At 42.9% G+C, this 288,358-nt stretch overlaps 1 protein-coding gene across 1 annotated transcript; it reads right to left on the minus strand.

The window, feature by feature from the left end:
• Positions 1-37,667: 37,667 nt before the first annotated feature.
• Positions 37,668-216,436, minus strand: LOC124588311 (nephrin-like). Its single transcript, XM_047131470.1, has 11 exons — positions 216,412-216,436; positions 211,351-211,568; positions 207,061-207,205; positions 197,493-197,623; positions 180,623-180,782; positions 171,243-171,536; positions 158,145-158,474; positions 141,145-141,270; positions 134,805-135,046; positions 130,386-130,439; positions 37,668-37,919 (listed from the first exon to the last, which is right to left on the minus strand). The coding sequence occupies exons 1-11, from the start codon at positions 216,434-216,436 to the stop codon at positions 37,668-37,670; spliced, it is 1,977 nt and encodes a 658-aa protein (XP_046987426.1).
• Between the last annotated feature and the right edge of the window lie 71,922 nt (positions 216,437-288,358).

The raw sequence follows: 288,358 nt of genomic DNA on the forward strand, positions 1-288,358 counted from the left end.
CACCAAGGCAGACCAGCTTTCATCAGAAAACACAAAGGACCTCCACCCCACCATCCAATGAGTTCTCGCTTGACAACCACTAAAATTGCGAATTGCGGTGGTCAGGGGTCAGTAAAAAGAACACTTCAGGGCATCCGATTCTGAGCTCTCCTTGAATTAACCGATTTGAAACAGATCGTTGTGTCACTGTGGTGCCAACTGCCCGTCAGATTGCTGCTGCAGGTATAGTACGATGCACCAGAACCATACGTCTAACGCGTTGGTCTTACCGCTCGGAAGTATCACGTGGTCATCCAAAGAACGGTCTTCTTGCTAACATACATGTTCGTGACCACCGCTTCAAACAACCATGTACAGGAGCAACATTCCTGTCAACCCTTTCTGCAATAAGGTTCAAATGCTTCAAATGGCTCTTAGCACTATGGGACTTAACATCTATGGTCATCAGTCCCCTAGAACTTAGAACTACTTAAACCTAACTAACCTAAGGACATCACATACATCCACGCCCGAGGCAGGATTCGAACCTGCAACCGTAGCGGTCACGCGGTTCCAGACTGAAGCGCCTAGAATCGCACGGCCACACCGGCCGGCTCTGCAATAAGGCAGATGGTACATTCAGCTTAACGTAGCTCTGTTACACGACCTCGTTCAAACTCACTGAATTGTTGGTAATGGGGTCCTTGTCGTCTTAAAGGCTTTCTGGACTAACTTCAACTCACCACGTCAAATCTTAAAGGTAACTTCGGTTCAAGACAGCTTCAGCGAGTATTTAAAGCAAACCTTATATGCATTCTCATGTATCACTGCTAGCGCCACTCTAATGCGAGAGACGTGCAATCTGACTAGACATCGCCTTTAAAATGTAGAAAGAAGCCCACAAACTTTCGTTTATGTCACAAAACTCCTTTTTTGGTGCAGCGATTTTTTTCCATCCATGTATTTAGCCCATAGTGTCCCGAGAATAGCAAAATAAGATTGTCTCAAACATTTTTTCGGAGGAAATACATATCCTTTGTTTATTCATTTATATATTTATTAAATTTTGATTTCATTTTGCTACAAGTATTCTTTTAAAGGCTTCCGTTCTGAGGAATGCTTCTCCACTTGGGCGGTCTAACGCCGTTTATCGCTTGGCGCCTCACTGCACTATTGATTACGAAAAAAACCGTACAAATGGTAGTAAAAAAAAAATTGTTCAAATGGCACTGAGCACTATGGGACTCAACTGCTGAGGTCATTAGTCCCCTAGAACTTAGAACTAGTTAAACCTAACTAACCTAAGGACATCACATACATCCATGCCCGAGGCAGGATTCGAACCTGCGACCGTAGCGGTCTTGCGGTTCCAGACTGTAACGCTTTTAACCGAACGGCCACTTCGGCCGGCCAAATGGTAGTCGATTTTCTCACAAGTTCCGTTTTTTTTTTTTTTAAAAAAAAAAAAGGTCAGTTTGAAAAAGATAAAAGATAACATGCTTTCCTACTCAAAGCACTTTTGTCCTGTTTTAAACAGTTAGTGCTATACCTTCTGACAATAGAGTTGGCCCTGTGAACTGAGACACGAATGGTCCTCTTCCCTCGCAGCGCTAATTCCGACATGAAGGTTCTCGTTACGTTACTGAAACAGTGAGACCTGCTCATTAGTGACAAGTGAGTGTGCCGCGCAGTTCTCTGCAAACTCTTCTTCCCGACCCAATTCTTAAAAAAGAGAAATGTAGTATGCTCCGATTTTCCTCCTTTCAGTGAAATTATTACTGAATGGAGCGAAGTTGAGGATTTCTACAGACGCTAAGCGGACGTCTGTGTGGACCGAGCCTTTGTCGCGAAGTGCTTTATTTGGCAAGAGAAAGCGAGCGGACGGTTTCAACGGGGGGTTCGTTAATGAGATGGGTGGCACTCGCTGAGGGGGGGGGGGGGGCGAGGGGCAGTTTACGTGCAAAATAACACGCGCGCGTGAATTAAATTCGTCTCCGGCAGAAGCGCTATACGCTCATTAAAGGACAGTGCACTCACGCACGAATCCGCCCTTTGCAAAGAGACGGCAGCTGCGCGCCATATATTCTGTTGTCTCATCGGCGCAGAGCCAGTGCGTCGCGCAAACACACAAAACTCACACGCGCCTACATTCCCCCCTCCACTCCCCCCCCCTTTCCCACAGCGGACCGAAAGCAGCTCAGCAGAGATTGCGTCGAGAGAGCTGCGGCAAATGTTGTGGTATCCGTGTTGACACGGCGAACTGTTGTCCAGTTTTTTGGGAACCGCTTTGTCGTTTGAAGAGGAGCGCACACAAAAAACTCTGTGTTTCATATTTCGGTGTATAGTTTTAAACTTTTAAAGAGTGACGGACTGACAGAGAGAGAGAGAGAGAGGGGGGGGGGGCGGAGCTGGTTAAAAGCATTACGTATAGCTATATTCAAGGAGTGCGGCTACTTTTGGCTAGAAAAGAATGCTGCTTTTAGAGAAAATGTTTATGTACGAGTGGCACAAACAGCTATGTTTCCGCTTCCTCTCAACCACTTGCGCTCATTGTATTTTGAAAAAGGTGTGCGCAAAATAAGATCACTGTTACACCTCACCCATCAGGAAGCGCAGTGGAAAATTAGCGCCCAGTGTTGTGTCGACATATAAGTAAGACCAATTACTAACCTTCTGGACATGACTACGAAGCCGGCCGAAGTGGCCGAGCGGTTCTAGGCGCTACAGTCTGGATCCGCGCGACCGCTACGGCAGCAGGTTCGAATCCTGCCTCGGGTATGGAGGGACTGATGGCCTCAGAAGTTAAGTCCCATAGTGCTCAGAGCTATTTGAACCATTTGAACCATGATGACATGACGAACGATCGTATAATAGCCTTTACCAAACCTAGTGATTTCACATGACTGAAAAGATTTTTTTATAACTGCCAGCGGTCTTGTAGGTCTTTTACCTCTAAAATCATTACATAGTAATTCTTGCAATAACTGTTTCTATGCTACAGTCTCAATATGCTACAGTCTCAACAAATTTTCTTTCGTTCTATTATGCACGTGTATGGTGAACACGATCAAAGCCGAAAGCCATAAAAAAAATTAAAACAATATATGCAATATAATGCAGCAGCTATGCCCAGGCAAATTAGAATTTTTTAACTTTGCTGATTTTCTAATACGAGGTTGAGTCAAATGAAAACCTTAAATTTGTAATAACAAATCGAAATTTCGCGCCGTTATCCTCTTAAGTTGGTGAACTTGCTACAAACAGCGTGCAGAATGGCCTGCAGGTGGCAGCATAGTGCAATCCACACATACCGCCGCAGTACCAGTATAAAGATGGCCGCCCCACTTGCGACTTGCACCAGGGAAGAACAGCGTTCTGTTATTCGGTTTTTGCGTAGTGAAGGTGTGAAACCTACTGAAATTCATCGGCGAATGAAGGTTCCGTACGGTGATGCATATTTGTCACAGCAGCTAAAGTCTACGAATGGAGTAGGAAGTTCACAAATGGTGTGAATTCAGTAGAATTCAGGTCAGGCACAACGAGTTGTGACTCCACAAAACATTGCAGCACTTGAAGCCATGTGAAGGAAAACCGCCGAGTGACACCGAATGACATTGCAGTCTGTTTACAGATTAGTCACTGGTCAGCACAACACATTGTACATGATGTGCTCCAGTTTCACAAAGTGTCTGCAAGATGGGCGCCATGATAGCTGACTCCTGAAATGAGAGAACGACGTGCTGATGCTTATGAAGAACTTCTTCGGCGCTTTGAACGAGAAGGTGACGGCTTCCTTGCAAGAATCTTTAATGGGGACGAAACCTGGGTTCACTTCCACCAATCGGAAACGAAGAGAGCAAGCAGGGAATGGTGACATTTCTCATCACCAAAACCAAAGACGTTTCGAACAGAACCATCAGCAGAGAAGGTTATGCTGACTATCTTTTGGGACGAAAAAGGTGTCATTTTGGAGCATTACATGCCTACACAGATCTTCTACAAAATCATCTGCGGCCTGCAATCAAATCAAAGCGATGTTGATTGCTGTCAGCAGGTGTCCTTTTGCAACATGACAATGCAAGGCCCCCCACTGCCCTTACGACAGTTGCAACAATCATAGACCTGCATTTTGAGTGTCTTCCTCATCCACCATACTCACCAGACCTTGCCCCAAGCGATTTCCATATGTTTGGACCACACAAAGACGCAATGGGAGGAAAGAAGTTCTGTTCTGATGAAGAGGTACGCCACGTGGTGCATGAGTGGTTGTGCGGACTACCAAAAGAATTTTTTTCTAAAGGAATTTATGCACTTCGCAAGCGCCGGAGGACTTGCATTGAGCGTGAGGGAGACTATGTTGAAAAGTGATACAGCTTTGTACCACTTCTGCACAATAAATAATTTTTAAAAAAATATTTATGGTTTCCATTTGACTCAACTTCGTAATTACCGTACGGCAAATTACATAATTTATCTACATTCTACATGTAAGCTCTTCACTACCTGTGATAGGTACTTAGTAATAATAAAAACAACTTTCTTATTAATTTTTGAGTATCCTATATTTAATTTACAGAAAAATAAGTATAGCTAGTGACGAACAGAAGCTATTGAAAAAATTATTGCACAATGGCTTCACGTTATTAAAGTCTGCAACTGCATCGCTCTTGCTCATACTTTTGACAGAAATATACTCTAGGATAGTGGTTGCAGAAGACGGAAAATCTTGTTCAGGCCAAATAAACCAAATCTCATAACTGTCTGTAATATTTTAAGTTTTCTGGTAGACTTGCTACAGTTACAGACGTATTTTACCTTCCTACGATTTCCATTTGCAGTTTGTCCTCTGCTACTGAAAACCCCTTCGCCACTCCAGGAAAGACTTGGGCTGCAACACGACGGTCCTTGTGTCCCTGGACTGCTCTGCAACAGGTGGAAGAGGAAATCCAAGGGGGCCTCTGAAGTGGGAACTTTTGCTATTGCCCCAACTCGTATCCTCTACAAAACGCAACCCAACACACGTTTACGTTGTAACCCTCTATAACATTCTGTCGAGAACTCAGAATTATTTTTGGTAACAAGAACTCGTCTCCATAGTTTGAGGACAGTAGTAGTATCAAAATTCCTATCTGCTTCTGTCCAACTACTGTACTAGAATAGCTGAAATGAGAAACGTTTCCAATGTAAAACAAAGTAAAATTAAGGTCGACATCGTAGTTAGGCCTTTATTGCGCGTAACGGTAACAGTGCTAGACACACTCTTAGGTAACACTGTAACTTTTTGAGTCAAAATCAAGTATATTGCAACAGGGAATATTTCAAGAAGAACGTTTTCGGTATAATAAGATGCACCGAGCTAAAAAGGTTTTTTTCGTATTGAGTCTACTGTGTTCACTCACTCGCAGATTATACAGCACAGCATCTCTGCTCTGGTCACATTCGATACGGCTTGCCCTCATCGGCACAGGCAACCGCGTTGTTGACGACTGTCGAGTGCTCCATGACTCTCCTCAACGAGAGATTCTAGATTCTCACTGTTACCCAAACATTTAGATTCTAGTTACTTCATGGCCTTTCAACTGGCGGAACCTTCTCTCATTGAATGCAAAATGTACACTGAGGTAACAAAAGTCGTATAATACCTCGTTTTTCCGGCGTAGTAAAGCAAATGATCAGGGAAATTTCGGAATACAGAAATACAAGTCGCTCAGGAATGAAATAACTAGTAAGTGCAGGGAAGCTAAGACGAAATGGCTGCACGAAAAATGTGAAGAAATCGAAAAATAAATTATTGTCAGACTCAGCATATAGGAAAGTCAAAACAATCTTAGGTGAAATTAAAAGCAAGGGTAGTTACATTAAGAGTGCACCCGGAATTCCATTGTTAGACGCAGAGGACAGAGCGGATAGGTGGAAAGCGTACATTGAGAGCCTCTATTTGGGGGAAGACTTGTCTGATGTGATACAAGAATAAAACAGGAATCGATTTAGAAGAACTAGAGGATCCAGTATTTGAATCAGAATTTAAGAGAGTTTTGGAGCACTTACGATCAAATAACATTCCATAAGAATTTATAAAATCATTGGGGGAAGTGGTTACAAAATAATTGTTCACTTTAGTGTGTAGAATGTACGAGTCTGGCAGTATACCGTCTGACTTAAGGAAAGATGCCATCCACACAATTGCGAATACAGCAAGAGCTGACAAGTGCGAGAATTGTCGCACAATCAGCTTAACAGCTCATACATCCAAGTTTCTGACAAGAATAATACGCAGAAGAATGGAAAAGAAGATTGAGGATGTGTTAGATGACGATCAGTTTGGCTTTATGAAAGGTAAAAGCACCAGAGAGGCAATTCTGACGTTGCGGTTAATAATGAAAGCAAGACTAAAGTAAAATCAAAACACATTCATAGGATTCGTCGATATAGAGCCGTGGAGGACGCCTCGCAGATGTATGCGCGAACAGTGCCGTCAAATCAGAAAGAGGACGCATTATTGGCATGACCGAATATGATGCATCCATCCGAGAAATTGCTGTTCGTGTGGGAAGAAGTGTTCCGGTAGTGTGACCGGTGTGTGCAGAATGGTACACGGAAGGCTGTAGAACACGACGAGACGAGTCAGGTTGCACCACCCAGACCATCACCTGAGAAGACCAACACCTCATCCGAATGGGATTGTAAGACAGATCTGCATGCTCCTCTGCTCTGGCGCAACAGTGGAACCGTCTAACACAATGTACACTATCAGGGGTGACAGTCGATCGCCGTTTATTACGGCATGGAATACGTGTGCGTCGTCAACTTCCACGCCTACCTTTGATGAATGTACAGAAACATGCTAGTTGCAGTGGGGTATGGAACGACGTCAGTGGGGACAGGAATGTCATCAGATAGTGTTTCCGGATGAGTGCAGGTTCTGTTTGTTTCAAAATGATGGCTGCATTTTGGTTCGCAACAGACATTGGCGTCACAGTGTCTGCGTTTTAACAAGATCAACAGCGCCAACTCAAGGCTTTATAGTTCGAAGTGCTATTGAGAACAACCACAAATCGCTGTTGGTGCGTGTTCAGTGCACTGTGACCAGTGTGACCTACGTAATAACATCCTACGACTCGTAGCCATACCCTTTTTGCTCAACACTACAGATCCCATTTTATAGCAAGGTAATGCACGACCATATGTTGCTGCACGAATGTTGCCTTGTTAGATCACAGGATGTCAGCCTCTTAATCTGGCCCGCCAAATAACTAGTTATCTGACGCGCCCACTGAAAGTGTGTAGAATATGGTGAAATCATCGGTGCAGTGCTGTGACCCAATGCTAAGGACCACAGATGCAGCATGGATGACTATACCACGGGAATTCATCTGCGCCTTATGCGCGATGCTATCATGGAACATGTCATCAGGGCCCATGGCGGACCCTGTAGTTACTGGGCAACAAGACACACGCTGAACCGAGGAGACTGAAACGCTAATCATTTCTGTTGAACATGCTAATGTACTTTCCCTGTGAACATGAACGTCCTATCTCTAGTCGTTCAAGGTGTTCTGGTTTTTTTTCGGGACATGAGTGTACATACGACTTACATAATTGGCGCAGGAGGACGCCACAGCGCTCTTCCTTCCATTCAAGCCGTTCATAAATGTGGCCGACAAAATATTCTCCCTTGCACGTTTTGGGTAGAAAATGACTCAAAGAGAAAAGTTGTCAACAATGTAATGACACGTACGACTATTGTTTCAGATCAGAACTCTGTAGCTTTGCTGCTCAGTTAGCGCAGCGGGTAAAGTTTTGATTTAGAAAACTCAAGTTCGAAAATTCGATTCGAGGTCTTGATTTTTCTTCATTTCTAAACTGCATGATACGGTGTCTGATTTATCAAACTTTATACAGAAATTGCAGCAGATTTTATACTAAACACGTTCAGTTACTTAATATTAAGATAGAAATGAGAGTACAATAGGTTTTTTTTAATTATTCAACTTTTAAAAATATATGTAAACAATTACGTTTACTCTATAGTGTTCTACACATTGAGCAGCTCCGTGTTCTCTAGAGTATTTTGAGCAGGGTATCCCCTTTCTTCTGTTACACTACTTTCTTCAAAGTGAAAAATAATGCAGACTGCTTCTCGTTCTAGCCCTAACCATTTTATTCTATGTAGTTCGCTTACAACCATCAAGATAATATCGTCTACGTACATTGTTTCACACTATATAATCATCTGTATTATAATCCAGTGTCCCTTTTGCGTTCCTGCAGTTACTTCAGTCGATTAACACCAAGTACAATATGTATCAATCCCATTTCTATTATTTCCTCTACTACATTTCGTCTTCATTAGGTCTATAAATCGACATCACAGATCGTTACCAAAATGTTACTTATTACTTCATCGTGGCACGACTAATGACGTCTTTCATATTTCACACAACTTGCTACTCTTTACGTGTGCAGTATGTACGTATGTTTAACATTTCGAAATAGATAAGTTTTGTAGTAATTTTTAGAAATTTGTGGTAAGTTCCTATGGGACCAAACTGCTGAGGTCATCGGTCCCTAGGCTTACATACCACTTAATATAACTTAAACTAACTTACTCGAAGGACAACAAACCAAGCCCGAGGGAGGACTCGAACCTCCGACAGGGGGAGCCGCGCGAACCGTGGCAAGGCGCCTTGGACCGCGCGGCTACCGAAAGCGGCTTTTGTAGTAAAGTCTGCCCCAATGACAGGTATTTTATTTTAACTGATTATTATTCCACATGAATATTTACATGACCAACAAATAACACAGTTTGTCAATAAAATTCTTTTTTCAAAGGTGAAATTTATTTCTAGTGTACCTCTGCGCGTAGATTTCAGGTAAATTACCTTAAAAGTGCGATCACGTGCAGTTTTGTGACAGACTGAGAATATCTGTGGGAAATTCAAATTTTAGCTGTTTAGTTGTTATAATAACCCCTCGATAGTCGAGTGCTCAACGCAACAGACCCTCGCCTCTGTCAGGGGCGTTTCCTTGCTAGGAAGACTGGACTGGCGTGCACGCAATCTCGTGATGCCAGCTGAGGCGCTACTTGACTGAGAGGTAGCGGCCCCAAGGTCGAAACTTTGACAACGGTCGGGAGTGCGGTGTGCCGGCCCCATGCCCTCCATATGGCATCCGATGATGAATGAATGAGGATGTTATGGTGGTCGGTCGATTATTGCGTGGTCTTCTGGTCTTAATCATGTGGTTTCCTTTCCATTGCTTTGTGGTATTTTGTTATGCAATCTGCAACAAAGAGTTATTTTATTTAATAGTGTACAATGCAGCTACCGTAAACTACGGTTTCTTGAGTCTGAGAATTGTCTTGAGCCCAAAATAGACAGCAGTTTCCGTCTGTTGTCAGAGGCAACAGTTACCAACAGAAATATTAGCACTCTCCATTTTGACTGGCCTGAGGATGGCTATACCAATTACCCCTGCTTCATGTGTGAATGGGGCGCTGGTGCAAAAGACAGGCACTGGTCTCAGACAATCTGGCCAAGTAGAAGGCCAAAGGGCGGAGGGAAAGACGTACTGTTCAATTGGCTCTGAGCACTATGGGACTCAACTGCTGTGGTCATCAGTGCCCTAGAACTGAGAACTACTTAAACCTAACTAACCTAAGGACATCACACACACCCATGCCCGAGGCAGGATTCGAACCTGCGACCGTAGCAGCAGCGCGGCTCCGGACTGGAGCGCCTAGAACCGCACGACCACCGCGGCCGGCACTGTTCAGTTCTGGGAAACTACGCTTGCCTCCATTTCACGTAAAACTTGACGTCACAAAACAATTTATCAAAGCCCTCTCAAAGGCAGTGACACTTTCAAGTACGTGACAAGTAAGTTTACACTGTATCAGAATCTAACCCGAAAGATAGAGTTCTTGTTATCCCTGCCGTTGGGAAACTAATGAAGGGCGAAAGTTTGAAGACAAAATGAAAGAAACTGAAAAAAATCAGCTTCGATGTGCTTTAAAGACATTGTGAACATGTTTCTCGATAACTACAAATATCCTGATGGATGGTGGATAACTTCAAAGTTTTTGCTGCCTCGATGAGCTTGAAGGTGTGATTCCTGGATTCCAACATCAGCTATTTTTCAGAAAATCTAGGTGCTATGAGAACCAGTGAGAAAGGTTCCAACAAGGCAACAGAGGTACCAGAACCATTGGGATGTCGGAATGATAGCTGACTTGGTGGATGCTGTGTTCCCAGACATTCGACAATAGAAAAAGTTTGAAACGTAGCTTTGAGGAAAAAGAAGAGACATTAAGGCTTGTACCATTGTACTGATGCTAAATAACAATAATTATAACGTTAGGAGTGCCCTATTTTATCACATTTTTGAAACTAACCTTTCTTGGTTGCATACGTCTTGTACGACTTTGGTTCAAATGGCTCTGAGCACTATGGGATTCAACTGCTGAGGTCATTAGTCCCCTAGAGCTTAGAACTAGTTAAACCTAACTAACCTAAGGACATCACAAACATCCATGCCCGAGGCAGGATTCGAACCTGCGACCGTAGCGGTCTTGCGGTTCCAGACTGCAGCGCCTTTAACCGCACGGCCACTTCGGGCGGCTGTACGACTTTGCGAAAAAGCTTTACGTAGTAGAAGGAAACCATTATCATTTCTGAACTTAGCATATCAAAAAACATCACGACCTCCTAAACAGATTAAAAAAAATTGCGAAGTATTAATTTTTTGTGCCGTGATCGCTGTTCTAGAAACAACATTTTCTACCGCATTAATGTTCAGATCAGAATTATAAGAGAAACCCTAGTCCCGGATTCGAATTCTCTGAGTCGAGTATTCTAATGTAAAACTCGGCTCACTGCACTACCTGAGCAGCACAGATAAGCTGTGTTGAATGAAAATGCAAGAAATGTCGCTGTGGTGTCCGAGTGCGTGAAGTTTGGTTCACCCTGTATACGTCCTTTTATGGGTTGGCTATCAGCACCCACGTAGCAACTTTAGATAAGGGATTATGTACAAAAAGTAGGTTAACGGGTCAATAACGATGATCTTCATCTTCTTGAGATTAGTTGTGTAGTTTTGAAATCTCTACAGATTGTGCTGTTGGGATTGTTTCTAACGTTTTATAAATGGGATAGTTACATGTTGATCAGAGTAATGTAGAGCTGGAGATGTGAGCTGTAGGAGGAGGGTAGAATTGCAGTTACCCAGGGAATGGATAGGGCTGTAGAGTTCATTTGAAATGAAATATACATGGTAGGCTAAGTAGACAAAATGGGCAGACGTATAGGTTTGGGAAGAGTAGGGCGTTGAAGTTACCGTGTGGAATTCTATGGAGGGTGTGGAGATATAAGAAACGTGCGACATGGCGTCAAAGGTTTGATAGCAGGTCTTTGTGGTCAAGGCTGGATGGTGCACTGGTGAACTGGGAGTCGATTTTGGGGATACACAGGACTGGCGAAGCCACTACAGGTATTCGAGGATTTTTCGCTGGGGTTCTACGTTATCGGAAGTTGTGAGTTGACTAGTAGAAATAATGTAATGATCGTTATCGGCCAAATATGCACATCAGACGTTTCTCAGACGGTGGTAGGTGGAGACTAGGGCAGGCCTGCAGCAGCGGGATGATGTCAGAATTGCCCACACAGTTCTCATCCATTCTCCTAAGTCACGCCCTTTTCTTGGAAATAGGCAATTCATAGAACGGCCAAGCAAACTCACACGTGTTTAGAGCTCCCAATCACGATACAGTATTTTCCTGTTCAATCACATTCTTCAACATCACATATTCAGCTCCTTTCTAAACCGCGCCAGTTCCTTGGAAATGCGTCAGTCAGAGATCTTCTAACCGAACAAATGCATAATTTTGCTCTGCCAATCACAATACAGTACTTTACTAGGCGCTAAAGCGAAACAAACGATCCGTATATAGATTGAGTCTTTTTCGCTGCACCCTACTTAACAAAAATTAAAGTTTGATATTTGGTGGACCCAGAAACGAACTTTCATCGCCTGACTAAGCACCGTTTCAGGATAACATGAAGATAATACATCATGTTTCACACTAGAAAAGTACGGGTGACGTTAGTGACTGGCTAATATAACTATTTTCTAAGTTAGGCCCACTTGAGTTTATGTTCCCCTGTAGGTACGAAAACATACTTTCACCACATGACCAAGCAGGGGAAGAAAATAATGCTACATTTTGTACACTAGAAAGAAACTTTATCGACTGGATGATAATGGTATTTCATTGTTTTCAATCTTAGGCCAACTTGAGATTCTGTCTCACTGGTGTTGTTAAACCGAACTGTGGTGTTGCTCTCTAAGAAGTCTTGCAGCCTCTTGTTCATTCTGCAACTAACTGCTAGACTGTCAAAAGGTCTAGAGCATGTTTAATCTGTAATGCGGAGGACATAGCTGGTACTGCCAGGGACTTTTCGTTCGTCAGTTCCTGTTCCCACTAGCAGCAGTACAATAGATAGTCCCAGTGCTCAACTTGGTCCAGTCAGCATCGAAATGCCGCCTGAATGATATATATATATATATATATATATATATATATATATATATATATTACTTTGAAAGTAAACCTACAAAAACAACCACACACGACATGTTAGGTTCGTAAACACTTAGATCAACTAGGTGGCTTCTCGGTAAGCTTCTGTCATCGACAGTCCACATACTTTTGGGTGTACTTCTACGAGGTACACGAGTAGTAATGCCTTTGGACAAGGTTCCTGACACACGAAAGCTAGACCCGTGTTCCCAGACGAGTGCAATTCTTTCTTTGCATCAGAGTAAAACACCACTTTATGAAGCCAAAAGTTATTTGCGTTAATTATCTAAACTATGTAAAGATTTCTTCTACACCAAATTATGATCGCTGTAGTTCAGTCGGTGAATAAATTTGGTGCTACGCACAATGGACCATGAAATAATGTGTCGCAGTGTTAGTCCTCCGTCTGCATTTGACAAAAACTCGTCTTTGTTCGCCTAAAGACGATAAAAATGCCAGTCTGATTATCAGAGCAGAATACATGAAGCGATAGGAGCCTCTCTCCCTGGTGCAGGAATCCATACAGCTCCAGATATAGTGGTTGCGTACACCCTGCACAGCACTCGCGTCCAGATTTTGGTGATCAGGGCACAGTGTATCCAGCAATCAGAAGCTGTCTCACCGGCGCTGGAATCCGTACAACGCTGGATACTGCGCTTGCGTACACTCTCTGCCACACTTGTAACGACTTAAAGCATTTAGGAATTTTAATGTATTTTATCCCAAGCACATTGATACTGTCCAGCTATTCCATATCCTGTTGGGTGTATGATGACAACCCATTCTCACTTTCACCATCATTTGTATATAGTACTTCAGGTTTACCACTTCAGCAAACGAATGTTTCCCAAGTATAGTTCTTCCGTCAGTTTTATTTTGCTGTTGCTACATGCACAATGCTGAAACAACCACAGGTATACACAAAGTAACTATTATTTAGAAGCAGATACACTGAAAATGAAAGATTATCAACAGATCTTTCAAGTATCCTGTAATATAGTAAATGCTCATGGTTACATCATTTTCCATGAGTATGGTAACGCTTAGCCACTTTCCATTATTATTTACAGTTGGCATTGTCATCTACGTCCCACCCAGTCGTATTCAGATTTTTCAGTATGCCATAGTAATTAAAGTAATTTTTAATAAACTGTAAGGCTTGTTTGCACATTTGCAATGGATTGCTCTTCATCCAATGACGTCCAATATATTCTTCCTTGATGGCAATTTTTTCCCCAAATACTCCAGTTTGCATTTCTTGATTTCACCCTGTTCAATTTCCAGCTCTGTTTTCTGTACAAGTGAGACATTAACTTCTCTTCAAGAATTAATTTCGGCAATAGGGACTACTTTAAGTCTGTTGACCAATGACTGGTGAATGCTTTAAGTCTGTTGACAAGTGACTGGTGAAAGCTATTGTACTCAACTGCTGTATCTGGTATTACACAGATACCGGTACTTATGACGGAGGCTCCTATTGTTACATATGCTGTGCCCTGATCATCAGAGTACGGTAGGTGTGTAGGGTTTAACAGAACTACGACTTTTTTACAGACTAATACAAAGAATTAAGATATGGGAATAATAATGCGACACTTGAGAGTCGATTGTGTATTGTACCAAGGGGAAGTAAAGATCAAACTACTGTCATCATGTCTTGGCGTAGGACAAAATAATCATTATATACACTCCTGGAAATTGAAATAAGAACACCGTGAATTCATCGTCCCAGGAAGGGGAAACTTTATTGACACATTCCTGGGGTCAGATACATCACATGATCACACTGACAGAACCACAGGCACATAGACACAGGCAACAGAGCATGCACAATGTCGGCACTAGTACAGTGTATATCCACCTTTCGCAGCAATGCAGGCCGCTATTCTCCCATGGAGACGATCGTAGAGATGGTGGATGTAGTCCTGTGGAACGGCTTGCCATGCCATTTCCACCTGGCGCCTCAGTTGGACCAGCGTTCGTGCTGGACGTGCAGACCGCGTGAGACGACGCTTCATCCAGTGCCAAACATGCTCAATGGGGGACAGATCCGGAGATCTTGCTGGCCAGGGTATTTGACTTACACCTTCTAGAGCACGTTGGGTGGCACGGGATACATGCGGACGTGCATTGTCCCGTTGGAACAGCAAGTTCCCTTGCCGGTCTAGGATTGGTAGAACGATGGGTTCGATGACGGATTGGATGTGCCGTGCACTATTAAGTGTCCCCTCGACGATCACCAGTGGTGTACGGCCAGTGTAGGGGATCGCTCCCCACACCATGATGCCGGGTGTTGGCCCTGTGTGCCTCGGTCGTATGCAGTCCTGATTGTGGCGCTCACCTGCACGGCGCCAAACACGCATACGACCATCATTGGCACCAAGGCAGAAGCGACTTTCATCGCTGAAGACGACACGTCTCCATTCGTCCCTCCATTCACGCCTGTCGCGACACCACTGGAGGCGGGCTGCACGATGTTGGGGCGTGAGCGGAAGACGGCCTAACGGTGTGCGGGACCGTAGCCCAGCTTCATGGAGACGGTTGCGAATGGTCCTCGCCGATACCCCAGGAGCAACAGTGTCCCTAATTTGTTGGGAAGTGGCGGTGCGGTCCCCTACGGCACTGCGTAGGATCCTACGGTCTTGGCGTGCATCCGTGCGTCGCTGCGGTCCGGTCCCAGGTCGACGGGCACGTGCACCTTCCGCCGACCACTGGCGACAACATCGATGTACTGTGGAGACCTCACGCCCCACGTGTTGAGCAATTCGGCGGTACGTCCACCCGGCCTCCCGCATGCCCACTATACGCCCTCGCTCAAAGTCCGTCAACTGCACATACGGTTCACGTCCACGCTGTCGCGGCATGCTACCAGTGTTAAAGACTGCGATGGAGCTCCGTATGCCACGGCAAACTGGCTGACACTGACGGCGGCGGTGCACAAATGCTGCGCAGCTAGCGCCATTCGACGGCCAACACCGCGGTTCCTGGTGTGTCCGCTGTGCCGTGCGTGTGATCATTGCTTGTACAGCCCTCTCGCAGTGTCCGGAGGAAGTATGGTGGGTCTGACACACCGGTGTCAATGTGTTCTTTTTTCCATTTCCAGGAGTGTATTTTTGGTAAATAATACGGTCAATTTTTGGTTTCTTCAAAGTGTTATTTTACTTTGACACAAGGATCGAACTATACTCATGGTCAGGTGTACCTAAACCTGTAACTTACATCAGCAAAGCCAATAAATCAGCCACATGTCTTTAATACTGTCAAGAAGAAGTCTTCCCTTGTTTTGATAAGAACCTTTACTGTTGCAAAAGGCGCTCAATAAGGCGCCCATTAGTGTCCAGAAGTGCCTGAAACGATCGGCTGAAAATCTGATTGTTTCGAAATCTGTTTCGGAGAAGCAGGTGAGCTTCGCTAGCGATGTGCGGTAGGGTCCCATCTTCCATGAAAACTGTTAAGTTCAACGCGTCTGTCTCCTGTAGGACGGGCATGACATGCTGGCGAAGCATGCCGGAGTAACGCTGGCCAGTCACACAGCACGTCTTTGGGCCTCGAGCACAAACCCTTTAAAGAAACAGTGGGCCAATGATGAACGTAGCCGTGAAGCCACACCATTCGTTGACATGTTCACCATATAGAGGAACTTGCTGCACAGGGAATGGAGGTGAAGATCGTCACACTCGGTAATTCTGTGTGTTCACCTCACCCGTTAGAGAAAAATGAGCTTCGTCTGTCCATAGGATGGCCCAGGGCCAGCCCTAGTCAACTTCAAAAATGGTTCAAATGGCTCTGAGCACTATGGGACTCAACTGCTGAGGTCATTAGTCCCCTAGAACTTAGAACTAGTTAAACCTAATTAACCTAAGGACATCACAAACATCCATGCCCGAGGCAGGATTCGAACCTGCAACCGTAGCGGTCTTGCGGTTCCAGACTGCAGCGCCTTTAACCGCACGGCCACTTCGGCCGGCTCGTCGACTTCAATCCTTGCTTGAAAGCGGAGAGCGAAGTCAACACGTGATTGTGCGTCTTATGATGCACGTTGCTGTACGAAATGGATCTTGTACGGATACTATTTGAGAATGATTCGAAGCACCTTCCATACAGTGGACCACGGGATGTTCAACTGTCACAACATAGCACGCACACTGCCTGACGATCGAGAATTGCGCGCAGCGTTGTCTGCCATAACAACAGTGATCCGCCTGTGATATCAGTCAGTCGTCAGCCTGTTCTCCAGTTGATTCGAACTTCTTCATCATGCTCCGCTCAGCAGGTAGAGAAAGAGGACGCTTCCGTAACCCTTTAAGCCGCGATATTCTCGAAGTGCATTTCTGTCGATTTGATAATACACCTTCACCAGTAATGCCCCGCTCCTTTTGCCCACGCTCATGCTAACACATCAAAAGGTGCACTGCGACTGGTCAGTTGTGTGATACTGTGAATCACGATGACTGATCACGGCACCTGGTGGCCACAGTTGGAACTGGACGGTGGCACTATGACGCATGAAAATCATGCACCTCATACTCCGTACATTAATGCCACCAAGTTTGGTACTCGCACGGTATTTAGTTTCCGTGTTCTAACGTGTTAAATAGGGAAAGTTTAACTATAATCACTTGCACCGTTCTATAGAACTCACTAATATTTAATAGTTGGTTATGGAGAGGCTGAACATAGTACTTCCGATCGGTAGATGCCCTAGCTTTGCTCGGAAGTTCGTTTTTGCACCACAGCTGAAACATATCCTCAAGCAGCCCTATGATTGAAATAATAAAATAGTTATATTCATGTCAATTAAGTGCCGAGCAATTCTAGGTGCTTCAGTCTGGGACCGCGCGACTGCTACTGTCGCAGGTTCGAATCCTGCCTCGGGTATGGATGTGTGTGATTTAAGTAGTTCAAAGTTCTAGGGGACTGATGACCTCAGATGTTAAGTCCCATTTTGCTCAAGCCATTTTTTTTTCTTTTTTTTTTTTTGTTATTAGGGTATCTCGAAGAAATGGGCGTGGCTTGGGAGAGGTGAGTGGAAAGGGTTGGGGACTGAAGACATCATGTTGCCGCCATACGGCTGCCCTTGCTTCCACTTCCCACAGTCTGAGGAACACGTGGTGTACATATTTTGGCTCAAATGCCTGTTGTGTTCCTCATGACAGTGATATAACTTAAATTTTGAGAACCTTATTAGTTTAGACTGAAGGAAAATTTATGGCCAAATTCTACGTGTCTAACTTCGATAGATAAAGCAAAGAGGGCTACCAATAACGTGCCCAGTCACAGGAGTCGTTGTACTCTAAATTTGTGTTTGATGGCATTATTCATTAAATCATTAATTAAAATCCACAAAATTGTGGCTAGTGAGAAGCAGACGCTGCTCGTTTGAACTGGGCTACTTTGCTGTGACTTCCCTGCCCCACTCACTGTAGGTACCAAAATGATGTGTTGTCAATGACATCTCCTTCGGTACGTTGATGACTATGGAAGAGTACAGTCGCGTGACTCTCACTCTGTGTCTGCGCATTGCCATAGCTAGACCCTGGTGCATATACGAGTCGTCCTGTAGAGAACAACGAGAAAGGACCGACATTAGAAGAGCCATTAGCCTAGGGCGCCCCTGTTGGCCTGTTTTTCAAAAGAGACAGGTGCTGACTTAGTAGATAGTGTCGGAAGTTCCATGCGGCTTTTCGCGGATGATGCTGTAGTATACAGAGAAGTTGCTGCATTAGAAAATTGTAGCGAAATACAGGAAGATCTGCAGCGGATAGGCACTTGGTGCAGGGAGTGGCAACTGACCCTTAACATAGACAAATGTAATGTATTGCGAATACATAGAAAGAAGGATCCTTTATTGTATCATTATATGATAGCGGAACAAACACTGGTAGCAGTTACATCTGTAAAATATCTGGGAGTATGCGTACGGAACGATTTGAAGTGGAATGATCATATAAAATTAATTGCTGGTAAGGCGGGTACCAGGTTGAGATTCATTGGGAGAGTGCTTAGAAAATGTAGTCCATCAACAAAGGAGGTGGCTTACAAAACACTCGTTCGACCTATACTTGAGTATTGCTCATCAGTGTGGGATCCGTACCAGGTCGGGTTGACGGAGGAGATAGAAAAGATCCAAAGAAGAGCGGCGCGTTTCGTCACCGGGTTATTTGGTAACCGTGATAGCGTTACGGAGATGTTTAATAAACTCAAGTGGCAGACTCTGCAAGAGAGGCGCTCTGCATCGCGGTGTAGCTTGCTGTCCAGGTTTCGAGAGGGTGCGTTTCTGGATGAGGTATCGAATATATTGCTTCCCCCTACTTATACCTCCCGAGGAGATCACGAATGTAAAATTAGAGAGATTAGAGCGCGCACGGAGGCTTTCAGACAGTCGTTCTTCCCGCGAACCATACGCGACTGGAACAGGAAAGGGAGGTAATGACAGTGGCACGTAAAGTGCCCTCCGCCACACACCGTTGGGTGGCTTGCGGAGTATCAATGTAGATGTAGATGTAGATGCGTAAATTCAGCAAGTGTCGGCTAGCAGGGGAAGTCAGGCTTTCCTCCGCACATTAAACCATGACTTACGGAAAATTACTTTCATCAACCACGTCACGTTTTTCTTAGTAACTCACCGTTGTCAAAGCGCTGGAACCCTCGATGCTGCCGCCTCTTCTCCAGACTTCGCAGCAAAGCCCGATAAACAACTCACATCGTTTCAGTTTTCTCTTTGAATTCTCGTCTTCGTTACGCATTGCCATGTTCCTTCGAACAACTTATCAATATTGTGGCCTAAAGTGAGTTTAAATGTTTTCAAGTCAGTGGTAGAATGTGCGCAGAAACAATGGTTCTTGTTGTAATTTCCTTTAGCGATAGAAACAGGCCTTATTTTCAGTTTATGATTGAAATTTCTGTTAAACGAATCGCATGAACCATTTATATGCAGGAATTGCTCTGTGGACTAAACAGTAATATAGTTTTTACACACTATCCATGCGCTCCCTTCTTTCCTGCTGTTCATCTATCCCAGCCACAGTCATAAGTTGCAACGAAGCCTTCTTGCCTGTAAGTAAGTGATGTATGTGATATCCAGCTGTCAGAAGTTTCAGCAAGCACTCATACTGTTGCCTGTTTCAGCGTTGTAGTCGGCGCGGAGAAACACATAGAAAGGGACAGCCTTCGGCAGGCCGTGACAGCGAAAGCGACTACCTGCTCACCTTCCTTTCACGAGGAAAAGCAAATGTCTCGCTACGGGAGGCAAAATCATTGCCTCCACAGACGTCAGCCGACCAAGCGCGTATATACAGAGTGAAGAAAAAGTACCTCACTTGGCAGTCTGCTTGCGATTCCTCATGCCAGTTCAAGACAAAAGTGCATGGAGCAAAACCTAGGTCCGCTAAAAGCTTCAATAGAAATGCGATTTAAACAAACGAAGCTGTGACAACGCTGTAATTGCGTGCAGCCTGGCCAAGAGCAGGTAGCGTGAACTCGACACTCCCCCGGAGCTGGCCCATTAGCTGTGTGAGACGATGTTGGCACGGTAGCTCAAGAGTGTTAGATCAGAGCGTTAGCTGCCCTCTGTAATAAATAAACGGAGTAAATGGATTAAAGGTGAACTTCAACAGGTGTCATGGGGCATCCGCCCCCAACAAAGGCAACGAACAATGCCTAACAAAATAAGTTAAAAAAAAGAAAGTGAGACGATGAAATGGCATTGGAAACGATAGGTAGACTCGTCGATGTTCGAGACACGTTCGCGCCGAACTTTTTCTCAATTAGGGTATCAAATGTACACCTACACAACGCAGTACCTTCTGAATTTCTTTCTGTTACTATTGTCTTTATTCAAACATGAAGACATAATCTGAATTTCTTACAGACTTAAAAACCGCTTCCTTTCTTCAACGAAACAATAAAGCTAACAGAAAATAATATTGGATACAGTAACATCGTCGGTATCCAATGAGGTACAAAACAACAGAATAGGTATGCTACAGTAGATTGCACGTTATGCAGCGCACAATACTGCCTTTCTCTGCATTTGTTGACGCACAGGCCTACCTTCACAGAATCGGTACATGCATGTATGAGCAATGTTCACTTCAGGGAAGTACACTTTGCCTCTGGCTAGGTCATACTTTGCTGGACCTATGCAACACATCTGCATCCAACATTGCCGAAGGGACTTGCACTTGAGGTATTAGGTCGCGTACACCCATGGATGCTGAAACCATCATGCTGAAACAGTAACTGTCACTGAACACCAAGTCGATGGTTTCTTAAAGCGTCGGGCACAGTACTGAATAGAAACGTACGATACAAAGGTGCGTTCTACTTTTCCGGCAATAGGTAGGGTCCAAAAGCACACCTCCCACGATTCCAGTCCGCACGCATATGCACACTGAAACCCGCGTCCACGGGTGACATGTGGGTCGCCTTCCGAACAATAACGGCTGTTGAGGAGGTTGAAAAGCCCTTCACAGGTGAAGCTAATTAGTCTATCCATATCACGTTATTTATAAAATGTTCGTCATCTTGCACTTGGTGCAAAAGCCATTCACAAAACTGTATTCATCGAAAGCGGTGTTCTGGCTGCTGGTGTTGACTTAAAGTGTAATGATAAAGATGGAGTTCTTCATTGTGCACCACCTGAACAGCTAGTCTTTGAGGTATCTGGAACTGTCTTGCAATAGCATGGGTATTTCACCGAGGAGATTGGTTAACTGTCTTAATAATAGAGGCATCTGCTTGTGGAATGCGTCCAGTCCTTGAACAACCTCTGTCCATTACTTTGGAAGAAGACTGCCAGTTTCCCGAAGACGTTGCTCCAGGTGACCAAAAACAATCTTATCGGGACGGCGCCCTTGAGAGTATGGTGCACCATATGCACGAGTAGCTGCAGCCTGGTTATCGGATGCACACAACACCAAAAGCGTATCGACGTATTCATCGTTTCTGTACTACATCAGGCAGCAGCCCCACATGACTGGGCCACTTCTGGTTGTGCACTGCACTCGTCAGCAGCCCCATGAATGCAGTTGATTGGATCCCACTGTCATGTGATAGGCTGTTGACATGTGGCAATATGATGTCCTGCTTATAAAGGACGAGAATTGGGGAACGGACGTCTAAAAATAAGAAACAAAAACTAGTTCCATGGTGGATTTCCCAGCGGTCTACACCGGAGCTTCGACGGTCGTTGCAGTGGCATGGGATGATACATGTTTCTGTGTACGTTCCAATAGACTTCACGCTGGTAACTGTTGCTAGCTGCTCGTTTTCGTACATGTGTTTTCAGTATGCATCCGATCTGATTTTGCTAGATAAAGTTTATTGAATCTGGATAATGAATGGCATTCCGACCACCAAGTACGGCATTTTTTCTTCATCCTGTATAATAAAGCGTCGTCATTCATTAATTGCAATTAAACATCTTGAATAAAAGTGAACAGAATTATCTTGCCCTATGCCGATGTTGGCGGTGAGTTCACTGTCGACGAGACGTGCAACAACAGCTTTGGAGAGGGGACAGGACGCAACCGAGTGAAGGAACGGGCGCGGGCAGAGCGCTACCCGTGACAGCAGTGTTGGTGGCGCACCTCAATCTGTGCGCCACGCCACGCCGCGCCGCACCCGCATCCATTTTTGCGCGCAGCCGCTAATTGAGTGGCACCTCCCACAGGAGCCATAACGGCGGCCCGAGCGGTCACTGTGGATTCAGTGCTGCCAGTACACGCCACGGGGGCAATGCTGTAGCAGGGGCAAACTCGCGAGCACTCGCACAGGCCATCACTTTTCCCAAAGAGGGACAACAGCGTTTAGCACACCTTAGACCAGTGGTTCCCCCACCTTCCTGAGACCGTTAACGCTATGTGTATATTGAATAGTACTCCTCCCATCGTTCCCAACCTCCCACAAACATCTTCAACTTCAGCGCCTAGCGAAACTTTAGCATGAAAAAGAATTTTCTTTCATCATCTTTATTTTTAAAATTTGGAAGGTTAACGATGCCTAGTTCTGTAGGTTTTTTTATTAAATCACGAACTAATGAGACAATTGATTTTCCTTATTGCTAAGAACCTTCTTTTTTTGTATACTGATGCAGTTCTCGGGGCGTCGCCATGCTACCTGCAAAACCTTCTACGAAAACGAAGCTAGCCATCCACTTGTTACAAAATATGCTTTCTTTGCAGCACTCCTCTCGCTAGTAACACCTGCTTCACCAATGTCCCGCACTCCCATTAAAAATCAACAAAATTAAAACATGTGCACTAAATCACTTGACTGCTGGACTCCTGAAATGGAGGATGTTGTACAACTTCAGGATGGCAATGCTTTATGTCTGACCACTGCCACCAGTAATAACAATACAAATACGAGGGTTATTCGGAAAGAAAGAAACAATCGGTCGCGAAATGGAAAATACACTGAAAATTTGATGAGGCTTTGCACAGATGCATTGCGCACTGTGTCTAGTACGCCCATCGATCGCATCATGTTGCTCTGTTTAGTTCTGAGCTCACTGTGAGAACGTAAAAATGGCTAGAAATTAGCGTCTCTCGCCAAGTATGAAGGCCTGGCGAAAGATTTCGCCTGAAGCTATGCAATCCACGTAACATAACTGTCAAGCGATTCGGTCCGCACGACAATTCTCGGCCGCACGCTGCAGGGGCAATGAAGATGCTCCTGCAGCGTTTTCGATGGCAAGTGTTTAATCACCCACAATACAGCCCGTAATTGGCTACTGCTGAGGTTCATCTCTGCTCAAATGAACCGCTGGCTATGAAGACAATATTTTGACACAGACAACGAGCTGCAGTCCAGAGCAGAAAATTGTCGAAAAGCACTGGCGGCTGTCTTCTATACCGCGGGAATTGAATTGTTGGTACCAAGCTACGACGGATGTCTAAGCCTGAGCGGCGACTGTGTAGAGAAGTAGCAGGAAGGTGTAGCTAACTATTTGCTAATAAAACAGTGTTACGGCTTCTGCACCACTTGTTAGCAGCAGACACAGTGTATGCCCCAAAGACTGAGACGGCGTGGAGTTTTACAATTATTTATTGAACTTTCTTTACAATTTCTCCCTCGTCGTCGCTGCCCAGCCCTGCGGGTCCCTCCGCGTGGCTGCTGCTGTGTAAATTCTCCGACAATGCGCGCAACATGCTCCGCCGATCGCACTCGGGAGCCTCAGGCCACCAGTGCTCCACTGAAGCCAGGATGCCCTGTGGTTGAGATGAACTCGTCGCTGCTCGGATACGCCCACGGAGCCGCGTCGCCGTGAGGTTCTGCTGCACCGGCGGCTGGGAAGCGGTCAGTCGCGATGCCCACGAGGTCCCGTCATGGACGGACCACGCGCCGTGGGGCCGGGTTGCCGTGAAGTCCGGGCATCAGTCCCCAGCGGCACCTGTGACCAAGACCGCGCTGCGGTCGGTTCTGCTGGAAGTTCTCGTTGTAGTTAGTCAGCCATGCTGCCGACCATACTCGGGCCGACCTCCAGAGCTGAAGCTGACATCTGGCGGCGAACGGATGACTCCTGCGAGCTGGAACAGACTTCCGGAATCGTCACCTACGAAGATTGAACATTCGGGTACGGACCACGTCCGTCCTCAGATCTGAACTTTTTCCTAATGGCTTTTGTCTGTTGCTGCCTGCGCTCTACTATTTATATCCGGCAGGAGGACTTTTTTACCCTCGGTGGTAGCTTTTTGTTATTACTCCCACAGTATATAGCAGCGTAACTTAGCGTGCTGGCCTCACTTCCACTTACTAAGCACTCTCCAGACTTCGCTCGGCTCTCAGTGTGTGTGCGTCCTAGCGTCAGTCTGTTGGTAGACTGCTGCTGTCAGCAACGCTATCTATGCCTGCCTACTTCGCAACGCCTCAGTCGCTGGCGTGCCTCTGTTTTGTCATTCTACACTACGTGAAGCAACACTTACTACACGTGGCCCCAACGACAGTTTTGATTTTCACTGTGGTTTCCATTTCGCGACCTATCGTTTCCTACTTTCTGAATAGCCCTCGTAACAATGCTATATAGTTACCCCGCCAATGTAGGGGCCAAATGCTGTGGTGTAAATTACATCGTTTATCTGTTGCGAAGTCAATAACGAAACAATTTCTGAACTAAAGCGGGAGCTACTTACATCTCCGATACAGCAACTTCATGAGACATTTAGGCATGTTTTATGTGTGGATCTCAATTGTTTTTCATCATCGATGGATTGTACAAAGTATGTGTGCAGTGGGTGACCCATGTGAGAAAGATGTTCACACATTCGCTTCACCAACTGTAACCTTCGCTACCCATTAACTCTCTAATTTGAGAAAAAGTGTAATTGTTGGTAACTCATGTAATCTAGAGTCTCACTGAGAGTGATAATAATGCTTAACTTTTTGAAATAATTTAGTTTGGTGAGCGAAACAAATCGAACCCTTTTATTTTTATCCCTGAAAAAATTTCTTTTCGCCCCCCAGGGAGTTTTTCCCAAGGTTCAGAGCCACTGCCTTGGCCGATGGGCGGATTACAGACTGGGTGCTAGCTCACTCTGACATACATGTGGTTGTAGGTCTTTGGTCATCTTTCTAATGATACTGAAAAAATCTTTTATGGAAGTTTATTTTGGCATTTTCCAATGTTTAAAACTATTTAAATGACTATTTACCTATTTTATCACAAATTTGTGCGTTATTAGCTAACTGTGGCGGTTCCCATTGCCTAAAGCAACAAATAACTAAGAGCCACGCACATTTTACAACCACTGGACTATCATGAGAATGCCTAAAAATGGCGCCATGTAAAAGTGCTAGTTTTTTCCTTACACCTCCATATTATTCTCCAGGCCGCAGAATGTAAATGGAGCTTTACATTTTCAAGCACTTGAACTATAAGCATGCCCTGGGATAAAATGATAGTGCATAAGTGAACAATGAAATAAAGATTTAGATTTTGGCTTTCCGTCATAGTCGATCTGGAACTGAAATTATAAATAAATTAACTTGTGGCTGAGAGGATGGTTTTTAATTTCCATAGCGCATAACCAAGAAATATAACATCAAAGAAACTTAAATCAAAATTGGAGACCACAAATCGGACGACCTTTAAAACATGCTGGAACACACGAATTTCATTCCCAAAACATTCTGAGGTTATTATGAGGTAGAGAGGTGTAGAATTTAGTTGGGTAGGGAAGACTACAACTTGGTTGCACAGGAGCTCATTACGTTTTCAGCTGTGAAGATGCAACAAAATTTTGAGACTATTTTATACACTTCTGGAACATGTTGATAAATGCTGAGGAGTGATTTGATACACTTTTGGAGCAAGTTGTTACAGTACGAGAATAATTTGCTACACTTTTGGGCAAACTGATCTACTTTTGGGACAACCTGGTAGAGTCTGAGGGACAATTGAATTCTGCTTGAGAGTTAATTTGATACCACTCCGGGCCCACTGACACAATTTTGTGGCCTGTTCATACAGTTTGATGATAATTTTATATATTTTCGGTGGTAATTGATATTCTTTTGGTGCAAGTTGATACGGTACGAGTGGTAATTTTACACTCCTTTGGGATAAGCTGAGCAGTTTACTAGTGCATAAAATGTCAAAAATGACACAAAATATGTCTCATAAACATCACTGTGATTTATACATCACACTAAATACCTCAACTCGCTTAGTCAACACCATGCAGACGTCTGCACAAGCGCATTGACCCCTGTGGAAAAGGTGAGGTATGGTAAATTTTTTTTTTGTTATTTGCTGTGAAGGTAATATGAGAAACTACGAAAGGAAGACAGACACAGGGAGAACACCAATAGAAACATATAGGAAAGCAGTAGAAAAGTGCTACCTGCTTCTTCACGGAAGAAAACCGCTTTAGGAATACATATCATGACACTTCAGCAGTTCTATTGAAAAATGGAAACTCATTCTGCTGGTAATAATATTATACGTGTATTAAGTTATGAATATTTTAATATACATTCACCCGCAAGAAACACAGAGAATCATTAAGTTAAGTACAATATTTATGGATTCTCTTACCATCACTCAATGGAAATAAATTAATCTCAATTTCAGACCCTAATCTGCCTGTAGCTATAAAATATCATTTGGTTTTCTAGAAGAAAAGAAGAAGTTGTTAGCACCTCAAGTTCCCAACAGACACAGTGAGTAAAAATATGAAACAACAATATTTATATAGTCTCTTACCATTACTTAACAGAGGTGTTAATGAGACATTGCTCTCCATTTCAGACCATAATTCGGCTGTGTCTAAAAAGTACTGCCAAGTTTTGGCATGGAAGAGGAAGTTGTAGTTCAGTAAGAAGCAAGCATTTGAACTTCCAGTCGCACCTGATTCGCAGATACTGGGACAATTATTACAAAAAAGGACAGGAAAAGACGTTAAAAACATTGTATTTATGAAGGAAGAGGATTAATGCAATGGAAATGGAGGTGTAGTAGAGGCTGACGGTCAACTGGCACCATCTGTTTTGTTGAACCTGCAGAAAAAAATTCATGATGACACATACCTCAATAAAACTGAAAGAACATCAAGATTGTGGCTGACCGGTCTTCACCAGTAAACGTCGATAAGGATGATTTAATAGTTCGCGATTTAAGATACCTGGGATTGATAGGATTATATAATCTATTATTTAAAACACAAGATCTTCAAAATTATGGTAATTTTCTCAAGGTTTTTGATGGGTATAAGTAAACCTATCTCACCTGCAGGCAAGTATATTCCAAAAGAGGTTGCAAATATGTACATAATATTAAAGCTACACTAGAAAAAACTAGTGCATCGTTATTGAGAGATAATGATAACGTACATACCAGTATGGGAGAAAAAGCAATTCCAACTGTGCTTCAGAAGTCTCACTAAATTTAGTCAAAGGATAAGAAGAAGATGCACGTACTTCAGATTTCCGTTCGACCCACTTTTCTGATATTGGACAGCTTTGCCGAAAGCAGAGAGATGAAGATCTTTAAAGCAAGGTATTTATGAAATCGAAACGTGGAGAACAAGAAAAGGAGGATGGTTGCGATGAGGAAGATGAAGATTACGATGGAGAAGAAGAAGAAGGAGGAGGAGGAGAAGGAGGAGGAGGAGAAGGAGGAGGAAAAGAGGATGTGATGAGATTCACGACTAGGAGACAATCTCCAACATTTTTTTAGCAAATCTCAACCTAAATGAAGTGATAGAGCGATGAGTATTCTTGGTGGCCGCAGAAGCGGGAGCGAAGGGGTACTTCCTCGAGTAGCATCGGTATTCATTTAAAATTACGACGTAAAAAATGTGAAGCTGCATTCTGTGAACATTAAGTCGTTCCTAGGCTATGTAGGTCGGTAAAGGTAACGTGTAACTCGTGCATCTTCCTTTTTCTCGTGTACTGTGAGTCAAAATCCTGTTTTAGCTATAGTAAGAGCATATTTACCATAATAAATTCAGTTTCAAGAAACTATTCTAATATATATAATGGATTCCTAATACACATTTTGTACTTAAACTGTCAAAAGTAAATCACTATTGTTAACAAAATGTAAATCGGTTTTTCGTTTGTTTTTTATGTATGTAGTAGCAGACTTAGAAATAACACATTTGAGTAACATTTAAGAATGTTGCTTAACCTAATGTTCTTATCAGTATTGGTAATAAGCAGGCTGTGACTTTTTGATAAGAAATATAAACAATTTAGGTATGGAAATATTTAATTTGATGCTTCATTGTGCTTCTAAAATATGTGAAATCTTACAAATAATACAACTGCTTTGCTCGAATTTTCGTAGCAATCTACCATGTTGTGGCATGCATGGAAAATGTGTGTGTATTTTTATGAGTTATCCAGATACTTTAGAAGCGGAAATACAATGAAGCGCCAAAGAAACTGATATAAGCATGCATATTGAAATACGGGGATATATAAACAGTCAGAATACGGCACTGCAGTCGGCAACTCCTATATAAGGCAACAAGTTGAACGGCTACTTTCTCTGTTGTTATTTTTTTTTCTCACTGTTTCAGTCTATGCTAGAGCGTGCCAGCTTCTTGTGCGGCAAGGCACCTCATATACGCGCTGCTTGCCCACTTGGTTCAATGCTCGGAAGGATTCACTGAATGGGGACCAGCCCGAAGTTAGTATCTGATTGATTAGCTGATTATTAGATTTATATTTCGCAATGGATAACGCGGGGAGGGCTCAAACAACCAAGTGGGAAAGTAATTAATTTCTACGCACTAACATGATCTAGATTCTCTATCCTGGTTAATTTTCGTTCTCGCCAGGTTATCATAACTTCACTTTGGTACCAATATTGTTCTCTACACAGGATGCGGGTGTTATGATCAGTCACTGAATCCATGAAAGTAAATACATATAACATTTTTTACCCAGAAAATTTACAAACTTTTAACCATTTCTTTTACTCGCTACTTAAGCGATCTCATAATTGCAATTACCAAATCTTATTTGGCACTGAATATGCCCATATTATCAAAAATCTATTCAACACTCTCTCGCACTAAAGGTGCTTATACTATCAGAAATCTGGTCTCGTTCTTTTTTTAATATTGTGCACTGGGAAAGGGGAGGTATCTACCTTACTGCATCTGTTGTCCGTCTGCTTGGACAGCGATTGAAATTCGCACCCCATATTGTTATTTGGACCGAATTGTTATGAATTAATGAACCACGCTTTGATTCTTCAATGGTCACCCTCTCCATTACTTCTCAGCACCGTTCCCTTAGTCAAAATTATAGCAAAGATTCTTGGTGGGAAAACGGGGCAATAGAGCAGACACAAATATCTCTCGTATAAACAAAAAAAAAAAAAAAAAAAAAAACAGTTTCTTAAAATTAAAACATCCTATAAAATTTGGAACACGCAAATTAACCGTCTACGCCACATGCAAACATCCTCACCTTAACTATTTTCAAGAACGAACTGATAGCTCGCTGGCGGTGCATTTCGCCACCATGTGGGTGACTGACAAAAATGGCTAATTTTTTGTACTCACCCCACTGTTCATTCATGTTTTTCAACCGATACAATTCAAAAAATGTTCAAATGTGTGTGAAATCTTATGGGACTTAACTGCTAAGGTCATCAGTCCCTAAGCTTACACACTACTTAACCTAAATTTTCTTAAGGACAAACACACACACCCATGCCCGAGGGAAGACTCGAACCTCCGCCGGGACCAGCCGCACAGTCCATGACTGCAGCGCCATAGACCGCTCGGCTAACCCCGCGCGGCACCGATGCAATTATTCACACGCACAACCTATTATTTACCAATTAGTTAGGAAGTGGAGCATCGTCTAGCATGCTGCTTGCAAATGGGGGTAAGTCATGAATCAAGAGATCAGTACACAAAATTTATGAATTTAGTAAAAAAATTACGTCACATGCTTAGAGCTTTAAGTAACTCACACAAAACACACGCTTATCCGCAGGTTTCACATGGAATCATCATCTAAATTTATCATCAGCAGTTACGACCACGTGTTAAGTTAACCAGGCGGGGTGAGGCCCCATGTTACTTTAGCAAGACCAGTAAGAAATTTAAAATTGCAAAACGCTACTGCTAAAAGTGGAACTACGCGATTTTTGATACTATTGCTGCTGTCGTGTGCTGAAGGCACTAACTGATTGCGTTACTACAAATGGATAACGTGAGCCCCCCATGCTCACCTCTGGAAAAGAAACCCTAACTGAAAATTCTAATTTTTACAGGCAAAATTTCTCAAAAAAAAAAAAAATGCTCGGTACGACATGCGAACTACTTCCATCCCGAAAAAGAGCGGATTAATAACAATAGAATAAATTATATCTCACCCCACAAAGAAATTGGCGGCAAAGACGGAGATCGCCCTCGATTCCGACCGCTAAGTTCAACAGCTTCCCCCATACTAACCCAGACATGGCGGCCCACCTCGCTCTTTCTCTTCCGCCCTGGAGGGGAGGAGAACTTGTTACCAATCCCGAACTACCCCTGACAAACAGGTGCATCATCGCTGTTTTTACCCCAAATTTATGTTGGCACTAACCAACCTACAGAGTGACCACATCTCTGCCTTGCCACTACTAGCTGACGAACTCTTAATACAAACTCAAAGTAATTAACCCAAGGCAACAAAGAGGGATTAAGGAAAGGAAGTGCATTTATGTAATTATGAATTAAATAAACAGGTAGTCCATTTCTTCACTCGAGTTATAACACCTCTTAAATTTGGAAAAAATGATGAAAATATCTCAAACATCTATAGCATTCAATAAAATGCGACGGAACAATCTTATTATACGTAATGCGATGGAACAAACTGTTCCATCTCAAAATGTCTACCGCAGTTCTTAGAATGGTTACTGCTGCTACAATGGCAGGTTATCAAAATTTAAGTGATTGTGATCGTGGTGTTGTAGTCGAAGCACGAGCGATGGGGCACATCATCTCCGAGGTCGCGATGAAGCGGGGATTTTCCCGTGCGACCACTTCAAGAGTGTACTGTGCATATCAGAAATCCGGAAAAATATCAAATCTCCGACATCACTGCGGCCGGAAAAAAATCCTGCAAGAACGGGACCAACGACGACTGAAGAGAATTGTTCATCGTGACAGAAGTGCAACGTTTTCGGAAACTGCTGCAGATTTCAATGCTGGGCCATTAAGTGTGAGTGTGAGAAACATTCAACGAAACATCATCGATATGGGGTTTCGGAGCCTAAAGCCCACTCGTGTATCCTGACACAAAACCTTTCTCCTCACCTGTACCCGTCAACACCGACATTGGACTGTTGATGACAGGAAACATGTTGTCTGGTCGGACGAGTCACGTTTCAAACTGTATCGAGCGGATGAAAGTATACGGGTATGGAAACAACCTCATGAATCCATGGACCCAGGATGTCAGCAGGGGATTGTTCAAGCTCGTGAAGGCTCTATTGTGGGGCGTGTGCAGTTGGAGTGATATGTGACCCTTGATACGTCTAGATACGGCTCTGCCAGGTGACACATACGTAAGCGTCCTGTCTACTCACCTGCATCCATTCAAGTCCATTGTGCATTCCGACAGACTTGAGCAATTCCTGCAGGACACTGTGACACCCCACATCTTCAGAATTGCTACAGGGTGGCATCAGCAACGCTCTTCTGAGTTACCAGACTCCCCAGACATGAATATTATTGAGCAAATTTGGGAAGCCTTGCAACGTGCTTTTCAGAAGAGCTCTCCACTTCCTCGTACGGATTTGTGTACGCCCTACAGGATTTATGGTGTCAATTCCTTCCAGCGTCGCTTCAAATGTTAGTCGAATCCAGGCCACATCGTGTTTCGACTCTCCTGCGTGCTCGCGGGGGGACTACACGATATTAGGCAGTTGTACCAGTTCCTTTGGGTCTTCAGTGTATGTTTAGTGTAGAGGTCGCTAAAGTTTGCAGGTGTGGTATTCATATCGAAGTTTCGTCGTAAACGACTGCTGCTTGACATAAAAGGTCTTATCACTACTGCCAAAATGAATTCTGTAAGTATTCTCATAATAAAGGCAATTTAGACACATCAATATTTAATTCGAAGCCACATTGCGCTTGCAGCGTGTGGGAAACCATACATATAATGCAATTTTATTTTGCTCGTATTTCCGTAGAGATCTTGCATATACTCGTAATACGATAAGCATGCGAGCTGTATACATTTTAATAAGTAGTACAGACACTTTAGGTAGAGAAATATTTAATTTATAACTGCACTATGCTTGCAAAGAGTGAGGACTCTCACATATAATACCATAGATGCTAAATTATTTTACTTATTTTCAAGACATTGATTCTGATATTGTGTTCTGAGGTGTTACATGTACCCTTGCTAGCACGTTTGGTCGTGTCTCGAGAGTGTCTGTATAAACAATCCACGTTGTTAGACATTTTTAATAACACAGTGTAATAAAACAGCTTATTCCTTCTCTCCCTAAAGAAGTAATGTTGTGCATGCTGCTTCTACTGCATATTGCTGTAGCTGATCACACAGTTTTAGCTAGCCTTAGTTCCGAATGCCGCAGCAGTTTGTAATGCTTGTCACCGATTGTATTTCTTTCTTGTGATGCATTATCTCCGCAATCCCTCCTAAGGTGGTGACGAAAAAGACATTAGGCGATTACTGCACGCACATGACTGGATTGAATACAGTTTTCGTTTTTAGGTACTGTTGGAATAATAACATTACATTTTCTAACACTTTTTTGTAACATTATGCTATTTTTACAGGCATCACAGCTGAGGTAAAATAATTAATTTTAGGCTTAAAGCGTTTTTTGTACTTAACCTCAACTAGAAGCCAATCGTTTGCAATAATTGTCCTCGATTTAATATTTTTACTGATACATTATCTTTACTCTACCCACTCCTGACATATACTGTAAATTTCACAATCATGACAGGTATGCGTGCAACATGTAACTTTATATAAAGACTAGAATAAACCTCCAAAATTGTAAAAAAATGGCCAAAGTTTCATAGACGTTGGTCTTTATTAAATGATGACTAGTTTAAGACCTTTTTAGTCCACATTCAAATCACCCTGTAGAGTTACAGTTTGTACAAAATGTAAGGCCATTCCAAAGAACACAGACGTTTGACAATTAGTTACATACCACGTAAGTCATACAACGACATCCACTATGTGTGAATTCTGGCCACACAGTGCGTGCGTGTGTGGCTGAGTGCTACATATTACTTACAGAAATAGACTACTGTTCTGCATGAAGCTTAATAATGCTTGGTGAACCTTAAAGTTACGCAAACGAGGCTAATGGGAGCGTGGAACCACAATCAATGCGCAGATCCGTGAAGACACTTATCAGAAACTGCGATGCACCGTAAAGTCCAACGGGCTGGAATCCTGTCCGATTGAGTTATTCTGCTGCACGGTAACGCCCGCCCCCAGATTACCGATCGGGCGAAGGTTACGCTTCAGCGATTTGGGTGGGTTGGGTAGGGTTGTTTGGGAAAGGAGACCAGACAGCGAGGTCATCGGTCTCATCGGATTAGGGAAGGACGGGGAAGGAAGGCGGCCGTACCCTTTGAAAGGAACCATCCCGGCATTTGCCTGGAGCGAGTTAGGGAAATCACGGAAAACCTAAATCAGGATGGCCGGAGGCGGGATTGAACCGTCGTCCTCCGGAATGCGAATCCAGTGCCTAACCACTGCGCCACCTCGCTCGGTGATTTTGGTGGAAAACACTACAGCATCGTTATTCGTGTGATTTTCACATCTTTGGCGACTTGAAGAAAGTTTGCGTATATGTCGGTTCCATCCGGACGAGGAAGTGTAAGAGTGGGTGCGACTGGGGTTTCGTCGGCGGCCGACCGCGTTCTACAAAATCGGAACTGAACGTCTCGTTTCCCAGTGGTATAAATGTCTTAGCTCGCGTGGCGATTCCTTTTGAATGGAACGATTCCATGGTCAAGTAGTGGCGGGTGCTGGTTTTCAAAATGGCTCTGAGCACTATGGGACTTAACATCTGTGGTCATCAGTCCCCCAGAACTTAGAACTACTTAAACCTAACTAACCTAAGGACATCACACACATCCATGCCCGAGGCAGGATTCGAACCTGCGACCGTAGCAGTCGCGCGGTTCCGGACTGCGCGCCTAGAACCGCTTGACCACCGCGGCCGGCTGCTGGTTTTCATTTGACGGCCCCTCATAATTGTCCCCCCTGTTTTAGCAGGTGTTTAAATAAATTGTTTTGATAGTACTATCCGCGTTCCCTCTCAGTATTCCAGTGTTTTGCACAAATACAGTGAAGAGATGACTTTTGGTTTGATTAATGTTGATCAAGACTAGCACCCAGGAAACAGCGAATCAATAAATTTTTCTCTACATCCCCGTTAAAAATTCCTGTTTATTATATTTCAGCGTTGAATGTGGGCTCGATGTCACGCGAGTGCATTATCATGTGGAGATTTTCCATACGGTACCGCCAGGAACGGCACATGAGTGTTGCATCTACATAAGAGGATCACATTCATTTCATAACACAGTAATATGGTTCGCTGTGTGGTCTTTTACGAACTTCTCTTAATAATATGACCCATCGATTCAGCCTCTGGCGACTGCATTTGGATTCGAGGCTGACTTCTGCGGCTTTGGCGGGTTGGTGTGCTGCGACACGGCGCAGAGGAGGAATCCCGATGGGACGCCGCCAGAGGTTCGTTGTACGCATTGGAACTACAGGAATATACAAGAGACTGAAAATGCGGCCGAAGATTGTCAGGTGACCGTCGGGAAGTAATAGAAAATGGTTCACATGGCTCTGAGCACTATGGGACTGAACTCCTCAGGTCATCAGGCCGCTAGAACTTAGAACTACTTAAACCTAACTAACCTAAGAACATCACACACATCCATGCCCGAGGCAGGATTCGATCCTGTGACCGTAGCGGTCGCGCGGTTCCAGACTGAAGCGCCTAGAACCGCACGGCCACTCCGGCCGGCGAAGTAATAGACACCGGCACTGCGTCACCATTACCTTTGCAGGCTGGATTATCTTTTCAGGATAAACAAATCCTGTTGGTCGAAAAATGATGCAATTTTTATGGGCACTGTGTACCTAACTGATTAACATGATTCACCCTTACATCGATGATCTATGGATGAGTGCACCTTACATAATTGGTGTTTTATTACAGTGGGAAATGTCTACCTAAAGCAGAGCAATAATTTTGTCTTAGTGGCACAATAACACGCCGACTGCGCTCCATGGGTTACACAGTACGTCTTTATAGTAAGGCTGCGTTTTGTTCCATACTTCATCTACCGAACTGAAAAATATTTTGTAATTATTTCCCAAGCAGTATTTTAAGAGTGTATCGTAATGCTGTTTATCACATGCCATTTGAAAAAATTATAGAATGGCTATAGACTAAAGCAAATAATTTTTTCTGACTGCGTTGGTCGCTGCTCTAACCGACAGCATGTCAAGAATACGTGATACAGTGTATAATCTTTCTAATGATTTTTCCAACGAAAATCTTTCTAATGACTCTCACATGGCATTTTACATCACTCAGAAAGCCAGACTGAACTGTTAGCACTGTAACTTCAGCTACAACGCTCCGAATTCGACATGCAAAACAAATATAATTGTCAGCTGCATGGTTAAATACTTCACCTTATACAATATATGAAGAGTGAAACTGTCAAATGCTTTGTCAAGTTTTTCACAAAAGATATTTTCATTGATATGGTGCTCTTGATACTATTTCGTATGTCTCTCAACTTTTTCAAATAGCAAATAATGGAGGAGAAGTTTCAGAGATTCATTAGTGGATCGCCTAACGACTTGCGTGTTAAGCAGAGCTTTCCTCTGAATATCTAAGTTCCATGCGTCATGGTACTCATTTACCTGATGTGCAGTTTGAGTGGTAATCAGAGTGCATGTAAGCTTTAGTTTTTGTCAGAAGATCAGAAGAGAGGGAGATCATCTGGCTTTCAGAAATATTTTAAGATGTCGGAGAAGCAATCAGAACAAAACAACATGTGTCTGGAAGATTTTATCAAAAGCCATTTCTTCTACAAAAGCAAGGGGAACTCTATAGTCAACTTGGCAACATTTGCTCCCAGGAATGGAATTTTGCAAGAAACCAATGTCAGTAGTGAAAGATTTATTATTTTCTTTACGTTCGTTACTTTCCTGGGAAAAATTTAAAAGATATGAGAAAAGGTTTTTATTAGCTACAGTTTTACTACTTCAAACTTCACTATTATATTTCTGTACTTGTATAATCACAAATAAAACGTAGCGCCTCATTATTAGTGGCACTTTAAATAAAAAAAATATCTTATTGGCACTTAGAACGAGTCCATAGTGTGGCAACTTGAACATATTTAAAAATTATATCGAAATAGTCAGCAACCAGTTGCATAACAGAAATTTAATTTCTTAACGAGTTTCAGGGACTCAGTGTGAAGCCATCATGGGGCTGGAACCTGTGACTGGACCTTCTCAAGAAGGGCTCTAACTGCCTGAAAGCGTTTCATGCAACTGTTTGCTGATTGTTTCTATATTTGTAACTACAGTTACTAAATATAGATAAAATATTGTACTTATTAAATTATTTATTTTCTTTCAGTAATAATGTGATGAGGATAATTCTGTGTTATCTGGCTAACTTCTCAGTTTTTGGTTTGTCTCCTGACAAACGTCACATGTGCCACACATAACGCCTGATATTTCCACTCGTCATACATTCTCATCTAATTCCCAGTTTGCTTCCACTTATGTGTGCTTAAGAACAAACTATTAATTTATTTAAGGATGTAACCATTATTTTATGTTGCCTGTATATTTCAGCAGAGTCACATTTAACTTGGTTAATAATTAATAAATTTAAAAACGAAATGGATATGTTTGTTTGATTCTATGTAATTCACACCCACTATAGCGGTTATTTATTTTCAAGCAACATCTCAAACTTCTTAATAGAAGTAGTCGTAATCTGTGTCTAGCAGAAGTCAGGTTTTGATTATTTTGCTATTCTCCTTTCAAGCAGAAGATATAGTAGGGAAATATGTCTGAAGTCACCCTGGTAACGTTAGTGAAATCCAGCTGGGCTATGGTGAGTTAAGAAGTTGTGACATCGGGAGCGTCAGAAACGCAATACTTCACAAGACCTCCCGTTTAAACGCTTCATCTGCACAATACACGCAAAGCTGTCAGCTCAGGAGCGCGTTGCAGTACCTGTTAGCTGAGAGGCGGCGGCGCCGCCCGCTCACACTCATAGCTATAAAAAGGCCGTCTCCCATATACGCATTCGGTGCCGTAAAATATTTGACGGCGTAAATCAAACATAAAAAATTACGCGCCTTGCGCCCGCTGTGTAAATCTGCGTGTTGCGGGATCGGCCGTCGGCTGACGCAAAAAACCGCTCCGCACTCAATAACTCATCGGCGTTGTGAAGAGGGGCGGCCATTCAATGAGGATTTAGTATTCAATCAGCACACCCGTCCCGGAGAGCCACAGCTGGCAATAAATACGCTTTTTATTAGCTCCAATTTAAATTAATTCCATTCTCCTCGCCGTAATTTTCACGTCGTCCGAGCGCAACTTAGTTTCAAGTTTTATTTTCTCGCCCATTGAGCCCAACGAGCCGGGCGCCCATTGTGCGGCAATTGTTCGCCTGTTTATGTTTATCGCGTCGCACCGGCCCGCCGGCTGCCGCCGCTGGGTTGCCACGCGCGTGCCGCGGCGGCGGCGGCGCCCGCTGAGGCCTTAAACGGCTCCAAATTACCGGACAACCTGACGCCCCGCCCGCAGTTGGGGGACAATTAACATCGACGGATGGCAGCCGGCAGCGGCGGAGCGGCTGCAGTGGGTAGAAGCAGTGCTTTCAAAACCACCGTGGCCTACTTTGACAGTTCTTTTATAAATACTGTTCCCTACGTCTCACCTTTTGAAATAATTTATCAAAAAATACTTACACTTATCAGATATCTTCTCTTTATCGTGTTGCAGGGACCGTAGGCCCACATTTTGTGTAAGATGATCGTAGTGAAGTTTGTAACCTTTCCGGAGAATTTTGTATGCCAAAAAATAATAAATGGGAGCCAAGCGTAACCTCCGTAGCAATTAAATTTAATGACAATAAAAATGAGAATCGCAATCTGACTCAAGGTGTAAGCTCTCACGAAAATAATGAAAAACAATTCAATGCTAATGAGACTTCAGTGACAATGTAAACTCAGTTAAACCGAAATATCGGTCTTTGGCCCTATGCAAAAATCAGAATTAATTTCTTACCTCAGTATAACTGCATGTCAAAGTTCTGCTCTTATTGTTGGCCACGGCTTGGAGGAAATGCATTGCAAGTATTATTTTTTTTTTTTTTATTTTTGAAATTTAACTGAAACTTTTCTTTAAAGGAAAAGGAAGGAAATCGTTGGTTCAATTAAAAGGTTCTTTTGTAAAAAATTGCTTTGAAATCAAAATTATTATTGGGGCACTTGTTGAAAATTAATTACAATAAATAAACTTTACTAATTTGCGCAATGCGGCTTGGTTACCTTAATTAACAATATACCTCATTCAGCATCTTGACCAGAGACCCATGTCGACGCCTGCGACTGCGTCCCGCTCGCGACCGTACTCCACTACTAGTGCTAACAGACTGCCATTCGCAACTGAACTCGACTACTGCTACCGACAGAGTGCAACAGACAACTGCACTGCCGACAGACTACCCACAGACTACTGCTCGCAACACTCGCGCGGTCAAGCGCAGACTAGGAATGACAAATTGCTCTCTGGTCAGAGACTCTGCAATGCCTCGCCATCGCCGCCACACAACACACGTGTTTCAAGTTCAATGTCATTTTTATTAATTACAGCTGCAGAGAGCATTTCAATGACCCGCGAGGGTACCGAGAGCGCTAACGTGCTGCTTACTGGACTCGGGTAGGCGCTCCGGCCCCGGATAGAATCCGCCCGGCGGATTAACGACGTGGGGCCGGTGTGCCCGCCAGCTTGGCTGTGGGTTTTAGGCGGTTTTCCACATCCCCCTCGGTTGAAATGAATTACTGTGTAATTAATGAATTACTGTGCTGATAAACCTCTTACATTATTTGATTTTCAAACAGCTGAGCAAAACCGAACGTACTCAGACATTTCTCTCTTTACTTATTCTGATCAATACTAAACTGACACACAATATTTTTAGCGCAACGCAATCTGACTTTTAATAATCCCTACAAGAGAATGGCCCAGACTGACAATAACCTATACCATTCATGAATCACGTAGCTCACAAAAATCTTCGTTACTCGAACTACTGCAATACAGCGAGCGCCAATACTGCCAGCTAAATAAAAGATTCTAACTACTGAAGGCACTAACTTCTGATAGGCATAGTTAGCAAATGAAAGATATTGATAGAGAACAAACAATGTATTTACCTTAATAGTGTTCAAAAGTCATAATATATATATCAGTCAATGATGGACACACGTCCAGATCGTCAGCTCTCAAAATTCCGCCATCTCTCTCGCCACATCCACCACTGGCAACGCTACGCACTGTTCACATCTAACTGCCCAACATTATAATAGCGACTGTCCCAACAATGCAAACTAGCCACAGACTGCACACAGCACAGCCAGTGATTTTCATACAGAGTGCTACGTGGCGTTACCAATATAAAAACCTAAACAGCCTACTTACAAGGTGAATAGCGGGCTGGTCCCCACGTTTCGCCTCAGTTACACGACTCGCAGACATTTGCAAAACATTCGCACTATTCCATGACTTATATTCGACACAGACAGCTGGGGTACACTAATTCCTTCCTGAGGGGGAACGGGTTGGCGGCAGGAAGGGTATCTGGCCACCCCTTAAACCTACCTTGCCACATCCGATTAACCATGGCCGACTCTGCACAACTACGGAACAAGGCTCAGACAAAGAAAGAAAGAAAGAGCATTTCAATCAATGCTGCACTTAAGTAGACCGAATATCGGTCTCCAAAACTACGTTTCTTACAAACAGTCTCAATGTACGAAAAGCCGACCGGAGTGGCGGTGCAGTTCTAGGCGCTGCAGTCTGGAGTCGAGCGACAGCTAGGGTCGCAGGCACGAATCCTGCCTCGGGAATGGATGTGTGTGATGTCCTTAGGTTAGTTAGGTTTAATTAGTTCTAAGTCCTAGGCTACTGATGACCTCAGAAGGTAAGTCGCATAGTGCTCAGAGCCATTTAAACCATTTTGAATGTGCGAAAATCTTTGTGGAAACTAATACAGGATGAGGTAGCGTAAGTGGCTCCCCTCTTTGCTTTGTTTTGTCCTCTTTCTCCTACTCCTTCTTCTTCTGACTAGGGTTGACCCTGTTTGCCTCATTCCGTGGATGCACAGGACCAACTACTGTCCCGTCTCTTTTTTGGTCATCTGTGCGGTCGTTTTCCCTGGCAGTCGTTCATGTTTGAAAATTTCAGTTGGTCTCGTGGGATTCATCCTTTCCCACATGATGCTTCCAATTATTTTTTCCTTGTCTTCAGACGTTTATTTCTATTTTGTATTCCATACTGTTCCTGTGTCGCACATCTGTTCTTTTGTCCCACATGATTACTCATTGGATCTGTCTCAGTACCTTCATTTCCGCTCCCGTTAACTTTTGTTTCTCCTCTACTTTCTGTTTCATATGTCATCAAAATAGGACGCACAATTGTTTTACATATTTTTATATTTCCCCTGAGTTCTCACAGATTTGTTTCTCCATACAGTGTTTTGCAGACATCCAGATACACTTACTGCCTTCGTCACTTGATTTTCCACCTCCATAGTTAAGTCTTTGTAGATGGTGATAACTGTCCCTAGATAGTTAAGGCCCAACACTTGTTCAGGTGGCACACCATCTATTTCTAATTTACATCTTACGGCTGATTTTGTTATTATCACATCCTTAGTTCTTTTAGATGAGATTTTCATGTTATATTGCTTAGCTGTTTTATTAAATTGGCGAAGTAAAGTTTCTAAATTATCCTCATTATTTGCTATTAGTACAGCTTCTGGCTACATATTTTAGGAGTGCTTTCTCCTACTGAGAAGATAATTCTGTAACATATTGGTTAAACCATGCTTCCCTGTATGCAGTGGTACATCCTATCACATTCACACTTTTCGAACCTAAAAATTCTCTTGTTGGTTCTTGCGTACTCGATCTCAGAGTAGTTAATCTAGCTTCTACCTTTTGTTCATCCAGACATGTGATATTAAGCAATTTTTCCATTAATTTACTTTCATACAACACCTTAGTAATCTCATCCTCCATGACTACAATTTTAATTCTTTCCTCATTCATCCTATCAATTTTTTTGTCTAAGTTTATGGTTCAATTTACACATCACCAGCCCATGAGCCAATCGTAAATTGCCTGATGTTAACGTCCTCACATCTAACATTGCACTTTGATGAACGATGCACTTTTGTGAAACTTCTTGTCAGGAAGTTTCATTTACAGAGATTTACCGTTGTAACAGATTCTACACATGAAATGCACTCCTGAATTCGTCTTTAATCGTGGCTTCGATGTATGACTTTCAGCTCAGAATCTTCTTCAGTAAAAATTGAGAAATCATCAAATCTGCTGTAACGTTTGGCAAATTATTAGTTATGATTCGACTTTAGCTTCATCTCTCAAAACACATTCCTAATAAAATCTTCTTTCTATGTTGTAATGTCATTCGTAACTCGTGACCCGATTTCTTTGACACTTCTCTGGCTGTTATAAGTCTGAAGTCTGTTGTAAGCCTACCATGGACACAGATAGCAATAAAGTGGGCTGATTTCTATGAAATCATGGTTAAGCCTTTACTGAAACAATTGCAGTTTATATAAAAAGGTGAAAAACATCTTACAGTCGCATCTTGACACTTTCACGATTCACAAGTGTGCTGCAATTCTACGAACACCTTTATATAATCGAACCCAGTGTCTCTTCCGAAATTTTTGAATCTCAAAATACATCTAATAGCTCAGACGGGTGTCGCATTGAAAAAATATTTCATGTTCTATCAAGGTTACTCAGACTTAATTCTAAAACAACTTAGATGACTCTGGACGTCTATCAGAATTCCATATGCGTTTTAGCAGACTATAAATTAAAAGTTTGGTGATTTTAAACGTTGGGAACCACTGAATTCTTGCTTGGTTCACTAATTATGTGGCATTACAGCGCACATATCCGATAGTGTTAGCAGTCTAAGAAAGGTTTCCCAGACTGAGTTTCTGGCGGCTGCATTCCCATCATTGGCTGCGTACACAGAGTTCCTGCGCCATGTTAGGAGTGGGAGGGGAAGACTTATGTCAGATGGAGGGACAGATGGAGGTGGCCAAGCCGGCAGCGAGGTAAACACGGCCGACTTCAGGGTCCGTGCACTTTTCGAAGCAGCCAGACCTTCCTTGCATCCTGAAATAAATTTCGTAATGACGTTCGAGTTGTTGCATTTACTGAAAGCTGTTTCACTAATTACGGAAATAGGACTGTCAGAGTCAAGTACTGTCTTAAATTTTATGTCGTTTGTCATTTTATGTCATTATTTCATTACAGGACATGGAGTATTGTTCTGCTTCATGTCATGTTCCTGGAGTAAAATGCCCCTAATATCTTCCATTTTCACGCAATTGATAGTCGTGGTAGCAACTTCGTCAGCTTCATAAGTACATTTTGTAGCCACCTGCGGAGTGAGTCATTGTCTATTATCTCCTTGTTGCGCATCATTACTATGATTAGGAGGTCTAATTTCTACAATCAGCTTGTCGGGAGGGCCCTGCCCTATTTGAATCACGACAGTTCTGATTAAAATCAGGTCTGTTGTCAAGGCTATAGCATCTGTCGTCGGTAATTTCTGTAATTTCTTTCTTGTCGCTTAAGTGTTGGAGAATTTCTCCTGGAGTCGTAATTACAACGTGGACTGTTGCGTCTGAAGTCATTTTGTCTCCCTTGATAATATGTAATTATTCTGGTTCCGATATTGTCTATTTCTATGGTTGTTTCTGTCATAGTCATTACCACAGACATGTGATCTTTCTCTGTAACTATTGTTGTTCTACCAATGTTTGTCATACGGGTGATGTCTGTTTTGGTCACGATTTGTGTTATAACAGTAGCCTAGTCGTGTACAGTTATTTCTATTGTCACGAAATTGTGATTGATGTGACCTGTAACTGTTGTCTTTTCCTGTTTCTGCATCATGAGAATATCGGCGTCGGTTTCCAATTCTTGCTAAAGTCCCTGAAAAGCTTCGATATCATCTTTAGAACGTCCAGCCAAAATAAAATGTCTTCGGTGTTCAGGCAATTTAATGAAAAAAAATGCGAATAAGTTCAGAGGGGCTGTACGGGTTTGACAAATACTGATTCTTGCCTAACATGTTGTTGTTGTTCTTGTGGTCTTCAGCCCAGAAACTGGTTTGATGCAGCTCTTCGTGCTACTCTCCTCTGCAAGCTTCTTCGTCTCCCAGTACCTGCTGCAACCTACATCCTTCTGAATCTGCTTAGTGTATTCATCTCTTGGTCTCCCTCAACGATTTTTACCCTCCACGCTGCCCTCCAGTACTAAATTGGTGATCCCTTGATGCCTCAGAACATGTCCTACTAACCGATCCCTTCTTCTAATCAAGTTGTGCCACAAATTTATTTTCTCCCCAATTATGTTCAATACCTCCTCATTAGTTACGTGATCTATCCATCTAGTGTTCAGCATTCTTCTGTAGCACCATATTTCGAAAGCTTCTATTCTCTTCTTTTCCAAACTATATATAGTCCATGTTTTACTTCCATACATGGCTACACTCCATACAAATACTTTCAGAAACGACTTCCTGACGCCTGTAGCTATACTCGATGTTAACAAATTTCTCTACTTCAGAAGCACATTCCTTGCCATTGCCAGTCTACATTTTATATCCTCTCTATATCGACCATCATCAGTCATTTTGCTCCCTAAATAGCAAAACCCATCTACTACTTTAAGGGTCTCATTTCTTAATATAATTCCCTCAACATCAGCCATCTTAATTTGGCTACTTTCCATTATCCTGGTTTTGCTTTTGTTGATGATCATTTTATGTCCTCCTTTCAAGACCTGTCCATTCCGTTCAATTGCTTTTCCAGGTCCTTTGTTGTCTCTGACAGAATTACGATGTCATCAGTGAACCTCAAAGTTCTTATTTGTTCTCCGTGGTTTTTAGTTCCTACTCCGAATTTTTCTTTTTTTTCCTTTACTGCTTGCTCAATATACAAAATAAATAACGTCGGGGATAGGCTACAACCCTGTCTCACCCCATTCCCAACCACTGCTTCCCTTTCATGCCCCTCGACTCTTATAACTGCCATCTGGTTTCTGTACAAATTGTAAATAGCCCTTCGGTCCCTATATTTGACCCCTGTCACCTTCAGAATTTGAAAGAGAGTATTCCAGTCAACATTGACAAAAGCCTTCTTGCAGTCTACAAATGCTAGAAACGTAGATTTGCCTCTCCTTAATGTATCTTCTAACATAAGTCGACGGTCAGTATTGCCTCATGTGTTTTGAAATTTCCATGGAATTCAAATGATCCTCCTCAAGGTCGGCTTCTGTTAGTTTTTCCATTCGTCTGTAAAGAATTCGCGTAAGTATTTTGGAGCCGTGACTTATTAAACTGATAGTTCGGTGATTTCCACATTCTGTCAGCATCTGCTTTCTTTGGGACTGGAAATATTATACTCTTCTTGACGTCCGATGGTATTTCGCAAGTCTCATACATCTTGCTCTCCAGATGGCAGAGTTTTGTCAAGGTTGGCTCTCACAAGGCTGTCAGCAGTTCTAATGAAATGTTGTCTATTCCTGGGGCCTTGTTTCGACAGGTATTTCAGTGCTCTGTCAAACTCTTCACGCAGTATCATATATCCCATTTCATCCTCATCTACATCCTCCTCCATTTCTTTAATATTGTCTTCAAGAACATCGCCCTTGCATAGCCCCTCTATAAACTCCTCCCACCTTTCTGCTTTCTATTCTTTGCTTTTGAACTGGGTTTCCATATGAGCTCTTGACATTGATGCAAGTGGTTCTCTTTTTGCCAAAGTTCTCTTTAATTGTCCTGTAAGCAGTGTCTATCTTACCTCTAGTGAGATATGCCTCTACATCCTTACATTTGTCCTCTAGCCATCCCTGCTTCGCCATTTTGCACTTCCTGTCGATCTCATATTTGAGACGTTTGTATTCCTTTTTGTCTTCTTCATTTACTGCATTTTTATATTTTCTCGTTTCATCAACTAAATTCAGTATCTCTTCTGTTACCCAAGGATTCCTGCTAGCCCTCGTCTTTTTACCTACTTGATGCTCTACTGCCTTAACTATTTCATCCCTCAAAGCTATCAATTCTTCTTATACTGTGTTTATTTCCCCCATTCCTGTCAATCATTCCCTCGCGTTCTCCCTGAAACTCTGTACAACCTCTGGTTTAGTCAGTTTATCCAGGTCCCATCATCTGAAATTTCCACCTTTTTGTAGTTTCTTCAGTTTTAATCTACAGTTCATAACTAATATATTGTGGTCAGAGTCCACAGCTTGCTCCGGAAATGTCTTACAATTTAAAACCTGGTTCCTAAATCTCTGTCTTACCATTATGTAATCTATCTAAAACCTTCCAATATCTCCAGGCCTCTTCCATGTATACTAACTTCTTTCATGATTCTTAAACGAAGTGTTAGCTATGATTAAGGTGTGCTCTGTGCAAAATTCTACCAGTTGGGTTCCTCTTTCATTTCTTACCCCCATTCCGTATTCACCTTCTACGTTTCCTTCTCTTCCTTTTCCTAAAAATGGCTCTGAGCACTATGGGACTTAACATCTGACGTCATCAGTCCCCCAGAACTAAGAACTACTTAAAACTAACTAACCTAAGGACATCACACACATCCATACCCGAGGGAGGATTCGAACCTGTGACCGTAGCGGTCGCGCGGTTCCAGTCTGAAGTGCCTAGAGCCCCTCGGCCACTCTGGTCGACTCCTTTTCCTACTAATGAATTCCAGTCAGCCGTGAATATTAAATTTTCATCTCTCTTCACTATCTGAATAATTTGTTTTGTCTCATCACACATTTCATCAATCTCTTCGTCATCTGCGAAACTAGTTGGCATACAAACTTACACAACTGTGGTAGGCGTGGGCTTCGTGTCTGTTTTGGCCACAATAATGCGTTCACTATGCTGTTTGTGGTAGCTTACCCGCACTCCTATTTTTTATTCATTATTAAACCTACTCCTGCATTAGCCCTATTCGATTTTGCGTTTATAACCCTGTATTCACCTGACCAGAAGTCTTGTTCCTCCTGCCATCGAACTTCACTAATTGCCACTATGTCTAACTTTAACTATCCATCTCCCTTTTTAAATTTCGTAACCTACCTGCCCGACTAAGGGATCTTACATTCCACCCTCCAGTCCGTAGAATGTTTCTCCTGGTAACTGGGTCCTCCTGGGTAGTCGGCACCCCGAGATCCAAATGAGGGACTATTTTACGTCCGGAATATTTTACCCAACAGGACGCCCGGAATATTTAACCCAATAGGACGCCATAATCACTTAACCATACAGTAAAGCTGCATGCCCTCGGGAAAAATTACGGCTGTAGTTTCCCCTTGCTTTCAGCCGTACGCAGTACTAGTACAGCAAAGCCGTTTTGATTAGTGTTACAAGGCCAGATCAGTCAGTCATCCAGACTGTTGCCCCTGCAACTACTGAAAAGGATGATGCCTCTCTTCAGGAACCACACGTTTGTCTGGCCGCCCAACAGATACCCTTCCGTTGTGGTTGCACCTACGGTACGGCTATCTGTATCGCTGAGGCGCGCAAGCCTCCCCACCAATGGCAAGGCCCATGGTTCTTGGGGGGGCCGTACCTCTATTTTGAGCAAATGTAGATAACGCGTTGCAGTACTGCTCTGTCTAGCGCGCCGCCCTACTAAAGCTGCAAATTACTGTATCTATACAGAAACACTCTACATGTGTAATTGAGTCCTCTGTTAAATGCAAATCGAAGAACATACTTGGTTGGATGATACATTAAAAAGAATTGTAAGAGAAAGGTTGGTAAGAAAATGAATTATGCACAAGAATGACAACACTTTCTTGTATATAGAGAGAAAGTGCTCAAGGCAGATTTTAAATTTAATGTACTGCTCAACATTTAAACAGTACACTTTCCTATCTCTCAAATCTAACATCTTTCAGTACAATAACCATGTTAGTTTGATGTCGCAGCAATAGTGAGAAAAGTAACATCATTATTGTATTTACCTGAATTCGATTAGATTTCTTCGTTCACAAATCACTTTCATAATATTGTTGACTGAACAAAATAATAAACTGAGACATTAAATTTGAATCATAATGTTGTAATAACCTTCTCACTTGCCTAACTCTAACACTCCTGAACTTGGACTCTGTCTCTCTGCCAAAGCTAAACATTGACAGCTCCACTACACCATCGTGCAGCTTCAAGATACCAACTTAACTTCTGCCATACGGCTTACAACATAGCAGCTCACTCGCAGTCGATTCAGATACAAAAAATTCATATACCAAAATTAAAAACGACACCCATTACTGTTGTTTCGCAGCTGTCAGCGCGCTCCTGTGGCCTCGCGTACCCGCAGCAGCTGGAGCGACGTGCATGGCAGGTGAGCCAGACCTGTGGCGTGTTTGCTTTCTTACCAGAATGGTGAGGCCCCGCGGCTGTCACCCATTAGTGTTGTTTCGCAGCTGTCAGTGCGCTTCTGTGGCCTCGCGCCACCCGCAGCGGCTGGAGCGACGTGCGTGGCAGGTGAGCCAGACCTGTGGCGTGTTTGCTTTCTTACCAGAATGGTGAGGCCCCGCGGCTGTCACCCATTAGTGTTGTTTCGCAGCTGTCAGCGCGCTTCTGTGGCCTCGCGTCACCCGAGCGGCTGGAGCGACGTGCGTGGCAGGTGAGCCAGACCTGTGGCCTGTTTGCTTTCTTACCAGAATGGTGAGGCCCTGCGGCTGTCACCCATTAGTGTTGTTTCGCAGCTGTCAGCGCGCTTCTGTGGCCTCGCGTCACCCGCAGCGGCTGGAGCGACGTGCGTGGCAGATGAGCCAGAGCTGTGGCGTGTTTGCTTTCTTACCAGAATGGTGAGGCCCCGCGGCTGTCACCCATTAGTGTTGTTTCGCAGCTGTCAGCGCGCTTCTGTGGCCTCGCGTCACCCGCAGCGGCTGGAGCGACGTGCGTGGCAGGTGAGCCAGACCTGTGGCCTGTTTGCTTTCTTACCAGAATGGTGAGGCCCTGCGGCTGTCACCCATTAGTGTTGTTTCGCAGCTGTCAGCGCGCTTCTGTGGCCTCGCGTCACCCGCAGCGGCTGGAGCGACGTGCGTGGCAGATGAGCCAGAGCTGTGGCGTGTTTGCTTTCTTTCCAGAATGGTGAGGTCCCGAGTCTGTCACCCATTAGTGTTGTTCCGCAGCTGTCAGCGCGCTTCTGTGGCCTCGCGTCACCCGCAGCGGCTGGAGCGACGTGCGTGGCAGGTGAGCCAGAGCTGTGGCGTGTTTGCTTTCTTACCAGAATGGTGAGGCCCCGCGGCTGTCACACATTAGTGTTGTTTCGCAGCTGTCAGCGCGCTTCTGTGGCCTCACGTCACCCGCAGCGGCTGGAGCGACGTGCGTGGCTGGTGTGCCAGAGCTGTGGCGTGTTTGCTTTCTTACCAGAATGGTGAGGCCCCGCGGCTGTTGCCTGTCACCCTGTGAGTGAGTGCCTCGTGATACCGACTGCGAGAACAGCCAGCCGCGTATTTCCACTTGCGCGTGCATAGCGAGTGATATAGACGAGCGCTATTCTCCCTGCTTCGCCACACAGTTGAAGTGCTCTAGTCCCTACTGCCATAACTTCTTTTCAATCTACATCAAACTTGTGCACATACTATGACATGTCTATCACTCATATATCATACAATTTTTGACGTATTATGCGTGATTCAAAAAATAATTTGTTTTATAGAACCTTGTACAACTTGCGAGAAAGGAATTATAATCTGAGTCCAACGAAATAAATTCTGAAAACAAAACAAAAAATTTCAGGAAAGACGCCCTCTTTCAATCAAATATTGTTACAAGATGGGACAATGTAGGAATCTTCTTGAAGATCCTGCCCTTTTTTAGGCTTTTTAATCGATAGTGCCTATGAAGCTCTTATCGTGTCTCGTTTATCCATAGCGTCTCTCTCCTAGGCGCTAACTATTCGCGAGGTTTCTGCAGTAAAAAAAAAAAAAAAAAAAAAAAAAAAAAAAAAAAAAAAAACACACACACACACACACACACACACACACACACACACACACACACACACACACACAAGCTCTTCAGTGATTATAATTTGTGCCGATATATGTTGAGGCTTCATAGTGACAGCAACAAAAGTTCTCGTAACACAAACACCGCCATCTTTCTATACAAAAATCTATTGTCGTCTAACGTTAAGTATAAAGTGCAATATTAATACCGGAGACTGATTCTTGATATGTGTGTAACACAGAGAAAAAATCGTCGTGAGTATTTATCTTGGTCTAGCTGGAGTAATCTTGGCCAATAAGCAACCTCTAAAATCTCTTGTTGGCAGTGAAAATAAGAAAACCTCACTACTTGTTGGTAAAACTAACTACAGCATCAGGGAGCTCTAAAGGCGTAATGACCAACTAATACTTGTAATTGATACTTTTACCGTACGAACACCCGGCGCCGGCCGGAGTGGCCGTGCGGTTCTAGGCGCTACAGTCTGGAGCCGAGCGACCGCTACGGTCGAAGGTTCGAATCCTGCCTAGGGCATGGATGTGTGTGATGTCCTTAGGTTAGTTAGGTTTAATTAGTTCTAAGTTCTAGGCGACTAATGACCTCAGAAGTTAAGTCGCATAGTGCTCAGACCCATTTGAACCATTTTTGAACACGCGGCATTGTTTACTAGATACTGACAGGGCTCAAATTACTATTAGGTGTCAATGATGCCATCCTTGTCACTTAACAAAATGGGATGTGTTTCAATATCCTCCTGTTAACATTCAGATACACTGTATGTTACATGGACGCACTTGTCTCCAGTCTATACAGACAGAGTGAAAAAGGACGTTGTACGTTGTGTAGGATATATATTTTGTTGTCGCCTGATTTCAAAGTATTCTTATTGTAATTTCCTCCAGAATCTTCTATATTTACATCGTAAGCATTGGGATTATGCTTGTACGAAAGTGCCAGTGTAAAGTGTGCTGCCATTAACAGACTTGTTGACAAAGGTTTTATGTCTTGCTCACAAATAAATTTATTCACCGTTAAGCATTTCGATACATCATCATCTGAACGCAGAATTAAATACGAAGGAAAGCTAACGAAAATGAGCGCGCAATACAAGAAAACTGGCATACCTATAAAGGGTGTTATGACGATGATGCATCGAAGTGTGAATAAATTAATTTGCAACCAAAAAATCTGACTTGTCAAATGCCTCAACCACGGAACGATTTCTCAATCAACTGATGAAGACTCGATGACTATAGCAAAAGACATGTAAGCGGGGATGTGCTCCAAAAAAAAGTACCACTCGATATTAAAACACTACAGTAGCTTAGAGAATGCAGAAACAGAATTCAGACTGGGTAAAATGGGACAGTGGTATATAGAACAGCTAATCGGCTGTTATAGTAGGCAATGGGCCATGTATGCGTGGAATCTACTCTATTGGCCATTAAAACTGCTACACCACGAAGAAGACGTGCTACAGACGCGAAATTTAACCGACAGGAAGGAGATGCTATGATATGTAAATGATTAGCTTTTCAGAGCATTCACACAAGGTTGGCGCCCGTGGCAACACCTACAACGTGCTGACATGAGGAAAGTTTCCAACCGCTTTCTCAAACACAAACAGCAGCTGACCGGCGTTGCCTGGTGTAACGTTGTTGTGACGCCTCGTCTAAGGAGGAGAAATGCGTACCATCACGTTTCCGACTTTGATAAAGGTCGGATTGTAGCCTATCGCGATTGCGGTTTATCGTATCGCTACATTGCTCCTCGCGTTGGTCGAGATCCAATGACTGTTGGCAGAATATGGAATTGGTGGGTTCAGGAGGGTAATACGGAACGCCGTGGTGCATCCCAACGGCCTCGTATCGCTAGCAGTCGAGGAGACAGGCATCTTATCCGCACGGCTGTAACGGATCCTGCAGCCACATCTCGATCCCTGAGTCAACAGATGGGGAGGTTTGGAAGACAACAACCATCTGCACGAACAGTTCGACGACGTTTGCAGCAGCATGGACTATCAGCCGGATACCATGGCTGCGGTTACCCTTGAAGCTACATCACAGACCGGAGCGCCTGCGATGGTGTACTCAACGACGAACCTGGGCGCACGAATGGCAAAACGTCATTTTTTCAGATGAATCCAGGTTCCGTTTACAGCATCATGATGGTCGCACCCGTGTTTGGCGACATCGCGGTGAACGCACATTGGAAGCCACACTGGCGTATCACCCGGCATGATGGTATGGGGTGCCACTGATTATACGTCTCGGTCACTTCTCGTTCGCATTGACGGCACTTTAAACAGTGGACGTTAAATTTCAGATTTGTTACGACCCGTGGCTCTACCCTTTATTCGGTCTCTCTGAAATCCTACATTTCAGCAGGATAATGCACGAGTGCATGTTGCAGGTCCTGCCCTGGCCAGCACATTCTCCAGATCTCTCACCAACTGAAAACGTCTTGTCAATGGTGGTCGAGCAACTGGCTCGCCACAATACGCCAGTCACTACTCTTGATGAACTGTGGTATCGTGTTGAAGCTGCATGGCCAGCTGTACCTGTACACGTCATTCACGCTCTGTTTGACTCAATGTCCAGGCGTATCAAGACCGTTATTACGGCCAGAGGTGGTTGTTCAGGGTACTGATTCCTCACGATCTATGTCCCCAAATTGCGTGAAAATGTAATCACATGTCAGTTCTAGTATAATATATTTGTCCTATGAATTTCCGTTTATCATCTGCATTTCTTCTTGGTGTAGCAATTTTAATGGTCAGTAGTGTAGAAGTCCAATTGTAAGTAGGCTGTTTAGGTTTTTATGTTGGTAACGTCACCTAGCGCTCTGTATGAAAATCACTGGCTGTGCTGTGTGCAGTCTGTGGCTGGTGGGTATTGTTGAAATATTTTCAATTGTAGTGTTGGGCAGTTGGCTGTTAACAGCGCGTAGCGTTGCGCAGTTGGAGGTGAGCCGCCAGCAGTGGTGTGTGTGGGGAGAGAGATGGCGGAGTTTTGAGAGCGGATTATTTGGACGTGTGTCCATCAGAGACAGTAAATTTGCAAGACTGGATGTCATGAACTGATATATATATTATGTTTTTTGAACACTATTAAGGTAAATATATAGTTTATTCTATATGAAAATCTTTCATTTGGCAACTATTCCTATCAGTAGTTAGTGTCTTAAGTAGTTAGAATCTTTTATTCAGCTGGCAGTATTGGCGCATGCTGTATTGCAGTAGTTTGAGTAACGAAGATTTTTCTGAGGTAAGTGATTCATAAAAGGTATAGGTTATTGTTAGTCAGGGCCATTCTTTTGTAGGGATTTTTGAAAATCAGATTGCGTTGCGCTAAAAATATTGTGTGTCAGTTTAGTGAATGTCTGTGTACGTTCAGTTTTGCTCAGCTGTTAGAAAACAAATAACATAAGGGGTTTACCAGCACAGTAATTCACTAATTTTTCTGAGGGGACGTTTCACAATCATGTGGCAAGAAAAACGGAAAACCACAAAACTCGCTCAGGGAAGGCTCTATGTAGAGGCGAAACTTACCATGCAGGCCTAGACCTGGTTTAAAGGTCGTAATTATTCTAAACGAACCATCACCGCGCTTTATAGCGCAAGATTTCGACATGGATGTTTTCTGGTTCGCTGGTATAGAATCAACGTCAGTGCACCGCGCCCGTTAAAATGCCTGCGTTAGTCAGTAGATAGACAGCGAACCATAGGCAGTCAGCAGAGTGATGCACACTCAATGCTAGTACGAAAAAAAATTTTTTTCCTCCTGGTAAGTCAGTTAGTGCGTAATAGAATGTCGGACGTATGTGAAGAAATCATGAGTAGTGCTTTGTGTGTTGGCTACGTCCGGGATAAATGGACCATCAGTATAGACGGACCATTCAAATTTTTGGCTGGCCTGCTACAGCAGCGCTATGGTCGGTTTCCGTAGTTCTCCTTCCTATTAGACGGACCCACACTTAGTTATCCTCGTGAGTGTCATGTGTATTTTAGAAGAAAACTGCGTTTATTTCATTTGCTGAGTTGAAAAATATTTTATACTACATTTCTTTGTTCTGTGGTTAAGATCAATGCTTTAACTGAAATATACTCTTGGTAACAATCTCAACCTAAAATGGCGTGCCGGTAGCGTTGCTTGAGCAGGGAGCTGGCTCATTTATTTCTTACAAGTTTCAAACTTGCAGTCAAAGTGTTGAGGACATGGAAATCGGAGTTAATGCTGCAGCAAAAGCGTTTGGCGTATCGAAAACCACTTTAAACAGGTACCTTAGGTCACAGAGTTCTAATAAAGGTTCCATAGGGAAAAACTCGTTGCTAGGACTTGAAAACTAGGAAAAAGAAAACCATTGGACATATTAAAAATTTGTCTAGGAATTTTACTCCAAATAGAGATTCAATACGTTCCACGGCATATTATTCAGCAGAAAGCCTGCAATTAAAACATAATTTCAGTCGTGAAACGAAACAAGCTGGCTACGACTGGCTTTCTTCTTTTGTTGTCCACATTCCTGAACTTTCCATCCGGAAATCTACAGGGATATCTATTGCAAGAGAGAAGGGCCTAAATAAATTAGCTGTAAAGAGTACTTTGACTTCTGAGGTTTTTTACGCAAAATAGTCTTATATATAAATCTGGAAACATTCTCTACGTGGCTGAAACAGGTTCACCACTGAACAACAAGCCGGGAAAGTAGTTGCGATGAAAGGTTCTAAGAATGTGATTTCTGTTATTTCGACAGAAAAGAGTGACACTATCTCATTACTGACAAGTGTAAGTGGAATGGTAAAGCAGGAGTTTTGTGACGGTTTGATATCTCGTACTGAAGTAAAAAATGTCTTGAGAGTCTTTCTATGTATATACAGTGTAATTTTTGGATTGGATGTAAACCTATTTTACTCCAAGGAAACCAATAGGAAAGATGTTCCTCCTTCTAAATGGACAAACATCGCCTACTAGCTGCGTTGAAATGCCGGAGTTTGCAGAAAATAATGAAATAATTTTGATGAGTATTTCTCTGCACACCAGCGACTGGCTTCAGCCATTAGATTGAGATTTCTTTACGGTCTTAAAAATGAACTAGTATTCTGCTTGCTCAAACTAATTGATCAATAATCCCTCAAGGAAGGTTACGCAGCTACAGTTTGGTATGCTTCTTAGTTTAGTTTTTGGGAACTCAGCAAATGTAAATAATGGAATTAATGGTTTTAGAACCTGTGGAATCATTCCTTTTCAACCTGATGCGATACCAGACTATGCTTTTCCATAAGAAACCACGAACTCCAGGATTCTAGATATACCTCTTGTATCCCAAAATGACATGACCGCTGAGGCTGTTGCCGGTTCTATCCGTTCAAGAAACGATAGTAATACTGGTACTTCAAGAAGTTATGAAGATGATCCTGTACCTGGATCATCTGAACAGCACTAAAGAATATCTGAAAATGTAACCCCGTCGAAGTTATTAGACAAAATACATCTAGCACCTTGTGCCAGTGATTTTCAGACTCTGAAAAGAAACGTTCAGTCTATATTAACGATTTTATTCTCTCCGGAAAATATAATTGCCGTAAAAGAGAAAGAAGATGAAAAAAGTTAAATATTTATGTAAAAGAAAGAAAAAAAGAAAGAAAGAGAAGAGCAGAAGAAATACAGGATGGAAAAGAGGAAAGACAGAGAGAAAAAGGAAAAGAAGGGAGGGATAAAAAGAAGTTAGAGGGAGAAAATGAGAGTAAGAAGCAAACAACGATTGATCAAAGGAAGAGAACGTAAAAGAAGAAATAACTTACGTCACCCTCAGAATCTGAAGATATTGTTATTAATACAATTTGCAACGATAATCGATATGAAAGTGACTGGGACGAAGATTATTGCGTTTGGTGTAAAGAGAACTACACTGAAACAAAAGGAGATGGCGGTAGGATTAAGCATTGTCATGCTCTCGCTGGACACATGAAGTCTGCACAGGGTTCGAAAATAAATGCGATTACTGTGGGAAGCAAGATTCTCGAAAGAAGGTGACTGCAGAATGATTAAATGTTCTGAAACATGCGAAAATAAATTATAGTACCTATATTTTATAAGTATGCTGATTATCAAATCCACTTATCCGTTTTTAAACCTGTATTTCTTGTGTTACATCCTGACTTCGTATCGTATACCAGATGTCCATCAGTCATGAGAAGGTGGTCCATCTAACCGGAGTACCCCCGGATAGATGAACCACCGCGTGAAAAAAAAAAAAATAAATAAATAAAAATAAATTAATAAATAAAAATATCGTACTTCAATTATGATCAGAGTAACAGCTGAAGAGGAGAATACAATTGTTCAAGGTCATGTATAAACATGAGAAAAATATGTACCTAGTCCTATTGCAGAGATCTGAAAAAATTGACTATAAAAATTGGACAGTGGCATCCGTTCGGTTTACGGATGCGGCTTATTGGAGATGTGAAGCGAGAAGAATATTAGAAAATACGATAGGTTGATGTACATTGCTCTATAATCAGCCTCAATTACACAATACATCATATAACTGCTGGTACAGGAACTGCGCCTGACGTCACATCCTGAGAAGAAGAATGTGAAAATTAGCACCATATTCATGAGCAGCTACTAAAAGAGCACAAAGCTTCGTGGTCTGCGCCCAACCAAGGCAAGATCTAAGCATTGGATTAATTTATCCGTGTCCCTCTCCCTTTGTGGTACTGTGTTCAGTATGTAGAATAGTATAAACTTTGTGTTACTAAATCCTAGTAAAACTAACGATTACGATTGGTACCAATATGCGCTTCCTGTCAATTTCGTATTATCAGTCCAGGGTATAAAACAGATTTTCTGTGTGACATAACACTGGAGACCTCATAACTGCAATTAACTAGTGCATAAACTATAAATTATGATACCTTTGAAGAAAATCTGGTATAGTACAATTTACGATGGTTCAGTAACCATGTAACATTTTCCCAGCTATAGTGTTCAAGGATTAAAGACTATTGTCATATCCTTCAAAGTGTTTTTCATTGTATCCATAATGTACTGTGGACAACTGTGAACATTAATAAAACCTAAAAACTGCAGGGACGGATTTCTGACTGGAAATGGAGGAAAAAAGACTCTATGAACATGTGCCCCGAAATGCATGGCTTAACAGATGTCCTATCATCCTGTCACTTCTTTTTGTCAATGCTTTCCACATTTTCCTTTCCTCTCCGTTTCTGCGCAGAACCTCCTAATTCGTCACCTTATCAGTTCACCTAGTTTTTAACATTCGCCTGTAGAACCACATCTCAAATACTTCGATTCTCTTCTGTCCCGGTTTTCCCCCCGTCCATGTTTCACTATCATACAATGCTGTGCTCCGAACGCACATTCTCAAAAGCTTCTTCCTTAAATTAAGGCTTATGTTTGACACTAGCAGACTTCTCTTGGCCAGAAATGTCCTTCTTGTCAGTGTTAGTCTGATTTTGATGTCTTCCTTGCTCCGTCAGTCATTGGTTATTTTGCTGCCTGGGTAGTAAAATTCCTTAACTTCATCTACTCCGTGACCATCAACCCTGATGTTAAGTTTCTCGCTATTTTCATTTCTGCTACTTCTCATTACTGTTGTCGTTCTTCGATTTATTCTCAATCCATATATCGTACTCACTAGATTGTTTATTCCATTCAGCAGATCACGTAATTTTTTTTAACTTCACTGAGGATAGCTATGTCATAAGCGAATCGTACCATTGATATCCTTTCACACTGAATTTTAATTCCACTCCTGAACTTCACTTTTATTTTCATCATTGCTTCTTCGATGTACAGACTGTACAGTAGGGGTGAAAGAATACATCCCTGTCTTACACCCTTACCGGGCATTGTAAGCAGCAGAATGGTCCGGTATTCATTTCGGGAACAAGCCGAGATGGTGTCTGTGAACGGCCAAGCAGATGGAAACTGTCGAGGGGCAGCAAGGCTGTACCAAAACAAGTACTTTCACAGATACCGACCACGTCACACAACATTTCAATCTTTTTTTTGGGCATTTGTGTGATTGGGTGATAATGGGTCCTTTCAGACAAACGAACGTGCAGGGAGGCGGTGGACTGTGTGTACATAAGATTTGGTGGGCGGGGTTCTACAGGATACTGAGACGAACGTTGGTACAAGCTCCAGGCAAGTGGCCCACCAACATGGTGCGAGCCAAAGTACGATTATGTGTATCCTGCATTACAACAACTAGTATACTTACCATCTGCAATACACAAGGAATGCACGGGACATATTCAGAGGAACTGTCATTCGTAAGCGGCACCTACCGTGGGAACGACGCATTCCCAGACACAAGTAAATATGACCTTTTTTCCTCCATTCTCAGTCTGGAATCAATTCCTGCAGTTTGTCGGTTTTATTACTGTTCACCGTTTACACCTGATTATTAATGCTGTTTCACACCAGTAAACCAGTGTACACTACTAAAGACTATTCCTTAATATTTGTTTAGAACAGTGTAGAACGTTCAAAATCTTCGTGTCGTAAAGTGCAATGTTAAGAGTGATTTTAAATTACTCAAGTAAAAAAGCATCAGCTCCAATACATTTGCAATATATTCAACCATCCAGTGAATTTAATTAATTTCTATACAAAATTATAAAAGAAATGTTATGTTTGTGCTAGTTCCAAACTAAGTTACAGATGATAGTACTGAAGTGTATATACTTTTGAATTTATAGACATGAAACAATTGAATACAAATGTCAGAGTTAACTTTGCATAGATTCCTGAAGTGCATAAAAGTTCGTTTCACTTGTAAGTGAAGTATTTTGGTACACATAACAAATACCAGGCAGTAAAGCCAAGTTTACTGTACACATGCGCTGCCCTTTGCAGACCCATTCAGTGCGTAGATTTTGAACACGAATACATGAATAAGAACTTTCGTTTGTTTCACAGAATAAGGAATTTTTTAGGGTCTGGGTTAACTTTGCAATTTTACAATCGAAGTGCACCAATTTCACTCATATAATGTTAGGATTAACTGTTTTCAAAGCCAATCTTTCACAATAGTGAATCACACTAAACTTTCAGCTGGACTGACTAACGCACTTCTGCCCGCACTTTCAGTAAGCAGGTAGGAATTTATGTTGTTTTGTAACGGACACAGTTCAATGTGTCATAATATCTTGCTTTTAAAGTTAAATTTGGCCACGGACTAGCCACATAGGAACTGGGTCAGTGGTGAGAATGTTAGATACAAACGAATGTATAAGGCAACCGTTCGTCTATGTAATTTCATGAATTCTATAGTTACACGGTTCTAAGTGCACAGATAAACTTAATTATTGTCACCGTAAGCGCAATTCGTTGTTAAGAAAGTGTTAGCACTTCGCTTTTATTTACAATGCTGGTTTCATACTTAATCGAGTATACTCGGTATAATCAATACCGAGGGAGAGATAGGACAGTTAGATGGGGGCAGGTCTTTACCATCTGTTGGCTCTTGCAGCAAAGATGACGTAGCGAGAAACAACATTTTTCAGCTGCTGAGATCATTACATGTTTCCACAGAATTTTATCACGCTTTTCAAAGAACAGTAACGTCTGGGGGGATGATATTCTGAACTGTTTTATGTGTATGTATTTGGGGTTTTCAGGACAGTACACATACTGTTTTAATACGTGTTTGATATGATCTGTGTTTAAACATATAATAATGCCAGTTGTAGGCAGTTGCAGCTGGTTCAATGAAAGAGTTACTGTACAGAAATTTAAAAAATTTCTCCAAAATAACCTTAAATCATATAAAATTTGTTTAAAACTGATAGAAAATTCTTCAAGGCCGCGTTAGCCATATACTTTTATTAGGCTACAGAGTCGGTTTCACACCATTCTATGTTCATCTTCAGATAATGATCTGTATTTAATAATGGAGTAACCTGAACTACAAGAAACACACGAGCATGTAGCTCATCCTGCGTATTTAGGAACACAATAATTCAACACAAATGATCTTCGTTGACCGTTGACCGCCAAAAGAAACAAGTAGCCAACTGTGTAACTATTTCTTAACAGGGAAATAAGTTCACAACTAAACACAAGCACTTGGTACAACAAAAGGAAGACAATCACAGTCAGAGTTCGTTCATGACTGCTTGACTGTCAAATGCTTAAGTCCTTGCTCTTCTTGAGCGGAGAACATTGGTACAAATTAACACTTAAGTTACGACCTGTACGAGTTCACAGTTCCGACAGTACTGCAAAGTAAGTCTGACAGAATACCAACAGGCCCACGAGCCTGTTCCGAGGTCCCTTGGCGGCGACGGCGGCGTGCGGTTCGCGGTGATGGATCCCGAGCAGATGTCAGCTCTTGGCTGGCTGTGTCGTAGCTGCAGTGATCGTCGCGGACGCGGTCCTCAATGCCCGCACGGTACTCTTATCCCTGACTGGCTGCCCATGACATTGAGGGATGCAACAGAAAGTTCGAGAAGTGAGCAACCTCTCTTGTTGATTCGTACGTAGTCTGTACTATTGGCCGGTGTACGCGAAGGTCCTCTGCAGGTCACGCTGCAAATGACGGAGTCAGAACGTCGTGTAATCGCAGGGGCTGAGCTGGCAACCAGCCCGACGGTAGTGTGTTGCCGTGTGGCGTCGGCTCTTGACGGTTTTCGCGACACGCCAGTACAGAAAAACATTTTTATAAAATGCGCTTAACAGATGTTGTATAACAGCGAGGAAAACGAACCACTTTTTACTCACAACATTTCGCTTCATAAGGCTAGAGAGAGTGTACGATGTCCCAAGGTTTAATTCGTAAACCTCTTAAAAGGTTCATCAGCAAATGACTAAACATGGAATTTATGCGCCATAAAGTGAACGTCAAAACTCGTATTCGATTAAAATATCTAGATAACGGGAGCCAGTCACCACAAATTAGAACTCATATGGCAAAACAATGCTAATGAATACTCATGCTCCACCAAAATACCTAAAGAACGAGAGCAATATAAGTGCACAATAAAATATGCAGAGCTTTTCACAATTCACGTTACACACTTCTAGAAGTTGTGGAGAGGACTTAGTAGTTCAAGTTTTATACAGGATCCTTGTTCGGGAATGTCATCCAAAGACGTTACAGAAAGTGAAAGTGGAAGGCGCCGGCACCTGTAAATCTGTGTATGTGCAAGGTGATTCTGTCATGAAGTTACACTCTTTAAAGGGTAGTGGAAAAATGTAAATGTATCAATTTGAGGTAAGGTCCCTGTACTACAAACGAACGAGTCGAAAGTTAGAAGCGAAAACCGTTTCTGATTACTCTGACAGTGGAATTCATGTACTGGTACTGTTATTGCTAGGAATGTAGAGTAGGCCACTTTTAGAAGTGGTAACTCTCCTTCAAAAGAAAGGTATTTCACAAATTGGAGATGAACAAGTGCTCATGGCTTTTCAGGTGTGCGTTTTAGAGCCCATGTTAATCGGCCATTTTTGCTTGTTTTAGTTCAAATGGTTCAAATGGCTCTGAGCGCTGTGGGACTTAACATTTGAGGTCATCAGTCCCCTAGAACATAGAACTACTTAAACCTAACTAACATAAGGACATAACACACATCCATGCCCTAGGCAGGGTTCGAACCTGCTCCAGACTGAAGCGCCTAGAAGCGCTCGACTACTCCGGCCGGCTCTTGTTTTGGTCCACACTACCACCTCGGAAAGTTGCCTACCCTACAATCTTAACAACAGTACCAGTACATATATTCCATGGTCAGAGGTATGATAACGGTTTTCGCTTATAACTTTCAACTTGTTACTTTCTTGTAGACGGAGCCTTACCTAAATAGATACATTTATCCATCTCTATCATCCTAGAAACTCTGTAACATAATCACAGAATCACATACATTTACAGACGCCGGGCTTTTAACTTTGATGCTCTGTAGCGTCTTTGGTGACGTTACTGGTTATGGGTTCCTATGTAAAACTTGATCTACTAAGTCCCTTCTGAAACCTCTAGAAGTGTGTAACATGAATTGCGAAAAATCCTGCATACTGCCGAAACCCTGGTGATGGACACCGTGTGGCGAATGATGTCACTTCCAAAGCTATGTTGTCATAGATTCAAGGGCTAAAAAGTTAACTCCTTATTAAACGTAGTCATAAAATGAAGTCCACATTAAAAGAGGAGGGCACTTAGCACATGCAAGATCTCTGTCAGATAGATCGAACTTTAGTTCACGTACATCACCTATAAACAAACGTGAACCGAGACATGTTTTAATTTGTAGTAATTTGCTCTCATTTCCTAGGAATTTTGTTGGAGCTTGAGTGTCTGCTACCACTATTTCTGCCCTATATATTCCAATTTGCAATGATATGCTATCGTTCCCTAGGCATTTTATTGGAGCATGACTTCTGACGATTTCGTCGTTCACGGGACGGTGTATAAAGTCAAAGCTTAGCCATGCGATTATCAAACTTTTAAGAGGTTATCCAATTAACTGGTTTACAAGTTGAAGTTGAGACATCGCACGTTCTCTCTAGCCTTATGAAATGAAAAGTTGTGAGGAAAAACCGGTTCCTTTTTCTCGCTATTATACGCTATGTACTAACAGTATCTTATAAAAACATTTTTTCGAATCAATACAAATTATCATCTGAAGATGCACCTAGAGCGGTGTGAAACCATGCTAGAATTTTGCCAGAATTTTCGACCAATTAAAAAAAATATTTTTAAGATTATTTTGAAAAAGTTTTGGAAATTTCTGTGCATTAATAATGCGTAATCTCAACTGTGGTTGCCCTAACACTCATTGAAAGAGGATTGTTCATAAGCCTTTAATTATAAAATTTAATGTAACTCATTTCAAACATAAGAACGATAGTTGTATTGAGCATTTTTCTATTATCAAATAGGGTGACCGTATTTCTTACAAACCAAATTCCGTATTTGAAAAAATCTGTGTATACAGGTGTATCATGATGTAAAATAATTGCCGCGAAATGTATGCTGACGACATTCTGACACGATTTCCGTTCCTTCCTCTGGGTCAACTAATTGATATTCTAGTACTTAATTAGGGAAAAACGAAAGAGGATTCTGTGATGTATGGACTTACATTCAAACAGTGTGCTGAACTGAGACGCTCGACAGAGACAAACATGGTTGCAGTGACAAGACCTATCCTTTAAAACATGATGATGATGACGATTATGATTATGTTGAGATGACTGTTATTTTACATCATGACACGACGCGGCTCAGAAAACATTTATGTCAGCTGATTACTGCTGCGGAAGCCCAGACATTTATATACTGTACATGTGCTTTCACGTAACATCTGTTCAACGATTTTGTCGTTTGTTTCTATAAAATGTTGTAAGTCGTATGTTCTTACCTTCACTTTCTGGGTTGATACCAGGTAGCAGTGAAGTAGATTTGTTATTGAGGCATACTAAAGTGCTATTTGAACGTTCCAAAGGAAATAAATTATCAGTCGTGCGGCGATGCTTAAAAAGTGCGGCTGACCTTGACAGCGAAGAAAAAAGAAAAAGACAATTGTTTTTGTCTCATGCCAAGAGTGTTTCTGAACACAATCTGGTTCTGGCTCTTGTCAACGAGAAAGACGCAAATCAAATGGTAAAAGAAATTTGTCTGACAACTTTTATAAAAGATGTTTTACAAAATCTTTGACGCTGCACTGCGGTACTTTTACATCTTTTACAAAAGTTGGAGGACCATCCTAGCGTTTATAAAAGATTAGTGAAAGCTCTTTGTCAGTGTAATTGTGCCTGAGGAACGTGACAGTCTCATGAAATCAAAGAAATGTCGTCCAAATGAACATCCGGTGATTGTGACTTATATTTCTGCGGCTTCTCTGTATCATCCACCATCTTCCTTCTTCTTCTGATCTAACACGGTGTCTCTTGTGGTCTCTCCGCTAATGGAATTTTGAATACATAATATTATTTAAAAACCAGAGCTGTTATTAAGAAAAATTAGAAACTGCTGCGGGCCCATCAGCGCCAAATGAAAATCTGCATTAGACGAAGATAAGAGCTAAAAGAAAATGGCGCCATGGAACTCCTGTGGTAGTACCACGCGTATACCAGTAGGCGTGGAAGCGGATATCGAAGTCAGTGAAGAGAACTTTTAAGGTAATCCTAGAGGTAGGTACAGTAAAGAGTCTCGGAATGGCCCGCCGCTCCTCACGAAGACGGAGGGCGCCCTCGAGGCCTCGTCTGACACATACTCGCTACAGGCGCTCCGTTAAGTTCATCCATACAAGTTTCGCTTAGAAGCATTTGGTAGAAGCTCTTAGAAGAAGATACAAAGCCTGTCTCAACTGTTGCAGCATTGTGCTCAACCTCCTTATAGCGTATTGTATAGCAGAGTCACTTTCTGAAACTCACCCTCCACATTTTGAAAATATGAAATTATGGGTTTGTGAAAAATAGATCGCTGGTCATAAAGATCATCATGAAGGGGCTGGAGCATTCGACCTGGGAGACATCCTTCACTTCACAAATTCTACTTTTGGACAATTTATTATTTTATTGTATTGCCTTTCATCACCTTGGTCTTTGCCATGTTCCATGTTAAGTACGCCTTCCTTTTAACCGGGCTTCTGAGGCTTTACCTCCTGCCGGAAAGCATATATCGTCTGCGATCCATCACATTCGACTCCGTTACAGTTACACATATGTTCGTCTCCTGACTTACCACGTCCTCCACCCTTCTTTATACGAAACTGTCGTTCTTGAATACACAATATTTTTCTTCAATCTGTCTTCTTTTACAGTACAAAAATCCAGACTTGCTTATCTTTATAAAATCAAACTGATACTCGTCCGTTTTTCAATTTGTATTTCTATTCATCTATATTTTGTTATGATCAGCAGTTTACAAGCGTGACATGTCGGAAAATCTTCCCAATAATTTTAACTTTGATGCTGTGCCGGTTGCCAGCACATTTCGAATCTGCGGCTGGTTCTGTAGTTCGAAGGGAAGCCTTACGACGCCATCTACAGAGTAAAAGCGCTAAGCACAGGCGGCGTATGGGAGCGGCGCTCGCACGCCGGCTGCGATGAGTGTAGAGCTAACGCAACTAGTTCAATGTATTATGGACTGGAGAGATTTCGTGTAGGTTTGTGAAAAGAGGCACTTTTGTTGCAGGCAGGTTTCAGGGAGGCAAATGAAACTTCCTGCGGCAGTTATCAGAGTCCATACTGTAGATGATACGAGTGGCCACTGTACCAAAGGGAGAACCTGTTAGTCATATTACACTGACTGGATGCTCCATTGGATTCGCAGCCGGAGCAAGACACTGTGGAGGCCGGCGCTTATTGTGGGTGTTCCCTTAAGGCGTTTTCTCTGCCTCGTGATGGCTGGGTGTTGTGTGGTGTCCTTAGGTTAGTTAGGTTTAAGTAGTTCTAAGTTCTAGGGGACTGATGACCATAGACGTTAAGTCCCATAGTGCTCAGAGCCTTAAGGCGTGTGGGACATGTAGTGTGTTCTCACCTACTGAACTATGATAGAATACTGTTTTCTTTAAATCATAAGTGTGTCGTGAACTCCAATCCGAATATCGAGTGTTGACAGCTGTCGTTAGAAGTTTGATATATCCGTTTTCTCGATAGTGAGATGTAACAGAGACGCAATGTCTGTTGCTACCTCTAGTTCGGAGCTTGGTTTCCTTTCAGGACACGACCTATTGCGCGAAAGTGATTTGTGCATAGTTAGTACTTTCCATAGCATGTTCTAATTCGACGATTACTACGCCCTCCTCTTTTACCGAACGCCTTTTCCCTTAACCACTTTGTGAGTAGTATGTGAGTTGTGTGGCACTAAAGGCATGTGGGCGCACTGGTCATTTAACAAAGCGACAGTTTAGAAGAAACGAACCTCTCTGGAAAAGTTTTACGTAAAGGTGCCTTGTAGTGTAGTTTCTAAGCTATCATGTTAAGTGGTGCTTTGCAGCTGTCATGCTAAGTGGGCTCTAACTGAAAAGTTCTTATTGGACTAGATGTTAATGTATACACGAAACATCAGCTGTCTAAAGTACAGGTCGCCCCCTGCAAGACTGAATAGAAATAACAAATTTACATTACCGCTGCCTGGTTCAAATGGCTCTGAGCACTGTGGGACTTAGCAACTGGGGCCATCAGTCCCCTAGAACTTAGAACTACTTAAACCTAACTAAGCTAAGGACATCACTCACATCCGTGCCCGAGGGAGGATTCGAACCTGCGACCGAAGCTGGGGCAAAGTTCTGGACTCAAGCGCCTAGAACTGCTCGGCCACAGCGGCCAGCACCGATGCCTGGTATTAATAGTAGCTCGTTTTCGGATTACCAGCTAAATATTAAATCTATTTTGCCTTTGTTAGAGATGAACTAGCCTATTACCTGTGGATTCTCCCATGGGCGTGTTCGGCAAATATATTGCGCACATCTCCTCCCCCCTCCTCTCTTCGTTCATCTCCTGCATCCCCTCCCCATCTCTTCTGTCTCTGTTTCCGACCATCTCATCCTTTCCCCATCTCTCTGTCCACACCATTCACTTCCTCAGTCTATTTCCTTCTCACATGCCTCTCTGCTGTTTTCCTGATTCCCCTTTCAGTCCTTCCCTGTCTCTCTACTCATCTATTCATCCACACCTCGTGCCAATCTCCTGCCCCAACCTCTCTGCCCATCTCCTCCCGAACTTTCTCTCTCTCTGCGCCTACTCTGCCACTCTCTCTGTCCATTTCCTCTTCCCTCCCCTCTCTCTCAATCCACCGTTCCTCCTAACCTCTCTCCGTCCATCTGCTTCTTCCCCATCTCTATGTCTAATACTCTTTTTGTCTATCTTCTGCTCACCTCCTCTTCCCACTCTCTCTCATAAGCCATACCCATCCACATGTGTAGTCCTTGTGATACATGTCGATACTAACTGTACACCACATGTCCTTAGCTCTACAGGTTTTTGCAGAATTCCAGCCAGATCAAAGTAATTTTTAAGAGCAGATTGATACAGATGAAAACTTCTATATTTCTCGATTTTTTATGCCTAAACACCAACGAGGAACTTTGCTATGATCGAGTTTCGGTCAGGCACGAAAACTTGGCTTAGTTGCAGTGGCTATGGGTGCTTGGTTTCCGTACAGATTCAGTACAAAAAACTTCGTCATGTCGTTTCGAGTTCAAACATGTGCTCAGTCACGGGTACACATAAATTACTGGTGACACGATGTTAAGCTTGAAGTTGCCATAAGCGCTTGCCGCTGTTAATCGCGTTGCTTTTAACTGGTTAGTTCAGCACCCAGTTTATGACAAACCACTCGTATCAGGAACGATGTTTGACAGGTATGGGGAAAACCTTTTAAACAGCAAAACACTTCGAACTGGTATAGTACTTCAGGAATCCAGATATTGTCTTATAATCTCTTGTTAATGAAAATACTGAATTTTGCCCAAATATTACTGGAATGACTCTTGTGACACAGTTATTTCAGATTCTAATGAGTGTGGTAGTGATTTTGAAATGTCACTTGTAATAAAATTGAGTTTACAAGCGTTAAGGACTGTTTCATCTTCAATGACGCCATGATGGAACAAAAATCAATTAATGCCACCAATCAACAGTGACTGCTGAACACAACCACTGTGACTACAGAAGTAGTGGATGAAGCAGATCATAATCACGAGATGTACCTCTTAAACTAAACCGGCCGGAACAGGGGCCAAAGTAACACAGTAAGATTCTTAAAATATAATAATGGTAAAGATGTCTGAGAGGAATTTTCTGCAGACATCTACCACTGTGACAAACAATATCCTATGTTACCACAGTTGATGATAAGGGCCATGATTGATGAAGTACCTATGAATATAGTCATTGACACAGGAGCTTCTTTAAACGCTCTATTGGCTAGCTTTTTGTCAGAAGAGTTTGGAGTGCACGAATTTACCAATATTCCCAGTGAGAAATTAGAAGGTCACAGAGGCTTATTCTACAAAATCCCGTAATGTATGGATGCAGACAAGAATGTTAACTACCCAAGGAAAGGTAGTAGAAGAATGCATATGCCTGATTACTCAATGTATAGTAGTATTGGGGATTGAATTTTTCCATATAAGACTTCTATACAGGTCATTCATCCTTCTGGATTCATGAAGCTTTTACCCATATCAAACTACTGAAGCACAAAGGGAATCATGGACTATATTGTGTACAGAATCCGAAACACCTTGTGTATAATCAAGCCATAAAGCAAGAACATTTCCTGTCTGGATAATGCAGGTATTGACTACAGAAGCGGGAGTTCACCAGAAACTACAGGGCCAGGAAAGCCTAAAATCGTCGCAGAAACAACACTTATCGCATCTCATTTTACATTATTCTATAGTATTTGAAGAAGAACCTGGACTTATGAAAGGATACACCTACCATATCAAGGTAAATCGTCACATTTTCTACCATACTTTTACCCTGTTCCCTGGTCCCAACATAGGGCATTGAAATCAAGTATACGATTCAATGGGATGTAACTGATTGGATCAGTATTTACTGCAATTCGCAAAACTAATCAAGACCTTCTGCATACCTACATATTGTTCACTCATGCAGAACTGATGTGTCAACAAAATTAGAAGAAAGACTGGCTGAATATGCTACCCTGACTCCCCAATGAGGACCGTCAGTGGGAAGAAAGGGCTCAGGACGCTCTGATTGATTTAACAGAGAAATCAATGCAGCAAAAGCGATGGTATGATCGGCAACTTGAAAGAGTTCAGTGCCTCCTTGTCACCTACTGTGGTTAATAGATTAATATGCCAATGAACAGTTTCCTATGTAAATCAAAGTTGACAGGGTTTTGGTTAGAGTTTTACCATGGTCTTCCTTGTGACCCACTACTTAATGAAAGACTTGAATTAACTAATTATATCCAAGGATGCACTAGCAACTAATAAGGAAATTTAGCGCTAGATGCAAAGTTAGAATTTTCAACCTTGGGACTTTAAAGAGGATAGCTTACTGCCAGCCAGTACCGGAAACGAAAGCTTCCAATATATAGATAACTAGCAGTTACATAATGACAGTTATTGATACACATTACATACAGGCACAAACATGATTCGCTTGTCAAATGCATGACTAAAATACTAGTTAAATGTTGAATATCTGAAGTGATCAACATTTTTAATATGCCTGATTTCCCTTTTGTGAATATTCAGAGACCACATGTTCGTATACAGAGTGAAAGGACTGTAGTGATCACTGATGGTACTGAGGGGCATAGAGCAGTGGTTAGCGCTGGACTCGTATTCTGGAGGACTACGGGTCGAATCGCGTCCGACCATCCTTATTTATTGTAGGTTTTCCATGATTTCGCTAAATCACTTACAGCAAATGCCAGGATGGTTCCTTCGAAAGGGCATGGTCATTTTTTTTTCTCCATCCGTCCTTAATCCAAGCTTGAACCCTGTCGCTAATGAACTCATCGATGTGACGTTAGACACTAATCTCCTCCTCCCCCCAACACTGATGGTAGCCGGTTCTTTAATCTATTAACCACTGATTACCATGTGGGGCGATATTTTTCTTTGATCTGTTTTTCCAGTACATTTAATGCTAGCATGGCATGAAAATAAAGGGAGTGGAGAGCAGCGGGTGCATGGATGTGAAAGAACAAAAAAGAGCGGACGCCCAGTGGCAATCAGATGTACTGAGTCTACTGATACATAACCTAACAGTAAAAGTGACAGTAGGGTTTAATTTCCTGATACGTTGTCGAGTCGTCTTGCACTTGTAGGAAAGATTTAGTACGATTCATCCGAAAGATGAAGAGGTTGAATTAAAGTTTAGGGATAACGTAGAAGATACGGGAGAAGGAAGGTCTATTGCAAGAGGTTTTGTTGTTGCGGACGACGAGGAGGAAGAGATATCATGAGAAAGCGAAACAGAGTCGGTGAGAGACATGAGCAGTGAGGAGACAGTCATGGAGAGGAAGAAAATTATGGAATTGTACGAACATGTGATTGTATGGCAGATATGACCCGAAATTTAGTCATAGAGATAAATGTGAAGGAGAGAGAAGAGGAATATGAGGATGGTGAAGATTGGGAAGACATGTGGACCAGCAAATCAAAGTATGAGGAGGCGGAACATGCACGGTGAAGTCTGTTAGGACCACGTGGTCCGGCGTTCGACATTTTTAATTTGGGAGAGTTTGTCGATGCACTATTGGATGCACCTGTGGAAGAGGAAGAGATGGGTGAAGATGAATGTATGATAAGGGATCTAAGAGAAGAGCAGACTGCGAGGCTGGGAAGTTCAGTTGTTCTCTTGACGGAAGCACAAAGTGAGGAAGAGGGTAACCAGGAAGGCTTAGACAGTGACAGAGTTACCCTTGGGATAACATGTTGAATGAAAGTCCAGTGTAGAAAAGTAGAATGTATCGAAAGTATTAGGGTGTGTTGGCAATTTTATGAGATATTGTTGTGTCATCTACATTAAATGTGTTGTAGGTTAGATGTCCATGTAACATAGTGAATCTAATGAAATTGTGTGTGTGGTTCAAACATGGATTTTTGAAAATCAAAAGGGGTCAATGCAGAAACTTCAATTCGCCATGGGAGATAAAGTCTTATTAAAATCTAAGAGATGATCAGAGGAAAGTAAATACTTATCTATCAAGTGCTTAATACATTTTGTGGACCATACCATGTATGAAGAATTATACATGTTAATTTTTTGATGGACATCATCTTTACGCCAGTGACTGTTTTAAGTTTTTATTACACTATTGCAATTGCGGCCTTAGGCCATTATCAAGTGCTGATATTATGGCTTTATGCCATGTCAACGTAATGTAAGCTGACGCATTTGTACGTCATTGTCAATACTTTTAAATACACTCGTGACGTTGTTACAGCTTACATTACGTTGACATGGCTTAAAGCCATAATATCAGCACTTGATACTGGCCTTAGGCCGAAATTGCAATGGTGTAATAAAAATTTATAACAGTCACTGGCGTAAAGATGACGTCCTTCAAAAACATTTTTATGACTGTGAATCCCAGCTACAATAAGTTTGAGGCGTAGCGCCGTATACCGATCCTGCCTAGGAGGCAGTTAAGTGGGAGATGTGTCTCAGAGCTGGATAGTGACAGAGATGGTGACGTGAGGCTGGACGCGCACGTAGTTTATGTATCAGCCGATAGAGGACAGTATTGGATAGGGGACTGTGACTTAGTTTCGATTGTGCCCACTAGAGTGCACTAAAGTAATAGAATGTTTTTCATAAACTGTTCTAGTATTTTCATAAAGTGTTATTATGTCTTTTTGTGTATGTAAAATGTTATAAATGTGTTTTAGCAGTATGAATGATACGTGAGTGTGGTTTGAGGTTAAGATGAAGATAATTGTTTAACGAGTTATTGAGTGGGATTTAGTGTGGGAACATTTCGAAGAAGTATGGATGTAGACAAAGGGGATTTTTGTAGAATAGATTTGTAAAGTAAGTTTATGGTAAAGGGAAAGTTAATTCAGGTATAAATAACTTTATGCATAAACAAAACTTCAGCATATTAGATAATCACGTCGGTAAAAAGGGCAGTCGTTAGGTTTACTATTTTGTGATTGGTTATTGATGAAAAACGCGGACTGACGCGGGAGAATGTTCTTTTGCTATTGGCTGCTGAGTAAACTGGCCAATGGTAAAGCAATATCCTTCGCCCGCCTTTCTCTGCTGGTAGAGAAGACTTAGAGGATTCTAGAGGGGAGTCGGAGACTAGCCATGAAACAGTTCGGACGTGTGTAGTAGTAGTAGTTCCGATGGAAATGATAAGTTGCCGGATCTAGCAGTGTTTCATACATCAAACGTGTTGTAAAGTGACGGCATAATTATTCCGATGGGTGTGTAGAAATTTCGGAATTTGTAAGTGAATTTTGTGACGAGAAAAGACATAAATCCGCGTGGCGTATTGAGCAGGTCGGTGGACAAAAACTGTGACTGCATTAGGTACCGACAGACTTAATATTTGGCGAACGTTCTCAATCAAAAGCAATCCGTGTTTTTGTACCTATTACGTTTTCGGTAAATGGAACACAATAAACTTGCTAACGTGAGTGAAAGGGATTGTGAGTGACTGTGTTAAGACTAGCACGGGCTTGGCAGTGATACTTGTTCACCTAAGTTTCAGAATATATTAATTAAGGACAAAATTTCCAGTCTTTCATTTCGTGTGAAAACTTTCTCCCGAAACGTAGATTAGTGACTTTAATTGTGACCTGGTTCACGTCGAAGTACAGTAGGTTTCGCTCGGCTTCCCTACTGATGATCTGCTGAGACAATGTTCACAGGTAGGTGCAGGTTCGTCGTAAAGGGACGGAAGGAACCGCGCCGCCGCAAGTTTATACATGGTAATGTTGAACTGGAGACATTATGAAGCTGCAAGTCGAGTAACACATGGCATATTTCTCATGTCAAGATACTTAAGGATAAAGAAATTCTTAGAAGAACCAGGGGCAGATTAGCCAGTCGCGTGTCAGTTAGAAGAAAGTGTATGTTATGAACAGAAGGTAGTCTGATCCAAGTAAAGATCAATCACAAGATCTTATTAAATATTTTTGTATCGTCATCAGATGGAGTCATGGAAACTTTGTGGAATATGACTAAAGGAGACGCATCAGACAAACATTGAATAAGGTTACAGCAAGGATAATGTGTGTATTTTAGTGGTGATTATTTTCAGTAAACCAGCCGTGAGGTGGCACCGTGCTACAGTTATTGGCAGTTAACTGAGTCAGTCGTAAGGTAGCACTGTGCCGGAAGTATTAGAGATTAATTTAGCCATTGTGAGGATATTTTGCTGTTGATTTGTGTTTCGTGAGCCATTTGAGAGGTAGCAATATACCGATGAATGTTGTTGTGTTAGTGGGCCAGTTGCGGCTTAGCGCAGTGCCTGGGGTACTAGCTGAAAAGCACAAAGACACGTGATTGTACGTGAGGACATGCAAGTCTGGTAAGAGTAGGATGTGACATTTTTTTCTATGTGTTACTGCACTGTTAACAAGATGGATGTCTGAGTTATTGTAGAACACCCATGCCGAAATAAGAGGAAAGGAGATGCGTTATGAGGGATCAGTTTTATGCACCAAAAGGATTACAGAAATGGGGAAGATAAGATAGTATGTGGACCTTATAAGCAATGAAACTCCAAGATGTGGAAATAATGGGAAGACCAAAGCGAGGTAACAAAGCGAGGTTAATGTGATTAAATAATCGTAAGATAAACGAACTATGTTGTGCGGCTTTTCTAACGTGAAAGATAAACAGTTTTATGCTATATTTCATTATAAATTATTTGGGATAACATGTGACAAAGAAATTACAAAGGAAACTGAACAGAAAATGAAAGGTACTGCATCAGAGATGAGATGCGAATGAACAATAAGCTGGATATGGTAATACTGACGGTACGAGTACAGACGGCACAGTAGATGAATAGGCGCAGTATTAAGTTGAGAAATAGCAGGAAACAGTAAGGTGTTTGATTCAGTTTCAGCGGAAAACTCAGGGTCAGTAACACAGTGCATGAATTAAATAATAAGCGTGTGTCAACTAAAATATGAAACAAAATAAAACCCAACAACCCAAACTGTACTTTCTAGCAACATATGAGAACTGTCACATGTTTATTCAAACAAGAAATTTGCAGCACCTTGATTGTGGTTGATTTAGCTGTAAATAAAATCAACGTAAATGATGCAGTTGGATTAAAAGGTTTTTTAAGTGATTATGAGGCATAGAAAGTGAGAGAAAATTTGTAAGAAAATGATATATTGTAATGTATATGAATCAAGTGTAGAAAAAAGAAATACCTTACGATGGAAGGATGTAACGTATTTTTTTTTATTAACTGTCTGTAATGTATTTTATAATCCTGTTCAATGTTGAACGAGGTATGCAGCGAGAAAAGGCACAAGATAGTTAGATAGATAGATAGAGAGAGAGAGAGAGAGAGAGAGAGAGAGAGAGAGAGAGAGCTAGAGGGTGAGCTGGTCTCAGATAAGCATCAGGAGGCATGGCACACGTCAGCCGACGCAGAACGGTGAGCTTGACCACGCCCTGCGATCCGGATAATGAGTCGGCAAACAATACCGTCGCGTGACACACAGGACCATACCACACCACACCGCACAGCGTTCAACTGATCTAAATCTGACACACCAAGGAGCAGCAGAGCAGAAGGGTCGTTTACCTCAGGCCACGAGCTGCCTGACAATTTCTTTTCTACTGTAGGCTGACTCCTCAGCGGGCCAGCTTGGCGTTCTGGTGTCGCTACGCAAAGAATTCTCATTCAGATGGCAACCTGACACACAAAAACAAACAAGCCAGTCGGTGGATAGGCATGTTTATGTGATGTCTACAAGTTGACACTATGCAGAAATTTCATACGGGTTGCCCTTTTAACTCAGTGAACTCATCGTCACTTGGATCATACATACAATTATGAAAAATACCAACAATGAACACCGTGTACTGTGTGTGTGAGAGACAGTTTCCTCGTGACACGGAAAAAACTGTAAACAAAAATGAACGCTATTTGTATGTTGAAACAATTCTAGTTGTCTAGTGAGAAAGGACAATATAATGCATCTCACTGTCAAGTGACAAGTGATCCTCGAACTCCTGAGCAACTGAAAGGACACTACAATATACTTCAAGTTCCATTACACTCATAATGTTATTGAATGACGGAAACATTTACTAAGTGACATAAACTTGTATATAGATATACTAAACAAATCTGATACTGAAAAATTTCAGTGTAAGTAGAGTGTAGTCATAAACAATATAATACCTGATTGAGTGACTATACACTGATGCACGACCAGAAGAAGACAGGAGGAACTTTAGGCTGAGATGAATATAGCGAGCTGGACAGACAATTTCTCGAAACCAATTCCACATTGAAAATCAACATACCAGTGAACATTGATTCGGAACTTCTATTCGTTTTTCTCATTCCTGACTGGTGATAAAAACTATCCCTTGTGACGAACATATCGACAAACCTCGAAACAGTGATAGATTTGTGTGTTAGATTTTTATCTTGAAGGGAGTGAGTGCATGACTTCGTAGTGTTGCATGGGTTGTGAATTTCGTTTCACGGGAACTGGCTTGTACACCTTAATAAGGAACAATAAATAAAGTCAGAAAGATGGAAAATTAATAACAACTCCGTCAAAGGTATAAATGTAACCTCTGACGGTGCTGTTATTAATTTACCACCTTTCAGACTGTATTTATTCTTCCTTATAAAGATCTACAAGCCAGTTCCTGTGAAACAAAATCCACAACTCATGTAACACTACAAAGTCATGCACTCAGTCTCTGCAAGATATGAGTCCAACACACAAATTTATCACTGTTTCGAGGTTTGTCAAATCACTAAATAACTGTAACAAAATTTTACATGAGCCAATAATGTTACGCAATCTTGAGCTTCATGTGGAGGATATGAAGATTGTATGATGCTTTAGTAACTTCTTTTTCTGTGACACTATTTACATGTACACTGATGTGACAAAAGTCGTTCAACAGCGATACGCACATGTACTGATTGCGGCGTATAGGCCACACAAGGAATCAAAGGGCAGTGCAGTGGTGGAGCTATCATTTGTACTCAGTTGATTTAAGTGAATAGGCGACAGGAATCAACAGACTTCGCATGCTGAATGGTAATTGGAGAATACCGAACTTCGGGCTTTACCTCTCACCACGAAAAACTCAGTGGCCGACGGCCTTCACTTAATGACTGAGAGCAGAGGCGTTTGTGAAGAGTTGTCAGCGCTAAGAGATAAGCAACACTGCGCGAAATGACCGCAGTGATCACTTTTGGACGTCCGATCAACGTATCCGCTAGGACAGTGCAGCGAAATTTGGCGCCGATGGACCATGGCAGCAGACAACCGACGCGAGTGCCTGCAGCGCCTGTCCTGGGCACGTGACCATATCGGTTAGACCCTAGACGACTGGAAAAACGTGGCCTGGCTCAAATCGTCCAAATGACTCTAAGCACTATGGGACTTCATATCTGAGGTCATCAGTCCCCTAGACTTAGAACTACTTAAACCTAACTAACCTAAGGACATTACACACACCCATGCCCAAAGCAGGATTCGAACCTGCGACCTTAGCAGCAGCGCCGTCCCGGACTGAAGCGCCTAGAACCGCTCGGCCACAGCGGCCGGCTCGTGGTCTGGGCAGATGAGCCCCGATTTCAGTTGGTAAGAGGTGATGGTAGGCTTCGAGTGTGGCGCAGACCTTACCAAGTCGTGGATCGAAGTTGTCAACAAGGCGCTTTGAAAGCTGGTGGTGTCTCCACAATGATGTGGACTATTTTTCCATGCAACGGACTGAGTCCTCAGGTCCAACTTAACCAGTCATTGACTGTAACTGGTTATGTCCGGGCACTTCATCTGAGCCATTCATGGACCATGACCCACAAACCACCGGGAAATTTTTATGGATGACAATCGCGCTATATGACTACGCCAAAATTGTTCGCGATTGGTTGGAAAAACGATGTGAACAATTTGAGCGATTGATTTGGCAATCCAGATTGACCGACAAGAATCCCATCGAACATTAATGAGACGTAATCGAGAGGTCAGTTCGTGCACAAAATCCTACAGCGGCAACACTTTCGGAAGTACAGATGGCTGTGGGGGCAGCATGGCTCATTAACTCTGCAGAGGACTTACAAGCACCTGCTGAGTCCGTGCCACGTCGAGATGTAGAACTATGGCGGGCAAAAGGAGGCCCGACACCATACTATCTGGTATCCCATGACTGTTGTCACCTCAGTGTAAGCACTTAATTTTTGCTATGCGCACCAACAAACATACGACGAAAATGATTTTGTAATCTGTATACCTAAGCATTTGCATTACATGTATTGTGAAGAACACAATTCATGATGTGACAAACTTTCAGGGACGGTGAAGAACGATAAATACACTCCTGGAAATTGAAATAAGAACACCGTGAATTCATTGTCCCAGGAAGGGGAAACTTTATTGACACATTCCTGGGGTCAGATACATCACATGATCACACTGACAGAACCACAGGCACATAGACACAGGCAACAGAGCATGCACAATGTCGGCACTAGTACAGTGTATATCCACCTTTCGCAGCAATGCAGGCTGCTATTCTCCCATGGAGACGATCGTAGAGATGCTGGATGTAGTCCTGTGGAACGGCTTGCCATGCCATTTCCACCTGGCGCCTCAGTTGGACCAGCGTTCGTGCTGGACGTGCAGACCGCGTGAGACGACGCTTCATCCAGTCCCAAACATGCTCAATGGGGGACAGATCCGGAGATCTTGCAGGCCAGGGTAGTTGACTTACACCTTCTAGAGCACGTTGGGTGGCACGGGATACATGCGGACGTGCATTGTCCTGTTGGAACAGCAAGTTCCCTTGCCGGTCTAGGAATGGTAGAACGATGGGTTCGATGACGGTTTGGATGTACCGTGCACTATTCAGTGTCCCCTCGACGATCACCAGTGGTGTACGGCCAGTGTAGGAGATCGCTCCCCACACCATGATGCCGGGTGTTGGCCCTGTGTGCCTCGGTCGTATGCAGTCCTGATTGTGGCGCTCACCTGCACGGCGCCAAACACGCATACGACCATCATTGGCACCAAGGCAAAAGCGACTCTCATCGCTGAAGACGACACGTCTCCATTCGTCCCTCCATTCACGCCTGTCGCGACACCACTGGAGGCGGGCTGCACGATGTTGGGGCGTGAGCGGAAGACGGCCTAACGGTGTGCGGGACCGTAGCCCAGCTTCATGGAGACGGTTGCGAATGGTCCTCGCCGATACCCCAGGAGCAACAGTGTCCCTAATTTGCCGGGAAGTGGCGGTGCGGTCCCCTACGGCACTGCGTAGGATCCTACGGTCTTGGCGTGCATCCGTGCGTCGCTGCGGTCCGGTCCCAGGTCGACGGGCACGTGCACCTTCCGCCGACCACTGGCGACAACATCGATGTACTGTGGAGACCTCACGGCCCACGTGTTGAGCAATTCGGCGGTACGTCCACCCGGCCTCCCGCATGCCCACTATACGCCCTCGCTCAAAGTCCGTCAACTGCACATACGGTTCACGTCCACGCTGTCGCGGCATGCTACCAGTGTTAAAGACTGCGATGGAGCTCCGTATGCCACGGCAAACTGGCTGACACTGACGGCGGCGGTGCACAAATGCTGAGCAGCTAGCGCCATTCGACGGCCAACACCGCGGTTCCTGGTGTGTCCGCTGTGCCGTGCGTGTGATCATTGCTTGTACAGCCCTCTCGCAGTGTCCGGAGCAAGTATGGTGGGTCTGACATACCGGTGTCAATGTGTTCTTTTTTCCATTTCCAGGAGTGTACATCAATCCAAGGTAAGGGACCCTAGCCCGAAAACAACTAGTCTAAAATTACAAGCAGAAGTCGTCCTGTTGTATACGACAGAGGAATACATGTACCGGTGCTGTTGTTACTAAGACTGTAGCGTGGAAAACTCTCAGACTTGGTGGTGTGGACCAAAACAAGAAAAAAATTATCTAGTAAATGTGTGCTCTAAATGCATACATTAAGAGCCATGAGTAATTGTTCATCTTCGCAATTGTGAACACATCTCTTATATTGAACGAGTCCCCATAGCATTTTAGAGCCAATGTTTAACAGACTTCTTTTTTCTTTAGTTATACTCTGTTACCAACTCTGAAAGTTCCCTATCCTACAATCTTAGCAACAACAGCACCGAAACAAGCATTCCAACGATTTTCTCTTGCCCTTTCCAGAGATGCCATATGATCCCCATCATATTTTACTCTTCCTTAAGGCCAATCTATTTGTCCAAGCATTATAAACAACAGAGCAGAAAATCCCAAATCCACTTTGATTAGATTGGCTACCCTGAGTTGTACAAAAAAGAGAGCGTCATTGACAGATGTATTGCATGGTGTCTAAGCTGCAGCATTCACTATAGGACTTTCAGAGTTTTACATCAGGTTAAAAGAAGCAAGGTAATTTGAAAATTGAATTAATAAACTTATGCTCAATGCGCAAATTATACAATACACAATTTTAAAATGACGTCAGTTACAGTAAATTGTTGCCTGGTAGCCACTAATATATTTTATTCCTAAAATATTTTGACGGTGTTGAGCTCCAGTCATGCAATGTTTTTTTCTTTTCCTTTTTTTTTTTTTTTAAGAGTAAACTGCCTTTTGACTGAGTCTTACTATATTACTATTTTTATCTTCAACGCTATCTAGAATTCGGCTTTAATACCAATATCAAGTACAATAATAAACGTTGTTAGACCATTATTATGACATATCTATCAGCTCAGTAAAAAGCAGGTAACCTAGACTAACACATGTCCTTAAGATGTAAGATATTTTAAAGACATTTATTAGTATCAGTTATCTCATTTTTACTGCCTTAACAGACATGACATAATGATGGTCTAACAACTTTTGGTATTGTACTTGATAATGGCATAAAAGCCGAAATCTAGATAGCATTGGAGATAAATATAGTAACACACAGTCAGATGGCGGTTTACTATTTCGGAAAAGAAAAGTTCGTTTCCGTTTGGCGTTATTGGGAATTCATCATGTTACGGACTGCAGTATATGCAAAATCCTCTTTTACCGTAAAGTGTAAATGTAATATTTGTGAGTTTCTTTTGACGCTATGATATACTTACCGGTCATACTAGTGTTTTAATATTCCGTATTCATGTAATTTAACGGTATTTTTGCTACTTTAGTGATAATTCCTGGTTTGTTTACATGATTCGCAACCATAAATCTCTTTCAGTGGGAGAAATCTTGCTGCTTCTCGGAGATGATTTATCTGATTTGGACCTTGATATTCTGATGTGGAGGAAGATATTGGAACTGCTTAGCAGCGAGACCCTACTACACTGGATATACAGTTATCTCAAGGACTGGCTCTCGATATGTTTGATATCATGGACACGCAAGGCAACGTTTGAGATGATATTCCCTTGGCTTACGGTAGTTCTTTGGTAGCCCAGACCATACAACACATCATTCGTCTCACAAAGTTGAATGCGACACACGATGGTCTCTCCAGTGGAGAATAAATGACATCAAAGACCTATTATGTAATGCTGTTTTCTCTGAGCCTTCAGAAGATGGACTGACGCCTTTGAATATTTCATACCAACAGTCGTCTGCTACCTATTTCCTGTCGCCTGACCTCTGCAAACAGATGCGAGATTATCACCGAACAGCACAGACTGTAATTCAGTATCCCAGTTGACTGTAACTTTACAACATGCAAGTCTCTATAAATTACGCGTGGATATTCGACGTTTCAAGTCAGGTGCAAGTAATCTGTTCCCGAAGGTTCGTGATGACATTTTGTCTGTGGCCAACGTCCAGATTTCAATTGCTGTCATTTGTCTATTCATTAGGCCCAGTCGAACAATCCTATTTTCGTGATACTTTTCAGATGAGGCTGTGCAGATATTTACCTAGTAATCGCAGTAAGGAGGCGTGCAATACAGTATATGTACATTAAAATAGATTTCTAATTAACGCATGTCCAAAATTAGTTGCAAAATAGCCCTCAGTAGCGAAGTGAATATGAAGCCGCATTATCTACATAACTGTTAGTTTCATTAATTATTAACACATCTGAGGCTTTGTGTACCGTGTTTGATGTGAACACCAAATATCTAACTTTTTGTAGAGCATGTAACCTTGATATCTGAATTATTGTTTATGCACCTGTCTTACACTTGCCACAAAAGCCGCGCGGGATTAGCCGAGCGGTCTAGGGCGCTGCAGTCATGGACTGTGCGGCTGATCCCGGCGGAGGTTCGAGACCTCCCTCGGGCATGGCTGTGTGTGTTTTTCCTTAGGATAATTTAGGTTAAGTAGTGTGTAAGCTTAGGGAGTGATGACCTTAGCAGTTAAGTCCCATAAGATTTCACACACATTTGAACATTTTTAGCACAAAATTTTTGGAACAATGTACTGATTGACAGTGCGCATCTCATGACATTTGGATGCATTAAATTAAAACGATCGTAAGCGGAGATTGAAATTTAGTAAGTGACTTTGAAGCCTAACGGGAAATGATTGTGACTTGCAGGATGGTCTTTTCCTATGAGGAGCAACTTAAGTTGAGAACAATAGTAAACTGGTTGCATTTTGTACACTGCTGTGCAGACAATCATAGATTTTGTGGAAAAGGAAAAATATTAAATTCTCCTTCATGTATCTTATGGTATACAACTCTGTAGGAGTGTTAGGGGAATGGTATTGTTCTCTTAAGTTCACTCACGTCTGTCTTAACCAACGAAACTAGGAGAAAATTTACTTCCTTCACCTCTCTACTTCCTTGCACCTCTTTGTTACAGCGGACACCTCGATAACCATTTTCCTGGACAGGGGATAGGGTGAAGAGATGTTCATTATTCCTTTACGTTTTTCGTATTTACTACCTACGAACGTCAGTGTACGGTGAACGTTACGTGCCGTTGAAACCAAACTACATTGGTAGAGCTTTAGGAATACCGAAACTATATTCCTGACATAGACGTCTGGGGTTGATCTGCAGTGTATGATAATCGAATAAAATTTTTCAAGCATTTTATTGGATCACCGGTTTCGACAGAGCCATGCTGTCACTATCGGATTTTAAAGCATAGCATCCGATGATGACAGCATAGCTTTGTCGAAACCGAACAGCCAATGAAAAGCCTTTTGGTAACGTTGAGAATAGTTCCTCAATTAACAGTTCGCAGTATACGGCGTAACACTTGCAAGATATCCCATCTCAGGATGGGGTTGGACAACGGTTGTGGTTCCAATAAAAGAATTAGATACATTAATGACAGTGCTTTTTTTTATAACAATCCTACATGTTATGTCGTCCGAATTTAGAAATAATGAACTAACAGGTACTGATAATCATTGTTTCTTATAATAAGGTAGTTTTAAATAACTAGCAAATCACTTATGTTGAATTTAGGGTACTATTCATTTGATGACGTAAAGATTTACGCGGTACACTGATATCAACAAATGAAAGCCGCAAGAGCGGTCTCGCTATCATGACACTTAGTACGGGAATCTGATTAACAAAAAAAAATTGTAATAACAGTTTAAGCGCAGAGGAAGGCTTGTATAAAAAAATGAACGAGCGTGGATGTCCCATAGTAAATCGATCGATACTGAGGTGAGACAGAACAAATAAAATTAGCTCTACTATGAAGATGTAAAGGAAAAAGAAAATTTTGAGAAGATGCTGATAGAGCTTCGAGAAACGATCTGAGAAATATTATGAACAAATCATGTTCTGGACTCTTTCTTGTAGATGAATAGATTCGAACACATCACAAAGTCACTAAAGTCAACCACTGCTACAGGTTATAAATACAAATGCAAATTGTGCAGTCTCCTTGTGATAATACTGCAAATGCAGCCTGCTGCAATCTAGAGCGTTTTGAATACTTTACAGTCTTCATTGGGCCGTTATGAAGGCATTTCCACACGAAAACGTCTCATAAGGAACGAACATTTTAAGGTAACTGCATTCTACGGTACTTCTGATGTCAGGCATACAGACATGAAAAACCCGATTTCATTTCCGCAAACCGAGGACTGCATTGGCGTGGGCTCAGTTGTGATCTGCCGGAAAACGTACTCCACGAATATAATTCGGTTAAATACACTCTGTGCAAACAAGCGTTACAATATCAAATCATGTTTAAACGATACGCGCAGCACGTAATTAGTTGTCTAACTTTTATGCAATTATGCTGCTGGTAGGCGGTTGGCCGATGCCAGGGTTACTCGTAATTAACCATTCATTTCGATTATTTATTTACTGTAATTAGTTAAAGTACTCGCGCCAGCGTCAAAGCAGTTAACATTTCACGGTGTGCTCGGTAACACGAGACGGGACACAAAATTTTAATACAAATTGTTCGCAGACGCGTTGCGGAAATGAATTTGACGTAGCTAATGTAATGCTGCACGGCATACGCCACGGCTAAATTACTGTTGTGAACTGTGACACCACTCGTAAATTTGTTCGGCGCTAATCGACAGCTGCAGCAATTTCCATATTTTAAGAGATTCTTTTTCTGTCACTGTTACACACATTTCCTTTCGTGTCACAGAACCAATAACTGTCTAGTGACCCACGTACATTGCGTCCTTGCCTTCCGTAATTCCAATGCAACTGTTAATGAAAAATCTGCTGACAGGTGCAGATACCAAATATGAAATGGGCAACAAAACATTTGTTAATAGTGACAGACAGTGTAAAATAAATACACCAATCAGTATCAGTCGTGACGTATGCGCTATCTTTCGTTTCACAAATATTTTCCAGAATTCACGTGTTGATTTATCTTCTAGCACATTAGCCATCGTTGACTAGAAATTCTGTTTCACGACGGTTCACCAACTCGCTAGGTAGCATATTCAAGAATTTCCTTATGCTGACTACTCTGCTGATGTACATGCCGAATTATATTTTTGTATATTATGTACCTCAACATACCTGGTCACTTTCACATTTCCTGAGTGCCTAACCTGTAGTTGTCCGTGGTCTTCAACATTTTCCGCTTTGTATTTTAGTTAAGTCACTATTTTTTTCACTAGTAATGTAATCAATATATATCCCAATATCTCCTCTTACCTATATGTGATGTCTGTTCTTTCGGACATGTCTGAAACAACAAACGCCATTTTGATCTGGAAGTCACTACGCATTAAGACAAAAGGGAATTACAGAGATTAGCTACCAGTAGGCATTGATTTAAATCGATGGGGAAAGTTGAGAACTGGTGTCCGACCGGGGTTCAAAGGTGGGTCTTTTGCGCATATCCCAATGAACAGGCACCAGTTTTACCCAGCAACCATTATGACTTAAGACACGAAGGAATTAACAGACGTTGGCTTGGTGTAGGTATTGATTTAAATCAATGGGGAAAGTTGAAAAGTGGCGCCGAGCTCGAATTCATAAAGGAATCGGCGAAATGCCGCTACTAAACAAAATAACAGACAAGAGGCCCTACACTAGTAGTGTGTGGATAAGATGAGAATTTGGATCTTATGGGAGGCGTGCTAGGATAGTCCGTGCAGCTGCAGTGTCCACTGTATCCGGATGGTCAGCGCATCCCCCTAGTAAGCAGGAGACCCGGGTTCGAGTCCCAATCCGTCACCATTTACAACTTTCTCCATTATTTAAATCACTGTCCAATCGCCGACAAGGTCTGTAATTTCTCTGTGTCTTTTGCTCTTATCTGTTAAAGTGGTTTATATATTTATTTAGTTTTGCCTTGGGCAGCAATGACCATACAGTCAGCCATACAATTATAATTTTCACAATAGAACAATAATGAAAGCGTAAGTACAAAGATAAGTTCTTAATAAAAACACAAAATTACGACCCAGTTTTCCAGCTGGGTTGATTCATATGGGAACTAGATCCTCAGCAACGTATAGTTTAAAACTCTACACCGGTGTCTTTTAAATAGTTCGAGGGCAAATTTTACTCAACAATATCAAACTGGTGAGGCGAAACAGTTAAATTATGGGGAGGGGATAACCCTTAGCTAGCAGTTTCCTGTATAGGTCCGCTTGAGCGGTCGTGCATTTGGTACACGCCAATACGACGTGGTTCAGATGCGCCACTGCTGTTGGGTCCATATCGCAGTGTCCAAAAGCTTTAATTAATATTTAACACGTGTGCGAATGATACAAGTCACATGAATTCAATTAGGCTTTACCGAGGCGAAGTATGGGCGAAACGTTTCGCTGTATAGCCACCAGGTGGCCACCCGTAAGGTGCTGGCGTATGTGCCATTCACAGTTTTAGTAGTGATAGACTTATTTATCGTCAACATGAGAACAGTATAAGGGATCGGTGTTGAGAATAACTGTCCATAAGTAATGCTCCACGTGTCGAGAAGGTCAACAGTTTCTTTATGGCGAATGCCGTGCTGCCGGTTTATCCAGTGGAAGCGGACGTCTATGCCCAATGTCCGCGCTTCAGCTATGGCCTCTAAGATATCCAAGTGTCTGTTAGTCTGTTTATCAAATGACGCATGTAGTACTTTCTGCAGCACACTTTGAGGGTTCGTGAGGATTAGTACTGCCGTGATCGTTTTTGTGCCATAATAAGAAGGTTATTCGGAAAGTAAGATCCGATCGTTTGCGAAGTGGAAACGACAGTGAAAATCAAAAATGCTTTATGTGCAGCAATGTGCTACATCTTGCAACTACTTCTCAACGTAGTCGCCAATATGACTCAGGCGTGCGTCGTAGCGTTGTACCAACTTTCCAATACCCTCGTCATAGCAAGCAGCCGCCTGTGCCTTCCGCCAGTTCTCTACTCTCATCAGCGGTTGGTTGTCTGTGAGAAAATGTTGTCTTCGTAGCCAACGGTTCAAGTGAGCAGAGTTGAACATCAGATGGAGCCAAGTCTGGGCTGTATGGTGGGTGATCAGACAATTCCTATCGAAACGTTGTTCAGATGCGCCACTACTATCCTCGCTGCCCCCGCAATGTGAAGCAGACAATTGTCATGTAGAAAGAAATGCATGACAAGCACATATTTCGGGTTGCATGAAATCAGGATCAACCTCGTAGTGGTGCCCCATACTTGGTGGGAGACACTATTGTCATAGGCATCTTTACGTGCTCACTGAGTCTGTACAACCCCAAATCCTGGGTTTTAACCGCCTGCCACCCTTTTTACTGAAGAGGCCCAGAGTGATTTTAGATTTATTGCAGTACAAGAGAGATTGCACTCCTGCCACCGCTTTTAATGTAGCATTTTCTGTGTTTTATCTGAGCACTACGACTATGTATCTGTTTTTACGGATGGGTCGTAACAAGGGGATTCCGTTTGTTGCTCTGTTGTTTTTCCGGATCGTGTCCTCAAGGTCCGACTGCCTCAGACTTTTACTGTCTTTGATGCAGAATTGTCTGTGATCTTGCGGGCACTGGAGCAGATGAGACTTTCTTCCTGTCCTAAATATCTTGTCTGTTCCGATTCAATTCACTAAGTGCCCTTCACTCATTGCAACGTTTGTATCCAGCAGATAAAATAGTCCAGACCATCCAGGATGCACTCCTCCAACTGCAGGGACTGGGGAAGGTGGTGGCTTTCTGCTGGGTTCCGGGGCATGTCGGCATTGCTGGAAATGAAAGGGCAGATCTCGCAGCCAAGGAAGCGTGTCTCGATCGACACGTGTCTCAGTGTGCTATCCCCCTGCACACACTCACCTCGCTGTTGAGCTCACGAATAATGCGTCGGTGGGAGGATGAGTGGCTAGAAGTGACTGACAATAAGCTCCGTTTAGTCAAGCCCACAACGCGTGTGTGGTGTACTTCCTTTCAGCCCCGTCGACGGGACGAGGTTCTCCTCACTCACCTTCTGATAGGCCACAGCCCAATGAGGCATGGCTTCCTGCACCGTCGAGAGGACCCTCCAATGTGTGGTGCTTGTGGTGTCCAGGACACTGTGCGTCACGTTTTATTGGATTGCGTTTTATTTTCTGACCATCAGGCCACAGCTGACTTGCCAGCGGACAGGCCATCTCTATTAGGCAACACTCGGACGAATGTGGTTAAAGTTTTAAAGTTCTGTGCCATGTCAAATGTTTTTACAAAGATTTTAGGGAGAGGATCTTAATTTGCTCACTGTGTGACAAGCTCGCCCATATTTTATGTAAGTGGCCAGCCATTGACAATTTCCTGTGGCATTCTTGTTACTACGTTTTCCCTTTTCTTACGTTATACTTTCTTATGCAGCATTTTCCTTCTTTTCTTGCTTTCATTGCGTGTGTGCTTCAGTTTTATTAGGTCTGTCCACATTCGTTCCTTTTAATGTGTGTCAGGGCGCTGATGACCTCAACGTTGCGTGCCCATAAGCCCCAACACACACACACACACACACACACACACACACACACGGGCTCACTGTGCGCTCAGAACTGAAAAATGTAGCTTCACGTGATCGACATGCATGCTAGACACTGCCCAATACATATGTGCAAAGCTTCATCGGTTCAAATGGTTCAAATGGCTCTGAGCACTATGGGACTCAACTGCTGAGGTCATTAGTCCCCTAGAACTTAGAACTACTTAAACCTAACTAACCTAAGGACATCACAAACATCCATGCCCGAGGCAGGATTCGAACCTGCGACCGTAGCGGTCTTGCGGTTCCAGACTGCAGCGCCATTAACCGCACGGCCACTTCGGCCGGCAAAGCTTCATCGGGTTTCCACTGTAGTTTCCATTTCGCGACCTACTGGACATTACTTTCCGAACAGTCCTTGTAAATGGCCTCTCTGATGGTGAATAGCTCCTGTATGTAGATGGACGATTCAGGGGGAATTATGAACATTTTGTAGCTCCCATTAGAGGACCTGAAGAGGGCGTATACCACATCCGCGTTAGTTTTATAGTCACCAGTATAGATGAATGAGCACTGTGGCCATCGTCGTGTAAGGAGATGCTGTAGGTCGAGATTGATGGTCGTTCACGCTCTGAAATCGGACGGGTGGTACGAAAAATGGATTAGACTAAAGAAAATACCAATGGAAGACCGAAAGCAAGAGAGTTTCTGCCTTGTACAACTTTTGATGAGAGATGCCACCATTTCTCATAGCTGCGGACAAGTTGCTGCTGTTTGGAATCGAGGATGGGATCTGGCTTCTCGAACTGTAGTATCGGTTGGTCACAGCTTAGCAGTGTCAAAGTATTTCACAGTTAAATACAGGGCATATGTACAGCCACTTCGGTTGCACAAAAATTTTGTCACGCCATGGTTTACATGTAGTCCACGTAACTTTTTATTCTGATGAAGGTTGCCCAAGTGCAATCGAAACCGCGGTCAATCTACAAAATTTTGTGAAATCGAAGTGGCCATTTATTCGTCCTGTAATTAAATAGCGTACGGTTGCTGGATAACAGGCAATAAAATATTAAGAAAATATTCACAGTTCTTTTTCAGGTTTGCCTCCAGAGTTCTGAAGCGTAATGTCAGTAGTTGGTGTCCTGTCATATTTTCTGTGAATGTTCTGTAAAAATTTCGTGTATTGTCTTTGTTGAAGTCCTCTTCTGTCTCTTTCAGTCTATTGTTTACGGAACCTCTTTCTTCTTCATGGATTATTTTCGAAGTGGTCCTCTGTGTCCTGTTGAATCAGTCCCATTTCTCGTATGTTCTATGACTGTTAAATTTTTTCCAGACTTGTATTCTGTCTTCTACGGCTATCTCACATGTCACGTTTCCTTTTTCTTGGTGGTTGCCCTAATTTTATCATTTGCTTAATTTTTTCTGACAGTTCTATCCAGTTGTTACTGTCGATTTTCTCAATTTTTTCTATTATTTCTTTACTGCTTGATTGTGTGTATTCTGGGTGTGTTCGGAGATTTCTGCTGGTTATCTTTATTTGTCCACTGGGTATCAGTTAAACTTTAATTTGGATTAGGTGGCGACAGGATTCGAAAAATCCTTTTCTTACATTCTTATATTGCTCTGATTTCTTTCTTTCCAAATTTGCAGTTTATGGTGTGATTTATGAAATTGCGTAAACATGATTAGAGGTCGAATTCCTGTAAAAGTTTATCATTTTCTCTCCATTTTGGATTTCCGCTGATGGGGCATGTGTTTACCTGTTGTGTCTGAATTTTCTTTCCCTGTCTAATTGGGTATTAAAATCTCCTAGTAAAGCTTTCACGTTCTTCATGGTGATTTTGCTGGTTGTTTCCTCAAGTTCCCAAAACTCTTCTATCATCTGTCGGTTTTTCGTGTTGTAGTTGTTTGTGGTTGCATGTACACTGATTAGTGTATAGGCTTTGTTTGCAGATTTTATCGTGAGTGTTGATACTTTTTATGGTTTTGAAGTGAAACCTATTACGGAGTCCAGTATTGATTTGTGTACGACAAAGCCTGTTCGATAAATTTTGAGATTTCTTCCTGATATAGTTACGGCTGGCTTCCCCTTGTGTATTCTATAGCTTTCCGAGTCTGGTAACACAGGAAACACGATTGTCGGATTAGAACCAGATAATCGTGCTTCCCGTGTAGCCAGAATTTTATTATTGAATTTAACCATGATGTTTGTCATTTGTTTCAGTTTACATGGTTTCATTGGTGTGTACGTGTTGAGCACTCCAATGTAAAAAATTCTCTTTGTTTTGAGGGTTTCTGAGGATCTCCGCTTCTTATCTTCATGACACGCCTGATCACCTGGTCTTACTGACTGGGGTCCACTGTAACTGAATCTTTTCCATTGTTCTGGGGTCCATGGTACCGGAATCTTTCCCATAGTTCTGTCGTGATTACTAGTTTGTGTTGAGTTTTAGTGGTGAAATACCAAAGGATCTCACGTAATTTCGATTGGAGTTTTGAGTCCCAGAAGATTTAATTCCAACCGAGATCATAGAGTCAACTGACGCTGACCAGCGTACTTGTGGCTACGACACAGACGTGTCTAGACTTTGGGGTTTAGCTTGTAACACTAGGCAGGGGTCCTTATAGGAAGCTACCATCCGGAGCCAGATGGACCCAGGTTTTCTTTAATGAAGTTGTTACTGCACAATGCGAGGTCCTGTTATCCTGGCCACGGAAGTATATCGTACGGCAGCCGAGCAAAAGTAAAAGTGGCACCGGGTGGTAAGCTGTATCAATTTGTTAGTTGGATAAGGTTTGATGACATTGCCACAAGCGCCCAAAAATCAAGCAATAAAGCAGTCAGATACCAGTTCATTAGGAACGTTATGTCAGTGTGAAACGTCCCCTTAGAAAAATTAGTGAATTACAGTGCTGGTAAACCCCTTACGTTATTTGATTTTCAAACAGCTGAGCAGAACTGAACGTACTCAGACATTTCGCTCTTTACCTATTCTGATCAACACTAAACTGACACACAATATTTTTAGCGCATCTGACTTTTAATAATCCCTACAAAAGAATGGACCTGACTAACAATAACCTATACCTTTCATGAATCACTTACCTCACAAATATCTTCATTGCTCGATCTACTGCAATACAGCGAGCGCCAATACTGCCAGCTAAATAAAAGATTCTAACTACTGAAGTCAGTAACTACTGATAGGCATAGTTAGCAAATGAAAGATTTTGATAAAGAGCAAACAATGTATTTACCTTAATAGTGTTCAAAAGTCATAATATATATATATATATATCAGTTCATGACATCCAGTCTTACCGTCTCTGATGGACACACGTCCAGATCATCCGCTCTGAAAACTCCGCCATGTCTCTCCCCACATCCACCACTGCTGACGGCTCATCTCCAACTGCGCAACGCTACGCGCTGTTAACAGCCAACTGCCCAACACTACAATAGTGACTATTTCAACAATGTCCACCAACCACAGACTGCACACAGCACAGCCAGTGATTTTCATACAGAGCGCTAGGTGACGTTCCCAACATAAAAACCCAAACAGCCTACGTACAAGTGTCCATTGCGAGAAATGCATTATTGATAAAAGTAATTCTGTCGTTACCAAAACCCTATCGCGTCCGCGGGAGCAAGTCCTGAATTGCTAACCACCATTCTAAGCGGGGCTTGTGATGTGCCGTTTAAGTCGGCTGCAAGCCAGCCTGCTTTGTGCTACCTCACGCGAACGTTCTTCGTACCACCTGGGAACCGGCTGTTGGCCAGTGCTGGTTATCATCCTCTTCTGTGGAACAGAATGTCATACCGCTGCACTGATAAGATTCTTAAAAATAATGTACCTCGTCTACAAATGCTGTGCATCCATCATTTCGACATGCAGGGACCAATCTGCCTTCATGGCGTTCCATTTGTGAGGCGGCCTGTAGACCGTGATAGGTGTCAGAGTGAATGTTGATATAAGAAGAGCGTAGTCGTTAGATCCTGTATGATAGGGAGTTGTAGTCCATGCAAAAAGCGAAGAAATAGAGGCGAAAACTTCAAATGAACGGCTGAGGTCCTGTGTCCTGGTAGTGGGAGTAACGTAGGAATTCATCGTTGAAAACTTTAAGATTGACCTCGTCGAGGGTATGAAGAATCTCATCAACCAATATCATTAAATGCACAGCCCCACAATCTGTTGTGCGCATCACAATTCCCACAAAATTGGAATGGAGACTCCAACTGCTGCATCACAGCCCACCACTCATGGAGGGGAATATACGACTGCGGCCGGCTGTAATTCGACAAAGTGGATATACGACCGATTGGAGACGTGAGCCTGACCTCTGTCGGTAGAAAGCTTTCAATAGTGTCGTGGGATATCATTACTGGGGTGTGATACAGCATACTGTCGATGAAGAGCGCTACTCCTCCACGACCATCGTCTCTTTTTCAGTATACTTGACATCTTTGAAAGCGGACGATGATATCTGACTGAAAACATGTTTCAGAGCTGGCTGCCACCGCTGTCTTCCACCCCCAAAGCTAATTTTGAGGTGTATCCTTGTTGGCCGTCGCAGATCATGCATTCCATTGGATGATCCTATATCCTGCCACAGCTGATAGATATTAAGATGATGGTTAATAATTGTCGTATAGGCTGTATCTGTAAAGTTCCAGGTTGCTGTGTCGTCACGTCTTCAAGGCGGTGTAGGATAAACCAGATACGTTTTTCGATGACGTACTCGTGGTTATAAAGCAGCATAGATGGTTACTTACCGTTCTCAGGAGGATACCACTTGTGTGGCATAGGGGCTTTGGGGAGATGGTGAGAGGCAGATGATCCTTGAGAAGCTCCGTCGATAGGCTGGTCTGAGAGCGTGTCATTTTGATGGACCTCTCGTGCCGGAGACGGCGCCCTATCCATCTGTTGACTGAAAGTCATTCTGACGATGAACGGGTCCTTGAGGTAGAAAACCCATATGTAGTGGCACGGCGATGGCGGCGGTTTTGTGGAATAGTCTCGCATAGCGAATAGAGGTTGTAGTTCCCTGTACGTTGTAGCTCTTGTTGGTGGAGAAATACCGCCTACGCCGTATCTGTGGCTGGCTGCTGACCAAAGCAGTTTAAGCATATCGGAACCGCCGTCCTGCACGAATCCGTTGGGTCGCCGCGCTTCTGCACTGAGTATGGCTCATGCACTAATGATGAAAACGCCCAATGATGAAAACGCTAGGGGACAGAGTGTACTCAAGATAGCGACATGTGTGGCTACGTTTGTAAACGAAACACTACCATTCAGACAGAAATAAGCATCATTAATTAAGCTTTGAATGATTTTTCATCGTGTAGCGTTTAATGCTTCCGAGAAGGTAAATAGTCTCCATTTCGTGGTCGGTGTGGCCGAGCGGTTCTATGCTCTTCAGTCTGGAAGAGCCATAAGAACCTTTACGTTAAGACGGCTGTGTGCACGAGCAGTGGATCTGGAGGGTTGGGCACAAGCAGGACAAGATGGTGCAGCTGGTCCGGAACCTGGTGAGCACATCCCAGGAGTCAGCTGTCATTATTCTTTAGCGCCTTTGCGTTTTGAGGTTTGTGAAAATTCTCTAGGTTTCCGAATTAGACGTGCGATGGAAAGTGGTGGCGATCAGATACTCAGTACCATTGCGTTGACAAAAATCTTGAAATGCAGATGCTGTGGACTGAGAGCTATTGTTAGGAAGTGTGGTGGAAGGTTCCACCTCTATTGCAAAGACAATGGAAAGGGCACAGTTGCAGTGGTGGTGGTAGCTGTCGGTGCCACATAGGGAAAGCAAGAGCGGGCATCCTTACTGAACAACACATTACTCTTCAGAACGGTCCAGCTAAATAGACATACACTCCTTGCCAGGGGTGGTCAGGGAGCATCCAAGTGATGAAGTGCTGTGGTGGGGCTGCCGATCTCATTCCACGCCAATACTCATGAAACCACGCTCTTGTTTTCATTCTGCACATTCTCCGATGAGCAGTGTGGACGGATTTCAATATATGGTGGTGGAGCGTAGGAGGAACCACCACCCGCCTTTCAGAATCGTCTGCAGGCAACAATATGACAACATCAGTGGCGTTGAACTTGTGTAGTAATGAAAAATAGCGACGCCACTCAGGGTCGGAGCACTTAGGAAAGTGCTATGGCCAACCACGCCTGAGTAGCAGTCGATAACAGCTTATTTCTGCTGGCACTTTAAGCGCGGTAATCGGAAATCTGTCGAGGATTTGTCTCTGATTGGCATGTAAGCCAAAACATAGTCATTCGTGCCTATTAGACACTGCATCTGAGCCGCAGAGCGAGAGGAAAAGTGGGTCTGCGTTTGAGTGCTGCGTGGTGGGACCAAAATGGATCTCGTAGGTATAGTTACTCTGGAACAACGCCCACCGTTGCAGTCTCTGTGCCACCTTATTGGGTAGTTTCGACTGGGGGCCGAATAGCGAAATAATCGCCTGGTGATCAGTGATGAGGCGAAACTTAGCACGATAAAGATATATGTGAAACTTTCTGACGCCGTATATGATACCCAACGTCTCATTCTCACTTTGTGAAGAATTCCTATGTTGCAGTTCACGTTTTGGATGCAAACTCAGTGGGCTGTCCGTTTCCATCGGTGTATTTGTGGGAAAGCACGGCATCAATGAAACGATCTGACGCATCGATGGCAAGTATTAAACGTTGGCTAAACACAGGACTGACCGAAGACACTTTTTAAGTTGCACGAAAGCTGTCTGGCGTGCATCCGACCACACGAATTTACCACCTTTTTTCCACAAATGGTTTAGTGGGTGGACTGCATTGAGAATTAATTTCACATATGATATTGTCCTGGTACGACTGTAGATCTCTAAGATTCTTAGAAGCTGGTTAGTTACTGGCTGTCTCCACCTGATCCTGTGTGAGCGTGAGCACTTTTCTACTCCAGACTTATCCCAAGTCCTGTAAATTTGGTTCAAGTACATTACATCTGTCAAGGCAACAACGCAGGTCATGTGGAGCTGGTCGAACATTTTTTGCGCGGTTGCTGCTTTCGGATTGCCCCAGTAATTAGCAAGTCATGTAAATAATTAACTTTGTTGAGGATACATTTGGTGACTTGCATAAGGTGTCTGAAATATAGCGGGAGCTCTTGGGACGCGAAGTCTGATCACCAACAGGCAGTTGATAGTAGGCATCAGTCAGACATATCTTCGAAAAATAATTCCCACCAGCCAATTTTGCCAGCAATTCCGACGGCCTAGGGACTGGGTAAACATCGACATTTCTTTGACCATTAGCAGTTGAAATAAAATCACAATAAATTTTAAGTGATCTATTTCGCTTCTTAACTATTAGGTCTACAACGTTGCTACCGCAGTTTTGCAATAGATGGCAGCAGATGTAAGTGTTGGTGCAGTTGGCCGGTCGTCAGCGTCACACAAGCTCAGGCATTTGTGAACTTAAATCCATTAAAATGTTATTCGATTTGTGATTGTATCATTAAATTACTCTCGATTTAATGTGTCAACTTAGCACTCAAGTTATTGTTATATTCGCAATGTTTTAATGTTTGTCGGTAACATGAAGAAATCTGCAGCTGAGGCTCATAAAACACCGGGTAAGATGTACAGTAGGGCGCCTACTAGACAAAGAACGCGCAAAGAATGGTTTCAAGGCCTCAAGTATGGTGATTTGTGACGTCGAAGGCCGGCTGTTTGATGGAAGACAAAAGGTTCTCCGAGCTGTTGAAACCGACAGCAACAATCTGAGGAGATCGTTATCGAAACAAGTTGATTCGTTTGAGCCGAGCAATGGAAGACAAACGGCCACATAGACACGATAAGATGATTTTTTAGCATAACAGTGCTCGACACCATGTCGCAAAACTCGTCAAAACATACTTTGAAACGTTGAAATGGGAGGGCCTAGCCGGCCGCTTTGACCGAGCGGCTCTAGAGGCTTCAGTCCGGAACCACGCTGCTACGACTGTCGCAGGTTCGACTCCTGCCTCGGGCATGGAAGTGTGTGATGTCCTTAGGTTAGTTAGGTTTAAGTAGTTCTAAGTCTAGGGGATTGATGACCTCAGATGTTACGTACCATAGTGCTTAGTGCCATTTTAAAGTCCTGCCCACGACCCGTGTCGGTTCGTTTTCAGAGGTGTTATATCGTTGCTTACTGGCGCAATCCGATTTCCTGTCACGCAAACGAGTGGTGTTTCGGCCTTCTTTTTGGCTCTTTGGTTGGAGGAAGTTGGAGGAGATTGTTGACGGACAGTGGGGCAGTGAGAGAGTGGAACGCATGACGAACGGTGAGCGGGTGGTTACGGGGCCTGATTGGTGGTCGTTCGTCCACGTGGGCTACTACTTGTACTGAGCAGTGTTGGTATGGAGTGTTCGGCTCTACGCTGTAGCGCTATAGCGCCCGATAGACTATCCGGGTTTGCGAGAGAATGTCTGCTGATGTGGGCGTCGTGATCGCTTCGATTTTTCCGAGTAACCACCCGTCCTACCTTATTTTTTGGTAAGGTGATTTTGTGGATTTTGGCACCTGTGCTGGATTTGCTCCCATTAGGCTCGTTCAACCACCGTTCTCCGTCACCCCGTACTTAAGTTACTAATTTCGCCCTCCCCCTCTCTGTGTGAACACCTCCTATGCGTTATATATTTAAGAGTATTTAAACTGAGCTTTCGGTTCATTGCAATTTGCTCAGCATTTCGGTGATCGAATCATTATTGCTTTTGTGTGAAATTAATTGGGTTGTAATATTTTCTAGGCATATCTTAGTGACCACTGAGGTCAAATTTCGAGCCTGACCTATAAGGTGGCAAGTTCTTGTTTGCCCAACTTGAGTAACATCGGCCATGGTCGTGACAAGCGAACGCCAGCAGCCCGATGAATGTTGGCTTGTTTTCTGTGCCCACGTTAGAAGATCTTGGTGAGATCAAGCACTTCTCTTAAAAGAAATAATTTATGTTTTGCTGTTGTATATTTTGTAACTGCTGTGATCTCGTGCTTAGGTATTAGCGCTTAAGCACGTCTTCTTACTTTTAAGCTTACCTAAGTGGATTTGTTTTTGAAGTTCTTGTTAATAGTTGACTGTTTAATCAAATTAATTCCTATGTTTGGTTATTATTGCTAAACGATTAACCGGTTAATCTTGTTTTAATAAGGCAGTCATTCTAAAACTTAGATTTTGGCCGGTTTCTGCGGCGGAGTGTGCATTTAGAATTCTTGTCTCGGGCCGTGGGAATTTACGTATTTGATGTTCAGTCTTGCATGAATTGTATGTCTGTTCGTTTACCTACGGCTTCCCGAGTTGGTTCAAATGGCTCTGAGCACTATGGGACTCAACTGCTGTGGTCATAAGTCCCCTAGAACTTAGAACTAATTAAACCTAACTAACCTAAGGACATCACACACATCCATGCCCGAGGCAGGATTCGAACCTGCGACCGCAGCGGTCACGCGGTTCCAGACTGTAGCGCCTTCCCGAGTTGGTCGTAGCGCTGGAGCTGTTGGCCCCGGCCTGTTATCCACGAACCGCCGATTCACCGGGCGTGGTCACTCCACGTCGGCTTTGTACGTGTGCGGCGCGGTGTTTCCCCCCCCCCCCCCCCCCCCCCCCTGTCTTGTGGTAGCCGCAGAAGCGGCCCGACTTCCTAACTTACCACGGCATCTCTCTGTATGTTAACTTCTTATTCTTATGGCATTCGGACTTAAATTTAAATCAAGGTGTCCGCTATTCGAAGCCATCTTCGTCAAGGCTTGCCTCCGCCAGCCCGGACCTGTCTTATATTGCTGCTTGATATGAAGATCTTTCAATTCCTATTCGTGCATTGCTGTAAATTTTAAAATCGTTGTTACCTTCTGCTCCAAAATTGTTAGTTCCCAAAGGGCGCTCAAAATCTTTGTTGAAAACCTGGAGGTGTATAATTTAAAATGTTGTCAGACGCACGGGATTAGCCGAGCGGTCTCGGGCGCTGCAGTCATGGACTGTGCCGCTGGTCCCGGCAGAGGTTCCAGTACTTCTTCGGGCATGGGTGTGTGTGTTTGTCCTTAGGATAATTTAGGTTAAGTAATGTGTAAGCTTAGGGACTGATGACCTTAGCAGTTAAGTCCCATAAGATTTCACACAAATTTGAATTTGAATTTGTTTTCAAATGCTCAACCTGTAAATTTAGAATATTTTTACTTTACTGTTTGGAAATTTACTGAATTGCTAGCACCAAATGCACCTTAAAGTTATTGTAACAGTAATCGTAAGTTTGTAAAAAATTTCCTAAAATAGGGCCATCTTCATTGTTTGAAGTTGACTGCCTAAGGAGTGGTCTCCAAATTGTTATATGGTAATGCTCTGCCTGTAGTTGTGGTGACGTCAGATTTATCTGGTTGCAATTTTGCGGGTGCCTAAAGAGTAGGCCGGCCGTTCTGTCCGAGCGGTTCTAGGCGCTTCAATGCGGAACCGCGGTGCTGCTAAGGTCGGAGGTTCGAATCCTGCCTCGGGCATGGATGTGTGTGATGTCCTTAGGTTAGTAAGGTTTAAGTAGTTCTAAGTCTAGGCGACTGATGACCTCAAATGTTATGTCCCATAGTACTTAGAGCCACTTGGACCATTTGAACCTAAGGACTTTTCGAGCCGCTTTTTTATGAATGTTAAAGTTGTTACTTTGTAGAGATATTACTTGTCCTGGAAAAGGAAAAAAAATAAAATTTGCAAGTTTGGTCCATTTGATCCCTCGTCCTAAAATCTATCTGTAAGTTATTACTGCCTTACATACTAATGTTGGTTTTAAGTATATCTTATTAAATAAAGGATTAACAACTATTGTGGAGCAACGAATGTCCTTTGGTATATTCAGCCTGCACCTTCCTCCAGGCCGCCGTTTAGTTGTTGTCATATCCTGGGCGTCCACTGAGATTTCAACCGTATCCGCCGTATTCGCCAGATATTGCTCCCTATGACTACCACCTGTTTCGACCAATAACACACGACCTGGCTGAGCAGCACTTCATAACATATGAACAACTGCAAAACCGTATCCATTCAGGCATCTTCTCAAAAGACGCCCAGCTGTTTCCCCTCGGGAGTCGTATGCTCGAAAAGTGGGAGAAAGTAGTGGCTAGCGAAGACCAGTACTTTGAATCGTAAATGTTTCATACATATTTCACAATGAAGCCTAGAAATTCTATGGAAAAAGGCGAAAGGAAGCAAATCTGTAAACCTAATATGGCCATGGGTGTAGCCCACTAGCTAGACGGTACTGAGGCTGTATCTCCCATACTTTCCAATCCATCTAGTTCTGCTTGAACTTGCTCGCACATGGTGAAAGGTATTGGATGAGCTCTAAAAAATTTTGGCACTGCAAATTGCTTTAAGGAAACGATAGGAACGTTGTAAAAAAGTCTGATGTACACTCCTGGAAATGGAAAAAAGAACACATTGACACCGGTGTGTCAGACCCACCATACTTGCTCCGGACACTGCGAGAGGGCTGTACAAGCAATGATCACACGCACGGCACAACGGACACACTAGGAACCGCGGTGTTGGCCGTCGAATGGCGCTAGCTGCGCAGCATTTGTGCACCGCCGCCGTCAGTGTCAGCCAGTTTGCCGTGGCATACGGAGCTCCATCGCAGTCTTTAACTCTGGTAGCATGCCGCGACAGCGTGGACGTGAACCGTATGTGCAGTTGACGGACTTCGAGCGAGGGTGTATAGTGGGCATGCGGGAGGCCGGGTGGACGTACCGCCGAATTGCTCAACACGTGGGGCGTGAGGTCTCCACAGTACATCGATGTTGTCGCCAGTGGTCGGCGGAAGGTGCACGTGCCCGTCGATCTGGGACCGGACCGCAGCGACGCACGGATGCACGCCAAGACCGTAGGATCCTACGCAGTGCCGTAGGGGACCGCACCGCCACTTCCCAGCAAATTAGGGACACTGTTGCTCCTGGGGTATCGGCGAGGACCATTCGCAACCGTCTCCATGAAGCTGGGCTACGGTCCCGCACACCGTTAGGCCGTCTTCCGCTCACGCCCCAACATCGTGCAGCCCACCTCCAGTGGTGTCGCGACAGGCGTGAATGGAGGGACGAATGGAGACGTGTCGTCTTCAGCGATGAGAGTCGCTTCTGCCTTGGTGCCAATGATGGTCGTATGCGTGTTTGGCGCCGTGCAGGTGAGCGCCACAATCAGGACTGCATACGACCGAGGCACACAGGGCCAACACCCGGCATCATGGTGTGGGAGCGATCTCCTACACTGGCCGTACACCACTGGTGATCGTCGAGGGGACACTGAATAGTGCACGGTACATCCAAACCGTCATCGAACCCATCGTTCTACCATTCCTAGACCGGCAAGGGAACTTGCTGTTCCAACAGGACAGTGCACGTCCGCATGTATCCCGTGCCACCCAACGTGCTCTAGAAGGTGTAAGTCAACTACCCTGGCCAGCAAGATCTCCGGATCTGTCCCCCATTGAGCATGTTTGGGACTGGATGAAGCGTCGTCTCACGCGGTCTGCACGTCCAGCACGAACGCTGGTCCAACTGAGGCGCCAGGTGGAAATGGCATGGCAAGCCGTTCCACAGGACTACATCCAGCATCTCTACGATCGTCTCCATGGGAGAATAGCAGCCTGCATTGCTGCGAAAGGTGGATATACACTGTACTAGTGCCGACATTGTGCCTGCTCTGTTGCCTGTGTCTATGTGCCTGTGGTTCTGTCAGTGTGATCATGTGATGTATCTGACCCCAGGAATGTGTCAATAAAGTTTCCCCTTCCTGGGACAATGAATTCACGGTGTTCTTATTTCAATTTCCAGGAGTGTAAGTTCAAACAGTTGCATAAAAATTCAAATGGCTCTAAGCACTATGGGACTTAACATCTGAGGCCATTAGTCCCCTAGACTTAGAACTACCTATACGCAAATAACCTAAGGATATCACACACATCCATGCCTGAAGCAGGATTCAAACCTGCGACCGTAGCAGCAGCACGGTTGGGACTGAGCCGCCTAGAACAGCTCGGCCACAGCGGCCGGCAAACAGTTGCATAAATTGGGCATAAGATGTATCAAGTTCTGTGAATGGTATCGCAGTTGACATTAGATTCACCTGGCCCTAAGTTTGAAAATCAAAAACTGCATAAATGTTTGAGCCAAAACTGTTTTCTTCTTGTAGAAATATTAAATAGCCAATCAGTTGCAAATTGGAAGGTTATTGAAACGCCTTAAGCATACTTTCAACGTTTATAAAAACACCTTCTTTATAAGGAAATATACACAATTGGATTACGTGTCGGGGCAGAGGTACGTTAAAATACAAGCGAAAGGCGATAGTCAAATATATTTTAACGTACCTCTGCCATAACAGGTAATTCAGTTGTCTATATTACCTTCAGAAGAAGACGTTTTTGTAAACATTGAAACCATGGTTAACGGGTTTTGATGAACCTTCTAGTCTGCTACTAATTGACTATTTCGACAAGATTTCATTCTATGGTTGCTACTTCAGACGTTTGAAAAATTTCAAACATGCTTGTTTTCGTTCAAGAGACGACTACTAGCAGGGTCAGTTGCCTGCCCAAATTTTTACACTTAGCTTGGACCGTGATTTGACACCGCAAGGACAATGACTGGCCATTACACGTCACATCTCTGCGCTGAGGAGACCTCAGCTGTGGAAAGCCAACCCGCCGCTAGGTGTCCTCATTAATCAGAGACACGGCCGTGCCTGTGTCCAACTGGAAATCCGCCGTCGCTCCATTAATGTCCAGTTGCGAAACGAGCCTGTACATACCATCTGCTGCTGCTGTGGACACCGGCAAGGTAGCGTGCAGCGCGCTGACAGCAGCCGGTGTTGTTGCCGCTTGCCGACTGAAGCACTCGCTAAATACCCTGGTTTGCGGCGCGCAAAACAGATGACGTCACTGAAAGGTCAGTGACGCTGTAGATGCTGCCAGCCGCAATCTCAACGCGATTTGATGGTAAGAACTTTCCTGGGCAGTCTGACAACGACGGAAAGCCTCCGCTAGCCATGAGACCGACGGCGGACAAACGGCTTTCTTTTTTGCGCTTTTCCCAAGGATGAGTGGTGGTTGATCGCTATATAGTGCTATAATTCCTGAATCGCATGTCGCGGCACAACCAGACGACTTGGTGCTCTTAAATGACGGTGTTCGTCGCAAGTCATCAGTTGATAGCAGAGCATACAGGCGACTAAAACAACGTCGACGCCAGGGGAATTGTGAAACATAGCTTGCACTGATGCATTTTGTTTGTGAGTTTTAGCACGTGGCTCAGGTTTGGATCAGACGACACTAAAGCCTTCGCATTAACTTCTCCGCCAGTAGAGAAACGTGTAACAACATCAGAGGTTAATGAGTCGGGATACGAAGCACCACACAGTTTATAGGAAGAATCATACTAGCGTGCTAAAGGTTACAAGTCAGCAGCTCATGACGCGCATGTTTGCTTACGTTTCTTAACACAATGGTGAACTTTTGCCTCGCTGAAACTACGTAGTTTCATGACAGTAACACTCAGTCGGTACCTCTTCATAGAATTTCTTATTAAAAGAGAGGAAAAGTGCACTCTGATATTCACGGTCAGTAATCTGGCTTGTCGTGCAGTGAAGAAAGAACGATGTAAACAGATATTCCAGCTCTCGTTTGCCTCATCGAAGCAAGCGACTGGCGGAGGGGGAGCCGAGGAAACTGCAGCTATAGACTCTTGTTGGTTTTACAGTAGCAGTTTCTGCTGTTTCCACTAGAAGACCCACTGCAGTTCGTGTTGTTGCTGTTGCTGCTGCTGTTCCTGCCTCTGGAACTTCCACTGTCTTACGTGCTGTTGCTGCATTTTTTTGTTGCTATTGCAGCTACAACTGTTTCTGCAACAACTTCAGAAACTTGGGATCAATGCTGTGCTCGGGAGTTGCCGGATGGGAGAGATCTCGTCAGAATTTTTCTACCGTACCTACGTGAGTAGAAGACAGTTTATGATCACTCGTACTGGCGGTACGAATGGAACATGCAAGGGTTTTTTGAGATTTATGGCGGTAGAATTCACGAAATGAACAGCTAAAGAAACAACTTTCAAAGTATGTCAAAGTAGTCTTAGGGATGTATCAACAACCGCATATGAGCAACACAAAAATTCTACAGATCAGTGGGGTTAGTTAATGTTACAGTGAGGGAGGGAGGTGCCTTGCGCCGGAGCAAACTGCCTCTGGAGTATGTAGCGAGAATGTCTCTGACCTGTTCTCCAAATAGATACGCAAACTGCATGGGCAGTTCGAATCACTGTCGCATACCACAGATGTGTTAGGCTTTGGCTAAGATTGTTTATTCTATGTCTTCCTGTTCGACTTTTACTATTGCATTATTGTGTTTGGTATAACATTTCTTGCCCCATTTGCCGGCCGAAGTGGCCGTGCGGTTAAAGGCGCTGTAGTCTGGAACCGCTAGACGGCAGGTTCGAATCCTGCCTCGGGCATGGATGTTTGTGATGTCCTTAGGTTAGTTAGGTTTCACTAGCTCTAAGTTCTAGGGGATTAATGACCTCAGCGGTTGAGTCCCATAGTGCTCAGAGCTATTTTTCTTGCCCCATTTGTTGTGACGTTGGTGAAATTCGAGGAATCGGATTATTTCCACTGTAGCCGATATATTCGCCACAAGAGAATAGCAAATATATTGATATTTTAAACAGTTTTAATACACATTTATTCTTCAGTGCGAGTAACACCCCTTTTTTTTACAGTACGACTAGATTCGATCAGTGGGGATGATCTTCAGATATATGTAGTTGCATAAGCATTTCATAGTGTCTCTGTCCAAACCATACATCGGAATACTGTGTGGTACTGACACAGACACAGTCGGTTGCTGATGCAACTAGGCAGATGATCCATGGAGATCGAAACTCATGCTGTAAAAACTGTGGAACGAGATTGTAAAATAAACTGTACATAGCAGATTATTTTAACGTGAGTTCTGTTTTGTTGGACATTAAGTTTTGCATTTCTGATGAACTGAGCACTGAATACCTTACTTGTGTCATCTTGTGCATGTGAAATCGGTTAATCAACGTATTTAAACGTTATTAAAGGTTTACTCCCGGAAAACCTCCACACGCTTTCCATTCCCACAGTTTTCTGTGCCATAATTGGAGGCAGAATGTGGTTGTGTGTAGCGCTACCATGGTGTTACTAGGTAAGGTAGTGTTACGTTCGTTTGTCTTTACACGGATTTGCTGTTGTGTTGCGGGAATGGCAGCTAGGGACGTTCCCTGTGTGAGCTGACTGAACGAGGTCTAGCTGGCCTCTGAGCTGGCCATTCGCAGATATCCTACTGCAGGCGCGTTCCCGAGTTGACGCAGCAGATTTGCCATGCAGTTGGGGACCCTGTATGGTGAACATCAGAATAGCAGCAGGAGTAAGTAAATGATTTCCTATGATCCAGTCAGTTCTGACTGAAACTGAATTGTACACCATTTTCTTGGGAGATAAAACGCTCTTCCGTTCACAGGCAATAACTCATTACTTTAATTGGGATTTGACGTTTATAACTTAGGATGGAGTAAACTATAATGTATTAGGAGGAGTATAGGCAAGGACTGGCCAGGTACAAATGGCTCTGAGAACTATGGGACTTAACGTCTGAGGTCATCAGTCCCCTAGAACTTAGAACTACTTAAACCTAATTAACCTTAGGACAAGACACACATCCATGCCCGAGGCAGGATTCGAACCTGCGACCGTAGCGGTCGCCCGGTTCCAGATTGTAGCACCTAGAACCGCTCGGCCACCCCGGCCGGTGGCCAGGTACAGTTGATACTAAATGATATACTGACAGCTCTTTCAGTGCTAAGTAATAGTATCAATTTGTATATGGTACAGGAAGATGACAGTTGTCAGATGCGACAAGTCCCAGGTATAGAGACAGGAGAGTGGGGTAAACAGTTCGTCGTCTTACCTCATCCTCTACTAAGGATGATGAAAAAGCGAGAATTTTCAGTGGTTCCTTATCCAGAAACGCTTCAGTTGTTATGTTATTTGGTATCTTAACGAACAGAAGGAATTGTTTGGGTTAACGGAGGTCGAAATTTTCCAAATGAACCACAAACTAGAGAAAACTTGGTTCAGAGAGTGGCGAGAGCCACAGTTTCAAGAGAATCAGTGAAGAGCTCCACGAACAGTTGCGCAAATTAGTGATTCTGGCCAGGGTTGTGAGGTAATTAATGGGTATGGATTATGAGCGTGAAGGAACCATTTGGAGAAGATCTACTAGAGCTTTGAGTGAGCCTTTAATTGAGGTAAAGACATCGTTGAGGGAATTAACCCATCACGCTGAAATGAAATGAAATGATCGTATGGCATTTATTGGCCGGAATATTCCGTTCAGGGTTCAGCCGCCGTATTGCAAGTCTAAAAGTTGACGCCACTTCGGCGACTTGCGTGTCAATGATGATGAAAGCCGGGAATCGAACCCGGGCCCCCTTGCGTGGTAGGCGGTAACACTACCGCTGCGCTACAGAGGCGGGCAGCCGATTACACTGATCCCATATTATGATTGTACAACGGCTAAAAAATTTCTAAAGTTTAGAAGAGTCAGCTTATGAAGTCTAGGACATTGGATATGTAGACCTAGGTCCGGAGGGTGCGAGGTGAGGAAGTTAGTGGACTTACAGAAAACGGATGGGGAGCTCAGAGGTGAGACTGGGTAACTGTTTCCTCTTTGGTGTTCAAGAGCGGTCTGGGAGGGACTGCCCACAGAAAAAAAAGAGATACCGGTGTGACTAGATGACGATGTCACATAGGTGGAGCACGTAGCTCAAACGCTGCCCCAGGAAGTATAAGGCCCATATATGTTCAACATTGGAATCCGACCCACTAATAATGAACCATTCTTAGCCCACCCGCCGGCCCGCTGGGTAGGGGTAGTTAAGAAAACATTTTAGGTGAAAAGTTGCTGCGGCACTCCAAACTGTTTGTGAGTAGGGCAGAACTGAGTCAGGAGGCCACTTCAAATGTTACTGCTAATTCCAGTTCATTACAAATGTTCGGCTGGGTATAGACCAACTTAATGATTCGCGATTTTACAAGAGGGGTTAAGTTGCGAGTCGCTACACGATTTTCGACTGATTAAATTTTGAGAACTGAGGTCGTCCCTAATTGGAAAGAGAAATATTTTACTTTTGTATTGTCCAAAAATAAGATCTCCCTTTCCATCATAATAATTACAGCAGGCGTCTGTACAACAGAAGGGTGTTTGGGTGCAGTTAGATCATTCAGCCACGGACAACATAGAGCAACTGGATGAACTGTGCAGTGGATTCACGGATGAGTTGGCTGAAAGGTTGGGGCTAACTAACCTTATTAAATACGAAATCGAGGTAACAGGGACTAGGCCTCTCAGGCATCCACCATACCGTTTTTCTTCACCTCGGATAAAGAAATTAAGTGCCTAATAGAGGAAATGTTTGGCCAGAGTGTCATCTGGCCATTAGAATATGTACGCTCTGCACTCGTATTTTCAATATGCATCGGCAAATAGGGACCATCGATAGATCGTAGGGAGCTGAATAAGAAGGTGGCACTTCGCTCCATACCATTAACTGATTTGCACACTTGCTCTCTCAAATCAAGTCAGGTCATTTTCCTGAGAAAAATAAAAAAATAAATAAAATAAACATAAATAAATAAAAAACGAAGTAACTTATTTTTGTGTATTCTCAAATTTTGGTGCCGATGCAAATGTTTCATTATTTATTATGAATTGTAGGTTAATCACCCATTCATCTGTTGTGTGCCTATCCCTACGATGCTTGTCCCTGGAAGACTGTTACATAAGTAAATACGTGACCTGACGTTTTGCGCATAACCTTTAAATTTTGTTTTGTTGTGGTCTAGATTTCCAGTATATTGATTATGGCGTTTGGTACATCCATTTTTGTACTCTAAATTATTCAACTTCTGTAATTAATTTTTTTTAACAACTAGGTGTCTGATTATTGTATATACATCAGTATACATTGGCACTACCTTGCGTTGATAGTTTTCGCCAAACTGCTTGCATCTCATGTATACCATATTTTTGAGTAATAAACTAGGTGATGTGGTAGATGTAGTAGAAAACTACGTTTTTCATTTAATACTAGATTATATTAATGAATCGTATGAATGCTTCCGTATTTTAAAACGTACGACTTACGTAACCGCTATATAGTATTGCCATCTAAAGGTCCTCTTTACTTAATACTTCGGTGTGTACAATTGTCAGTTTGCACTCACATGTCATCACGTAAGGGAGGCGGGACACTCCATATCTATGTTGGACAAATCCAGTTCTGGTTTTACGTACGAATGCTTTATATTTATTTTGATGAGTTCTAGCTCCCTTCATCTTTTAAGATGTGCATTTTATGTAATTTTATCAGTGTTTTCTCTGATGTTTGCTACTTCCGTTTTTACGATCTACATTTCATGTAATTGTACCAGGGTTTTTATCTATGTTTCTTGTAGAGGCTTTTAAGGCTGAAATGTGTAAAGCAGATTAAAATTAATATATATGGTGGTCAATACTAATATCAGTTATTGAGGACAACATCTCTCAAATGGCCGCAACATCTAGTAAAGCATTTAAGCATTTTGAAAAGATGAAAACACATTTCTATTAGGCAGCTGAACAAATCCCCAGGTTCTCCCAGTCGACACTGATGTACGACTCTTTCTTTTTTTCATTTACAAGGACCAGTATGCGATTACAAAGTAGGAATGTGCGGCCTCTTTCAGTAACTCAGTGAAACGTTTTTAATACTTGACAACATTTATTCTTGCTAACATTCTTAATAAGATATTGTTTTCGTTTCAGCCAGATGCTCCCTTTCCAAAGGAACGTAGTTCCATAATACAAGGTGGCAAGTAGTTAACGGAAAAATGATAGGGCATAGTTGGACGTTTATAATTTACGGCGTTACCAGTTAACTAACAAGCAAAGTAAATAACAGAATTCCTCGCAGGAAGTCATGGCAAATTTTGCATAAAATATAACTTTTAACCCGGACAGGTAGGCCAGACGGACCGAGACACGTTCGGAGAAACTGTTTTGTTCCTTGAATCCATCCTACACAGACTTACCTCACTCGACAAAGAAACAGCGGATAGACATTGGTAGACCGTAGGAGAGGTAGGTCCACTGAATTAAACTCATGGCTTGTTCTTGATGGCCTGAGACAAAGAAGGAAGATAACTGCTGAATAAACGTGGAAGATGTCATATGACCGGCTGGTTGGAACATAGACCTGGGCCGGCCGGTGTGGCCGTGCGGTTAAAGGCGCTTCAGTCTGAAACTGCGTGACCGCTACGGTCGCAGGTTCGAATCCTGCCTCGGGCATGGGTGTGTGTGATGTCCTTAGGTTGGTTAGGTTTGATTAGTTCTAAGTTCTAGGCGACTGATGACCTCAGAAGTTAAGTCGCATAGTGCTCAGAGCCATTTGAACCATTTTGAACCACAGAACTGGGGTATGCTAAACAAAACTAAAAATAAACAAAAGATGCATAAAGAAAGGAATTTCCTTGGCGATTGTATAAGTCTTCTTGCGTGAGATGTTAGGCAAATGCTACAAATATAGGTGTTAAGTGTTTCGATTGGCAAGAACCAGATAGTCAGACAGTCGTATGGACATTCCAACAGAAAATTTTGCGGAAGATTCGAGGAGTGAGCTTCCCTGCGCAAACCTCTGCTTGTGCGTGTCGCAACTACCGCAAAGGAGAACCCGTACAAGCCAATATTGTCGGCACTGCAACATCAAACGCAGAGGCTGTTCCTGTAATTTTATTTATCTAGTTACCAGATTTCATGGGAGCATGAGAGCCAAAGATACTTCATTGTGCCTCAGAGAAGCCTATTGAAAATGAATCATCAAGACTAGTGCGTTTCTTCCTGTACAGTGCTTAAGGATGGGTTATTCAAGTGCATATTGTTTTTCTGTCACCTGTTCACTGAATCAATGTTGCAGTTCATTGTGAAAGAGTGAATGTTGTCAATATTAAATTCTGTGTTGCAATATATGTTCAGGGATGGCACTGTCGGATTTTCGAGACACATAAACAACTGCCTTCATGAACTTCCTCACCGCCCTTTCTGATGTAAGAATATTCTTGATGCGTGCAGAGAGTAATACGGTAATGCGGGGAAAGTAATCAAAGTAGACAAGCCTTCGCGTCTCAGTAGCAGAGACAATGGAGGCCTCTCTTGTAATGAAGATAGCAGCACTCAGCTTCTGCACAATATCTTGAATGTGATACTTACAAGGAAACCTTCCATCTACTTTCAGCCATAGGAATTTAAAATTGTCGACTTCGCTCTCCGTTTGCCCACCTTGGAACAAAGAGATTTCGCCTTTGGAATAATTCTGTCTCAGAAACTGTAAACTGTGTCAATTACATATTGTTGCTGTTAACGTGTTCTCTCAAAGACTCATGTTACCGACAACACTGAGGACCTACCCACGCCCCCCAACCATCCCCCCCCACCTCCCGCAGACACACACACACACACACACACACACACACACACACACACACACACACTTTAAATGTTCCCAGTCATAATAAAATATGCTTCCTTTTTTTTTTTTTTTTTTTTTTTTTTTTACACTGGAGGACAACCTTATGGTTCCTATTTTCTAGATGTGAATTGAACCATCGTAGAGCCTTTTTCCCTAATCCATAGCTTCCCAACGAATGCAAAATTGCTGCGTGACTCACACAATAAAATGCATTTGCTAACCCAAAGACAGTCCGTACTATCCTTAGCCTGCGGTTTAGCCCTTACGGAGTCTGCAGGTCTGTGAATAAGTAAAGTGTACTGGCGCGACCACTACTTCCATATACATCATTCATTCTCATCCTTGCTTGTTTCCCCATGTGATAGAGTTATTTCCGAGCTTTCAAGAGTTCTGCGCATTTAGCTGTACCAAAAAAATTCTTATTTAAATGGTGATCATGCACAAGAAACAAATTATTATACACTCGACACAGTCTGGTTTATCAGTTACAGCTTCGTTTTCGCACAAGAGAGCTGTAATATTGTGTTGAGCACCTACATTCTGTCATATAGTTATAATTTTGTTCTGTGAGCTTCCTGTTTTTGGTGCAATGCACTGTTTTAGCCACTCTGACGACATTCTTGACTACTTTGCAACTTTGTAGATAGCGAAATTCTGTTACCGGCCTGCGTGTCCTTCACACTGAGACACAGCTCTCGTCTCCTCGTACGTGATACTGTAATGCCGTTAGTTAGCACTGGATACCTGTAAGCAGTTTTCTCATGGGCGCCGTGATCACGTTGTAACTCTTCAGGAATCCTTATGCGGTGGAAACTGGTTCTGCGCATATTTGTTGGAGTTTTTGCCTGAATTAATAACCACCCTGTTTGGAAGTACCGTTTTTGTGGACATAATGAAGCCTTAGGCAGTAAAAAAATTGCACAAATCACAAAATCTCAAAAGGAATATTGTTTCTTAGTACAAAGAACTTCGTAATATACACTTCATGGACGCCTTTTGGCAAAAATTAGGCCCTTGCTGAGTGTCTACTATTCAGAGAAATACATGTATCTGGAAACGAAATCAGGTACTTAGATACAAGGACAGACCTCAAGAAGACGCATTTTATTCTCTATTTGAAAAAAAAAAGTTTTGAAAAGTATGTTCTGAATCCTAAATTTAACTGAAACATACCAAACTGCATTTGAAACCAAATCCATTAAAGAAAAATGTAAGCCAGTAGCTATTTACTATAGAAAAAATTTCTGAAAACATGCTCAATTGAGAGACGTATATGGCCTGGGATGAACACATCAGTGTCTAGAGCATAGTGAGGATTTACGCTAGATACTCCTATTCTTCGTGAATATAGCTGTGCCACTGAATGAAATACTCACTGACTTAAGTTCAACACTCGCTGGGACTCAAATTACTGAATAATTCATTTTAAGGAGGACTAGGAACTCTTACTACATTAATCTTCTCCCGTCTATGTTACAAATCATCAAGCTTTTTAGGGTGACATATCGAGTCGCTTACATTCAACTCTGAAATCAAAATTAAAGTGAAGAAGTAGCCTATTAACACAAGAAAACATGTACAAATGGCTGCTTTACTGAATGCGCGGAAAGACGATTCTTTAGCAAGAATATACACTACTGGCCATTAAAATTGCTACAACAAGAAGAAATGCAGGTGATAAACCGGTATTCACTGGACAAATATATTATACTAGAACTGACATGTGATTACATTTTCATGCAATGTGGGTGTATAGATCCTGAGAAATCAGTATCCAGAACAATCACCTCTGGCCGTAATAACGACCTTGATACGCCTGGGCATTGAGTCAAACAGAGCTTGGATGGCGTGTACAGGTACAGCTGTCCATGCAGTTACAACACGATACCATAGTTCATCAACAGTAGTGACTGGCGTATTGTGACCAGCCAGTTACTCGGCCACCATTGTCCAGACGTTTTCAATTGGTGAGAGATCTGGAGAATGTGCTGGCCAGGGCAGCAGTCGAACATTTCCTGTATCCAGAAAGGCCCGTACAGGACCTAAAACATGCGGCCGTGCATTATCCTGCTGAAATGTAGGGTTTTGCAGGGATCGAATGAAGGGTAGAGCCACGGGTCGTAAATCATCTGAAATGTAACGTCCACTGTTCAAAGTGCCATCAATGCGACCAAGAGGTGACCGAGATGTGTAACCAAGGGTATCCCATACCATCAGGCCGGGTGATACACCAGTATGGCGATGACGAATACACGCTTCCAATGTGCGGTCACCGCGATGTCGCCAAACACGGATGCGACCATCATGATGCTTTAAACAGAACCTGTATTCACCCGGAAAAATGACGTTTTGCCCTTCGTGCACCCAGGTTCGTCGTTGAGTACACCATCGCAGGCGCTCCTGTCTGTGATGAAGCGTCAAGGGTAACCGCAGTCATGGTCTCCGAGCTGATAGTCCATGCTGTTGCAAACGTCGTCGAACTGTTCGTGCAGAAGGTCATTGTCTTGCAAATGTCCCCAAATGTTGACTCAGGGATCGAGACGTGGCTGCATGATTCGTTTCAGCCATGTGGATAAGATGCCTGTCACCTAGACTGCTAGTGATACAAGGCCGTTGGGATGCAGCACGGCGTTCCGCATTACCCTCCTGAACTCACCGATTCCGTATTCTGCTAACAGTCGTTGGATCTCGACCAACGCGAGGAGCAATGTAGCTATACGATAAACCGCAATCGCGATAGACTACGATTGGTGACGTGACGGAAACGTGATGGTACGCATTTCTCCTCCTTACACGAGGCATCACAACAACGTTTCACCAGGCAACGCCGGTCAACTGCTGTTAGTGTACGAGAAATCGGTTGGAAACTTTCCTCATGCCAGCACGTTGTAGGTGTCGCCACCGGCGCCAACCTTGTGTGAATGCTCTGAAAAGCTAATCATTTGCATATCACACCATCTTCTTCCTGTCGGTTAAATTTCGCTTCTGTAGCACGTCATCTTCGTGGTGTAGCAATTTTAATGGCCAGTGGTGTAATTCTGAAACACAGAACTGTAACACATATGGTTTGCTTCATAAAAATGTTTCATGTATTATTTATTAAGGTTTCCGTCAAATTTGCGTTTAATGTGTAATAATATAATAGCAACTAGTTTCTAATAGCGACTAGTTTCATTTTCTAACCACTGTTTCTCTAACGTTCTTTTATTTGTTGTGTATGGGGTGACTAACCAGTATGACAATATTTTAAGGACTCGGTATAGAATCACGTTTTCTACTATGTGTCCAGAATTAGTTCCGTCGGAGCCAACGCGCCTTGTAAAACCGTGGCTTCAGCGGATCTTGTTGTGTCCGGTTATCTGTTAATAAAACCAGCCACATGCATCACCATGGCGAGCCAACAGGAAGCGTGGGAGGCACGTCACATGGCGGTTGCTCGCCGCTCCTTTGAATACAGAACTCCGCCTTCCCTATCTCTTCCTATACAGTCCTGGCACAGAGCAGGCAGCTTCTTGCAGTCTGCCGCTAGCTCTCCTGTGTTTTAGCCCTTGGCTTAGGCCGTATGTCTGTGGCTCTTCTTCATTGGCTGACTCACACGCGAACCGCCTCTTCTCTTTTCTTACTCCTGCGCCCACTCTGTTCTCCTAGACCAGTGGGCGCCTCACAGTGCGCTCCAGGAGAGCCCCTCCGTGGTCAGAGGCCTCAGATGACACCAAAATTCTGTTTATTTAACCCTTTAATTTTGGACTCCTCCAAATGCCCACGTCCTCGTCGGTCCTTAGTAGGTAACCCTTCTACACCTGTACAGTTATTATTGACAGGTTTGGCCGACAAATCATTACCGAACCAAAGTTCCAATACGACAAAGCTTTCTCCTAAATACAAGCGTCCCGTGGGAGGACCGTTTGATGTCATTCTGAAGATTTTTGACTAATAATCATACGTACGACCACGACATGTAGAACACAATACATAAAATTACATAAAACAGCCTTAGGAACAACATAGACCAACAATATGTATTACTAAACCTCTGTTCTGAAGTCCGGTATCAGCTGCACGTTTCGTATGGGGGGCTCTCAGGGGCAACAAGAACTTGAGTTTCAGCACTTTGTGTGGATACTGAAAGACTTCAAAAATTTAGAATGGTGTCATAATCTACTCATTAAGTGGTACAATCTTACATTAAAACTTTAAAACAATAAGATAAGTATTATAGTTGGAAACTGTGTGTTTGTCAGGAGGCAGCGTAACTGACAGCGTGGCAATACGCGGACTTATTCTTCCAGTATTTCACAATGAGAGCAATTAGCGACTTCCAACAAACTTAAAATATAACTTTAAATCACGAAAAAACTTTTTTCGCCGGTATTCTCCACAAAATGATGAAAGTAAAAAAACTTATCGCCAACTACATTTTCACTGTTCCTGTAGTCAAACATCAGCATCACACACGATTATTAATTTATTACTTCTTTGCTACAAACAATGTTTGCAATACTGTTTCCAAACAGAATCACTGAATGTACCAGCACAAATATACCACTGTACGACACATGTTCCAGGAAGTAAGGCATCGTAAACGTATAGATGCGTAAAAAATTAGTTTTTGCTTAAAATGGCACACATTGAAGCCTCAACATCAGGCATGTCATTTTAATTTATCATTTCTATACTACTACCTCTATTCGGGACACACAGTATCAAAATACACCACTGAATGTATGAGCAAAATTATATTATTGTATGACACGTAGCTCAGAATGCATGATGACGAAAACATTGAGATGCTTGAAAAACAATGTTTTCATTTGCGAAACTTTCTCGGACTCTACTCATCCACTATTTTGTAACGAGAGACTTAGGAACTTACAACAAACGTTAAGCAAAATTTCAAACATTTTCTATACTTTTTCTCGTTTACATACCTAAAGTCAAATATTTCACGCATTAACTCATTTGTAAAGTAATCAGGCGCTTGAAGTGGTTTCATACAAGGTAGTTTCAGGGGTTTACTGGCTGCAACTTACCCGTACAACTGAATACAAGTTAATGAAGATTCGTCATCAGGGCTTTTGGTGTCAAAGGGGCACAGCTTCACACGATTTCCCTAACTTTCTCCACCTGTAATTTGTGATTCACAGGAATCTCCAAATGCGGGAAGGCGTCAAGAAATCAGAATCACTTTTCCTTTCGGGAGAGAGAATGTAACTTGCTGTTCCGGTTACACAAGTCAGGTGAGTTTTAAGTGGTGGAGGGGGGTATTATTAATGGCAAAAACATTTTGAGAGCAGTAAGCTGGAGTATTGATGACAATAACGAACTTCGTCTCAGAGCTGTGAGTATTCAACATTATGTTGCCGATCAAAGTGTGAGGGTACAGGAAGTTGACGTAAGTGGTAGGTGAAGTAATTGTTTCTCGTCAAATCAACTGAGCCATCTCATTTACCTAAGAGATGCTAACGATCGTTACTTTCGCGAATTTTATATTTCAGTAGAGAAATAAAGCTTAATGTGAATAATACCGCATACGCATTGCAAACACCGCTTCACCGCTACAGTGCCCATTATTGTACTTCAGATTTATAGTGCCGATAACACTGAGCTAATTTTCCTATCTCTATCATTTGTAGTAAAACAAAAAAATGGCTCTGAGCACTATGGGACTTATCATCTGAGGTCATCAGTTCCCTAGAATTTAGAACTACTTAAACCTAACTAATCTAAGGACATCACACACATCCATGCCCGAGGCAGCATTCGAACCTGCGACCGTAGCGTTCGCGCTGTTCCAGACTGATGCGCCTAGAACCGCTCGACCACGCCGACCGGCTATAGCAAAACAGTTTACTGATTTATTGACTGCTGCTGGATCATCGTTTTCGTGTATAGTATTTGTAGTAGATTACGGTAATTAAGTAATTTTTTTGCATGGGTTACACTCTATCCTCTGAATCGAAATACCACGTACTTTCGCAACAGGCCTTTCTGAACTCATGTGTAGAGTACTATGAAGTCTGCATATGTAAAACTGCGCTTTTTCTGTTAATGGACGTGATTTTAACATAAGCGGCTGAAATTTCGTCGAGGTAATTGACGTACCAATAAAGGCATTGACTACAGGCTGAATTGATTGTGGTACTCCTGGTGTTTAGAAAGTAATTCTCTGGTAAAGAATGAGCGCACCCAATACTTTTGGCTATCCTGAAAACACTAAATTAATCTACTATTCGCAGTGTCTAAGTTTTACGATCTAGTGAGCAATGTTTTTCAGCCATGCCCGCATGTATGAACGAACAGACATTGCTACGATCTACGACTGTATGATATGGAAGAAATGTATTCGCAATTGCGAATACGATTAGACTTCTGAAATGCAATTTATTGGTAACTTACGGTAATTTGTGCCTGACTGGGACTCGAACCCGGGTCTGCCGCATTATGTGAGTCGTCACCTTAACCATTTCCGCTATGCGAGCACGCCTGCCGGACTGACCCGTCGTCGTATTTCCAAGTCCTGCATTCGCACAGTTGCTGTGATCCAGCACGGGGAGAGACTTATGTATTATTATCACAGCCGTCTCGGCGTATTATACTGTCTGCATTGTGTGTGTTTTACGATCCATTATGCAATGTCCTTCAGACACGCATGTTTGAAGTAAGAAGCAGTGCTGCGATCTACAGCCGTATGAAATGGAAGAAGCATATTCCCAGTTGCGAATAGGATTAAACTTCATTTGCAGGATTTATTAGTGATACATGAAATTCTTCACCGGACCGGGACTATAATTCTTATATCCTGCTTTACGTGAACAGTACTCTTAACCGCTTTGGCTATCCAGGGACGCCTCATGGACTGATCCAGTCTTCCCACACAGTGAAACAAATACTGTATCGGCACTTATTCGTTGCAGGCATGTGTACAACACTAATGGTTGCAATGGCTGCATTTTGAGAGTGTGTGTATCTTCATATACACAGTAAACGCAAGCATGCCTGAAGAATTTCGCATTTTTTTCAATTTTTGAGTCAACAGTCTTCAGATTGATGCGACCCGTCACGAATTCTTCGCTTGTGCCAACATTTTAATCCCACAATGGCGCTTGCAACTTACGTCCCCAATTATTTGCTGGATGTATTCCAATCTCTGTCTTTCTCTACTGTCCATGATCAGTACAGTGAACTGCATATCACGCCATAAAACACAGGAAGTGCAAACGGTATTTCATGCCTAAACAGGCCGCAACGATAGTAAACAAATCTCTCCCTGTGCGGTATTCACAGCAAGTGTGCGAGTGCAGGGCGTGGACAGATGGAGGTATACAAAGGTTTCTGTCGGCCTGGGAAGAGTGTTCGGATAGTCGAAGGGGTTAAGGCGACCGCTCGCGTAAGGCGGGAAATCTGGGTTCGAGTCCCGATCTGGCACAAAGTTTCTTAATTTACGGATAAACTGTGCAGCTGAAGTGTAATCGTATTCACAAATGCGAATACATTTCTTACATGTTAGTTAAAATAGTGGTGTTGATCAAATTATTGAACTTTTAAGTTGTTGCTGCAGAAATAGTCCGTCTAGATAGGGTCCCAATGTAAGTAGTCCTGGCCTGTTGTGTCCAGATGACCTTTCAGAGTCTCTGAAAGCAGAAACGTAATCTCTGGATGCAATAAAAGAGGACGGTGTCATAAAGTTCCTCATGTGGAGATGGATATATTTTACTTCTGATAGTAACATATCTTAATAACAGTTCAGGAGGACAGGGAATGTGATGGTGGAGGCAGGGAGGCTCCCTGCCTTTGGCGGCTGACGCACGGATCCGCAGAGCGTGAGACAGCCGGCGCCTGGCAGTGACGTCTGACGGGAGGAAGCATTCCCTCAAGAGCGCTCGTCCCACGGCGGCAGCGATCACCGCTCCGCTTGACAAATGGTCCCCGCCCCCTACTTCAACCCCCACTCCCTCCGCCCTGGATGTCGCTCTGGAGGGCCATCCGCCGGAAGAGTCGCAGCCGAGGACTCAGCCGCAGCGGCGTTGTAATCGGATTTCCGTTGTGCGGAAAAAGTGACACATCTCCGAGCGGTAACTACCACGCCGCACCGCACCGCGGCGCGCCTGTGCCCGCCTGGAAATGACGCGTGGCACGTGCGTAGCGCTGCTACAGAAGTCTTTGTTCTGCTTTGTAATGTTCAGTGTTCAAAGGAGAGGATAATGACGCCAAGACTGAATGACCAACGAAAGGATAACGTCCTAATACCCGAACTGTGGTACGTCAGAACTTGGAACGTGATAGGAAAACCGGAAAATCTGAAAATGGAAATGCTAATGCTCAATGTAGATATAGTGGAGTCAGTGAAATTAAGATAGGATTTCTGGTCACAGGAGTATAGGGTAATATCAGCAATAGCAGAAAATGGTATAACGGGAGCAGGATTTGTTATGAAAACAAAGGCCGGCCAAATGGTTCAAATGGCTCTGGGCACTATGGGACGTAACATCTGAGGTCATCAGTCCCCTAGAACTTAGAACTACTTGAACCTAAGCCCGACCGGTTGGCCGTGCGGTCCAACGTAAGGCTTTCCGGGCGGGTAGGAGCGCCTAGTCCCTGGCACGAATCCGCCCGGCGGATTTGTGTCGAGGTCCGGTGAACCGGCCAGTCTGTGGACGGTTTTTAGGCGGTTTTCCATCTGCCTCGGCGAATGCGGGCTTGTTTCCCTTATTCCGCCTCAGTTACACTAGGTCGGCGATTGCAGCGCAAACAAGTTCTCCACGTACGCGTACACCACCATTTAACATACAATACAATAACTAACCTAAGGACATCACACACATCCATGCCCGAGGCAGGATTCGAACCTGTGGCCGTAGCGGTCGCCCGGTTGCAGACTGAAGCGCGTAGACCCGCTCGGCCACAACGGGCGGCAAAGGCCGGTCAGAAAATAAGTGGGTGTGAACAGTTCAGAGATAGAGTTGTACTCATCATAATCGATAGAAACCAACACAGCGATAGTTCAGATATACCTGGCGACGTCGAAAACTGAAAATCAAGTCATAGATAAAGTACATGAGGATACTGAACGGGTAATGCAGTACGAAAAGGGAGACGAAAATTTAATATTTATGGGGCACTGGAATGCGGTTTTACAGGAAGAAAGAGTTGCTGGAGAAAATTGACTTGTTACCTGGAACAAGAGACGAGAAAGACCAATTGAGTTCTTCAATAAATTTCAGTTAGTAACAGCGGATACTCTGTTCAAGAATCACAAGAGGAGAAGGTATACTTGTAAAAGGCCGGGAGATGCGGGAAGATTTCAGAGAGATTGCATTGCTTTCAGTATGGTCAAGTTGGGACAAAGATTACTTTGATAATAGAAAACAACTGAGGTGAAACACTGGCGTAATATGTTCTTCTTTTAAGGGTCACTGACTTAGCATTTAGAAGCATGGCTATGTGTAAATGGTGCTTCCTCGTTTAAACTTCATGTATACATATACAGATGCCGTGTAGACTACAATTTTTGTCATAGCAGCTGTTCTAAAAACCGCTTCATCTTATTAGCTGATGACGGTAATACTGTCCAACGATCGAGTTAGTGTACCTCTGTAGCAGCTAACCTCTCGACGTGCACTTAACAATGACAAGTGGCGACGATGATATTCTGATCCCATGAGAGAGCATCTAGCACTTCCATGACTGAGAGTTAAAGGACAAACTACACAAGCAGAAATACCCCATGAGCGGACAAGATACATGCTACCGTGACACCTTCTCTGAGAGATCACGTGTCACAAATTCTGGTCAGCAGAGGAATGATACCGTTGTCAATAAGAGTTAACAAATGGTTCAAATGGCTCTGAGCACTATGGGACTTAACTGCTCTGCTCATCAGTCCCATAGAACTTAGAAAAGAGTTAACAGCTGCTAGTGCTGGATTCCCAATATTGTCAAGGTTATATCCATAATCAAAATTAATTAAATGATTCGACGAACGTATTTCTGTGGCTTCACTGAAAACTGAATCCCAGAAAATGAAACATATTTTTAAACTTGGACATTCTAGTATAGCATAGCCAAATACAGTGCTCTGCGATGGTCGATTTATAGAAGTGTATTTTTGGGGACGGTGGACGGGGGGGAGGGGGGGGGGGGAGAGGGGGTCACAAAGCGCCGAAGTTTAACGCAACGTGCTTGAATTTTACGCAAAGTACGCCCAATATACGACAACCCACAACGACTAGAAATCTGATGCACGCCTGCCCTCTACAAAATCAAGTCATCCTTTTCGCAGCCACCGAGAGTGGTTTACTTTCCTGCTGACAGAAAGATAATCTTGACTTTATGTCTAGAGCAGACACTACCTATTATACAGGACAGATTGCCTACGAACAATAGGAAAGCCTTCGACGCCAACCTTTTCTCTTCTGCTTCTTGTGGTAGATCACTCCCACTCAGTTCGAAACGCAAAGCCTTGCGGATCTTCCATGATGGATAGTTATTATCTTCATAAACCTCTATGAGGTGCTCGAGACCTTTCTGAAAATGATAATTATGACCAGTCATACGTGGAATGTGTGCAAGTGTACTTAGGAAACAGTGATGTGCACAGGATGACGAAAGCTGCCCGCTAGTAGACGAATGACACCATGCCCCAGGTTTGTCAAGAAAAGCTAGGAAAGGAGGCAGCCGTCCTTTTTCAGCTCGGCTCAGTGGCTGCCGGCACGGTAGCTCAGAGTGTTCGGTCCGAGAGTTAGCTGCCCTCTGTAATAAAAAACACTGAGTGAATGGATCAACGATGAACTTCAATGGGTGTCATAGTACGTTCGCCCCGATGAAATGCAACTAACAGTAACAAACAAAAAGAAGATAAAAGAAGTGTATAGTCTGGCGGTTTACGAACGTAAAAGACGACTTTTCGAAACTAACTGGGTTAGTTGTCATTTTTTATTTATTTAGACCTTTGCAGGTAATACGAGTATCTTAACTCTGATTTCGCTACTATTTTTATGGAAGGTCAAACGAGTATCGCCCTCCAAGGGTAATTATTTTTATTGTTATGGGACGTAAGATAAATATTACTATACACGAATGATTAAATTCACAAACCTAATGAGTTATTTACTGAAGAAAATATTAAAAAAAGTACAAAAGGAACTATAATTTAATAATAAAAAGTAAATGAAGCACAAAACATTTGCCACGCAAAATAAGGCTGCCGTGAAATTGGATCCGACACATACTACAGATACTAAAGTGCGCGTCACTTATGTTGGCAGCCGAGTTTAGGTTCGTTCTGCGCATCTGACGTCACAAAACACAGTCAGCCAATGAACAGAGAACGATGTTGCCAGATATAGACTGCAGAGCAGAGCAGGGACGAGTGTCTTCAGTTTTAGAAATGTTCAGTCATAAATAAAGTAATTGAACAAAAGCAATGTCTTGATAGCAGACTTTCTTTTATAGAAAGTTTGGAAAAAGCATTCTTTATAGGCCGGCCGCGGTAGCCGTGCGGTTCTGGCGCTGCAGTCCAGAACCACGAGGCTGCTACGGTCGCAGGTTCGAATCCTGCCTCGGACATGGGTGTGTGTGATGTCCTTAGGTTAGTTAGGTTTAAGTAGTTCTAAGTTCTAGGGGACTTATGACCTAAGATGTTGAGTCCCATAGTGCTCAGAGCCATTTGAACCATTCTTTATACCAATTGCTTCATATTCTATTAATTAATTAAACCGAACAAGCAATAAGACTCCTAATTCAGGCGATAGCAAGGAAAGGTGTTTGTATCAATCACACGAACCGCTTTTTCGCAATAAAGAACAGCGGTAATTGTTTATTTCCTATTGTACTTCGATGAAGTGTGAGTAATTCGTAGTCATACCAAGTGTTTATCAGTATTGTGCGTGACCTGTTAGACTCCTCATGGAGATAACGTGTAGGACGAGGTGCGTTAGCGTAACGGTAAAGCTGTTGGGTTAAAAAGCGGAAGGTTTTGAGTTCAAACCTTGTGCAGTACTTAATGTTTTCTTTATTTAGAAACAATATCGAAGTGTCTTACTTCACGAATTTAATTCGTTTGAATGCAATTTTTTGAAATTTCTAGTGCTTTAAAATAAAGCCAAACTTGCCCGGTGTAAATAAAACTTTTGTTACAGTCGCGAAAGACGGAATATTTCTCAATATTACATACGACACCTATCTGGTACTTAAATTAAATGAGATATTGTTATACAGTAAAGTTTATATGAAATTTAGGTATCTTGTCCACATTTCATTCTCAACATTGTGGAAACTAAAATCGACCATACGGAAAGTATCTCTATGGACTTTTACCTCTGCAAACTCTTCAAAATTTCGTGCAATGGTTTACTACATTTAATGCTGCATAATAACTGCGTTGAACATCGAAACAAAATTAAGTCATTTATGGGGGGAAGGTATCAGTCAAGAAGATGTGTAAAAATCTAATTTTTGGGCGAAATAGTTTTGTGGAATCGAATGATAAGAGGGTCAAAGCAGTCAGAACACCATGTGTCAGCACAGGGGAGCAGTGCAGTGATGACGAAATCGCGCACAGCGCGGAATGCGGGGAGCACGTCTCTGTAGCAGCGAAAGGGTTAATGCGGCCGTGGTGGCTTTACTTCATGAACTGAGCGCACCCCCTTAAACGTAAGCTCGCCAACTATGCTATACTATGGCGCTGCTTCTCTTGGCGCGTGCGTCATGTGCAACTGGCAACGCAGCGATCTCCCGCGTCTGGGCGGGCATGCGCGAGCCGCCAAGATAAAAGAATTGAACTATAGTACGAGTACAGGAAGCTGACACGCTACCAGGGCACTACTGTAACTTTCCAATAGACGTACCATAGTTGAAGAACGAATATTAAACTCGAAACGCCGCGCGCGGTAGCCGTGCAGCCTGAGGCGCCTTGCCACCGTTCGCGCGGCTATCCCCGTATGGGGTTCGAGTCTTCCCTCGGGCATGGGTGTGTGTGTTGTCCTTAGCCTAAGTTAGTTCAGGTTAAGATTAAGTAGTGTGTAAGCCTCGGGACCGATGACCGTAACAGTTTGGTCCCATAGGAACTTACCACAAATTTCCAAAACTGGAAACAACAGATACTGGAAAGCACATACAGCTCCTCGTGTAAAGCAAAGGTAAGGAAAATTTGACAGTCAGCTGATACGTTTCTCTTAGGTGAAAACTACAGAGACACCAGGTCGCGGCCGGAGCAATTACAAATAAATACATCTACTTTCAATATTTTTACTATCACCATTTGTTTAAAGATTAGACTGCAATAAAATACGACTAATTTGATAGAATATGAAACTTAGAAAAGCCTACAACTACACAATTTGTAGAGAGTTAAGGCTTAAAATATTACCAGCACAAATTTAATTAAAGAAAGAAAAACTGAACTCCGGTCAGACTCTAAACTCGTCCTTTACATTAGTAAACCGTCAATCTATCCACTTTGTTTTATTTCATTTTCATTTTTTTTGTTTTCTTTTTGTTGATCTCATTTTGTTCGTTCCATTTGTTCGCTGGGGACGTCCCATGACATCCGTTCAAGTTCATCGTTGATCCCTTAACTCGTTTTTTTTACTACAGAGAGCAGCTAACCATCTGACCGAACACGCTGAGCTACCGTGCCGACACCAGGAAACCAGTGAAACAGATGAGAAACGCTCGTCGTTCAACCGATGTGGAGCTCGGAATCTCGACATATACTGTACCCAAACTATATACTGCTTCTATCTGACGATGTAAACACCAAGCCGAAGCTCCACAGACCGCTAGAGTTGTGAACACTGACACATCTGAACTTGGTCATGGGCAGTGCTCTTTCTTGGAGTCTAAATTATTCGGACAGGGCAATGTTTCTGTTTCCCATTGTACAATAGCCAAGAGGGAATAACAAGAGTGGAAGACCAAGAACGAAGTGCTCGGATTGAGAAGGATGAAAGACAGAGATGTAGTCTTTCGCCTGTACATTTTAATCCGCACATCGAAGAAGCAATGACTGAAATAAATGAAAGGTTCAATGCTGGAACTAAAATTCAAGGGGAAAGGATATCAATAACAGAATTCGCTGATGATATTGATATCTTCAGTGAAAGTGAAGAAGAATTAATGGATCTGCCGAATGGAATGAACAGTCTAATGAGTAAAGAATACGGATTGAGAGTAAATCGAAGAAAGACGAAAGTAATGAGAAGTAGCTGAAATGAAAACAGCGAGAAGCTTAATGGTGACGAAGTAGATGAAGGTAAGGAATTCTGCCACCTAGGAAGCAAAGTAACCCATGACGGACAGAGTAAGGAGGACATCAAAAGCAGACTAGCACTGGCAAAAAGGGCGTTTCTTACGAAGTGAAATTTACTCGTATTGAATATAGGAAGGATGAAATTTCTGGGAATGGACTTTAGTAGAACAGTATTGTATGCTAGTGAAACATAGGCTGTGTGAAAACCGGAACAGAAGAGAATCGAAGCATTTGAGATGTAGTGTTACAGACGAACGTTGAGAATTGGATGGACTGATAAGACAAGGAATCAGGAGATTCTGGGCGGAATGTGGGAGGAATGGAATAATTGGGAATCATTGACAAGAAGAAGGGACAGGATGATAGCACAATGCTTCAGGGAATAATTTCCATGATACTAGAGGGAGTTGTAGATGGTAAAAACCGTAGAGGACGTTCGAGATTGGAACACATCCAGCAAATAATTGAGGATGTAGGTGTGCTACTCGGATATAAAGAAGTTGGCACAGGAGAGGAATTTGTGGCGGGCCGCACCACATCAAACCAGACTGGTGACTAAAAAGAAGATAAAAAAATAAATAAAAAAATTAAGCAACTCGACGGGGCATGGACTGAAAAAAACTGCTGCAAGCTGAGAATTTCAGGATTTTGTGCACGAACTGACCTGTCGAGTATGTCCCATTAACGTTCGATGCAACTGATGTCGGGCGATATGTGTGGCCAAATCATTCGCTCGAGGTGACTCGAATGTTCTTAAAACCAGTGATAAACGGTTGCGGGCCAGTGACATGACGCATTGTCAGCCATAAAAATTCCACCGTTGTTTGGGAACGTGAGGACCATAAATGGCTGCAAATGGTCAGTGATTGGTTCAGTTGGCCCAGAGAACCCAGTCTATTCCATGCAAACACGGCCCATACAAGTATTATGGTTCCACCACCAGCTTGTACAGCGCCTCGTTGACAACTTGGGCCCATGGTTGCGCGGGGTCTACGACACACTCGAACCCAACCATCAGCTCTGACCAGCTGATATCGGGACTCGTCTAACCAAGCCACGGTTTTCCAGTCGTCTATCGTCCAACCGACATGATCACGAGCCCAGTAGAGGTACTGGAGAAAATGTCGTGCTGTTAAGAAAGGCACTCTCGTTGGTCGTCTACTGCCATAGCCCATTAACGCCAGATTTCACCACACTGTCTTAACGGATACGTTCGTCGTACTTCTCATGTCGATTTCTGCGGTTATTTCGCGTTGTGTTGCTTGTTTGTTAGTACTGATAACTCTATGCAAACGCCATGGCTCTCGTTCGTTAGGTGACGGCCATTGACCACTGCATTGTCCGTGATGAGAGATAATGTCTGAAATTTGGTACTCTCGGCAGACCCATGTGTCCACCTCTAACTATCATTTCGACTTCAAAGTCTGTGGCCGTAATTATGTCGGACACCTATTCGCATGAATCACCTGAGGACACACGATAGCTTCGCTAATGCTTTGCCCTTTTATACCCTGTGTGCGTGATACTACTACCACCTGTATCAGCATATAGCTGTCTCATGGCTTTTGTCACCACAGTGAATATTCCTAGACTGATTATTTAAAGCTACTTCTTATGTATTCTTTCTAGGGATGGTCTTGCATCTCTCTTCAGGTGTCTGTCAGTTCAGTTTCTTCAGCGTCTCTGCGACGGTTGAAAAATCCTGTAGTCATTCGTGGTCCGCGTCTTTGTATGCTTTCAATATCCCCTTTAGTCCTATTTGTTACTGATTCCACACTCTCGAGTGGTTTAATAGGAAGGGTCGCACCAGTGTTTTGCAGGGAAATCTCCTTTGTAGACTGCATTTCCCTAGTATATGAACAATGCACCGAAGTCTACCACATGGTTTACCTACAACTGAGGCTAAGTGATCGTTGCAGTTCTTATACCTACAAACTGTTACTCTCGGGTGTTTGTATGAGTTGACTGAATCCATCTGTAACTCGTAAATATTGTAGTCGTGGGACACAATTTTTTCATTTTGTGAAGGGCACAATTTTACATTTTTGAACATTTGAAGCAAATTTTAAATCTTTACACTACTTTTAAATATTATGAGGATCTGACTCAATGTTTGCGTAGCTTTTTGTAGACAATACTTCACTGTAGATAATTGTATCATCTGCGAAAAGTTACTATTAACAATGTCAGGAAGCTTATTAACATGTGAGCGCAAGGATCCCAACAAGCCTTCCTAGGGCACGCCTGCAGTTACTCTCTACTCAAGATAACATACTGCGTCCTCTCTACCAAGAAGTTATTAGTTCAGTCACAAATTTCCCTTGATGCCCCATACGATAGCACTTTCGATAGTTAACACAAGTGTGGTACTGAGCCTTACATTTTTCGAAAAAGCATCAAATGATGACAACAATCCACGCACTTCCTAATTAATAAATTTCGACTATCCGTTTCCTCCCAATGTATATTGCGCATTCTCTTACAGTTAACTTGAAAAATTGATAACTTTATGATTGAGAAGAAGCTTTCTTCAATTATGAACTTTTATTGGAGTGGTTTAATTGACACTACGACTCATTCCTCCACAGATTCATGCTAAATAATGCAGTACGTTTTCGTGTATGGGGAGTAATGTGTGTGTGTGTGTGTGTGTGTGTGTGTGTGTGTGTGTATTTTCATATGAACGAGTCCATCAACGAATAATTACTTTCCAGAGTGTTTTATCGTCTGTTTTGTGAGGCTGATTTCCGGAATCTCCCTATTAGATTGGCGTTGGGTATTAATTTTCGTATGGTGGATGTGCTAGAAATCAGAAATCATTAGGAAATTGAAAAGTCAAATGCCGCAAAATCTAGTTGTTCGGATGCTGCAGCTGGACTGTCTTCAGTCTGTGACATGCATTTGCTGCGGTAGGTTAATGATTAGTTTGAATAATCAATTACAGCTCTTGCATACTGCTATGTTGCAGAACTTTCTCACTTATCCCTCCGTGCAACGCAGAGTTGTTCATGGTAGACTATATTCAGGTTTCAGCTAGCCGCGAACTATTGCTCTGATGAAACCATGGCATGATGAATTGTTAAAGTCATGTTTTAGACTGTTTTCTATCCTTCCTTCCAGTTCTGCATAGAACAGACCTCAGACCGAATAAAGTACTCTTGAACGAATCTTGTAAGAGGTCCATGACTAAGGAATTTGTTGCTAGCGCACTCGAGCAGATGTAATTTCGATGGATTACTCACGCGCTGCCTGCGAAATTGTAAGCTATAAGAGAATCTCAGACCAGAGAACAGTATTGTCAACAGTAGGAACTGCGTAGTAGAAGAAGTAAGTAGTAGCATGCAGTCCCTCGCTCATATGTACTATTGTAATATCAAGTCCCATGTAAATCTTTTTAAAAAAATCTCTTAATAATAATCTTTCTTATAAGAATTAACTTTTGACAATCATTCATCTCAATTTAAAGAATTTAGTAATTTCTCCAGTCCATGGTCATCCCGATTATTGTAAAGAAAAATCAGTTGTTTCTTTTTATTCATGACAAGTCTATCGGCCAGCATAGCACTAGGCTGTGCCAGAAAATTTCTTATAGGAGCAGATATATATATATGCGTTATCCGGCGACCTTATAGAGGTAAGAACTTTCAATTTATTCAGAATGATCTTTCAGGGCCAAATCTACCAGTTTAAATTCACAGTCAATTATTGAAAGGTTATAAGTGAGCCACAATTTTACTGAGAGATTAGTCACATTGTATTATTCATAGGTTACGGAATTTATTTATTGGGAGGTTACGCTAAATGTGAGTGCTATACATAATTATATTTTTTTTTTCTGTTGGGAGGTTACAATCTGACAAGAGATTTATTAGTACTCCCACTTTCATGCAGTATTTTCTAGTACTTCTGCTAGTCAATATTCGCCTGGTAGCTACATTTCTAATAATTGTACTTACGTTGTATTTGTATTTTGAGTCATGGTGGGTCGTAAAACTTAGAAATTTTGCTACTATGATTCGTTCTCGCAGTATTTACCTTGTATGTTTGAAATAAGAGATAATCCGTATGCATGCTGGTTTCATTTATGACTTTCTGCGATATAGGATCTTATGTAGTATGGAATTCACCATAAAATCAATTCGATAAAAGCACGTTTTCTAAACAATATGATTTTACCTCTCTATTGTTTCAGTAAATGTCAACATAGGGTTCATTAGGGTGATACTAAGAGACGATGGTTCACCTGCGAAACAGGAAATGTTCTTAGCCATGTAGAGTGACCTCTCTCGCCCGCTACCCCACAAAGACAATGATATTTTAACTGCCCGGCCAGATTCCCACATTAGCCAGCTATCAACTTAGAAATGTTCTTGCCAGGAATCGTTGGTCGTGATGGTGATATGAACGTTAAAGAACACTGCACTATACAAGACGTATACCTCAGTTCAGGTTTGATGACAATGCCTGGATTGAGAAATGTGTGTGTGCAGGCCATGAGAGGGTGATGGAAAGATTTGTTGGGTGACATTACATGCTTGTTTCATAAGAAATCTTGAATATCGCGTTGTTTTCACGTATGTTACCCATCTTTATTCAATGGATAAGTCAGTATACTTTGATAAGACCAATTCTGCGTAGGAACCGAAATTTTTAGGTTCTCAAAGAGAAGTTGCGATTATAAACAATATAAAACAAATGCAAACAAAATTTTTTGGATGACTGTAAACTGACTGCAGCAATCTACTAAAGAGAGGAATTTCGGCTGTAACGCATACTGTCGTAAATACAATTAATGTAATTGTTGGTCTACTTACACCAGTAATGGTTATTTAATGAGGGTCCCTTATGTCTTCATTAACAATGGCACATTTGTTTCTATATGAATTAATAATGTCATGATGTTAGTATGAAAGCAAGTTAAAAATTCATTTTTACCTATTCCTACCTTATGTGATACTCAACTTCCTTCAATTGTTGTTTTTGAAGGAGTCGTGTGACATCATGTAACACCTGCTTATTCTGGTAAGTGTGCCTAATTTAGATAAAATCTCATAGCCACTTCATTCAGAAATAAATAATACCCTGCGTTATGAAAAAAGATAACTGTGTTATACAAACAGTTTAGTTTCCATTGAAATAATAGAGAAGAATTGATGAATAAGTAAAATAGATAAATTGATAAAATTTTTATTACCTTTGCTTCAATAAAAACGACATGTTGCTTTGTTAAACAACTCCAATATGTACAATAGAAACTTTGTTACATCAAGATCAACTTTATTATCACAATTAGGCGATATCTGTTTTCCGAGTAGAAGTTCATGTGTTCGCATTTGTGTTCACTGGTGAATGGTCGATAGATTCTTTAATACATGCCACAGACTTTTAGAGAAGGCTCCGATATAAGAAATACAGGAACCTTCCATACAGAGCAACTGTATTCAAGGAACTTGTTTCACCATAGGATACCATTGCTACGGTGTCAGTTTTATTATAATTCGTTTGAATACTTTTGAGATTGTGCTAAAACATGTCACGATACCATAATACTGCTTAAGGCGGGAATTCAGTTCCGTGTTGTTCGTAAAACTGTACCTTGAGAAACCTAAAGTAACACACTTGTGGACGGAAAATTTTACGCAAAATTTGATTATAACTGCTGAAACAAGGTTTGAACTTGCTCGTAAACCACATTTTTATCTAATGAAAAGTAAAAAAGCGTTTGAATTTTTGGAAAGTTAACAAGGATGTGACTACTGCTGCCCTGGATAAAATAGTGTTATTAAAATCTTAGAGGAAGACATCAGCTGACGTCTTAGGTATACGACTTCGTTCAGAGAAATGCTTCGTCTTCTAGAGTAAATGAGAGCGACTTGAATATTCAAAGGGTAACATATATAAAATGTTCGAACAACGATAAGGTACTGCCACGTTCGGCTGTTACAGATGCCTCATTTGGGTGTCTTACGTTTCCATCAATCAGATAAATTTTAGAAAAGAGTACAGTTCATGGTCACATATTCTGTAGACTGTTTAGCAATCCACACGAACACAAGAGTACTAGAAGTGATTATAATTTCTCACGTGACTTTACCTTTCGATACCTGCCGCACATGTAACAGCTTACAACTTTCGTAAGTCTGGCCATTAGGCGCAGGATATATACGAGTAATATGTCCCGAGAAGTCGACAAGTCTTAGCGTTATATGACGAATATTAGATGATAAGTTTAGATCCATGTGACTCATATTTACAGCAATTTTCCTGCTAGGTAAAGACATAAATTCTGTATAGACTATGGAAGAATGATTTTGCGCCACGTCGTTCTGATCAGGCTTCTATTGTCAAATGTGGAAAACCATGGGGTGGTCACATTCTTTCGGACGTATCACGTACACGCGCAGTTAATATTAGAGGAACGGTACCGAACAGAGAGGCGAAAAATAGTGCTGGGGAGATAACCCCCATGTTCCAAGAGGTCTTGCAACTTAGTAAACAAGCTGTGAAGGCATTATTCCAGTGTTTCAGTTTAATATCTCCTTTATTTAAGTTACTGTCGAAGAAGCGTAGAAGGAAGTTCCTTCTGGCAGAAAGTAAGGAAGAGGCGAAAGAATTGCTGATTGAAATGGTGAGGGTGCATCTCAGAATATGTAAGATTAACACAAAAGAATTTTAACACTAGTAAGAAAAGCGGTGATCTGCTACAAATAATTACAAGGGTAATACAGCCCAGCTAGGAAAAATGCCAGAAATTCGAAGGAGACGTCCACTGGTATTACATACTGACAAAAAGCTGAGAAAGAAATTCCTGAAAATTGTCGTCTTGTTCAGCGTTATATGAAACGCTACTTGTACGAAAATCAAAGAAGAGGAAATTGAGAAGATACAGTTTGTGGTGCTGCCCAAGAATACTAAAAATTAAGTAAACAAACCAAATCAAAAGTGAAGTAAAAATTAGGTGCGATAAAATCGGGCATTGGAAATTACTTTCGAGAAGCAGGGAAAAATTAATGCTGAGACATCCAGGATTACTTATACTGTCAGAGGAAAAAGTTAGAGACAGAAACACCAAAGTGGCAAGTATCTGGTAGAATGTGTGAGGTTGTTAACGGAGGATACCGGGTGCATCAGGTACGCAGAGGTGACGACAGTAGCACAAGAAAGGAACAAATCGTGGACGGCATCGAATCTCTCAAGGCAATAATGAACACAAAATTAAAAACAAACTAATCTAAGAACAAAATAATCACCATTTTACATACGAGCATGAGGTGTTTTTAGCTACAATCCACAATTTTTTTGGCGTTTTTCCCGTCATGGGGAACATTTGGCAGAAGAAAACTGAGATATCGTTCGAACGATCCTCTTATATCTACATATGTTCAAAACCAAGACCTTATGGTACTATAAGAACAGTTTTTAATAAATCCAGAAAGATCTGAGTTTTTAACCGCTATTGAACTAGTACTCATAGGGGCAGAAGAGAAGCCAAGATCAGTTACAATACTGCCAAGTCTCCACCATGAGATAATGCTCGAAAATAGTAGAATCAGAACGAGTTCGTTATGTTCAGCTGTCGATAATGCATGCGAGACCCTGAAGTTCTGCAGAACATTTTTACGAATAGCTTCGCATGCTAATCGTACTACACTTAAGTGAGCAGTAATGTACTTCGGTAAGTACTTATAACCGTACGTGCTTGGGTATTAAAGTCCGTGGCTCAACTGAAGTAATTATACTTTTCTGCGTGGAAGAACTTCTTCGGAGTTGTTACCATTATTAAATACAGAATAATGTATCAGACATTTCCTCGTGTGTTAAGGATTTTTATATCAGCGCTGACTCCTGATTTAGCTCGTTATAGATCCACTGTGTCCAATGTACGCTGAACGACCATGTCTATAACGCAAATGTACAAAGGCTGAATTTCGTGAGTACTGACAGCAGCAACAGTCGCCGTGAGGCGCATCGCCGCTGTCACTCGGGCTGACAGGCTGAGGTGGCGGCCAGGTCCCAGCGCCGACTGGTCGGCGTTCGTTTCTGGACGGTGCGCGACTGTGCGAGGAGATCATACGCAGCTCTCTGGCAGGCGGCTGGCCATGAGCCGTTCCTTGATGGCCCGCCCGTTGAGCTCGATGTCCGCCACGGCGGGCCCCGGGGGCGGCGGCCGGTACTCCGGCGCCGGGGGCGGCGGCGACGCGCGGGGCGTCACCGAGCGCGCCTCCCACGGCAGCACGCCGCCCACGCTCAGCACCGGCCCGGACACCTGCAACACACCCAGCACTCTGTCGCAGGGACGTCGTGGCAGACTGAGGCCGAAGATTCCCGAAAGTAAGAAGCTCCAGCCGAAGATAACGACAGGTCGTTCTCAGCGGACACGCTGTATGTGGCGACCGTGACATGACATTCTGGTACGACAAGTGGCCCACTCGAAACTTCTGCCGGAAACTCTCTCCCATTCTTAAAAAGTCGGAAAAATATCTTTCACCTATCTTGCCAAACAAGAGCTGCTACGAAAAACTCTGTGATGGAAAATGTTTATGGATCGCGAATGAATTGTTTACAGAAAGCAATTTTCACACAGTAGTTTAACAATAAAGTACAGTACAGGAGTTCATGGCGTAATGTTGTCATCCTTATTGTCATAGTGGAAGTTGATGTTTTGAAGAGCTATTGCAAGGAAGTCGTTGTTTTATGTAACGTAATTTCCCGTAGCAAAGTTGTTTTCCTGTTAATTTGGTATGATTTCGTAAGCTTCTTCTGTTCATTTGACAATGATATACATAAGCAAGATATATGAGACAGGCGAAATACCCTCAGACTTCAAGAAGAATATAATAATTCCAATCCCAAAGAAAGCAGGTGTTGACAGATGCGAAAATTACCGAACTATCAGTTTAATAACTCACAGCTGCAAAATACTAACGCGAATTCTTTACAGACGAATGGAAAAACTAGTAGAAACCGACCTCGGGGAAGATCAGTTTGGATTCAGTAGAAATATTGGAACACGTGAGGCAATACCGACCATACGACTTATCTTAGAAAATAGATTAAGGAAAGAGAAACCTAGGTTTCTAGCATTTGTAGACTTGGGGAAAGCTTTTGACAATGTTGACTGGAATACTCTCTTTAAAATTCTGAAGGTGGTAGGGGTCAAATACAGGGAGCGAAATGCTATTTACAATTTGTACGGAAACCAGATGGCAGTTATAAGAGTCGAGGGACGCGAAAGGGAAGCAGTGGTTGGGAAGGGAGTGAGACGGGGTTGTAGCCTCTCCTCGATGTCATTCAATCTGTATATTGAGCAAGCAGTGAAGGAAACAAAAGAAAAATTTGTAGTAGGTATTAAAATCCATGGAGAAGTAATAAAAACTTTGAGGTTCGCCGATGACATTGTAATTCTGTCAGAGACAGCAAAGGACTTGGAAGAGCAGTTGAACGGAACGGAGTGTGTCTTGAAAGGAGGATATAAGATGAACATAAAAAAAGCAAAACGAGGATAATGGAATGTAGTCGAATTAAATCGGGTGATGCTGTGCGAATTAAATTAGGAAATGAGACTCTTAAATTAGTAAAGGAATTTTGCTATTTGGGGAGAAAAATAACTGATGATGGTCGAAGTAGAGTGGATATAAAATGTAGACTGGCAGTGTCAAGGAAAGCGTTTCTGAGGAAGAGAAATTTATTGCATGGAGTATAGATTTAAGAGTCAGGAAGTCGTTTCTGAAAGTATTTGTATGGAGTGTAGCCATGTATGGAAGTGAAACATGGGCGATAAATACACTCCTGGAAATTGAAATAAGAACACCGTGAATTCATTGTCCCAGGAAGGGGAAACTTTATTGACACATTCCTGGGGTCAGATACATCACATGATCACACTGACAGAACCACAGGCACATAGACACAGGCAACAGAGCATGCACAATGTCGGCACTAGTACAGTGTATATCCACCTTTCGCAGCAATGCAGGCTGCTATTCTCCCATGGAGACGATCGTAGAGATGCTGGATGTAGTCCTGTGGAACGGCTTGCCATGCCTATTCCACTTGGCGCCTCAGTTGGACCAGCGTTCGTGCTGGACGTGCAGACCGCGTGAGACGACGCTTCATCCAGTCCCAAACATGCTCAATGGGGGACAGATCCGGAGATCTTGCTGGCCAGGGTAGTTGACTTACACCTTCTAGAGCACGTTGGGTGGCACGGGATACATGCGGACGTGCATTGTCCTGTTGGAACAGCAAGTTCCCTTGCCGGTCTAGGAATGGTAGAACGATGGGTTCGATGACGGTTTGGATGTACCGTGCACTATTCAGTGTCCCCTCGACGATCACCAGTGGTGTACGGCCAGTGTAGGAGATCGCTCCCCACACCATGATGCCGGGTGTTGGCCCTGTGTGCCTCGGTCGTATGCAGTCCTGATTGTGGCGCTCACCCGCACGGCGTCAAACACGCATACGACCATCATTGGCACCAAGGCAGAAGCGACTCTCATCGCTGAAGACGACACGTCTCCATTCGTCCCTCCATTCACGCCTGTCGCGACATCACTGGAGGCGGGCTGCACGATGTTGGGGCGTAGCGGAAGACGGCCTAACGGTGTGCGGGACCGTAGCCCAGCTTCATGGAGACGGTTGCGAATGGTCCTCGCCGATACCCCAGGAGCAACAGTGTCCCTAATTTGCTGGGAAGTGGCGGTGCGGTCCCCTACGGCACTGCGTAGGATCCTACGGTCTTTGCGTGCATCCGTGCGTCGCTGCGGTCCGGTCCCAGGTCGACGGGCACGTGCACCTTCCGCCGATCACTGGCGACAACATCGATGTACTGTGGAGACCTCACGCCCCACGTGTTGAGCAATTCGGCGGTACGTCCACCCGGCCTCCCGCATGCCGATTATACGCCCTCGCTCAAAGTCCGTCAACTGCACATACGGTTCACGTCCACGCTGTCGCGACATGCTACCAGTGTTAAAGACTGCGATGGAGCTCCGTATGCCACGGCAAACTGGCTGACACTGACGGCGGCGGTGCACAAATGCTGCGCAGCTAGCGCCATTCGACGGCCAACACCACGGTTCCTGGTGTGTCCGCTGTGCTGTGCGTGTGATCATTGGTTGTACAGCCCTCTCGCAGTGTCCGGAGCAAGTATGGTGGGTCTGACACTCCGGTGTCAATGTGTTCTTTTTTCCATTTCCAGGAGTGTAGTTTCTACAAGAAGAGAATAGAAGCTTTTGAAATGTGGTGCTACAGAAGAATGCTGAAGATTAGATGGGTAGATCACATAACTAATGAGGACGTACTGAATGGGACTGGGGAGAAGAGAAGTTTGTGGCACAACTTGACTAGAAGAAGGGATCGGTTGGTAGGACATGTTCTGAGGCATCAAGGGATCACCAACTTAGTATTGGTGGGCAGCGTGGAGGGTAAAAGTCGTAGAGGGAGACCAAGAGATGAATACTCTATCAGAAGGATGTAGGTTGCAGCAGTTACTGGGAGATGAAGAAGCTAGCACAGGATAGAGTAGCATGGAGAGCTGCATCAAACCAGTCTTAGGACTGAAGACCACAACAAGAACAACTATTTTTGTCAGTGTTAAGGCCTGGGGCGAAGCTTCATTTAATTGTGGTATCAGCAGTACTATGAAAAAATGGAAGTGTTTTCTTGACAGGGATATCACACATTCTGCATTACTGCTATTCATATTAATGTGTGAGATTTCTTAGAAAATAGGGTAACAAAGACAACTGGCGTAACAAACTGAACTAATTATTCTGTAACTAGGGTCTGTTATTGCGGAACACTCAACAAACAACAACGATCAACTTCAGATGGCCTACTGGTAGAGGTCAGATTCACACTGTAGTGCAAGTATAGGTATGCACAGTCCCTGTCACTGTCAAGAGAGTTCTTCAAAGTATCACACTGTCAGTATGTAAAATCTTCCAGCCTTTCGGCCACTGTTTCTTAAACAGGCTAAAGACACTGTGAAAGGCCATTTGCCACAGTGGCCAAAACACCCTGAGGAAGGCCATTTGCAACAGCGGCCGAAGTGTTGGACAATTTTACATGCAGATAACGGAAACGTATACCAGAAGAATTTTACTGACTGTCGGTCCCTAATTACAAAGGGTGACTTAGTGGTCATTTTCGCGGGTGACGGGAAATGAAGGCGACGTATTGCAGACAATTTATTTTTTTTCTTCATCTATTTTGCCTACGTTCACTTAATTTCGGACTTCATCTGGAAACACGCCGGTTGTGTCAGAACTATGAGAAGGCTATTAATTATTCGTTTTCTGATGACTGGCACGCTCATAATCCTAACATTGTGCAGATTCTCCATTCAGTATTTTTGGTGTTCTTAACATCCTAGTAATGTGTTCTTAACACAATAGCAATGTGGTCGTCCCATAAGGTTCCTGACGAAACACAGCAACACGGCCCGCACTACATTGCTCCTCAGCACACATTTTTCCTTTGGCGACCATGACAGGAGGTTGTTCTGCAGCGCACAAGACATGCCAGCTTGAAAAGTCTGATTCTGCATTTTGCGAAATACGTAAGCAGTGCCACGTTGTTCGTGTCGTTTCCCTTGATGTTACAACTCGGCAGCAGGTGCAGTACTCACCGTTACAGGGGGCGGTGAGACTGTCCTGGGCCAGAGCGCTGAGCCCAGTGGAGTGAGCATGCTGGCCGCGTCGAGCGGGCCCTGCGGCGAGACCAGAGTGAGGGATCCCTGCGGCGTGGGCAGCTTGCTGGCCGGCGGCGACACCAGGCTGCCTGCCAGAGCCGGGGACACCACGCTGCCGTTGCCAAGCGACGGCGCGGACAGCGGCACGCGGTCGCCCGACGCTCGCATCCCTCCGCCAGCTGCAGAGGTGACAAGAGTTACCTTCAGATTAGTGCACTACAACCGCTCTACGAATTTAATCCATTTTGTACGCAATCAATAGCGTTATCACAGTCTTGGATGGCGACCCACTTTAGTAAAAACAATAATTTAGTTTAAATGACTAAAATTCTAAAACTCCTGTCACTTAAATACTGTGTACTTTTTCTTTCATTTGTGAGATAAGGAGACCGGATTGAGGGTTAGTCATTCCCAGATGATACCACGCAAATACCGCGTAGAACTGTCTCCAACAGTGACAATGGACTCACTTCGACGAGGAACAGAGTCCACAAGTTTCTTCAGCGATGACGCATTCAAGTCAGTCATTGATGATTACATCCTGACAGCTGCTAAACCGAGGTGACGTTAGCTGATACGTTTCAGGCGCTGCTCTAAACAAGCCCAGTCATTTCAAGGGGGTCGTGATGGGGTGACATAGGAGGACAGTAGAGGTGCGACAGGATGCTTGAGTCAAACCAGACCTACGATCACGGACCATTTAAAGATGCGAATGAAGCAGATGCGGAAGGAAGGGCAACACTTGATCACCAGCAATGCAGAAACAGACATTCTGGTTCATATACCGGTAACCGGGATGATTCGGCTCAACTAATGGTACGAAAAACGCCTTAGATATTCCACAGAACGACCTCTAACACTACCTACACCGTCAACGCACCGTCTTTTCACACTTTTCTATCGAAAACTGAATAAGGTGCACCCACATTCACTAATAACAACAATTTCTGTCAGGTTTGAAATTGACTGCCATTGACAAGGAGTAACAATCGCCCCCAGTCGGTTGAGATCTTACTAAGACCACTGTTCTTACGCCACGGTACATGGCTACGAGTGGTGCATCACTCCAAGGAAACAAGGTGGACAGTTCCGTTGAAATGTGACAACGTCTCTCAAGGTGTTGTCATGGGCACATCCAAGTAGGATATCTCATTTCTGCCATACACTCACGTATCCACGTCGAACTTTTTTCCTACGGTGGTTCCATACAACCAACTTACACATTCGCACTGTTTCACTGATAAGTCTTACGTTGTTGGGATCTCGAGATCGCCTGTTCCAAAGCGACCAGTTTTCTTGTTTAAGGGGTTGTACAATATTTTGTCTTATGAACTTAACTGATCTTACAGTACACAGTTCTCTACAATATGAAGAAAGGCTACAATCATTGTTTTTAAGGATAAAATCACTTACATTCCTAAGTCGTGCAACACGGTAATGTTTTAGAATTAGTTTCCCATTTTAAATCCTCTGCCAGCTAAGCTGTTAGCTTGAAAATGACCTATAGAATAAATCAACTAAATATTGTATGGTGAACCATAAAATGCAAAGAACACTAGGCAACAATATGTGGAATGAAAGAAAAGAAAACTAAATATTTTTCAAGTAATGGCTCATCTGTTTTGGCTCCTAACAATGGATAATACGAAAGCAAGAAGAAAAAAGTATGTGGAACACTGAAATGAACCTTATGAAAAGAACAAAGGGTTGCAGTGTGAGGGATCAGATAAGAAATGAAGACATCGGAGCTGATCCTGGAATTTATTAGGATGTCAGAGAGAAAACTAAACAAGAATCGAATTTGAAGCGAAACGAAAAATGATATCGTGGAAGACCATGGATGAGATGTCAGGACCTAAATCGGAAAAACCGAAGGACCTACCTCCTTGAAGTGAAGAAGAAGAGGAAGAAGAAGGTTAGCTGTTGTCTGCACAGCTACGAAGAGTACAGTTACTTATAACGTGGCTGTATTTCACACATTAGCTACCAACGGATATTTACACTGATCAGCAGTCACGTCGATAGCCAGGTGATTAAAAATTTAAGTTGTGGCTTTAATTAGGAAGAGATTAAGTTTCTTAGGCATAAAAGAGCTCAGTCGAGGGAGTGCAACACGAGAATCCTAACTGGCAAAGGCATGCTTTGGAGATTGCTGAGACGTTCGGTGTCAGTTTAAATAAACTGACCTTTTGAAAGGTTGGGGAACTTGCATCTCAGTACAGACTTCGAAGCAGAATCTATGTCAGTTCGCTTCAGGATTAATTTATTGGCTAACATCGCAAATATAAATTTTTTGATTGGAATGAAAGATGTCCCCTCCCCATTCGCCCAATATGGTGAACGCTATTTACCAACGAAGTGAAATGGAGCAGTGATTAAATCACTATCATGGCAATCCGGAGAAGCAAGGATGTAATCTCCGTCAGAAGTTACTGATTTAGGTTTCTCGTTATTTCCCTAAGTAGCTTAGGTAAAACATTGTACAACATATGTTTTTTGAAAATCCCGCTGCTGAGTTGCTACTCCATCTTTGTTCAAACAAAGTTTGTGTTTCGTTTCCAATGACTTCGTCGTAGACAAAAAATTATATGAATCATCATGTCTTAAAGTTTACCCCTAGAACCTTGCAAGGCACTGAGAAAAAAATATACGGGGTGTCCATAAAGTCCCTTTACAACTTCAAAATTTTATTACAACGGTAATTGCCGAAATATTTTAACAAAATTTCTTTTATTGTAATCACTGTTTACTTAAGTTTATATATATATACCGAAATTTTGTGTTTCAGATACTCTGTTGATGGAAGGAAGTGAACCTCTATACAATGGCAACTCCTCAAGAGAAAGCACAATGTGTGTCTTGGTTTTTTGAGACAAAATCGGATGTTGAGACTCAACATAACTTCAGAACGAAGTATGGAAGAGATCCACCATCGCGCCATTCAATCCGTGCATGGCACAAGAAATTTATGGAGACGGGGACAGTGTTGCATAAAGGGAGGAGCAAGCGACCAAGAACATCCGAGGAAAACATCGATCACGTTTTAAGCGTCTTCACTCGTTCACCTACGAATTTCATCCGAACTGCTGCCAGTTGTACGCTTACAAAATGAAACTGTTTCAGACACTTGAGCCAAATGACAAGCCAAAACGGGCAGAGTTTGGACTGAACATGCTGGAACGCCTTTCTGAGGATGAAGCACTCCTCAAGCGAGTTTGTTTCAGTGACGAGGCAGCATTTCATGTTTATGGGACATTAAACAGACACAATGTGAGAATCTGGAGATCTGAACACCCCCACGTGACTAGGGAGCTTCAGCGGGATAGTCCAAAAGTGAATGTGTTCAAAAATGGTTCAAATGGCTCTGAGCACAATGGGACTTAACAGTTGTGGTCATCAGTCCCCTAGAACATAGAACTACTTAAACCCAACTAACCTAAGGACATCACACACATCCATGCCCGAGGCAGGATTCGAACCTGCGACCGTAGGTGAATGTGTTGTGTGGAATCATGTGGAACCGAATAATTGGTCTATTTTTCTTCAGACAGTCTACAGTAACTGCAGATGTTTACCTCGACCTTCTGACCGAATATGAAGCGCCACAATTGATTGACTTACAACCAACTATCATTTCCCAGCAAGATGGTGCACCACCACATTGGGGACTGCATGTTCGTCTGTTCCTCAATGAAACATTTCCAGGCAGATGGATTTGGAGGGATGGGCCAATTTCTTGGCCACGGCGTTTCCAAATATCACTCCCTTGGACTTTTTTTAATGCGGGTATGTAAAAGATTTTGTACGGGCGCAAATGACCGCGCAGTTGAGCGCCCCACAAACCATCAGTGATACAATACAGAGTGCACTCGTTCAGACAAAGTCATCTATATAAATATAATTGATCCCATAGTTACCACGTAAGTACTGCAGCCTGAACGATTCAAACGATTCCGGAAAGATAGCATAATTTGTAATGGGGAAAAGCCTTTACACTAACGATTCTTGTCCCATATTATCCGTAACAGATCATAGATTCTCATTCATGCCATGTGGAAAACTCTTCCTTACCTACTACATCTCGACTGCGACTTCGCTGTTTTTCATTATATAGTAAAAGTCAGCCCTCCAGTGTTGTTTCATGCAGTTCCAGATTTTTCCAATATTCACAGATAATAAACGATACTGCTAGCAGAATTAAGGAGATATTTGCCGCACTGTTTTGACGTGCGACTGTTGCCAAAATCAAATGAATCGTTACACTGAGACCAGTTTTATCAAACTGATCAACCCAGTAAACAATCATTTCACTATACACATCTTTTATCCCTTCGATAGAAAATGACGTATCATAGTTTTTACACAAAATAAAAGGGATATCTGTGTACTTGCCAGATACTTTTCAGTAATGTTAGGTTCTTATAAGAAGGAGCCCATTTTAGTTCACAGACGTTTGCATTCAGTCTACAACTACATCATCATTTACAATGTTGGCCATTAAAAGCATGGCGCCAGGAAGTGCAGAAAATATCGAAACCTTTCGAATTCAGGGTTCATGGAATAGTAGGAAGACTAAATGAAAACTGTAGTCGATTTTGGGCTGTGGAGGGTAATTTAATAGAAAAATCTGCTACTTGTTGCATAAACTATGCCTCTAAGCCGCTGGGCATAGAGTCGAAATGAACTTCAGCACTGCTTCAACACAGTGCCAAACATTACAGTGCCTGGCATGTAAGTGGCTCGCATGACCCTCGGCCACCTATGAATCGATGTTTCAGTGGGTAAGAGATCTGGAACTGTTATCAGGACAAGAGTCAAACACCTCCTCTATCAAGACAGGTCTGAACTGCACGGCAACCAAGTGGTCTTGCTTCATCTTACTGAAGGATTTCACGGCGATCTCAGAGTTAGGATACGGCCACGTCTCTTAACAAGACAGAAATGTGATTCTTGGTGTCCATGTTGTCAGAGGTGATCGAGTTGTGTGTCCAGTGGCAGCCTGTATCAAGAAGCCAAGTAAGTGCCCACGTGATGATGATGAATGCAACCCGCATCGTTCAGACTCTCCACACCCTGATACGTTCATCGTCGTGCCGTACACGGAATCGAGACTCGTCTGAAACGGCGACACAGTGCCACTCCTGTGTGCATGTCGCCGTCAGACGCACCCCCATATTCACGCCTTCATCTGTTGCCGAGTATGTGGAAGCTGCGACAATGGCAGCCGTGCTGACAGTCCGTGCCGCTCCAGACGTCGTCACGCTATCCCTGCGTATACCACTGGCTGCAAACGAGTTCCTGACTCCAATGACGTAACGATTATTTACGATTCTGCAGGGTCTAAGGTACAACATGGAAGTGCTCTCGGTTACTAGCCGTGTAGAGCCCTTGCGCATGGCACTCCTAAACTTATTGATTTCATATTCGCATGACGTTCATAAAATGCTGAAAAAAGCGAGCAGCAGTATCGCGGAACGATAATCTGCTGTCTCTACAGGGCATGAATCTGACGCTGTTGAATTCCGACATGTACTGGTAAATGCGTCTTTCTCTTACACGAGGCATAACATACGCCGACTGTTACGGCCGAGCGGTACTAGGCGCTTGAGTCTGGAACCGCGCTGCTGCTACGGTCGCAGGTTCGAATCCTGCCTCGGGAATGGATGTGTGTGATGTCCTTAGGTTAGTTAGGTTTTAGTAGTTATAAGTCTAGGGGACTGATGACCTCAGATGTTAAGTCCTATAGTGCTTGGAGCCATTTGAACCGTAACATACGTCACTGGCAGAGAACTGTTGCAGCATGGTCTCACGCAACCGTATCTGTCATCCAGGCCTACCTCGACTCGATGAGACCACGTTAAAGCTATTGTTGCTGCCAGAAGTGTCTACCTTGTGTCCCACTCTGTATACCCTTAAATAACCTACAACTCATGTATTTCTTTCCACTCTACTGTATATGCACAGTAAGTTAAATTTAGTCATATGCTACCCCCGATGCTGTTGCAATTTTAAGACAAGGCACACACAAACTCTGAAGTGTCAAACGGGTGCTCATGAGACAGTAGTTCAAACAATATAATCCCAGATCACTAATACGTCTGATATCTCGAAAAAAAATCTGCTCGTGAGGGCTATTGTAGTGAGGACGGGAGGATTGTGCAGCAGTAAGACAACTTACCGAAGCCGGCTGGGATGAGGTCTGGATCCTTCTCCTCGGCGATGAGGGCGGCGGTGTGGTGCGGGGGCAGCGCCTTGCCGGCGGCGGCGGCGGCTGCGCGCAGGTGGCGCCGCCTCCTGGATCGCCGGCTGAGCGTCGCTGCCGCCCCCAGGGCCACGGCCAGCAGCGTCAGGGACACCCCCAGCACGGCGCCCATCACTGGCGCCGCAGACAGCGACTCGTCGCCTGCATGCGGGGAGAGCTGGACTGACACTCGGTCACAAAGCACTCACGTCATTCAGACCGCCTGCAGATGTCGTCCTCTAAGAGCTCTCTCGGGGAAAATCGCCCGCATTTTGAAGAAACACCGGGTCGGAACTGTGTTTTGTCCTCCGAATAAAACTCGTGCACTGGTGGGGAGCGCCAAAGATGACCTCGGTTTGAGGAACGCCGGCGTGTACCAAATTCCGTGTCAATGTGGCAAGTCGTATATTGATCAGACGATGCGTACCGTCGAGGATCGATGCCGTGAACACCAGAGGCACACTCGACTGATGTATCCGAGCAAGTCGGCGGTCGCTGAACATTGTTTATCGGAAAATCACGCTATGGAGTATGAACGCACGAGGATTCTGGTACAGACGTCGAGATACTGGGACAGCGTTGTTAGAGAGGCCATCGAAATTCGCACCATTGACGACCTCATACACCGTGACTGTGGCTATAATCTTAGCAAGGCTTGGGAACCAGCGATTGGGTTAATCAAGAGTAAATCGAGCAAACGTGTAGTTGTGACGACCACGGCGGACAGAGCCATCACACCGACGTCATCTCAGACGCCGTCGCAATCTGTTCCACCGCGCGACCGTGGCGCGGGGCGCGGACGGTGGGCGGAGCGCGCCGCGGGCGGAGGGTATTTAAACCGGCCGCCGCCGCGACCGAACCCAGTTTCCCCTGCGCAGCCATAGCGTACGGATCTCCGTGCCGGCACGTTCACAGGAGTTCAGTCCGTCAGTTCACCTGATGATGGCGACATGTTTGATCGCCGAAATATTGTGCCCGTTGGACACTCTAGACCGGCAGTACACCCGTGGATATTTTGATTACCAAGGAAGTTGTTATACACCACGAAGAGTACGTTGCGTCGCAGCAGCGATATGTAGACGTGCACTGTCATGCTGAAGAAGCACGTTACCTTCCTGTCGCAGAAATGGTAGTAGCCATTGCAATGCAGCTGGCACTGCTTACTTTACTCTCCAGGAACGCCAAATGTGACGGGGAGTTTGATGACCCTCACACTACGAAGTCTGTGATGGGACCTGTGTGTCACAGGTCTGGAATAGCCAACCGTCATGTCTACGTTGTAAACGTGTAGGTCTATCACACGCATACAGACGGAACCTAGCCCCATCACTGAGGAATAGAGCGCCATTCCAATCTCTAGTTAACTCTTTCGCATCACCAGAGTAGCCATGCTTTACGGTGACGTAGTATCAGTGGTAGCCGACGAGAGGCACACCTGATGTCATCCCTGCAGCAAGTATATGGGTTCCAGTGGTCCCCGGTGACATTGCGGATGCTACATGTGTCCGTATTTCGACCCTGGAAGCTGTTGGCTCGACCACCGTTGCTCGCACAATTCGTCGATTTTGACATGCGTCAGTATTCCGCGGACGCCCAGAGTCTGGTCTACATATGTGGGATGGTCCGACAGACCACTATTAAAAGCAGCTACCCACCTCAACGGTCTGTGCCCAACATGTGCAGTAATCCACCGCGACGTTCATATAGCTTCCACGCAGGTCCACAATGCGACCCCGTTCATATGGCTGTTTAATACGAGTACGTACTCGTCAGTGGGTCATGGTGGTACTCTAGAATGAATGTTGGAAACACTGTTCATCTGTAAACTCGGTACAATTACTGCCTGCACAGTCGAAAGAGGGGTTGCACTCACAAGTCTCCTGGGCGCCATCGGATTGCGGTCCGGTGACCGTGACAAATAAATTACTAACATTACAACCCCTCAGTATGTACATGCTGTAACCTGAACAGTCCTTCGCGATGTATTTTTTTCCGGCAGTGTACATCATCTTGTGATGTGACCAACATGTGCGCAAAAATACTCTTGTCTTCATCGTGGTATGGGAGCAAACAGATCTCAAATGTCACCTAGAGGAATATTTTGGCATGTACAAAACTCTTTGTCGTTTCATGAGTATTGCTGTCTGGAAAGAGGTGTGGCTACCCATCACATCCAAGACATATACTGTGGATAGCAAATAAGGAGAATGGGCAGGCTAGCCACGGATTCGTACATTCATCAGGCCGTTTGTGGTGCGAAGTGCAGTAATGTACCTTGTGTTATTAAGCCGGCATATGCCATTTGGTAATCTGGTCACGAAATGTGTGTCAAAAACTTTATCCATCTGGCCACAAACTGGCAAGCATTCACACTCCTTTATAAAATCAACAAATCAGTCCTTTTGCGTCATGCGCACCGTGGTTCCAGGAATTAGAGGGCATTAGATACTTTCAGGACGTCTGTGAGTACGTACACATTGGCGAAGATCTGATGGCTACAAACAGAATCGAGACTCATCGCTGAGCACCAAATATTGACATCCAATGTTCTGGTTGGCCCTGGCTCCATCCACGCTAGCTTCTGTTGTTTCTGGTGTGGTGTCGGGGCCAAGCGTCGCGTGGAATCTCCAAACCTAATCCTAATTTTCAGTAATTTCTTCCCGACGGTTGATGGTGACCTGTCGCTATATCCTCTGCCCGAATTCCAACTGTTGTCAGTCGTCTATTCGTCAGAAGTAATCGAACAATCCTACGGTACTCTCTTGGTGCAGTGCGTCAGGTAGGACGGTGTGACACTGCTGTGCCCAGTACACCTCGTCACTACTCCTTTTGCAGTTGTCGCATTACAGCGAACTGTGTATGGGATTTGTTACTATGATAGTCCCATCTCCCTTGTGATAACGATTCGACCTTTCTCGTAGTTTAAAGAACAGCTGCACGTGCATGTCGTCTGTACATGTTGTGCTGCGATCTGTATCTGAAACTTCCAGCAAAGTTAGACGCAACCATTAAGCATCATGTACTAGCTTTTCTATGTACTGAAAATAATGATAACAAGGAACAGTTGTAATCAATTTATGCGACAGAGATGGGAAATACTAGGGTATGAGGTCGTAAGCGTTGGATCAAAGCGTCAGTGGTGTAACAGTTACCATTTTCATCACTGTACGTGATCGGCCAAGATGGCGGCAACGGAGTATGAGGGACTTGCTGCAGTTTTGGATTTGAGCGTTCCCAGCATTTAACGAGACGGGTGATAGAATCTTCGAGTATTACTTTGGTATGGATTTCACTTTTCGATATTAACTTCGGCATTAGTCTTCAGGCAACGGTAATCTCAACGTGACTGTGCCGTATGCGATCCACATGAAACAGAGAGAATTTAGATATTGCTGCAATTTTTGCTACTAGAAACTTTAAGAAAAGAGCAGCTTCTGGCTATGGCTTTTCAAAGTTTATTTCCCACAGGAACTGGAAAATCTCTACCATTTTTGAGAAAACCACTTGTCCTTAAGCCAGCACAAATGGTCCCAACCGCAACCCATTTAGAAGACCGCCACATCGTCTAACGGTTGGTCAAAGCCTCCTTGCCCCGGACACCAGAAACCAGTCCTGGTGTACACAACAGACAATGAGGCAGCACCGACGCGCTCAGGGGATGTGGTAGAGATGGACCAATCTTAAAGCAGACAACAAAGTAAGAAGAGGTGAGCTCTGTACGGAAAGGAAACGTATGTGTAATTAAAATCATGTCAGCAGTGTAAATACAGTAAAAGTAGGACGGAACAGCGTATAGACCTTTTTGCACTCAAAGAAAAAAAAAGACGCACCGCGATGGAATTATCCGAATGAGACGGAAAATGATAGATGTCATGTACATATACAACAAACAAATGATGGCACGTTCAGAAAAATTGAATGAGTTGTTCAAGAGAAAGATCTTCACAAACCAGGTCAGGAACGCGTCGGTCCACCTCTGGCCCTTATGCAAGCAGTTAATCGGCTTGACACTCATGGATAAAGTTGTTAGATGTCCCTCTGAGGGATGTCGTATCAAATTCTGTCCAATTGGTGCGTTACATTGTCAAATTCTATAGCTGGTTGGAGGGCCCTGCCCATAATGCTCCAAACTTTCTCAATTGAGGAGACATCCGGCGAACATTCCGGCTTTGGCAAAGACGAAGACATGCAATAGAAACAATAACCGTGTGCGTGCGGTTATTATCTTGCTGAAATTGAAGTCCAGTGTGGCTTCCGATGAAGGGAAAGAAAACGAGGTGTAGAATATAATCGATGTACCGCTGTGCCGTAATGGTGCTGCGGATGACTACCAATGGGGTCCTGCTGTGGTCGTGCTGTGAAATATGATGGCACCCCAGGCCATCGTCCTCAATTTAGGGCCGTATGGTGGGCGACAGTCAGGTTGGTATTGTTGTCCACGGCGGCTCCAGTCACATCATCGCTGGCCATCGGTGCTCTGTTCTAAGCAGAATTCATCACTGAAGACAATTATACTCCTTGCCTTAATGGCAAGCCATCCTGGGTTTACAATCCAGGAAGATAACGGCCACCCGCACACGACGAGAGTTTCTACTACTTCTCTTCGTACTTGCTTAAATCTACCATGACCAGCAAGGTTGCTAGCTCTTTCACTAACTGGTAACGGTTTTGGGGCATTATGGGCAGAGCCCTCCAATCAGCTGGCGTTTTGACCATCTAACGCGTCAGTTGAAGAGAATTTGTCACGATATATCTTCAGAAGGACACCGAATGACCCTGTCAATCACTGTCACGCCAAATAACTGTCTGGACAAGGGCCAGAGATGGGTCAACGCGTTACTGACTTGCTCAGTTCGTGAAGCACTTTCTGTTGGATAAATCACAAAAATTTCTCTACATGTAAATTACATCTATGGATTTCCGTCGCATTCTGATAATTCCATCGTGTTGCGTTTCTTTTTCTTTTTTTGCGGTATTCATTCTTCATCCGTGCAAAGCCGTTAGGTCACTGCTCTGCACGGCATAGTCCTCAGTAGACGTAGAAATTTCAAGAGCCATTGCGCAGTCATTGTGAGCGAGCGAAATGGTGCAGTGGTTGGCACTCTGGACCCGTATTCTGGAGGCCCACTTTTAAAATCACCGTTCTGCCATGAAGATTTAGGTTTCCCCTAAATCGCTTGAGGTGAAGGCTGGAATGATTCCTTTAAAAGCCAGTTTTCTTCCCCCATCCCTCCCGAAGCTGACCTAGTGTTCCGTCGCTAATTACCTTGTTATTAATGGGGCTTTAAACCCTAATTATCTGTTGAGTAAATGTGTCCAGTCTCAGATACATGACTCGAATCACGATACTTTTAGGACTCGCGAACTGTAGACTGCGAGACTCACTTGATAAGAACAGGTGCCACGGACTACGATTAATGTTATATTGTACGAAATCACTCATCCGAAAATCACCTTGAGCAGTTTCTTGTGGGGACAACGTTTTAAATTTCTTGGTGATGAACAGATCCACTGTTTTAAATTCAGTATAGAATGCAGTTGTAGCATCAATGACGACAAGTATTAAAACGAATGTTGGCAAGGTAAATAAAATATTTGTTCTCAGCAACAAGAGATGGATTGCAATTTCCTTACGAATCACTGTAGGACATTCATCTCCGGGAATAAAAGTATGAATAATCATAGGATAACCTTTCCATACGTGATTAAGGAGGATGTGGGAGATAAGAAAGACATGACGTGGTTATAGGAGTTTTAGACTATGACCACTAAATCAAAACAAGCTTAGGGATGACAATGCGAGTGGCGTTCAGTGTACTCGAATGTTCCCGGATAATGCTGTTGAACTCCAGGAAACCGTAAAGCCAGAAAATTGATTGCAAATGAGGAAAATCTACAAGCTTAGTGACATATATTGCAGTTGATCGTCAACATAAATCAACTGATGTACTGCACGGGTATAAGACAGAAGAACTTGTTATTTTTCCTTTGCACACTTGGTGATCAGTCTTTGGGAACAGAAACTATTGTTAAATATCTTTCAGAATCGTTGCAGAGCGTTTTAAAGAGGTACGGGTACATTAGTGAACGGAAATGTGAGCACCAGCCTGAAATCGTTTAATTCACTCGCAGCAGAAGTGGCTTAGAAAACCATTGTCCTCTCTTTGTGAGCTCGTAAGCCGGAACTTTTAACATGTAAATAGTGGAGGTGAAGGTCATCCAAAGAACAGTAGCAAGTATTGTCATGGACTAGCATCGTTAACATCAGAGTGCCATGGAAATACTCATCCAGCGGCATCGTGTGGCACGCAGAGGGTGCAATGTTATGTTGCTTAGAACAATATTCTCCTGCCACTCACATCTCGTGGGTAGGTCATGGCCACAAGGTCATAAAATTCGAGATCATATGGAAGTTAACCGAAAATCATTGTTCCCGCGCGGCCGATTTCCTTCCCCATCGTTCCCTAATCCGAGCTTGTGCTCCGTCTCTAATGACCTCATTGTCGACGGGCCGTTAAACACTAATCTCCTCCTCCTTCTCCAAATCTCAACTAATCCGGGACGATGTCCTCACTAAACAACTCCTGGCTAATTCCTGTTTGAATATTTCCCAGCTCTTGCGCCAGTCAGACTTAATAATGGTCTAACAGTGGTGAAGAATACTCAGGAACAGGTGTCACGAGCATCTTCTATTGTAGATGTATTACATTTTCCTAAATTCTTCCAATAAACGTCACTCTCTCACCTGCTTCCCCGCAGCTGTATTCACATTGGTATCCAATCTTAAATACCTCCTAATAGATATTATAACACTCTGGGTTGTTTCAGCTGGTGGCTCAGACTGATCGCCGAGCAAGTAGGCAAAGAAAGTTACGTATTTTGCTGTATTTACAGCACAACACGTTTCTTTGCGTTCGCCAACACTGTAAGATCATCCGTAAATATGGTATACCTTAGAGATTTTTGAAAACGTTTTATCTTGATTCAACTATTTACTATTTTTTGCAGATAAAAATTATTTTTCGGTGAGCCATATATAATGAGAAAATTGATACTGACATAAGCACTCTGTTCAGTTGTGAGTAGGCGGTTGAGTTTTAATTAGCCGTTACCTGCTACGAATGGCGCAGGTACACCACACCGACCGAATTTATTTGCGTGGACACTGACGAGAGACGTAAGCAAAAACATCAAATTCTCTTTATGGTCGTGGACGGGATTTGATTAAATTTATTGCGATTTACGTTAACGAGAAATGATAGCAGCGAACTGTAAAGAAAGATTAATTGGGATTGTGTGTGGCATTTTTATTACGTGTCTCATATTGAAATTAAATAACAAATCACATTTTTTAATAAATCGCTTGCAGACACTTCAGCTATTTAGCTGCAGACTAAAGGATTTGAAATTGTTAAGTTTTTCTGTTGTCCGATACGTCATAACTATTTGAGCGCAAACGAATCCCCTCGATATCTTAAGCAGGCAGTATAGATTTATCTACAAAATGATAATCAGTGTACTGTAGTGAAAATAGACTAACCAAAGTGATGTTTTTAATTTATTATAAAGATGTCAATTTTTCCTATGCTACGCTAAACAGCACCGAAAATTATTTTGAAAAGAGAGAAAACAAACCACCAGAAATAACAGAATCAGAGTAGCTGTAATTTTCCAGTGAGTTGTCAGAGATAAGACATGGTCGCACTTTACACGTACAGATCTACTACAGTATTCTGAAGTAACGGAAATCGGTTTGCTAGTTTGGGCAGTTCATTATCATATAAATATGCTGAAATCTATAAGCACATATACTTATAAGTTTTTTAATGGGGATACGTTTATGTGGGAAAGATCTAAAGATGTAAACGCACAGATGCATGTTGTCTGGTTCTTAGTTTCCTAATGTGAATTGGTAATGTCCTTTGACTTAAAATGTACTGTTTGTTTGTAATACGTGCGATCTCATTACCTCTTCTGTTTTTCTTTTCTGTTTATGAGTGAAAATGTTATACAAATTTGTTTAAATAACGACCTGCAATTTGCTTTTAACTAGATCATTTCGTATGTACCTTTGCCATAATTTATATCGTATGACCTTAGTGTGCCGGCCGGAGTGGCCGTGCGGTTCTGGGCGCTGCAGTCTGGAATCGAGCGACTGCTACAGTCGCAGGTTCGAATCCTGCCTCGGGCATGGATGTGTGTGACGTCCTTAGGTTAGTTAGGTTTAATTAGTTCTAAGTTCTAGGCGACTGATGGCCACATAAGTTGAGTCGCATAGTGCTCAGAGCCATTTGAACCATTTTGACTTTAGTGTCGTATTACGATAGGAAATGGTACAAACCTGAATTGTAACGAAACGAAATGTAAGACAACTGACTATATCCAAAAAACTATATACTCATATGAAGGAAATAAAAGCCACTGGCACCATTAATTGGATGTGTGTGACGTCCTTAGGTTAGTTAGGTTTAATTAGTTCTAAGTTCTAGGCGACTGATGGCCACATAAGTTGAGTCGCATAGTGCTCATAGCCATTTGAACCATTTTGACTTTAGTGTCGTATTACGATAGGAAATGGTACAAACCTGAATTGTAACGAAACGAAATGTAAGACAACTGACTATATCCAAAAAACTATATACTCATATGAAGGAAATAAAAGCCACTGGCACCATTAATTGCTTTAGTTTATCTTCTACACAAATACGGAACTGCCTCATTTCCACTGTCTATGGTCATAGGTTTTACCGTTCGCAAGGCCAGTGAGCATACAAAGAAGTGAAGTAACGTCGTTTTATGTGCGTTGCCAGCAACGACATAACAGCGCAAATTTATTTCTTTATGAATTCTTGCCATGTTCCTCAGGCGGCCAAACAGCAGCGGAACTGATGAGAAAGCAACTCCAGACTTCGCAGAAACAGCAACGACAGTACTTAATGCAAAATATGCAGAAACAGTACGCCCGATCACAAGGTTAAAGTCACCAGACAAGCCACCTTTTCCACAATTTTACCATCTCAGAACTGACATGCTCCAAGGTAACATGACGACTGTCTGCAGTGCACTTCGTTTTTGACGTTCGTAAGCATTGTGATCAATGCAGAAGATCGTCCTGAGAATGCTGTACTGCCCACGCCGTTGAACGCTCTTCAGCAGAAGCTACACTGAAGCGCCGAAGAATCTGGTATAGACACGCGTATTCACATACAGAGTTACGTAAACAGGCAGAATACGGCGCTGCGGTCGGCAACGTCTATACAGGAAAAGTGTCTAGCGCAGCGGTTAGATCGGTCACTGCAGCTACAATGGCATGTTATCAAGATTTAAGTGAGTTTGAACGTGGTTTTATAGCCGACGCACAAGCGATCTCCGAGGTAGCGATGAAGTGGGGATTTTCCCGTACGACCATTTCAAGCGTGTACCGTGAATATCAGGAATACTGTAAAAAATCAAGTCTCCGACATCGCTGCGGCCGGGAAAAAAATTTTACAAGACCGTGACCAATGACGACTGAAGAGAATCGTTCAACGTAACAGAAGTGCAACCCTTCTGCAAGTTGCCGCAGATCTCAATGCTGGGCCATCATCAAGTGTGAAAGTGCGAAGCATTCAACGGAACGTCATATATAGTAGTTTTCGGAGCCGGAGGCCCTCTCGTGTGCCCTTGATGACTGCACAACACAAAGCTTTACGCCCTGCTTTGGCCTGTCAACACCGACAAGGGGCTGTTGATGCCGGGAAACATTTTGCAAGGTCGGACGAGTCTCCTTCCAAATAGTATCGAGCGGATGGAAGTGTACGATTTATGGGCAGCCCTGCAGGATTTATGGTGTCAGTTCACCCTAACACTACTTCAGACATTAGTCGAGTCCATGCCACAACGTGTTGCGGTACTTCTACGTGCTCGCTGGGGCCCTACACGATATAAGGTAGGTATGCAAATTTCTTAGTCTCTTCAGTGCATGCCTGTAGTTTTGCAGCATCAGTCATGTTTTGTCATACCGTTTACTTTTATTTCAACCACCAAAGGACAATATTAATCACATAAATTGTGGTTCACACTCTATGGTTGCTTCAAATTGTGATAGTTCAAATGCTGACAAGCCTATTGCAAATCTTCATATAATCATTAAAAATTGCGAACGTTGGTTCAGCACGCCGTGGACGAAGCTGACCGTACGGAAGCGCTGAACGGATATGAGATTTTTAACTCGTTGTTGAAAAAAAGTCCCATCCTAAATTTCAAATCAGACATTACGACATTACCCCCCCCCCCCCCCCCCATTTCTCCCTTTCTGACAGATAATGATGTGTCAAATTTGTATTTTTTTTTTCTTTTAAAAGCTTTGTAGATTTTGAAGACAGTAAGTTAAAGTGGCATTGGGTCAGCAGTATTATGTCACTACCCGAAACACACGACGTTGGTTTCACAACAGAAATGGAAGTAAGCACGCTTATTTTCAAATAGGTTTTGGGACATTGTACCTACGATAAAAAATACAAGTCTAGTTCCAGCAAACGCATTCGAACAAGCTTCCAAGATAATGAAGACGTAAGTACAACAACATCAGTGCAACCAACGAGCGGCAGTTCTCTGCAAGTGGAATCTTCTGTGCAGAATCTGAAGGTGGGGCGAACGGCGTGGAGGAGCGTTTGTCGTGTTTAAGGGAGACTTTATATCATGCCGCACTGCTTTTCGAAACACGGTAACCTGGATTTCCAAAAGAACGCTCCCTGCTCATTTGCGGTAACCAGAGTCACTTGGTATCCGTTTGTTTTGCAAAATCTGCGACCAAATGAAAATGAACGTAGTGGATGAAGTTTACCGCTGTTAAACCATCCTCGAAGCCTGACTGATTCACATCCTTCATTTCATTCAAGAAGAGAGTCCGGTATTGCGGATTCATGCTAGAGCAACGGCTTTCCTTATAAATTCCATATGGCAGAATTTTAGTTGTCTGATCCTACAACCAGGCCGCATTACCCTCACATTTTGTGCATAACAGAAGATCCCAGTTCGGGGACGGTTAAGGTCGATCTCGAAGACAAATCGGTTGAGAAATGCTTGTAGCTGCATGTTCCATATAAACAAGGAAAGGCAAATACTTTGGAATGGATGCGTCCAATGCATCAAGTTTGTGTTCATTTGATTACTTACAGAACTGGTTGACTTCTGAATGAAACTATTTTGAGGTGGTTTGGACTGAACTGAAGATCTGCGTGCTCCTATTTTACAGGAGCTAAATGCAATACCTAAATACTTCACATCAAGGTCCAGCTTTTTCACCATAAGGCACGCTGTGAAGGCAGAATTGGATCGACTGGACAGCGAACATATTATTATCACAGATTTGATCCAGCCATTGGATCATTCCCTCTGTCACCATGTGTCCTGCTGTAGAGATTTTAAGCCTAAGATCAAAAGACCAAACGAGGCAAAGTCAGTTTGACGCTTGGGGAGCTGTTGGATACTTTTTAATGCACTTATTGTTAAAGGACGAGACATTGGCTATCGTTTCAATTGTATGGGGTTCCACTTAATTATGATTTATGAACCGCTACCTGCAATATTAGTCCTAGACGTGACATGCGCAACTTTCAGTCCAGCGTATAAATTACATAGATGCGCGTACTCCTTGGGGTATAGCAGTTAACGGGGAAACATTAAGGCCTCACAACGCAGAACGCAAACGCAGAAGGCCAATCCAGTCTGATGTTGGACCCGATGCAGCTTGCGGTACGTAGGAAAAAGTTTGTTTGAGTTTGGACCTAGCCCCGTCCTGCCTGTGGCAAAGTGCTGGATTTCCCAGTGAACACGTCCCGCAATGCTCGACAAATCAGCCACGGCCGAATGTCTGGGAACGATCGCAGGTTCATGCTTTGTGGTATGGCAGCCTTTAAAATCGCAGGTCGTTGATCGACCCGTTAGACGGTATTTTCACAGGTGACATCGTCTAACAGTACAGTTGGACGAGATTCTACTGCAACCATTCACCAAAGGATGCATGGTGGTAATACTAACGCTAGATGACAGGGTTCTCTGTTTTTTACGTGGAAGTCACTACCTATGGGAGCTACTATAATTTTTAATTTATTCTTATATGTGAAGATATTTTGTAAAATAAACTGAAAACAGTATCAGTTGAGATCGAGACTAATAATACTGAAGAATTATTTCCCCAAGATTTTGCCTGAAACGCTATTGCGCTGTCAGCTACCGTCGTTAATGCCAATTGTCTTCGGCCCGATGTGCTGCACTCGGGATTTTGGAAGCCAAAAAACTTAGACGCCGCGAAACATCAGCAAGAGCTGTGGGGATGGGGTGATGAGTGCAAGAGAGGTTCTCTCAAACTGAACTTGATCACCATTGACGACCTAGTCTTCGACAACCAAAGTGTTTCAACAAGTTAATAATATTAATAGTTTAATACTGCCCTCTGCCCGAATGTCGGTTTCAGACGCATTCCCTTACTAGACTTGCCTTCCTATGGACTGACTAATCAACCAGTTACAGGGCCCATGAAGTTTAAAAAAGACTAAAAAACCAGTAGAACTTAGCATTTTTTACATGTACAAATCACTACTAGCGATGAAAGAACGGATAGTGACAGAAAAACTCCTGACAACTGAACTAGAGACCTACATCTGCAATCACATCTACATCCATACTCTGCAAGCCACCTGAGGGTGTGTGGCGGAGGGTACCTTGAGTACCTCTATCGGTTCTCCCTTCTATTCCAGTCTCGTATTGTTCGTGGAAAGAAGGATTGTCGGTATGCCTGTGTGTGGGCTCTAATCTCTCTGATTTTATCCTCATGGTCTCTTCGCGAGATATACGTAGGAGGGAGCAATATACTGCTTAACTCCTCGGTGAAGGTATGTTCTCGAAACTTCAACAAAAGCCAGTTATATGGACTTATACTAGTGAACCCCGAGACACTACACGATGTCATCTCGGAAATTCCAGATAGACCACCACTGGATGCAGAGACTTTCATCACAGCCATAACGGAGGACGAGCTGACAGACGCATTTGCTAGGGGGCTCCGAACAAGTCCCCAGGACAGGACGGCTTCCCAATTGAATTTTGCCGCGCCTTTGCATATCTCACGGGACGGACCTGGATTCAGATGTACAACGAACTCCTGTTACCGCAGACTGAGATACCTGCCGAATTCACGGAGGGTATCATCATCCCAATACCCAAACCACGCGGTGGCAGAAGGCCAGGAGATTATAGACCACTCACTCTCTTGAACTGCGACTATAAGTTTTTCGCACGCATCCTTGGGGCTCGCCTGCGGTCTTCAATTTCTGATAGACTCCTCATAGATCAAACATGCCTCGGCGGCAAGAGTAACGTTCATATGGCGCTCGGTGACTACCGAGATATCATCGCATTAGCAGCAGCATGCCGAGTGCGTGGGGCACTAGTCGCTGTTGACCTCGATCATGCGTTCGACAGAGTGGATCATATCTTTTTGCACGCAGTGATGGGCTGATTGGGAATCCCACAGGCCTTCATTCTAGTGATCATGCGACTGTTACACGGCGTGCGATCAAAGGTCTCGGAGAATGGGTGGGCACTGACTACATTGTTATTTCAAGGTCAGTTCGTCAAGGTTGTCCCCTTCGATAGTTTTGTATGCAATGACTTTGGAACCCTGTCTATATGGTCTCCGAAGACGGTTGGAGGGAGTGCCGTTGCCACAACTGACCTTTCATTGCCGCGCTTATGCTGACGATGTGATGCTGGTGGCAAGGACAGGCGACGAAATACGTACGGCGTTGGCATGGATACAGCGATACGGGATGGCGGCAGGAAGTGTGCTTAATCTACAGAAGTCACGCTGCATGAATGTCGGTCGAGGATTACAACCGGGGGAGGATAGCCCGCTCATATCAGTTAAGACCATAAAATGTCTAGGTGTTACGTTCCACACGGAAGTGCAGCGGACAGCAGCGGATAACTACCGACGCATATTGAAGCTGATGCTGACAATGGTGCTCTTACAGAAATTAAGAGCGTTGGATATGATTCAGAGGGTGACCTATGTTAACGTATACCTAGCACCGAGACTCACTCACGTAGCGCCTGTCCTGCCTATAACGCGCACAATGGCCTCACGGATACAAGCAACTTTCGGAACCTACGTGAGTGTTGGACACCTGTTTAAGATCCAATACACAACGCTTACACTACCACCTGTAGAGCGTGGACTAGGTCTAGTGAACGTGTATGAAAAGGCATGGGCGTTATTCGTCAGTACGATTTTACGACAGTCGCGCGGTCTATTTCGCAATATCTCGGGTGTGTTGGCCGATGTACTAGCGCCCACTTCAATGCTGCCCCCAGTCAATGTGGGCCATATTACCCAGACAAGAAATGGCGACAGAACCTTTACCTCCCAATGTCGGTACGCTCAACATGGTATGTGGTAGTAAATAGCAAGTTCGCAACGAATCAACGGCGGCACGCGATTCATTTGGCAGACACTCCACTATGTTTAGGCTGTGCAACAGTGGACACTGATGAACATCGTTTAGCACGTACTGGCACAGCTCCAGCGTGACACTTGGCACAACAGATATTGGCGTTCCTGTTACGCTCCGACCCTCACACAAGTTCATCAGACACACTTTTTTCCCCCAAGAATTTTATTTTCCCGTCCAAAAATCCAATGCAGTGACATGGGTACGGGAAATGGTTGTGGGCTACGTCAATAACGAATCGGAAAAGGACGAAATGGAGTTTTGGCATTTTCTCCTGGATGGACACACGAAGCTGCAACAGCATAAGAAATATAGGCAAGACTTTGCAAATTATTTGCGACTTACATTTACCGACCCGCCGGGCAGATGGGGTGTGACGGGTGACAGATGAGATAGGCGAAGAAGCCGAGACAGACATCGATCACACTTACGGACCCTTAGTTAATTTCGAGAGGACGACCCAGTCTTACACCAACGTCTGGAGAACGAGTCGATAGATGTTCTCACGTCGGGTCGTGAGCAGGTGTCGCCCCCGACACGAATCTCATTTCATTGCTACAGGAGCATGTTTCTTTTGTATTTGTACTATTCGCAATGTCTTCATGTCTTTCATTTGGACATTTTCAGTTTTATTCATTTCCTTAATTAATTAATTTTCTAATTATCCACTATTTGTCAACATTTGGACATTGTGGATACTATTTATGCGGTAGTACAACAAAATGTATGTCAGCAAAGGTTGTAAGTCTGACATTGGAAAAAAAAAGATAGCTGAGTGGTCAATGTGACGGATTGCCGTCCTACGGGCCCGGGTTCGATTCTCGGCTGGGTCGGAGATTTTCTCCGCTCCCGGAATATGTGTTGTGTTGTCTTCATCACCATTTCATCTCCATCTGGAGCGCAGGTTGCCCAGTGTGGCCTCGAATGTAATTGTATCTGCACTAAGGCGGCCGGACCTGCCACGCAAGGGGCCTCCCGGCCAATGACGCCAAACGCTCATTTCCATTTCCATCAGGAAAGATTATATGGAGCGTTTTCTTATTTATGCAAGAACCATTCGTGGAGTTTGTACTGATAGTTCAAAAAATGTGTTGACATGTTGACTCGTAAATTAAAAATGTAATTTTGACCTGCAGCACGAAATCAAGGAGATTCACGAAAGCGCTCTACGAAGAATTTTTTTAAATTTGTCATTCTCCCGTACGTGGGACAAGAAAAACCTCTTTACCGTACAGATTTGTGGTGTGGGCAGACTGATCAGACACTGTACGACCAGACCTTTCCAGATGAAAGAGAAATATGCACTTGTAGCGTAAAAATGATCACACCCAAACGTGCTACAACTACAGGCATTTTAAGATTTTGACGAGAAACATTCAAAAAGCTAAATACCAACACTTCGAGGGAAGATTCGGTAAATATTCATTTTTTAATTCTGCATCAGTTTAGTGCACCTACTTTCACAGGAATGATGAAATACGCTTGGTTTGCATCAAAGTTGATCGAAGAAAGAACAAACTTTCTGATTTAAATGGACGGTGTCGCTTCTAAAAATCCGTGTGCTTGCGAAGTAGTACCTTCCATTAAATGTGCGTGGTGCTCTACGAATCTGTGATTCGTCTGACTCTGCGACAAACACTGCTCAGATTTCTGTTGTAGTACAATAAGCGTTCCGAGCAATAGGAAGACGATTCTGTAGTTATGATTGATTTGTTAATGAAATAACTACAACGAAAATCACTAGTTTTGAATAATTTTGCGTGGCATATTCTATTTAATGATATTCCATGCGATGACACCGGAAAAAGGTAGGTGGGCAGGATTTGAAAACTTACTGTCGGTGTGGTAGCCGCGAGACTTATTCGCAGCGCTAAGCTCGCTTGATCGAAATACGACTGAAGTCATAAAATTACTATATGGATATTCTCGGAAACTAGAGGCCGTCACATTAAAGGCCCTTAGCCACATGCTAGGACTACAACATATCCTGGAGTTCATTGGCGACTCCATAGAGTGCTGTGTGCACAACGACCATATACGTGAAATTAGAAGGAAGTTCAGCGTTGGCCGTAATTTTGATGGTTTATTGACAGCAAAATCGATTTTCAATCACGTATCATCACAATACCTCAATAATTTAATTATTGTGATCGTTTCATAGCACTGGTTACTGATAATAACTTGACACCAGTGCCAATGAGTTTTAATTTGTACACTACAGCACTGAAGATGATCATTATGTGATTGAAAATGGATTTTGTTGTCAATAAACAATCAAAATTACGGCCAATGCTGACTTTCGTTCTAGTATCTTGGAGTTATCGAAATCCATGATTAGAACGTCTCATGGCCCCCTTGTAAGACAGCGTTAAGTGATGTAGTGATGATAGGAAATACTCTGGGCTTCTCCTAACTCGTCTAGGTCGGCTAACAGCGGTAAGGTGCCTGCCCTAATCAAAGTAACGGGCCGAAGCTTCATGCGACTCCAGTAATGTTTCCCGTGGAGTGTCGTTGTTAGTGCTGAAAACCATAGGTATCACCGACCTGTCCTGCGCTCGGCGTCCCTGGAGGTGATCTCCTCGATGAGGACTGGCACGCTGCGGCCCTTGGCGTTGACGGCGTAGATGGCAGCCCAGAAGGTCAGGTCGGGCTCGAGGTCGGTGAGCACGAAGGAGGGGAAGTCGCTGGCGGTGACGTTGAGGCGCGCGCCGGCGCTGGAGCTGGAAGCGGTGCCGGCTCTGGAGGCGGGAGCGGCGTGCAGCTCCAGCACGAAGTGCTGCGGCAGGCCGCCGTCGAAGCCCGGCTGGCACACCACCTCCACGGAGGACGCCGTCTGGTTCCACAGCGAGCAGTTGCGCACCGGGAAGGGTCGCCCTGCGGCACCACGACACGGCTCACACTCTCACAGGACGGCTCGCCGGCGGGGTGCGCGAGGCTATGCTGACTGGTAACAGCTGTGGCAGGGGCTAAGGCGTGTAGCAAATTGCGATAGCTGGTGCCGAGACTTTTACTTACCCCAGCAACAGGAACAACAAATATTGAGCGGGGATGGAAAACGTTCTAAACTTCAAATCTGATGTGTACCTGGAGAATGACGAAAAATAAGTCTCTCTTTGCAAAAAGCTTTTGACAATGTTGACTGGAATACTCTCTTTCAAATTCTGAAGGTGACAGGGGTAAAATACAGGGAGCGCAAGGCTATTTACTATCTGTACAGAAACCAGATGGCAGTTATAAGAATCGAGGGACATGAAAGGGGAGCAGTGGTTGGGAAGGGAGTGAGACAGGGTTGTAGCTTCTCCCCGATGCTACTCAATCTGTATATTGAGCAAGCAGTAAAGGAAACAAAAGAAAAGTTCGGAGTAGGTAATAAAATCCATGGAGAAGAAACAAAAACTTTGAGGTTTGCCGATGACATTGTAATTCTGTCAGAGGCAGCAAAGGACTTGGAAGAGCAGTTGAAAGGAATGGACAGTGGCTTGAAAGGAGGGTATAAGATGAACATCAACAAAAGCAAAACAAGGATAATGGAATGTAGTCGAATGAAGACGGGTGATGCTGAGGGAATTAGATTAGGAAATGAGACACTTAAGGTAGTAAAGGAGTTTTGCTATTTGGGGAGCAAAATAACTAATGATGTTCGAAGTAGAGAGGATGTTAAATGTAGACTGGCAATGGCGTGGAAAGCGTTTCTGAAGAAGAGAAATTTGTTAACATCGAGTATTGATTTAAGTGTCAGGAAGTCGTTTCTGAAAGTATTTGTATGGAGTGTAGCCATGTATGGAAGTGAAACATGGACGATAAATAGTTTAGACAAGAAGAGAATAGAAGCTTTCGAAATGTGGTGCTACTGAAGAATGCTGAAGATTAGATGGGTAGATCACATAACTAATGAGGAGGTATTGAACAGAATTGGGAAGAAGAGGAGTTTGTGGCACAACTTGACCAGAAGAAGGGTTCGGTTGGTAGGACATGTTCTGAGGCATCAAGGGATCACCAATTTAGTACTGGAGCGCAGCATGGAGGGTAAAAATCGTAGAGGGAGACCAAGAGATGAATACACTAAGCAGATTCAGAAGGATGTAGTCCGCAGCTCGTGGTCGTGCGGTAGCGTTCTCGCTTCCCGCGCCCGGGTTCCCGGGTTCGATTCCCGGCGGGGTCTGGGATTTTCTCTGCCTCGTGATGACTGGGTGTTGTGTGATGTCCTTAGGTTGGTTAGATTTAAGTAGTTCTAAGTTCTAGGGGACTGATGACCATAGATGTTAAGTCCCATAGTGCTCAGAGCTATTTGAACCAGAAGGATGTAGGTTGCAGTAGGTACTGGGAGATGAAGAAGCTTGCACAGGGTAGAGTAGCATGGAGAGCTGCATCAAACTAGTCTCAGGACTGAAGACCATAACAACAACTTTTCAAATCAGTGTATTCTAGCCAAAAAATTGAAATGTTGTACGAACTCTACTGCTCACCGCGGTACCACAAAATTGCCTGTTACAGTACCTATCTTTTCCGGGGTATTTCTCTATGTCTTCTTCCTTGGCACTTGTAATTTCTAGCCTTTAACGGGAGTTTGTCAATTGTTTGTAAGTGTTGGTTCCATTTCCTTCTATAATCTAGAATTTTACCATTTAAACTAATTTTTTTAGTTTTTCTCTTGTATACTGACTCTCCAGTCTTTTATTGAGCTGCCTTTAACTCTTCTTAGGAATTTCATTTCTTGTGCCTCGGTGCCGCTTTCTTGACTTTTGGTAATCACTCACGTTTCGCTCCCGTAGACCAGTGTGGGGACTGCAACAGTTTTGTAGAATTTAATTTGAGTATCTTTCCTAGTTCGTTTTTAAAGCTTTTTGTTGATTATTCTACACACCTGCCTGAGTTTACTAAGATTAATTTCTATATCTTTTCTGTTTCCTTTTTCACCACTGGTAAAAAAAGAAAATAAATATTTTATTAAGAACATTCTAACTGTCATACCACGTTACTGACTGCTTCTACGTGCCAGTAAGAAAGTTTTGTGCAACCAGAGTCTTGCAGAGAAGGAAACAGCAACCAGTCACCGTTAACAACCCTGTTTATTTGCACAAATAGCACGCCATTACCGGTTTCAAATGTGACAGGTTCATCACCAGACGGCCGTTTTAGTTTACAAAACTTGTAATGTTATTTACATTAGTTTTTGCCTTTTTTTATTTCCAACAGTTAACCTAAATAACAAGAAATGTAATATAAACATTAACGGCCGTTTGTAGATATACTACCGATACCGGAAACGGTAACGGCGCTATTTGTGTAAGTAAATAAAATTATTTTCGGTGACTGGTTGTTGTGTTTTCTTTCCAAGACCCATCTTATGTTTTCTGGAAGGCCATAGTCTGAATTGCGTCAGTATTCGACAAAATTCCAGGAAGACAGTTTATATTGCAAGTTCCATTAATGCTGGTACACTACCTTTTATTTGTCGTAATACAAGTACAGCAATACAGCATACGTTATTTAAGAGTAGGACTGTAGTAAACAGATTATCACTGCTCGAACAATTTTAATTTTCTAGCTCCAGAGGGAAGAACAGCTTTGCACGAAGGCCATACACTATCTACTAACTAATGTTTCAAAGTCTTTCTCTATGGTTTTGCACCTAGGCCAACTCTATAGAGACATGCAACGGAGTACTGAGCAAGTAGCACTGAAAATGTTTTCCATTTCCACTCTTCAGATATCATGGAGAAGTCTACGAAATTACAATTTCAGTTCATGTTCAGAACTGATAGAACACCGAATGTGAATAACGTAGCAATGGTTCTGCACAGCTCACAGCAAAATTAAATTTATTTTTAATGTGGCGCTGTCACAACATAAAAGGACGCAGCAGTTCACTCACAAGCACACTTGGGAAAGCACACTGTGAACGGAGATGAGCGAGGTGCGTCCCTCCTTGTTGCGTATGTAAGCTATTCTACTGTGACACTGCACACATATTTGACAAATTATTTTTAACAAACGCAATCCGTAAACGCGCAATTTCAATGATGTACTTAAAACTATAGCCGCAATACATCTTTCGGGTATTCATTCGAGTTGATGAACACGAGAAAGCGTAGTATTAATCAGTCACGCCGAGAAAACCCGAGAGATCACAGGATAAATCATTATAAGAGTACGACTTTACGCCAAAGGTTTAAACAACAAAATTTTGTAGTTGTTTAAAATTACATACAGTAAAATACTGAATAAAAGTCTTTTCAGTTGAGCAGCCCAACTACAGAACCAAAGAAGTATCGACAGTACTTGAAAACTATCGACAACTTAAAATTAGTTAATGACATTTCAGTTTATTACTGATGTCTGTAAAAATGAGTATTAAGACAAAGAACTGAAAGTACGCAGGGACTCGTATGGTGCAACCGCTTCAGTTTCTGACCAGTTAACGGCATCTAACGGTATGTCTGGTGTCTTGGTAGGCTGACCGTCTGCTCCCTGTACAGTTCCTTGTTGTCAGAGTTGCGCTCTACCCAACGCTCAGTGCGATTTCATTGGCGGCCGCTAAGCAGCAGGTGCACTCCAAACGTCGAACACTCACGGGGTCTACATGACATTCCACATCTTAAGCGTTCCTACAGGGTATGGAAAGGTATGGTCAAACTTCCACGAAGAATTACAGGCAGAAACTACGACAGAATAAATTTCCTTCATTTCTGTCACTGATCACAAACGTTTTGGTCCTTAGACTAGCGGTTTCGGTTATGAATGATCATTTTCAAATCTGCAGCAAAACGTGCGAAATGAAATACAACTAGTGGACAGATTATGTCTTAATACAATAAAATGAGCCATAACAAATAATCATTACTCGCATGGATGTGGAAACATGTGCTTAAAACATAACGAGGTATATCTGTTTTATAACGTGTCCTAATATAATAAAACCGTAGTGGCATCGTCACAAAACAAGCTTACCAAGGTCTGACATATTTAAACTATGGTGTAAACTAGGCCCCAGTGCTTGTGGAGTCGTACTGTCAGTCGCGCTACTGTTCATGGCAAATTGTACAGTACAGTTAAAAGGACATGGCTAAGTGATAATACATGATCTGAGATGCCCTCGTGGTTATTTTAGGTAAAAATAATAACATGCACAACAACAAGCTTATGGTGCTTATAACATAATATAAAGCTGATAGAATAACTAAGGAAGAAGCGAAAAAGTTTAAACACCGACTAAAGTAAGTGAGAAGACATAGGCGAGAAGTCAGAGGAGCTTTGCCGCCAGGGGGCCTCACACACCCTGCAAAACGCCGTTCCATGAAAAGTATAAGAATGTATTGTAACTCACTTAATAATGTTATATTGTTGAAAGAAATATACTACGCAAACAGAGAAGGGAAAACCGTGTGAGTGAAACGAAAAACGTCAGAAAATGTAGAAAATATGTGGTACACTCTATACTCCGTAACGACAGGGCAAGATATACCGGTTGATCAAAAAGTCAGTATAAATTTGAAAACTGAATAAATCACGGAATAATGTAGACAGAGAGGTACACATTGACACACATGCTTGGAATGACATGGGGTTTATTAGAACCAAAAAAATGTCCGACAGATGGAGCTTCATCTGATCAGAATAGCAGTAATTAGCATAACAAAGTAAGACAAAGTAAAAATGATGTTCTTTGCAGGAAATGCTCAATGTGTCCACCATCATTCCTCAACAATAGCTGTAGTCGAGGAATAATGTTGTGAACAGCACTGTAAAGCATGTCCGGAGTTATGGTGAGGCATTGGCGTCGGATGTTGTCCTTCAGCATCCATAGAGATGTCGGTCGATCACGATACACTTGCGACATCAGGTAACCCCAAAGCCAATAATCGCACGGACTGAGTTCTGGGGGGCTGGGAGGGCAAGCACGACGAAAGTGGCGGCTGAGCTCACGATCATCACCAAACGACGCGCGCAAGAAATTTTTCACGTGTCTAGCAGTTCTATTTTTTTTTGGTTCTAGTAAAACCCCATGTCATTCAAAGCATGTGTGACAATTTTTACCTCTCTGTCTACATTATTCCGTAGTTTATTAAGTTTTCAAATTTATACTGACTTTTTGATCACCCGGTACATACGAGAGGGGTTCGATCAATAACGTACCCTCCAAATTCCATCAGTCCCTCCAGATTCTCGAGAGTCATGCACTCCGCCTCGCCTTCCATATACGCCTCCCGTCCCCTATGCGGATCCTCTATGACCTGATTCCTTTGCCCCTTCTGCTCCTACTCCTCGAACATATCCACATACTCTACACCTCCCACCACCTTGATCCCCCCATCCCCTGGTTGCTCCTCTCCTCTCCAACCCCCGCCCTCTGCCGTGCCTTCACTGTTGTGTCCCCCTTGCCCTACATCTATACACCCTTCATCCTCTTGCCCAAGGTGGCTTCCGTAAAACTCCCCCTCCCGGATGATGCCCTCTATCCCTTCATTTATCCCTCCTATCAACTCTAATCCTCACCCCCCTCCTTTCCTTTATCCTTTTCCTGGGCTCCCTCTTTCCCTCCCCCCTCCATCTTGTTTTTTCCCCGTCTACCATCTCTTTCCCTCCCTTCTCTGCTCTGATTCCTTTTGCATTTTCATCCTCTGCCTTTTTCCATTCCCTCTCGCATCTGCCCTGCTCTCCCCTTCTGAGTTGTCTCTCTTTGTCGTTTCACTCCCCCCCCCCCCCCCCCGCCTTTCGTTTTTCCTCTCCTCCCCCCCCTCTTTCTTCCTCATTCATCTGTCCAGGTCCCCCCTCCCATCTGCCTTTGCCTGTGGTGTGTCATCTTCGTGCTGACCTTTTAGTGCAGTGTTCCCAGTGATTGTTAAGTGTTGTGTGTCTTTTCCGAAGTGTTGCAAATGGACATCGGCGTTTAGATTTTCTAAAACATTTCCCTGTTTACTGGGACATAATGCCGTGGAATATCTTCAGATGATTTTCATTGTTTCCTTATTACTACCATTTCCTGGCTGCGTGTGCGGTTGCTTACTATTGGTTTTCGGTTTCTGTAGCCCGTTGTACGGGCGCATAACATCATTTAACATAAAGAAAAACATTGTTTCCAGATCCTTGAAAGTAATAAGATTTCGCTATGGCAAATATTATTATTTTAGGACGTGATCTGTCCACTACTTGTATTTCATGTAACAAATGTACCAGACGCCACCTGTCGGTAATAGTGTTACAATTAATATAAATGACGTGCATTCTGCCAACTAATTTTATGTGACGCAGCATGTGAAAGTTGCTGTATTTGGACGGGCTACTCCTGTAACCGAAATATCAGGTACATTCTGGTACATTTGATTTTGACTGGAAAGGATGAAAAAGATTTGCATTCATGAAATAGTAAATTAGTATCATTATCGTTAAAGATCTGAATATGGTTCTAGATGAACCGAAACCCGTCATATGAACAAACATTTTGCAGTCAAGACGGATTATAAGTAACACTGGAATTTATTTTGGTGCAGATTTGATAAACGCTGACTTTCACTTCATTCTGTACTTCCGCTTTAGTCGAGTTTTTGCTAATAGCAGTAATTGTATTTTACTAGCATCGTATTTATGAATTACTGGCATCTTTTGCTGAATTTCTGGGATATTTAATTTAGTGTCAGGTTAAATATCGGTGCTCGTTTGCGTAGCAGAAAGTTTAAAGTCCGTTTGTCATTTTGATACAGGTTGCGATATGGTGTCTTCGGAAATCATCCACAGTTCTGTTGGATGACTGCAATGACTTTGAGTTCTTTTAAGACTTTTTCTAGAAAATGGGTAGACATAATTTTGAGTTTTAAAGTTCTTCCAATTTCAAGGTGTTTCTTTCCATTTTGCTTCTGCCACTTGTCTGTTTTCTTTTGATATTGATGTTTATGAACAGAAAGTAATACAAAACTGAGATGTCATAAACTGTTATCGACTTGAACCATGTGGTGTTGTCGATCCCTCTTCGTGTTGCTAGTCAGACTGCTCAAGTAAATAATAAACTTAACTTTCGCAATTTTATTTTGTTTTAACACGTCAGCAATGGTTCCACGTGGTACACTGAGAAAGTGATATATATATATATATATATATATATATATATATATATATATATATATATATATATATATATATATATATATATATATATAATAAAAGCTTATCACATGTTGTATTTCGGTTTTATTTTACAGGTTTTTGTTTGCGACGTTTACTTCAAAAGAAAAGTTCCATCGTCAAAGTTTGCAAGATTTACACAGTCAAGACTATACGTCACAACCTGGCGCAGCTTATGCACTTGTAGGATGTTATGTTGTTGTAGAAATGGGAAAACATATGACGCATTGTAAGAAACACACCACAGCAATGTAAAATACCAGGATATTACGCCATTGTTTTTCACTGGTGGTGCATGCTGAAATTCCCCAAAGATATACGTTGTTAACAAATAGAAATATATAAAAGGTGACAATAATGATTCCCTTTGACTAAAGATATTTGATAAAGGTAGTTCTGTCTTGTGTACATTACATGCTAGGCAAACAATATTTCTGCCGAAGGCTGTAAGCCTCTTACTACTACTAGAAATTAAATTGTTATCAAGAAGAGAATTCAGAGTGATTTACAATTAATTTGTATCACCAGTTTGGCCTGAAGGAATTGATGAAAATACTATGAAATATTAACCATTACCATGATACTTCAGCCCTCCTCTTCCGCACACTGCAAGTGAAACGCCTCGTTGGCAGTCGGTATTCTCGATGCCATGCATTATTCGAAAAGAGGCGAAATGGGGACTCACTGGTCGGCAATAAATCTCTCCGATCAGATACTGTCCAGTTTCTGTGTTTTGAGCCATTTAATACATGTAATACGTGTACTGTCAACACTGGTCTTTTTGCCAGCTATCCGACTCCAAGTGTGCACGTTCCTTCGCAATTTTCGCGGATGAGATGGATCTGCATGTAGCATCAGCTGCAATTTCTGGAGAGCTTTGACCCGACTGTAACTGACAATGCATAGCACTTGTCTTCGATCGTTGTCATTTGGATCTTTTATTACTGTTATTATATTACATTACATGGCTGCAACTGGCACACAATTACTTGTAGGTACATGGTCTGCGCCGATACACCAAGAAATCGGGATACGTCACCAACCACGTCCAAACAAGATAGCTCCTTTCGGCCGTTTTGTCATGTCTTCACTGCACCATTCTTACTAAGCTGATTTCGTTCAGTCGACTGGCACATGATTTATATCAGTGGTGGAGATCCACACTCCCACCTAGTACACCCCCTACACCATCTACAGCGGTCCAGCGACTGGTCTGTCCTTTTAAGGTGGTTACGAACATGGCCGTCATCTGTAGTGCGTTCAGTGCAGTGTGGTGGTCATTGTCGCTGGCTGCTGCGTTGGGAGTTGACAATTCAAACCCGCGCCTTCGCTTCCCCAGCAGTTACTCAGTATTTATCGTTTGTGGAAGTTCAAATGGTTCAAATGGCTCTGACCACTATGAGACATAACTTCTGAACTCATCAACCCCCAAGAACTTAGAACTACTTAAACCTAATTAACCTAAGGACATCACACACATCCATGCCCGAGGCAGGATTCGAACCTGCGACCGTAGCAGTCGCGCGGTTCCAGACTGTAGCGCCTAGAACCGCTCGGCCACCCCAGCCGGCGTTTGTGGAAGTTTCTGAAGTAATTTATGTTTATAACGTTTGCGTGTTCTGTAACTTTCGATGTTTCTATAAATAACTACAAGGTAGAATATTCGTACTTTGTACAAACATCTGCACTCAGCCTGTAGGATTTCAGTTCTGATATGTCTGTACGTAGGTATCGGTACTAAACGTGCTTTCCTTATCGAGTGTAGTACTTCAACGGCGACCCTGCCTTCGGATTTGCGCTTGATTGAGGTTTCGACATGAGAGTGATTGATGGAGACGCTGGGTGCTTCAAAACTTCTACATTACCGTGTTTCCAATCATGCAACGTAGAAGCCGTCGCCTAAACGTGCAGAAACAGGAATGCAAGTAGTACATCATTCCTAAGATCCGTACATTCAGGATACAGCTGGATTCAAAAGACTAGTAAGTCATCTGCACCTCAGACATACATCAGTGTTTTCCGGAGAAGCCTCTCAGGACCCGACGAAATGGCTAACACGATTAACCGAGTCGCCAAATACAACAGGTGTGACGACAAAATGTGTTTGGCAAATGGACTTGTCAAAGCTCAACTGTGGTTCGATAACGATGAAGAGAAGATATATAGCTAGGACAAATTCTAGGCCGAACTCAAGGAAACACTTGGCAACAGTCAGCAGCAAGCACAAGTAGCAGAACAAAAACGAAAAAACATGATCAAACTTCATAAGGAAAAGTTCATACAGAACTTTTTAGTGCTATTCCACATCGTTAATGCGATCATGACAGAAGCGTACAAAATACCTGTACAAAGCTCTCCTACTGAAGTATACCACAACGACAGAGTGATTCCAGCAAATAGAGGAAACTGCAAAGAGTGAGTGGGTATGGGATAGGTGCCGTTCTACTTCAGGTTCAGGAAGCTGCTGAATAAGTGGTAGCTTGTGGTTCCAAAGTACTATTGACAGCCGAGGGCAATCAACAAGTTACAGCCATAATTATTCGGCAAGTCAATCACAGTTGTGACCTCCATTCGCTATGCTCGCTGACTAGCCCGAAGGATCCGTTGGGTCGAGTGGTGAAATGAGCACTGAACTTTCACAATGGCATGAGGAAGCGAATGCAAACCAAGACGCCGACTGTCTTTCAAGGAATCCCTCGACATAACACAGCAACGTAGATGAACGCTCAGTCAACGCTGCATTAAATTACATTGCTGCTAAACAGAGGAATGATCCGGCACTATTGAAAATTATAGAAGCCTTGAAGGAGGAGGAACCAACCAAAGGTGAATTCCAGAAAATAAACGGATCTTTGTACAAGAGGAACTGTGATTTAGTGGGGAGGAAATGGTTACTCGTCATCTCAGTGCACTTATAATCAGCTATCCTGAAGTATTTCAACAACACTCCAACATCTGGTCGCCAGGGTTTCCTGAAGACCCTATGTAGAATCAGACGTATGTATCACTGGCCAGGCATCTTCCGATCCGTTACACACAATCTAAGCCACTGTACAGAACGTCAAAGGCGGAAACATTTTCCGCATTTATTTATGGTACATCTGGTACCAATCCCATTTGAAGCAGCGCCATTCCGTCGAATTGGAATCGACCTCTTTGGGAGGTTCCTCTTTGGGAGGTTCCCTAAATCGGCAGGCGGGAATTGCTCTGCTCTGCTCTAACTAACTCAACAGGTAAGCTATACACGAAGCCGTGCCGTCAGCCGAAAATTCGGACTTGCGAAGTTCCTTATAGAAGTGATCATTTTGAAGCACGGAACATGCGATGATGATTGGCTGTGAAAACATTTTCCAATCGAGACTAAAGTCAATGAGAAGTATCTGCCATCCACAGACGAATTGGCTCAGAGAACGCCTTAATCGGCAGATAGGCCTTAGATGTATGTTGATATCGAAGAGAGAGATTGGGATAAATACTGCCTATAATGACATTTGCGTACACCACAGTGAACAAGACAGTACGGGATTCCCACCGATTTTTCTGCTCCACGGTTACAGTTGCTAGAATATTACTCAGGATTACAAAGTGATCTCTAATCACCATGATCTGACAAGCAAGTGAACTGGCTCACATACAGACGAAACCTGGGCGCCCAGGAGTAAGTTCGAGAGCGGAATAACGCCAAGCACCAGTCAATAAGGTGCAGCCCGAGATACTTGGTACGGATTTATACACCTGTGCGCAAAGAAGGACTATCAGAAAAGTCACTGAGGTTATACTTTGGACTGTATCGTATTCTTCGTTTCTTGTCAGACGTCACATATGAAGTCAAGGATTCTGACACTTTATCAAGGAAAGAAAAGCTCAGAGTGATCGTGCATGACCTCCGTATGAAGCCTTACTACAGTGCAGAGACGCAGATCGGCTGTGTGAGGTCAATGAAAAATATTACTCACTTGACGATGGCTTTGTTTCGATGGGAGGGCTATCTTCAATGCTCATCGTAGTGTAGCGGATGTAACAACACGGCCAGAAAGCCAGCACCCACCAGCGCTATCATACAAAGAAACACTGAGAAGATCAAGATCCGTTGTGCTGTAGTCAGCTCCAATGAGAACTTCTAAATAAAGCGGTCGCTGTTTATCAGGAGAGGAGTCAATGAGATGAGCCATGGTGCATACAGTAGCTTGCTGTGCTCCGTCAGTTAAAACCTACCAATCAGCAATTGTTTGTTATTTAGAATGTATCATTTCTGGAAGTTTCTTGAAGTGTATTATGTTTGTAATGTTCGTATACTGTGTAACATTCAGTGTGTGTATGAATACTAGCTTTCCAAGAGTTTGAATTTCGAATCAGAGCGTGTCATTCTAACCACAGTCACTACCTGAAATAGGCAGTGTGTGGTGATTTACCAGTGGTCCTTGCCTGAAAGACGTTTAGTGTGGTCTTTTACCTGCAGCTACTATCTGCTGGATGCATGGTGCTGCGTTTTATCAGTGGCCGCAGCCTCAGAGACACAGGATGCAATTTTTTACCTACAGGCACTACCTGAAAGACACAGGGTGTGGTGTTTTACCTGCAGTCACTACCTGAAAGATGCAGGGTGCAGTGTTTTACCTGCGGTACTACATGAAAGACGCAGGGCGCGGTGTTTTGCCTGCCGTCACTACCTGAAAGACACAGGGCACAGTGTTTTACCTGCAGTCACTACCTGAAAGACGCAGGGCGAGAGGTTTTACCTGTGGTCACTACCTGAAAGACGCAGGGCGCGGTGTTTTACCTAACGTCACTACCTGAAAGAGACAGGGCACAGTGTCTTACCTGCAGTCACTACCTGAAAGATGCAGGGCACAGTGTTTTACCTGCGGTCACTACGTGAAAGATGCAGGGCGCGGTGTTTTACCTGCGGCCACTACCTGAAAGACGCAGGGCGTGGTGTTCTACTGCGGTCACTACATGAAAGACGCACGGCGTGGTGTTTTACCTGCCATCACTACCTGAAAGATGCAGTGCACAGTGTTTTACCTGCGGTCACTACCTGAAAGGTGCAGGGCACAGTGTTTTGCCTGCCGCCACTACCTGAAAGACACAGGGCACAGTGTTTTACCTGCAGTCACTACCTGAAAGACGCAGGGTGCGGTGTTTTACCTGTGGTCACTACCTGAAAGACGCAGGGCGCGGTGTTCTACCTGCCGCCACTACCTGAAAGACACAGGGCACAGTGGTTTACCTGCAGTCACTACCTGAAAGATGCAGGGCACAGTGTTTTACCTGCGGTCACTACCTGAAAGATGCAGGGCACAGTGTTTTACCTGCCGTCACTACATGAAAGACGCAGGGTGCGGTGTTTTACCTGCCATCACTACCTCTACCTGAAAGATGCAGTGCACAGTGTTTTACCTGCGGTCACTACCTGAAACACACAGGGCACAGTGTTTTACCTGCAGTCACTACCTGAAAGACGCAGGGCACAGTGTTTTACCTGCGGTCACTACCTGAAAGATGCAGGGCGCGGTGTTTTACCTGCGGCCACTACCTGAAAGACGCAGGGCGCGGCCTGCGCGCCGACGGCGTTGTCGGACCAGCAGAGCAGCGTGCCGTAGTCGAGGTCGGAGCGCACCGTGTAGCGCAGCAGTGACAGGCTGCCGTTGCTGGCGAAGTGCTTGCTGTCCACCTCCATCGTCTCGCCCGAGTTGTTGAACTTCCAGCGGAAGGCGCGCGCCGGCGGGTCGCTCTGCACGCGGCACCACACGTCCAGCGTCTCCGAGCGCGACGCGCCCACCACCACTGCCCGCTCCTCGGAGCACCTCGGCGCGTCTGCAGCGTCACAAAAGCATTGTCCATTGTGAGCGCAGTGTGCTCTGTGGGCATCACCAAGGAGACAAAGTCAGTTTCGTCTCAGCTGGTTACACCATCGCCAGTTATCGAAATTTCAGTTGGTAGTGAAATTTCCAGAAATACATTATTGCTGTAGGAAACGATGTAGTGCTTGAAGGGAGTCTACAGGGGTACACTTACATGTGGCACCCGAATACTGTAATGATACTAATGTAAACTAAAATGAAACTATTATGTTGTAACCGATGTATGTCTGCGATGGGTGTATTAAGCGGATTGCTGACTTTGCACGACTGCAGAGCGAAAGATACTGCTTCTGGTCTGAGATTGTAGAAGAGAGGCGCTTGGCGCACAGCAGTGTGTGTGTTTCAGTGTGTGAGCGAAAGATGATGGGGTAGGCAGTTTTGTGGCGTGCTCTGAAAACCACAGTGTGTTAGATTATAATGCAGATATTTTCTCATACCAAGATTTTGTGTTACACAGCACGTAAAATAGGTAGTTAAAAATCATAAGTGATCTTATAATGGAATGTAAGGTGAAATAATGAAATGTAAGATTAAATTTTGTACAAGAAAGTATTACTGGATTGATATTATAAAGAAGCTTCACCAGTACATGTATTATTGGAAATATAAATGTGGAAGCAAAAGTCTTCTCGCAGTTAAGTTAAAGAAGTTAATCTTTTATTCCTTTCCCTTTGCCAGCGGGGTAGCGTAAATGATTTGGCTTATAATTGGTAACAGCGAGTTCCGTGTCGAGTAACTTCAGAATGTACGTAAACAGATCTGATTTATAGGCTACTTAGATATTTGATAACAAAGGTGTACGTAATTTGGAGATTTACCTTGATATATTTAGTGATGTAAGATAATAATTGCAGTACGAGTCTCGTTGTTTGTGACTACGTCAACAAAGAATGGTTTTCATTTAGTAAAAATAATGACATTTTTCTGAGTAATGTAATTTCAATTGCCAGATGTTTTGAAAAGCCAAACTTAACTTCCAATACAAGTATACTATTAAACAAGTCAATGTTAGGAAGTCACCCATATCACTACTGCCTCCCTATCCAGGTCATATGTTTTTTAAAAAGATATTCATTATTACTTCAAATTTTTCATTTATCAGCCAAAATAATTTCATGTATATTTCAAAGTATTACTGCCAGCATTGCACCCCGCTCAGCCTGTACCTGGTATATTATATTCTTCCTCATGAGAGAGCAGAAAATTACACAATCAACCGTTGCTGTTTTAGAGGTAAGACAATTTTATTTATTTGTTATGTGCACAGGGATCAAAGTTATCAGTTTCGAACAGGGCCAGAGGATTCAGTACCTAAGGGGCTGCATGTATTTTGCAATGACTGTATTTCTTTATTGGTACTGGGAGTTGCGTTGCGCAATCAGTTGGTATAAAGTTTTGCTGACAGTAACACAGAGTAAACACACTACTTACAGTTACAAAACGCTACACGCCAACTCCAGTTCTGTACACATTCCCACTTCAGCCATTCATTAAAGTATTTCAAATAATTTTAAAGATATTTACATGCTTTGGAACTTAAAAATTTTTCAAATCGTTTCGAAAAATATTCAAACCTAACCTTTCAAAAAATTTGGAAGCAAAATTATTTTTTTACACCGATCCCTGCAAAAAGTCATAAGCTGCCTGTAAAAGAATGAACATTTTCAAAATATTACATGCGAATAACATTTCAGCGTTAAAACATAGAAGTATTCCAAGGTAATCAATAAAATACCGTAAGAGGTGTGAAATTGTTTTGCACGTGTAACGAAAAAAGTTCTCGCAGAAACTTCAGGTGTAAAAGTTGTTATGAGAATGGTAAAATTCATTTTGGTAGCTTCTGAGATTTCGTTATTGTACTCTGTACCTACGAACGCAGTTTATTTACGAGAGATTCCGTGTGCAACAGCGCGCGAGGACTAGCGTGCTGCGGCCCGGGTTCATTTTCCGGCGGCTCGCCTTATTAGGACCGAGAAAGTTCCCTACCTCCCGAAAATATTGTATTTGCAGCTCTTACAAACTCATCACCACTGCATCCGTCACAAAAACCACAAATTAACACTGTAAAGAAGTACCTGTAGGTACTTTGAGCCAGCATTTCCCGTGGATTCCTGCCAAATTGTAAATCTGTTTACGATTTCCACGTTTCGTCTAGATAAACCACTGGCATTTTTGCCCTCTGAATGAAATAAATGCATAGTCTGCCAAAATTTAGCTCTGAATAAAGCTATACCTCTTCGCTTCATGCTAAATTGGCGTTCATTGTCAAGTTTTCTGAAAATCAGTTTCCATTGGAAGACAACGAACGATCGTTTCTCAAATGCTCATAGTCCGTTTATGTTATAATTGGGCACGGGCGTTTATGACCAAAGGATACTCACCTACATAGTAGAATTCTAACACAGCTCTGCTGATGACTTATTTATTAAATCTGCTGTCCCATTTATACCCCTTTCCTGGCGAATGGAGCACTTACACTAACAAACTCTAGAGAAACTAAGATGCCGCTAACTTGTTGCGGTAATCTCTCAGACATCTCATGCTTCTGCCGTCAGTTTTGCTGCTTGATATAAGTTCTTCTTCCTGATGAGCAAGTTTGATGAAAAACGTCAAGACATTAGCTATTACTTATTTAATTTGAGATGTAACGCCCATTCGATACCACCACACACCAATACAACATGGAGTAACAACTATTCTATTGACAGTAAGCTACTCTTCCGTACCACTAATAATTTTCTATAAATCGGAAAGAGTTCACGGAACAAAGCGAAATCAAATGCACGGGAGTACTGAATAATAATGACAGACCAATTGCTGCCTGATACGGTAATGATTCAGGGCCAGGGGTGAAGCTTCGACAGAGATAACAGACTGACACGTGCGACTTTGATCCGCCTGGTCTCGTACCGTCGACTGTACTATCCACACCAGTAACTGTTGAGATACATATAGCATTCACAGGAGCATTAAATGTACTTCTTACCTGAGACTTAACAAATCCTTGACTAACCGCGCCACTTAGAGTTCGCTAAGTCACGCATGAAATGTGCACCCTTGACAGCGTGCCACAGCAAAGTGTTACTTCATTTGCGATATTTAAAAGGTGCATAGCAGAGGAGCCGATGCACACCGTATAGCGGCCCTACTATATTTGACGCACATGCCCTTTCTTATTCCACAGTAAACTAGTAGCTCCAAACGTGCCATTTAATAGCTGTATTAAAAATAGTTGCCGAGTGATGGAATAGCGACTGCAAGTGGGTGGAAAATATGGTTACTAATTTTTTTTTTTGAAAAATTTTTACGATTAAGGGAACATGGTGCCTAACTAAGGGTGTGTTATTGTTGACGGCGAAAAAAGAATGACCCAGGCAGGTATACAACTGCTGTAGTGAGATAACAGAGACTTCATTCAAGCATTTTAAATACCACTCGTTGTTCTGCATTAATTTCGCTATAACGTAATTCTTTTATTCTCATCGGACTACGCTAAATGACAGTATACCAAGTAAATATTGATACGTAATGAATTTTTTAAAGGATATTTAGCAATTACGGAGCGCAGTGAACGTAAACGCGTTTACAGAACATAAGCAGTACATTTTTTTTCAGGAATTTTTCGCTTTTCTTTTACGTTGTGATGACGTATGAGAGACAGTATGTTGATTATTTGTAATTCCTTTCAGTGGAATGCTATTTCCTTTTTATTTAGTAATGGATGCGGAAAGTGGCGTCTGATATTTATTCCTTCACTAGCTTAGCGCCCATTGCTTCTCTGCGCCTAGACTGTATGGCCTGCAGAAAGTTTTTTTGTTGTAATTTAATCGAATTTTTATGCTGTTCATTAATTGCAACGTCCTCTAAACTTTTCACGCTAATGAAGGCCATATAAGAATGATCTTTTAGAATACGCTTCTGACCAAAAAGTGATTCTAGTAGCTGGGATCCAACGCCTTTTGCGTTGTTGTGGAGATATTTCCATAGCAGCTTTCATCCTCTAACGAATACTTCTTTATATCTAACCGAGAAGTGAAATACTTATTTTCATAAATGTACCCTTAAAATTTTTTAATGTAGTGATACCTTTTCTTGAAACTTTTCTTCCACTATTGCACTCCCATCGGGGTTGAATTTACAGTTACACTAAAACATTTTTTATTTCTAATCAATTGTCTGGGATGTTAGGACAATATTGTGGTAAATTCAAATCAGGATAATCCTCCAGTTGAACAGTTAGTCGTTACTTTCATTGCATTTTAGTGATGTCTGGTTAACACAACAGCTCTTCTGCTGTTCGTTAAATACGCTTAGGTGAAATGGAAGAAAAAGGAAAGGGAAATAATCAAGAAAATCTTGGGATAAAAATATGGCAGTGGAAAATAGAGATTTATGACAGAATGAAACGAATATTGGACACAATGAGGAAGACAAGTTGTATTACATGGATACCTAAAAAGGCTTGATAAAAAAATAAAAAATAGGATTTTTAACTTCCTTGACAGAAACCCAAAAACGTTAATGACGTGGATCAAAGAAAGCATATTTGAGGCAAATGAATACAACGGAGGTATAAATACGAGAAACAGAACATTTCAAAGCAAAAGTAAAAAGTTTCATTGTCTTCCAGAAGAAAGAGACAGGCGTAACACGCGCAGAAGAAAGAAGAGAATAAAATAGTGATAGTGCGAAAAACTACTGGAAAGAAAGAAAGCAGAAAAGAAAAACGGCATGGTCCTCAGTAGCCCGATGCAATAAAAAAACTCTTTTTTCAGTTTGGTAATTCATATTAAATTTACATAATAAATGGTATTTAAAATAGTCCTGTACAAATAGTGTGGGGTACCACATCATACATTTCATTGTGTCACTTTCTCATACCATATTTAAGTGGGTCTAAGGTATCTCAACTGGGGAAAGAAAGAGTTCGTCTTGAGAAAGGACACCAACTTACTTATACGTTTGAAAACATCAGTTTCTTAGCAACAGAGTTCATATCTCGTGGAAAATTACTGTAAATTTGTATTGGCGCTTGGCACACATTTTTTGTACAGTGTTCAGGGACGGAAATCCTACATAAATATTGTTCTATTGCCTTGTGTTCTTTGAGTGGATGCAGATTTTAAACAAACTCGTTTCGAACAATACATTCTGCTGATATATTTCAATTAGTTTAGCGTAAGAAACTTTAGCCTCTTAGATTATTGAAGGTAGTTTGTAATCTAAGGAAACAAAACAATGTCATCAACAAATCTATGATGATTATAAAAGGGTGCATTTCTATAGTTGCTACTATACAGTATATTCCTCCGTTTTGTGGAAGACCTGTTCCAGGAGATGGGTATTTCAGAAGTTAACAGGATTTGGGAACGTGATTTGGTGAGAGCGGAATAGATTAGATACTGAATAGGTCCTCTGTGCCATCGATTTACGTGAAGCCTTCAAGTACGCAGCGACTATTGTGATACGATAAACGAGTGTGGGTATTGGCTATAGCGTATTTTCACGGAAAGGAAGTATAGAAGAAAGAGACAAATAAAGGGAGACAAGCGAAGATTCGGTGCACGTGATGGAGGTGCTGTTAGATTTGATACATTGCTTGAATTGAATGACAGGTTAGAACTGTTTAAGAAGATAATACTTATGTTTAGTTAGTGAATGGCAGGAACGCCCTAGTGATACGTCTTTGCTTTGATAACCTGGTAGGGGTATTACGTTACGTGCCAAGTATATATAGATAAGCCGCTGCGGCTTTCTCGCAATTTATCGACGTCACTATTGATATGTTCTGTGACTAAAATGTTGCCGTTAGAGCGCAGCACCCCCTCGTCTGGCGGCTCCGGGCGTGTTGGACGATTTGGCGGGCACTCTAAGCTGATTTTGAACGAAGCTCTAACGAGTTTTCCGTGGGACCTCTTCACCGTGGTGTTAGCTGTTGGCGGGCGACCATTGTTGGGGTCATGTTACCCTGTGTAAGTTATCGAGTACCGACGTGGTTTGTGTTGCGATTTATGAGAATAGCGCCCAGATTTCAGAGTAGTGTTCATTGTTATTTTGGTGTGTCTTCCTTCTGTTTGTTGGGTATGGATGCCTGTGTCTCCATTGTATTCGAAGGGCAATGTGACTGCAACATCTGGTAGACATGTGGAACCGATTCGTTGGCTGATATCTCATCACAGTTTATTTTATGTGTTATCATTATGTATCCGTGATGCTTGTAAGCCTTTGGCCAGTGTAATGCACCATGTTCCAGAAGAAAACTTATTTTCAATGTTGGCGGTGTGCATTAGTATATGGGTTACTTGTTCTTGTCCGCCTCCCTTAATTCTTCTAGTTTTGAAAGTTAATGATTTGTCATGTAATTTTCAGTAGGAAGCACAGTGGAATGTTTAGTATCACCAGTTATCACGGATGATTAACTATTCATGGGATATTGTGTGTTTTGCTGTTTTATTGGTCTATTTATAATTTGATTTTGTTACGGTTTCTTTGAAGCTAATGCTGAAAGCCAATGCTGTCTAAGAAATTACATAACGCACCTGTTCTCTTTAAGTTGCTCAGATAAATTTTAGTCTCTTCCAGGACACTTTTTTCTCAGAACCGCAATGGACTAATGTGTGTACTGATGAGCTGTGAACGTTATGCGAGTGCTTTAATGGTTTACTTGAAAGGAAAATTTTTCTGATATTATTACGTTATTGGTGAAATTACTTTTCAAATATCTTTAGTTGCTTTCCTAAATCTTTACATTAACTCGTTAAAAGGCAGTAAAGTTGTCACGGCTTTTGGTAAGAGCTCAGGTTAATTAATTCTACCCTAGGAGTTATTTACTTGGGACAAGGCTGATTGTGGAATTCTGTCTAATTAAAATTATTTGTGCTGCAGGAAACTGTCGTTAATAATCCCTGGTATGTGATACCTAGTATCGGACCCCATTTACTTACACCTGGTCGGCTTGCTTAGCCGGCTGTTCACGTCATTTGGAGTGGATGCGATCGGCAGTTCTCGCAGCTGTCTGTCTTTTGCGCTGTTTTCTAGAACCGCGGCCGCACCACTTAATGTTCCTGTTAAAGTTAAGTTTATACTTGGAATAATTCAGAATTTGTATCCGTTAGCTTGATGCCAAACGACTTTTGATGTGTGCTGTGACCCAAACATATACCTTACGTGTAGCAACTTGATTGTTCTTGTGTTATTGAAAAGTGCGTTAAATCTTCAATTGATATATTTTTCAGGATTTAAAATTGTCTTGCCAAGATATTGGTGTTAAGTTGTTTTGCATTGTTTTAGGTATGGTTTTAGGATTTTTTAGTAAGTCAAGTTTAGATAATATCTTACTCTCATCATTTTGTAATTAAGGCCGTTCTAGTCTGTTCTCGTACAGTTTTTCAGATTTATGTCAGCATTTATTATACCTTTAGCCTTATTACATTCTGGGACTTACATAGGGCGTGTCTTCCCTTAAAGAATACTAAGTCATCTTAGGTTAAAGTCAACTTTAATTTTTCTGTAAATTGTTTGAACTGGCATTGAATTTCAAATGAACTTCTTACTGCTTGGCCTTTTAATTAATTTAAAAAACAAATAAATGTTTAGTTGGCTGCTATGTGAGTGAAATTGTGTAAAATAATTGTGTGTTCTACCAGTGAAAGAAATGTCTAAAACCCCACAGATCCTGCCTTTCACAGTTTTCCTGCGTGGCTGAATTAAGAGACCATAATGATCATTATTTCGGTAGAGTTGCGCTCTATCAAAACTTCGGTTCGGCGGTTTCGGTACACCACATAAATAACGTAGTAAATAGTAAGATTGCCGATAGTACTGGTAGCATTGATAAGGAAAGAAACATAAACGAATATCTAAAAGACACTGGGAGCCGACAACTTCTGTTTCTTGTTCCCTTGGTTGCTTATTTTGCACATAATTATAACCGCACATCATTAGGAACTAGTCCATTATGTACTTTATGTTCTTAGAAAACTTAAATAGCATTTGATAAGTAATAAAAATTGATTCCGCAACTTCTAAGCTTCTAAACAAACGAAGCATTTATTATTTATGTAGGCACAGTTTATATGTATGAACATGAAATATATGTAGACAATTGTTATTTTTTATTTATTAGATCATGATCCAAATCAAGAATTCCCCGTTATAAATAAATTCGGAAAGTATCTATGAATAACATGCGTTATAAAAGTTCGAGGAAGTACTGAAGGGATGTTTGATATATTTTTGTTTTGCGTTTTTCATCGAGTTGATGAAAAAATTGCGTTATTTAGCGCTACATGATATATCTATATTATTGTTTACTTTGTTTTCCCGACAACACCTCTTTGTTTCACGTTAAAAGTCTATTTCGGGTAAAACCCGAATTAACACTGAGACTTTCAGTTTTGTTAGAAATACCGTGTACGATTGACAGGAGGTTAACTATGTAGAAAACATTGTTCAGAAACTTACCCGTCCCTTTATATATCCTAAATCAGTTGTTAGACGCTTCACAACTTTGTTTTTAGACGAACCAAGTGAGACATTACTTGCGTACGTAAAGGAAGTGATCGTTTTGAAATAACGCCCGATCGATATACAACACACCTGACGTACAGGTAACGCGAGCACGACCTCAGCTGAACGCAGTTACTGCAAAAACTAGCTTAGGTTGCGCTTACCTTTTATAGTCTACGGTAACCTACGGTAGTTTCACACCTCTAAACATGTGTAAGTGTAGGAAAATCGAACGTATGAGGTGTATGTGTGTGGGAGTGTCAATATTTCCAAGTTGAAAGAAATGTGTTTCGGTAACACAGTGAAGTAGAAAGCAAAAGAGACCATGGGTTTCAAACACTTTGAAAAATGTTGCATTTTAAACCGATGCAGAGTTAGTGCTACGGCTTAAATCTTGTGGGTGTAGATGATGGTGGAGAAAGACAATGGCCATACTATGGAGGAAAGTTTATATATTACGCTCAACGTAAACCCAGTTTGGGAAATTTATATACAATTAACATAGAAAAGTGCAATGAACTAGGTACTTACACTTGACCCTGAGCGTGAGGACGTTGGATGGAGTCTCGCCCTCTCCGTTGGAGGCGACACAGACGTAGCGGCCGGCGTTCTGGCGGCTGACCTTCTGCAGCACGAGGCTCTGATTGCTGCGGATCACGCGCTCGGCCGGGTTGTGCGCCAGCGGCACGTCCTGCGAACAGCGACCAACGCGCGCCGCTCAGTCTGCCTGCGGCCGCCCGCGCTGCACAGCGAGCCGTGCGGGTGCCTACCTGCCGGGCGCCTTGTTGGCTAATTGTGCGGAATTACACGGCGGAAGCCCGAGCAGCGCTACGCCGCCCCTGTATTCGATACATGTCGTAGGCTTACTCAACGGGTTCTGCAACGAGGCGACTGTTCACTGAATTGCGTAGTCGCCTCGGTTAAACAAGGCTAGATCACAGAGCAACGCTAATACGACTTTATTCTAACGTTCGGAGTAGCTAACTTATGTTTCCGAGAAGAGGTGTTGATGAACGTGTAAATATAACAGCCAAAAACAGAGTCACTCTCTTTCGGCTTCTTAGTCACTCGTCTGATAGCTGTTATCTGATGATAAGCTAATAAGCCGAAAGCCTACTCATATCGACCAAGTAAATGAATATTATTGTGGAATATTAATGCTCTGTATTAAAGTCTTTAATATGTCTATGGTTCTCCAATAACCAACGGAATGTTACATAAAAATTAAATTTTTATTTTCAGGAACAGCAAGCTCCCGATCATCTGGGCTAATGGGAGTTGGGGACAGCACGGATAACTGAAAAGCACAGGTAATCCAAAGTACACATGGTTTTATCGAAACTTGCAATTAACTGAGATTACACAATTGAAAGCCCATTTCATTGGTCATGAGTTACTCACTGTCAACAAATAACTTATTTACAAATTTAAATTTAAAACACGCTCAGTTTCGTATCAATTGCATTCAGCACTTCCAGGAATAATCTTCCAGTTTTTTTTTCTTTTCTATTTTTCATACGTTTTTCCCTGACAACTGTTCTCATTTTCCAGGGAGTCCCACCATCGATACAACTCAACGATTTTGCTGACACTCTCAGACAACAGAATGACGCATTTGTGTGTCTCGGTGTGCATGGTAACACCGATCTACAAAATTCAACTTTATAAAATTTTCTAGCACCAAAATAGTTACCATTATGTATTTTGAAGTCCTGAAGGCCTCCTGGCATTGTTTCCTTTCACGTCACCCACAGTTTTTGTGCAAATTGTGCTAGTCACTATCTAATTTTATTCGGATTTTGTGTTGTTGAAACAAGATGTGTTTGAATTCCTAAGGGATCAAACTGCTGAGATCATCGATCGCTACACTTACACACTACGTAAACTAACTTAACCCAACTTATGCTAAGAACAACACACACACCCATACCCGAGGAAGGACTCTAACCTCCGGCGGAAGGGGCCGCGCAACCCGTGACATGACGCTTTTAACTGCGCGGCCACTCCGCGCCGGCTAAACAGGATGTTTTCTTTTTTAAATGCTAATTTATCAACACAAAGAAAAGCACGAAATACTAATTAAATGTTTTCATGCATACATAAATAATGTTTTGAACTCTGCTGCGCCTCTTATGTGTGACACTACTATCCTGCAATAGTGTCCAACAGTAATCAGCAATCACACTTCTTACACGTTGCCCCTGGTAACGTTGTTCCAGTATAGATATGGTCGGATGAAATCTTTCCCCATGTTCATCGGAGACTTGTCCAAGAGCATCAGAAGGAAAAGAATCCAAGTGTGAGTGAAGAACGCAGGGAATTTCTGACGTATGTACATAAAACCATATCCACCTTTGTCCATTGCAACAAAGAACGACTTCACATATCAAAGTTTTATGCGAAGCGGTGGTTGCAAAATGTCTTTTAAATTTACCAGTGCAACGTTTACTACGTTCCTCCAGCCAGCTTCCATTTGTTTACGGACGGGAAAAATCCGCCTGTCATAGCTTTTCCGATCATGACTATCCCCTTCGCAAAGAAAACTGCATTGCTTTTGTATACCCACATTTTAATGCTGAAAGTATCCCAGTTACGTTGAAATCACCACCGATTTGCGATTTGTGGCAGTTGTATTTAATTTTATTCAACGAAAGTACCATGTTTATTCACGTTTCTTTCAAAATAGCGGCATAAGCTATGGGAACAGAGGATATACATGCTATTGGAAAAGAACACTGCTTTGAGGCTAGTTTTGGAGCCATCAACGAATAGTCGCCATTCCGTTGATATGTTTCATTCCCACAGCATTAAACAGTCCAGTCACGTCATTGCAATAACAGAGTTAATCTTCCATGTCAAAGAATAATGCGAAGGCAGCCCGACGATGTCGAAAGAAACAACCCTATTATCTTTTTCTAGTAAATTCCACTCTTCCAGATGTGAACCCAAAAGTTCAGGCCTCACAAGATCATTCACATCATTTTGTGGCAGGAGATGTAACGTCATTCCTTCGTAATCGTGATCAAAGCTTGCCTTATCCACGTCCGTACGAGATTCGATCTGGGTTTTATTCTCCAATGACCACAAGAATGAAGGAATGGGGACAGTGCGGTACAGGGAGTGATACTTGATCGTTTTTCCATTCTTGACCTTTATCTCCGCTATTTTAACATGCAGAAATAGCAATCATCTACGTGATTATCGGTTCCCTCCTTATCATCGGAATGGCAAAAGACATTGCAACTTTACGATTTTTCTTCACCCAATCAATACGGGGAGACGAACAGATCATACAGACAATATGTGGTGCCCATTTTCGGTGCTGATCACCTAACTTGCACCCGAAATAAAAGCCATACAGTTTATTCACTACGGGTCTCACATGTCATCTGCATGATTTAATAATGAACTCCACACAGATGCAGCAAAAGTTATTTGGGTGATTTAAACATATCCTTGGCATTTGACAAACACTAATACAAACTGACCACTGAAACAAAACGAAACACTCAGCACAAGGTATATTTAGATCACACTACTCACATCCATTAATGTACAGCTAAAAAAAGGAAGCATTTCCTAATGACTGATAAGAACGTGCTGTTTAGGAGCAACAGACAATGAGTCACACGCACTATTACCACTTTGTAAAAGATCAAAGAGTAATTGTCAAAAATTTATTTTAAAAACTGTGGGTGCTAAAAAAGACAAATAATGTATTCGTGTTTTGGGTGGTAAAAAATACATAAGAAACATCCATTTACATTCTTGAAAATCTGTCATTGTTTCCCAGCGTGATGAGTTTCTCGATCGCCTCGTCTCCGCCCTAATCCTCTGCAGGACACACTTTGTTCTCTACACCTGCGTCACTAAGCTGCTGATGTCCGGGTTCATATCCATCCCAGTTTAATCACACGGGAATGATTTCATCATCTATGTGTTCACAAGCAGAAATTTCTTTCAATCATTCAGTCATACGAGTAGCATATGCCTCTACTATAAAAGAAACTATTTTTCAGCGAAGGTAGCTGCATCGTCATCTGCTCGTAAAACACGGTTCACATATGTGATAGTGAATACTGAACGACCAGATTCATTCTAATAAGTACAGAATAATTTTTAAATGCATGACACGAAGGTATTTCATCGTTTTTTACAACACCTACCCGTTTCGACATTGCATTTTAATCACAGTAGAACAAATGAATTACTAATGACGTGTCGTAACATCTATCAGTACGGCAGTGCATATACTTCATGACCCATGTAAACTGCAAACTATATACAGAATACAGCTGTTACCTTTGCACAAAAGGTGCTGTGTCCAATTATAAGTCTCAGTTACAAAATATTTTGTTTTCCGATGCTTATTTTTTCCAAAATATCGCCGAACTCTGTTCGGATAATCTGAAAACTGGATAATACGCTCTCTGATAATCAAGAGTTTGATACAAGTGTCTTCAGTCCTGGTACGTTTTGTAAACTCGCGCAACAGTACCTTAACATGCAGCCAATACAAAATGGTGCAACTCACCCCCACTTTCTTAATGGGCTAAGCCACTTCCTTTCGGGTCTTCTAGAAGCGTGCTGCGGTACTGTGGCGCAAGCCTTCCAAAGTATGCCAGGACTGCTGCCACATACCCAAGAACAAACAAAAATTAAGTAACTTACTGTTTAAGAAAAAAATGTTTTTAGGAAGAGCAAAGCTTGATGACTACCACTTGTATTGCAGCAGGTAAGCTGCCATGGATACTAATTCTGTGGTCGAAAACGTCGAGATATCTGAAAGTAACTCAGTAATAATGATTCAGCTTTTGCAGTTATGGGGCACACAGTGAATCAGGGTAATCTGTTTCGAGTAGGTAGTGACTAACGAACAACTGCCCCAAACTGGGTATCTAGCCCCGATTTACTACTTTTCTGAACATTACTTCTGTCAGATCATTTCATGAGATGGTATCTTCATTATTTTTCTTCTGCTTGTCACCATTCATTTCATGTGAGTGAAATTAATCTTCCCCGTCTTCTGAATTTCAAGGTTTCCGCACTTGCGCCTGCTCCATCTGTGTTTTCCATTGCCACATCGTTCTGGGTCTTCGTACATCCCTCCTTCCTCTTGACTCCTATGGCAAGGCCTTAAGTGGGATTCAATCATTCTTTGTTGGTGGTATTTACATAATGTTTTATTTCGTTCAATTTTTCATTAATATTATAAATACCTACTTGATTCCTAATATCCTCAGTTATTATGTGGTCTTCGCTGGTAATACTTCTCTCGTTTCTGATACTTACAGTTTACTTTTACCATGTTTGTTAGGGATATATGACTCATTTCCATACACCAGTACAAGTGCAGCAGTGTTTATATGAAATTTTTATTCTTATCCCTTCCGTATTTTGTTTTGATATGTTTTATCTCTTCACATATTAAGTAAAATTTGTTAATCTTATTTTATATATCCATGTCCATATCATAACTCATACCACCTTTCCCATGATGAACCATGGCCGTAATTTTCTTTATTTGCATACGGAGGTTATGTTCTCTTTTTCCTAACTGATTAATTTTTCGAAGTAATCAGCAACCACTTGCATTAAAGAAATTTTATTTCCTCAACTGGTTTCAGAGCGTTAGTGCCCTTCTTAAGAAGGCTATTACTACCGCATTATTTGTGTTTGTCAGTTATAAGATGCATGCAGGATATTACTACAGGCATCTTATGGTTGACACTATAATTATAACTTTCTCAAGGAGGGCACTATGGACCCCAAACCTGTTAAGGAAATAAAATTTATTTTATGCAAGTGGTTGCTGAAGATTGATAAAATGCTAAATGATGCAGTTCATGCACAGATTTTTGTAGTTCTTTGTTACGTAAAGTTATTATTATGTTTATTTCTATCAATCCGTAAACCCGAATTTACTTCCAGGCTCCAGTTCTGAGCCAAATCTTTAATGTGTGCGTTAAATGAAGTTGGTAACAGACTACAGCCTTGCTGAAATCCCTTTTTTCAGATTTATTATCTTCATCTTTCGATATTATGACTTGTTGTGTCCTTGTGTAAGCTCGTTATAGCTTCAGTAAGACGTGTAAGATATCCAAATCCACGCTTTTTGTCTGACAGTTCCTTTCTGCACTCACTGTCATGGCGCCATCGCCACACTGAATTCTTTGAATCAACTGAAAGATATTATCTACTGGATCAATATTCGAATGAGGCTGTGGGTGAAACCGATCAGCAGATGATATCTTTCGGTTGATTCAATGAATTCAGGGTGGTGATTGCACTAAGACAATATAACAAGAAACAAACAGTGGGATATAATGACTAAAGCTAAATATCCTATAGATGTTGCTGAAGCTATAAAAAGCTTATACTAGGACAATAATAATAATAATAATAATAATAACAATAATAATGAAAGCCCGAGTCGTGGGTGAAATTGATTCATTAGATAACATGTTTCACCCGAGGCTGTGGATCAAACTGATCCAACAGATGATATATTTAGGTTGATTGCAACCTCACTAGCCACTTTACGTACACTACCAACCATGACATGTGACGTCATGCATTTATTAAGCGTTCGAAAAGCAGATTCACGATTGCGAGAGCCGATATGAGAACGAGTTAATGGTATGCGTAATCTAACAACCAACCTCAAGTGTTTTACAGGCACGCATTCGAGTCATTGGGCTGAAACTCACAAAGTTTATACCAGTGAACCAGATAAGAGCGATTGTGATTGCAGGGAGATGGTGTATACGCAGGTTCAGCGGTGTCCGCTCAGAGATGACCTCAGATATCAGTGTAACAGACAGCAAAGACAGAGGAACTACATCAACGACTAGCTTACATGAGAGCAAAAGCAAAGTGTGTCTCGTAGATCTCACGGCAAACAATAACTCCAACGTAGTTGGTTCGAAGAAGAATCAGTCTCTCTCTCTCTCTCTCTCTCTCTCTCTCTCTCTCTCTCTCTCTCACACACACACACACACACACACACACACACACACACACATATACACACACACACACACACACACACACACACACACACACACACAGACACAGACACACACACACGGACTACGCAAGTAGTGAACGTGGTATAAGTTTTCTTTGATCAGTTTGCAATATGATGATAGTACTGCGTGCGCTGTGGAAACCAGCATTGGAGTTGGTTCAGTGGATGAGTGTAGGCTATTCTGCTTCGAAATTTTTAAGACATCTGGAACGGTCAATATACGTGGCACGTTTGCAATTGTATCTACTTTCCTCGTTCAAAATTCGCAAATGCCTTCGATCGCAATGGATACGTGGACCCTCATTGTCAAGAGAAGTATTTTCGGACAAGTGGCATTTCAATCCATCATAGAGATCCGCATACGAATGTCACTTTAATACAATAACGGCATTACGGCGTGAGACGTGTTGCTGGTAAACACCAACTATGATACTTTTACTCGCACGCCGCCCCCACTCCTAGTATTAACCACTATGTCAAGGAGCTTTTATAGTGAACATACTGTCCTTCATTTAAGCCCGTATTACACCGAGCAAGTTTAGCCGTAAGTTTGCTAGACGCTGTGGGTGATTGTGGGCTTGCCGGAAACAGGTACGACTAACTTACTTGCACTTTAATGCTGAGTGGGCAGAGAAAATAACGAAAACGTTATCAAGAACACGTCTATAGTGGAGAAACGGTGGACAAGATGATATACGTACGGATCTATGGTACGGAAGTTACCACTGGAACGAAACTTACCTATTTAATTTGCGGTGTCGTATCTGAACAATATAGCACACGACGTTGTTTTAATAGATTGACATATTTAGTCAGCGATGTATTTGGTCTCACGATACACACAACACTGGAAATTCTTGTCACAGCTTCAGTGGGCAGATGCATGTTGTAATAATTAAGAACTTTACAGCATACAATCACAACTCAGTGGCGCAAACGCGTGAACGGGCTACTGTATATTTAGAGTACATCCTTTCCTCACCTGGAGCACAGGGAGGGGAAGGATGGCGAGCCTAGCACCCATAACGTCTTTTACCCCTGGGAATGATCGCCATAACTCATTTGACAGCAGACTGAGTGGACATGGGACCGCCTTGGAGGAATTGGAACGAGGAAATTCCTCCTCCATCCCCCCCCCCCCCCCCCCCCACCCACCGCCACCAACACTTACATCTGCCTCCCAGCCATACGTGATTTTGTCCTTTAACTCCTGCGAAGCAAACTGCCACTCTTCTGATTTTTCAAGGCAGGAAGAAACAATTTCCATTGCTTCATCTATCTGTGTGGCTCTAGGACCTACTTGTTTTTCTTCACCACTGACTGGTTGTAAAAAAAATCTGTGACAAAACCTATGATATTGAAAAGCTTGGGACATAGGTCCTCATCACGATATGTTTCATTACTTCTCGAGCTCAGTCATCACCTCGCCTTTCAGATACTCTTAATTCAAGTTTTATCACTTTATTAACAATATTTCGCTTTGCTTAGGTTCAAATGGTTCAAATGGCTCTGAGCACTATGGGACTCAACTGCTGAGGTCATTAGTCCCCTAGAACTTAGAACTACTTAAACCTAACTAACCTAAGGACATCACACACATCCATGCCCGAGGCAGGATTCGAACCTGCGACCGTAGCGGTCTCGCGGTTCCAGACTGTAGCGCCAGAACCGCTCGGCCACCAGCGGCCGGCTGCTTTGCTTAGGGAAGTCTGCTACAATGTGGTGCAATTTGCTGGATTACAGAGCGTTTCCGGTCCTTTCTATCACTTTAGCCACATCACCATCTGCCAAATTGCCATCGTATACAAAAGACACCTCCGTACGATCTGAAGCACTCATTTTAAACGTACTGACCGCACAGTAAAAGTAAACTCAAACGAGGAAAGGAAAATGTTCAGGACACAAGGAGTATTGAACGCCTACCCTGCACAACTAGGAAGACCGGGCGTGGCTAACAATGTAAACAGTAACAAGGGAACGGAGGGAATTGCAGCCTCGGTTGTTTACGACATATCAATCGAAGTACACTCCTGGAAATTGAAATAAGAACACCGTGAATTCATTGTCCCAGGAAGGGGAAACTTTATTAACACATTCCTGGGGTCAGATACATCACATGATCACACTGACAGAACCACAGGCACATAGACACAGGCAACAGAGCATGCACAATGTCGGCACTAGTACAGTGTATATCCACCTATCGCAGCAATGCAGGCTGCTATTCTCCCATGGAGACGATCGTAGAGATGCTGGATGTAGTCCTGTGGAACGGCTTGCCATGCCATTTCCACCTGGCGCCTCAGTTGGACCAGCGTTCGTGCTGGACGTGCAGACCGCGTGAGACGACGCTTCATCCAGTCCCAAACATGCTCAATGGGGGACAGATCCGGAGATCTTGCTGGCCAGGGTAGTTGACTTACACCTTCTAGAGCACGTTGTGTGGCACGGGGTAAATGCGGACGTGCATTGTCCTGTTGGAACAGCAAGTTCCCTTTCCGGTCTAGGAATGGTAGAACGATGGGTTCGATGACGGTTTGGATGTACCGTGCACTTTTCAGTGTCCCCTCGACGATCACCAGTGGTGTACGGCCAGTGTAGGAGATCGCTCCCCACACCATGATGCCGGGTGTTGGTCCTGTGTGCCTCGGTCGTATGCTGTCCTGATTGTGGCGCTCACCTGCACGGCGCCAAACACGCATACGACCATCATTGGCACCAAGGCAGAAGCGACTCTCATCGCTGAAGACGACACGTCTCCATTCGTCCCTCCATTCACGCCTGTCGCGACACCACTGGAAGCGGGCTGCACGATGTTGGGGCGTGAGCGGAAGACGGCCTAACGGTGTACGGGACCGTAGCCCAGCTTCATGGAGACGGTTGCGTATGGTCCTCGCCGATACCCCAGGAGCAACAGTATCCCTAATTTGCTGGGAAGTGGCGGTGCGGTCCCCTGCGGCACTGCGTAGGATCCTACGGTCTTGGCGTGCATCCGTGCGTCGCTGCGGTCCGGTCCCAGGTCGACGGGCACGTGCACCTTCCGCCGACCACTGGCGACAACATCGATGTACTGTGGAGACCTCACGCCCCACGTGTTGAGCAATTCGGCGGTACGTCCACCCGGCCTCCCGCATGCCCACTATACGCCCTCGCTCAAAGTCCGTCAACTGCACATACGGTTCACGTCCACGCTGTCGCGGCATGCTACCAGTGTTAAAGACTGCGATGGAGCTCCGTATGCCACGGCAAACTGGCTGCCACTGACGGCGGCGGTGCACAAATGCTGCGCAGCTAGCGCCATTCGACGGCCAACACCGCGGTTCCTGGTGTGTCCGCTGTGCCGTGCGTGTGATCATTGCTTGTACAGCCCTCTCGCAGTGTCCGGAGCAAGTATGGTGGGTCTGACACACCGGTGTCAATGTGTTCTTTTTTCCATTTCCAGGAGTGTAGATTAATAGATACCTCTACACCGGAAGGTGGGACAGGTTTATGTCTCTCTATTGGAAATTTCATTTCGTTGAATAACTTTGATTTAAAAAAAAAGGAATTAGCTGGTCTTTCAATTTTGCGAATGCTTAATAATGCCTAAAATTGAAGAACCAGATGCTTTTGTAACATGAAATGTCATACTCTACAACTTTGGTTACTTGACACTTTTCATTTGGTGTAGCCGTTTCTAAATACAGGCTTTGGAGTCGACTTTTTAGCCAAGTTGAAAAAATGACCGAACTGCTTGCAGCCAAACGGCTGCACTGATTCTGACATTTAAGTTGATCATTGGAAACAAAATTTAATGCTCTTTCGTTCTGGTAATGGTGACATTTTCAGTAGTATGCATAGTTTCCAAGTAATAGGCGAATGTCCGAGAAGAGTGCCAAAATTATGTAAGTTTCTTGCCACAAAAAGTTGTATGAGGATTGTGAAGGTCGGAAACTTGGATTCTACATAGTCTCAACTATATACATAAGATAAAAATATGAAATCTTCTTACCCGACATTCAGAGACTTGATTGTAGCAAGCAGTGACTCACACGTGGCAAATATAATGTAGTTTTGCGATACTAATCACGTACATAATATGTCGCATGACAGTATCATGTCTCCTAAATGATGCAGAAGTTTATAAAGAAGTTAATTTTTATGAAGTATCAGTCGCTTCCGTCTACACATTGCCTACATATCTAACTTGCTTCAAGTTATTCAAATGTAGTTTCCTACAAATATTAGTGCGCACAGACTTAACTGTACGAGTGTGCAGTTGATGCAAATAACCACATGGTATATCAGCAAGGATATTCTCTTTAATGGTGTGTGTTTTACTACGTTCAGTAGCGGTTGAAAAGAGACGTAGAACGACTTGGTAAATGTTAACGGTGAAATGGAGGAAGTACGAAACTGTATCGGAAAAGAGGGGAGTCTTCTGATGGCACAGAGCAAATTTCGCCCTCCTGGGCTATGATTACAAGTAGGTGTAAGGTTGGAAGTGTATGCTGACACACCACAACCACATGTGAGTTCCAGTGACTCTCTACTCAGGGATCCAGGAGAAGGGATTAGATCGCCGCGGACTTGAGTGGATGATTTTCTTTTTAATGTTAGCTTCTTTTGATAAAGCTACCAGTATCAAGAAATACAGCAAATGTCCGCTTTTCGTAGCCATTTGTATGCCAAAAGAAAGTTTCAATCAGGTTCGTGCAGTTTCATATTTGTCAACAGTGTGCTGACTGTATTTTAATGTTACATCTGTTCTGTGCAAAGTACCCAATTCTATAATGTAACAGACGCAGGCACCGCATGCGTGTGTCAGGAACTAACGTAGACACAAACCACCACATGTCGTGTATTAATTTGCTTTATTACCAGTTTCACTACATAGACGAGTGACTCCTGACAGCAACACGCTAAAGGTTGAAAAATTGACTCAACACCATCGTCAAGCAGTTTTTGCTTTTGATTATGGTGCAGAGCAGATCTTTGAATCTTTAATGTGTTATCATGAGAACAATGAATATCTGACGATGTTCTCGTGCGTTGAGGGAAACTACTAATACATCTATTAATACGGGGAATACAGGGCACGTGGCTGCTCATATCTAATTTCTTTAATCACTATGTTTTGCGAGTCACATAACGTATAAGTTAAGTTTGAAGTGCACTTACTTTATTTCATTATGTATTCAGTACCTGTATGCACACATTACATTGGTATGCAGTTGCAGAGTTGCTCCGCGAAGAAGATAGCACTGATACCTGTCCTCCACCGTTACTCTCACATATTGTCGGGTATTGTGCATCTGAAATGGCTGCCATGTCCTGAAGGACGCTCAATACCTCTACCTCGAAATCCTCACTGTCGTGTTGGTTGCTGTTCAGTGCTATCAGTGGAGATAGCAGTGGTATCGTAAACTGTCGCGCCTACCGTTGGTATATAATGAACTAAATTATATTAGAGCAGAAAGCATTATTAGTGTTTAACGCTCCTTCACTATGGTACATTAGGCAAGGACCACAAACAGACCGCGCGAATAAATGGACCAACCTGGCAATCGTGTCAAGCAATTTAGGCAAAGTGCGACAAATCTATCTGGATGTTCAAACGGGTATTTGAACCCAGACTCCCGAATGTTGGTCCAGTGCCTTAACCACAATATCGTCTTGCGTGGTGTCGACATGTTTGCTATAACAGCTGGACAGGTTCATTTTGCACTCTCACTGTTGCCTCATGTTTTGGCACAGTACGTCCGTCGAAAGCATTCACATGCCCTCTCCCAGCTGAAGTATTTTTGGTTTCTGGAGAATGGAAGTTAATACTGTCATCTGTGAGTTACCCGTCTAGCACGCAACATACGGAGTCGAACCGTAAACGCAGTCAGGTCCACGCCAGTGTCAGTCTTGCAACACTGTGGACGAAGCAGGAGGAGGAGGAGATTAGTGTTTAACGTCCCGTCGACAACGAGGTCATTAGAGACGGAGCGCAAGCCCGGGTGAGGGAAGGATGCTGAAGGAAATCGGCCGTGCCCTTTCAAAGGAACCATCCCGGCATTTGCCTGAAGCGATTGAGGGAAATCACGGAAAACCTAAATCAGGATGGCCGGAGACGGGATTGAACCGTCGTCCTCCCGAATGCGAGTCCAGTGTGCTAACCACTGCGCCAACTCGCTCGGTGACGAAGCAGCATTGTCCGTTACTCTCACGAGGGCAATGAGGCGGTCATTGCATGTTGTGATCAGATTTCGTTCTGTGTATAAGGTATTCACTGTGTAGAGCTGTCATCCTGAATTTTCGTACCACACATGAATCACTGTCAGAAGGATGTCACTTCTACAGATGGCACGGCTTCCACATGTCTTATCGTTCTTCTTAGTTTGCCTTACCCAGATACTGATAATGCGAGCTTTGAGGACTAAGAGGCATACTGGCAGTTACTTTCACGTTTTAAAACAGATCTTTGCAGACTGAGTCCAGGTTTTACGATGGCATTTCCTATCACACTACAAAGAATGCTTCTACTAATAGAGAGGGGGGCACCAGTGGACTTAGACAAATGCCTGTGGTTATTGCGATCGATTGAGACATCGACTTAAGGTCAAATTCTGAATTCAGACAAATAGTATTAAAGGAAATGAAATCGGTAAACGTAGTAGGTCACATAATAGAGTGAAAAGTGAAATCAGGTTGCTTCACAAGAATACGAGAGTTAGAGGGTCAAAAGTAAAGTAGCTGACTTGTTACTTTGTTTGCAAGAGCGTAGTAGGTGGGAAAAAATTGATTTCACTTTTGTTTTCCAAAAAACAATAACGCAGGTACAGAACATCTTAATTTTAGTGGTTTTAGGTTTGCGACGTATTCACACACATCCAATATGGGTAAAGCAGGTGTTATCAGATTCATAAAAACAAAGATAAGTATAAAACCAGAAATAACAAAATTCTATGTAGATCGAAATATAGAACCATGTGCTTGTGAGGTAACACTGAGAAAAACGATTGTGATTGTACCAGTCCACAGGTGTCCGCTAGGTTGTTCGGAAATTCTAATGAAAATTTCGATGAATTATTTTCCTATCTGTCACATAGATGGAAGGGATTTCTAATTTGTGGTGATTTTGAAGTAAATTCCTTGAAGAATCTGACAGAAAAAAAATCACGTAGTGGCGCTCCTAGCCACTTATAACTTAGTATGTCATAAACTTCACAACCAGATTCTACATCTACATCTACATTTATACTCCGCAAGCCACCCAACGGTGTGTGGCGGAGGGCACTTTACGTGCCACTGTCATTACCTCCCTTTCCTGTTCCAGTCGCGTATGGTTCGCGGGAAGAACGACTGTCTGAAAGCCTCCGTGCGCGCTCTAATCTCTCTAATTTTACAATCGTGATCTCCTCGGGAGGTATATGTAGGGGGAAGCAATATATTCGATACCTCATCCAGAAACCTGGCGAGCAATCTACACCGCGATGCAGAGCGCCTCTCTTGCAGAGTCTGCCACCTGAGCCTATCAAACATCTCCGTAACGCTATCACGGTTACCAAATAACCCTGTGACGAAACGCGCCGCTCTTCTTCGGATCTTGTTTGGATCTTCTTTGGATCTTCTCTTCCGTCAAACCGATCTGGTACGGATCCCACACTGATGAGCAATACTCAAGTATAGGTCGAACGAGTGTTTTGTAAGCCACCTCCTTTGTTGATGGACTACATTTTCTAAGCACTCTCCCAATGAATCTCAACCTGGTACCCGCCTTACCAACAATTAATTTTATATGATCATTCCACTTCAAATCGTTCCTCACGCATACTCCCAGATATTTTACAGAAGTAACTGCTACCAGTGTTTGTTCCGCTATCATATAATCATACAATAAAGGATCCTTCTTTCTATGTATTCGCAATACATTACATTTGTCTATGTTATGGGACAGTTGCCACTCCCTGCACCAAGTGCCTGTCCGCTGCAGATCTTCCTGCATTTCGCTACAATTTTCTAATGCTGCAACTTCTCTGTATACTACAGAATCATCCGCGAAAAGCCGCATGGAACTTCCGACACTATCTACTAGGTCATTTATGTATATTGTGAAAAGCAATGGTCCCATAACACTCCCCTGTGGCACGCCAGAGGTTACTTTAACGTCTGTAGACGTCTCTCCATTGATAACAACATGCTGTGTTCTGTTTGCTAGAAACTCTTCAATCCAGCCACACAGCTGGTCTGATATTCCGTAGACTCTTACTTTGTTTATTTGGCGACAGTGCGGAACTGTATCGAACGCCTTCCGGAAGTCAAGAAAAATAGCATCTACCTGGGAGCCTTTATCTAATATTTTCTGGGTCTCATGAACAAATAAAGCGAGTTGGGTCTCACATGATCGCTGTTTCCGGAATCCATGTTGATTCCTACATAGTAGATTCTGGGTTTCCAAAAACGACATGATACTCGAGCAAAAAACATGTTCTAAAATTCTACAACAGATCGACGTCAGAGATATAGGTCTATAGTTTTGCGCATCTCCTCGACGACCCTTCTTGAAGACTGGGACTACCTGTGCTCTTTTCCAATCATTTGGAACCCTCCGTTCCTCTGGAGACTTGCGGTACACGACTGTTAGAAGGGAGGCATGTTCTTTCGCGTACTCTGTGTAGAATCGAATTGGTATCCCGTCAGGTCCAGTGAACTTTCCTCTATTGAGTGATTCCAGTTGCTTTTCTATTCCTTGGACACTTATTTCGATGTCAGCCATTTTTTCGTTTGTGCGAGGATTTAGAAAAGGAACTGCAGTGCGGTCTTCCACTGTGAAACAGCTTTGGAAAAAGGTGTTTAGTATTTCAGCTTTACGCGTGTCATCCTCTGTTTCAATGCCATCATCATCCCGGAGTGTCTGGATATGCTGTTTCGAGCCACTTACTGATTTAACGTAAGACCAGAACTTCCTAGGATTTTCTGTCAAGTCGGTACATAGAATTTTACTTTCGAATTCACTGAACGCTTCACGCATAGCCCTCCTTACGCTAACTTTGACATCGTTTAGCTTCAGTTTGTCTGAGAGGTTTTGGCTGCGTTTAAACTTGGAGTGTAGCTCTCTTTGCAGTGAAGCTCTCTTTGCTTTCGCAGTAGTTTCCTAACTTTGTTGTTGTACCACGGTGGGTTTTTCCCGTCCCTCACAGTTTTACTCGGCACGTACCTGTCTAAAACGCATTTTACGATTGCCTTGAACTTTTTCCATAAACACTCAACATTGTCAGTGTCGGAACAGAAATTTTCGTTTTGATCTGTTAGGCTAAACACATAAACCTTCCTCCCTTTTTGTATATTCCTATTAACTTCCATATTCAGGGATGCTGCAACGGCCTTATGGTCACTGATTCCCTGTTCTGCACTTAAAGAGTCGAAAAGTTCGGGTCTGTTTGTTATCAGTAGGTCCAAGATGTTATCTCCACGAGTCAGTTCTCTGTTTAATTGCTCGAGGTAATTTTCGGATAGTGTACTCAGTATAATGTCACTCGACGCTCTGTCCCTACCACCCGTCCTAAACATCTGAGTGTCCCAGTCTATATCTGGTAAATTGAAATCTCCACCTAAGACTATAACATGCTGAGAAAATTTATGTGAAATGTATTCCAAATTTTCTCTCAGTTGTTCTGCCACTAATGCTGCTGAGTCGGGAGGTCGGTAAAAGGAGCCAATTATTAACCTAGCTCGGTTGTTGAGTGTAACCTCCACCCATAATAATTCACAGGAACCATCCACTTCTACTTCACTACAGGATAAATTACTACTAACGGCGATGAACACTCCACCACCGGTTGCATGCAATCTATCCTTTCTAAACACCGTCTGTACCTTTGTAAAAATTTCGGCAGAATTTATCTCTGGCTTAAGCCAGCTTTCTGTACTGAAGATAGCAGTACCCTTTGTAATTTTGCTACCTAGTTTTCAGTGAAACGTAAAGGAATTTGTAAGGAATGTGCCACGAAGTGCGCGTTAGCTACTGTGGGTCGAGAATCGTCGTGTTGTGACATACGGGTCATAATAACACATACGGAAAGAGATCGAGGGACAGCCTAGCCGTGCTGGGCTTTTTCTGCATAAGTGACTAATTATATCTATTCAAGAGTAGTTGTATGCAGGTCCTTCTGGATGACTGGATGATTTAATTTCTACGAACATTATCTTGCCGCTATGATACGGATAGGAGGAACATCTGTCCTTTCAGACAGTATCAGAAGCAAAGATATCCTTGGTGCTCCACTTACATGAAAGGAGACCTTAGAGAATCTACATTTTCCTATCGCGCATAGAATTTGCGTAATACTAAGTGCCATTCAAACTTAAACAACACGGAATTGGTTTCTAGTTTTCTGTACTTACGTTGTGCAGCCAGGAGAGCCTACGCCAGGGTGGGTTGGCCCTGACTTGGCACTCAAAGTAGACGTCGTCGCCCTCCTTGATGTCGTCCGCGTTCAGTGTGGATCCCAGGAGGAGCGACACTATAGGTGGATCTGTGGGGTGGAGATTTCAGACTTTACTGAGATGTACAAAAATATCAAGCAGACAGAGCAATACGCTTGAGCATACTTATCAAGTCGGAAATGATCATGAAATTGTGTAAAATGGTAAAGTAAGCGGCTTCAATGTTGTAACACAGATGTACAAAATTCCTTTCACTAACTGCTGATATAACTTTAAGGATTATATTCCATGTCAGCACACAGTCTTCAGGGTTAGATTTTAAGACAACTTGTCAAATTAAAGTGTAGTTGTTTTTCGTCTCCATATTAGCAAAATAATCCATAATCGAAAAGCAATACAAATTACTGATATTTTATGTTGGATATCTGCCGATTAAATACTTTATTTCCAAGTGAAATGCATACTGTAACTTCCTAACTACGTAATATTAACTCAATTTTACATAGCTGGTTGACAAAACATGATCAAAATGTGTTTCTTTGTTTATTAAACTTAGCATGTGGTATTAAGCAATGGCATATACCAATATTTGTGATAACAGCGAGGTGACTTTCCTGTAGAACAAATATTGTTGCAAAAATAAATTTTAGAATTGGTTCTACCTCTTTCCACAATCGCATGATCACATCCTTCTCTGGTATTATATTTATCTGTTTTATGTACTGTCTCAAAGCTGCAGTTCAAACAGCAACAAATGCAAAACCAAATCTACATTAAATCAGTAGCTTATATATCTTGCTTTCACATTAATTATTATTATTTTTTAACGCCACAATTTTATCTATGTATCTCAGAGACTGCAATGTAGAACAAAACTCAGGAGACCAAGTGAAAATAAATAAAACCGAATTTTATGTACTGCTATCTGAAATTATTCACAAAGAGTTGTTCTTATGGGGCAGCCGCAGCTGTACAAATCCATGTCATAAAATGTTGAAACTGCACAACAGTTGCTTAATACACAATCTTTCGGCACACTGAAGTTCCATCATCGGGCAGAAGCCGTAATAATAAAACTGTTCTGTTACATGCGAATGGGAGGGGATCTTCAAGACTGTAACATCAGACAAGGAACTATGCGATTAAAATTTCTAAACTAAAATAAATTAAAAGAGAGAACGGGGCCTCACTTAGAAATAAAATCACTTAATCATCTGAAGTTGTCATGGAACCGATCGTTCCATGTCAAAATGGTAAAAGGGACCGAAAGAGAAACAGATATAACAACCGGACACCAAAAGATACCAACATAATGAAACAGGTAAAATGTTATACAAATGAAGGGAGGGGAGGAAATCACATATTGCGTGGAATTACTTACATAGACTCTATAACAAGAGTATCCCGTGCTGCTCAACCCAGAATACAAACGGGAAAACTACGTGACAGCAAACACTAGCCGTGAGAGACTAAGCCGGACATGACCGAAACGCAGGCATAGTATGAACCAGACATGAGACGGGTGAACTGTTTGAACTGAAAATCTGCCTGGATAATGTCATAATTAACGGGAACACTTTTGTGATACAGGTCTGTGAGTTCATTGAGTTCATTATTTGTATCGAGATGATGGAAATGAAGACTTCCTAGGATTTCAGTTTATTCCAGAACACTGAGTATTCGACCTCTTCTGCAGTGTTAAGGAAGTTAAATTATCGCTAACCTGCTGCAGAAATACATCTGGAATCGGCCAAGTGTTTACGTTCTTTAAATCTCGTATAAAAATTCCTGCCTGTCTGACCAATGTATCTGGTCTTATAGAACTGGCTTTTATCACACTCGCTAGGATAGACTCTAGGATAGGAGAAAGGATCCTCTTTGAAGACTTTATTGTTCCTTAATCTACGACGAGACACACTGTCAACGCACGCAACACACCGAGTGGTGAGGTTACATTCTTGAGAAATTTGATGCAGGTTTTCTTAAAGAACATTTTTACTTCAGGGAGTCTATTGTGATAAAAAACAGGTAAGATCTAATTACAGTTGTTAAAAATACCAACATCGCAGTAGGTACCAATATGGCTACCTTTGGTGTCAGTCATACGTGTACTAATATAGCTACAGACGAAATATGTGGCATCGTTCTTGAAAACCTCATCAGATTTAGCAGCAGTCCATCGGACGAAATCAAGAAGGTTGTTAATATTTTAACTTTGGTCTTGCGTTATAATTATTTTAAATTTGGTGACCAAGTATCCAGGCAGCAACAGGGTCTGGCCATTGGTCCCCCCCCCCCCCCCCCCCCCGGCTTGCACTGTAGCTTCGAGTACGAGTTTTTTTAAGAAGTATTAAGGTATGTTGGCAAAGTTACGTTATGTCATTTTTGTTCAATACAGAGCAAGGAAGAGTGTGACAATTTACATAAAAATTTAATACATTCCATGGAAAGATTTCTTTTTCTGTTCAGCATCAGATTCACGGAACTTTGGCGTATTTAGACTTAGGGATCACCTTAAATGTCGGCAAGGTCGAGTTTGACATCTATACAAAAGAGTCTAGCACTGACATAGTTATGAATGTACCATTGAACCACGCGTTTAAACATAAAACTGCTGCTTTCTGGTCCATCCCATTCAGATTAAGGGGAGCCGGAGGTGCCTATGCTGCCCATGTTAAAATCACTAAGTTTGAGGAACATTTATGAGTAAACTACCAAATAGAAAAATTTGATTTTTTTTTACATATAGAGTGGTTTAGTATTGCAGTTATGACAGAGGGATTTTGGAGTATCTTTTCTAGTTTCCTTTCAATTATTTTTTTTTTATTAATGACCCTATTTTTTTTTACAAATAATTGCTTTATAATTAAACTGAAATGAAACTACTGAACACATTGCCAAATGGCTGTGTTACAATGTAAGTTTGACCACTAGGAGTGCTGTACAAAAATTTCATCTCTCTAGCTTGAGTGGATTTTGAGAAAATGTTCCTTATATTCGAAAAATTCTAATTTACGGGAAATGGCTATCAAAGTTTCTCAATACATTCCTGCACTATAGGATGGATTATCGGGTCTTCTTCTTCATCCTCCAAAAGCTTCCTCTTCTGTCTTCTTTTCTGCCCTGTTAATCCATCATACTTCATATGCCTTTCTCTTCTTTCTGCTCCTCTTATCCTTTCTCTGTCATGTTTCTTAGTGCTCGTACAGTGTTCACCCCAGCTGTAAATCCTAATGCCTTCAGAACTTCATACTTCACAGTGTTCCCTTGGTTGTAGGTTGCTATTGCATCATAAATGCCAAAGTGCAGTGTTTTTATGCTTACAACACCCTTTTAGGAATCACTTTCCAAATCAAATTGTTTACGCTCTCATTAGGATTCTGCGTCTTTCCGCGTAGACATTTGTGTAACAATTCTGGCTGTGCTAAGTCATGAAAAATTGGTTTTATTGCATTTATCACAGCTGCTGGCAAACCATGTTTGTGCTCGTAGTCCTTTTTTGCATTATATTTGCACCAGAAATCTTTTGGGCACAGGCTGTGTTGAGGGTATTCATTGGAAGAGGCAGTATGAAGGAAGAATGCCCACACTGCTTTTCCCTTGTCACTAACATTACTAGTATTTTGCCTTATAGCATACCCATAGTATCTCTGTAGACGTTCAATATCACGTCATCAGTAAACCTGCCTCTCCCTCCTATTGTATTTCCATCACTGAGCTTACTTGAACCCAAAGTTTGTTAGAGCCTTCGAAGCCGTGCACCCAAACGCTTTTGCACATGCCCAATGCATTCAAACTTTTAAACTACAAATTCATTTCCATATGGTTTCAGTTCCTCTATAGTCTCGAAACCTCTGGCGTCACCATCCCCAAGGTAGTATTTGTAACTAACGGTTTACCTGGGAACTGAACGTTCAAAAATTTGTTTCACTCCATCCACTTCCATTGCTCCACTTGATCCACTAAAATTTGGCTCACAGGTTCCACTGTGCTCTCCTTTGATTTTATTTTTGCACCTACAATGTTTTGATAATATTGCAACATCTATCACTTTTGCACTATCACCACAAGTAGCAGTTACAACCCCATTCAGGGATTTATGACCCCTCTATTGCCAGGAACCATCTAATGCCACTACCAAATCCCTAGAACCACCGTTCATTTCTACAGATTCCTCCACTGCTTCCTTAATGGTTTTAGAAAGCCACATCTTCAACAGAGGATCCTACCAGTTCACAGTAGTACCCAAATTTGCTTGGAGGCGATGGCAAGTTCATAATACCACAAAACAGTTTACCAGCAACAGACCCTTTCCCAACGGATCGAAGACCATACACAAGTCGAACATTCACGTCAAACACTCTAGATCGTCCATTTTCACCAAAGAGACTGGCATGTGAATTGTAGAAAGTTACTTGATACTTGCAACATGCACAGATTATCTTCATCTCGCAAGCTAAACCAAAGTGCTTTGTTATCTCTAGTCCCACTCCTACACTTGAACACATTTTACACAGAACACTTTCTTTCAGCACAGAAGATAATAATCCAATATACAGTACTTCGTTAATATCATCACTGTCACTAACATATTCACGAAATCTGTCACTTCCACCAGTTAGCTTCCTGCTAGAAGATGTCACAAGGCTATGGCCAGCCATATGTTTCTTAGCAGAAGAACGCACTGTTTCAGTAATTGTAGTATCGCAACTTGGTATTAGTGTTAATTTTCTTTTCCCTACGTTCTTCCTCTTCTTATACACACGGTTACTAAAACGTGGCATCGTAACCAGAACAACGCTTTACACAAGAAGTATAATACTACCAACAACAGGCGCAACACTGAACTAATTCGAAAGGGTGAACAGCAAAGAGACGATATTTCGCGCTCCTAGCGCTTCATTTGTCACAGAAAACAATGTAGCCAACCCTTGCACACTCTCTGTATGCGTAACATAAGGCGCTGTATGCGTAACAGGCCGAGAAAATCCCAAGCAGTTCGCCAGGAAGTCACGAGAGTGTGTTAGATACATTCAGCGGCCGCCCATTTCCTCTGCAGGCGTGGGGGAAAATGGTAATAACTCCACTTCTAGGGCGAGTAGAATAGTAAATAAAAGTTTACATTAAAAAGGAATGTTCCAATTAATTTTCGGTAGCAAAAAAAAATCGTAATTTTTTTGGATTTGATCACCCCCGGCTCCCCTTAAATAATTTTCCCCTCACATCAGAGGAACATGGAAGAGAGAGCAAGTTTAATCACTCTGAAGCCAGCAGAGAAAAAGAAAAAGCACAAGTTTTATAAAATGCCCAGTCATGAATTCGTACCAGAGAGGATTCGGCAGGAACTGATGTCAGCCAACATAGTTCCAGCATTTTTCATACCAAAAAATTTGGGCAGTATGCTAAGGAACCCCGAAGTCATCAAAAAGAATACTTTCTCCTACCTCAGAGTGTATCGAAATGAGTGTGATAAAAGCAAGTTGTGTTAGAGCAGTTAAATTGGTCAGAAAGGCACGAATTTTTGTATGAGATTTAGAGAAAATAAAGACTTCGCCAGTTCCAGGTCATCTCTGACGGTGGATTTGACTGACAACCAGCATCAGCTGCAACAGGTTAGCTGTAACTTCTCTCTCTTGAACATTGCAGAGAAAGATCGGATACTGAATGTTCTGGAAGTAACTGATATCATAGGAAGCTTTCATCTCTATGCTCTCGAAACAATTAATGCATCCACAGACCGGAACAACAAAAATATTTCGCCTAATTATGACATTATCTAGGCAGATTAAGGCGTACATGTAACGTAATATTTTTACTTGCTTTTTAAATGTACATGTCAGCGTCCCTCTTAATTTTGTGATGGTTCCGTCTCCTTTCTGCTGTTACCTGCCGCTTTTCCAGTTTAATCAGTTCACCACTCTCACGTCTGGTTCCTTCCACGACTGAGTTTCGGTCGTGTACTTAGTACTCGCATCTAGTATTTACTGTTACATAGTTTTCCCATTCGCATTCCCGATTATGCAGCATGGAAGAATGCTTGTTATGGAATCTATGTAAGTAATTGCACGCAATATGTGATTTCTTCCCCTTCCTCCATTTGTATAAGATTTCACATGTTTCATTATTTTAGTTACTTTTGGTGTTTTGTTGTTATATCCGTTTCCTTTTTGCATTTCTTAGGTCCCTTTTACCATTTTGACACGGAAAATATGATTTCACGACAACACTGGGGTGAGGATGTCTTCAGATGATTAAGTGATTTTATTTGAAAGTAACGTCCCGTGCTGTCTTTTAATTTATTTTAATTTAGAAATTTTTGCCGCATAGTTCCCTATCTGATATTTTAGACTTGAGGAGCCCCTCCCACTGACGTGTTATAGAATAGTTTTATTATAACGGTTTACATCAAATGATGAAACTTTCATTGTTCTGGAACCAAGAGTGTACACGTAAAAGACTGTGGATTAAGCAACTGTTGTGCTGTTTTTCCAGTTGACGAAAGACGTCAAATCCGTTTCGTGCTCTATGGCCGACGGCGAATTTCTTGATAATCTAACGTTTAGGCAGCACAAGAGGCTAACATTCACAGAGAGTTATTCTCTATAGCTGATGGTTGATTGAAACATGTTTCGCGGTCGCAGGCTTTGTATAATAACTGTGGTCTTGTCCTAAGAATTTTCTTGGTCGCAGTAATCGAACATCCGCTTAGCAAGGGACTTTCTTTTTCTTATTGTTAGCGTGCATGAAGATGTCGACTGCTTCTCTGAACAGACTGGAATTTTAATTTCTTTCCACAGATAGAGCTTCAGTTCTTTACAAAGTTCCATTCAATCGATGAGTGCTCACCTACCACCAATTGATTCGTCTGTCCCAGCTTGCAGTTTCGTTTATGTTTCTTGATTCTCGTGTTATCGTATCGTCCCATTATTCGACATTCATTTTGTCGCAAGTGCAACGTATTCGAAAAACCTCTTTAGATATGCATATGTCTTGTCTGTCGTTTGCTGATTTGAAACACTCACTAGTTTTCCTCATTCGGTTTGAATACTGTTTATGTGCCGTATTTCGGGTGCCGTGTACTGAGAAATATGGGCGATTTTTATCGTTAACTTGGAGATGTATGACATAATGAGTACGAAATTTCTTTTTTAAAGGCGTAAATTCGCTTGTGTTCTGCTTTCTCACACCTGCTATTTGGGGAATCTTAATTGCTCCTCGGTACGCAATCAAATGTGTAACGTATACGAGATGCCATTGCTCACACATGTGACATGTTCTTCTGTTTGCGTTCAGTAGAGGGGTTACAGCAGCGGAGGTAGCCACAAACATTTGCGTCGTGTGTGTGGGTAACGCCACTGGAGAGAGCAAGGCAAGAGAATGGTTTTCTCGTTCTAAGGAAGATTGTGTTGTCATTTGTGAGTCTCCATTTGAGTAATACATTCGGGGTTTGTGAAGATGATTTAGACGCATTAATCCACGATGGCCCAAGTTGCTGCACTCGGACACTGCCAAATGTCATGAAGTGTGATTATTCCACCATGGTGTGACATTTGCATGCAATGGAGAAGGATCGGAAATCGGGTGATTGCATACCTCATGATCTAAGTCAAAACCGCAAAAGTCAGGGGGTGTGCAATATGCGCAATTCTGCTTGCTCGCCATCAATTGGCAAATGAACAACGCTTACCATTCCTATCCTGTATCGTTACTGGTGACGAAAAATGGTGTCTTTATGATAAAATAAGGAAAAGGAAGCACCGGTTGAGCACGAACTAAGTAGCAACACCCCGTGCAAAGAACTGTGCGCATTCACGAAACGTAATGTTATGCATCTGACAGAACAGCGACGGTGTGGTGTACAACGAATTGCTTCCCCGACGTTTAACCATCACTGCTGACATTTTTTGTCAACAACTGAGATGTCTTACAGGCGCAATCGAAGAACGACGACCAGGAGGCCTGCGTAAAGTGATGCCACTCAACGGTAATGGCCGCCCCATTCTGCTACACTGACAGGGAGAGGACGCCTACTCGTCATCGCCGAATGCGTACAAATTCATGGTTCATGTAGGGCGCGGTCAGACAAGAAAGTGCCCCAAGTGAGAGCTTCAGATGGCCAAGCGTTTAGGAAGTAAAAGGAATTTTGATACTGATCTATCACCATGCGCACCTTATCAATTGTCCCTGTGACAGTGTGACAGCGGTAAGAAAATTGACTCGAAAGGATAGCGGGTTTGACTCTGCTCGGCAGCCGATAGTTTAATGCTCCTTGGCAATGTGTACACTACTGATGTCACAATTAACCACAAAATCATATAGGTTATTTTGTATTTCTATGTGCACAACATCAACACGTTCCCTTTTATGCATTAACTACAATCCATTTTTAAATGTTTGCAGTCCCGCATTTCATCTTATGCCTACACTTTTTGTGCTTCTATAAATTAATAAAATAACCTATGTGATCTTGCGGTTAATTGTGAAGTCAGTAGTGTACGCAGTGCCAAGGAGTACAAAAATATTTGTCGCTGGATGGAGTCGAACCTGCGACCCTTTCAATGCGAATCCGATCACTTAAAACTATTTTTAATCACCTTTTATTCGTTATTGTTCGTTCTATTCGTTCGGGGCGGACGTCCCATGACGCATGTTCAAACTCATCATGGATCCATTCACTCAGTTTTTTTTTTTAATTGCAGAGGGCAGCTAACCCTCTGACCCAACAAGCTGGGCTACCGCTTCCTAAACACTCTCTTACCGGGACAGTTGATAAGGTGCACATGGTGATAGATCCGTATCAACATTCCTTTTATTTCCTTAACTCTTGGCCATCTGGAGTTTCCACTTGGAGCGTCTCACCAGGCGCTACACATACCATAAATTTGAAAGCATACGGTGATGACGAGTAGGCGTCCTCTCATTGTGACAAAAAAATGCTATAAAGGAGTCTCGTTGGGAAGTTATTCCACACACACCTTATTCACCTGTTCCTGGGCCACATTTTTCACGTTTCCCGTTCTCTATCGAACAACCTCCAAGAACTCCCTTTCCAGACGAAACTGCCCTCCGAACATGGCTCGACAAGTTCTTCACCTGAAAACCACGTGCGTTCCACAGTCGCGGGAAGGAAAAGTTACCCCAGCGTCGACAGATTGTTGTAAACAGTGTAAACATGAAGAATAGTATATTAACATGAATAAGATCTCTGTTACGTTTATCTGTTGCGCTTATTAAACTTCTGGTAAAACGCTACGAGCTTATGCACCAATCCACAGATGAAGTACAGAAACACGGACGTGTGAATATATAGAAAGTAAATGTGTTTTGCAAAGAATTCTCAGAAAACAAAAATAAAAGTTAGTAATATGATCTTCCCTCAAACGTATACCAAGCGTTTAAAGGGCCAAAAGGGAGTTAAAAAGTACGAATTATGGCGTGTGCATTAAGGACGGTCACGTAGCGTTAAGGATGAGAGGAGAACTTAATAGTGCGAGGAGAGAGATGGAGAGAGAGCAGAGCGGCTTACAGACGACGGTGAGCGTGAAGCTGGTCTCGAGGTAGGCGCCGGTCACGTTGGGGTTCTCTGCGCGGCACGTCACCACCTTGCCGTCGTCGTCCGTGGCGGCCACCAGCGTCAGCTCGCTCACCGTCGTGTTCTCCGCCGTCTCCTCCTGCGCAACACACGCACAGAGATACACACAGCAGTACGCAGACAGTCGTCATGGCGTCGCTGTAAGCTTCAGCCATTTGCCAATACAGCTTACATTACCCTGAATTCATATTTGCCGCAGTTAGCACACCGACTGGTCCTCAGATGCCTATAGCGTGGTTGAAGTCAGTTTCATTTAACGCTGTTAGTAATGGATACTTCATTCACTACCTGTTTCGACCGAAACATTCATCATCAGCTAACATCAAGCTATTACAGGAACCAACAAAGCTGTGAGGTCAATTATGAAATTAGAATTTAAATGACTCATCTGTGTCACTGTCATAAAGAAAAAAATATATAACCAACGTGGCAACTTTCTTAATTGTTTTTTTTACAAGTCCTCTGCATATACAGGGGTAAGCCATGAATAAGTCACAATCGCCAAAACACTAAATACCGTTTCAAATAGCAAGCGTATCGGGTGGAAGACAGCCAGTGCATAATACTCTGCACCAGTGCAGGACCGCAAATGTTTCACTAAAGTGTACCCGACTGGACCAGTGCCGATTTGTTGCCATTTTTGTAGGCCAAGGCACAGATCACAGACGAAGTCGGTCGTGATACCTGTCGCTTACGACAACTGCACTTCATGAAAAGTTAAGCCCAGTTTCGCACAGGAAGTCAAACAAGGAATAGCAAGAATCAGAAACCAGAAGCTGCTTGCGAACTTCTCCAGTGATGTCACATTGCAGTTCGAAGAAATAATCCAAGGCGATGGTCGTGTGACAATCGGTCACGTGGCACGTGTTCTATCTTCTTTCCATACAAGTGAGTAAAACATCATTCGTAAGTTGTTGTGTTGTGTCTAGACAAGACAGCCTAGACACAACGAGAGGAAGCCGAAAGGCACGCGCTAAGCCAAAGCAGGGTGCGTGAGGTCTGAAACAGGATACGTTATGAATGCTATAAAGAAAAATACGTAGCTTCTGGAATACTTAACTTTAATCCATCCTTTTGGTACATCTGGAGGTTGTGACGATACAAGTGAGACTCTTTAGATACATGCAAGGTTACTAATGGCGCCTTGCTAGGTCGTAGCCATTGACTTAGCTGAAGGCTATTCTAACTATCTGCTCGGCAAAGGAGCGAGGCTTCGTCAGTGTAGTCGCTAGCTACGTCGTCCGTGCGAGTGCTAGTCCGTATCTCGAGACCTGCCTTGTGGTGGCGCTCGGTCTGCGATCACACAGTGGCGACACGCGGGTCCGACATATACTAATGGACCGCGGCCGATTTAAAGCTACCACCTAGCAAGTGTGGTGTCTGGCGGTGACACCACATGTTGAATTCCCATAAAGTATCGACGCGTTTGAATCTTACGCCATTAGACTCCTGAGCGTAAAATGGGACAATCCACGCAGCACCAACACGAAGTGTGTCATATTGTCAAAATTTCAGCATTAAGTTAAAGCTGTTACAGCTACATACCACAGTTCCACTCTGCGGTAATTCCGAGTGCCATAAGCCACAAATGAATCAGATTTCTGACTCATACGGAAAGACAATTACGACAGTTAACGCAAACATATCATTGTGCATGATTGGAAAATCCAGTGCAGAGCCCCGACTTACCCTCAAGTGACTTTCATACGTTTGCACCGAAATTACAAAACGTAACACCGTCCAGATAGTTACTTCACGTCGGCCACGGACACAATACACACTGCAGCTCACACGGGACGACGACCACCTTGGTGTTCTCGCCCATACTCTGTGTTGGTGCTTTGCTCTGTCGACCTATCGATTTGTTTCTATACCCCTTAACACATCTGTCTTTACATAACACTTTCACAGTTCCTAGATCGGGGTCAGCGAAGTCCTAGATATTTCCGTGTTAGAAGTACACTTGCCTTCGATTGGCCCTCCGTGAGACGCTGACTACAAAGAAAGATCCGCAGCAGGAGAGACCCCTGCCACGTTTGTGCGCGCCGCCCTTTCTTCGCCTCTGGTGTTCTGGAAGGACTTCCGCGGGCTGTCTGAAAACTTCTTGGCTAGCTAGACCGTGCAGTCGTTGAGTCGCTGACGCTGTGCTTGCTGCAGCCGGCTGGCAGAGATGTATTAGGTGGACGCTTCGGCCCGTGATCACTCCCTCGACACCTCATCTTCCTTTGTAGAAGTCTAACCAAGCCAAACACTGTCGTACACGAAAATCGGCAAAGGCCGAAATCATGATTGTACAGTAGTATAAAAAAATCTATGTACAGTCTAATGGCGAAATTTTCATTTAAATACACACATCAAAATAAGTTTTGCATGACCTCGGTTCCGAGAATTCAGGAACGTGTACAGAAAATTGGAATATAGATCAACATAAACATCATTTGCGCCCTTTTTATTGTTCATGAAAATCACACATTGTATGTTGTACCACCATACAGCGAGACCTTCAGAGGTGGTGGTCCAGACTGGTACACACACGGACACCTCTAATACCTAGTACCACGTCCTCTTGCTTTGATGCATGCCTGTATTCTTCGTGGCATACTATCCACAAGTTCATCAAGGCAATCTTGGTCCAGATTGTCCCACTCCTCAATGGCCATTCGGCGTAGATCCTTCAGAGTGGTTGGAGGGTCACGTCGTCCAAAAACATCCCTTTTCAATCTGTCCCAGGCATGTTCGATAGGGTTCATGTCAGGAGAAGATGCTGGCCACTCTAGTCGAGCGATGTCGTTATCCTGAAGGAAGTCATTCACGAGATGTGCGCGATGGAGGCGCGAATTGTCGTCCATTAAGACGAATGCCTCGCCAATATTCTGCCGATATGGTTGCACTATCGGTCGGAGGATGGCATTCACGTATCGTACACCCGTTACGGCGCCTTCCGTGACCACCAGCGGTGTACGTCGACCCCACATAATGCCACCCCAAAACAGCAGGGAACTTCCACCTTGTTGCACTCGCTGGACAGTGTGTCTAAAGCGATCGGCCTGACCGGGTTTCGTCCAAACGCGTCTCTGACGATTGTCTGGTTGAAGGTATATGTGACACTCATCGGTGAAGAGAACCTGTGCCAGTCTTCAGCGATCCATTCGGCATGTTGTTGGGCCAATCTGCACCGCGCTGCATGGTGGTGTGGTTGCAAAGATAGACTTCGCCATGGACGTCGATAGTGAAGTTGCGTATCATACAGCCTATTGTGGACAGTTTGTGTCGTAACACGTCCTGTGGCTGCACAAAAAGCATTATTCAACATGGTGGCGTTGCTGTCAGGGTTCCTCCGAGCCATAATCCGTAGGACTCGGTCATCTACTGCTGTAGTAGCTCTTTGTCGGCCTGAGCGAGGCACGCCATCGACAGTTCCTGTCTCTCTGTATATCCCCCATGTCCTAACAACATCGTTTTGGTTCACTCCAAGACGTCTGGACACTTCCCTTGTTGGGAGCCCTTCCTGGCACAAAGTGACAATGCGGACGCGATCGAACCGCGGTATTGACCGTCTAAGCATGGTTGAACTAGAGACAACAAGAGCCGTGTACCTCGTTCCTGGTGGAATGACTGGAACTGATCGGCTGTCGGACCTCCTCCGTCCAATATACACTGCTAATGCATGTTTGTTTACATCGCTGGCGGTTTTAGTGACATCTCTGAACAGTCAAAGGACTGTGTCTGTGATACAATATCCACAGTCAACGTCTACCGTCAGGAGTTCTAGGAATTGGGGTGATGCAAAATGTTTTTTTTATGTGTGTACTATTACATAATTATGCTCTAAATCAGTAAATTAATCATAGATCGTTCCTAGGTAGAATAATGTTCGAGAGGGCCCTGTTTCGTCACTGGGTTCACCAAAACCTTTTATTTTATAGTGATTGTGAATGCTGCAGTCAAGTGCTAATTTCATTGTTGATGAGTGTCAATAATTTAAATCAGTTTTGATTTTAAATTCTACAATCAAGTGCCAAGTTTATTGTTAGTGAATGTCGATGATGTAAATGAATGAGGCTGGACAATTTCTAAATCGAAGGGTACAGGACGAAGGCTCTGGTTTCAAGGAAAACAGTGTCAAAGTGGTTTGATGTTCAGTGTCATGCTACTGTATTTCGAGTATGAGAACAGGATGACTGCGCCACCTACGGAGAAGCGGCACGCAGGCGGCAGACGTACCTTGGTCCTGCGCAGCGGGCGCGACGCCTTGTACCAGGTGAGCACCGCCGGCGGCCGCGACCCCGCAGTCTCGCAGCGCACCGCGTAGCGGCGGCCCGCCACCAGCTGCCCCGGCCGGTCCAGCACGCGCACCCACAGAGGACGCACTGCCACACACACCAAGGCACGCGTCACCACCTCCAGCACACTCACTGGACCACTCTGCAGCTGAGCCGGCGCTGTAATCGTGGCTACCGAGGCATTACAACTGAGTGCCGTATGTAACACGGACTACGACCTGGTCACCTCCCATTAGTACGTAGTGCTGGTCACGATAGGTTATACCGAGCACGCTTCGTGGCTTACGGGCGTAGGAAGTGAAACGGTCCGACTTGGAGCAGGAGAGGCATCACAGGACATTTTAATTTCCAGTGTCTATACTTTTACAAACAGAATTCATAAAAGTTTGTCAGCATCACCAGGAAGGAGTCAGAATTCACACTCATTGCAGTGGAAGTTCGGAAACATAACAAAATAATTTTTTTACGTGTGAAATTTCATCATTTTTTCTCTTCTAATGGCTGCATTTGTTGCTTTAGGTACACTTTTCTTCATAAATTAGAGAGCTTCTTCGATGAACTTTACACATCATACACACCATACTCACAGGTGTATGAAACTCTAGAATTCATTTAATTTATGAAAAAACGAATGAACTGTTGTATTTTAAACTTATTGTTTAGGAAAAACACAAATTTTCTAGTTAATTACCTCAATTTTTACCACAGTTTTTAATAGATTTGGAAAATTCTAGAGTTTCATACACCTTTAAATTTGGTTTGTATGCAAAATTCATCGAAAAATCTTTAACTTATGAAGGAAAGTGTACCTATAGCAACAAATGCTGCCATTAGTAAGTGAAAAAAATGATGAAATTTCACATGTAAAAAAAATTACTTCGTTATGTTTTCGAACTTCCATTGCTAGGAGTGTGAATTCTGAATCCTTCCTCGTCATGCTGACAAAGTTTTATAAATTTATTTGTAAAAGTATAGACAGTGTAAATTAAAATGTCCTGTGGTGCCTCTTCTGCTCCAAGTCAGCCCGTTTGGCGTCCTACCCCCCCCCCCCCCCTTAAAGCGTTGTCTTTAATGAAGTACTGAAAAAGTAGGTGAGGGATGTATATGGAACACCCTTACCAGAATTTAAGGGACGTACTCTGTGTCAGTGAAGAATAATTTATGTGGCTGTGGAAGGAAGAGTATGGTAAGAGAAGACGAGGAATAGACTGTGTCAAACAAATAGAGATTTAAAATACCACTTGAGTTGTAGGGATATTTACTTTCCAGTGCTTAGGTCACAGCCAGTTTCGGGCTATTACATGGCCTTCACATGTGTGGAAATTTTGTGCTGCGAGCCCTAGCACTGCAATGGAGAGTACAGGACGCGTTGTACAATCAGCGACCGCATATCATGGATGGTACACCGTTTCCTGTGTTCTCCATAGTGGTGATAGGGGTCGCAGCACAAAATTACCACACATCATGATGGGCATGTAATACCCCAAAACCGGTCATGGTCTAAGCACTGGAAAATAAAAAACCTTACAACACAGGCGGTATTTTCAGTCTCCACTATAATGTTCAGTTGGGTATGTTTCTTTGGCAGAAATGTTTGTCTCTCAAACAAGTTACAGAGGATTTTCTATGCAATACTTATGTAGAGATGGAAGCATAGAGACGTTAGCATAGTATAGGAAAAGATGGACGCCAGCAAGAAACTAGACGACAGACTGTCGACTTTAAGAGATCTGAACCAGTACTTCGTTTCATTTCATTGACATTTCACAGAAGCGGATGGGTGTTGAACCTACCGATACCAGACGTTGGATTTGTGCAGTGTGGCAGCATATATCCATAAACACAGATAGATGGATAGTAAAAATAATTTTCGTTTCAGCATAGGTCAGCAGTAACTAGAAATTTTTGAAATGACTCCAGAACTGTGCGCTACATTAGACTTCTTAGCTTAGTCTCGCAACAGTTATAGATTTTCGAATTATAACACTTTCAACTACACCAAATATAAATTCAACATTTGTAACCGAAAGCTGTATGTAGTAGGGTTAAGTTCTTTTTGGGGCGTTTTGTTAGTACTGATTGCCTACATTCAGGGGAAAGCATACATGCAGGTGCAAACATATTGTTCTCTTTCGACTGACAGGTCTGTAGCTTATTGTTCTGTTTGGAGGATTATGCACCCCTGGGAATAATTCTTCCTTCTCATTGACCAGTCCTTAACCTATTGTTCTTCTCCCCTCCCCCTCCCCCTCCCACTCCTTATCCCAACCCCTCAGAAAACCTACAACCCTCTCCTCTCCCCCCTCGCTGATACAGTTACACTTTCAACTGTAAGTTATTCGAATAGCCCCTCTCACTCTATCTATTTGATTGACTACTTACTTAAAGTCGTCAATTAAACACCTACCCTTCTGGTAAATCCCTCAACCCTATCCTCCCCTCACCAAACCCAATCCCCTACATCGAAACCGGGAGCTCTGTGCTGCAGAGAGAAGTATCTCACGAAATTCAAATACATACCAGATGGTATACTGTTGAATTATAAGAAATTCAATTTGCAGGGGTTTGGGTCTCTCTCCCTCTTCGTTCTCTGCTGTTTGGGAAGATTCAGGTCTTGTAAAATACTTTGAAATTAAGTAACTAATAGATCGCTCTTTTTTATCCTGATTGTACAAGGAACGTCACTATGAAACACCCATCACAAGTTACTGCAATTTCAAAATTCTTTCGATCTCCAAGCACAAACTCACCACTCATTGTACAGAATGCAACCCATGCTTCCTGGAGTTGGGGTGCACCAGGGGCCCCACGAAGTGACGTGTTTGCCAGCAGCTGCACCATGCGGTGGTGTCCAAGAGGTGTATGCTTGGGGCCCACGGACTGGATGTTATGCTAATCTCCAAATAAAAGCATCAGCTGGGGCAACACTTTGATACTTCATAATGTAGAAATTCCTGTAGAAACACGTACTCTCCCTCTTCCTCACTCTCTGTCAGTTTCTCTCTCTCTGTCTCTCATCCTGTAGTGCACCACAGCCACACCTGCACATGCTGTCAGCCATGGTTGGACTGAACAACAAACAAAGCACCTTTTACACAGTAAACCCCTGCAGAATTCTGATGCACAAAAGAACTGCCTCCAGGCTAATTGCCTGACTGAGAATGGATTCCGGCATGAGATCTAAGCTGTCGTCTGTGCTGGAGAGGAAGGATCTTATGACAAGAAATTTAATTTTATAGCACAGGATATAATGTTTACTTATAAAATTCAATTTGCAAGAGCTGGATCTCACTTTTATTTGTTTGGATAACCTCACATCCAGCAACTACATGTTCTAATTACGTAATTACACTGCTGCAGATTGGAGGTGTAGTTTTATCGGAAAATTTTCATGTGCCCACTCACCTTGACATGCAGGTATCGACTGAGCCAGTGCATGGTGCCAGTACCAACGGATGTCCCACCCATTCCCTGCCCACCCATCCCAGAGAAAATTGGTAGGTAAATAACCCACCCTGGGCTGGAGAGGACGGATCTCACAACACCAAATTCAAATCAAAGTCAATAATATATTGATAGATATTGTTTATTTAATCAGTCAATTGGAGGCAGGGTTCCCCCACTGCGGTAGACATCATGACTGCACCCCCAACCTTGCCCCCCACGACATAATAACTGTAATCCCCAGGGAATGGAATGAAGTGTGGTCTGTTTGAGGTATCCTGCATATGAGTCTATCACCTGGGCACCGCAATGAAAGTCAAAATAGCCCAATGTCCTAATTACATATCCCGTTACTAAATAGCGCTGACCACGGCCCAGTAATCGGACTTCTTTTATCTCACGGACCCCAAACAGAGCATCAAGTGGCGGTATTCTGTTGATTCGGAAATTTCACACTCGCTTCCTGTCTCTGTCTCTCTCAAAATGCCACTACCTGTTTGTCTGTCTGAACCAATGATCCAAACATGAAGATGTAGGTTTTCATTTCTCCTCCAATCGGCTAATACTGGAGACAAAAAGGGAAGCTTCCACAAATTCGATATCAGAATAGAGTGAAATAATCCATTTGCTCTACCCTGTGAAATTAATTATTTAACAGTGTACAGGGGCCAAATAGATCGCTTAATATCCTCACTTCCATCTTATGATGATCCTTCTTTATAATAAAACATGTTTTCAATATTTGAGTATCACACACAAACAAATGTTCATCAGTAATAGATTGTAGTGCTAAATGTACACGAGATCTTCTTCACACTGACGTTTGAGAACATAAACGCCCTCTTCCACCACAATGTTTACACTAAACATATCTGGTGAAAAAATTCCTGACAATCACGCAAACTCGCGATCACGAAGCATGCCGTCCACCAACTGCAGGGTAGTCCCATCTTCCCTGGCAAGTAGAGAGAGACCCACACCCATGCGAGCCATGCCTGCTCATACTGAACGCATGTCTGCACACAATACAACTGTCGGAAACAATAAATTCATCATTCGGGAATTTGACTTCGCGATTAGGTATTTGAAGGTACCATAGACTACCTAAATTGGTTCTCTCCACCACATGTCGAAAGAGGGAGGTAGGTTCTACTTTGTGATACAATAGAGGCAACATCAAATACCACTTGCAGGACGGAGTCCACTGAAATGTTTGAGAAGCGCTAAACATGACAGAATACACAATCAAGTCCATAGCAGTAGTTACCACGGGTAGATGTCAGAGATGACTGGAACACCCGCACATCCCATGTATTCACCTCCCGGATGTCACACACAGCACACCCACACACTCGTTCACTGCCAGTACCAAACTTCAGGGACTGGAGGAGAGTAAAGCTGCAGCTGCAGCAGCAGTCACGATGACACATGTATGCCAGAGTGCACCAACTCCCACCATGGAGGACAGCCGGGGGTGACTGGAGTGGTAAGAATTCAGATGTTATCGGTATGTCCACTACAAACATCCTCATTTTAAATCATCTCTCACGCAACTCACGTATGTCCGCCTCTGTCACACTCATCGAGTATATTGGTCACTTTGCCAACCCTTGTTGCCGTGAGCAAGATAAGACAGATTCTTTGTATCTGGCTCAGGCTTAGCTAATATCTAACTTCCAGTTGCCAGCCCCTCATGACTGCTGCTGCAGCCAGCCAAGGTGCTCTGCAAAACAAGCAGCTGCAGCACGACGGTATACAGTAGTTCTAAGAAATTCCACCCTGACATAGGCCACCAGTTTAAAAGATCTGCTTTACCCAATCCGAGTCAAGAGTTGTTGTTAACCATATACCTCGAATTTCTCTCTTTTATACGAGTTATTAACGAAGTTAAGTGAAATCGGACCATGCACGGGTTTTCAAAGCGCTAAAGTACCGTTACTTGTGAAAATCCTACATAGGACTAAGGCATAACTTATATTTCCCCCAAGTGTTCTCTGATAGGGTAGAAAAGTATCTTTGCTTCTTTGTCACGTTCTGCATCACAGGGCTACAATATTTAAGTCATTTTCGGCTCTGATCGAATGCTAAGATCTACCACTGTCATAGGACACCTCCTTATTTTTACACTATCCATTAAGGTAACAGCTCAGAGAAGTTGTAAATATAGGGTTTACGCTATGTATCACTTTATCAATCCGGAAACACATCTGATTTTATTTCGATGGTGGTCTCTCTCTATGTCGCTGAGATATTCAAATACCGTTAAAAAATATCGTCCCAAGGAAACAAAAACGCCAAGTCTAGAACCATATCCATGGTCCCGTGGCTATCGCCTCCACCCGCCAGGTGGCATGTCACTGAAAGGTTAATTAATTAAATTGATCATTAGAGTCACTTCTCATGGCGAGAAAGTTTTCTTTTTCAGTAGTCGGATTACACTCCGCAGGCAGTTCAAATTGGAATCCCTCGTGGAAAGACGACGTTCTTTTCGAGGACCACTATTGACAACCGACATTTGAAACTGACCACAGAAGAATTCTACCCCAGCAACATACATTTCTCAGGAGGACCACGCTGTAAGAAACACGATCACAATGACTATGCTACCGCCACCGTGCATGAAATGTCGTCCTGGTTCTGCAGACACACAGAGGAGGCTCTGATACCATTAAACTTTCAGGTAGAAATACTTTCTGCGATTTGGAAGCAATTCCCTCCAATCAATCACATACCTGCCGTGGATCCTATGGAGATGTCTTTTAATGATTACAGCCACTGGTGATTCATACTCATGCCACTCTCGTATCCTGAAACGAGTCACCTTTACCGAAACTATCTACTACACCAAAATTCCAACATGGATATATACGATCGCTCTGCAACTTGTAACGGTTCGTCAGTCTCTGCCCCGCTCTCCCTGCAGTTTAGTCAATGCGATCGTCCCAATTTAAGGTGGAACTGAGCAGTGGTCAGAGAGTGCTGTATCTATCAACTTCTAGACCCCTTGAAGAAACAGATTGAGCTGATTTATTGCTATAAGATTACCTTTTTTGACCACTCGGTGGAATTGATAACACTTCGTCGTAGCTCCGCCACCTGTGTAAGATCACCGCCAAACAAAGCTATCTCCAGCAGCATGAGGCAGTACAAAAGACAGTACAGCAACTGAAAGAGTGACTGGCAGAAGGACGACTGTTTTGCTAATGCAGTTCCGTGCATCTCCAGCTGCATACAGCTACTGCACTCCATAGGAGATCTGCATCCCTCAGGGAGCATTCACGTATGTCACCCAAACACTGGTATTTTATACCACCCAACAGAAAAAACTACAAACTACAAAAGCTCCGGTAACACCATCTGACAGAGAACTCGATAACATTTCTCGGTGCTCCTTTTTTCAGATACATCTAGTGAAAACAAATACTGTCTATGTGCTGGCATTTAGTATATGTGGCAATCATATAAAATACACAGTTTATGGCCCATTGGAGCAGGTGGCCAGTGATCGAAGTCGTTTGAACAGACCAGAGTAAAGTTTCGTCACCTGTAATGTAGTAGGACGATATCCCAGAGACTATCAGCTGCAAGAGTGTCCCTGTTTTGTTGTCTGATTCATTGTTTTTTTGTTGTAACACTTTCAAGGACTGTATTATTACAGCTTTGTACACAGCCATACATTTTGTTTTTCCACCACGACTTTCATGTATGTGTCATTTTCTAAACTGACATTAACATGCTCTGATCGATTGGCTCTAACAGAAAACTGGACATCACAAAATGTAAATAATGTTGCTGCTGCGCCACGAACAAACACACTGGATGATTGAAATAAGAGGCAGTCACAACATAAGGAAACTTGGAAAGTTTTCCAGCATTGTGGAGCGTTTCCAAAGAGCTGTCTGAAGCTGACTGATGACCTCTATATTTAAACTAATCTTTCATAGGGACAGAGTAACAGATGGCTCCATGTTCTATTTCGACTGATTCCTCAAACTGCGGTCATGCACATGGTCACTGTTTCAGTGCTATCCATCCCTGGTAGGTGTTGCCAAACCACCAAGACTCTTTCTCCATCTCTAACAACTGAAGTCAGTCAATCGTTACCAAGTAACCAATAGAGCACCAGTGGGCAGATGGAAAAGACACAGTCGATGTACTGCAATAAATGCGTTGATAGTGCGTTCTAATTTAGTAATTTTACCACTTCTTCAATGCATGCATCCCAGTACCTGTACCATCGCTAGACCGTTTCTCCACTCTTTTGCAAGTAGTATATACTACATTGCAAACGTAGACAGATGACTGAGCAGTATGTACATTCATTCTTAACTCTCGAACACACACACACACACACACACACACACACACATATATATATATATATATATATATATATATATATATATATATATATATATACCAAAGCACAGCAGACATCGATCTACATATTTATAGGACCCCGTTCATAGGGCTGTCTTTTCCAGGAGAGCATTAGAGACAACTGTCGGCTTGCATGTGCCACTATTTCCTCAATAGCCGTACAGTAGAATGCTGCCACAATGCATATTTTTGTTAACTGCTGTTGCAAGGTTGTGATTAGCGGTGCACATTGTAAATACTGTTTGTTAATACATAACACATCTACATGGTCAAACATACTATCTGTACTATAGCGGTATACTGCAGCCACCACAGCCATTAATACAACGCTCTTTAGCTCAGGACAGTCCACAGCTCATGGTCGTGCGGTAGCGTTCTCACTTCCCGCGCCCGGGTTCCCGGGTTCGATTCCCGGCGGGGTCAGGGATTTTCTCTGCCTCGTGATGACTGGGTGTTGTGTGCTGCCCTTAGGTTAGTTAGGTTTAAGTAGTTCTAAGTTCTAGGGGACTGATGACCATAGCTGTTAAGTCCCATAGTACTCAGAGCCATTTGAACCATTTTTTTAGCTCAGGACACTTACAAAAATATATACTGAAGCGCCAAAGAAACTGGTGTATTCATGCATATTCAAATACCAAGACATGTAAACAGGAAGAGACAGCGCTGCAGTCGGCACGCTTATGTAAGACAACAAGTGTCTGGCGTAGTTTTGAGATCGGTTACTGCTGCTACAATGGCAGGTTATCAAGGTTTAAGTGAGCTTGAATGTGATATTATAGTCGGCACATGAGCGATGGAACACAGAATCTTCGAGGTAGCGGTGAAGTGGGGATTTTCCTGTACAACCATTTCATGAGTGTACCATTAACATCAAATGTCCTACATCATTGTGGCCAGGAAATGATCCTGCACGAATGAGACCAACGACGACTGAAGAGAATCGTTCAGCGTGACAGAAGTGCAACTCTTTTGCAAATTGCTGCAGCTTTCTACCTTGGGCCATCAACAAGTGTCAGTGTGGCAAACATTCAATGAAACATCATCGATATGGGCTTTGGGAGCCGAAGGCCCACATGTGTATCCTTGACGATTGCACGACACAAAGCTTTACGCCTCGCTTGGGCCTGTAAAGACTAACATTGGACTGTTGATGATCGGAAACATGTTGCCTGGTCGGACGAATCTCGTTTCAAATTGTATCGAGTGGATGGATATGGCTACTATGGCCCGGTCCTCCCGCTGGTGGATCCAACTTCGAACACAGAACACATGTCCGGATGTAATGCATGGCTGATACACCTCTGAGCTCTATCCCAGATGTGACGTGTTAAGGATCAGCCTCTGAACCTCGCTCTGCATATAACGCGCGGCACATTCACCTTCAAACCTTATCCCAGACGTGGTATATTGTGGAGCTGCGCTACAACGTCACTCTGGATATAACACGTGGTGGATCCACTTCAAATCCTATACCGGATTTGGCATATTGTGGATCCACATCCCTACATCACTCCGGATATAACGCTTGGTGTATCCACACTCGAACACTAATTCGGGTCTACTCTGGGTCATGGGACCCATGCACGTCACTTCCACAAACACAGACATGCAGGGAGCAAACTAATTGCAGCTGTAGAATATGTGGTTGGATGCATTCGAGTACAGTGCTATACTATACCGTCCAACCAGAAAAAACAGTACATTTGCCCTAGGTGTTGGCAACTGTATTGCATTCACAAGAAATTTTAGAATATGGAACGTGAAGTGATGTCATGATCACATGGGTAGAAGTGTCATGACATCACTGAAATTAAGAAAAAATTACGGAAAATGTGTACAAATTGGGGGAAAATACTTCGAAATGCGAAAATACTGAGGGAATATTTGCATGTGGTTTGCTTGGTGCCGGGCAGTTCTTGCACATGGGAACGAGCATGTGACAGCGAGATGAATACGAGAAAACGTAAACATGGAAGCACTGGGAACCAGGGAAACATTCTTTGTTGACAGTGATAAGACAGTTGGAATAGAATATTTAACGTGGGGGACCGCCATATACAGAGCACAAAATTAATATATGTCGGATCAAAAGCCTAGGTGTGACCCCAAAGTTATTGGCATAGCCTTATAAATTTTTATAGTGTCCTTAGCTATAGAGTGTTGTACACTGGCTGGGATGACTGCAATATACCGCTGCAGAATGGATCGCGTGTCTGAACATGTGCAGGACTATTAGGTGTTTTAAATCCTAACAAATAGTATTTAAAACGTGCTTCTCTGTACTCTCCGCCATTCGCAACCTTACGGCGTCAGCAAACCAACTTGTGCTGTATTGTAGCATTCTATTGTATGTCTATTGAGGTAATAGTGATACATGCAAGCCGACTGAGGTTTTTGATGCTTTCCTGGAAAAGAGATCCATCTGCCTCTAAACTTTCTTGGATACGCATTAAAGGATGACAGGAAGTAGATGAAGTGATCGGTTGAGAGGGAGAGAGGGAGATGTTGCTATAGGTCATTTCTTACACATTTAACCTTTTTTTCCCAGTCTTCTCTCGGGGTGCATCAACTGTGTGGTATAACCTGCAATCAACTCGTATACAACTAGGTGTTCTGTGTGCGACTTGGAGCACTATCTACTATCGATCGTTAACGGCAAATCTCTCTAAACCAGAGTCAGGAGAGGACTTCCAACTCATGTGTGATGAAACATGCCCATTGATGGAAAACTTATTTCGGTACCTTCCTCTACATGAACGAAGATGTATGTGAAGTACTCCATTTCTCTGTCACATCTTGGACTTAAATCGAGTCTTCAGATTCATATAGGTACGAAACGACAGTTACTACACTTTTATATCCTAAACACATGCAAGTAAATGACTGGGAACAGGGCAAGTCATGCACCTCTGGAAAACTATGTAGTGTTTGTGTTACAGGAATCGATATTTTCTGTTCTGTGCAAGATAGTAGTTTTATCATTTTACAACATGTCGCCATAGCTTATCGTATAGAAACTTGCATGGAGAATGTATGTCATGGGTTGGGGATATATTTCTTAGATTCCTATATAGCAGTGCTGCATTGCGCACAACTAATAGGTCAGAAGCCACATCGTTTTAGCACTACAGGGAGTTTTAAGTGTAGAATCGTACAGTTTCAGGAATACATGTGTTTATGTTCTCTCTTACCAGTACCTTCGCTTCTGAATTCACAGTGCAGTAGATTTATGTAAAATGCTCCAAACTAAGTCCGTCTGGAGCTCCACCATGCATAAACCACATATTTCTTCTTCATAACCATCTGTTATCATAACAACCCGTTCACATCTACTATAAACCGACAAGGGATGCTTATCTCCTCGACATGCGCGCATCTGGAGAGATATTGTGCGCTTGTATGGATACCGTGAGTAAGATTGCTGAGAAACAATAATTAGGTACTCGGCTCGCTCTGCTCCTTCATGAGACGTGAAATGTAGCTGTCTACTTCTGCTCAGCTGCAAATGAAACCAGTGATTATTCAAGATTGTGACTATGCTCTGTGACACCAATCTGTAAAGGTTCAAAATGGCTCTGAGCACTATGGGACTTAACAGCTGTGGTCATCAGTCCCCTACAACTTAGAACTACTTAAACCTAACTAACCTAAGGACATCACACACATCCATGCCCGAGGCAGGATTCGAACCTGCGACCGTAGCAATCTGTAAAGGGAAAGATGGGGAATCATAATCGTAAATTATGGCCTACGATCGAAGTGCTAGAAATTTGTAGATCCCTGCCAGGTGAAATATGTATATTGCTGTCTGGTGTATATATATATATATATATATATATATATATATATATATATATATATATATATATATATATATATACCAGAGTTAACAATGAACAGACGTACTGCATAGTCATCTAACTATATTCGCAATCTAGTATTTAGATTGTTGAATGCCACATCGTGAGTGACTGACCTCAGTTGTCTAAAGATGGAGAAAGAGTCTTGGTGGAGAGGCAATACCTTCTGCGGATGGCTAGCACTGAAACAGTGAAGAACACATGCTTGACTGCAATCAGAGGAATCAGTCAAAATGGAACACCGAGCCATCTGTTACTCTGTCACTGTGAAAGATGAGTTTAAATGTAGAGGTCATCAATTGCGCTCCACAGTGCAGTAAAACTCTCTCAGTTTACTTATGTTGTGACTACCTTTTATTTCAATCATGGAGTATGTTTGTTGTGGGGGCAGCTGCAACATGATTTACACCATGAAATGTCTAGTTTTCCGTGAGAGCGAATGGATCGATAAATGTTAATGCCAGTTTAGAATCTGACACATACATCGAAGTCATGGTGGAGAAAAGAAAATGTATGGATGCGTACAAAGGTGTAGCAATACAGCGCTCAGACGTGTTATAACAGAAAAGAAACAATGTATCAAACAACAAGACAGGGACCCTCTCTTGTGAGCAATAGTCTGTGGAATATGGTCCTACTTCATTACAGGTGACGAAACTTTACTCGGGTCTGTGCAAACGACTTCGATCACTGGCCACCTGCTCCAATGGATCAGTAACTGTATATTTAACAGGGTAGGCACATATGCTAGATGCCAGCACACAGACGGTATTTGTTTCTGCTATATGTATGTGAAGACAGGGGCGCGGAGAAATGTTATCGAGTTCTCTGTCGGATGATGTTACCGGAGCTTTTATAGTTGGTAGTTTTTCTGTTGGATGGTACAAAATAAAGATGACAGAGTGTTTGGGTGACAGACGTGAATGCTCCCTGAGCGATGCAGATCTCCTTTGGAGGGCAGTACCTGTATGCAGTTTGGAAATGGACAGATTTGGTGTAGCAAAACACTCGTCCTTCTTCCAGTCCTTCTTCCAGTTCCCGTACTGTCATTTATACTACCATATGTTGCAGGAGAAGCTCAGTTTTGGCGCTGATCTTACACATCGTACACCGGTGGCGAAGCTACGACAAAGTGTTCCCATTTCCACCGAGTGGTCAAATAAGATGGTCCTGTCGCATTAACTAAGCTCAACCTGTTTCTCCAAGGGGTCCAGAAGGCCGTAGATACAGCGATCTCCTACCTCTACTCAGTTGCGCCTTAAACTGGGACGATCACATTGACTAAGCTGCATGGAGGGCGGGGCACAGACTGAGGAATAGTTCCAAGTTGTAGAGGGACTGTCTAACGCCACGTTGGAGTTTTCCTGTAGCAGATAGGTTCGAAAAAGGTGACTCTTTTCAGGGCATGAGAGTGGCATGAATATGATTAACCACTGGTTGTAATCATTAAAAGACATCTTCATAGGATCCAATGCTGGTATGTGGTTGAATGGGGAGACTTGATTCCAAATTTCAGACAGCATTTCTACCAGAAAACGTAATCATATCAGCGACCCACGTGTGTGCCTGTAGATGGTTCAAATGGCTCTGAGCACTACAGGACTCAACTTCTGAGGTCATTAGTCCCCTAGAACTTAGAACTAGTTAAACCTAACTAACTTAAGGACATCACACACATCCATGCCCGAGGCAGGATTCGAACCTGCGACCGTAGCGGTCTCTCCGTTCCAGACTGCAGCGCCTAGAACTGCACGGCCACTTTGGCCGGCTGTGCTTGTAGAACCAACGCTACTTTTAAGCAGGGTGACAGTAACATAGTCATTGTGATCATGTTTATAATAGCGCTGTTCTTATGCGAAATGTATGTTTCCGGCTGTAGAATCGTTCGGTGATCTGTTTAAAATGAAGGTTCTCGATAGTGTTCCTTGAAAAGACCATATTCTTCCATGCAGGGATTCCCTTTTGAACTACCTGCTGAGTGTATTCCGACTACTGAAATAGAAAAATTTCCCTCCTGGCGAAGTGACTCCCATGATCAGTTTAATTAATTAACCTGGGTATTGTTGTGTGCCTTGTTTATCACCTCTCAATACATTACAGTGGACTCTGCCTTGCAGTGCATTTGCTGTTGTATCGATCCTCTCATGCAGTAGAGATTTTCTTCTTCCGAATACAGTGGAGAGAACCGATTAGGAGATCTATAGTGCTTTAAAAACCTAGTCGCTATGCCAATTCCCGACTGATAGCGATCTCCAACATCTAGCCACTACAACAACTACTACTACTACTATTATGGGTTGGATCATGGCTTGAGTGTGTCGTATTTAGTGCTTCTCAATACATCGCAGTGAATTCTCTTTTGTAGTGGTATTTGGTGTTGTCTCTATTCTATTACGCAATAGAACCTCCCTATCTCTTTCTGAACTGATCAGTTTATGGTGTCTGTTAGCTGTGTGCACACATGCGTTCAGTATGGTTGGAAACGGCCAGCATGGGTGTGGGTCTCTCTCTCCCTGCCAGTGCAGGTGGTGCTACCCTGCAGTTGGTGGATGGCACTCTTTCTGATTGCTAATTTGTGTGATCGTCAGGATTTTTTTTCACCAGATATGTTTAGTGTAAAAATTGTGGTGGAGGGGGGTGTCCATACCCTCAAACGCCAGTGTGTACAAACCCTCGGATATATTTAGGGCTACGATCTGTTGTTGTTGTTGTTGTTGTGGTCTTCAGTCCTGAGACTGGTTTGATGAAGCTCTCCATGTTAATCTATCTTATCCTGTGCAAGCTCCTTCATCTCCCAGTACCTACTGCAACCTACGTCTTTCTGAATCTGCTTAGCGTATTCATCTCTTGGTCTCCCTCTAAGAATTTTAGCCTCCACGCTGCCCTCCAATGCCAAATTTGTGATCCCTTGATGCCTCAGGACATGTCCTACCAACCGATCCCTTCTTCTGGTCAAGTTGTGTCACAAACTTCTCTTCTCCCCAGTCCTATTCAATACCGCCTCATTAGTTACGTGATCAACCCACCTAATCTTCAGCATTCTTCTGTAGCACCACATTTCGAAAGCTTCTGTTCTCTTCTTGTCCAAACTATTTATTGTCCATGTTTCACTTCCATACATGGCTACACTCCAAACAAATACTTTCAGAAACAATTTCCTGACACTTAAATCTATACTCGATGTTAACAAATTTCACTTCTTCAGAAACGCTTTCCTTGCCATTGCCAGTCTACATTTTATATCCTCTCTACTTCGACCATCATCAGTTATTTTGCTCCCCAAATAGCAAAACTCCTGTACTACTTTAAGTGTCTCATTTCCTAATCTAATTCCCTCAGCATCACCCGGCTTAATTCGACGACATTCCATTATCCTCGTTTTGCTTTTGTTGATGTTTATCTTATATCCTCCTTTCAAGACACTGTCCATTCCGTTCAACTGCTCTTCCAAGTCCGTTGCTGTCTCTGACAGAATTACAATGTCATCGGCGAACCTCAAAGTTTTTATTTCTTCTCCATGGATTTTAATACCTACTCCAAATTTTTCTTTTGTTTCCTTTACTGCTTGCTCAATATACATATTGAATAACATCGGGGAGAGGCTACAACCCTGTCTCACTCCCTTCCCAACCGCTGCTTCCCTTTCATGCCCCTCGACTCTTATATCTGCCACCTGGTTTCTGTACAAATTGTAAATAGCATTTCGCACCCTGTATTTTACCCCTGCCACCTTTAGAATTTGAAAGAGAGTATTCCAGTCAACATTGTCAAAAGCTTTCTCTAAGTCTACAAATGCTAGAAACGTAGGTTTGCCTTTCCTTAATCTTTCTTCTAAGATAAGTCGTAAGGTCAGTATTGCCTCACGTGTTCCAACATTTCTACGGAATCCAAACTGATCTTCCCCGAGGTCGGCTTCTACCAGTTTTTCCATTCGTCTGTAAATAATTCGTGTTAGTATTTTGCAGCTGTGACTTATTAAACTGATAGTTCGGTAATTTTCACATCTGTCAACACCTGCTTTCTTTGGGATTGAAATTATTATATTCTTCTTGAAGTCTGAGGGTATTTCGCCTGTCTCGTACATCGTGCCCACCAGATGGTAGAGTTTTGTCAGGACTGGCTCTCCCAAGGCCGTCAGTAGTTCTAATGGAACTTTGTCTACTCCCGGGGCCTTGTTTCGACTCAGGTCTTTCAGTGCTCTGTCAAACTCTTCACGCAGTATCGTATCTCCCATTTCATCTTCATCTACATCCTCTCCTATTTCCATAATATTGTCCTCAAGTACATCGCCCTTGTATAGACCCTCTATATACTCCTTCCTCCTTCCTGCTTTCCCGTCTTTGCTTAGAACTGGGTTTCCATCTGAACTCTTGATATTCATACAAGTGGCTCTCTTTTCTCCAAAGGTCTATTTAATTTTCCTGTAGGCTGTATCTATCTTACCCCTAGTGAGATAAGCCTCTACATCCTTACATTTGTCCTCTAGGCGTGCCTGCTTAGCCATTTTGCACTTCCTGTCGATCTCATTTTTGAGACGTTTGTATTCCTTTTTGCCTACTTCATTTACTGCATTTTTATATTTTCTCCTTTCATCAATTAAATTCAATATTTCTTCTGTTACCCAAGGATTTCTACTAGCCCTCGTCTTTTTACCTACATGATCCTCTGCTGCCTTCACTACTTCATCCCTCAGAGCTACCCATTCGTCTCCTACTGTATTTCTTTCCCCCATTCCCGTCAATTGTTCCTTTATGCTGTCCCTGAAACTCTGTACAACCTCTGGTTTAGTCAGTTTATCCCGGTTCCATCTCCTTAAATTCCCACCTTTTTGCAATTTCTTCGGTTTTAATCTACAGTTCATAACCAATAGATTGTGGTCAGAGTCCACATCTGCCCCTGGAAATGTCCTACAATTTAAAACCTGGTTCCTAAATCTCTGTCTTACAATTATATAATCTATCTGATACCTTTTAGTATCTCCAGGTTTCTTCCATGTATACAACCTTCTTTTATGATTCTTGAACCAGTTGTTAACTATGATTAAGTTATGCTCTGTGCAAAATTCTAACAGACGGCTTCCTCTTTCATTTCTCAGCCCCAATCCATATTCACCTACTGTTTTTCCTTCTCTCCCTTTTCCTACTGTCGAATTCCAGTCACCCATGACTATTAAATTTTCATCTCCCTTCAATATCTGAATAATTTCTTTTATCTCATCATACATTTCTTCTATTTCTTCGTCATCTGCAGAGCTAGTTGGAATATAAACTTGTACTACTGTAGTAGGCGTGGGCTTTGTGTCTATCTATGGCCACATTAATACGGTCACTATGCTGTTTGTAGTAGTTTACCCTCACTCATATTTTTTTATTCATTATTAAACCTACTCCTGCGTTACCCCTATTTGATTTTGTATTTATAGCCCTGTAATCACCTGACCAAAAGTCTTGTTCCTCCTGCCACCGAACTTCACTAATTCCCACTATATCTAACTTTAACCTATCCTTTTCCCTTTTTAAATTTTCTAACCTACCTGCTCGATTAAGAGATCTGACATTCCACACTCCGATCCGTAGAATGGCATTTTTCTTTCTCATGATAACGACGTCCTCTTGAGTTGTCCCCGCCCGGAGATCTGAATAGGGTACTATTTTACCTCCGGAATATTTTACCCACGTGGACGCCATCATCATTTAACCATATAGTAAAGCTTTATGCCCTCAGGAAAAATTACAGATGTAGTTTCCCCTTGCTTTCAACCGTTCGCAGTACCACAACAGCAAGGCCGCTTTGGTTAATGTTACAAAGCCAGATCAGTCAATCATCCAGACTGTTGCCCCTGAAACTACTGAAAAGGCTGCTGCCCCTCTTTAGGAACCACACGGTTGTCTGGCCTCTCAACAGATACCCCTCCGTTGTGGTTACACCTATGGTACGGCTATCTGTATCGTTGAGGCACGCAAGCCTCCCCACCAACGGCAAGGTCCATGGTTCATGGGGGGACGATCTGTTTGTGACGGAAATTTCGTTACCTGATTTGCATAGTGTTTGCATGTGACACTCAACCGTTGAAAATATGTTTTATTCTGAAGGAGGGTCATCATAAGGTGTAAATGACTATTTTAAGCAATCTACTTGATTCCTCTAGATTGTTAAACAATTAATTTGACAGGATAGTGCAAAACGATTATTTCCATCTAGTGTACTGTGCACTAGCTCAGTCCATCCCCGCATGTCAGGGTGAGCACGCACATGAAAATTTTTCAATAAAACGATATCTGCAATCTGCAGCAGTTAAATACGTAATTAGGACATGTAGTTGCCGGATGTTAGTTTATCCGACCAAATGAAAGTGAGATACAGACACTGCGAATTGAATTTTACAGGTAAACAACACATCTTATGATATATAATTGAATTTCCTGTCATCAGATCCTTCGTCTCCAGCACATTGCCTTGGAAGGAGTTATTGTGTGCATCAGTATTCTGCACAGGTTTATGGGTCAAATGCTGCTTGGTTTGCAGTTCAATCTGACCACGACTGATGGCACATGCAGGCCAAGCAGTGGCATGCTATGGAACAAAAGGAAGAGAGAGAGAGAGAGAGATAGATAGAGAGAGAGAGAGAGACAGAAGGAGACAGAGAGAGCAAGTGTTTTGACAGGAATTTCTCTGGTATCAGGTATCAAAGTGTTGCCCTAGCTGGTGCTTTCATTCATGGATTAGCGTCTGTCAGTCATGAGCCCAAGGGGGACACCTCTTGGACACCAGCACATGGCACAGCTGCTGACAGACACGTCGCCCCTGGTGCATCCCAACTCTGGGGAGCCTGCATTCTGCGCAGGCGAGTAGATGGTCCGTGCTTGGCAGTCGAAAGATTTTTAAATGTGTAATAATGTGTGATGGGTCTTTCATGGTGGTATTCCTTGTACAACTGGGATGAAATAGGAAGCGATCGATACAGTTACTTCTGTTTAATTTAATTAACACGACATGCATCTTCTCAAACAGCAGAGAATGATAAGCAAGAAAGATAAAACCCATGAAAATTGAATTTCTTATAAATAAACAATACACCCTCTGCTATGTAACTGAACTTCCTGTCGTGAGATACTTCCTCTCCAACCAAGTGCAGACAATTTCCTGGAAGGGGCGGGGGGCGGGGCTGTTTGGGGAGGAGATGGTTGGGGAGTTTACCAGAGGGGTAGATGTTAATTAATCGATCAACTTAATTATGTAGATAGTCAGATTGATTGAATGAGATGGGGTGTTCGAATAACTCAGGGCTGAAAGTGTGCATGTATCAGTGAGGAAGAGGGGTCAGAGTTGGAGGTTTCCTATGGAGTTTGGAGCAGGAGTGGGAGGGGGAGGGGGAGGGGAACAATAGGTTAAAGGTTAAGGACCTGTCAATCGCCAGCTGTTGTGGCTGACCGGTTCTAGGCACTTCAGTCCCGAACCGCACTGATACCATGGTCGCAGGTTCGAATCCTGCCTCAGGTGTGGATGTGTGTACTGTCCTTAGGTTAGTTAGGTTTAAGTAGTTCTACATCTAGGGGACTGATGGCCTCAGATGTTAAGTCCCACAGCGTTTAGAGCCATTTGAACCTGTCAATCGAATGGAAAGATTATCCTCAGGGGGTCATAATCCTCATAGCAGTACAATAGTTTAAGGACCTGTCAATCAAAAGAGAACAACATATTTGCACCTGAATGTAGGCAGCCTGCACTAACAAAACGCTCTGAAACGAACTTTGCCCTACTACTGCTGTATATGTAGGCAGTTATGGAGTCATTTTAAGAAAACGCAGAACATATTTATTTAGAACAGCATTATATTCTGGACTGAAAGTTGTGGTGGCACAATAATCTGTTTCTTTTTTTTTTTTTTTTTTTTTGGTCATCAGTCTACTGACTGATTTGATGCGGCCTGCCACGAATTCCTTTCCTCTGCTAACCTCTTCATCTCAAAGTAGCACTTGCAACCTACGTCCTCAATTATTTGCTTGATGTATTCCAATCTCTGTCTTCCTCTACAGTTTTTACCCTCTACAGCTCCCTCTAGTACCATGGAAGTCATTCCCTCATGTGTTAGCAGATGTCCTATCATCCTGTCCCTTCTCCTTATCAGTGTTTTCCACATATTCCTTTTCTCTCCAATTCTGCGTAGAACCTCCTCATTCCTTACCGTATCAGGCCACCTAATTTTCAACATTCGTCTATAGCACCACATCTCAAATGCTTCGATTCTCTTCTGTTCCGGTTTTCCCACAGTCCATGTTTCACTACGATACAATGCTGTACTCCAGACGTACATCCTCAGAAATTTCTTCCCCACATTAAGCCCGGTATTTGATATTAGTAGACTTCTCTTGGCCAGAAATGCCTTTTTTGTCACAGCGTGTCTGCTTTTGATGTCCTCCTTGCTCCGTCCGTCATTGGTTATTTTACTGCCTAGGTAGCAGAATTCTTTAACTTCATTGACTTCGTGACCATCAATCCTGATGTTAAGTTTCTCGCTGTTCTCATTTCTACTACTTCTCATTACCTTCGTCTTTCTCTGATTTACTCTCAAACCATACTGTGTACTCATTAGACTGTTCATTCCGTTCAGCAGATCATTTAATTCTTCTTCACTTTCACTCAGGATAGCAATGTCACCAGCGAATCGTATCATTGATATCCTTTCACCTTGTATTTTAATTCCTCTCCTGAACCTTTCTTTTATTTCCATCATTGCTTCCTCGATGTACAGATTGAAGAGTAGGGGCGAAAGGCTACAGCCTTGTCTTACACCCTTCTTAATACGAGCACTTCGTTCTTGATCGTCCACTCTTATTATTCCGTCTTGGTTGTTGTACATATTGTATATGACCCGTCTCTCCCTATAGCTTACCCTTACTTTTTTCAGAATCTCGAACAGCTTGCACCATTTTATATTGTTGAACGCTTTCTCCAGTTCTACAAATCCTATGAAAGTGTCTTGATTTTTCTTTAGCCTTGCTTCCATTATTAGTCGTAACGTCAGAATTGCCTCTCTCGTCCCTTTACTTTTCCTAAAGTCAAACTGATCGTCACCTAGCGCATTCTCAATTTTCTTTTCCATTCTTCTGTATATTATTCTTGTAAGCAGCTTCAATGCATGAGCTGTTAAGCTGATTGTGCGATAGTTCTCGCACTTGTCATCTCTTGCCGTCTTCGGAATTGTGTGGATGATGCTTTTCCGAAAGTCAGATGGTATATCGCCAGACTCATATATTCCACACACCAACGCGAATAGTCGTTTTGTTGCCACTTTCCCCAATGATTTTAGAAATTCTGATGGAATGTTATGTATCCCTTCTGCCTTATTTGACCGTAAGTCCTCCAAAGCTCTTTTAAATTCCGATTCTAATACTGGATCCCCTATCTCTTCTAAATCGACTCCTGTTTCTTCTTCTATCACATCAGACAAATCTTCACCCTCATAGAGGCTTTCAATGTATTCTTTCCACCTATTTGCTCTCTCCTCTGCATTTAACAGGGGAATTCCCGTTGCACTCTTAATGTTACCACCGTTGCTTTTAATGTCACCAAAGGTTGTTTTGACTTTCCTGTATGCTGAGTCTGTCCTTCCGACAATCATATCTTTTTCGATGTCTTCACATTTTTCCTGCAGCCATTTCATCTTAGCTTCCCTGCACTTCCTATTTATTTCATTCCTCAACGACCTGTATTTCTGTATTCCTGATTTTCCCGGAACATGTTTGTACTTCCTCCTTTCCTCAATCAACTGAAGTATTTCTTCTGTTACCCATGGTTTCTTCGCAGCTACCTTCTTTGTACCTATATTTTCCTTCCCAACTTCTGTGATGCCCCTTTTTAGAGATGTCCATTCCTCTTCAACTGTACTGCCTACTGCGCTATTCCTTATTGCTGTATCTATAGCGTTAGAGAATTTCAAACTATCTCGTCATTCCTTAGTACTTCCGTATCCCACTTCATTGCGTATTGACTCTTCCTGACTATTGTCTTGAACTTCAGCCTACTCTTCATCACCACTATATTGTGATCTGAGTCTATATCTGCTCCTGGATACGCCTTACAATCCAGTATCTGATTTCGGAATCTCTGTCTAACCATGATGTAATCTAATTGAAATCTTCCCGTATCTCCTGGCCTTTTCCAAGTAAACCTCCTCCTCTTGTGATTTTTAAATAGGGTATTCGCTATTACTAGCTGAATATTGTTACAGAACTCAATTAGTCATTCTCCTCATTCATTCCTTGTCCCAAGCCCATATTCTCCTGTAACCTTTTCTTCCACTCCTTCCCCTACAACTGCATTCCAGTCGCCCATGACTATTAGATTTTCGTGCCCCTTTACATACTGCATTACCCTTTCAATATCCTCATACACTTTCTCTATCTGTTCATCTTCAGCTTGCGACGTCGGCATGTATACCTGAACTATCGTTGTCGGTGTTGGTCTGCTGTCGATTCTGATTAGAACCACCCGGTCACTGAACTGTTCACAGCAACACACCCTCTGCCCTACCTTCCTATTCATAACGAATCCTACACCTGTTATACCATTTTCTGCTGCTGTTGATATTACCCGATACTCATCTGACCAGATATCCTTGTCTTCCTTCCATTTCACTTCCCTGACCCCTACTAAATCTAGATTGAGCCTTTGCATTTCCCTTTTCAGATTTTCTAGTTTCCCTACCACGTTCAAGCTTCTGACATTCCACGCCCCGACTCGTAGAACGTTATCCTCTCGTTGATTATTCAATCTTTTTCTCATGGTAACCTCCCTCTTGGCAGTCCCCTCCCGGGCTTCCAAATGGGGGACTATTCCGGAATCTTTTGCCAATGGAGAGATCATCATGACACTTCTTCAAATACAGGCCACATGTCCTGTGGATACACGTTACGTGTCTTTAATGCAGTGGTTTCCATGGCCCTCTGCATCCTCATGTCGTTGATCATTGCTGATTCTTCCGCCTTTAGGAGCAATTTCCCACCCCTAGGGCAAGAGAGTGCCCTGAACCTCTATCCGCTCCTCCGCCCTCTTTGACAAGAGCGTTGGCAGAATGAGGCTGACTTCTTATGCCGGAAGTCTTCGGCCGCCAATGTTGATTATTTATCAAAATGTAGGCAGTGGCGGGGATCTAACCCGGGACCGAAGACGTTTTGATTATGAATCAAAGACGCTACCCCTAGACCACGGTTGAAATTGTAATTTGTAGAGTGGTCCAAAGTCTACAGTAGGTGGATTTCTCAGGTGACCTTTTTGCTTATGTATAAGGTGAGGCCACGATCGTGAATATGAAAACATAATACAGTATTTGACTGTTTTCTGGAAACTGTTTTAAATGATTAACTATGTCATTTTATGCTGCTAACGCGCTTTTCATTCCTCTTGAATTTCAATATTCTTTTACAAATCGAAAATGAAATTCAAATAGTTGGAAAGCCCACTAAAACTACATCCGGGTCATGTGATGCCAGAGATGTCACTGGCTAGCTCGCTGCTCTTTATGTTATAACGCTAATTCACAGTGATGACTTGTTCTGGGATTTAAGTTTTGGAAAATGTGTTACATATGATGTGTAGCAACATACTGTACAAATTCAATTATAAAAAAAACATGAAAAGTTATTTTTGAGTGTTCCAGAGAAAAAGAAGTTGCTTAAAGTGTTGCTGCACTGTACCGACGAATTGCACCATTTCGACGCAAAAGTTCACTAACTCAATTCAAAGTGTGTTGCACTATGAAGTTAACCTTAACTTGGCTACGAGATGTGCCCTCTATCTGTTACAACGAAGGATAATGTCATTCAACGAAATTAAACTCCTAGGGATATTGCTGTTTTTTGCCAGCTTCAACTGAATGATTCAGTAGCTCGGTTGTCTTTCGCCATAGAAATGTTGCTCTGCTGCCTCCGTCAACGCCTCTCTGGGATGTTTCTCGGTGGCCATATATTCAGCTGCACTGCTTAAGCAGACGATCTCGTCATTTTTCCTCGTAGCGGTGCTGAGATCAGAGAGTCACTTGCATGGGTTACCACCTACGGCGATGCTTCTGGTAGCTGCCTTAACGTCTGCGAATTGAGTGCCGTGGTTATAGGTGCGTTGCTTCCTGCGGACAATGATGCTTCTTTGCGTGTACCTGATACTATCCGTTGCTTAGGACTCGATTACGCAAGTGATCTGTGGCGGAAAGTTGCCCTCCACTGCCGATGTCTACATTCCCGGCTACGAGCTGGTCTCTTAGATCACCGTTTACGAGCACTCGATCTTCTGCAACGGACACAATACGTAAATATATATTTGACGTGACGTATCCTCCACACGGCACAGACACTTCGTATTCTGCCACCCATGGACAGCCGCCTGCCAGCGGCACGGTTCATTTGCTTGCCACGGCTTGCTGTTCAAGATAAGGTACGAGACCCTCACCCTCCCGTGGTGCAGGGGCTGTTTAGGTCCTTATAATGTGCCTGACAGAGCGATAGCCCTTTACATTGGCTTTCACATGACGTTGTCGCACCGTAGTCCTACGCGCCCTACCAGCCTGTTGCTGGAGGTCCTTGCACCACTGTCTCTCTCACCACCTATCCAGCTTTCGAAAATCCCGTCGCCCTTCTTTCACTTACACCACTTATTCCTCGAACTCAGCTACGTCCTTACTGTGACACCGACAGCGCACTTGACGTCCACGAAGGCGATCTGTGGTTTCTTTCAACAGCACAGGTCACAGGATGTGGTTGAGGGGAAGCATCCCCACGTCGACTGGTGTGCCGTTTGGCAATCCTTATCTTGACACTGACGTCCAGAGAGCATGGCACCTTACTGTCAATATGAAGCAAGTATGCAAGTCACGCATTCACAGGATTCACCTCGCAATATGAAGCAAGTATGCAAGTCACGCATTCACAGGATTCACCTCGCAGACGGGGTACACGAAAGGAGCCTCCCTGAAGATCATGACAACGATCGGGCGTACCCTGGGCAACGTTAGGCCTGTGCCTAACGGCCAATCCTTTCAACACCAAGACACCACAAAAAGGCTTTTATCGAAGCCAGCGCTAAATATAATGTCCATAAACATTGAAGGGCTCTCTCACGAGAAAGAAGTGCTACTTGCTGTAGCATGTAAAACTCACAACTGTGATCTCTTACTAATCCAAGAGACCCACATTGGCCCCACAAATAGAAGATCAAAGATCCACGGAACGAAATTAGTAATTGAAAGACCACACGAGCAATATGGCAGCGCAATCTTCGCCAAAATGGGCCTAGGTATTATATCTGCAGAACTGACATCTCAAGAAGATATCGAAATCTTGACTGTAGAGTTACAGTCCTGCACTGTGACGTCTATATACAAGCCACCGAGCAGGGAGTTCAGACTCAGTGAGCCAACCAACTTCAACTCACAACCAACGAAAATAGTAATGGGCGACTTCAACTGTCATAGATCAGCCTGGGGTATAGGCACACAGACAAAAGTGGGGACGACCTAGAAACCTGGGCAGACTCAACTGGCCTTAAATTAATACATGACCCCAAACTTCCATATTCCTTCAACAGCAGCAGGTGGAACCGTGGATACAATCCAGATAACATCTTTGTCAGCGAAAACGTAGCACATCAAACCAGGAAGGATGTGGGAGAACCCCTCCCACATACACAGCACCGAGCTATATTATGTCTGGTTGAAGCAGTTGTTAAACCAGCAACCACCCATTTCCAAAGACGTTTTAATTTTAAACGTGCCTTATGGGACAAATTCTCTGAAGAACTTGACAAAGAGGTGCAGAACCTTGATGCTAGCCCGGAAAAATATGACACTTTCGTTGAATTAGTTAAAACTGTCTCCCGAAGAAATATCCCCCGAGGCAGCAGAACTAGTTATATGCCTGGACTTGACGGAAACTCAAAGGTTCTTCTGGAACATTACCAACAGCTCTTCGAGGAAAACCCTTTTCCAGAGGAAACAACTATGGCGGGAGAAGAACTCCTCCAAGCCATATCAGCCTCAAGAACAATGAAATGGTGTAATCTTATTACAAACCTAGACATGAAACAGAATAGCCGAAAAGCCTGGCAACTTCTTAAAAACATCAATAATGACCCCTCATCTAATACACAAAATTTGTATAAGGTCACACCAAATCAAATAGCAAATCAACTTCTACTTAATGGTAAAACCAACAGGAAGCACCCAAGAAAGAAACTACAGAGAGGCACTCAAGAAAAATACCACCTAGGCACCCCCTTTACTCTGAAAGAATTAGAAGATTCCATCTCCATAATGAAAATTAATAAAGCCGCTGGCCTAGATGATCTACGCCCAGAACAAATAAAAATGTTCGGACCTGTTACCAGACAGTGGTTACTAGATAAGATGAACAAATGTGTTCTTGAAATGAAAATCCCCAAGACTTGGCGGAAGGCAAATACAGTAGCTATACCAAAACCTGGAAAAAAACCCACAGGCCCTAAAAATTTTCGGCCCATCTCCCTGCTTTGTCAGCTCTATAAAGTCTTAGAAAGAATGATCCTTAACCGCATTTCAGAACATGTAGACAAGAATATAATTAAAGAGCAAGCAGGATTCCGCCCAGGAATGTCATGCTGTGGACAAATCCTCAACCTTACACGGTACATAGAAGATGGATACGAGCGGAAACAAATTACAGGTGCAGCCTTTACCGACCTTACAGCAGCTTACGACACCATAAACCACAGTAAGTTAATATAAAAAATATATAACACCACAAAAGACTACCGACTGGCGCAATTCATCCAGTGCCTGTTGCAGAATAGACGGTATTTTGTTACGCTGCAGTCGAAGAAGAGCCGATGGCGGACCCAGAAAAACGGCCTACCTCAAGGTAGCGTCCTCGCCCCATTGCTGTATGATATTTATACCAATGACCAACCGATCAGCATGGACGCTCGCTCCTTCATCTATGCAGACGATACAGTCGTTGCCACCCAGGGAAAAACCTTTGAAGAGGTAGAAAGTAAATTAACTTTAGCGATTGAAATATGATAATAACCACCTCAAGCCAAACCCAGCAAAAACCCAGGTCTGTGCTTTTCACCTACGTAATAAGGAAGCAAGGAGGAAACTCAACATAAGCTGGAAGGGACAATATCTATCTCACTGCGACACACCAAAATATCTTGGGTTTAAACTTGACCGTGCTCTCACCTACAAGGAACACTGTTTGGCCACAAAGATGAAAGTGAGTGCCAGGAACAACATCATCCGCAAGCTAACAAATAGCAGATGGGGAGCGCAACCTACAGTTCTCCGCACGTCAGCTTTAGCTTTATGTTTCTCCATTGCGGAGTACTCGGCACCCGTTTGGCAAAATTCCACCCACGCTGAACAAGTAAATATAGCATTGAATGTGACTGTACGCATCGTGACAGGATGCCTCCGCCCAACTCCCACAAAGCAGCTGTACCAACTCATGGGCATAGCCCCGCCAAACATCAGAAGAAGGACTGCGGCAGAAATCGAGAAACATAAACAGGAGACAGATCCCAGGCATCCAATGTTCGGTTACAATCTTCAACCTCGCCGACTTAAATCAAGGAAGAGTTTCCTACGAACAACTGAAGCAACTCTTTTATCGCCTAGAGCACGACGAGAAGAGCTGTGGTACAACGTGGACCCAGGAAGACCAGGGAATAGCCCCAGGGAAGAACCCACAGCTGGCTCTGAACTCCCATATACGACCTGGAAAGCCCTGAATAGACTACGAACAGGCGTATCAAGATGCAGAGCAAACTTGGAAAAATGGGGCTACATCAGTGCAGACGAGTCCTGCGAGTGTGGAGAACAGCAAGACCCACAACAGCTACTGGTCTGCAGGAAACTAAAACAACCCGTGTTCGACTCAAGACCTATTTGAAGCAAATGACAAGGCTATTCAAGCTGCAGTGTATTGGGCTTCACGTGGGATACGAAAATCGCTCTGTTTCGCATCCTTAGCGCTTATCATTATAAGTTACATACTTTTCTATATTATTGTAGTTAATTTACCTTATAACCATGTATTATTGTATTATAACTGCTTCTCTTGCATTGTAATATAATTTTTTTGTAAAATGGTGATGTCTTGAATGTTGTTGTTGTTGTGGTCCTCAGTCCTGAGACTGGTTTGATGCAGCTCTCCATGCTACTCTACCCTGTGCAAGCTTCTTCATCTCCCAGTACCTACTGCAACCTACATCTTTCTGAATCTGCTTAGTGTATTCATCTCTTGGTCTCCCTCTACAATTTTTACCCTCCACGCTGCCCTCCAATGCTATATTTGTGATCCCTTGATGGCTCAACACATGTCCTACCAACCGATCCCTTCTTCTAGTCAAGTTGTGCCACAAACTTCTCTTCTCCCCAATCCTATTCAATACCTCCTCATTAGTTACGTGATCTACCCACCTTAACTTCAGCATTCTTGTGTAGCACCACATTTCGAAAGCTTCTATTCTCTTCTTGTCCATACTAGTTATCGGCCATGTTTCACTTCCATACATGGCTACACTCCATACAAATACTTTCAGAAACGACTTCCTGACACTTAAATCTATACTCGATGTTAACAAATTTTTCTTCTTCAGAAACGATTTCCTTGCCATTGCCAGTCTACATTTTATATCCTCTCTACTTCGACCATCATCAGTTATTTTACTCCCCAAATAGCAAAACTCCTTTACTACTTTAAGTGTCCCATTTCCTAATCTAATTCCCTCAGCATCACCCGATTTAATTTGACTACATTCCATTATCCTCGTTTTGCTTTTGTTGATGTTCATCTTATATCCTCCTTTCAAGACACTGTCCATTCCGTTCAACTGCTCTTCCAAGTCCTTTGCTGTCTCTGACAGAATTACAATGTCGTCGGCGAACCTCAAAGTTTTTACTTCTTCTCCATGAATTTTAATACCTACTCCGAATTTTTCTTTTGTTTCCTTTACTGCTTTCTCAATATACAGATTGAATAACATCGGGGAGAGGCTACAACCCTGTCTCACTGCTTTCCCAACCACTGCTTCCCTTTCATGCCCCTCGACTCTTATAACTGCCTTCTGGTTTCTGTACAAATTGTAAATAGCCTTTCGCTCCCTGTATTTTACCCCTGCCACCTTCAGAATGTGAAAGAGAGTATTCCAGTCAACATTGTCAAAAGCTTTCTCTAAGTCTACAAATGCTAGAAACGCTGGTTTGCCTTTTCTTAATCTTTCTTCTAAGATAAGTCGTAAGGTTAGTATTGCCTCACGTGTTCCAACATTTCTACGGAATCCAAACTGATCTTCCCCGAGGTAGATACGATAAATAAATAAATAAACCTCGCAGACGCCCCGTTGTGTGTCGCCTGTGATGTTTTGGACACAGACGAGCATCACCTGGTGTGCAGATTCCTGGTGCTGCAGATGTTGCCCCTAATTATTCGTACGATTCTTCATCAGATACCTACTCAAATGCTCCTCTTTCTGGACGTGGTATACTTCCTGTAAGCGGAGACAAAGGCTGTGAAGTGGATATGTGGACACACAGCTCACTACTTCCTTGCTGATGACGAGAAACGTATCTTGATTTTTGTCAGTTCCTTAATGAACGCCATAGTGCAGTTGTCCGCAATCAAAAATACAGACAATTTTTCTCCAGTTTCCTTTGCAGTGTCTTCCTCAATCGTCCCCAGAGCTGGGGTGTTCCTGTCATGAAGAGTTGATCCCCGCCTCTTCCACACTTAGACCCGATATATTCTCTGGTCATTGGAATGTTCTTCTGGGAAAACATGTACGATGACAGTCTCAATGAATCTTACGTCTCGCTTCACCCTCCTCATCGCGATGCTGGTTTCCTGCTATTCTCAGTAGTATTAATGTTAAAGAAATAAATAGAAAAGAAAACAAAGAAAGAGAAGGGAAATAAATAAATAAACGATGTTCATTGTACCTCTGCTCCACGTTCCCTACGCTTTCCTTGGTTCCTGAAAGGTGGGAATGGTACATTGTGGCCAGGCCTCGGGTTTCGACGCCTGCCCACTCTGGCCCCACCCATCCCTTTGGGCGCAGGGAAGGTTCCCTTTTATCTTTAAAAAAAAACTGTGGAAGGTTCCTTTTTTTTAAAAAAATTGTTAATACGCTAAACCTTCGGATGTCATAAGATGATGTTTATAGATCGCTGGTTCGAATCTAACCAAAAAATACATTTTAACTTATTTGTTAAACGACTCGACAGTCCTCTCATATCAAAACCAAATCACAATTCAAAACTTCTGCACACCGACCAGAAACAGAATACTATTGTGGTTTTCTTGCTGTTTACATGTGTTTACATTTGCAATCACTGTTCACACACGTCCGCGGCTCGTGGTCGTGCGGTAGCGTTCTCGCTTCCCGCGCCCGGGTTCCCGGTTTCAATTTCCGGCGGGGTCTGGGATTTTCTTTGCCTCGTGATGACTGGGTGTTGTGTGATGTCCTTAGGTTAGTTAGGTTTAAGTAGTTCTGAGTTCTAGGGGACTGTTGACCATAGATGTTAAGTCCCATAGTGCTCAGAGCCATTTGAACCATTTTTTTGTTCACACACGTCACGTGCGAAAACATATTTTCTAGCTGATATGACCACACACTTTTTACCTTATAAGAAACAGTATTTTATCTTCATACTGTCCAGGTAGGATCCTTTCTGTTTAAACTTTGGCACATTCATCATCTCACATAAAGATGAAGTAAGCCTGCTTCAGACGCTAACGTTAACTTACACACACAAGTTTCACAGACCCTTCGATTGTGTCACCTGCGTGTTGTACTCGCTTTATACCTCTTCGCATAACCTCATAGTTCTAGTGGCCATAAGATGATATCTTCACTGTTGTTGTTGTTGTTGTTGTTGTTGTTGTTGTGGTCTTCAGTCCTGAGACTGGTTTGATGCAGATCTCCATGCTACTCTATCCTGTGCAAGCTTCTTCGTCTCCTAGTACTTACTGCAACCTACAACCTTCTGAATCTGCTGTATGCCCTCGGGAAAAATTACGGCTGTAGTTTCCCCTTGCTTTCAGCCGTTCGCAGTACCAGCAAAGCAAGGCCGTTTTGGTTAGTGTTACAAGGCCTGATCAGTCAATCATCCAGACTGTTGCCCCTGCAACTACTGAAAAGGCTACTGCCCCTCTTCAGGAACCACACGTTTGTCTGGCCTCTCGACAGATACCTCTCCGTTGTGATTGCACCTACGGTACGGCCATCTGTATCGCTGAGGCACGCAAGGCTCCCCACCAACGGCAAGGTCCATGGTTCATGGGGGGGATATCTTCACTATGCATTCCAAAAAAGTGAATTGTTTGTTCGAGAAGTAATTGCATGTACCTCTTGTACATTTCTCAGACTGAGACTAATGTGAAGCTGTACATAATACATCTCACAATAGAAACTTCTGCCACAAGATTTCTTACTGAAGCCGTAAATGAGTGTAACATAAACGCATCAACTTTCTCAAGGCTTCCGCTACCACGGTGGAGTAAATTCTTTTCTATTGTTACTTAATAGTTTTAATTGCGTTTTCCATCACTAGATAGCTAAAATGTTTGCAGAAAAAGAACGTAAAAACCTAGTAACTTCGGCTAACGCTCCTGTAACTTCGTCTTACTCCTAGTCTGTGACGTCAGCAGAGCATCAAACAGTAATAGAGCGTTGTCGATCACGTGACAATATTGACCGTAAATGCTTTTTATAATCTATCAGTATAACAGCAAATTGAACCATATTTTCAAAACAGGAAAATAGCCTATTGTCTTAGCCTACTGATCAGTGGCTTAAACCGACGTCTAGGTTAGGTTTAAAGCTGACAAAATGATGGTGAGAGGGCGAAGCCTACGAATGTGAATTGATCAGAATTCTTATTCTGCAATATATTTTGGGCTTACTTGATTTTACTTGATGGTTTATTCCACTACTTTGATGTCGTCTTTGATTAAAGCAGATCGTTGGTACCGGAGGGTCAGTATGTCGACAGAAGCTCTCATCCTCACTATGTTCGATCACCACTGCCTGGAGTGAGGATACGGCTTGAAACTTTCTGGAAGACAGAAACAGTGTGTTGGACCGGCATTCCAACTCAGTATTGAACTATTGTATGAAAAGCTCTTACAGACCACGCAATTTAGATTCGACAGACGTTACTCTCCATGTTTACAAGATACTGATACCTGTCTCCAAGTTCATAAATTTATCAGAAACTGTTCTAAATACACTATGTGATCAAAAGTATCCGGACACCACCAAAAACATACGTTTATCATATTACGTGCACTGTGTGGCCACGTACTCCATAGCCGGCCGAAGTGGCCGTGCGGTTAATGGCGCTGCAGTCTGGAACCGCAAGACCGCTACGGTCGCAGGTTCGAATCCTGCCTCGGGCATGGATGTTTGTGATGTCCTTAGGTTAGTTAGGTTTAACTAGTTCTAAGTTCTAGGGGACTAATGACCTCAGCAGTTGAGTCCCATAGTGCTCAGAGCCATTTGAACCATTTTGAACGTACTCCATATCAGCGACCTCGGTAATCATTAGACATCGTGAGAGAGCAGAATGGGGCGCTCCGCGGAACTCACGGGCTTCGAACGTGGTCAGGTGATTAGGTGTCACTTGTGTCATACGTATGTACGCGATATTTCCTCACTCCTAAACATCACTAGGTCCACTGTTATCGATGTGATAGTGAAATGGAAATGTAAAGGGACACGTACAGCACGAAAGCGTACAGGCCGACCTCGTCTGGTGACTGACAGAGACCGCCGACTGCTGAAGAGGGTCGTAATGTGTAATAGGCAGACATCTATCCAGACCATCACACAGGAATTCCAAACTGCATCAGCATCCACTGCAAGTACTATTACAGGAGCGACGTGAGAAAACTTGACTCTCGTGGTCGAGCAGCTGCTCACAAGCCACACATGACGCCAGTAAATGCAAAACGACGCCTCGCTTGATGTAAGGAGCGTGAACATAGGACGATCGAACAGTGGAAAACGGTGTGCGGAGCGACGAATCACGGTACACAATGTGGCAATCCGATGGCAGGGTGTGGGTATGGCGAACGCATGGTGAACGTCATCTGCCAGCGTGTGTAGTGCCAATAGTAAAATTCAGAGGATATAGTGTTACGGTGTGGTCGTGTTTTTCATGGAGGGGGCTTGCACCACTTGTTGTTTTGCGTGGCACTATCACAGCAAAGGACCACACTGATGTTTTAAGTACCTTCTTGATTCCCACTGTAGAAGAGGAATTCGGAGATGGCGATTGCATCTTTCAACACGATGGAGCATCTCTTCATAATGCACGGCCTTTGGCGGAGTAGATATCATCCCTGTAATGGAATGGCCTGCACAGAGTCCTGACCTGACTCCTATAGAACACCTTTGGGATGTTTTGGAACGCCGACTTCGTGCCAGGCCTCACCGAACGACATCAGTACCTCCCCTCATTGCAGCACTCCGGGAAGAATTGGCTGCCTTTCCTCAAGAAACTTCCAGCACCTGATTGCACGTATGCCTGTCATCAAGGCTAAGGGTGGTCCAACACCATATTGAATTCCATCATTACCGATGAAGGGCGCCACGAATTTGTACGTCATTTCCAGCCATGTGTCCGGATACTTTTGATCACATAGCGTATATTTCGAAGACGTTAGGAGTAATGTCAGCGTTCCCTCCTGAATAAGTTTTCCAGCCTGTGTTGTGAGTCGAGTCCCGATCTGACACGCAGTGTTAATCTGTCAAGCTAATTCTGGTGCTCTGCTACAGCGATAGAAAAAGTATTGCCTAATTATTTGAGAGCTGACAAAGTTTTTCGAATGATGTTCTGACGCTTTACCTTAGGAGACAAGAACAGCCACCACGATGAAGCCTTTTCTCGAAAAAAAAAAAAGAAGAAAATCAGCAGTTATCTCTCACTGAATTACATTCTACAGTAACATAAAGTTACTGTGAGCTAATTTTGCTCTAATCTGTCATTTCGAACAGACTGCAAAGGAAGATTATACAGGCCACCACTGAAGACTATGAAAGACGTCTCCCTCATATACAATGGCGTTCGACAAACCTCGTCTGCTTCATTAACGTATGTCCTTTCTACAGTCTGTGAACTCTTGGTTCCAAACAGTTCAGTACTGCTTCTAACGTAAAACTGTCACCAAAGTTAGAGAATAGCAAAGTAACGGTGACAGTTTGGTGTGTTTTACGCTACAGTACTGTACATCACCGGCTGGGGTGGCCAGTTCCGCCTCCCCACGTCACTGCGTAGCGCCCGCCTAGGCTTGTGCTATTATGTGTCGAAACAATACTTGATTTATGGCTTCCGTGTGTCGCTGAGAGAATCGACATATGGGCATACTGATAGCTAGACACAGAAACCTTCACTGTATAGTATGCCCTACTAGTATCTTTTGAAGGAAAACAATTGCCTTCACAACAGCAGCATCTGCAGCTTTCACCTACAATACATCTCTAAAGTTTAGAACGTACAGTCAAACTGCTTACAGATCACGAAAACTAAATGGCATTATCCTTGTCTGCACACCGACCTAATACCGATCGTGGTTGCACATTTGATAGCACACTATACTCGCATTCGGGACGACGATGGTGTGAACTCGTGTCACACCATTCGCTTTACGTTTTCGGCGATTTCCCTAAATCGCTCCAGGCAAATGGTGGGACAGTTCTTTTGAAAGGGCACTGCTGTTTTCCCTCCCCATCCTTTAAACAATCCGAGTTTGCGCTCCGTCTCCGATGACCTCGACGACGACGTGCGTTTAACATTAATCTTCCTTCTTTCTTTTTTCAATACTGTGGAAGAAACTAGCTACATACTTCAATTTTATAGACATGTACTGTATTTCCTTTCTAATAAGGAAGAATGAACACTTCAGGAAACGTGAAACAACACGCTTTTCAACAAGTTTGACCATCAGAAACACGACAACAACACCGCACTACTTTTCTTGGCTTCCTGAGAGACGATCTGCTAGTGTTTCTTTCCGATGTTTTATTAAGCGGGAATTGTGCAGTTCAGTGTTACCTTTGTCATGTTTCAGATTGGTATGGAATAAAATGAAGGGGGACGGTTGGATAACCTCTCTCATTGTCAGATATTGTCATAGGGTAGTCAAAATCGAAGTTAATCTACGAATCTTAAGGACCCTTTCCTCCATGAGTCATTGCCCGTCGAAAGCACTCTTACTTATGGAAGTAGTCCCATTTTAGGGTAATGCATTTTGTCCATTGTCTTTCAAGGTAGGAAATGTCACCACTGTCTTCGGACAGTCTGCAGAATACCCATGAATACAGAAAACTTTTCACTTTACTGCAAAAAAGATTTCCCAGTAAGAAATTTCTTTAGATGAGGGAATAGGCAGTTAAGTGTGATAAATGAGAGGGATGTTCTAGCAATTTGTGCTTCATTTCCCCAACTTTTCCCATTTTCAAAGTGTGAATTTGCACTTCCTTAATGACATTTTTCATGTCGCTTACCCCCTCCCAAGTACTGGTTCACAAAATTTTCGGAGCATTTTTTTCTACTATTTTATTCTTCCCAAGGTATTTAACACGACTAATCAATTTTGGGCCCCGGAAAATAATACATCCAACCTTTTCGGTGAACTAAATCGGATTCGACTTTACCAGAAATAGCTGAATACCCAGCATTACCCAGGTACGTATGTATTCCAGTCTTCTATTGGTCCACCTTCCCCATTTCTGTCTATCTCCTCCTCCCCCTCTCTCTGCATCTCCTCCTTTGCCCCTCTGTGTCCATCCGCTCCTCCTCCCTTTATTGGTTTACCTATTCTTCTCCTCTCTGTCCATCCCCTCCCTTCCTCGGTAATTCCAACTGCATCTCCACCCCCTGCCTTCGTTCATCTCCCCCCCCCTCCCCCCACCACTCGCTGTTCAAGTCCTCACGTAACGTCTCTCTGTCCATCGCCTCCTCCTTCCCTTCTCTGTCGATCTCCTCTTGCCTCTCTATGTTCATCTCCTCTTCCCCCCACCATACCTGTGTCCATCTACTCTTCTTCCCATCATATCTTCGTCGATCTCCTTCTTCCCCCTCCCTCTCCGTCCATCTCATCCTATCCCCCTTCTCTCTCCACGTTATCACCGCCACCCCAATAGGAAGGTGGTGGTTCTTACCCTCACAAAATTTCTTTCCAGATCGCAAGTAATGTATGTAACAAATTTGGTTTAAATCGTTGTATAGGCCTAGGATGTGCATTTTAGCTGTGCTTTCGCCCGCGTACGCACATATAAATCTATTTCAAATGTATTTAACGCATTTGACACGTCTATGTACACACATTTCACCTGTACCTCTAGTGAATTTAACCCAGCGGTTTCGTTTTCACGTAGTTCAATGTATCTGCTAAACTACGTGTCATACAGTGACGGAATTTTGAAGGTACATCCGGTGGTATATGTCGTTCCAGTGTGCGAATCACGTTACGATTGGAGTCAGCAGTAAAGAAGTGACAAATGGAAATGTTCCCCTTCATACAGCAGTTTTACCCCATGAACAGCGAAAATGTGGTAGGCGATAATTTTTATTTCCTTTAATTATTTTATGAGTGTTGTCAGTGAGAAAATGTTTCGTAAATGTTTGGAATTATATGTAAAACTTGTTGATAGTCATTAAGTGCTATAATTATTAAATACTCGATGAATAAAGTGCGGGTAGGCTACACTGCTTTTTCACATTCATCCCAATTTCATTTATAGATAGGTGGTTGTTAACCCCATAGAGATTCGCCCCGGAAGTATGTGATATGTGTGCCATGTTTGGACTAAATCGCTGCAGTGGTTTAGGAGGAGACGTGGAACACACATACACACATACAGGGTGCACACCATCACTTTTCCAAAATTAAATTCTATACAACTTCTGTTGAAAACTTCGTGCAACTGTCTGGAATTTAAGAAACAAATTGGGCCAAGTAACCAATAAATTAAAAATTTTACGAAATTACTACTGCAGATACACGTCTGGGACATGTTTTATTAGAGTCAAGAGATCAATAACAACAAAATAAATGAAAATTGTGCTTTACTTTAACCTCGTACAGTTTTGCGATGGATTCATATTAGCGAAGTTGCTAAATTTTAGGCAAAATATTTTATTAGCCGTAACTCCGCAACTAAACATTTGCTGACCTATGTTTATCTGAATTTTCCGCATACATTTCAGAACTTCATATGTGCGCTGATAGCGTCACAGAAGGCTGGTACAGCCTGATTCCATAATATTTAATTAGGAAACGGAGTTTGTTTCGAAGAAATGCAACATTGCTCCCGTGATTTTTTGCTGGACAAAGTATGAAACCTGGTATTCGAGGTGGATTTCATGTATCTCCGTCGTATTTTTTGTAGTAGGTATCGTGAGAATGTGACACAAAACATTTTGTCGGCTGCAGAGGTGTACAGACGGTCATTTTTCCCTCGCTCGGTTTTTTGGTAGGAGTAGCATAAGAGGTCGATTGTTTTAGTATAAGATACGCAGCGCCAAAGGCTGTACAGTGATTTGCGGAATATTTGCATCAAGCGACTGGGGTGCTTTCACACCCTGTACTGGTCACTGGTGAGTCAATCAAGAGCACAAAGGCGCGTCACCGCTTTCCATCCCTGCCACAGCGTGATTACCCGGCGTATCTCCTATGTCGTGTAGGCAATGTGCTGTTCTTGTGCCACCGAGTCAAAGGCGTATCTTGCGTACTTCGATACGAGGAAAACATACACCCCGCCGCAATCAACTGCCATGAGGTAATTTAAATAGCGTTTCACTGTCCGAAATGCTATAATGTACATCAGGATTTTTCTGTATACAACACAAAACTGATTGCTGTCATGTGAAAGTTTATTGACTTAACAAGGTATCCAATCTTCTACATCCTGCTGAGTGGAGGTAGAAGTTGTGAACACAATCGTTATATACCATACAAAAATTAAGTGCAATGAATGTAATGCACAGTTAACCGTTTCGGAAATCAAGCTGTCATTGTCCGGCTGTGATCAACCATTCATCGCACTTAAAAAGCACGAAACTGTAAGAAAATAAAAACAAACTTTAAAATTGGCGCAACCTGATTCTCTGTTTCACTTCTCCATACTACTCCCCATTCGTCGAAGTGGTCCTTCACATCTGCTGATTCAAAAATGGTTCAAATGGCTCTGAGCACTATGGGACTTGACTTCTGAGGTCATCAGTCCGCTAGAACTTAGAACTAATTAAACCTAACCAACCTAAGGACATCACACACATCCATGCCCGAGGCAGGATTCGAACCTGCGACCGTAGCGTTCGCGCGGTTCCGGACTGTAGCGCCTAGAACCGCTCGGCCATCTACTGGTGTGAAGATGTGTAAGTTGCTACCCGATAATAGTCCGAACACCGGTTAGCAATCGAATTTAACAGGGTTGCCTGTAAAATGATTATTATGTCTGCATCAAATAAAATACTGTTTTTCTGAGAAAAAGTTCATGTATTAGTAAATAAATATATCTTTGCCAGTGATAAATGTAACATACTACTGTGTTTCGAGCTGCTATGCCTACAACAGTACAATGCCGAATTTAGAATTCTGCGATGGAAATCCTGCGTGCAATTTTCTTGCAAACATGCACGAAACCGCGGATCGGTGGGTTTCTCGCAAACTTCCTCGCCAGGACAAACACGCGCGCGGCCATCCGGTGCACAAACAACTATCAGCAACACAAACAGCTTAAACTGATGTTCTTGCTTGTCCATACACCCAGATTACGCAAACGAACACGCCGCGGCCTGTTTATCGACCAACTTAGCGAGCGACCGGCAGGCCGGGCCGCCGATATTACGAGCAGCGGCGCGGCACACGGAACATACGGCCCCGCTCCGCACGGAACATACGGCGCCGCTCCGGCCGCCCGCTTTTTGGACCGCTGTGGAGGCAGCATTGTCGATGGCCTGCCGCCGAAGCCGCGGGCTCAATCTGTTGGGAGAGTGACCACACTTGTCGGACACTCTCGACCCACTTTACACACTGCAATGAGGGTTTGTGGTGCTGCGCACGCAGCACTGAGCAAAGTACGCTATTGAAGTAAGGCTACCCCAGTTAGAGATGAGAAACCAGAATGTCTTTGTCTACATAGTGAAGGTTATATTGTAAATATGAGGTTAATACGCAGTTGATGCTAAGATACACTTCGTATCTAATACAACTCGAAACTTGATTTATGTCCTCCCAAGCACATATATTTTACTATTTTCTTTCTTCCATATAATGGGCTAACCTTGAACTACTATTTCTCGCTCTTCCTTGGATTAGTTAATCCATTGTCTAGAAGTGAATACCTCTGAGTAACTGCTATGCATTTCTTTTATCATCTCATTACTCACGTTCGACATTAAAGTAACGAGGAAGGTACTCAGTTGATTCGTAGTAGGTGTTAATTTTTTTTTTATTTTTTTTTTTTTGGAATAGCGTAACTTCATACTATTGGTATCCAATAACATTATTACGCACTGCTCATGAGCTATGCATATTGTAGAATTAAGGCCCTTCCGATCCGATGTCTGATTGGATGTGACTGAGTGCCAAAAGGCCCTAATCTTGCCAGGTGAAATAAATACATAAATAAATACGTAAATAAAGTTATTGCCAATTACCTATTTTAGGGGCACTAGACGGGGGTGCAAAGCATATGGCTTGGGAGGGGGTGGTTTCATTGACACACTTGATGCTACACCATGAGGTCTTTTCTTGTCGATTCTGAGAGGTGGTACTTTCCTCGGCCACCCATAAGATAACAGTGTGACCAACGCTGGGAGTCGTGGTTCTGATCTCCGTCGCAGAGGTGTCAAAAGAAGAGATGAAATGTGGATGAGAGTGTGTGTGTATGACGAACTCTCCATCGCATAACACACTCACAGGTGTTGGGCGGAATTGTGGTGAAATTTTGCGCCAATGTGACATCAGAGACCCACCTTACACCTCACGTGAACTGAGGTCTGGCAAGTGTCGTCAACTGTTTGAAGCGTCGCCGAGCTCGGGTGTGACGTCTCAGGGTGCCATGCTTTTATACCGTTTCAGACGAAGATTTTCAGCATCTTTGACGCAAATTTCAAACTTCTGCGTTGCAATGGCAGACGATTGCGAGATCTCAAAAAGTGACTCGTTAATCGTGTGTGTGTGAATTCCCAAGCGACCAAATTGGAGAGGTCATCGGACCCTAAACATACACACTACTTAAACTAACTTATGCTAAGAACAACACAGACACCCATGCCAGAGGGAGGATTCGAACCTCCGGTGAGTGGGGCAGCGCAATCCGTGACATGGCGCCTTAGACTGCACGGCTTTTAATTGCGTTCCGTAGTGTGTTACATTTGAGCACTGGTTAGGCATTAGGTTTGCGATTAATTTACATTTAATCCGTTTTCATTTTTTAAAACTATTTGCAGTTATCTTTCTGTCTTACATACTTCGTACTGTTTTAAGGTAAGTCCTAAACTGCCCCCCAGGTTAGCCGTGCGGTCTGACGCACTGCTTTCCGGGCGGGAAGGCGTGCCGGTCCCCGGCACGAATCGTCCCGGTAGATTCGTACGCCACGTACGAGTACACCATAATTTTTGTACCGCGCAAACATTGGGGTTACGATCGCCTGGTGTGAGACGTCCCAGGGAGGATCCACTGGGGGCCGAACCACACAATAGCCCTGGGTTCGGTGTGTAGTGGCTGTGGGGTGAGTGGACTGCTGTAGCCTGTTGTGGGGTTGTGAACCACTGCGGGCTACGGCGGGGACGAAATCTCTCCGTCGTTTCTAGGTCCCCAGTTCCGTACAGTACAAGAAAATACAAGTCCTAAACTACTTTTATATTAATAACTGCACTTCTCAGCTTGATTATTGGGCTATTTTCTCAGTTTTTTCAGGCGATTCTGTACTAAGTTGCTAATATACAGGATGTTTCACAATCAATGTTACACAGTTCTAGAGGTTACAGAGGTGATCTAATAGATCAAGTTTTACATAGGAACCCATGTTCGGATACGTCATCCAACGACGCTACGTACCGTCAAAGTTACAGGCGCCGGAGCCTGTAAATGAATGTACAGGGTTACTACAAATGATTGAAGCGATTTCACAGCTCTACAATACCTTTATTATTTGAGATATTTTCACAATGCTTTGCACACACATACAAAAACTCAAAAAGTTTTTTTAGGCATTCACAAATGTTCGACATGTGCCCCTTTAGTGATTCGGCTGACATCAAGCCGATAATCAAGTTCCTCCCACACTCGGCGCAGCATGTCCCCATCAATGAGTTCGAAAGCATCGTTGATGCGAGCTCGCAATTCTGGCACGTTTCTTGGTAGAGGAGGTTTAAACACTGAATATTTCACAGAACCCCACAGAAAGAAACCGCATGGGGTTAAGTCCGGAGAGCGTGGAGGCCATGACATGAATTGCTGATCATGATCTCCACCACGACCGATCCATCGGTTTTCCAATCTCCTGTTTAAGAAATGCCAAACATCATGATGGAAGTGCGGTGGAGCACCATCCTGTTGAAAGATGAAGTCGGCGCTGTCAGTCTCCAGTTGTGGAATGAGCCAATTTTCCAGCATGTCCAGATACACGTGTCCTGTAACGTTTTTTTCGCAGAAGAAAAGGGGCCGTAAACTTTAAACCGTGAGATTGCAAAAAACACGTTAACTTTTAGTGAATTGCGAATTTGTTGCACGAATGCGTGGGGATTCTCTACCGCCCAGATTCGCACATTGTGTCTGTTCACTTCACCATTAAGAAAAAATGTTACATCATCACTGAAAACAAGTTTCGCACTGAACGCATCCTCTTCCATGAGCTGTTGCAACCGCGCCGAAAATTCAAAGCGTTTGACTTTGTCATCGGGTGTCAGGACTTGTAGCAATTGTAAACGGTAAGGCTTCTGCTTTAGCCTTTTCCGTAAGATTTTCCAAACCGTCGGCTGTGGTACGTTCAGCTCCCTGCTTGCTTTATTCGTCGACTTCCGCGGGCTACGCGTGAAACTTGCCCGCACGCGTTCAACCGTTTCTTCGCTCACTGCAGGCCGACCCGTTGATTTCCCCTTACACAGGCATCCAGAAGCTTTAAACTGCGCATACCATCGCCGAATGGAGTTAGCAGTTGGTGGATCTTTGTTGAACTTCGTCCTGAAGTGTCGTTGCACTGCTATGACTGACTGATGTGAGTGCATTTCAAGCACGACATACGCTTTCTCGGCTCCTGTCGCCATTTTGTCTCACTGCGCTCTCGAGCGCTCTGGCGGCAGAAACCTGAAGTGCGGCTTCAGCCGAACAAAACTTTATGAGTTTTTCTACGTATCTGTAGTGTGTCGTGACCATATGTCAATGAATGGAGCTACAGTGAATTTATGAAATCGCTGCAATCATTTGTAATAGCCCTGTATATACAGGGTGATGTTACAAGCTTTCTACAATGATGGATAAATGCATCAGTTTGGGGTAAATAACCCTACTCGGCAACGAACGAGTCGAAAGTCATAAGCGAAATCTGTTCTGAACCTCTGTCAGTGGAATACACGCACCATTCCAGTCGTTAAGATTTTAGGGTAGGCAACTTTCAGAGTTGGTAGTGTGGATCAACGAAGGAAAAAGAGACAGTAAAATCATAGGGTCTAAAATGCATATCTTCAGAGCTATGAGTCTGAGTGTTAAGATGATTCTGCGATAATCCTATCTTTTTCCTTTTTCCCTGCCCCTGACAACTTTGGGATACTATGGATGATATTTTGACGAAAGTTGGATCGAATATCTCCAGACTCATAGGTTCAACACACCAACTTAAAATGTCCCTCAACTATTAAGAAATTCTGAAGGTACATTATTTATTCCTTCTTCCGTATTGGATCCTAAGTCTCCCACAGCTCTATTAAACTGTTACTCTGTACCGGATGCCATGTGTTTTCCATTCTGACTGACATTGCTTCCTCAATGACGTCATCAGACAAGTCTTCCCTCTCGCAGAGGCCTTCAGTGTACTCTTTCAACTTTTCCGCTCACCTCTGCGGTTAGCAGTGGAATTCCCATTGAACTCCGAATACTGACGCCTTTTCTTTTAATTTCACCTGAAGTTCTTTTGATCTTCCTGTGTGCTTCATCAGATCTTCTGAAGATTATTCCCTTCCCGATTTCTTCACATTTTTCCTGCAGCCATTTCGCCTTCGTTTTTCTGCAATTCCTATTTATTATATCCCTACGTGACTTACATTTATGTATTCCTGTCTTTCCCTAAACATTCTTTTTCTTCCTTCTTTTGTCGATCAGTTGAAGTATTTCTTCTGTTTTCAAACGTCTGCTCGCAATTACCTTCTTTGTACCTTTGTCTCTCTATCAAAACTCTGTGACTGCCTTTCAACTGAACTTCTATTGTGGTATTCACTATCACAATATCTACAAAGTAAATACCAGTAGAGCCATCGGACTAAGCTCTCGCCATCTTGCTTACATTCAGTTTTCAGTATCTGATGTCACCGTTGAATGTACGCATTCGTCTTCCTCCATCGTCTTCGCCAGCTCTGCTGTTTGTTTACTGGGAAACGATGGTCGACCTACTGGCGTGCCCGCGACGCGAGTCGGCAGTGCTCTGAGCTGTTTGCTGTTATTGTGGATGCTCCGTACAGTCATGTGCACTCTATAAAATGTGCACTGTATAAGATGCGAGCCTGTTCTTTGAACGTGTCGTGCAGTTTGCAGCTGTATCACAAAATACATGTAGTTGAGCCAAATTTTAATATTTTATGAAGTGGACCAATTCTGTCGAATTTTTTAAAAAAATACACTGCCATTTGACTGTATATTTCTGTATATTGCCAGTGTAAATTCTAGAATTAGGCTTTCACGCCGTCATCGAGTACAGTGCAGAAAAGCGAGACTATGCAAATAGTAAGACACACAGTAAAGAATTGATTTTTTAAAATGTTGGATGCAAGCTGATATAAAGTTAAAATATATGCCCTTATCCCTTAGACTACAGATACATGTTTACTAGCGTTAAACGCAATCTGACCAAGTGTGATCAACTTTGAAGGTGGCAATGTAAATAATCATCTTTGCGTTTATTCTAATACTACAGTTCGTATTTAACCACATCAACAACTGATCTCTACAGCTGATCCCCCCTCCCCCTTCTCACCAAACTCACCAATTCCCTCCTCCCCCACTCAGCCTTCCAGTCACACTCTTCACCGTTCTTTTTCTTAATCTTATGCGACCCTCGCAAAATAATATCTTTTCGTATTACTTCTCCCCCCTTCACCCCAAAATCCCTTCTCACCACCCCCTTACCCGTTTTACACTCCTACTCTTTTAGCTAGTATTTTTTATATTATTACTGGTGATTATTATACCGTTAAGTGCGATTCATTGGATTCAGTAATTTATTTGATTTGTTCCTTACATATTTCGTTTCCTTCAAGTTACATGATGTATGTTCACTACTTATTACTAACGATCTGATGTTTACATGTAAAAGCAAAGATGGTGATTCCGAATGCCACCTCCAAAGATAATCACATACAGTCAGATGATATCTAGCACTGTTAAGCTTATATGTGTGATATTGCTATATCTTAATGTGTCAAGTCTTCTATAGTCTGCATTCTTTGACATCACTTTCATGGTTACGTCGTGAAGACATACGCTAGCCTTGTGTTTACTTACTTTGGGCTGACTTACCCAGATATGATGTTCTGAATTGCAAGAAGATGTTAATTTTACACCATTCATATTATGTTGAGCAAATGTGTTGAACTGTGTATTTGTCATCCTGCACAGTATATAGCAAATTAATGTTAATATTCTAAGAATTAAGGACATCCCTCGTAAATGTATTTCACCCTGCATCTCATATTTTAAAAAATCAGATTTTACTGTGTGTCTTACTATTTGTATCTTCTTGCTTTTTAGCATTGTAATCGATAATGTTGTGAAAGCTGAAATCTAAGTAGTACAAATGAAACACACAGAAGCATACAATCGAATGGTGGTGAATTCTTTCAAAAAATAGTGTGTCACTGTGGCTCAGCACTGTAAAGGGTGGCAGCCAGTCAAGGAATATTTTAGGGAATTAGTTTAAAAAATATATTTCAAAGGCCCAGTCAAATCTTAACAAGTGTTCTCCAGAGCAATTTCTGCTGATCCTACGTGACACACATTGCTTGCCTTTCAGAACTGAGGCAGTTCTGCCCAGTTAAACCTGCTGACAAGAGACGCCTTGAGCCCTCCACTGAAACTACTAACGAATTCACGCCATTGGTTTTAGCGAACAACGTGTGTGGGATACAGGTCACGTGCATGGATGCTGAAGTATTCTGCAGTGCAGAATACAGTTGCTTCGCTCTTTTGTGATACAGACCTCTAGCGGAACAGACGTCCTTTTGGGACGCAGATCCTCTGGCTCTGCGTTTTACGACCGGCCACTGATGTCAAATAGCATGAACCACATCCCCTTCCATTGCAAACTTCAACTAGTTGTTTGACCTCCTAGACTGGCCTAAACCTGGTAACTTCCTCCCTAGGCGCGCCCTTTGTATTGGGTACACTGAAATATATTCCCTTTAGTTTTCCTAATTTTTTGTTCTGTCGTTTAACGGTCGCCCGTGCCTGGCACGCAGTTTTAATTCGCCAGGTACATTGAGGTATTCCATTAAAGACTTTTCACTTTTTCCATGCTTTGAAAATTCTTGAAATTTGCTTTATCATGCTCAGGCATTCACTATGAACAAGAGTGGTAATAATCTGGAAACATAATATGCAGATTTTAATGTAAACTTATATTTCTTGAGTTTTTGTGTGTATGGCTTTGGAAACAGTTATTGGACTATTATAAGAGACTAATCCGTTTCCACATTTTATTGTTGTCGTGATTTCGTTCATCTTAATTTATCGGACATAATGGAATATTTCCTCCATGTCCACTAATGTGAAGAAGGTAGAGTGGCCACTCACAACTTCTGACTCTCGACCTCCTGACGGAGTCATCATAATCAGAGTCCAAGAACCTTTTTCCCTCCTTTCCTGCCCATGTACAGCACTATCGAAAACTTTTTTTTTCTGCGGAGTTAATCAGCAGTTCTTAGTGAACAGGATGTAGACTTTTTTTTTTTTTTTGCATGCTCCGTGGACGCCCGTCTCTAGAAGCCAAATACACCGAATCAGTTGAATGTTTTGGTGCAGTGAATACAGAGACGTTTCGATCTACCAGCTATGGCCTGCTTCCATACTCACAGGAACCACATGTCAGCTGCAGCAGCGATGGCCACGACAGGGACAGCGCAGCGAGAATGGAGGCACAGGTGAGTTGCCCGCGGCGGCATCTGCACCGGTAGTCACGGCTGTGCAGCTGATTGATGGCCCGTCCACCGTCTGCTCCCAAGGGGGGCCCCCCACCTGGCTGGGGACCGGGTACAGCCACTTTGCACATAATGCTGAGTCGGAGCCCAGTAGCCCAGCCAACAGTGCACTGTATTAATATGGCATGCAACTAGAAGAATGTAGCTGACAACGTTCTAAGCTCAGCAGCAGAATGTTATATATCTTCTTCACACTAGTGGACATGGAGGAAATATTCCATTATGTCCGATAAATTAAGATGAACGAAATCACGACAAGAATAAAATACGGAAACGGATTAGTTTTTTATAATAGTCCAATAATTGTTTCCAAAGCCATACACACAAAAAATCAAGAAATAGAAGTTTACATTAAAATCTGCATATTATGTTGCCCGATTATTACCTCTCTTGTTCATAGTGAATGCCTGAGCTTGATAAAGCAAATATCAAGAATTTTCAAAGCATGGAAAAAGTGAAAAGTCTTTAATAGAATACCTCAACGTACCTGGCGAATTAAAACTGCGTGCCAGGCCTGGACTGCAATTAGGATAGTTATCTTTGCAGCTAATTCTTCCTCGAACAATTTTTTCCCTACGTTAATGAAGAAACTTGACCTCATATTTTATGTCCAACCCGAAGAGATTTCCTTTACCCACCGATCACGATACGTGATAAAGTAAAGTGCTCCTCTCTTTTAAGGAATATGAATGTAAAGAAATTTGTAGATTGCTATGTATCTAGAGTCTATAGCAGCTAATGATCACTGCCTGGCAGGCTCTAGAACAACTTCAGAACTTCGCCCCATTTATCCAGCTACTGTCCTCTGGCTTTGTTACAAGAGACATAAGAAATACTTCTGGCAGTTTTCCTAACAATTGTCTCAAATCAAGATTTGTAACTTCCACTGGTGATTATGTAAGTAGTATCTGTAATTCTCTCTCATTTCCTTCATCATAATCGATATTTTGGAAATCCTGTAACTATGTCGTCCATGATTTAAATAATGGAAAATTACACCACAACACATTTCGAGAATTTCTTTTCATTTTCAACTGAATGCTTGTATGAATATTTTTTTATGTTTGCATGTGTAATTTTCTGTCTACGTTACACAGCAGTTCTCTTTTTGAAGCTATATCGCAGTCAGAAACTCAGACAGAACAAACCTCATGATGTTTTTTGTATTAATGTTAGAAATAGTATTTTTCTTTCATTACATAAAGGTATTGTGCGTCCTTCATTGCACAGAATATTGCACACACACAAATCATCACTTACACTGATTTTTTTTTTTAATCAAAACATGTTACAGAGATATTTTGACAGTACAGTTTCACAAAGATTTTATATCCAATTAGAGATGTTACATTGTGAATGCATACCAAGATAACATTTCTGTAACATGTTTTCATTACAAAAACAATCAGTGTAAGTGATGATTTACGTGTGTGTGATATCTTATGCAGTGGAGGAGTTTTAATACCTCTAAGTAGACAGAAAAACAATACTCATCCTAACATTAACATATACAAAACATCCCAAAAGTTATTTTGTCCGGTTCTCCAATTTTAGCATAACCTCAAAAGGACAACTACAGTGCAAGCAATATAGAAAATGTAAACAAATTCTCTTGAAAATAAGAATAAATTCCCGAAACGAGTTGTGCTAAGCATGAAACCGAAAGTATACAACTGGTGCAGTTTTTCGTTATTTAAAACTCTCTACCTGGCTTTTGCATGAATGGTACATAGTAATTAAAATATCCAAGCATTTAAGTAAAGATTTTATACACTCGTGTTCAGAGAAAAGCAGAACTCCTTCAATGACTAGAGACAGGACATTCATATTCACAGAATACAAATAGTAAGACAAAGAGGGAGTTAGCACAATTTGTTAGTGTTGGTTGCCTACATCAGGGGCAGGTATGCACTCAGGGGCAAACCTATAGTTCTCCTTTGACTGACAGTTACTTAACCTATTGTTCTCCTTTGATTGACAGGTACATACCCCATTGTTCAGCTAAAAGGGTTCTTCTTTTTGATTGACAGGTCCTTAATATATTGTTACTCCCCTCCCACTCCCTCGCACTTTCAGATCTGAATTATTCAAATAGCCCCTCTCACTCTTATCAGTTTGAATGACTACTTAATTAGATTGATCAATTAATTAACCCCTCCCCCTCTGGTAAATCCCCATTCCCCCCCCTCCCCTCTCCCCCTCCCCACTCTCCTCCTCTCCCCTCCCCTATCCGAAAAATTGGCAGCTTTGTGGTGGAGATGAAGGATCTCACGAAGGGAAATACATTGGTATATTGTCCTTTTATCAAAAAAATTACTCTGCAGAACTTGGATTTCTCTTGCTCATCATTCTCTGCTGTTTGGAAAGATGCAGGTCTTGTGAGGAGTAATTAAATCGAGCCTATTTATTTTTTATTCTGATTGTGTAAGGAATATCGTCATGAAACACCTATAACATGTAACTACACTGGCAAATCTTTCGATCCAAAGCACGCACCGCCTGCCATCCCCTGTCCACTGGACTGCAAAGAACGCCATAACACACGCAGCCAAACCATGTCCACGTGTCAGTTCGGGTCGTGTGACCACGAGGGGGTGGCATCCCTTTGATACTTGACACCTTAGAAAATCCTTTCAAAACACATATCAACATAAGACACTGTTGCTAGCGCCATGACGCATGTCCTTTGTACCTGTTGTACAGCGAGATGTTTGCATAGCAGATTGCTTAAGGTGAACTGTTCCAATACGTGCATGCCGATGCTGTGAGCCAATGCCAGAAAGACGAATACAGGGGCGGGAGCTACTGCTCTGAGCTGCTGCCAAAAGCAGCCAGCAGGTGAAAGTCTTGTCTCTGAAACGCAAACGTTCTTATTGCTATGTAGAGGCTTCTATGTCCAGGAAATGACTGGAGCATTATGATAGGGTCTTAGTGACTGTCAGTGTGGAATAACTTTCTGCCTTTTTTTCTGCAGACGAGACTTTCAGCGACAAAACTATTTTGTACAGGTCACCATATTGCACTGACAGTTAAACCCTGCAAAAGTGATCTACAGTTCATTAAATATATCCCACGTATTCACCATGCCACTGTGCAGCTACGACAGAGAAAACTACCACCGTAAATGTGGACAATGACTGCAGCCACAGAAGAGCACGTATACCAGATAGAAGCCAGCTAGCTCTATATTTAACAGGATCGTCACATGTGCTCGATGCCGGTATGCAGATGGTATTTATTTTCTGTATATGGAAGGAGAGAGATGCGGTAAAAATCTTATCGAGTTCTCTATTGGATAATGATAGTGAAGCCTTTATAGTTCCTAATTTTTCTCTGTTGGGTGGTACAGAATAACAAAGATAGCATGTTGGGATGATAGACGTAAATGGGCCCTGAGGGATGCGGATCTGCTTCAGACAGCAGTACTTGTATGTAGTTTTGGGACTCACCACAATGCAGTAGCAAAATCCTCATCCTTCCCCCAGTTCCCGTACTGTCTTGTATACTACCTCATGTTGCAGGAGCAGGCTTCGTTTGGCACTGACCTTACACACAGCACATTTGTTAGCAGTGCTACGACAACATGCTCCTGTTTACAGCGAATGGTCAAAACACAGTTCTGTTGCACTAATGCAGCCTAGCCTGTTTCTACACAGATTGCAGAAATTGTTAGATATCGTTTTCTGCAACTTCTTCTCAGTTCCGACTTAAATTGGAACTATCACATGCGCAAAGCTGCAGGGATGGTAGCACAGAGTCTGTGGGGCAGTTGCAAGATGCATAGGGACTACCTAAAACCACATTGGGATTTTACTGTAGCAGATACATCTAAGAAAGGTGGCTCGCTTTGAGATATGAGAGTGCCAGAAATATGATTCACCAGTTGCTGTAATCATTAAAGGACTTCTCCATAGGATTCAATGCAGGTATGTAGTTGAATGGAAAGACTTGATTCCAAATCCCTGACAGTATTTCTAGCAGATAGCGTTAACACTAGAGATCTGGAAAGCCTGTGAACATTTCTCATGACCTCAATCAGCACACCATCTACTGTTTGTTATCCTTCTCAATCAACCTTCATCTATAACCCTGTGGATACATCGCAGAACCTCTGACACTGCATCGAGACAGAATGTATTACACATACTGGAGAAATACCTAGCAGCTGTGTGAGGGAGTTGCAAATACCAGTTTCATACCACATTCCTTAACCAAATCACTTTCTAAATTTGGTAATTTTATTACGATGTTGCACCATCAGCAAAGTGTAACTGCACTGTTTTTCTGGTAATATATACTTCAGCAATCACCGTCATGAGACATGTCCACCAATCGCTGATTTTCTCACATTGTTGTTTCGCATCGCCGGCAATCAGTTATTGGCGAAGTATTAAACTTAGTAGTAGGGTATGCTTGATAGGTTCGTCTTGTGCATCAGGCTTGTAAAGTACGTGTGTGTATTCCGATATGTGCAAAAGAAATGACTATACCCAGTCGTAAGGAAGGTATGAATTTGTCGTGGAATATTGTGATAGCAAATGGAAGATTACGTCAAGTCATAAGAATGGTACATATATTTCTATTCTAGAGCCACAGCTGCCAGCAGGGTGTATTTCCAATACTTCGCTCATTGCCGAATATCATTCAATTGAAATCGAAATCGTAACATTTAATTGTAAGTATAATTATCATATATAATATATGTGGCTGGTTTTCTAGGAGGATTCTGATTCTGTCTATGCGTGCTTGGTGCACTGCGCTGGTGGCCTCTGGCGGGAATGATTCACGTTTCCTGCTAACAGCAAAAGCTGTCCTCATGGAGAGGACTATTGGGATGCAGGAATGTGGTTGACTTAAGCGTGTCGTTCTCTAGACGGCAGAATAGCGAACTAATACTTAGTATGTGTTGGACACCCTTCGTGATCGTGTGGAAATTTGAGAAGATTCAATAATGACATAAGTTAGCACTGGACCATTATTCCCTCACATGTAAATTGTCTGGTTGACTGCTTCTGCACATTTCCCATCTTTATTTGGTTGAGAGAACATCAATTAGTTGACTTTGTAAATTATAAGGATGATGTTATATCACTGACATATGTATTCATGAGTGGAAATATCAGTTTCCTTTATTTTTTCGAGGTTTCACGTAAAAGTCTTCACAGACAAGATCAGTTTCTAGTTACTTAGTGGTTTACACGAAGCTCCAACTCGCTATGGCTTCGAGTTTCTAGAGAAATAATTTCCGGTCTATATCTTCAGAGTTATGTTGCGAGAGCGATTTGTAGGATACTGCTATGTGCTTGATATCAAGAAGTAAACGTAAATAGTGAAATATTCTGGCAAACCATGTGAAAATAGATGTGTTCCTGTAATCACAGAGTCGGAAGATGTGTGTAGAAAGCAAGCAAGCAAGGAAATAGGTCGGGCCCAGAAACAGTGACACCTTTGTTCTGAGGGGAACTGACTCAGCCTTTGTACAACAGTCTTCATGCCATATGTACGAGTGTCTAGTGGTCGCTACTGCGTGTTCTGTCATGAGGGGGGTATAGATTCAGCACATCAATAGCCGTGAGGGGAAAGAAAGTTCTTTTATGTGGATAATTATGTGCGCTATAGATACTGAGACTTTCTCCAGAACCACAATCGTGCAGAGGAGACATATCCAGTACATTGCCCAGTGCCAGACTGCAGCACCAATCCTAATATTCAATTGTAGTTACACTGACAAATATATGCCTGGTTCATAATATTCTTGTGAGTCTGAAGGTGGCCATAGAAAGCATAGCAGCAGGCAAGCAGGTCAGTGCCAGAAAATAGTAATGCCTTTGTTCCGTGCTGGGGATTGCCCATCCTTTGTACACCAGTTCAGAGAGTGTGAGAAAGCTTCTGACTTATGGCAATTTGACTCGCAGCTTCCCTGGACAGGTGAACATTGAAATAATACCCAGTTTGCATTGAGTCGCCTTCGGGACCGCAGGTGTCGCATTTATGCTCTGCAGAAATTTGAGAAGACTCATTATGACGAGTGTTTGCGCTGGTAGTATTTATAGTGTTCTCCCAGGATGTGGGGCCGTCCACGGCCGGCTGGCCTCTCTCTGGTTGACATGCTCTTCTGCGGCTGCGGTCATGGACAGCGTTTACTGTGGTAGTTTTCGCCATCGGCATTGCACAGCAGCACATTGAATATGTGGGATGTATTTGACGATCTGTAGATCACTTTTGCAGAATTTAACTGTCGGTGCAATATGGTGATCTGTACAAAATAGTTTTGTTGCTGAAAGTCTTGTCTACAAAAAAGCAAGCTGGACAGTGCTTCCTTATTGACAGCATCAGTAATCTGGAGAGTAAGTTTGGAAAGATCCAAACATAATGCTCCATTCATTCACAAAACATCCTTTGTGCCAGGACATAGGAGCCTCTATATAGTGGTGAGAACGTTTCCATTTTGGAGATGTTTGTTGAAAGCAGGACTTATTGATTTCCAGGAAGGGTAACACATGATGGATGGGGTGGCATGTTAAGACATCAGGAGGAATGCATTCGCCGTTATTCTGGGCTGTTTTCGTAAACAGAGTGTGTTAGGACAAGATTTTTCGCTCGGACAAGCTGAGACATCATGAAAGATCCTACAAAAGCGACCGGTAATTATCTATTGGACACTATACAATTTCTGAGAGGTCGACTTGCCTCTTATTTACATAGCCCTGTAATAACCATAAAACACTGAGAACCTTTTAAATGGTGAGCCGCTATGCAGGCATCTCTTGCTTGAGACTGGATTTGCAGGTAGATGTCAGTCACAGCAAACACATGTGTGGCCGGAGGCATCTCACAGTCCTGTTAGGATCACTAGGAACAATTCTCCCTATTCTATTCTGGGAGTCATTGTAATAGATTTCAATAGCGCAACCTGTGACGTCATTATCCACGGGTAGAGAGGTATCGCACCAGCAATGGTGAACATGCGCCCAGAGGGTGACTTGGCTCTTTTTTGCATATACATGTGACTTCAGTATAACACACGAAGAACTCTAACTGTATAGCCAAAAACTGACGTGACTTTCACTTGCTGGCTGCTGTCAGCAGCAGCCTGGGAGTAATAACTCACTCCTCTGTATTTGTCTGTCTGGCAGTGGCTAGCGGTGTCCGCGTGGGAGCACATTGGAACAGTTCGCTGAGGGTGGTCCACTATGTGAACATCTCGCTGGACCTCAAGTACAAAGGACATATGTCATCGCGCCAGCAATGGTGTCTAGGTAGATATGTGTTTCGAAAGGAATTTCTCAAGTGTCAAGTATAAAAGGGATGTCATTGCCTCATGCTCCCGGGACCCGAACTGACACCTGCGAATGGTTCGGCAGTTTCAATACGCGGGAACTGGCAGTGGATGCCGACTCCTGTCAGCAGGTATGGTGGTGTTCTGTGCGTTCCAGTGGACTGGGGATGGTGGGCGGTACATGCTTCATGATCAAAAAGTTGGCCAGTGTAATTACATTTTATAGGCGATTCATGAGAGAATTCCTTGTGCGATTGTTGGAATAAAAAAAGGAATGCGATCGATGTAATTACTTCTCACAAGACCTGCATCTTTCCAAACAGCAGAGAATGATGAACAAGAGGAATCCAAGCCTTGGAAACTGATTTTTTTATAAAAAAAAATATTCACTTGAATTTCCCTTCATGAGATCTTTCCTCTACACCACAAAGCTGCCAATTTCCAGGTAGGGGTGGGGGAGGGAGAGAGGGTAGGGGGGAGAGGGGAGAGGGAAGGGGAGTGTTTACCATAGGGGGATAGATTAATTAATTGATCAATCTAATTAAGTAATCATTCAAATTGATAAGAGTGAGAGGGGCTATTCAAATAACTCAGACCTGAAAGTGTACCTGTAGCAGTGATGGGGCGTGGGTCAATAGGAGGTTTCCTGAGGGGGGTCATGAGTGGGAGGGGGCTAACAATAGGTTAAGGACCTGTAAATCAAAAGGAAGCATCCATTTAGCAGAACAATAGTTTAAGGGCTGGTTAATCAAAGGATAACAATAGGTTAAGTACATGTCAATCAAAGGAGAACAATAGGTTTGCCCCTGAGTGCATACCCACCCCTGATGTAGACAACCCGCACTAACAAATTGCGGCAGCTCTCTCTTTGTCCTACTACTGAGATGTACATTAGTATGTTCTGCAGAAGTGATTAGAATTTCAGTCACCTTGGTTCAGTATATCTCCTGTTGCCTAGTAGGCACAAGGTCTGTGAAGTGCACTGGTAACTTGTCCCATGCATGATGGCATCAACGTGTATAAAGTGTGACATTGGATCACAACACTGCACCTGTCATTCCATCATATCCCACACCTTTTCGATTGGCGACAAGCCTCGTGATCCGGCGGGCCAGGACAAAAGGCTGACGTCTTGTGACACCAAGAAGGCACCGTCCATACAGCAAAATGGGGTCGTGCATGGTCTTCCTGAAAAATGGTATCTGGGTTGTTATACAGGAAGGGTGTAGGTGCAGGTCGCAGTATGTCATTCACGTAGGTTACACTAGTCACAGCACTTTGGACACATGAGAACTGTGATTTGTCATTGTACCCAATAGAATTCCACACCATAAGGCGTTCGTTTTCATACAAACAGAACCTGGATTCGTCCGGGTACACTATCGATGCCATTCCAGTCCCCAATAATGTCGTTCCATACACCACTGCCGTCTAGCATGTATCTGCACATCTGTCAAAGATAGGTAAAGATGTGGATGATGTTTATGTGACCCACGCCGTAATAAATAGATACTTCTGGTAGTGTGTAATGTGTTACACTAATGCACTGTTGCGCCAGAGCCGAGGAGGACGCAGATATGTCGTGCAAACCAGTCGGAAGAGTGTCGATCTTCTCCGTGGGTGGTCTGGGTGGTGCGACCTGACACCTCTCGTGTTGTTCTACAGCCTCCCATGAACTATTTTGCACGTAACAGTTGCACTGCCGAAACACTTCGTTCCACATCATCACTAATTTCCTGGATGGATGTTTCACTTTCTCTCGTGCCAATAATGCACCCTCTTCAAACACAGTGATTTGACGCTACCTTTCATGCATACGCCTGCGAGGCATACTGCACGTTTGCTCAAGTCATACTGATGCATTATGTGCCGCGAAATCGACGTTGACCTTGAACCCGCGGTCCGACACGGTTCGAATGCTAATCAAAAATGGTTCAAATGGCTCTGAGCACTATGGGACTCAACATCTTAGGTCATAAGTCCCCTAGAACTTAGAACTACTTAAACCTAACTAACCTAAGGACATCACACAGATCCATGCCCGAGGCAGGATTCGAACCTGCGACCGTAGCAGTCCCGCGGTTCCGGACTGCAGCGCCAGAACCGCACGGCCACCGCGGCCGGCGAATGCTAATCATTCCTATAGAGCATACTAATGTCTATGCCATATGAATATGAACGTTCTACCTCTAGTCGTTCAAGGTGTTCTGATTTTCCTGAACCCGAGTGTATTTGAACGCTGAGTGCAAACTATAGTATGTACGTCATTCAAAGTTGTCATCTGTGGTGCTGGCCTACCTATGAAAGCTCATGACACATAAAAATCGCGGATAAGTATTCCATCGCATAGTATATATGGAAGACGTTGCAAGATGAGGTGTCTGTTCTCCTACGTAACTGATGTCGAGACAGTAATAATAGAACGTGAGCAAAATAAAATAAAATATTTCACGTACCTTACAAAACGCATACAAGCTTACATCATCGGCCCTGGATGTGGATGATGTAATTTGGGTTGCCTCTCTTAATGTGCATGAGTTTGGGAATAATTGTATTTAGCACACCCTGTATTTGTGGTCGAAATCATTCATTACAAACCAGGAGACAAAAGTTGTGTTGTTAGCGAAACCCATATGCTTTAAAGCTATTCAATAACATCTTATGGGCTAAGTGATAACTTCAGTTTTGCGTTTATCTCAGTCCTACTTGTCAAACTCTTCAGCCCTCTCGCAAACGTCCCTGGACTGGCTTGTGTGGGACATGGGGAAATGCCACAGTCGCAACCTATGACTTGTTCCCAGAATGAGCCTATGAATCAACAGGGTAGGGTGCGCTGTTGTGAAACTTCCTGACTGTTCATTGGACCTGATATATAACCAGGTCCTCACCTTTCAATAGGGAAGGTTCCTCTTCACACCGCTTTGGTGTGAAGTCACAAAAGGCCAATGAGGTTTACGGCATTTGACGCCCCACATATTGTCTACTATGCACCCACAATATTGGCTGTTAATGGCAAACAGGGGACAGAACTGGAGGCACCAAATGGAGATCACAGCATGAGACTACGGAGAGTAGTTGAACTGCTTAGTCGACGGAAAACTCACAACAGTGTTACAATGCTAGTAGCATAGATACAGAGCAAAGCAATGGCAACTATAAATGATGAAAACATTCATCTTGAGATTGAAGCTTTTTTGTCCATGTTTGTTTTAATAATATATGCGTTTCTGGATGGCAACCAACTTTAGAAAAACACAATTTTGTTTTCTATCCCACACATTTTTCACTGCAGTTTCAGCATCATCAGTGGGCCTTTCTTATGGCTTTTTATCACACGGTTTGATTTTCCTGATGTATTATGTTTTCTATAGTGTCTGTTTTCTAATGCATTTTTTTTGAAGTGTCTGATTTATAATACATGTTTTTAAAGTGTCTACTTTCTAATACATCAGGAAGACCACAGCATGTGGTAAAAACCTATAAAATAAAAACCGACTGATGGTGCTGCAACTGCAGTGACACACGTTTGGGATAGAAAACAAAACTGCGTTTTGCTAAAAGCGGACCCATCCAAAAAGATACATATATATATGAAGGAAACATTGCATTATATCCACAACAATGGTTGCCTAAGTTGACATTTTTTCAGCTAAGAACCAAAGTAACTGAACCGCGCGACTGCTACGGTCGCAGGTTCGAATCCTGCCTCGGGCATGGATGTGTGTGATGTCCTTAGGTCAGTTAGGTTTAAGTAGGTGTAAGTTCTAGGGGACTGATGACCACAACTGTTAAGTCCCATAGTGCTCAGAGCCATTAGAACCATTTTTGAAGCAAAGTAATTTCGCAGAGTGAGAAAGAAGTGGCAGCTGAAATATCAGCGTTTCTGCAAGATGAGTCAACGGAATGTGTGGTGTCGTATACTCTCGACTGTCCGGGCAATGACGACGATACATGCTTAACAAGCGCAAGTGATAAGGAAACAGGTATTGAGCCACGTAGCTTATAGTCCTTGTCAGGGTCCCACAAATCTCGTTCAAAATGAACTGTAGTGAAGGACTCTCGTTGTACAAGGAGCGGGCAAGGAGCGTACATAATTACGTACGTGCAAGATCATCTGTAGCATAGTAAAAAAACAGTTGTGAACAGATTTTCGATAATTCCATATCTTTATGACCGTGTAGTGCCTAAGAAAAACTACAGATATTCAAGGAAGAACAAGGTGCACTTGTTACACAAACTGGTGTCTGCGCGTTTCAGGGATGCTCGATTCAATTTACAGGGTGTGCATGGTAGTGACTTACTACGTTATGTACATCAAGCTGCGCGTGACATAGAGTACATCGATTTCAAGGGCAGCAATGAATGGTTGCATCAGACAGTGCTACAGAACTGGAAGACGTAAGATAACGATATTTCAAATAAACCATCAACTTGACAGAGCACCGCAGACTGTGGAATCGGTCCGAAAATTTGTAGGTGAGATAGACAAACGTATCCCATCGCTCAGTAAAGAATTTTTTTTCAACGCCGAGCAGCCAGGATTTGAAGATGAAGCTCAAATGAAATGAACCGTGGAAATTAGAGATGCAAAGAGAGTTGTATATAGATTAACTAACATCAAAGTTTTAAAGCATTCGTATATAATTATGCCCGAATAATAATCTGGATGATAATTGCCTGGAAAGTTATTTATTGTGCTGTGAGAAGTCGGAAGTGTTCTGCCTCCTACGATTCTTTCTCGCGTGCATGACCTCGCAAGGGCAGTAGGGAATATTTACGTCACAGCAAGCAAGAGAATTACGGTACGAGAGGCACTATTGGGCAATAGCTGGTAAAAATAATTTGCTGTTGCTTGATTTCTGTTGCGCGTATAAAAATCAAACATCTTCAAAGCAAACTATCCCTCCCGAAAAGTGTGTGACATTGCAATTCATACCACCTGAAATCACTGGACTAATTCAGCCTCTGGAATTTTTTTTCCGTGGCTATAAAAGATATTATTGCATCATCTGCAGTTATGCCTTCAGGGATAGCCAATTTCACGATGAACCCCACGACAGATTGTTTGGCATTATGTTGCATGCCATAACATCCCATCAGCTGTCATCAGCCCGTTACACCAGGATGACTCTACATGCATTCTGTAAGAATGGATACCTAGCTAAATGTCCCGCAAGCTTTGTAACTCCCAAGGAGTTCGCCTTCGATCTTGATGGTGCGAAACATTGTGATCATTGTGACTCGCCATTTTTCATTCGGTGTTCATGGTGCAAGTTATTGGTTTGTTTTGAACATTTCTTGAATGTCGACGATGTCCATTTTGTGAAGTGTAATACATACATTCCATAAAGGTTGATCTCTCCATCTCTCGGACACTCACTGTCTGGCACCCTCCAGATGCACATGGTGAGTCATTCGCAGATATTATTTTTCCTGTCATTATTGTTGGCACAGCTTCAAATCAGTCTTACTAAAGATTGAACTTGCGACCTTACATTCAAGGTGTTCTTTGTGAGGGAGTCCGAGTGACGGTCTAACATCGTAATTAACTTAATGACTTTTTCTGGATGAGCAAAATACCCGTAGCTTTCTTATAACCAACTCATTAATTTCTCTCCATCCAGTGAACTACATGTACAATAATTGATGTCCTACATATACAGTATTTATTTTAAACAGTATAGCGGCTTTATCGAAATAGGATGAGGCTTTGTCTTTGTCGTTGCCATGTGCATTCGTATCTGAATTTCCACATGCTTGCGCTGTGGAATGTAATTTCTGTCTCAGTCCTCTGATCTACACTGTAGTAAATGCCGAAGTACAAAAGACCGAGTGCCATTGGTATTAACCAGACTTACACACAAAAGGCACTAGATGAACGCTTATTAGTGGGGTGTGACTATCCTTCCTCGAAACGCATGTGGCGGACAAAAGTGGATAGACAGAGAAGAGGACCGTTTGTCGTGGGAGAGACCTTGTCGTCGAGGGCTTATGACCGACTGACGACACTCATAAACAGCCGGCTTCGTACACTAGGAAAGCACTTCATTTGTTTAACCTACACTTCCGTGATAAACATAACGGCGGAGGTTGCCTCCTGGCCGACTATCCTGTTGCTACCTGAAAACTCCTTGTGGTACTAAACTTGGTTGCGTGGTACTGCAAGCTGTCGGCCTGCGGGGCAAAATCGAGACAATGCTCGCTAGACGTGGTACCTGAAATACCGTCCACAATAACGGAAAGTTGGTTCCACGGGGCAAGCAGTCAAAAGGAGGAGAAATTTGCCAGGAGGAATAATCTATTGGCTGCAGTGACATATCGTCAGTCACTGACATGACGACAACTTTAGTGCTATGAATGCTTAAGGAAGGAGAGACCTAAATGCAAGTCGAGAGTGGCAAGAGCTTTATTTTGAGCACAATGGCGGCATTCCGTGGTCTTTTCCGGAGGAGACACGAAATGATGCGTAAGACATCTCTCGAGAGATTTCGTGTTGGGACTTCATCTCGAGACTTGGTAGTTAAACAGGAGTCTACACTTGCCCTTGGTGATGTTCCGATCCCTTAATTTCTAGTCTACTCTATGGTTTTCTGACTGTTCTCACTAGCATTCGTCTTCGTTTCCGTTTTTGAAGTCAGATGTCCGTGTTTCACCTAACTTTGCTTTGCAGTTCCGATACAGATTCGAGTTTTGACTTTGCTCCAAGCTGTTATTCTGATAACCAACGTCTTACGGTTAAAATCCTATTCCTTGCGTGCCGCTCTGTAATCTAGCCGAACACAAAACTTCACCTCGGTTGGAGAGTCGCCTTTTGGTAACGTTATTACTTGACTAGTGAATGCGCTAGCCTGGCCAGCTAGTCCCCTAGGCCTGCACACTAGGTCATTCAACGGCCGGCAGCTGTCAGTCACATGCGACGCACTGCTTCCTCGCGGAGATGAAGAACGAACCAGAGACAAATGCCTGCAGAGAAACGCCTTACATTGCCAACTGCCGTTTCAAGAATTTAGTGAGATCTAACTAATAAATATGCTCCTCTGCGAACCATTTGTGAGATGTATGCCCACGGAAAGCACCCTGAGACCCTTTATTTAATGTTTCTACCCTTTTTTTGATTTTCAACAAACCGTATTTATATAACTAGATGTGTTCATCTCACAGCCCTTGCGATGTTTTGCACGCATTCAGTGAGGAAGTGACTTTTGGTTTTATAAATTTCGCTAAAGCGTCGTGACCAGGAACGAGAAATCAATTTTACCCTCTATCACCGCTAAAAAATCCCATTCGCCACATTTTAGAGTTCAATGTTGGATCGGTATCAGGCAAGTCACATTCTTGACGCCCTATTACTTTTACTACATTGTATTTGTTCTACACCCTTTTACTTGCTTTTTTCTTATTCGTCTACCTATCAGTACTAAAATCATTTCTAAAGAGCAAAAAAACCATTTGTTTGTCTTGTTAATACATGCAGAAGATTTTGCGATGTTAATAATTTAACAATGTTTGCGTCAAAAATAAATAAAAATTGTCTGCTGCAACTAAAGTTCAATTTATACATAATCAAACGTTTCACGTTACTGCTTCCGTTATGTATAGTAGGAATGATACACAATTTGTTCCAGGGTTGGGTTGGGTTGGGTTGTTTGGGGGAAGAGACCAAACAGCGAGGTCATCGGTCTCATCGGATTAGGGAAGGACGGGGAAGGAAGTCGGCCGTGCCCTTTCAAAGGAACCATCCCGGCATTTGCCTGGAGCGATTTAGGGAAATCACGGAAAACCTAAATCAGGATGGCCGGACGCGGGATTGAACCGTCGTCCTCCCGAATGCGAGTCCAGTGTGCTAACCACTGCGCCACCTCGCTCGGTAATTTGTTCCAGAAGAGGTCGTTATCCAAGGATATAACAAGAACGACCATTTCAAGCAACATGCCTCATATGGACATATGTCCTATTCGGAATGGTTTCCTAGATAGAACACATGTAATGTACACTGTTGCCCGTACGCTTCAATACACTGTCAGGTTTAAAAATATACAACAGTTAGTAAACATTAGAACATACTTTTTACAAAATGTCGTTTGAGAAAATCCTATTTTTAATACGTCTAACTCCAGGCATTATGGTACATGTTACACCGCAGCTGTTCTACCGTTCAAACTAATTGTTCGAATATCCCACCGTCAACTTCAGTGCAGTTGTGTTCTCTTGGGAGAACATGTTGTGTTTCTCGTCCAGGTGCCTCTGCACGCTCCGTAATGAGGACAGCAGCACCTATGATGCGACCAAGCACTTAAGGGAAATCTTACCACCCTATCCTGAAAGTGTTCAATTCGTTACGTAAATGCCCTGCTTTCTCAGGAACTGATGAGTATATAAGTATCAGATATTTACCACAATTTCTCCCACGTTATGTGAACGTATTGCTCTACATTAACTTAAAAGTGACAGTTAGGAGAACAGTTTGAATTTTTTCCTAAACATATAATGTTTTGATGTAAGGTTTCACAATTTTTATTTCTTGAATTTTAACTGTTAGAGTAAATGCTACTAAAGTATGCCTACTACATGTTGTGGGGTAGGTAATTCATAGGTCTAGATTTAGAAATTCTAAAGAAAAAGGGCATTTATACTGAAAAACTTCCTTTTGAGAAAATTGAGTTTCAAAGAAAAAAATTAATGCACACCCAAGTGATACATGCAAAATGTATTAGAATCTTCCTGATTGGCAGTCTTCATCTCTTTCTTCATCTTCCTCAACGAATGTTGTCCTCCCTTCCTTGGATCTGGCTTCTTTTGACATATTGTTGCTGCAATCTCTGCCTTCATAATTCGCTGTTTGTCCATCACACATTTAGTGGTGTTTTAACCTTTACGAATTCCAATATGCTCCCAAACCTTTAGTTTCTCGGAATGGCCATCATTAAAAGTAGGAGCAGCACCGAAAAAATCAAATTCGAGGACTGACTTTCCTACAAAAACATATTAAAAAGTAGGTTGGCATTTTGTGTTTTGCCTTTCAGACATTTATTCAACAGCTCTGGATGTGCAGACGTTTCATGACAAGCACAACAGTATTTGGTACAGTAATTTTCTGTGAGAAACCTCTTTTACCTTGGAGTATTTACACCACTCAATGGAACACATATTGTGGGTTGATTCAGCATCTGTAAACAGCTAGTGGAAATAAACTGCCCAAACCGCTCTCTTCGTACCTTCTAAATTATTCCTGTCACATTTAATAGCCGTACCATAACATTGTGTAATTTGATCACTTTGTCAGTCAGTCAGTGCCTTATACTGAGACCATCCGATAACTTTGTACTTCCCAATCACTGTTTTTGCCCATCTCGTGTGCATTCTCTTCTGCACATGAGTAATGCGCTCTAATTTTGCAATTGACAAGTCACCATAGGTTTTACTCTCCACCAATGACGAAAAACAAAATTCTCTGAAATGTTAGTGCTTGATTATCTTCAAACATTTAGTTAAAATTGTAAATAATCGAATATATCAGTAAAAAAACACCAAACTAAGCGCAAAGATTCATATTTACATATTTTTCATAAAAGTAGAAATGTCCGATTTTGTCAAGTAGGGCGGAAGCACTCCCCATGACCTCGCGTATTAACCATTCGTTGTACGTCTCAGGCACCAACCGATCCCATAAACTAAAATCTAATGGTGTAATGTCTGGAGATCTTGGTGGCCAACTACAACGAGTCCAGCGATTAGGGTAAGTGCTGTTGAGATGTTCACTCAAACGATTGGTAAAATATGTGTACGCTTGAAGCACATTGCTGTCCACATGGTCAAAGGAACTTCCTGAATGTGCTCAGCAAATGAATTTCCCAAAAAATGCAAGTAATTCTGTCCCGCTATTCACTCTTCTGAAATTAATGGATCTATCAACATGTTACTGATCATGCCGCACCAAAAATTGATCGAAACACGAACTTTCCTGCGACCATCGATGATTATTACGTCTGTTGTTGTTTCCATTCCGTGTAAAGGTAGCTTCATGAGTTAATAGTTTTAGTGGAAGAAAATGACGATTGTCATTTAACCAGTGACATCATTCAAACTGTGTGGCATTGTCGCTAGTGTGAAGATTCTGCACAGGCTGCAAGTTAAAGGTGTACAAATTCTGCGCGCGTTACTTCCGCCATACACGTGTTTATGGAACACTGTTACGTGCAGACGCTCTCTGTGTACCGGTAGTAGGACTACGGTGCAGCATTTCAACAATGTGTTGCTTTCTGGAGCACAGGTTGTTGAACTGCTCGTTCAGAAGAAGATGTGAACTTGGAAGAAATTTTATTTCACGCAGTGTGCTGAAAACTGTGGTAAACACCGCAACGATCAGAAATTCGACGCGTCTGAATGTGGGAACGGTATTCATGGACAGCAGAAGGAAAACTACTATCGCAGAAGCCGTAAACAACACTATTCTTTCGTATTCTTTAGAAGTGTATACGTGTGACACTTTAGCCAGCGTGTATACAAACGCAGTTAACTTGTGGTTCTCTCTGATAACGCTATCAATCCCTAGCGCTACTGCACTCACAACACAACTTGAACAATTTCACGTTCAACGGGCTACTTTAGTGGCAGAGAGACATCGCTATCAAAGAGCTTCAGAGCAACGAGTTTGGCTGGGCTAGAATACAACGTCGAAGATGTATGATGGTAAGACACATACAAGCGCGCCACTAGCCCAGAAACAAATGTACGTCAAAACCGCTGCATCTCGGAAACAATTTGGAATAGGGTAAGCTTCCACAGGAAGCTTTTGCTTCAAACGAACGTTCCTGTCGTATTCCTGGGACACTCTGTATGTAGCTATTACGAGATTACAGTTATTAAATTTAGAGTTCAGGAAATTTTCATACCGTCCCGGTGCTGTCGATACATCATACCTTCTCGATTACATCATCGGGCTTTGTTCTCTTGGCATTATATTTCGACAACGTAACTCATTTGACTCGATTTTTATCATTAGCTAATACCTGATGTATTCAATCTCACATGAGTTTCTCTTCGGATTATAGATGCCAGTTACCGTCCTACTCTTCGTCTCTTCTCTCTTTTAGTGATCCTGCAGATGATATCTCCTATGCAGCCCACTCTCACGCACTCCTTGTCTGCCCCAGATGTGCTGCACCACATCCGAATGCACTGAACGCGGCTGGCGTCAAGAAGTGATAGCTTCGTATGTCGGTTTACATTGGCTTTCCTCGTCTCAATTATTTAAAGGCAGAATCGCAGACCTTGCTGGGCTTGAATCCGGAATCTTTGATGTAAGGTTTTTGTCAGCCTAATCTCTATCGCCTCTCTGATAACACTGTCCCGTGGGTAAGGCGTCTGTGTCAAGCTGTTTGTTGCACGGTAATACACAGTATGCCCACTCTCTGCACAGTATTTATTAGGAGCTACTTGGTTATACCGGAAGAGTATGGCATCCACTGTACAGACAAGGCTGCAAGGCAACACAAATCCGGTCGTAGACGCCTAGGTTCTTCGAGGGGGACTGTTGATGTCAAATTGAAAAAAAAAAAAAAAAAAAACTCCTCGAGAAACTGACAACAAAGCAAAGACTGGTGCCCCGCCTCAAAAGCGCTGAGGAATGGCGGGAAGATCGCATACGTCCTGAGACAAGGATGTCTGATCTATGTATAGAACATGGCGTATACGGAGTAACGGGCATAAGTGCAGATATTCTTATTGATGATTCATACAGTGCACTGAAGAACATTGTATCAGTGTTATCTTCACTTACAGGCTACTAATTATAGCTATTAAGTGTACGCAAGATACAAGTAGGCCATTAATGTTTACTTTCCCCTAGGCAGAATGTCAGACATTGAAATGTGGTTACATGGACGGAAAAGGGAAAGTCTATACTGACAAGCATAATCCACTTCTTGGTGCTGTTAGGACGGTGTAGAAAACATCAGGTAGTTAATTACGTGATGCGTTTGTGGGAAGACTGTTAGACACAGAAGAAACAACTAACACACTGAAGAGGGTGCATATTAATGTATTGTGATCTCATTAACTTTACTTATAAATCCGGTATGGCCTTGAGACCCATAGATTCATTAATATCTTTATGATGAGAATTGCTGAAATATCGGCTGCAGTCAAGTTACAGGGTAAGTTAAAGACCATGACATGGTAGAATATCAGTACTAGCTAACATCCACTTAGTCGCTGAGTACAAGAGACGCAGAAATACAGTGTGGTGATAAAGACATAGGATACCTCCTAATATAGTGTCGGACCTCCTTTCGCCAAGCATAGTGGAGCAACTCGACGTGGTACGGACCCAACAAGCCGCTGAATGTCCCCTTCATAAATATTGAGCCATGCTGCCTCTGTAGCTGTCCATAATTGAAAAAGTGTTGCCGGTGGAGTATTTTGTGCACGGACTGACCTCTCAATTGTGTCCCGTAAGTGTATGGAAGTGAAACATGGACGATAAATAGTTTGGACAAGAAGAGAATAGAAGCTTTCGAAATGTGGTGCTACAGAAGAATGCTGAAGATTAGATGGGTAGATCACATAACTAATGAGGAAGTACTGAATAGGATTGGGGAGAAGAGAAGTTTGTGGCACAACTTGACCAGAAGAAGGGATTGGTTGGTAGGACATGTTGTGAGGCATCAAGGGATCACCAATTTAGTATTGGAGGGCAGCGTGGAAGGTAAAAATCGTAGAGGGAGACCAAGAGAAGAATACACTAAGCAGATTCAGAAGGATGTAGGTTTCAGTAGGTACTGGGAGATGAAGAAGCTTTCACAGGATAGAGGAGCATGGAGAGTTGCATCAAGCCAGTCTCAGGAGTGAAGACTACAACAACAACAACAAGTGTACGATGGGATTCATGTCGAGCGACACTAGGTGGCCAAATCATTCGCTCAAATTCTCCAGAATGTTCTTCAAACAAATCGGGAACAGCTGTGACCCGGTGAAAAGTTGCATTGTCTTCCATCACACATTCAGTCATTTTTCAGGAATCTGAAGGCCATGAATGGCTGCAGATGGTCTCCAAGTAGCCGAACATGAACATCTACGGTCAAAGATCGGTTCAGTTGAACCAGAGGACTCAGTTCATTCCACGTAAGCACAGCGGACACCATTATGGAGCCACCACCATCTTGTGCAGTCTCATTGACAACCTGGGTCTACGGACTTGTGGCGTCTGCGCCTCGCTCTGACCCTAACATCGGCTCTTACCAACTGAAATCGACACTCACCTGGCCAGGTCACTGTTTTCCGGTGACGATCCAACCGATATCGTCATGAGCCCAGGAAAGACGCTGCAGGCGATTTCACGCTGTTAGCAAAGACACTGACCTCGGTCGTCTGCTCCCATAGCCAATTAACGCCAGATTTCGCTCCACTGTCTTAAAGGATACGTTCGTCGTACGTCCCACATTGATGTCTGCGATTATCCCACTTAGACGATCCTTGTCTGTTAGCATCGACAGCTCTACGCAAACGGCGCTGTTCTCGGTCGTTAATTGAATGCCATCGGCCATTGCGTTGTCCATGGTGAGAGGTAATACCTGAAATTTGGTATTCTCGACGCTGTCTTGACCCTGTTAATCTCGGAATATTGAATTCCCGGCATGGAAAGTCCCATGCATCCAACTTCAACCACCATGCCGCGTCGTGCGGCCATAATCTCGTTGGACACCTTTCCACACAAGTCACCTGCGTATAAATGACAGGTCCGCCAATGCACCATCCTTTTCTACCATGTGTACGCGATAGTACCGCCATCTGTATATGAGAATATCGCTGTCATGACTTTTGTCACCTCAGCGTAAGTGAGGCATTTCGGCGAGTAACTGAAGGGAATACACGTTTCCTATCAGGGCGACATAATCGACGACAGCTGCGAATCGCCACTGAAACTAAGCTCTCCTACAATTTCCAGGCAGGTTCGCTGCCACATTAGGAGGCGACCTAGTACTGGTCAAGGAGATAATTGAGACTAAACCACTATACGTGGTCACAGTAGAGAACGAAAGAGAGCAAAGGTATCTCCGAATATCTGCCCTCACAATTCTAATCACCTTACTGACCGTCTACTTCAGCTACTGTGTTGTCAATGAAGTAGTCCCCACAGCCTGTGACCAGGGCCAGTACAATTACTATACGTAAGTGCGAAATATTATCACACAATAAACTCTACCGCTCCATATCACTGATACACGTAAACATAAAGACATTACACAGAATCCACATTGAACAACGATCAGATATTCTAACAAGGAATTTAGAAACACCAGGAATCCGGAATTTAGAAACACCACGTGACGCATGATAAACTGCTAACACTTATAACTAACACAGCTAAATACAGTGAAATATAGTTAACACGAATGTGGTTAACACGAAATATTACTGCGGTTCAGACAAAAGCTATGTACTTTCTTGCATTTTTCCTGCAACACTAAGTAAATATCGTTAAGCTGAAACAGCTTCAGTTCTAGAACCAATAAATACATCTTAATTTCGGAATCATGATGTCTACCTGCTTTATTTTCTTTCTCTTTTTTGTTTCTCAAATTGAAGATACTAAACTATATTTGCTACTGTTGCAATTTTAACTTTTACCTACGGATACTACTATTGTAAAAACACTAGTTTGTGATCACATTCGGCCATAGTTATGTCAACGTCTGTGAACTGTGTTGCAGTCAGTGAACTTTGTGTCAAAAAATTTTTAGTAGTGTTTTCCTTTTTATATGCGGATACAGTAAATTACATTTTTATCCCGTAAACGCAGAGAAATGAGGGCGAAAACGGATAGCTATTCCCACAAAGTGAGGTTGGAGCAGTTTACGGCAGCTGATATAAAAATATTGGAAATGTAAAAAGGAAACACGAAGAGAGTGTAGACTGATACGCCTCCATTATCGACAGTTAATAAATACCCAGATGAAATTACAACTGGGTTTGGGCAGAATATATTTGAGCCACATATAAAAGGAAAGAGAACGGGCAAACACGAAGTGGAGATGACGCTGGTTCGGGTGGGAAAGCTAGGTCTCAGCATTCTCCCGTATCCGAATCTTCACTGCTAGAAAGAGTTGTTGTAGTTGAAAAACAAATGTGTATCGGCTGTCATGAAAATACAGGTTGGCTGGAAAGCTTCAAGTAAAGATAAAAAATCTCTTCGCGATGTAAGCGAGACATACTATGACTAAAGATCGTTAGCTCTGAGCACTATGGGGCTTAATATCTGAGATCATCAGTCCCCTATAACTTAGAACTACTTAAACCTAACTAACCTAAGCACATCACACACATCCATGCCCGAGGCAAGATCCGAACCTGCGATCGTATCAGTCACGCGGTTCCGTACTGAAGCGCCTACAACCGCTCGGCCACCGCGGCCGGCTTGGGGGAGATGTATGAGTAAAGAATAATTGTATTGGCAGGGCAGGGCGCAGTTCAGATGAATCTGAGAAATTACTCTTATTTTAAGATCGTGGTATTTAAAACTGAAAGAACACTACGAGTCGAATATGCGGTGAACATAAGGAGGGAGGGAGGGGGGGGGGGAGGGCGTTATGCTCGGGAATTGGAATGTCAATTTGAATAATCGGTTTTTACAATAGAAGCGTTAAGTCCCAATTATTGATAATTGGCCAGCCAAGCCGATATTAAAGAGAATCCTATAAGCTCATACTTTTGCGTTCGAACACCGCAAGTGTCTTACAGCCATGTGATTAAGACATTACACGAAATTTGAAATTTCGCTTTCGAAAGTAATTGTTCCGGAAATATTAACTCGAGTCAAAAGAACAGATCTTCATCGCTTTGTATGATGGATTAGATGTGTTGCATTCTGCAGTGAATATTACGACGCCAATGACAACTGAAAATTAATCTTGTCATGTGGGATTCTCCTAAATTGAATTACTACATTCTCTGGCGTTTCAAAAATCAGTGGGTAATGAGACTGAGCCGACAGTTAATCACATTTTGGGGAAGCGTTATGACAGTGTTGTATAGTACCAGGCGTTGAATTCCTCACAGTCGATTGTTATACACTCCTGGAAATTGAAATAAGAACACCGTGAATTCATTGTCCCAGGAAGGGGAAACTTTATTGACACATTCCTGGGGTCAGATACATCACATGATCACACTGACAGAACCACAGGCACATAGACACAGGCAACAGAGCATGCACAATGTCGGCACTAGTACAGTGTATATCCACCTTTCGCAGCAATGCAGGCTGCTATTCTCCCATGGAGACGATCGTAGAGGTGCTGGATGTAGTCCTGTGGAACGGCTTGCCATGCCATTTCCACCTGGCGCCTCAGTTGGACCAGCGTTCGTGCTGGACGTGCAGACCGCGTGAGACGACGTTTCATCCAGTCCCAAACATGCTCAATGGGGGACAGATCCGGAGATCTTGCTGGCCAGGGTAGTTGACTTACACCTTCTAGAGCACGTTGGGTGGCACGGGATACATGCGGACGTGCATTGTCCTGTTGGAACAGCAAGTTCCCTTGCCGGTCTAGGAATGGTAGAACGATGGGTTCGATGACGGTTTGGATGTACCGTGCATTATTCGGTGTCCCCTCGACGATCACCAGTGGTGTACTGCCAGTGTAGGAGATCGCTCCCCACACTATGATGCCGGGTGTTGGCCCTGTGTGCCTCGGTCGTATGCAGTCCTGATTGTGGCGCTCACCTGCACGGCGCCAAACAGGCATACGACCATCATTGGCACCAAGGCAGAAGCGACTCTCATCGCTGAAGACGACACGTCTCCATTCGTCCCTCCATTCACGCCTGTCGCGACACCACTGGAGGCGGGCTGCACGATGTTGGGGCGTGAGCGGAAGACGGCCTAACGGTGTGCGGGACCATAGCCCAGCTTCATGGAGACGGTTGCGAATGGTCCACGCCGATACCCCAGGAGCAACAGTGTCCCTAATTTGCTGGGAAGTGGCGGTGCGGTCCCCTACGGCACTGCGTAGGATCCTACGGTCTTGGCGTGCATCCGTGCGTCGCTGCAGTCCGGTCCCAGGTCGACGGGCACGTGCACCTTCCGCCGACCACTGGCGACAACATCGATGTACTGTGGAGACCTCACGCCCCACGTGTTGAGCAATTCGGCGGTACGTCCACCCGGCCTCCCGCATGCCCACTATACGCCCTCGCTCAAAGTCTGTCAACTGCACATACGGTTCACGTCCACGCTGTCGCGGCATGCTACCAGTGTTAAAGACTGCGATGGAGCTCCGTATGCCATGGCAAACTGGCTGACACTGACGGCGGCGGTGCACAAATGCTGCGCAGCTAGCGCCATTCGACGGCCAACACCGCGGTTCCTGGTGTGTCCGCTGTGCCGTGCGTGTGATCATTGCTTGTACAGCCCTCTCGCAGTGTCTGGAGCAAGTATGGTGGGTCTGACACACCGGTGTCAATGTGTTCTATTTTCCATTTCCAGGAGTGTATGTGTACAGCCGCCATTATGACAGACGAAGATGTTTTGGGAACCATTCTGAACATCGATGAGGACGACGAGTAAATTGACTATTTTTCGGAAATATTTTGCTGAAACAGTCATCAAAATGGTTCAAATGGCTCTGAGCACTATGGGACTTAACATCTGAGGTCATCAGTCCCCTAGAACTTAGAACTACGTAAACCTAACTAACCTAAGGACATCACACACATCCATGCCCGAGGCAGGATTCGAACCTGCGACCGTAGAGGTCGCGCGGTTCCAGACTGCAGCGCCTAGAACCGCTCGGCCACCAAGGCCGGCGAAACAGTCATCACAAGGTAGTAATCCATAGCCTATGAAAATTCAGTATACACTAATTACCTACAAAATTGTACGCGATCGAAAATATAGTTTTTCGCTGCAAACGTCGTTAACATGAAACTCTTTTGATATGGTAAAAATGCCAGCTCCCTAAGTATTACATAAAAATTCTCCGATGTACATTAAACACGGATACTACACACTTATAGTAGTCTATTCGCTGAGAACTGTAAAACGAAGATTAAGAGATATCTGCGTCTCTGCACTGTAAATATTTACTGTTCAAAATATCAGAAGAAATGAAAGCCTATTTACTGTACTGGATGTGATATGACTGTAAAACGAGTTAAGGCTTATTAAAGGTTTATAAAAGAGTGGAAAACAAGTAATTAGAGATGTTTTAAAACTAAAAACAAACGTTTAAACAAAAAGTAACGCACAAAATTAGCCAAATACGTCAAGCAGTGCACGCGTTTCGAACACTATGCCTGCCAACAACATGACGTGAACGTGACCTGGTTGTGGGCATCCTAACGTTCTGTCTTACAGAAGAGGGTCAAAAATAAGTAAACTGTACCATTAGACCATGCTTATTAAGAAACGGGAGATATACTGTAATTGACATACGGTACATCTAATGGACTGTTCGCATTGCCTTCGCACTATGTGCATGTTTAAAGCGGAGTGCTCTTTTCCAACACATTAGCGCAGCTCCGGTTTGTGGGGTACTTCGATTATCATTTACAGTGACTGCACATCAAATTTCTTTCCAGTTTCCACTTTTCTGATAATGCGTAACATTCATACTTCCTCTTTTTCTGATAATGCATAACATTAATAACGTTGCTTATAAGCTTCTGTCAGCCCTTATCCTCAACACTTTAAACTCCAAAGATGTTGTCCGGAGAAGTCTACTGGAATTGCAGCCCTTTGGGAAAGAAATACTAGCCATCCAACTTTTGTTTAAAAGTGTAAATCTATTGGAGACTTTCCATAGCTGAGTGGTAGCTACTCACTTATACCAGCTACGTACTCCGAGATGATGTGAGAGGTTCATTACGACACAAAGAAACGGTTTAGAAAGCATCATGATTTCATTATGAATACGACCAAACTTTTTACGCCACCACACTCATGCAGGAGTATAGTTGAAAATTTATGGATATAATTAATATGTACCATGTGTCAACCGAAAAGTAAAGAAACGTTTATAGATTCTAAAACGTTTGACAAAACCCAAATCATCAAAGAACACAAAAAACATGTTACCATATACAGGGCGACAATTACAACAAGAATAAAAACTATAAAACCTTTTATTAAGGTTCAATTGTCACAGACCTATTGTAATATGAATTACGCAAATACAGAGGAACGTAATACTGTTTACAGCAACAGTACCTTATGAATAACAAAACATATTAAAAGAAAAAAGAAACAGATACTTAAGTTTTAAGGGTACAACGTTATGGAGTGTGTTGCCAGTACCTGATATGACATATTAATGATTAATTAAAGATGATTATTGGGAGAGAGTCCTTATTCAACCATCATAAAAGTATACTGTAATTAGTAACTGCACATTTATTTCACTGTTGTACTTACAGATCTAAAACAACCACTTTTGCAAAGTCTGAGCTCTTCCTGAGTATGTTAACCTATATTTTATTATTAAGAAAAGTGTAACATTCTGCCAAAGAAATGATTAACTTGCGTAATGATAGCTAGAGACAAAAATTACGGAAAAGTTACACAAAACATAGGTCTCATGGTGGAGAATTTCACGAAAAGTGCAAGGATTTTCAAAAAGGAGAAAACTGGAGATGGAGGACAGAAGTCACCAAAACCACGACAAAGGCCCAACACCTCAGAGAGGGAAACAGAAAGCATGTTTGACACGACTGAGGACGAATCACCTACAATAAGAGATGTGACACAAGATCAAGAAACGAAAACGAATCTAAACGGAAAACAATGGATTGCGGTTACTCGTAGAAGAGAGAGGAGACCAGCTAAGCAACACATGAGACACTGTCACCGACTGGACCAAGAGCAAGAAATCTACAAGGTGCCCATAAGGAAGCCTTGGTCTGTGTAGGACGGCTGAAACCTGAAACAACACCAGTTTCAATAAAACGATTTCTCAGTAAGAAGGGAATCTCAATAAAAATTGAAATGTGAAGACCTGACAAACAAAAGTAATACGAAGTCCTTTATGGTACGCATCCACTTCCACAACATATAATTGCACAATAGAACTAAATTCTGGCCAGCATGGTTGTCAGGTGCTTTCGCTTTCCCCGCTTTTTCCGGGAAAATGGAGGGTGTCGCTACAAAAAGACACAAGACCACCGCTCAAAAAAAAAAAAAAAAAAAAAAATCCAAAAAAGTAAAAATAGTTACAACCTTAAAGATGCTCCTATGGAATATAGGTCTAAAAAGTGCAGGAAATATGTTTCCAAGAAGCTTTCCACAGGGACAGGACATAGCAATCCCAACAGAAACATTGTTAGCCGAAACAGAAACATACACTCTTGACAGAAACGAAACACTTTACAATCATATCACCCTACTTCCAACCCAACAATACAGCTATTGATATAATAGATGAAATAGGCCAGCTGATCACTGAGACTAAACTAGTACGAGTACACTATTAATTATTGCCGGAGACATAACCTGCAGAATGGATATACATAACTAAAGCAAAAACAATGGTGGAAAAGTTGCCAGAAGAGATTTTTATCCTATTAAAAGAAATTCCAGCATGCCTACATATATTGCACCCAAAAGCAGAACAGGCATCACATTCATAGGCTGACCAATCAGGGGCAATATAACATCTCTCTGGACTGCCAACTACACATCACTTCGGAAACATATTCCGCTGGAAATACGTATCTAAGGAGAATGGCGAAAAGCACAAGAAAAGGTGAGCTGAGGTGGCTTTAATTCTGGCGGCATGGAACCCTACTCCTTTGGCGCAAACACTTTCGAGAATAACCGACATCGGAAAAGTGGAAGCAAAATCAGGCGACATAAAACGATTTGAAATGCTAACTGACGACGCTCGACTAGAGGAAGCAGCAGAAGCATTGGAAGGACTTCTAAGACAAGCCGCAATCCCTGGAACAAAAGAAGAGCAAAAAAAAGGCTCGAAAAGGAGTGATGAAGGCTAAGAAAAGATTTACTGGAAAGAGTAATCAGCTAAAAGGTCAGTAGAAAAACCTACACTCCTCAGGACATTCTCCGAAAAACGATATATCTACAAGAAAACTCTAAATGAAAAGAACATTGTGGGAAAGAGAAGGAAAGAAACTAGTCGAGGAAGCCGGAATAGATAAATGTCCATATACTGCACTACGCCCCAGACAACGAGCCGAAACACATTACATCAACATGGAAGAATGGGAAATGCATTTCGACAACATATTGAACAAGGAGGAACTAAGAGGCAGACAGCAACAGAATGGGTCCCGTTGGCTGTTTAAGAGGTCAAAGATGCCATTAATAGCACACAGCTACAGAATGGGTTCGACTCGCTGTTTAGGAGGTCAAAGATACCAAAAGATACAGGCCCTGAGAAACCGTATAGCGAATATTTAAAAGACGCAGCTCAAATACTAACGCCAATGAGGACAATACTCAACAGTAAGTTCAAAAATGGCTCTGAGCACTATGGGACTTAACATTTGAGGTCATCAGTCCCCTAGAACTTAGAACTACTTAAACCTAACTAACCTAAGGACATCACACACATCCATGCCCGAGGCAGGATTCGAACCTGCGACCGTAGCGGTCGCGCGGTTCCAGACTGAAGCGCCTAGAACCGCTCGGCCACACCGGCCGGCTCAACAGTAAGTGAATAGAAACTGGAGACCATCAATAAAAAAGTGATATTCAAAGCGAAAGGAGACCCCCTTGGACCCTAGCAAATACAGAGACATAACACTAGGAAACATACTTTTCAGAATATTCACTGAAATAATAGCGGAAAGAATAAAGCAAACAATCGATGAATACCTCCCTAAAAGTCAAATGGGATTCGGGAAGGGCAGATCATCTCTGGCAGCAAAGGAATTCCTGCTGAAGACAATAAGGGAAACTCCTGAAGGGAGAGAAATCTGCAAGAAACATAACACGATATAGAAGATTGATACGTCGAACACGGCTTCAAAATAAATGAACCAAAAACGGAAATTACGGCAGATAGTAATGGAGAAGGAGCACCTGCATCGACTGAGATCTTCACACAGGAGAGCAAAATAATAATCGTACCAGACTTGAAGAACCTAGGGTCGCAATACACATAGGTGCAACATGTTTCACAAAAAAACCTATCAGAGGTAGTATGGCAAGCAATAATGGCTGCCCATTAAACACAACATATTAGATCCCTCAGCCTAGAAACAGCAATGGCACTATTCAGAGTCAAAATCTTGCCAGTACTGACGTACAACACAGAAATCATCACACCCCATCTTACAGTGAAAATCCTAACGACATTGGAAAGAGTAAAGGCGACTTGTATTAAAGAAACGATCGAAATGTTCAAAATACCACGATCCAGATTGGTACACACCCTCTAGCAAAGGAATCCTTTTGTCATTCAAGAGCTGCATACAAGCCTGAGGCTCCCCCACACAAGCGCTTTGGGAGATGTACTAAAATCTATGAAGGAAGAAAGAGATGAAATACCTCCAGAATTTTACAGCACAGACGCCAGGACTGAGCGAATATGGACAAAGAAAAACAAAAGCAATGCGTGAATTAGACTGTGTCACTGAATATGCAATCGTTAACGTTACCATATAGAACTCGGTATCACAAGGACACGGCAGTAAGTGACTATGCAAACCACAACACGTAAAATTTCTAATTTCTGTTATTACTATAATTGTAGTTAGAACTTGAACGGCTATTCGGCTACAATAAACCAATTATTGTAACTTAATTATTTTTTCTTGGGAAAGTTCTTAAAGTGGCATTTGAAAAGGAACTGATTTAAATTTTATTTGTTTCATTCTAATCAAAACTCAATAATTACACTAGTTACAATATAAACCCACTAAATGTTCTGTGTTAAAGAGCATTCTTCCAAAATTCGTCCCCTCAGGATATGGCCATCGACATTGGCAAATGGAATTGTTGATATACGGGAGGAAAGTTCTCAGAGCGAGTTGTTATTGTTTACTGGCTTAGTGGTAAATGCTGACACTATGATTTACTGTGGATCACTAATTATCAGACAGGTAAATGAAACCAAGAAATGGAGTATGTACTTCGTTTTCTAATGTAATGTCCACTTGTTGGTCCGGTAAACGCTACGAAAGAAGTATAATAGCTTGATTAATTTTCATTCAGCAACAAACAAGTCTGAAATTATCCATCAAACTGAGTTCATGCTAAATGTTCAAAGTGTTAATATTGTTGTTTTGTTAGTGACTCCAAGGTTAAATGTCACAAAAGACATGCAAGGTTGTAGCAAGATCATGCAGCTTAACAAATCTGAGCAGTTGCTCGTAATAAATGACGATAAGAGAAAACTATTTGTTACGAATAGAGACGAGATGACGGTTGTTAGACGTCGCGACCGTGAGACAACATTGCCATATTTGGTAGGTGCTAACGTCGCTATATACCATATCAATTTTTGTACATCGAACAGCACTAACGTGCAAACAGTAGCGAAATAGTATCCATTACATTAAGTATATTTTTAAGTGTATTTACACA

This window comes from Schistocerca americana, chromosome 1 (assembly GCF_021461395.2).
Source record: "Schistocerca americana isolate TAMUIC-IGC-003095 chromosome 1, iqSchAmer2.1, whole genome shotgun sequence".
NCBI classification, from domain to species: Eukaryota; Metazoa; Arthropoda; class Insecta; order Orthoptera; family Acrididae; genus Schistocerca; species Schistocerca americana.

What these genes read in the sequence shown, in the direction of transcription:
- LOC124588311 (XM_047131470.1), bottom strand. Translation starts at nt 216,436, where the DNA reads ATGAGTGTGACAGAGGCGGACATAC. An exon ending in GGACGCCGAGCGCAGGACAG is followed by an intron (nt 141,271 to 158,144) that starts GTCGGTGATACC and finishes CCCCGCATGCAG; the next exon opens with GCGACGAGTCGCTGTCTGCG. An exon ending in CAGGAGGCGGCGCCACCTGC is followed by an intron (nt 135,047 to 141,144) that starts GCGCAGCCGCCG and finishes TCACCTCTGCAG; the next exon opens with CTGGCGGAGGGATGCGAGCG.